The 288358-nt window shown below is 40.8% G+C and overlaps 8 protein-coding genes and 2 pseudogenes across 11 annotated transcripts; 4 read left to right on the top strand and 6 right to left on the bottom strand.

Moving 5' to 3' along the window:
* Positions 1–48780: 48780 nt before the first annotated feature.
* On the top strand, positions 48781–84018 carry arhgap20 (Rho GTPase activating protein 20). The gene is made up of 15 exons (XM_006793629.3): positions 48781–49051; positions 51645–51730; positions 61877–62053; positions 63175–63324; positions 63873–63914; positions 64177–64261; positions 64419–64496; positions 64731–64797; positions 66466–66675; positions 70571–70761; positions 71371–71535; positions 72250–72353; positions 72776–72965; positions 79520–79631; positions 80950–84018. The coding sequence occupies exons 1-15, from the start codon at positions 48959–48961 to the stop codon at positions 82608–82610; spliced, it is 3411 nt and encodes a 1136-aa protein (XP_006793692.2). The 5' UTR covers positions 48781–48958; the 3' UTR covers positions 82611–84018.
* Positions 84019–120612: 36594 nt separating this feature from the next.
* LOC102776592 (radixin) lies at positions 120613–167081 on the top strand. 4 transcript variants are annotated; one of them, XM_035909029.2, is made up of 15 exons: positions 120613–120721; positions 133954–134051; positions 152243–152326; positions 156295–156390; positions 156681–156803; positions 159033–159184; positions 159394–159477; positions 159566–159712; positions 160262–160358; positions 160463–160626; positions 161401–161531; positions 163309–163469; positions 163855–163947; positions 164028–164237; positions 166171–167081. In XM_035909029.2, exons 2-15 carry the CDS (start codon positions 134040–134042, stop codon positions 166333–166335), a joined length of 1719 nt encoding a protein of 572 aa, XP_035764922.1. In that variant the 5' UTR covers positions 120613–120721; positions 133954–134039; the 3' UTR covers positions 166336–167081. The 4 variants fall into 4 exon arrangements, with proteins under 4 accessions (XP_035764922.1, XP_006793695.1, XP_006793693.1 ...); XM_006793632.3 differs by having other exon boundaries at positions 120648–120716; XM_006793630.3 differs by lacking the exon at positions 120613–120721 and adding an exon at positions 120729–120946.
* Positions 167082–170472: 3391 nt separating this feature from the next.
* Positions 170473–184446, bottom strand: LOC102777273 (putative ribonuclease ZC3H12C). The gene is made up of 6 exons (XM_035909028.2): positions 184021–184446; positions 176128–176953; positions 175196–175335; positions 174808–175042; positions 174487–174593; positions 170473–174317 (listed from the first exon to the last, which is right to left on the bottom strand). Exons 2-6 carry the CDS (start codon positions 176838–176840, stop codon positions 172801–172803), a joined length of 2712 nt encoding a protein of 903 aa, XP_035764921.1. The 5' UTR covers positions 176841–176953; positions 184021–184446; the 3' UTR covers positions 170473–172800.
* A 6822-nt stretch (positions 184447–191268) lies between these two features.
* On the bottom strand, positions 191269–197828 carry LOC148098141 (uncharacterized; annotated as a pseudogene).
* Positions 197829–203775: 5947 nt separating this feature from the next.
* Positions 203776–206440, bottom strand: LOC148098140 (uncharacterized). Its single transcript, XM_087829725.1, has one exon. The coding sequence runs from the start codon at positions 206304–206306 to the stop codon at positions 204510–204512; it is 1797 nt and encodes a 598-aa protein (XP_087685851.1). The 5' UTR covers positions 206307–206440; the 3' UTR covers positions 203776–204509.
* Positions 206441–217588: 11148 nt separating this feature from the next.
* LOC148098139 (uncharacterized) lies at positions 217589–225933 on the top strand (annotated as a pseudogene).
* Positions 225934–230669: 4736 nt separating this feature from the next.
* On the bottom strand, positions 230670–233328 carry LOC148098138 (uncharacterized). Its single transcript, XM_087829737.1, has one exon. The coding sequence runs from the start codon at positions 233192–233194 to the stop codon at positions 231398–231400; it is 1797 nt and encodes a 598-aa protein (XP_087685863.1). The 5' UTR covers positions 233195–233328; the 3' UTR covers positions 230670–231397.
* Positions 233329–241102: 7774 nt separating this feature from the next.
* LOC148098137 (uncharacterized) lies at positions 241103–243983 on the bottom strand. Its single transcript, XM_087829691.1, has 3 exons — positions 243787–243983; positions 241776–241940; positions 241103–241698 (listed from the first exon to the last, which is right to left on the bottom strand). Exons 1-3 carry the CDS (start codon positions 243841–243843, stop codon positions 241531–241533), a joined length of 390 nt encoding a protein of 129 aa, XP_087685817.1. The 5' UTR covers positions 243844–243983; the 3' UTR covers positions 241103–241530.
* An 8826-nt stretch (positions 243984–252809) lies between these two features.
* On the top strand, positions 252810–255415 carry LOC148098136 (uncharacterized). The gene has a single exon (XM_087829731.1). It carries the CDS (start codon positions 252951–252953, stop codon positions 254745–254747), a length of 1797 nt encoding a protein of 598 aa, XP_087685857.1. The 5' UTR covers positions 252810–252950; the 3' UTR covers positions 254748–255415.
* A 6366-nt stretch (positions 255416–261781) lies between these two features.
* On the bottom strand, positions 261782–282362 carry LOC102777468 (interleukin-1 receptor type 1-like). Its single transcript, XM_087829788.1, has 12 exons — positions 282279–282362; positions 277330–277396; positions 276706–276955; positions 276364–276553; positions 269367–269517; positions 269049–269117; positions 268020–268146; positions 267573–267721; positions 267326–267463; positions 265925–266086; positions 265558–265703; positions 261782–262731 (listed from the first exon to the last, which is right to left on the bottom strand). The coding sequence occupies exons 2-12, from the start codon at positions 277391–277393 to the stop codon at positions 262483–262485; spliced, it is 1695 nt and encodes a 564-aa protein (XP_087685914.1). The 5' UTR covers positions 277394–277396; positions 282279–282362; the 3' UTR covers positions 261782–262482.
* Between the last annotated feature and the right edge of the window lie 5996 nt (positions 282363–288358).

Here is a 288358-nt window from a genome sequence, read left to right as displayed (position 1 = left end):
CCTCCGGTCCCCCTTCTTAAAGATGGGGACCACCACCCCGGTCTGCCAATCCACAGGTACTGCCCCTGATCTCCACGCAACATTGCAGAGGCGTGTCAGCCAGGACAGCCCTACAACGTCCAGAGCCTTCAGGAACTCGGGGCGGACCTCATCAACACCAGGGGCTCTGCCACCAAGGAGTTGTTTAACTGCCTCAGTGACCTCGCCCCCAGAAATTGGCGGGTCATTCCCCTCATCCCCAGACTCTGCTTCCTCCTCGGAAGACGCGTCAGTGGGATTAAGGAGGTCCTCGAAGTATTCCTTCCACCGCCTGACAATTTTCTCAGTCGACGTCAGCAGCGCTCCGCCAGCACTATACACAGTGCAGGTAGAGCACCGCTTTCCCCTCCTGAGACGCCTGACGGTTTGCCAGAACCTCTTCGAGGCAGTCCGAAAGTCTTTTTCCATGGCCTCTCCGAACTCCTCCCACACCTGAGTTTTTGCTTCAGCCACTGCCCGAGCCGCGTTCCGCTTGGCCTGTCGATACCTGTCGGCTGCCTCCGGAGTCCCACAGGCTAACCAAGCCCGATAGGACTCCTTCTTCAGCCTGGTGGCTCCCTTCACCTCTGGTGTCCACCATTTGGTTCGGGGATTACCACCACGGCAGGCACCAACCACCTTGCGGCCGCAGCTCAATGCAGCAGCTTCGGCAATGGAGGCGCTGAACATGGTCCATTCGGACTCGATGTCCCCCGCCTCCCTCGGAATGCTGTTGAAGCTCTGCCGGAGGTGTGAGTTGAAGATCTCGCGGACTGGGGCCTCTGCTAGTCGTTCCCAGCACACCCTCACTACACGTTTAGGTGCACCAGGTCTGTCCAGCGTCCTCCCCCGCCACCTGATCCAACTCACCACCAGGTGGTGATCAGTTGACAGCTCAGCTCCTCTCTTTACCCGAGTGTCCAGAACATATGGTCGCAGGTCTGGTGATACGATTACAAAATCGATCATCGACCTACGGCCTAGAGCGTCCTGGTGCCACGTGCACTTATGGACACTCTTATGTTCGAACAAGGTGTTCGTTATGGCCAAACTGTGATTAGCACAGAAGTCCAATAACAAAGCACCGCTCGGGTTCAGATCAGGGAGGCCGTTCCTCCCAATCACGCCCCTCCAGGTCTCGCTGTCGTTACCCACGTGAGCATTGAAGTCTCCCAGCAGGACAACAGAGTCTCCAGGTGGAGCACCTTCCAGCACCCCCCCCAGGGACTCTAAGAAGGCTGGGTACTCCGAACTGCCACTCGGCGCATAAGCGCAGATGACAGTCAGGACCCGTTCCCCGACCCTAAGGCGCAGGGAACAAACCCTCTCGTCCACCGGGAAAAACCCCAACGTACCGGCAGCAAGCCGAGGGGATATTAGAATACCCACCCCAGCCCGCCGCCTCTCACCAGGGGCAACTCCAGACTGAGACAGAGTCCAGCCCCTCTCCAGGAGACTGGTTCCAGAGCCCAAGCCGTGCGTAGAGGTGAGCCCGACTATATCTAGCCGGTACCTCTCAACCTCACGCACTAACTCAGGCTCCTTCCCCACCAGAGAGGTGACATTCCATGTCCCTATTGCCAGTCTTGGCAGCCGGGGGTCAGTCCGCCAGGGCCTCCGCTCCTGGCCGCCACCCGGCACACAATGCACCCGACCCCTATGGCGCCTCCTGCGGGTGGTGGGCCTGCGGGAGGATGGGCCCATGTCGCCTCTTCGGGCTGTGCCCGGCCGGGCCCCATGGTCTTAGGCCCGGCCACCAGACGCTCGCCCTCGGGCACCCTCCCCGGGCCTGGCTCCAGGGCGGGGCCCCGGTAACCCTATCCCGGGCAGGGTAAACTGTTCCCTCTGTGTTTTTTTCATTGGGGTCTTCTGAATCGCTCTTTGTCTGGTCCCTCACCCAGGACCAATTTGCCATGGGAGACCCTACCAGGGGGCAAAAGCCCCCAGACAACATAGCCCCTGGGATCCCTGGGACACACAAACCCCTCCACCACGATAAGGTTGCGATTCACGGAGGAGTGAAATGTTACTGGTAACTTTCCCAGTAACATTTAAATATTTATTTCATTTAACCTTGACATCAAGGATCAGTTGTTTGGAACTGCAATAACCTGTTTTTTTGACAAACAGTGAAAATTAGGCTTCAAGTAAAACATCAGCTCATAAAGTCAAAGGAGCTTGCAAAGAAAAGCATCTGGACTTCTTTAAGTTGCTTGAAGACGTTTCACCTCTCATCCGAGAAGCTTCTTCAGTTCTAAGGTCAAATGGTGGGGAGTCCCAGATTTAAACCTAGTGGGACCTCAGGAATTCACATGATAAGGTGGGGCCAGGTTTCACAATGAGCTCACCCGAAACCCTGGCTGATTGGGACCCACACCCAGTGTCACACCTTGGCTCAGGCGATTAGAGGATCATCAGGGGGTCATTTTGTCCCTCTGTGGGGGGATACTCCCACTAGGTTTAAATCTGGGACTCCCCACCATTTGACCTTAGAACTGAAGAAGCTTCTCGGATGAGAGGTGAAACGTCTTCAAGCAACTCAAAGAAGTCCAGACGCTTTTCTTTGCAAGCTCCTTTGACTACGATGACCTGGATGACTGAGAATCTTCACAGACATCAGCTCATAAAGGTCACCTGGAGGAGGAGTAGCGTGAGCATGACTGATACCCAAGCGTTCACGTTGGGGGAAATGCTTTCAAGTGGAAGGTTAGCAGAGTAAAGCTTAGTGCCACCAGAGCTTAGTGCCAGTCACAGAGAGATTTCAGCTGAGCACCCAGGGGGATTGACTGTGGTTCTGCTCTGTCCTTCATTCCTCCAAACTCCATCCAGATCTGAGACTTCTGCTTTTCATTGCCTGTGTGTGAGGCTTGGCCTCTGAGCATGTGAGTCAGTGTGTGTGTGCAGTTTTCTTGCAGACACCCTTTTGAAGCACTGTATTCTGTGGCAGATGAGTAAGTAAATGTTTATACATGTGTGTATTTAAAAGTGGAACCTGCATATGTTTATGTGAGTGTGTGCGCTGATATTTATTAGCTACAGAGCAGACGTCGAAGTGCTTCAACTACGAGTGAACATTTCTTACTGTACATGCTTTCTGGGGGCGTTAAACGAAGAACAGATACATGTTTTAAACACACGCGCACACACACACACACAAATTACTGTCAGCAGCGTTACAGACGAGCGAGGGGGATGTGTGCATGATCATCTTTGCTTTCGAGATCCATCTTAAATAAATTAAATATTCTGGCAACGACCACATTGTCTTAGTCACTTGTTTGAAGAGCTCTCAGAAACCTCTTTTTCAGAGTTTCAAGTTTAATTTCATAAAGCAAACATCAGTAACTGTGGCTAATTAATTTCATCCCAGCATGTTTGAGTCATGGGGTTCTGCACAGCATAAAGTAATTACAGAGCACATATACATCACAAAGGAAACTATTGATTTTGGATGTGATATCTTTTTCTGAGTGGTTTATATGAAACTCCAAATTTCTCTGCGTCATTTCTCTTCTCAAGTACAAAAGTTCACATCTTTTCAGAGGAGCTTCCAAGAACTATAAACACATATTTGAAATTTTTATTTTGGTGGAAGAGTTGGTCTCAATACAAATGGACTTGTTTGGACCGAGATTAGCTCAAGACCTTACCTTTCTTCTTAGGGAAACATTCTCTGTAGCAGTATTTTCCTGGGTGTGATAATCACTGTGGGCTTTCAGTAAGATTAAAGAGAAGCAGAGTGTTTTCAAAGACTTACTTTTTTATTTAAAAGGACATTTATTGGTGGCTGAGGTCTCTGCTTGAACATGCTTCTGTAAAATGTTGAAATGCCATTCGAAGAGGTTGGCATGGCAAATAATTGCAGAATGTAAACACAGTTTTATTTGTTGTTTCAAACTCATCTCCACCACCCTGGAAGTTTGATTTTGTTTGGCACGCACGGCAGCGTCCTAGCATCCTGTTATTTGGAGATGTTGTACTTGTGCATACTGGATCTTCTACAAACATTTATGAATTAACAGATGCCCATGACACATCTCCTGTTTGACTGTAAGACAATCTTGAACTGCAAACAGAAAAAGCACGTTACAGCAGTGTGCCATAAAACTGCTGGTTTTCTGAAGAGTTGACTTACGTATGTAATTCCAGGAAAAATGGAATGGAATATCTTAACCTTTCCAGATGTGGCTAAAACTGGATTGCTTACAGCATTAATGGATCAATCACACCACAACAAAAAAGGGATGGCAACCTTCTTGTGATTATGAAAGATCGGCGATTGCATGACTGGTGATCAGCTGGTTTCTCAGAGTATGAGCTTGCAGAACTGAACCTCTGGGTTGGAGGACAATCAAAAGTATAATTGCAGACACTTTGAAGATGGCAACTGCCTGTGAGTGGTAACAGACATTGTCTCCATCTGCAGAGGAACCATTTTAAAGTTGATTGCACAGTTTGTAATAATTGTGATTATCTCACAGCCTTCAACCACATTTCTTTTAATGGGACTGTAGCATAAAGAAGCAAAATCAGTCTTTCAAATGTTTAACTATTTTTATCAACTCTAATGCTCCATCACAACCAATTGTGTGTGAGCAGTTAGAGATGTTTGTAATAAATAACTGGATATTTCTTCCACGTGTGGAGAAAGTCAGAATAAAAAATGAATGAATGTCATTACCATGCTTATTAGAGAGCAATTGTTCTGTAGTTCTAGAATATAACTGGGCTTACTGCTTATTGCACCCATCAGGAAGTCTGTATAAGCATGTAAGGGTAAGTTCAAGACTACAAAGAAGAAGGTAAATAAGCAGAAGACGATGATAGCTGACAGTAGCTGTTGAGTCATCAGCTTAACACCTCACTGCACACAGAAACTGTGTGCACTTTACCCTGATAATGCAACAGCAGACGCACACACATGTCATCACAAATGTGTACAAAGTGTGCGCATTGCCAGCTTGAAGCCAACTCAGATTCAGGTGTGGGAGTGTGAGCTCAGCGTATTCCTCAGTGGAGGTCTCTTAATGTCTTTGTTCCACAGCTTCACTTTCTCTTTACTTCACTGTAAATCGTAAAGAGCGTAGAGAATGAGCTGGAAGACGAGCTGCACTAAAAGAAAAGTCTAATTCTACTTTCAGATGATCAAATGCCCAACAGAGAACAGAGACTCATCGAGTCCGGGTGGAGTGGAACAGGATATAACGAACATGAACTTTCAGCTTGAGCGAAACCAGGAAATTGGGGTTACACATACTAAGCTGTCTAATTAACCAAATAGGATTGAAAATTACAATAATCCGGTACTGCAAGAATGGATGAACATGACAGACGTGACCAACTGTCCTCAGAGATTTGTCCAGTGCTACAAGCCATCATAATCGGTCAGAGCTTTGACTCTGACTTTGACTTCTGTGGGTGTGATTACTGAAACACTGAAAAAGTTGGCTAAAGGTTGCAGCATCATACGTTTTCATAGTTTCAGATGAGCAGGTTATGTTTATAGGAAACACTGAAAATGCTGTGTGTGGTTCAAAAGGCTCAAAGTGCAAACATGAGAAATAAAAATTAAAAACTTCAAGCAAGAATTGTTTGCAAAATCCAAAACTCACCTTCATGCAAACTGGGTAAAAGGATAGCACGAGAGGCCCGCTGTGATCTTAAGTGACCCGGATCAGTGAAATGTCCACTTCTGTTAGTGTAAAGAAGCTTGACTACACATTTAATTCCTCATATTTCTTAGTATAAGAAAAATATCTGCAATTTCACCATCTCAGGTTTGCTACATGATCAAGAAAAGAGAACCTAAACTGACTCCAAATTAAAACAAGCAGTGACTACAAACTGTCACAAAACAAAGAGGGGAGGTACAGATAAGAGAGCACAACAGACCAAAGAAACATCTGAAGCAAAAAAGCAACAGTGAGTGGAACTTTAGACAAGTAATGTAGTTTGATTAAGCAAATACATGCATGATAAAAGCTGACCAACGTAATAAAATCAAAAGAAAGACACAGTAAATAATTTTTTTAGTTTTGTTTTTAAATTTTGGGTTCATTGTGTCGTCTTTCCTCAGTTCAGTCAGTATCAGGGAAATAAAAAGGGGAAAAAAGTCGAAGTCAAGTATCAAAAAAATTAAAAAATAATTTACAACATCCTGCTGGTAGTGTACAAACAAGCACAAAATGACACAATGACAACAAAATACAGAACACCGGCCACAATTGGATTTCCACGTGTCTTTTTACAGCTCTCTGGTGCTCTTAAGCATCAGGTAGGTTTACGATAGCCATTTTTTGAGACACTTTACTGGACGCTTTATATCTCAGTGATAAACCAGATGTTTATTAACAGGCAACATGGGCGGATTGCTGCACCTCTGCCAAAAGCAACTATGGCCCCTCCCAACAGCTTAACACAGCTTTTCTCTGAAATGATGCTTTGTTATCCTTTGCATTCTTGTTTTTTCACTGTTTGTTTTTAATTTAGACTTGCTTCTTGCCTTCAGGTCACAGCTAATGCTAGTGTAATGGAATACTTCGTCAAAATACCCGATAACAACCGACCACCTCCTAAACATAGCTTGACAGAAACTCTCCAACAAAACTCGCTGAGGAATCTTTTCAGGATCAGTTGACCTACCGTGTGTCAGGTCAAACATCAAATGGTCTTGGCTCTGTTGTTCATAGTCTGTGTGACGTCCAGCTGTGCTCGTGTGGAAATAGAGCAGGTAACTGTGAGCTAGGAAGCAAACATCACGTGGCCTTTCTTCTGCCACCTATGAAAGAGATGTATCACATGTGAATAAAACACTACTTTAGACAATTACCCGACCTGATTGTCCCAACATATTTTGGAGTTCATGTGTGAAAATATTTTAAATCACCAACAAGGAGGTGGAGCTTTACTAGACACTTCAGTAACTATGGGTGGCTGCAAGGTAAGATGGAAAATGGCAACAAAGAAGTCAAAACAAAGAAGAACAGGAAGTCAGGGGTGAATCCAAAAAGTGACCAAAGACCACGTATGAATGGGTGTAGTTTTTGTGACTGCATTAAACCTTAATCCTTTTTAAGAGCCAACAGGCGCTCTTCCTCTAGAGGCAATATTCAGTAAATATACTTGAAACCTCCTCTGGTGTCAAGCTATAGTATCCATTTGTGGTGACACATGGTACATGGTTAGTGTTGTTGTTTCACAGTCAGAGGGTTCTTGGTTCTAATGTCCTGGTTGACTTCAGCCTTTCACTGTGAAGTTTATGTCTGGAAGGGTTTTCTCTAAGTACTCCTACATTCGATTACATAGTATTTCTAAGTGTACAGAACAAAGTATTTCTAAGTATTTCTAAGTGTCAAGAAGTAGGTGCTGTAAGTGTAAATACATCTTGTAGTACAAAGTGCTTTAGTTGGTCATTAAGACTAAGGAAGAGCTATATAAACACATTGCATATTGAAAATGTTCTTGGCTTTTGAGATGGCCTACGTTGCCTATGAGCACGAAACATTATCTCAGTCAGATGGACCTCTCGCTCATGAAATCTCACTTAACAAAAGCAAAATGGCAACGGTTCTGATCTGAAGGCTTCACAATAGGACCAGTGGGAACAACACTGTAGCACAAGGAGTTAAGTTGAATGACGAAGAATTTCCAGGCCTACAGGTACACGAGGAGCTGAGTGAAAAGATCTGAAACTAAAGAAATCAGGGAAGACAACCAAAACGGCGGGAAAACCACAAAGACAGGAAGCAAAACCAAACAGAGACACACTAAATGAACAGCATGTGCCGCATAAAGACAACACACAAAAGTAAAAACAGAGAGAAATAGAGAGCATAACAGTAACCAAGACAACTGTGGCAAAGTTCAATTTTCCTCTTACTAACTGAATAATATGCATTTGCAATACTTGCTCCACTGCTCCTTATTGGCACAGAGGACCAGATGATACTAATCAGTCAGATCCAAATAAACATTCTGTGTAATGATTGTCACTGTAAATTAGATTAAAGACATTTTTAATCAGCTTTTAATGGCCACTGCTCTAAAAACATGGAGATGAAACTAGAAGCAGCGTGTTCAACAGTGGAAAACTCAAAGCTGGTAGGAGAGAGAATAAGATCAAGAGAAGAGAAACATCCATAAAAATACAGAATATAAGACAAAAACAGAGTTTTTAAAATTCTAACAGGGTTGAGGTCAAAAAGTGACACAGTATGACCACCTTTATTCTTCAACAAAGTCAGCAATTTCTCCAAGTAGTCATCAGGAATAGTTCTCTAGGCTTCCTAAAGGACACTGAAAACTCTTCTTCTGATCTTGGTTCTCCTCTCTGTCAAAATGATCCCACTCTGCTTCAATAACGTTGATGTCAGCGGTCCGAGGAGGCCAATCCATGACTCGACTGTCTGTTTTTCTACCCCAGTGCAACCAAGTGTGACCGTGTGATCTTTGGGTTGAGAGAGCTTGCATATGTTGATGATGCTTGTAGTAAGAAAGTGCTTTGAGCGCTCAAATAGAGTAGAAAAGCACTATAGCACTCGATGGTTCACAACATGAACAATCAACATCCTCAGCTCTGTGCATATCAGACCCTTATTTCCCATGTTTCTCATCTCACTGTCTTTTCTCTTATTCTCAGGAAAACAGCCTCAATCATTGAAAAAATGTTTTCCATTCCTGAAACGCAGGCACATCAGCGTAACTGATTGCTGCGTATTGGACTTAGTAAGCATTGAGTTACTGCTCTGTACTGTTATCACTCTGCAGCTGTCTGAAGGACATTCAGATGAGTTTTTCCCATTGATGGTTGCCAGCTGTAGCAAGCTGTTGGTAAATGATACAGCAATAGTCACATTTTCAGTCCTCCCAAGAGTCAAAGCAGTAGAGACGCCGATTCTCTCTCATTTCATTCGTCTTTCCATCTTGTTTTTATTCTGGCTGTAGAAAACTCAAGAGCAGTAAAACTCAGATAAGATAAGAAGCACACATTTCCCCCAAAATGACAGGAAAATGAAAAGGTACAAATCAAATATCAAAGCCTTGCTAACAGCATCTGTCCTGTATCTTATCACACCTGAAAACCACACAGCAGAACAAATTCAGGATGGAGGCCTCAGCTCAACTTCCTACAAGCCACTTTTATAACGTACTTGAATTTTGACATCAGGACTGATCAGCTGTAGGGCTAGAACTTGTAAAAGCCAAAGACCGATCACTGATTGGCTGTATAGATCCGTCTTGGATGTCACTGCATGATTAAGGACCTACATTTCCATGGTAAGTTCTCCTGAGAACAATTAAATTCAACTCTCAGTTTGCGCATCAAATGTCCTGCAGTTAGAAACAACTTGAGGGTTGAGCTGATATGTAACTTATAATTTTGTTGTTTGTGCATGCACATTTTGCTTGTAGGCATGTCAACGTAAGAAAAACGAAACTCGGCAATGTCAGTGCTTGCCTACTCTTACAAGTCAAGATATGAATGTAAGATCAGTCTCATTTTCTATAAAAATGCTCAGTGTAGCTCAATATGAACTGAGCCCAACCTCATTTATTTCCAAGTATAACACTGACTTTACGGTTCTACAAAAACCAGTCACATGCTGATAAGATGTGTGGTATGTCAGAAACAGCCATCGCTATATCAACAGCGTCATGGGTATTGAGCCAGTAATGAAGGAAGAAGCCACTTACATAATGAGGGTTGGGGGGATGGTGCCTCAGGTTTCTTGTCCACCTGTCGAGTTCTCTTTATGTTGAAATATTTATAGGGTGTTGTATAATAACTGAGACATAATCCTTAATAGAAACCAGTATGTATGTAAATTCTAGCAACGTCTTTAACTGAATTGAATTCAGTTTTATTTCTATATAATGCCAAATCATAACCGCAAGGTGCTTAACCTCCTAAGACCCGAACTCTTCCACGGCATGCATTTTTAATTTCTCTTTGATATTTGGGCACATTGGGGCCCAATCAATGTAAAAACAAAGAATTTCCAGATTTTTTTTTTACTTTATTTTTGTTTTTATGAAAAATCAGAGCCACATATGAGGATATTTGTTTAAAATTTTGATAGAACAGTAGCAGCATAATGTCCTCGTAAGTGGATATCAGGCCCTTGTAGAGCAAAATTGAGTATTTTGGTCTAAATAACCCAAAATGTGATGTCCACATATGTGGACGCCAGGTCCTAGGAGGTTAATATTGTATGGTAAAACATAAATAAGACAGAGAAAGCCCCAAAAATCAGACAACCCCGTATCAGTCAGCACTTGGTGACAGTGGGAAGGAAAAACTCCCCTTTAACAGGAAGAAGCATGTTGTTGCAGCCTTAAATGCCCTACTCCACAGACATGACTTGAATGGCAGCAACCTGCAGTCTGACCATGACCAAACGCTTTCTTGCAATGCCCTTCATTGCCCCCTAAAATAGCAAAAAGCCTCTCTACCATGATAAGCATCTGCCTCCTAGTCTTGAAAACTAAGTCGATGTTTACATGTCTAGCATTCGGTGTCTAGCACAACAAAAGAAAAACAAGAAAAGGAAACGAAGCAACTATAGGAATATGAACAATCAGGTATGAACAATCCATGGAATGCTACATCGTCACATGGTAAATACTGAATACTTACTGTACTAATTGTTGCTCAACAGAACAATGTAAAGTGCTTTCAGTGCTAATAACAATGTAGCAATAACATGTATCTCATCTGCACCCCCGTTTGCCCTGCACATGCACCTATGCAGTGGGATTAAATTCCTTTTCTTAGATGGGTTCTGAATTCAACCCCCTCATAAAGATGTTCTGGGTGAAATCTTTCAGCTGCAGCATTGTGACACTAACCGCAGACTTGGCAGCTGAGTTGCTGTGGTTTAGATCGTGCTGTGCCCGAAGCAGTGGGATTATTTAGTATTTGTGAGGAGATTTGTGATAATGGTGACTGGGATGAAAACAAATTCTTTAGATATATCACCTGTGCGTTTGCCTTTTCTTGCAAGGAGAACAAAAAAATCACACACACCCCAAAAAAGACTCGAGTAAATGCACAAGCCTATATGCAGCTAAAGACTGTGTGAAATGTGTCTGTGGTCCTGCAGTCCACAAAGGGTAATCGATGGTAGGCTAAAGAGCTTTTTCTGCTTGTTCACATCTACGGTTCTGCTTTCACTTGTACACATCTGATTGCAGCGTACTTACTCAACTGAATGGATGAATGCTTTCCTGACTCCTACATCCGCCTCCCTTCCACGCACACTCAGAGGACAGACATCGTCTGGATCACCGCAGAGGAATGTGTATCTACTGGGAGGGCTTGAGTTTTGCTTGTCAGACCATCTCTGTCTTGCATTCGTGCACAATCAGGAGTTCATCTCACGTCCAAAATGAGCTTTTGCATTGATTTGAAAATAACAGATAAGTCTGGAGTCTTGTGGGCATGTCTGTTTCTGGACCCAACAGCATCTCCCAAAACTAACTGGGAATTGCAGGCTGGAGAAGAATGATGCTGCAATGATTTCTGGGAAGCTTAAAGTGTTCTTATATCTCTCTGATGGACTGTGTTGGGTGAAGCATTATCTTCTATAGAACTATTAATAAAGAGGCAACCATGTGTGTCTGTGCATTCAAATATGGGTCAAAAAATCCAATGCCACCTCTATGTTGGCACAAAATTCCCTCTTTGTCTTTTTGGTTAAACCTTCAGCTCTTTCTGTGTTATCTTTCTGCTGTTTGCACTTAATGATCTTGATTTTTTCCCCACTATCATTTCTCTACCACTTCATTGCATCCTGATCCAGTGGATGTGAAGGTCAAACAAACAAATCGAAATTCCAAAGAATGAAAAACACTTTGCGTCCTCTTCCTCTGGTGTAGGCTTGGTACAAAGCACAAGTAAGTGCCCAATAGCTAAAGCCTGAAAGGGTGAACTGGAATTTTATCTCTGAAGTTGGGAATACAACGAGCTCTTTGTATTTCATTTGGCTGTCCAAAATTCCCCAGCGTTTTATTTAGCTCATCACTGAAATAATTTCACATTTGGAGAGAGCATTAGAAGTTAGTCTGTGACTAATCAGAAACCCGTGCATTCTCATATCATCTAAAAACAACACAAATTATAAAAACTGAAAATGATCACATGAATTAAGAAATAAAAATGGAAAAAGAAATTCAGGAACTCTTTAACAAGCGACATAATGCAATTTGAACAAACATGCTTTCCATCCTTTTGGTCATTAAACCAGGTGACCACTGTCTTACATATCAGGTCTCTGAGCCAGATTAACTTATATATTCCCTTATATATAAATATATTCCCTTCACTGTATATAATAACTACATTCATCCTGGTTCTTTGTATTCTTCATATGTTTATTGTTTATAAGTTTCAAGTCCTGCATTTGGGATCCTCTTACCGAGAAACATAATTTGCTAAGCTAGTTTTTTTAAACAAGCAGATATCAGAGCAGCAAATAAATATGTTTACAGGTTTCCTGAGCAAAGGACCACATTCCCTTTAATAAAAGCTGACAAAGTATACTTGTATACGTCTCTTTTGCCAGAAATGCTTTCCAAGCAACAACTTTGTGACTGACACTTTTGCAGCTGTGAAAAACAACCAAAAAAATCCATCCGATCAAATTTAAAAACTCTGAATGTGTTGTGGTCTTTCATCATGAAGCTCAGTAACTGTTCTCTGTCAGGCTCACACACAAACACAGTTGATTAGGATTACCTTTGAGCACTCTACTCCCCCAGGCTGTGTCTTTTCTGTTGTACCTGCTGTTTGATTCACATTAAGTATTTGTCCTCTTGTCTTCAAAGCTTTAATCTTCTCTTTTCTTTTCTTTTTTTTAAACCATCAGTGTTGGCACAACTATGTAGCCAGTGTGTTTGTGGTGTGGACGTCCAGACACGGAAGAGGCAGAACTGAACTTTAACAAAAGGCGAGTCGTTTATTAGGCTGAAAAACACAAGAACAAAACAAGACATAGCGAACAGAGTGAAAACTAAAACCTAAACTGGCAAAACCTAGACTAGACTACGACCAAGAGAGATATCATAACATAAGAAATCAGCAATACAAAATAAACTCACTACACTTTATGGTTTTCAATAAAATTTCAATTTTGTTTAAATAAGTAGCTGCAGTGGCAACATTAACCTGAAAGCTGTTGATGCTTTCCTGAACAGATAAATAATTTGCCCTATATTATTTAAGAGCCATATGTGAAAGTACTTTTATCCTCTAACCTGTAAAATCTGAGACATTAATCACGCAGCTTCGTGACACTTTTGGAATGAGATTGCTCGTATTTCAAGTCCTGTTTAGTTTGTGAGGGCCAGTTGTGCTGTAAGGTTATTAATTCAGATAAAAAAACCTGACACATTATATTGCACGCCACAGTTTCATGAGAGAAAAAACAAGTAGACTGATATTTGTTTTTCTAAACTGACTTATTGAAAAATGTATTTAAGGAGTGCACACTCTGCATATCTGTGAGTGTGGATGGGTTGGTGCTATTTCAGTTTATAGACTGGGCTAGTTCAGTGCTTATGGAAACTGACATGATTCACCATAGTGACAAAATTTGAAACATCTGACCAAGACTCCTCCGTGCTTTATTATTTTGTGATTTACAGTGCTCATTGGAGTGAGCATGAAACATCTCATGGCTAAACACTGCTCACAGAAACAAAAATAGATCTCTGCTTCAAAGAAATCTGAGAGAGACTAGATGAAGAGGGTGAAAAGACATGAAGAGGTGGAATAAGAGAAATGGAGAGGGTGCAGGCTTCCTGCCAGATGTCCGATTGCGCATTTAGCTACTTGGCAGAGCCTCGAGCGCTCTGTGATATCAGCTGTCAGTCACTACTGCATTCTACACCAACATCTCGGACCCATGTTTGCAAATCCTTCACTCATGAGGATGCAGCAGTTTGTTTGATAAATTTGGTTTGGTCTGAATTTAATAAGAAAAACTTGTGATGAGAGTGAAGCTTAATAAATCTTTCACATATCTCCTGAAAATGTATGCTTGTATTATTTTTGAACGCGGGGGAAAACATGGCCGTGCACAAAATGCTACAGTAATCTTTTCAGTTTTATCCTGTAAGACTGGGGTGAGCTGAGTATATATTGTTTCGACCACTTATATGCAGCTCAACGTGGCAAAGACCAAGGTTTTGATTGTGGATTTTAGGAAGACCAGGAAAGCCTTGACCCCTGTTTCAATCCACGGGGTCAATGTGGAAATTGTGGAGGACTATAAATACCTTGGAGTACACATAGACAATAAACTGGACTGGGCACGGTGGTTCAATTTCACCATCAGGCTGGGATCTTTCTGTGTGCAGTTTGCATGTTCTGTTTGCGTGGGTTCTCTCTGGGTACTCCGGCTTCCTCCCACCATCCAAAGACATGCACTTAGTGGGGATAGGTTCATTGATTAATCTAAATTGCCCATAGGTGTGAATGTGAATGGTTGTCTGTCAGATGTGGGATGATTCCTTCATGATTTATGCAAAATGAGCAAACCCTGTAGAAGAAAGTATGCATGCAGATGGATGTGAGGGAAACTCACCAAATCACACACCGCAATTAATGTCACCTTTTTTTTCTTCTGCAACCTGGACCATGCTTTTCACAACATATCCATAAAGTCTAACTTTCCATAAACATAACCCTTTGGTAGTTGCCATGCACAGCTCTTATAGAAAATAAGACTTAAATAAACTAGAGCACAAGAAAAAATACTTAATTATCCTCATTTATAACAGTCTTAAAAATGTTATGAGTGCTGACACTGAACCGCTGATGTAGCTACATGACCAGCTTATCTGGGCAGAGCTCAGCAGAGCATAAACATGGAAAGAAATAACTAAATATAACAAATGTGAGGGGAAATTGGTTTATGTTTTGTGTGAAAGAAAATAAAAAAATATTAGCCAATACATTGGATAATCAGATTTTTAAATCGCAAAATATTGGTATCAGTATCAGTTTTCAAAATCCTTTTATGATGGGGGTCTATTTTCTATTGATATCACAGCAATATGTGTACAAACGCTTAGTCGAAGGAGAAAATAAGCCAGGCCTCAGCCTGCGTATCTGTTTACAGAGTGTCAAACAAACATTAGCATTTGCCACAACAGTCTGGTTCTGCTGTTAAAAGGGGGTTCTTCCTTCCCACTGTTGCAAAGCGCTTCCACAACATGGGTTGCTTGATCGTTGCAGTTTTCTCCAGAATACTGTAGGGACTTTACCTCGATGACGATATTATTCCTTATAGAAAAATGTTTAAAATATCCGTCAAAATGAGATAAAGAGGAGTAGTCCTAGACTCACATTTTAAAAAGTCCATGCAGATGATGTCTCAAATGCTCAGACACTTCATTGTGGACAGAACAAAGCAGACGCTTGTATAACTCTACCTTCTTAAAAACTCTTTGTCTGCTTGTCTTTGTCAGTTGTCTGTCTGGCATTATGCAAGCTTGAGTGAGTCATGATCCAATTAGTCAAATCTAAGCCAAGACCTAAAATTGGCCAGTGTTTAAGAAGTTGGACTTATGCAACTTTGCCATCTTTGTACGCAGTCATCCAGCTTCACGTGACAGCTGGCTTTTTATACGTTATATATCTATTCATCATCATAAAGGCTAGGGGTTACCTGCATCAAAGTTTAAGAGTTTCAAGATATACAGTAGATGTGTTGGCCTCTAATGGTGTGTATGGTCTGTATGGTGAGTGCAGGATTCATTTTTTCAGCACATTTTTGCTCAGGTTGCATTAAATGTGAAAAATTGTAAAATATTTAAGCTATTTATGTCATTTGCGACATCAAAATGAAAATGCCAAATATGGAAAAAATGAACATATCTATTAAAAATAAATGTCCTTAAATGTCTTATAGAAAGATAGTTTTTCTAACATGACATCAGAATATAATCCTTGCATATACATACGCATTGCTTATATAAACTGCTGAAAATGGAGTACAAGCCAGACAGAGAGAGAGGAGTCCAAATAAGCGATCATGTGCCGTCAAAATATCTTATCTTATCTTAATGCCTGATTCCTGCAGTTCACAGCTTATCACAACAAGTGGGTGGATTTCTGGGGAGTGGTGGGGGGCAGAGTGTCAACACAGGTTTAATAGAATCACAGAAAATCCTTTTTTTTTAAACTCACACATCTACTTTCATATGTTTTCACCATAATTTTGATAGGAAACGCCTAAAGAACATCTAAGGCTCTGTCTCCTTTCACAAATTTATCAAATAAAATAGGGCAGCTTGACAGACACCATAATTCTCAGTGTGTTTATGTCTATAATTTGAAGGGCTACATCTTAGACTCTACAGGCCTCTGTTAGTTAATGTTAAATGTTAAAATCTATGAGAGTACAATTAGAAAAAGCCTGAACAGGTGTGGCTTGTTTAGGAAAGTTTCCAGGTCTCTTCTCTCTAAAAAGAACATCGACCAAAGTATTCTAGAGTCAAATGTGAGGCTATCGTCCGACAACCCAAGACTGGTCAAAAATGGGTCATGCAGCAAGACTTAGAGCACAGGTGGGGAACTTCAGGCCTCAAGGGCCGGTGTCCTGCAGGTTTGAGCTGTGTCCTTGATCCAACACAGCTTATTTAAATGGCTAAATTACCTCCTCAACATGTCTTGAAGTTCTCCAGAGACCTGGTAATAAAATTTGATTCAGGTGTGGTGACCCAGGGTGAGATCTAAAACCTGCAGGACCTTGAGGCCTGGAGTTCCCCACCGCTGCCTTAGAGAGTTGTGCTTAAAAAAATGCAATCCTCAAGGAACTGAAGCAACGTTGAAAATAAAAGTGGGCCAAAATTTCTACCACAACGATGTGAGAGACTGATAAAGTCATACTGAAAGTGATTACTTCAAGTTATTGCTGCTACAGGTGGTTCTGCAAGCAATTAAATCATGAGCTGTAGTTAGTTTTTCTGTACTGCACAGAGTCATGTGAAAAGTTTCTTTTTTAGGTGACTGTACTTCTTTGTTCCTAACTAGAAGTAATAGTGTAGAAAAACGTAGGAGGATCACTGTTTATGTGATTAGCCTTTAACAAAATCAAACAACATATACTGTTACACAAAACTGTCGTTCCTAACGAAGCATTTAGACCGATTAATTCTTATTGGAGGAGCTTTAATTGCACTTTCAGTGATACAAAAGGTTGCTGTAAAATCAAGCAACATTATCTTCACTTATTTCTGTATTGCACACAGAGAATGGCCTCTTAGTTGTAGATTATCTCACAATGAGTTGAAATAAAAGTGCACAAATATAACACGAACTTTTGACCTGATTTGACTTCTACCCTCTTCATGTTTTTAACATGTGAAACCCTGGCTGTTTAAATCTGTGTTTTTGAGTGTCAGTGATACACTAACGCTTCATGACTTTAAATTGTTCTGTCAGCCATATCAGCATCTTAACAAAGTTAATAATTTGAGTCTCTTTAGTGGGGGGTCTTTTTGTGACTGAACCCTTTGTGGCACTGATGATTGTCATAGTGAACAAACACTGCTCCGGGCCTGCTGAAGTCATGTCTGAAGGATGAAAGTAACACAAGAACAAAACTGTAACTGAAGCCTGATAATCCCTCACCTGGTCTGGGTTTTACAACTGTTATGGTTTGCCATGCTACTTATCATGTCTGTTTTTCTTTTATTCTGGATTTTTGACTGAACCCATTAAAACATTCTCAGAAGACCATAATCCTTTCAACCATATCTTTACCGGGAACAGTATCTAATGTCCTTCCCGGAGCGGTGGAAAGATTTTTTTTTTGTGTCGGGCATCCTTCTGTTTTGGTTTCCACGCACCTAAACCTGTAACCAAGGCTAAGCCGTGGCAGTGTGAGCAATGATAATCCTGCTGTGACATTCAGAAACACACAGACAGATGGACAGCTTTGCCAAATATGCTGCATTCTAAATAACTCAGCATGTACAACCTGCCAGTCACAGGATGAGCAAGGAACCCAGAGACAGATGTAGAGTACCTCACACGTTTACTTTAGGAAACTGCAGTATCATTGTAGATTGGAGTATGCTCTTGGTTCAAGCGGGTCATGAAGCTCAGTTGGCTTGTGTTATGACCTGCCTTCTATACGTCTCATTATCAGATCTAACAGAGGCTTCACTAGTAAATCGACCTGATTACAGTGAATGAATGTCTGCAGGCCACTTTGCAACCCATTTCAAATCTAAGGCTGTGTCCCAGTTCTTCCCCGATAATGAATTAACAAAACATCTAAAAACAAATAAAAAACTATCCTCTACACAGAATTATACTAAAGGCTGATTCACACTAAGCATGTTGCAAAAAAGTGATGCAAATTTCCAAATTTTTCTTACTGAACACATTGTGTTTTTGCGGAAAATTCACTGTGAAAAAATAAAGTTGACATCAAGCAATGATGAGCTGGTCCTGATGTTTTTAAATAAGACAAAGGGGGAAAAAACAACAACAAGATTCTGGGTGCAGGGAGCTTTTCATGGTTTCATCCAGGAGTTGAAGCTGTATCATGGTTGCTTTCATAGATATTTCAGGATGTCAGAGGGGCAGTTTGAACTTGGCAGAGTTGGGACCACATCTGAGGAGGCATGGAAATAATTTCAGAGACCCAACTGGTCCAGAGGCGTGTCTAACCATGTATATGAGGCAAAATAGTATTATTTTACTATTTGTATATTTAGTACTGGTGCACTTGTTGCAAAATGCACTGGTCTGAAAGGTTAGATCTGTTTATTCTCATCAGAAAAATCAAGCTTTTCATGAAAAAATTGTGCTGTGTGTGAACCGCAGTATAAAGAATAGGTGGCTCTGAAAAAAATAATTTTTAATGCACAAAATATTTGCACTGATTTTACTGGTTTTCTTGAGGTCTTGATTTTTTGCTGCCTATCTTTTATTCTTTTATATATGCTGACAGTCTTCTGCATCATGTTGCACTCTGTTCAGTCAAAAATGAGTGGAGAGCCTGTTATGGAGACTGAATCATCTTACAGTGACAAACTGCTGATGAACATCCACAGCAAACATTGACTGAGTTGATTCATTTCTACTGCTGACTGAAAGGACTGTAACACAAACCCTGTCCTCAACATTTAATGCTGTGAACTTTCTGACTGTTTCAACATTTTTTTTCTTTGCCAAAACAAAACAAAACAAAACAAAACAAAACAAAACAAAACAAAACAAAACAAAACAAAACAAAACAAAACAAAACAAAACAAAACAAAACAAAACAAAACAAAACAAAACAAAACAAAACAAAACAAAACAAAACAAAACAAAACAAAACGGGCCGAGTGACAAATCTAGAGCTTTTGGAACAAACCTTTGCTGCTTAGCAGATTAGTCAGTTTATGCTGTTACACAGATGGGGGCTGTTCACTTCTTTTGGTCGCTCTTTCTCTCTGTCTGTGTGGATGAGTTTGTGTGTGAAACTAACAACTCTCTTCTCAGTGTAGTTGTGGTCCAGCGAGGACCCAGGCACACAAACTGTTTTTTATCTCCAGTCAGTGGCAGCGCTTAAACCTGGCTCTCATCCCCGCTTGTTGTCAGGGTGTTAACCTAACAAACATGGTAGCGTAGCGCGGGTAACCTTGCAGTTTTGATTAATGATATGTTAAACTGCCTGCTCTGTATTTGCGTACCTGTATTTACCTCTCCGTCTCCTCCTCCTTCATAGAGATTCCTGTTTGGTGTGCTGTTGGAGTACTTACGCCTAAACCTCTGTAGAGCCTGTAATGTTTCTAGGAAGGCTTCATGGTTTATTGAGCCAGCTTAAAGACAGTTTTCTGGCACAAAAGTAACTCTCTGCTTACCTGGCTGGATTAGACTCACAATCTATGTTGGTTGAGAGGAAGTTATGTTCAGAGTTTCGGTTTAAAATAGTAAAAAATGCTTCTGCTGGGAGAACACATTTTACATGTGCAACTTGTTAAGCCCCACCCAGTTTTATATATATGTGCAGTATATAGCACAACGGTTCTCTGCGTTATTAAACATGTGAGTGCTCTCTATTTAAATACATGAGTGTGTGTACAGCATCCCTCCATACAAGGCTTAAATATCTCTTTATAATGGTGCCTATTATCACTTCAGCATAGTGTATTTGAATAGCACAGTCTGCTGTGGCAGCAGAGGGTAGAGGTGAAGAAAACCAGTGTACGGTCTGTCTGTGGGAAGAGCAGTGGGTGACACTGACACACACCCATTCAGACAGACAGAAACACACACATATAAAGCACGGTTTATTTGATCCTTTGCCTTAGTTTGTTTGCTATCTTTGGTTCTCACGCTCTTCTTTTTGTTTTTGTCATTTTGCTACTTAAACTGTCTTTGACAGGTTGTTCTGATAAGCCTCAGGACCAATAAAGAGGCTTATGATGATCTGCTACCCCCTCTTCTCTCCCTTCTCTTGCTGACCCCTAAACCTTGGAATCGTAGAGATTAGGAGGCAGTGGAAGTTAGTCCTATTTAAAAAGAAAACAAGGATGTGTCAATTACACTTCCTTGTCTGCACACCAGTGGTGTTTTTCCTTCTTTTTCACCACTGGTGACAGCTTGGATGACACTATCAGTCTTCTTTATGACCCCCAGTCATCTTTTTCTTCTATCATTCTCCTCCTTTTGCCCTCAGCCCCTCCTCCCGTTTGGCCCTTTCCACCTGACTAGCCAATGGGACCAGACGGACTAGTCTGGGTATGGAATGAACGGCCAAAAGGAGGGGTGGGAATGACTGACCAGGCAGGACCAAACACCCTGCCCGCCAGACAGACAAGTAGAGAGCCTGAGAGTAGTGGGTTGAGACTAAGAAAATTTGGCTTTTCTTATTATTTAATGGGCATTTTGTAATTAAAGCTTGTCTTCTTGTTGGTATATCTCAGTGGATCTACATGCATGCTGCAGGGGTGGAGACTGAGACTTGTGAGGAAGACCGCAGGACAAAGAATAAAACGGAAGACACAAATATTAAAGTTTAAGGAGGAGGAAAATTAAGGGTCGATGTCGGTTTAGCTGGTTCACTCTGTCAGCAGGGATGCACAATGCCAGCAGGAGCACAGAGGTTTACTGACATGGAGATGTTAGTGGGGATGGAGGATGAGCAGGTTGACACTACAAGGAGCAGGGCTGGGAGCTGTGTGGAGTTTCACAGTATCAAGGTAAGTTTTCCTTTTGCTTTCAAGCTCTCTGGGATCAACAGCATTTCCAGAAAATTGTATTTGTGGATTATGATGACACTGTGAAAATAACACACCACAGTGGGTAATGCATATTTTGTGTTTGGGAATTTCACAGGTCTTGTCACAGGAATAAATAAGAATGTTTTACCTGTTTTTTGCAGTTGATTTCGCATTTCAAAATAGAAGAATAGCCAAACCAGGATTGTAGTAATAGGTAGTTCAGACAAGATCATAGAAAATTCATGCATAGTTAGTGGAAAATCTTGGATTTTTATCAGAGAGCCCATGGGACAGTAAATTTGCACTTAAATAAACAGGGCCACATTTGCATGATTCTGGGAAGTGTCTGAAAAAATATTATCAACGGAGCAAAGTTTTAGTCAAAATGAGGTCTTGGCCTATGAAAAATCCAATTAATGACCTATGGTAGAATTTGTTAGCTGTCATCAAAGCATCAAATGAGGAGATGCCTTTTGAAAGAAGGGTGTTTTTATACCTTCAAATAGTTATCCACCTTTGGAGAATCAGTGCTGAGGAGGACTGAATCTATTCTAACAGCCCAACACACTAAAACCCTTTGACCAGTCTGTATGTTATACTGTAGGTGTAGTGGGGGAACACATGTCGAAAACTTCTCCAAAAGTGTTTTGTTTCATAACCATGTGTTTTAATGCAGATTTAAATCTCTTCAGCTCAGTAAAGTACACATAACATTTTCAGTCTTTAGAAGGATGTTTGGTCGTTATTGCAGCTACTTCTCTTTGCCTCTGTTAAAGCCAGCAGACCAGAACAGATCTGTATATGATTGGAAAGAGGTGAGCGGTTTGGGGAGGGTCTGGAACATGTTGCCAGATTCTTTGTCAGTAAATGCAGCCGAACATGACATATGATGTATATATATATATATTTGCACAGCTCTACACTGCATTAATGGCCTCAAAGCCTTACAGCAGCTGGTAAAACAGTAAATTCTGTTTTTATTGAATGGCACCTTTTGACACTTTAAGATTTCTCTGCAGCTTACATCTAAACAACTTTCTATTTTAAGGAAGGTCAATAAAATTTAGATTTAATATAGCAAGCTGAAAAAGTTTAAGCTAAAAAGAGTTAAAATAAAGACTTTTGTACACCAAGGACACTTACCATTTACATGTTTTTACTCTCAAAATACGAGATGCCTGATTTAGTTTGAAGGATGTTTTTGGCAATACTGAACTTGACTCATCCCAAGATGTCAACTACCACAGTTTTTCCCAATTCCATCATGTGAAATGTAAATCTCTCTTATTTAGACAGAAAAATGTTCTGGATGTTGAAAGCCTGGCAGTACTGAAAGTTACAAGTACATTTTAAACATTTTTAGTTTGGATTTGGATAAACATCATGGTTTGAAAAAAATATTGGGTTATAAAATCAAGAAAAAAAAATTGTTCTTGCAAGCCATGACATCTTTTAGCTGCAGTCCGGTGAAATCAGCTGATCTCAGTGCGGGCCTACATCAGCTGATATCGATCTATGTCTCAGATAGGCACATCTGCATTAAGCTGTTTTAGCTTGCCCACTGTTGCGCCAATCCATGTCAATTCAAGCTTCTCCTTCTAGCTCTGTCTCTGACTTAATCAGTGTCAGCAACCCATTTTCTTCCAGTTATCTAATTCAGACCCTATCCCAGATGCCATAGGACAAGAAGTAAGGTACCTCCTGGAAGCTGGAGGACCCAGAGAGAACCCAAGCAGAGAATATGCAAAGAAAGATTCCCGACTGGATTCAAACCCAGGACCTTTTTGCTGTGACAACAATGCTGACCAGTGCACCACCTCACCATCTGTCTGTGACATGTCTGGAGTTAATGCCTCTCTTCAGTGTTTGGCTTTTCATGTATGCACATGTTAGAGTAGGGAGTTCCCAGAACCACAGCATAATGCCAAATGCAAATTAGAGACAACTCAGATGCCAAAGCACATCTGCATACATTTGAAACACCAGCACCTTTTTAAACAAAAACTACAGTCGTTGACACCCTGGAAATGATAACAGGCTGGAACATACGGAGAGCCTGAATAACCACGGTGAGGTCTGCTTTAGATCAGCTCTGGCAGAAATTAGTCAGGCTTCTAACGTTGCTGCATTTGTCAGTCTTAATCCTTTTGGAAAGAAACAATGACTATGTATATATGTTACCCTTTTAGTACTGCATTTAAATGTCATTTATGACTCCACCTTACCTTTGATAAATTGCACACATGGAACACATCTAAACCTGAATCCTGGCTGAAGCCCTGCAAGCTTTCTCAAGGATTACAAATACTAATATTGTTCTATAACTTTATGTCGCACTATCCAGGTGTCATTCACTGGCCTCAGCCCTGTCCTTACTAACTCAACAGCAGGTCTGCTGCACATCTAGGAATGTCTCTCTCATTCTATTACCGTGCAGTAAATAAACTTGCAATTTAAGACGGGTCACGTGGATAGCATTGAAACACAGCAATGAAATGTTGCACAGGAAGCCTGCCTTTTTCATTCTTATTTCTTCCTTTATTTTACTCTGCTGTTAAAAAAAGTTACATTTACCATTGTTATGCTGACTAACTGTGTTGTGTTCACACACACACACATTTGATCATTTGCGTGTATGGGATTACAGCGGTGTAAATGTGAGTTAGTGTGTACAGTAGAAGGTCAGGTGGCATCATGTGAGGCCCACAGACTGGGCAGACTCAGAGGAATGCTGTTTTTGTGTGTTGTGAGACCACCTGCTCTTTGTTCAGAAACCTGGCTGAGAGGAGTCCTATTGTATCCCCCTACAGATAATAGAGCTGGTTTTAGCAGCTCAACTTTTATATATATGGATTACGTATGGGTTTGATTTTACAAATGCAAAATGAGATAAATTAGCATAGTGTATCCTAGTGTAAAGTCGTCACATTTCGGGCCAATAAGAATTGAACAGAAACTTTGTGTTTGAATGATCTCTGTGAGCACTGGGAACACAAACATCAGGACTCATTAATTAGTATGTGCATAGAAATGTTCTTAATTTGTGTATATAACAAGTGCTCAGACACACACATTTTCTTCTGACAGTATTTTCTGTATGTCATTCTGAGTGAGATAAAAGTAAGATAAAAAGCAAAATAATATATTGAACCCCCCCCCAAAGTTCAAAAGTAATTGGACAATTCACTGAAAGCAGTTGCATGGTCGGTTGAAACCTGCTTTCTTGATATTCTGGGACAAATGAAGCAGACATAAAATGTGAAGCTTATTCAAAGTGCTGAACTGTAACGCATACTGTAGCTTTCCACTGTAATTTGAAATATTCGGCCCAAAGAGATTTCAGAGCAGGTGAGCAAGGCCATCATTGGGTTGAAAAAAAAAACATCAAAGAAACTTTAAAAGCTGCTAGTTATGGCAAACTAGCAATCTGGTTCATTCTTAAAAAGAACGACTGTACAGGCCAGCTCAGCAACACCAAAGGTCCTTAAAAACCTGAAGACAACTAAAGTGCGTGATGACAGACTTATTACCGTGGTTACAAAAAAACAACTTCACAGCAAGTGAAGAACACTCTCGAAGAGGTAGTCTTATCATTGTCTACAACATGAGATCAGTGGAAATACGGAAGGTTTAGAAATAGGTGCAAACCACTGGTTACATTAAGTTCTGTAAGATCTATAAGAATCTGCACGGTTAGGAAAAAAACATGGAATCAAGATGAACTTATTTTGGATTGGATCAACTGGTCCCTAAATGCAATTGACACCCCTTATCCCCCTCCCTTTCCAAACGCCTTCGATGCTTGTTTCCTGCGGGGGAACACTGTGGGTCTGTGTGCCGCGCTGGAATGGTAGTGCTGTGCAGGGCGGCTGCTGTGTTCGCTTCATATTACTCACCCCCCCACCCAATCCTGTGGCTTGTCATGTCTTTCACAAAGTTGTGCTGTGGACATTTATGTGCTTTTTGTGCAGAGGAGTTTTTTTGTTTCCTGTTCTCGTGCTGTCCTACCATGGAAGCACAGCATGAGTAGAGGTCTCTTTTTTTCCTCTTGTACTTTCCCATTGTTGTGTACATTTCAGTGTTTTTCTGTAACGCTACCGATCTCCGACTTGTATTATTCCCATGTAATGTCTGTGTTGTGTGTGTAAGGTCGGGGGGGGGGGGTCCCATTTCACTGCAGGGCAACCTGCATGTGGCAAATAAAGCTTTGCTTGATTGATTAAACTTGAACTACAAAAAATTCAAAGACAAAAATATGGAGAAGAAGAAAAACAGCTCATGATCCAAACATAACACATCTATCACACATGGTGGAGACAATGTTACGACATGGGTGTGGTATGGCTGCCAGTGATACTGGACCACTGTTGATTATTGATGATGTGAGTGTTGAATGAATTATCACGTGTTCACTGCTCAGATTCAGCTGATCAGACAGAACCTCACAGTGCAAACAGATAATGACCCAAAGCAAGCGTTGAAAGAATTATGCAAGGCAAATAAATTGGATATTCCTCAATGGCAAGGTCAGTGATCTGATCTCAGTCTAGTGATTTAAAGTTGTTAAATTCAAAACTGAAGGCAGAAGGACCCACAAACAGGCAACGACTGAAGGTGGCTGCCATAAAGGCCTAGCAGACCATCTCAATGGAGGAAACAGCATGTGGTGATGCCCATGAATCGAGACTTCAGGGAGCCATTGACTGGAAAGAATTTTCATCCAAGTGTTGAAAACAGTTATTATTAAAAAAAATAATAATAATAAAAGCGTTTTATTTGAAAAACTGCACAAAGTATTTAGACTTAAATATTTCACCTTTAGCTTTTCTAATATACTAAATAAAAGCATCAATAATAGCCATGAACGTTAATCTAGTAACTCTGATGCAATTGAACTTTAAAAGAACGTTTGACAGTAATTCTACCAAAACAGAAACAAAGCCCAACAAACTGGCAGCTTTTTCAGTGAAACAGAGCACAGTAATGGTCTTTAAACTGAGAGAAACCTGCTGAAGTTATTGGACAAACACCCCTAAGTGATACAGCCCATTGGTAAGAAATGAGGCTTAAAGCATGACAGGCCATCAATTTCAGGGTTATTTTATATATTTAGCCAATGTGTAAAATCAGCTGTGTTAAATATTGATTTCTTATGTAAGTAAATATTGCTTTAATTTGCTTAGCATTTAATAAATGTATGTATATTTGCATTTTCTGTGAATGCTGGGCTTGGTTATTGGTAAGAAAACATTGGTTTATCCCAGACTTTAGGATTTGTGTATCTTCACAATGTGTGGATGCTCATTGCCCAACAGTGTACCATAGTGCCAGCCCAGTGAAAACTAAACTGTACAGTATTATATAATGATTAAAAAAGTTTATGCATGAGGGTTTATGGGATATTGTTTACTTTACATCAACTTCATAGACAGGATTTTCAGATTATAAAGTATACAAGTGATTAGCAACTGTCATAATGCATGGAAAAAGTGCTTTGGGCTGGTGGGCGCTTAAAAGCTTCCTTCATATACTGCAAGTCACATAAACTTTATATTGCAGGGAACAGTTTTATAAACAATGTTACTCAGTTTTAATTCTGTCTTTTAGTACAATGTGAAAAAATAATTAGTGTGCTTTTGAAACTTACATCAGCTGTACAAACCATTACAGTAAATATCCAGTCTGCAGTTTGTCAAATCTTATGTTATTACAAGTGAACACAGTGCCGAGCTTTTAAATCAGCCACTCATAGAGCATTTAGCGTCCAACAAGGAAGTAATACTGAAAAAAAAGGAGCGCAGGCTTAATGTTCACGATGATGGATGACACAGCTTAGGCGCGTTTTTAAGAGGCTCGTTGTAACATTGCACAGCAATTACTGAGCGAACGGTTTCCTGCGCATTTGACGAAATACAAGAAAAAAAAAAACTTAAATATTCAAAACAAAAAAGTTTGAAAAGAAGGGAGCGTATACGTGATTTGCAGATAAGGAGCTAAAGTTTGCAAACACGCAGTCCTTCCAGCGGGAGGTTAAATACATTTTCCAAAATACGCTTCGAAACATCAACACGTTTGCTCTGGTAGAGGAAGAAAGCCACGAGCAAAGCTGTGTGACGCAGAGGTCAGCGGGGGATCTGTTTGTGTTCAACACAGCCCGCTCATACCATGAGTGAGCTGTCTGATGCTGTATCAGTTATGCAGGCATCAGCATGCGCACACGCATACACACATACAGTGAGTTTGAAGTTCAGTAGCCATGAAGTCCAGTGTATTATTAAAGTTATCTCTTGACTCTTCCAGGTATATCATTACTGCCCTTAAGTCATAACAAATCAGGCCTTACTGATGCACTGCATATGCACTTAGACGTGTATGGTGCCTGTGTATATGTTCAGTCCTGAGTGTCCATGTGAGGATTCAGGGGGAGTTAGCAATCATAGTATATGAAAATATCTAATTTCTCTTGAGTGAATAAGTCCAACATCTAAGTGTTTTTCTGTGTGTGGTTTATTTGGGAAGACTCATCTGAATTTAAGGCCTTGGAAGTGAGTGAGGGCATTTATGGAAAGTTATTGGTTTGTCCTCAGTAAGGAGCAGACCTTCAAATGGTTGGTTGATAGTTGAGATTTGTTTTGAGCTTGGAATCACCCCGGGGATGCATCTCATCTGTATTACTGATTTACTCATAATTTTACTGAATCTTCCATCAGTAATATTTTTTCATGAAGCAGATAGCTGATTCTGGGACACTTCTGACAGGTGCTGTGTTGTACCTGGGGGAATCACAAGTACCATCTTGTGTAGCCACGACAAGGCAGCATGTTTTAATGCTTTGTTTCTTGTTCTGTTTAATCTCAAAAAGCCCCTAAAAACAGTCGATGATCACTGTAAGCCTCTCTTGCTTTTTTTTTTACCGCTAATCATTTTAAAGCTCAGTTTTTAAAACCTTACGATGCAACTACAGCTCAACCCATGCAGCAGTATATTAATGACTAACCTTATATTATGAATGGATGGATTATCTCAGTTGTTCTCCTGACTGAAGTTTGGTCCATTTACAGCATCCTGCCATGCGATTGCATTTGTCCCTAACCTTCAGGAACCCTCAAGTTAACTTTTATCGAGTGGAAAAAGTTAGTGTTCATCCTCCAGCTTCACTGTTTATATTATGCTAACTTAGCTGTCTTGCTAGCGATCACGTAGCACATCAGCTAGCCAAACCTCAGTAACTCTATAAAAGTCACTGCTGTTTAGTTTTCTGTCTTCATTTATGTCGGAAGTGATAGCAGAGCTGTACGCCTTAACTTTTTTTCAGAAATGCCTCAGTCAGAACATGGTATATTATATTTATATGGAAACTAGTGAGCTAACTCCCTGCTAACGTCTAACTCCGTTAAATTTCATAAATTTGGTTTTCATGGATGCCTGTATTTTAAACTTAATTGTTACACCTGGTAGAGCAGCAACATTGCTCATTTTATTACAGATGAAAGATTTTAGACAGTTTTTTTTTTTTTTTAACTCTCAGTGATTGTGTGACTTAGGGACCTGCAGCAGAGTTTAGGCCCAGGCACAGCTAATGACGTCAGACTTAAAGACCGGATAGGAATTAGTATAGGGCAAACAGAAGTATTTATTAAGGTAGGAGTAAGTGGCTTGAAAATGAAATAAGTTTAAAAGGAATAGTAATACAAATAAATATTCCTCTAGTTTTCTTATTTGCAGGAGAATCTTCCCAGAGTCTTCTAGAGAGCAAGCAAACTTAGAAAAATAGAAAAAGTAGGGTGGTGCTGGTGTGGTGGTGGACTAGTTTTGGCATTTTGGCATGTTTAGCTGAAAAGAGTAAAGAAAATGCAAGTAGCTGGACCAACTGATATATGAGCGCAGTATTTCTGTGAAGTGACACACACATGCTTAACAACTTGAGCTAAACGTGTTAGAACAAAACTGCAAAAAGAGACATGCAAATTTCAGACTGTAGACAGTGTGTTTAAAATGACAGAAAAAAGCCTTTAAGACCTTCCATGTGCTAGACTGCTGCACACCGTGACCTTTTGAGAACTTCAGCTCTCTGAAGACCTGAGACGTGAGAACAATAACATTCAAGTGTCAAAACAAAACAGGGTCAGGAAGGCAAACGTTGTTACCAAAGACCTGAGACTAGACAAGAGTCTGTCCTAAAAGCATACATTTAACTGAAGAGGCTGATCTTTGACTTGCAGAGAAGATTTTTGAATCGATTTACTTATGACTTGACTTGGATCTAATATTATGAGCGCTAATGTTGTGATGTAGTGTTTGAGACTCTGTGTGAGGCATTCAACAGAGGAAGCATTTCAGGTCCAAGGAGTTGCCTGATTTCTTTTCAAGCCTCACCTGATCATGGGGGTCCATTATGGCTTTGTGAGGCCTCCTTATACGCCATCATCAGGCCTTTGCTCCTCTAAAAGCAGCAAGAATATGCGACTCAACGTCAGCTTGCATTACCTCCTGTTAGCTTCAGAAAGTCGGCGTGACACTGAAGGTTGTGAAGTCTGAAACGTCATGGTGGTAGCAGGAGGCATTAGGCTAGACGCACATAGGGGGAGGGTGGATTATGTCTCACCGACCCTGCATTCCGAGGTTAGAGAGCAGAGAGAGGAGGGGGGGAGAAGGTGACGGGTAATGGGGACCAGGGTGGAAAGAAAAGAAGCCGTTGGTAATTAAAGAGGGAGGAAAAGAGACCGAAGATGAAAGGTAGAAAGGAGAGGATCCAAGGAGAAGGGGAATAAAGTTTTTGATGAAATGGCGCCTGGCAGGTCTTGGCAGGTATTCGAAAAACTTTTACAGCTACAGTGAACGAGGCAGCTCCCTCTGCTGAATGCACCGAGAATAAACTGACAAAAATAGACGCACTGTGCCTTTAGTCGCCAGAAAATGACCCCCTGTCACCAGGTCATGTGGTCTGTGGCTGCAGGATGGCAACAAGTATCTAGTGTGAAATCAAGAAAGAATACGCAGAACTTTGAACTTTTCTATAATGTGAATAAAAATGTAAACACAGCGCAGTAGTTGCAAATAAGGTGATTCTAGACAAAGATTCTAATGTACTCATGCTTTGATATAAATATTTGTGCAACTTTTACTTAGAGTTATGTTTTCTGATAATGGTTACCTTATCTGAGACCTTGTCTACAGGGCATCCTACATGCTTGCAGTGCCACAGTCTTTTCTAAAGATTTTCTCTATTTCTATTAAAAAAGAAATAAAGAAAAAAAATGATAGAAAAGTCCACAACGTGTTGGCAAAAACAGACCATCCATTAGCCTCATTATCGTGAATCAGTAGGCATGTTACTGTTTCTGTGATGTCAGATAGCAGACATGTTTAATAGCATGCGCTTTTAGATACAAGCATCTTCCGCTGTGACATGAAGCGTCTGCAGTGTGAAGATATTTAACCGATAAAAACAAAAGCAGAAAGCAGGGGGATGACAGCTTTTGCTGTGTCCAGGGCTGCTGAGGACATAAATGAACTTAAATAATAACAATAATTTGCATGCATGTTAATAATAACATGCATCGGCCATCAACCTTCAAATGCAAAAGCTGCTAGTTCAGTAACAACATGCTCCTGAAGGGACTGAATAATAGACTTGAATTCATCTATCAAATATAGTGGCTAACCCTGAAACTCTTCTTAGAGTCCAAGGTATGACAGGACCAACACTTCAGCACTAAAAAGCTTTTTAAAATGACAAAGAAGCTAAGGAAGGAGAAGCAAAAAATCAATGTGTGCATGGAAACAACTCAGCAGTCATTGCATTTCTATAGCAACCATCAAACACAGCTTTCCCTCGATCTGCTGATAGAAAGCCTCGGAGCTTCTCCAGATGGTTTCCAGAGCATTAAAGGAGATAAAAGCCTAGACTGGGCTTTTTTTTTTTGTTGCTTTGTTGTTTTAGTGTGTGCACAAATGTGTATGTTTGTGCACGTACAAGTGGTTTGCTTTCCCAAGCCAACCATGAAGCAATTTGGTCATTATGTTGGCTTATTATTATGGGTTTCTGAGAGTGACCTAGTGCAAAATATGCACGGGTCTGTCCGCACACTTATTGCACACGCTGCAAACACTCAGAAAAGACAGAAAGGCTAACAGAGAGACAGATGGGAAAGAGTTGTATAGAGAAAAAAACACAGCTAGCAGGAAGGAAACGTGGTCAGGCTGACAAAAACAGAGAGAAAAAAACAAGAAAAGAAAACAATCTGTGATTCATCAGCACATCAGCTGATTGGTGGATTATAAAGGGAAAAGAAACTGAAAAAAAAATTAAGAGTGGATTGATATATATATACTGCACGCAAGAAAATGTGGTAGAAACATTTTAGGTCAGCTTTCCGCTAATTATTTCCTTGGTGCTCTATACGAGTGCACAGACTTTGATGCAGGGGCACTGTAACCATGTCAAACTCGCATGTGTTGTGATTGCAATATGTAAAGGTAAAACAGTCTCAGCTGCTCTGTAGTGTTCAGTCTGCTTTAATTGCCATAAAGCTTTTTGGTTTCTGTTAAAGTTGCACAAGCTTCATAATGATTACAGTGTGTTGAAATGGTGACTTCCAAACTTTCAACCTCCTAGAAGTTTATGATAAGTAAAATACAAATACTGTTTTTGGAACAATGCTTTTATGACTCTGGCTGCATGTTTTTGTTGGATTCCGACTCTAATTAGGTTGTTTTCTCCTTTCATTTATGTCTCTGACCTTGTGAATCTTAAAAAGTTAAATGCGGGCCAAAACTCTGCACTTGCTCAACATTTTGAAACTTCAGCAAATTACAGTGCAAAGATGAGACATGCATAATTTCTGATATCACATAAAGCTTCCTGTGTTACTTGCTCGATGAGAGCCGGTGTCTTAACCAGCAATCGTCACCGTGCCTTTTAAATCTTATCCGATACTTTCTAGGTGAAGATCAGACAGATAGCCACGCTCTGCGAAACGCCACAGCCCTGACAGCTCTCGGCACTGTGGGTGAGTAGAGAGCAGCGGCGGCTGATATGAGTTGTGGGTCACGGTTTGCGGTTGCTGCAGCAGATAAATCGTGGTTAATTGTTTTAGTGACAGGAAGGCGTTAGAGAACACTGGTAGCTTTTGCAGAAAGATGCCCTGCAACGCAGCTGCAAGAAGGGAATAACGGGAATAAAGCAGCAAATGCATTGCACTTATCTTTGTTGTGGGGAAGATGTCTGGACCATGCAAGACTTTTTCACTTTTCTCTGCATTTACCTGACTGAACCAGAGGCAGTGCGCATTAACATGTTGAAAAGCAGAACTGAGGTCAAACTGGACTTGAAATCAATTAATTTTTGATCCCAAACTGACTTAAAAACATAGAAATCATATATAACTCTCTCAGTTACTCAGTTTGACGTAGTTTGACGAAAGCTGTGCATTCACGTCTGCACACATTCTATTCTATTCTGCATGCCCATTTATCAATACTTCAATCTCATCTCCAGAACGCAATCTGCTACTTCGCTCATATGCATTTCAGCTAGACTTGTAAGAACTTCAGATAAGACGTTTCACATGTGAAGACTAAGACAGTATGACTCTCAATGTGTTGATAACACTCAGTGAGAAACAAAAAGACAGAGATCGAAAACTGAGCTAATTTTAGTTCTGTGCTCATTATCCGATACCACTATTTCTCTTCCACAGTAGTCGGAGCACTGCTATGGCAACAAAGGCTTTAATGACTTAAGTGAATGCTTGCATTTGTCTTTGAGTGTGTGTGTGTATGCGTGTGTGTGTTTCTGCCCCTTTATGGTACTCTGCTAAGAAGTAAACAGAACTGTCTGCTAGTTTCTGTGTGACCATCTTAAAAGAATCACAGACAAGCTTTCTCTTTCTCTTCCTCACACACACACACACACACACACACACACACACACACACACACACACACACACACACACACGCACACACGCCCGCATTTGCATGAGACAAAAATCGTCCATGAAAACATTACGACCACTCAGAGGAAGGGGATAACTAATAATGTTGCACTTTTATGACACAACACAAGTTTTGCTGCTAATAACCACAAATGATCTTCAAAGGTCTCGTGGTGTTGAAGATGATTTGGTGCAAAACACAAAACCTTCAGCACCATATCAAGCAGGACTGTGCTCAAACCACAATGCATAGCAACACTGTGTTTTAACATCAGCTTCTCAGAACAAAAAGTGAAACAAATGCACTCTTTCTAACACGATAATAACAAAGTCTTCTTTCACATCTCTTCTAAACATTCAGCTGTTCACTGTTAATGAGCCAAAATAGCTTCTGAGTTCTAGTCACACTCCCAGAGGACCAAAACTAAAAAAAAAAACATAGATCCAATTATCAATATTATAAGTGGAAATTCAAAAGGACACACATAAAATCATGCAATATAAATGAGCTGAACAATATTCAGGACTTTTACAAGAGTTCAATAACTTGCTGTGCCCCTTTATGTCTATCAGAACATGAGAGCAAAAAAGATTTGCACATTGTATAAATCATGAGACTTTGCCTCAGTGCTATTTCTGTCATTGCGACATATTTCCAAATGTGCAATTGAAAGAAAACAGGAATCAGTTAAACAAAAGTTTCTCCACCCAGACCAGAAATGTGGACATCAGACAAAAATGCTTTTGGCTTACTATTAAAAATGCAACTTTGCCCAAGGGTTACCCTGATGTTGCAACATCAAACTTCAGCAACTTTATATATCAAGCAAAGTTTTAGAGCTTCCACTGTTAATGTCCCAGTGATGTGTCCAAGGTGAGAACTGAGGTGAAGGTGTGTTTTCAGTCTTGTCTTCTCTCTGATAGAAAGACAGGTCAAAAAACACTGAAAAACAGCCCTATGTTAAACTATTAAAAGTGTGACAGAGATGTTTATCACTCTCCTTATTTTACAATTTAAAAAGTGATAGATAGGATGTTAGCCTTGATGGAGCGTGCCATTTTTCTCAATGTTGAAAATGCATCATGAAAACTAGAATCTGAAAATGGTGCAGATTCTTTTATTTGTTGGATTATATGCTATGATTGAAAAAAATCTAATGAAGAATCGTCAAATTCATTTTACTTTTAGGCTACATACACTACATACACTTTGATCTTGCACACTTAATCCCAGGAATATCTGAATATTAGAAAAATATGTTCAGTTTCAACAGTAAATCTCATGTTTTCTGCATAACAGGAAAGTTCAACTCCAGTAAAGGAAAGAAATCTGTCACCACAACTCTCGGGGCTTAAATCTTAGGAGATAAATGTGTAACATTACAGAAATAGTTCTGGTAACTCATTGCTCAGACTGCCCTATTAGTACAAAACATAATTTTTTTTAGTTAATTCACAGAAAATTTTTAAATTGCTGTGGACTAAAAAACAACAACAACAATGGAAATGTCTATAGTAGTAAAAAAATAAATAATTCAGGACAATTCCTCTTAATTGTTTTTTGTTTGTTAGGTTTTTTTTTTACTATGGCGTCATATGAGTGTCCGTGTGAAAGGTCGTTATCATGGAAAAAACTGTAAAACTTTTAAAATACAATTAAAAGTCTAAAAATTATAACCTTGATTGATTGATTGATTGAATCTTTATTTTGAACATGTTGAAAAAGTACAACAACATAGAATTAAAAGAGACAAATGAACAAAGCAAGACAAAAGGAAAACGAGACTACCACAACTACAAATAACTTTCATGTTCAAAAAGGAGCAGGAAGAAGCATAAGCTTATTTAATCCACCCCTGTTCCACTATCTAGTAATCAATAGACTACAGAAATACCTCCTTGCAATTACATTATATGTCATGTGTATTTTTTTATTATTATTCTTTTTATATATATATATATATATATACATATATGTTTCTATCTATCCATATATACGTATATACACATACGCACATATACACATTTTCAATAACCCCATTAACACCTCAAAGGATACACAACCTACAAATATATATATACCCATACCAACATACCCGTGCACCCACACACACATCATATTCATCATATTCATCATATTCATCATATTCATGTACGTTTATTTTACTTAAATCGCTTTGGAAAACACTAACGTCATTAGAGTGGCGGTTATGGTTAGGGCTGGAATACATGGCTGGAATGTCTATTACTGCAGGACCGTTGTTCTACTGGATTTCATCCACAAACCGGCGCGTAGCATAGGAACGCAGAAGGTCACTTTTTGCGTTCCCATGAAGCGCCTCGGGACGTGACAAATCGTCGGTATATAACGAAGTGAGAACGGGCTGTCTTATTTTCCGAAGCTGTCCAGTGGACTTTATTAGAGTCTTTGCAGGGCTGATCTTAGCCCCTGGACCTTATGTTTGACACCCTTGATCAGAGCCATTCAAGCTGAGCTGAAACTGATACAGGCCCGTTTTTTTTTTGAAGTGGGAAACAGCACGGTGCCAACCAAGCAGAACCATTTTTTTTTTTATTTTATTAACAGGGGAAACATCACAGAGTGTAAAGGATTCTATTAGTGCTGCTCAGTTATCAGTGCTGATAACTTTTGGTTCATGAGGTTCTCAGTCATGAGGCAGAGCAGGTTAATTGTAAGGTCAGTTTCACATGTCAAAGTATCCTCGAACAAGATACCAAATCCCCAAAACTCCTCTTGACATGCGTCACTTAATGTGTGTGATGTCAAAGTGTCATATAAAAATGCACACTCACTGGTCCACCTGTTTACCATGAAGTACACATGTTAAATGGACGATTAAACTACTTTTAAAACATTGACGACTGTATTTAAAAATCATACTCTGACATTACTAAGAGCAGTTACATGCTGAGGATGAGGTCATCTAATCTTCTTCAGTTTGTCAAAACAGACCCCAGGTTATTACAGTTACTGTACAAAAAATACTCCAATTCATTGTCTCAGAGTGAGAGCGGAGCATTGGTAAGGAGGGAGTTGTTAATCATGCATAAAACTCTGTATAGTCCAACAGATGTTGATACAGTGGGGTGGTTGTGTTTCAGGGATCAGTCCAGACTTCTATCTACAGTGGGATCCTGGCCACATGCACACGTTTCTCTCAGGCTTTGTTTTGACAGAGCACATGACTGAATGTGCAGCAAGAAGCTATTCCAGTGCTTGTGGCTCGCAGCAGCTCCGCTGCCCGCTTAAAAATAGCAACAGGCGTTCCCTGCAAGCAGAAGGGAGAAAGCTCTGTGTGTCTGTCAAAGTCCTACCAACACATTTTTTTGATTGTGTGTAAGTTAGCATGTGACTAATAAGCATCTGTCTGCATAGTGTGTGTGTGTGTGTGTGTGTGTGTGTGTGTGTGTGTGCGCGCGTTTGAAGAGTGCTCTTAAATTAGGGCGGGTTAATTGTGGCTGGAAACTGGAAAAAGTTCAACATTATAATTCTGGTCCTGATCCTGGTTTATTTCTGGCATTGCATAGCCAAGGCGTGCCATCTAGTCTAATTAAGAAATGCACACACAACCACACACACACACACACACACACACAATCGTGCCTTTTAATAAAATCCAGACCTTGCTTTGCTGGTTATTGAAGGGTTAGTGAAGCCACACTGGGGTGAAATCCCATCAAATTCCAACAGAGATCTACGGAGCCGTTCCTTCTCTGTCCAGTCAAATCGTTTTCCTCACATATAAACTATTATAAAAGTGCTCTTTCTATTCTGCACTTTAGTGTAAATTGTCTGGCTGAGAGTTTGGCAGGGTCTTCTTTAATAAAGCACATAACAAAAGAGATGAAAAAGAAGACTCAATCCTGCACTTCATTTCCATTTAATTTCAATTCAGATTTATTTGACAGGAACAATTTACAGCCATAACAAAACATTAATCTCCTGCCAGAAAAGATGCAGATTTAGCTAACAGCTAATTAGCTAATAGCTAATTAGCCATAAGCTAAATCTAGCAAACAAAAATGAGATGCTGAAATTGTTAATGATGACAAATCTGGTTTATCAAAATTCACCTTTTTACATCACATGAGAAAGAGCAAAAGTGTATACTGGATTTCAAATAAGAAGCTAATTATCAGCCATTCCCTGATAGCTATAAGGGATCTACCTTGCATTGTTTGCAGTGAGTTTATATTTTATAATACCTCTAATCCACTGCAACTTGGAGAAAAATATGGCACACTCTTTGTGTACTTGACCATTTATTTCATTAGTATAGATACTTTCCAGATAATGCTAATTTGAAAATGTTGCTAACACATTACTGGATTAGTCTAGTTATGCCGTATAACCTATTAGCAAGTCTATATCATAAATATAACACTGTAATCTTACTGTAGCTACAATACTTCAGTTAATACCTTATCGACACTTTCCAAGGTGAAGATTTCAATTCTTCAACCAGTGACTGATTAGCACTTACGTAAGCCCTGATTCACATTCATATTCAGCACACAGTCTTTTGCTGTTTTCAGTGACCTTTGACCTGATGTTCCTCAACCTCAAAAGGAAACTCAGTCTGTTATATTTTCCTCTGGGGAACACTTAACTGTCCGTAAATGTGAAACTTTCAAGGCCCAGAGGAACCCTCCTCCGATTTCATTTTTCATTATGAGTTTAGGATCCTGGACATAGGAATGCAGACTTTGACCTCCTGACCTTTAACCCCTGCCGAGGCTGATAAGACTCGGCTGGTAGTGATAGGGGCTCACACACTGATCCCGGCTTATGCTGTGAAAGCATGCGCTGATTGACGTGACTCTCACACACAAGCAGTGTGCACAAATCCATCCAAACTCTGGGAGACGGACTTTACAATCACACACACACACACACACACACATACACCTCTGGTGATAAAAGGATGAGGCTGCTGACTGAAGTGTACATAAACACAGTTGAAAGTGTCTGATTGATTAGCGCTTCCTTCTCTGCTGCCTGTCTGACTCCTCCAGCAGAGAGCAACCAGTGTCATGAATCCCTGAGTGACTCTCTGTCTCCTCCTGTCTCCCGGCTGAGCTTCCAGACGCATTATTCACAATCTAATGTGAGTCAGCACTGTTCACTGGCCTTCAAAAGAAGATGCTCAGATCTTTTATGCAAATTAGTATCTAGCTGGGTACCAGTTCAGGAAAGTTTTCCATCTATTGTTGTTGTTATTAACTCAATTAAAGCATATCTGATGACAAGAAGTGGAAGGAAATGATGGATACCTGCAGTGTGTATAGTGTTGTATAGTTTCTGCATAAACAGAACACACAGCCGCTGCATTAAAACAATGTGGATGGAGAACTGCAATACAGCAAACAAAGTTGTCATATTAAAAAAGAAATGACACAAATTGCTGTACTCAAATGTGACCAGAGGAGCTATTATACTGAAGTGAGAGAGATTTTCTAATGAGTTTGTATTATTCGCTCCACCTCATCAAGCTGTCAGACAAGTCGCTGGCAGGGCTGATGGGGTCAGCACTTCAAGTCCTGCTGAGAGGGCTCAGCTGATGGACCGGATGGGAACAGATATTAAATGTCTGATGAGCGACAGTGTTGGCTTGCAGGGGGTGGGGCAGACTGACTGCAATTCTAGCTGGTAGAATAAGAACGGGTGGTAACACAAGTTAACTATCTAACTATCCATAGTCTAGCATGCAAAGATAATACATTTTCAGTGGCACAGAGACCCTCATGCTCAAGAATAACTAGCAAATAGGGTTTGACATCAAGTTCTGGACAATTCTGACATGGACAAAGACACGTGCTTGTCCATGCTGTTTTCCAGCAGATCTGCCCAAAAAGTTGTTCTGCTTGCTCTTTACTGGCAATCCACTCGTCATTTACAGGTTTTAAGAAAACGTGCAGCAACCTGAAAAAGTCATGCACTGAATAATCTCATGCACATTATCTCTGGCCAGCTGATCCTCTGCACCAAGGTCAAACTGCTTGAGTGCAATTCTTGCTTTAGGCTCTCATATTTTGGGAGTGCCATAACTTACGGGGGCAAACATGACCACTCTTTTACTTAAACAGTTCACATTTTAGAAATTGTCCAGAATCTTATCTGCTGTCTTTGATTGTACATTATCCTTTCTTTGTGTTGCTGTGCAAACGGGTCAAACGTGATCGTGTTTACGTTGGGAAAATATGCTGCTCAGCTGATTTAAGGGTAACTTCTGCGCATAACCGTCATAGTCATTTCCCGGAGGGATTTGTTTCTACATTTTTCCCTAAAAAAAATACTAAAAAAAGACATGTTGAAGTGATGTTTTCCGTGTTGTTTAGATGACAAAGTTTCAAAACATTACAGTCAGAAACTGCCAGAAATAGATGCAACATTTCCTGGCAGCTTCGTGATATATTGTATCAACAATTCTGAAGTAACTCCTTTTCCTTTTCTTGACTGAGAAAGAAAAGAATCAGATATGGATTTTACACTGAAGCATTTTTTTCACTGTTTATGGAAGAATATGGCTGCAAAGTGCAGTTAAAAGATTACCTTTGTTTGAAGATGTCATTGCTCAGTGGATGGGGTCGTGAGGGTCAGCCTGCAGGGATCTGAGCCTGTAGCTCCAGTATGTGCTTCCGAAACAGACTGCTGAGTAAGTGCAATGGTTTCATTACTTTAAGAGTGGAAGAGCAGTAATTGATAGAGCTAATATTTTTTATTAAACATGTATGATTAAAGTGTTATTGGTTGTATTACTGGTGTGCGTCAAACTGTGCAGACCATGAATTTGCAGCGATCCTGGAATAATAAGAACAGTACGCTTTCAGGTTTTCCACTCTATGGATTAATCAACACTTTGGAAGCTTCAGTATAACTATCAGACATTTTTATATTACACTGTGAAATGTGTGCAGAGGACAGGCTGTCTCAAGTGAGGATCAAAAGTTCTCCAAGTTCAGTATTTATAAATATTTAATCTTTGACCGAGACCGCGGGCGTAAATGTGCACAACTCTCCTACTTTGGAGAAACCTGTGGAAAGGTTCTGCTGGTGCCTGATGCTGCAGGTATGTAAAACACTCAAATTAAACAGTGCTATAAACATCTGGAAAAAGGCAATTTTTAGCCTCCTTTGGCATTTTAGCCAAAACTGCCTACAGGTGGCATCCTGAAGCTGCAATTTAATTGAAAAAATAATGTGTAAAGCACATAAAACTGAAGAGAACAGTGAATTAGAGGTGGGTGGATTGATCCAAATATCCATCAATATCCATGCAGGTATTGGTATCAGAGCTATACCAGCACAATCGGACACAATCATATTTTTTTTATCCTCTAATTTTAGCATGTCATCCACAAATTGTGTTAAATTATTTTATTTCTTTAATGAACAAATATAACTCAATCATTCACAATGAAAAGTGTCTGAACCTTTTTGCACTGATCGACACATCTGCGTTTTTTATAGCCCCTGTCACATTTATATAACAGGCACTGACCAGTGATGCTTTAGAGACAGACACACAAAAATGAGTTTTTTTCAAATACATGAAAAGCTGAAAGGTGTATTTCTTGTGTTAACTCACTACTGTGGACATAAAAAATCACTGTGATTTAATAGTCATTAAAATGTGTTCAGAATGATTCACCTCATAAATTATGGCACTCTGCTGTCCCCTACATGAGCTACCTCTATACGTTTAAAACACATCAGTGTCGGTATTGATATCGGCGATGCTGGAGACCCAGTACCTATAAAAGCAGTTCTGTGTGCGCCTTTGGCAGCACAATGTGTGCTGTCATCCGTTCCGATTTTATCCATCATTCAATAAAAAGCGTGTTTTAAAAATTCACCAGCGTTTTGAGGCTATAGTTTGCGTTCTCCAGAGCGAGAATTTTCGAGATGCTAGGAGCAGCCGATGGGTGGGGTGCAGCGCAACGTGCAAATTTTCAGGTAGGCTGAAACAGCTGCATACCTCGAATAGCTCACACTAGAGAATGTCACTCACACCCTGGAGACGTTTAAAAGAGGAACACACGCGCCTTTTCTAAGTTTGGAGGAATGTGATGAAGCCACACCAACTTACTTAAATTAGCTGACTTTAAAACACAGGTGCACATAGACAGTGCCCCTTAATACCTGATTTTATAGAAACGGGGGATATCCAGGGATAGGCGCACGTGTGCCACAACATCCCAGTACCACATTGGCTGATCCACAGCGCTAGTGCACAGAGGATCTCTGGCTCTGTAACACAGAAACGTGGTGTGGTTGAATCTGCACCACGCACAACATTTTTTGAGTTCTCATTAAATAACCTAACCCGTGTTGCTGCATCCTTAAGATGTCTGTGGGCGAGCACGAGTAAACACATGTAAGCAAAACATGTGCACACTCTCCCATATACGCAGGAAAAGGAATCCCTGATTATGAGCCAAGTCTCAAAAGCTAAATGAGTCCAAATTGCGGAAAATCACACGGAATTAAATTAAAGCGTAATGAATGTATTCTAAATGGCTTCTTTGTTCTGGATCTGAGTTTAGCTTGATATATTTCGTATCGTTAAGATACTGGATGCAATGCACACTGCAAACTAAGCGAATGACATAGTGACAGAGAGTCCGTCACAACAACTATGAAGCACAAACCTTCAGCGCGTCAGTAGCATCTTTCACTCTGTAGGGATACTGTGCTAATCAGATTACAAGGGCTAGAGGGTCTGAAGGCAGGAGGGTGTGTGTGTGTGTGTGTGTGTGTGTGTGTGTGTGTGTGTGCCCCTAACTAGAGAGCAGATGTAGCAGACCAGCAGCCAGGCTTAGACCGTCTGTTTCTCTGATTTCAGTCTCAGTATCTCTGACTGACTGAATGACAGTCTGTCTGTCTGTTTTTCTCAGACAGCAAAGTTTTAGACAACAGGAGGTTTCACACAATTCAAAATGGCCATTAAAAAAATGCATTTTTCACACATCCTCCTTGTTTCAACAATCAATTAAAATTGTTTTTTGGGTTGTTTTTGCTTTCTGTCTCAGAGTTTTATGCTTGTTCCCAGGACAGGGCAACAAAATGGATTGTTTGACCTTTTTTAATGTACTGAAAACAGCTTTACAAGTTGGAGAGGCAGTCCTTACACCCTCTGTTTGCAAAGAGCCGCCAGTAAGAAGAAAGCTGGCTTAATTTATAATTTTTTTTTATAAATGGCTGCTTCCACAGTCTCTCTACAGCACTCACCATACTTCTGCTAGATTAGTTAAACGCTTCCTCTTTTCTTTAATAAAGAATAGAGTAGAATAGAACAGAATAGATTTTTATTGTCACTGTTACAAAAACAATGGGTTTGGCATCTCTCTATTAGCAGCATGTAGATTTTTTACATTAATGTGCCTTTAGAAGGGGAAAAACAGTTTAAGAGGTGCCTACACAGGGAACGTATGTAATAACGTATAAATAAAGTTGAGCAACTTCTGTTTTTGAAGCTATACACCGATCAGAGATAGCATTTTGACTACTGACAGGTGACATGAATAAATCTTATTCTCTTATCATGACACCTGTTGGTTGGTGGGATGTTTTAGGAAGCAAATGAACATTTTATTCTTAAAGTTGGTGTGTTGGAAGCAGGAAAAACAGGCACGTATAAGGATTGGAGCATGTTTGACAAAGGGTTCAATTGCATGTAGGGATGCATAGCTGCAGATCAGTCAGGGTGCTCATCCTGACCCCTGTCCATTGCCAAAAGCACCAACAATAGAAAAGTGAGCATCAGAACTGGAGCACAGAACAATGGGAGAAGGTGGCCTAGTCTGATACACAGCATGCCCTCAGGGGCCTAGTGGAGTCCATGTCTCGATGGGTCGGGCTGTTCTGGCAGTAAAAGGGGGACCAACAAAATATTAGGCTTCAGGTTGTGAGCTTGGCAGCTCCACCCACCTGCTGGACCAACCTTTCATTTGCAAGAGGCAGCCAATCCGAGAGCTGAAACAATATGTTTAAGACAGTGGATGGAGTGTGAACTGAGGATCTACATCAAGGTCAGTTACTTTGAATTTTACTCTGGTAGAGCCCTTGAACATACACATGTGGCAGAACTGAGCATAACAGCTCCACTCCAGACGGGACGAAATGTGACGTATAAACCACAACACACAAGATAATTATAGAAAGCATAAGTAACTTTTAGAACAATTTCTCCAGGATTATAGGCTGGATATATATATACTATATACTGTCCTATAAACCAGCTAATTTTGTGCCGTAATGTGAAAGTGCTATGATTTATAAACCCTGTCTTTTATCTAGTAAACAGGCAAATAGAAAACCAAAGGAAGTTCTCAGTTTGGCCTGAAACAAAGAAAACAAACAGCATTTTGGTATACAACTTGTGGGGCATAGTCTGCTTTAAAGTGGCCTTAACGTGATTGAGACCTGACTGTTATGTAATTTAAAAAGCTTAAAACCAGCCCTGAAAATGTCTCACCGCTTGAGACAGATCTGTTAGAAACAGTTGCCAGCTAACCCACAATTTCCATCTCCAACACAATATTGTTTAGACGTCTTTCTTCGCTCTCCTCCACCTGACTCACTCTCTCACCGCAGGCTTTGTCACAGTCTGTTTCGCCCAGGCCGCCTCCGTCTGTCTCCTCCACATGTCTCCGAGGTCTGATATGCCTCGGCCTCCCCACGCCAGTGTTTAGACAAGCCGAGAGACACAGAGACACGCTGACTATGGCAAAGAGAGATGCTAAAATTTCTTGCCTTCTCTTTCTCTGAAACTAGTCCTGATATTGGTCTCAGAGGCTTTAAAGACTGGATGGTTAAATCCCGTAGGAGTAAACAGATGATGGGCTCAGTATGGAAAAAAAACCCAAACAGTGGAAACTAGCTTTCACTTTCAGCTGTAGATGAGCTTTTCACTATAAACATATTAGGAATTCCCCCATAAAGGTTTAATCAGAATAGAGTTAGGGGTTTTAAATTCTTCGTGCCTGTCCTCATCTGAAAAAAGAGAGCACAATTTTCTTTTTCAAACACTTAATATACATATTAGCAGGAACACGAAAAGGCCAAACACCAAGAGTGTTGTAACAAAGAAACATGCCTTATGGAAAATGCTGGGTGTGCAAAGCATTTGGTTTAAATGGTTTGAATCCAGTGTCCTGGCAACATTTATTCTTGTTCCATGAACAATATTTTCCCTGCATAAATGAAGCCGTTTCTTGCCTAACTATTAATACTATGAAATACAGACTGGAGTATCTGTAGGTTGAGCCACTGACCTTCCGACTGATAGATAACCTGTTCACCTTCCAGAGCTACAGCCGGCCCATAGTACCAACTTTAGTCCCTCAAACATCAATGTGGAGGAATTTTGGCCCATTGTTCTTAATATTGTTGCTTCAGTTCATTGAGGTTTGTGGGTATTCATTAATGCACAGCTCTCTTAAGGTCCAACCACAGCGTTTTAATCAGGTTACGTCGGGACTTTGATTGGACAATTGCAACACTTTGATTCCTTATTTTTTCAGCTATTCTGTTGTAGATTTACTGCTGTGTTTGTGTTGCATGACCCAGTATCAGCCAAGCATTAGCTTTTTAGGACAGATGGCTTCACATTTGACTCTAGAATACTTTGGCATACAGAGGAGTTCATGGTCAGTCACGACTGCAAGGTGCCCAAGGTCCTGTGGCTGCAAAACAAACCCAAATCATCACCCTTTTAACCACATATATTTTGAGGTCTCTGTGCTGATATGCTGTATTCGGTTTTCATCAAACGTCGTGCTGCACATTATCGTCAAAATTCGTCACTTTGGTCTCGTCTGTCCAAAGGACATTGTTCCTGAAGTCCTTTGGTTTGATCAGGTGCAACTTTGCAGACCTACAGTAAGCTGTGCTACTATGTTCTGTTTAGAGAGAAGAGGTTTTCTGCTGGCAACCCTTTCAAACAAGCCATACTTGTTCAGTATTTTTTTAATTGTACTATTATTAACTTTAACACTTCACATGCTAAATGAGGTCTGCAGAGTCTGAGCTGTAGCTCTTATGTTTTTGTTTTTACAATTTCTATGAGCAATGCACAATCTTTTAAGTCACACCTGAATGTTCCAGAGCAACAAACTGTCAACATTTCTGCTTTTATAGAGGTGCTCACACCTACTGGTAATCAGTTAACTGAGCGCATTTGATTTGCTGCACTTGGCTGCTACTTAATTCCTATAGAAGCTGTAAGGTTTTACTCAGTTTTTCACATAACTGAATAGATTTTTGTGAAAACTTTCCTTTTCAGTAATAATTGATTATTCAAGAAAGATTCCGGCCACGTGGACATCTGGCTTTTTAAAGTAGCAGCAGCGACAGTGGCTGCTGCAGTGGCGGTCGAGGCTACGGTGGTGGATGCCGTTTTGGGTCACAGTTACTCCCTGTCTGCCTGAAGTGTCTCCGTCATCTAACACACATCTATCTGTCCCTGAATCCGTCTATCCGTTTATCCACTAGAGCCTGTCATCAACCCCTCCCCGTACACGAGTATGCGTGTTTGTAAGTGCGCTCTTTAAATAGACACTCTGCTATGTGTTTAAAATGCAAAGTGAAAGCCTAACACCATAACCCTCCAAAGACATGAATGAATCCTTCATAAACAGCTCCTGTCAAAACCCTGGACACTCTCCAGCTCACTGTCTCTCTCAGGAATCTACTGTTTGTTGTCCAAGTCAATACTCTCCTCGCCTTCAGGTTTTCAAAAGCCCAGCTTCCTGGGCGTGACAGAGACATTCCCGCTTCCCACACTTCAAAGAAAACGTCAGATGAAATTCTCAAGGACATGTATTGAAGGTCTGTGTTTCATGCCAGGACAGAATCCCTAGGGCAGATTAAGCTCCCAGTTGTTTCTTCAGACCTGAAGCCATTTGGCCAAACTTGGTTGGAGTTTGGGGCTGCCGTCTGACACAGAGATGCGTGACCCAATTTGGATTTCTGGCACGAATTAAAAGTGTGCAGAAATGTATTGCTTTGCCATGGTTACCAAAAACAAAATCCAAAGCACACTTTTTATTGGTGCAATCTAAAGGGGAACATTTAGGTGGTAAAAGAAAAAACAGTGCAGTGCAGAGGCAGTCATGGTCAACCATTGGTGTTTCCAACCACATTTCTGACACACCCTCAATTTAGTCTAACTTTTTTTTATTTTTGTTTCCTTTTTCTTTCTTTTTTTTTGGTGTTTTTTTTCTTTATTTTGTTTGTTTTTTTTGCTTTGGGTCCCTCCAAAACAGCAGGAAGCAAAGGCAGTCATTTAACCCCTAAAAAATAGAGTGCACAAAGTGCAGTTTAGGTTCAGGGACAAATATGACTTGGCCGCACTCTGTTCTGGAATAAAAGCATTGATTTAGTGGCAGAATAAAGGAATGCAGCTTTTTGTGCATCAAGCTATTTTCTCTAGACTGAATCCAGGTTCTCCGGCTGCTGTCTCACGTAGCTCGTGACGTGATCAAAGAGGATGGTCAAACACTATCAATGTGTTCTTATCATTCGATGCATGCCACTTTTCACAGGACAGATAAGATGGAACAATCACTGCATACCTTTACGTTTGTGCAGAAGAGACAATGGTCTACAGTGGGCCGTCATTGTTCTTTAGCTTTGGAATTTCATAGACAGCAAGGCAAAGAAGAGAAAGAAAGACGACTTGGTACCTACATGTTCTCCCAGGTGAGCCAAACGCTTTTTAAAGCTTTGAAACACACCGCAGTGGCACAAAAATACAGATGTATTCAGATATCATTTATATCAGGTAACACTCATGTTGCTGTTGATTTTATACTCCCTGGTTTCTCCTGTATATGTAAGTCCTAACCGTGAAACCAGTGGACATGTGCAAGAGCTTAAAATTCAGTTCACAGACTCAATAAATCAGCTTCAGTGGTGGTGGGTGCTTTTTGATTGCCTTCAGACTTTTAAAAGTAAACACTCTCAATCCACAGAGGAACGTATCCCACTGAGGTTTACTGTAGCTGCAGCTAAAATTCAAATGAGTTAAGCGTCATGCCTGTGTTAAAAAATAAAAAAATACTGTGGACATTCTTCCTCATCAGTTATTATTATTATTGGCCCTGGAAGTACATTCTTACACCTGAACTGGATCCTCTGTAAACTGCATTACTGTACTGCAGAAACAGGCGGGCTCTATATGGCACCGACTGCCAAAGAAAACAGGGAGGGCGCTTCAAATGAAAACACACTCACATGCATATATACAGGGGGGGGGGGGGGGTTTAAGAGTGAAACTAAAGCATGATTTTAGCAACAGAACTGGGTCAAAACATGAAGGGCCAAATTTGGCACTCATATGAACCACTTATAATAATTAGATAGAAAGTCTTCATTTGACATCAGTTTTTGTTGCAATACAAAAACTGCACTGAAGTCAATTCAAATGCTTGAAACAAGATTCTTTTATTTTGTTTTTACTGACATGTGTCTGTGGAAGGGACATTGCAAGCAATAATTTACATAATCATATTTTTTAGCATCCTGGTGCCATCATAGTGTTTTCAGTGTTGTCGCTGACATCCACCCTCTCTCACAAATGCATACTTGCTTCTGCCACAAATTTGTTCCTTTTACATCAGCCAGTCATCAGTGATGTTGGAGTCACCGGTGGACTGAAACAATTATTCATGCTACTCTTCTGATTCTGTTCCAGGCCTCTCAGACCAGTTATATTCATATTTTAACGTTTAATGTTTATTGCATTTGTCTTGTTTCTATAAGTGGAGTCTGTAAGCATAACTGTGCCAAAAAAAGTCATTATTTAGACACCTTTTCACAGAGTGAGACACAAAATAAGTTTAACTATCTTAGATTGAAGTAGTACACAAAACTGCTCGCACGTTTCCTGAAAATGAACGAATCCTTCCTTTCTCTCGTTAATCTTTGCTTTTCCTTGTGACAATCGTTTTCTATAGGGAGCTGAAATATTATTGGTAGAGGAGCAGGCAAATGTTGCCTGCCTTGTCTGGACTCTGCACTCCTTGTACGCGTCTTTGAGGTGCGCACTGCTTCCAGAGTTTATCTGCCAGAGTGTGGCTTGATGTGTGGATTCTGAGAACCCACTGAGAATCTTACTTGTTTATTTTACAGTCGAGCTGACTGTTGACGGTAGGCCAAATGACCCTTTAGCTGCCGGGAAATATCCCGGTGCTCCCAGCGGACAGTCCGCCTCTGCTTTGGAATTTATTAAACCACTTTCAGGCTTCCGGAAGCTGTTTGCTCTCCACAGACATCGAGCTGTTCTCCAACTAGTCTACGCTCACTTTTTAAGTTTCTAATTTGAACAAACACTGCAATATTCACCACTGCTGTTGTTATTTTATATCAACTTGTATTTATATATATATGTCATAGTTTTGTTTTTGATTTATAAAAATGTCTCGTGATATCTTTGGACGGGCTGAAAAGTGACTTTATTTTGAAAAGCAAGGGCGGAAGCTGTGTACCTCATTGTCTTAACTTTGAAGTTCAGAGTGAGCTGAAGTACACCGTAACCGCTGCGCTCAGAGCAAACAGCGCTCAGAGAGAGAGACACACAGACAGAAGCGAGCAGTCTCACCTCCTTTCATACTTCAGATCAGACCTCTCCATCATGGATTCGTTTCTGGCTCGCTCTCTCTTCTCCGCCGGATAAACTTTTGGACTTACTTACGTATCATGGGAATATACCGTGGGTGCGCTCGGACCCGTGGATTTATACAGCCTTGATGGAAATCATGTCACCGCAGCAGGGGACCATGGGACAGAACAGGTCCGACTCTCTGACGGGAGAGAGCAAGGCGCTTCCCGACAGCAAAAAGGTACCTCTGAAGTATTGTAACGTTAACTAGGCGCACTTTCTGTTCGTGTGTGCGCGTTTTTGGGCTTGTTGTGGGTCTTCTTTTACTTTTGAATGACAGTATGAGATGTAAGACACAGAGCAGTATCTGCAAGAGTGAGTTAAAAGACCAAACGCACGTTTCTGTTCCTGGCTTGTTGGCTTCATTGTGTTATTTTCTGATATGTGTCTTTAAAAAAAAAAAAAAAAAAAAAAAAAAAAAAATCAGTCTTTCAACCCTCATCTGTGTGCTGCGCATCATGTCTAGAGGATTGTTAGGACTGAATTAAGACGCTTGACTGTTCCTCGTCCATTGTTATTGTGATTGCACATAGTATGAGCGTCTATGTGATCACAGTTTTTCACAGGCTTGATCAAGGTTTGTCCTTGAAGACTTGTGTGGATCCACCCTGTGCACGTGGAATAGTGTAATCTTAAGTGTGGAAAAAAGAAAAGCAAAACCAGAAGACTGGATTCTGGTCATTCTTTCCAACTTGTGATATATTATTATTATTATTATTATTATTATTATTATTATTGTTATTATTATTATTATTATTATTATTATTATTATTATTATTATTATTATTTTATAAAAAGTTGAACTTTTTACCCAAGAAAAACTCTTAAAAAACAAAACAAGTCATTACTTTGTTTTTTCATGCTGAGTGCAGAAAGTATGGCTGAAGCCAAACAACAGAAAAAAAATATATAAAGAGCGATTATTTGTTAATTTCACAGGCAACACGGGCATGGATGTTGCGCTTCGGTTAGTTGCGTGGCTTCTCTTCACTGAGAGCATAGCGTATTTAAACAGAAGAGGGGGAAAATAAACACATTTTGCGTGTCATTCCACATTACTGCCTGTGCTGTAAATCGAGGGCTATGCATTACAATTATTTCATGTAAATATTTCCCTCCAGATCTTCGTCGCTGATAGAGCAGACGATTCCCAGCGGCTGCTGAACGAACGCGTAGCGCCCCCTCCTCACGCCTGTTTAAAGCAAGTAACTGCAGCTTTCAGCATGGGAGGATGTGAGCGCTAAGTGCGAACATAAAGCAACAACTGGGTTAGAAAAGTTGACCATAGGTTAACAGGATGTGCGTGATGGTTGGCAAATATAATATGTACTCATATGATCTCCACTAGTTACTTCTGCACAGTACACTGGTGTTTTTCTAAGTATTTCACCACTTTCCAGGCCTGGAATTTTATAGTGAAAAATAGTGTTATGGATTTACAAAGGATGTTGCTGTAGCCCACCCCAACCTCTCCTTTCTCTTTCCCTTCTCTGAGCAATTGCTGCTCTTTGGCCTGTCTGCAACACACTGGGCTCTGCTCAGCCTTAGGAAGTTGTGAGAAATGCAATCTGTCAGCCAGAGCCTCGCAGAGTGAGAAAATGCTCATGAAAATAGAGTTTCCACATGCATCTCTTTGAGTAGGACTTGTTTTTTCCTCTCGGATATTTCTGTGAGAATGTGCTTTCTTGAATTGTACGTGACAGGCATGACAGGTACATAATGTGTACTTGTCCTGCAGCTTTACAGTCCAGACTTCCTCTTTGGCTTTAGCACACAGGCTGCATAATTTAAGACTTGAGGCTTCAGGGTGTCCTGCCTCGTGTCAGTCACCACGGCAGAACAACAAGATGACACCTGTCACCAACGTCGCTGGTGCGTTTGACAATCTGCGTGGAAACGAACCGAATTATCAAACTTACACAAAATTAATGGAAAAACCCAACCCGATTTAAAGGGTTTCCACAAAACCATGAAGTCAATTCAACTAATTTGTAGGTGTCAGATATTCATCTCAGGCAAGACGTGTCACTGTGAACTATTGTTCCTTTTTTAAAAAAAGAAAATAAGCACATTGAAGCTGATGCTTCTTTCTTTTTTTCCAAATGTCCAATAACTCACAGCATGTTGGGCTGGGCTGTAGCAACTCTGACCTCTATTACTAACAGGAGTTTGTTAAGAGAGGAATGTCACCCTTAAGTAACTCCAAAAAGATTCCAGGAAGCCGAGTCTTATTTAATTTGGGTCGCTACTTTAATTATTTCTTGCCTTCCTCTGATTGAATCACTGTAGTGTACGTTTTGGGGGAGGAGGAGGGGGAGGTATTGTGAGCTAACAAGGTTTTGGCATGCTGTAGGTTTAAATGAAATAGCTGTGGCGGACATAAAGATGCCTGTCATACTTCTGTGAGTGAGCGCACCATTTATCGTGCCACAGTGGGAATATGTGAACCATCATAAACATCACACGATGATGATATATTTCCCAGCTCCGGCCATCTTTTCTGTCTCGCTGTCACTTATTTTTCTGTCTGCCTCCATCTCGCTCGTTTCCTCTTTTCCCTCCTTTTTAACTGCCGTCACTTCTCCTATTTCTTTAGTCGCTTTCTTCCCTTCTCTGTAAGTCCTGTATTTCCTGCATCGACCACAGCTAAACAGCCAGCTCAGAGCAGTGCTGACTGTGTGCTTTGTCTTTGCGTGTTGTACCAAACCGAAAACAGTGACGCAAAGTAATGTCTCTGACCCACGTCTCTCACCTCTCTCTCTCTGACTGTGCAGAAGATGAAGACCCTGGCGCAGAGACGACAGTCAGCTCCTTCACTCGTCATCAGCAAAGCACTCACCAGATCAAGAAGCACGTCCAGGTATCAACAAACACAAATACTGAGGTGCTGTCACCACTGTGTGCCATATTTCTCCCCTTTTTCTTCATAAACTATCGACCCTACCATGCATGCTTTATAAAGGCTTTATAAACTGAATTTAATGTATTGAAAAAATCCTTTTCCTGCTCTCTTTGCCTAGTAACCTGTTATTTTTTGCACGTACAGACTTTCTAGATTGTTTAAACATAACTTTTCTAGTTGCTCATGTTTGCAGACTTCATGCATTTTGATGGATATTTGCACTGACTCACAAACTTCCTAGAAAGTACTTTCTAGGAAGAAGTTTGATGAGGTGATATGCAAGGGTCTAGACAAGTATAGCTACGAGGCTGAGATAAAAATCACTGATTAGAAAATATATGCCTCTGATGAGCAAAAGTGGAAGCCTTTGGTTCCAGGTCTGAGGTGTTTAGTATTTCAGACACACATTAAAGTGTCTAATTTCATCACTTAGATTCAGATATCTCTCCCCTTTTCTGTCACATTCAGTGTCCTCAGACATCAGAATTAAGACTGCCAGGCCTTTCTGACTCATTCATCGAGGGCTTTTAAATCCTCACTTCCATCAGAACTGTCGAGCTTTTCATCACCCTCGTATCTCACAAATCCCTTCATCCTCCTTCAATAGTTTCGGAAATAAGCTATTACAAACCCTCCAGGAAGGGTATTTGTTTACTAGAAACTTTGTTTCTGTTATGCACTCTGTTTAATTTTCTGCCAGTGCCAGCTTTTTGAGGTTTTTAGAGGAAAAACACTTTGAGGCAGGCTGGCTTTTCAAAGCACTTTGAGGCTTTAGAAAGTTTTCATGTCGTCATGATTTCACCTACAAGCGAGTGCCTGGTGAATAAACCTGATGCCTTCCCACTGCCACTGTTACATTATAGAGAATTGCTGTTGGCAGCTTTTATGGAGATCAGGATGGTAAATCTTCACGATTTCGACAAAATCTTAAATAGGCAATTGTTGTTGTAGGGTCTGTGTGTGTCTGTGTGTGCATATGTGCTAAACAGAGTTAGAAAGACAACTTAGATGCTCTGTTTGGATGCAGAGTGCGACACCATGAGACCATTTATTGAGTGAAAGACAAACAGAGGCTGCCTGAGAGTCTGTCCAAGTCTGACCTGTGTGTGTGTGTGTGTGTGTGTGTGCGCGCGTGTGTGTGTGTGAGCTGACCTGACGCTCTCAGCTGTCACCCTTAACCCCTGACCTCACATCAGGAGGCTTAGAGGCCGGTGGAGGTCAGCTGGGGTCAGAACCTAACATGTCAGTGAGTGTGTGAAGTAGTTATTAAGGTCTGGATATGTGTGTGCAGGGGTGCTACCAGCTGAGTGCTTAGATGACTGAGAGTAGGTAAAGGCTGATGTGACTTTCATGCAGCAGGTGCTTTTCTTTCTTTCTTTCTTTATTAACTGGGCACTTTTTATTATGAATGCATATTTGTTGTTGTTAAGATTTGCAAACCACATGCAGGCTGTTATAAAACCCCGGAGCCCCAATTAAAGCAGTTAGAATGGGTATATCCATGTGCCAGCAGGTCTTGGCAGTGGGTTGCACATCATTGTATCACTGCAGTGTTCTTTAAAAAGGCTCTACTGCTGTTACAAACTCTCCTTGCACAAATTTTTATTGTAAGCAAGCAGCTTTTTTGTTCTATTTGATAACTTCTTGCCCTTATAGGCTAGGATTTATTGTCAAGTCTTTAACTTTATGCTAAAGAGCTACTCTCTGAGAATTGACTTGCTGAGTGTCCTGTTGGTCTGGCATTTTCATCTTGTTCATAAAGCTGTTACTCACTCACAGTCAGTTCATTTTTTCAGTATTGAGAACAGCTGGAAAAAACAGATTTACATATTAAATAGTGCAGAGCAGCTAAAGCAGCTACAAAGTGAAACACACCTCAGGCTTTGATTTGAGTTTCTGTTTTGTTTTTTCGTCTCATCTCTGAACTCTTTCCCCCTTTTTTTCCCTCTGCTCATGACTCGTGCAGTCAGTGAACTGCGCTGAGTTTTGGCTCCTGTTCACTTTTTAAAATAACAGTGCTACAGTGAACTGAGTTCTGAGGTACCGGGGGAAAAAACAAAAAACAAAACGAAGGATTAAAAAAAAATTGGCATGGTGAAGTTTCCATTGCTTGGAGTGTGTCTTTTTTCACAAGAGATTCTTTTTTCTTCTTTCCCTCCCCTCTGTCCCTGAGATGCGTCCTTGCCTGCGTTTCCCATCAGCCCTAAGAGGCACCGGAAGGGTCTCTGGACCTTTAGCGCAGCCATTTACATCACCTCCGTGCACAAATTCTCACACTTCATCTCGAAGTATAACGTCATCCCTTTGCCTCCCAACTACAGTGCGGGGGATTAAGGGTCTCCTTCAACCTTCAGGCAATGAAATCTATACACATGAACCCTTCCTGACCTCACACTTTCACGTGCTATCAGCCACAGTGTCACCGCAACACACACGCACACATAAATGTGACAACCACACGGCTCTTTACTTAATCTTAAATCTAATCTTATTCCTGAGTAATGACTTTTAGAAATGTAAAAAAATATTAAAAACATCTCAGTTTTCAGTTTTTTTCCTGGTTGTTGACATCTGGATCTCAAAATGACAAATTCAAGGACACACACCCACTTGCACATCATGCAAAAATCATTTCCTGGTTGTAATAATGAGCTCTGTTAAGGATATCATGGCTGACAGCCCCTAGGCAATTCTAGCTCCTGATTCTGACCTCATCCCTGTGTGTGTGTGTGTGTGTGTGTGTGTGTGTGCGTGTGTGTGTGCTTCCTTGTCTATATCAGTGCACTAGTGTCAGGATGAACTAACATTATATTTTGCCTATGAACCTATCTGATGCACGCAGAGCAAAAAAAGGTCAAGGTTTAATTGTTTTATGTGCAGTAATGAGTTGTTAGTGAGTTATTGTTAATGGTTATTATAGTGTATCTGAATCAGATGTTGCCTGGCTGTTCAGTTTCCTTCAAATCTGTAGAGCTTTTTAGCCTTTTTTAGCTTTTGGTTTTGGGTTTCCCATCCTTTTAGGGGTCTAATTAGCAATAGAAAGATGCAAAATAGTCCCCTTTTCAGGTTTTAGGAAGGTTAAGGAGTTGTTCTGTAGAAGGCAAAAGGCACCTATCAAAGCTCCTGACCTAGTTACAACTATAGTAGGAATGTAATTCAGAAATGTGTGAGTAATGAAGTGAGTAATCTCTTTATTGCCAGTCTTACTGCAGCTTTCTGGGGTTTTTATGCCACGATAAACAAAAGCTTCCACTGTGATTCGGGCGATGGTGCGGAGTGGAGTGTGTTTATGCAAAAATGATGTCTTCCCAAATCCGCTTGTTAACAGACGGTCTCTTTTCACTGCTTCGTGCACAGAGATGCCAATTGTTGCTTGTCTGAAGATCTTTTATCTGGGACAAAGAGGTCAGGCTGTTGGTGATTCAACCCTCCTCGTGCAGAAACATATGCAAAGGTTCAACGGGTGGCATCTCTTGTAGTTGGGGGAAGGGGGTCTCCAAATTAAATAACGTTATCTGCACTTCACCAGTCTCTCCTCTGCTCTCTGTTTCACTTTGCGCAGAGCAGAGGAGACGAAAGAAGAAACTAGCTTTGACTGAAGACTGCTGAACTGTGCTGAAATTTAATGAATGGTCACAAAATGAATAAAATATTTAGCTTCTTACATTATTTTCCTTTCGATTTCTTCCCCCCTTTAATTTCTTGTGGCTTGGGCTTCCCCTTTAAGGTGGTGAAAGAGGAAACACGGACATCTCTGACTTTGCTCTTTCGTCCTATCTTTATTTTTATTCCCTGTCAGAATTTATTTCATGAGAAATAAGAGCGAGGCTGAAAGTTTGCTCTGAACATATTTCCATTTATTTGCTTCTTCTCACCATGTGTTGACTTAATACAGGAAAAGCAGATTTGCCACCAAAGACAAATTAGCAGACAAATTAATGACCCAGATGAGGCACAGAGACACATAAATGACACTCAGAGTTCTTCTCAGGGTTATTATCAAAGCTGAGCAGATGGACAGAGTTATGTAAGTGTCATTTCTGCCCTGAGGGAGTCAGTCTGTTCTGTCTAGGCTGACTGTTTGACAGCTGGGGAGACTTTAAACTGTGCATCAAGACACAGCAATATAAGCAAAGCAGCGCATCTAGCCCCACTAAGGTCCCGATACAATGGGAAATACCTGGAACTGGAAATAAGTGGTAAAAAGAAAGTGGAAACAATGAGTGGAAAGAAAGCTAAGCAACAAACAAGACAAGCATAGAAAGTTCCAGCTGTTTGTCCAGCTGTTTTTCCTCTGGGTATGTAGCACTTACACCTGATGGATCATACTTATGTCCATGACTAAGGCTTTACTTATCTTCCTCATCCCGGCCTTCATGGTTTAAATACTCGGTGGACTACATGTGTGCTTTTGCTGCACGAGGCTGAGGAGATGCCACAGCCACAGGCTTTTCTTTACACGTGAAAAAGCTCCATTTCTTTCTGCAGCTGGGTTTTCATTTGGGCCGTCACAATAAGTTAGCAGGGTCTGGCTCAGTGATGAGGATGCTTTTCTTTGTGATTCAAATTTGGCCTTTTTATTGAACACCAATTCTGTCTTCTTCATTCTCTGTAACGCTTGTTTTTTTATAATTCCATCCCTCGAGCTTTATAACTTCGTAGTTCTCGGTTTCACGGTGTCGTTTTCTTTTCTCGATACGCTCAACTCCTCGTCAATCAGGCGTTTAACGATTAGGAGGCATTTTTTCACAAATCTGTCAGTTTTTGCTGTGTAAATGAAACTCACTTGTGACTGTCAGACTGGGTGATTTATGCTTATAAGACTTTTATGCAGAAATGTTTCCCGCTCCTGCTTAAATATTCATGCGGGGACATTAGTATGCGGCGTTGTGCAGCTCATTGTACAACTCCCGCTCCCTCCTCCCATATCGTGTTTTAGAAAGTCAACAGTTCTCCTCACGGAGCCGTGCCTGAACAAAGGTGGCCATGTATGCGCGGGCGGGGTGGACGCTCAATTTATCAACATCACACGATGCACATTGGAGCCATTAGCTGTTCATCCGTCCGATTCAGCTGTCACTCTAACATTTAGGAGGAAGGGATGTGCGGTGAATACGGAAGATGTTGCCTTTTTTGTGTGGAAGTGAGATGTGAAAGAGGCTTTACAGGAAGGTGTTATTGTCCATGTTGATCTGTGCGTGTGTGTCCCAGATAGCAAGGAGACATTGAACAGATGTTGATTTTCCATCTGAACCATCAGAATCGTCATGCTTGAAATGTCAACACAAAACCAATGTTGAAACAACATTGAAATACTGATGAAACCTGACACTGACATTGAAATAACATTGATTCACTGTTGTTCTGTCATCGTTGATTTTTGATCTATTTATAGTTGACAAGGTGACAACAATCACGTTGAAAAACCATTGATTTATGGTTTCGCGGGAAATTAAAGCTGCTACCACTTGGACTATTCCATAGCCCCCCCTCTCACAGTGGTACATCCCTTCAGGTAACCATTGTCTTGTACGGTAGAGCGGGACATTAGATTTACTCTCAGCGGAATTGACCGGAGAAGGCATCAGTTCATGCACTGCACTGGCCTGCACCACGATTAATATAAGGTAAGAATGAATGACTTTTGTTCTATTCGTTATTTTCACGGTTGCATTTGAATAACAGTAAAAAACAAACAAACTTGTTAATGTAAAGTTTCGGACAAAATGTGGGAGCCCGAAATTGTGTCTACTTTCATCTTACAATCCGGCAACAAATAAACTGCACTGCGAACAAAGTCAACAAAGAAAACATTTTCATTTCATACTTTTCCGTTATATTCGCTTACAAAGCTAGCTAGCTAGCTGTAACGCTTCGAGGGTTCCTTTGTTCTTGCCGTCGCCTCGGAGCTTGACCCAGACTTTCGCTCTGCAGTTGCTTTTTAGCATAGTACTACAAAAAATTGTAAATCTGTGATATATGATTGATAAACGTAAAGGTAACTGTATAAATGTGTTCAATGACTTTGTTACTTTTAATGATTGGAGAGCACCCGCTTCGATTCGCACTCAATTCAAACTTCACGTTGCACGCTCACCTAACTTCACGTTGCACGCTCACCTAACTTCACGTTGCACGCTCACCTAACTTCACGTTGCACGCTCACCTAACTTCACGTTGCACGCTCACCTAACTTCACGTTGCACGCTCACCTAACTTCACGTTGCACGCTCACCTAACTTCACGTTGCACGCTCACCTAACTTCACGTTGCACGCTCACCTAACTTCACGTTGCACGCTCACCTAACTTCACGTTGCACGCTCACCTAACTTCACGTTGCACGCTCACCTAACTTCACGTTGCACGCTCACCTAACTTCACGTTGCACGCTCACCTAACTTCACGTTGCACGCTCACCTAACTTCACGTTGCACGCTCACCTAACTTCACGTTGCACGCTCACCTAACTTTACGATGCACGCTCACCTACCTTGCGTTTGCACCTTTTGTCCACACGTAAACTGCGTTTTATTATTTATTTATTAGTTTTTCGCCTCTCACTGCTTAAGCCATTAATCTTTCTGGAATTGTTTTTTTAAACAGATGCGACCTCACAAAAGATATTAGCTATGCAGTCAGACCTGACGACAGCTGTTAACGAACTCCGTGAGGAGGTCAGAGCCATCCGCCATCCCTGCTGAAATGAATCGGTAGATGCTGGGGTACTGCCTCTGGATTTGCCCTTGCACAACATTGAGGAGCTAAACAATGCAGAGGCAGCTCTTCAATCATAAGAGGCAAATAAGGCAATGGTAAGTATATAAAGGTTATGTACACTTTGTAACTATAAAGTGTAATAGCTGTCAGATGTGATTTAAATACATAACAACAGCCTGTTGATTAAACACACAAGCACTTGCATACACATTTAAGACATGAGACACGCTAATTCCATCTCTTAAAATGTGTCTATAGGTGAGACGCTTTGCCTTGATTGGAGGGACCACACTGGAGGTGCGAGTCCGCCGTGTAATGGCTTATGCCATTACAAACGAGCTGGCCTCGGTACTCAACTGGGCAGGGAAAAAAACCAAGGACCAGACAAAGCAAAAAATGGCATTTAAAGATACAGCGCTCTGCAAATGCATATATGGTGGTAAGTTTTACAGTTTTTTTGCTATATTACTTTGTCTTTCTTAATAACAAGACTTTCATGTCCGGTTAATCTGGAGATGGAGTCTTTGGTCTTTGGCTTGTTTAGTCCTCGGGTTGTAGTTGTACAGCCCGAGGACCCCATGTTTATTTTGTTTTAAAGGATACACGGCACACCATGCTAAGACTTATCACTTTTTCCGCTCATAGCTCTTTGGGAATCAAATGCGGCAGTTTGCAGATTTACGCCTGGTGACTTTCATGTTTATCAGCCTAGGAGTTTACATACTTTCTCCCCGCTGAAGACAGTTACCAAGAGCTCATTCATGTGCTCTAATTCACTTTTTGTGTTTGTGTGTGTGTATTTTTTTCCTAGATGGCCTGACGCAGCAGTTAGGGGCAAACTCTATGTCCGAGTTTGTCTTTGCACAAGCAGTGCAGAAATGGCTCCAATACGCCCCAGATCGTATGGGTATGGGTGGTGCAGGACGCACATCATGCATCCCCATCCCAGAGTAAAAAATTACAAACTTCTGTGAAACATATAAATGTAAATAGGAAACTGTCTTTTTAATAAAGTATTTAGCAAACGAAACATGCCTATTGACCTTTTTTTTGTTTATTTTTTTTCTCTGTTACATCACATGCAATGCTTTCTTATTTTAGGATATTAATATTGACATGATACATTGTGAGACATTTGTTGTTGTTGTTTTTTATAAAGGGTGTCCAATTTGAGGAATAAGTACAATTATGTGTTTAGGTGGTTTAAGTATTGATGGAAACATGCAGTAGTTTAGTATTGGTTAAAATACTTATAAAGAAAGGTAGATTTCCAGTCATGATTTAACTGTTGTTTTAATAAAAAGCAACTGTGCGAAAGAGGTGGAAAATCAACACCATAGCTCAACAGTGTTTCAATATCAGAATCTGACATTGTTTCAATGTCAGGTTTCAACATTGATTCAACATCAAAACCTGACGTTGTTTCAACATTAAAAAAGGGTGCAAGAGTGACGTTAGGTCAACGTCACACTTCAACGTTGGTTCAATGACGTCGCCTGATATTGACTCAACGTTGTTTCAATGTTTCCTTGCTATCTGGGGTGTGTGTGTGTGTGTGTGTGTGTGTGTGGGCTCTTCTGACAGAAGCATTTCTCAACTACATTTCGGTGTCCCTCTCTGTTTTAGGGGGTGTGCAACGTTACGTTATGGTGCCATCTTGAAAGATTTAATAAGAGCCAGCTATCAGCTGTGCTTTGAAGAATTTATATTTGTGATATGAGGGCGATGCAAAGAAAGACATGCATTAGTTATATGACTGGAGGGTAAGGGTAAATAGACAAAAGAAATGAAACTGCGTCACACGGAAAGTATTTATTTTTTAAGCTGTAAGTGTGCCCGTGTAGTCGTCCTGGATCCTGGTTCTGCAGGCCAACATCTTCCACTGAATCACTGATGCTCTGCTGGCTAAATTCACTGAACCTAATTAAATTTACTGAGCCCACATATGAATTTATTTTTGGATGACACACAAAGACAAATAATATGAAAGCACTCTAGCGTGGCCGTCTGGTTTTTGTTAATTAATTACGTAACCGCTTATGCTGTAGCTGGAAGGACTTTGGCGAATCAGAGATTCATCTTCCCCGGCTTCCAAATATTGCTTCTTTCTCCGATTTTTGCAGCAGAAAAGTGTGTCCTTGCATGTGTCCTGGTAGGCATCGGGGGTGAGAAACTATCCTAAAAAGAGGGTGTGTGCATGCATTAGAGTGTATGTGTTTGTGTTTGCACACGTCTGTTTACATGAAAGAGACTAAGAAAAGCGGAGAAAGATTTAAAATGTGTACGTAAGTGGATATTTGGGTCTTTTATCAGCCACCTCCAAATAAACAGGAAAGGATGGAGCTCTCAAATGATTTCCTCTTCCTCTAAAAAATGATTTTGCTTTGTAGCCAAACAATTTCCCTGATGTTCTAAAACTATAATCTTGTCTTTTTTTGTATTAGTTAGATTAGGTGCGTTGGGAATAAGAGTCGGAATGAGGAGAAAAATGAGGAGGAATGCTTAAATTTAGAGCTATTTGGAGGGTCAGCTAAGCCTTTTCACAGCTTGGCTCACATGCTACGTGGGATTCCTGCTTTCACTTACACGATTCCTGGTTGTTTCACATTCTGTATAAGTTTGGAGGAAAAAAACCCTCCACAAGAAAACATGCAGGAATAAAGAGTAAAGTATTACTCCACCAAACCAAATGTGTGTGGAAATAAAGTCGTGGTCTTGTGGCCAACATAATACAAAACGTTGAAGGTTGCTTAGATTTAGCTATACCATGGGTTTTGTTTCAAAACCGCAAAGCATTGGCTCCCAACCTTAAAGTCGTAATAGCTTCCTCAGTGTTTATGGGATGGAGCTAGTTTCCTCATACGATGCCAGGCAGAAATTTTATGCCTTAACGTCTTCCTGGTGGTAATCCAAATTAAAGGGAGGTAGTGTTTGAATTGCATCCTTCTAAGCTAATAGTCTTTCATTTGATTCTTGAGTTTGGTGATGGTGGTAGGTATCTCAGGGGCTGGGGGAGCCTGATTTGGATCCATTAGTAAGAAAGATGCACACTTTCTTAAGTGTCTTGCTCAGACGAGTTACTTAAATCTCCTCTTTCTATCCTCACAGTGGATTACAACTCACTTTTCAGGAGTTTCAAGCTCACAATGTTTCTTCACTCTTTTTTATTCTTGTCACTCGGCAGCTTCTGTGAGCAATTCAGGAGCTCTGTGGCAATTTTGCAATAGCTGTTGAGAGAAGCAAAGAGAAATTCAGTCCAACTGTGTTTCCAAACTTGTTGTTTCAGTGCATGCTTCCACATACTCCAAACCACAAATTTCTCCTTTGGGGATCAATAGTGTAAATCATTCCTTGCGTCTGAGTTGTCTCGGTTTTGTCCCCCCAGGGAAAGCTGCTTGACGCCAGTAAGCCCAGAGACTTGTCCTCTAGTCCAGGCCTTCCTGGCTGAGTGTCCAGGCCGTCTGTTCCTGGGTCACGCCCAAACACAGCTAAAGACCGGCTTGCAGATCCAGGAGAGACACCTTTTCCTCTTCACAGACACCCTGCTCGTCACCAAGGCCAAGTAAGTTTCTTTCAGTGTTTTGTGAAATGACGGGGAGATGTTTATACGTGGTTGTGAGTGTGAGAGGGGGCGGAACAGGAAATAGAGACAAAGTGACATAAACAGGGAAAAATAGGAACAAAAAGTGGCCGTGCAACATTTCATTGTTCCTAGTTGTTTGCTGGTCATAAAATTTGTGAAGGACGGAGTTTCCCCCTGTCTCTCTTTACATACTCTCCTGCTTCTTTTACTACTTTGTCCCTCATTTTTTCCCCCAGCATATAATTATTTCCCAGCCAATTAAATCCATATGAAGCCTGGCTCAGATCAAAGCCAAACTGGCTCGCCTTGGGCCTAAAGTATGGGGCTTCCCACCCACAAACTACACAACACAAGCACATTCAAATATAGAAAGCAAAGAGCACATAGACAATTTTGAGGTCCACACAAACACACACACACTCACACAGACACATAAACACACAAGCTCTGCACACTTACAGTATGTACTTACTGTACACACAAACCCCTCAGTGCAGACACAGCAGGATGGCTGCGGTCTGTCCTGGGAGTCATGTGCCAGTGGGCGGAGCTGACCCTCTCAGTGGAGAGAGTGTATGCTATAATTGGTTTTAATACATTGTGGCTGAACCCAGGGTGAGTTAGAGGAATGTGTGTTGGTGTGTATGTGTTTGAAAGATAGCGATAGCAAGAGGGAGGAGGGGAAATTTTTAAAAAGTTGAGTGGTGTGTGTGTCTGTGTGCGTGCGCCTTTATATCCATAAAGCAGAGAGTATGTGTTTGTTTGCCAAATGTATGCATTTGGATCATCTCCCTCGATAATTACAGATGCTGTGGCACATAAATACACGTCTACTGAGCATGCCTGTGTTTAACGTCTGAGAATAGCTGAATCTTTTAATATTTTGCTTCTATATTAAGTGTTTTTTTTAGATTGCCATATGCCACAGGAGGTTTATGGACATCAGTTATTTAAAGAAAACTAAGTCAGATTCCACACTTAATGCCCAAAAACTTCCTTGTGGAATGCCTTGAAACCCTGAAACCAGTTGATAGATATGAGCATTTATCACATTTATCACAAAACACTGTAATATAGCATGCTGTTTTGCTTGTTTGCAGGTCTCCTACTCATTTCAAGGTGAAGGCTCAGGTCCGGGTTTGCGAGATGTGGACGGCTAACTGCATGGAGGAAGTGTGCGAAGGAAGCACGAACCCCGAGAGGAGCTTCGTGATGGGCTGGCCCACCTGTAACTGTGTAGCCACCTTCAGGTATGTACAAATTGTTCACATTCAAGAATAGGAATTCCTAGAAGGTGAAATGTAGCCATGTTTTTTCAAATTATCTTGATTCGATCAAACAGGAGAAGCTTGAGGTAACTCAATTTCCTCTAAAGTATTCATTGCCAGCCCGTTAGCCGCTTACTCCTGAATATTTCTGGAAGAGTACGCAATGTACTGAGGTGCAGATGTACAGTATAGTAGAGAACCCCACCGCAAAATCCATAAAAAGCTTAAGCACAAAGGCAGCTTTCAGTCATAAAGCTGTTCTCAGTAAAAATAGAGCGAGCAACCACACACAGGCACAAACATGCAGCACGTACAGATGTATTCAGCGCCGTATATTTGCACCTGCCTTAGCAGCATCTACACCTGTGTACCCATTCACAAACACACCCATTATATTTTCCATTAAGAGGAATCCAGTCATGGCTCCAGGGGGAAGTCTGGTTTTTAACGGCGGGAGTTACATAACAAAGCAAGAGCGACAGTTACTTCTCCTCTGATTGTGTTTTATAACATCACTGATTTCATTTCAGCTCTGAAGAGACTAAGGACAAGTGGCTGGCGCTCGTCAACAGGTAACATATTGATTAAAAGTTCTTTTTCTTTGGCCCTAATGCTTTGTCTAGCTTAAAGTTCTTCCTTGCAAATCCGATTCCCCTCTACGGGCCAGAAAGGATTTGATTTTAAAGAATAAAATGATTAAGCTGAAGCCTCCACAGCATGAATGTTTTGTATTAACAGACAAATTCATAAACTTATACAAAAGTGTTATTCTAAAACAATATTCTCACTATAACACTGACCTCCTTCCCATTCCCTGTTTTCCACCAAACTCAGTCGGATAAGTGAGGGAAAAGAGAAGGACGACCCAAAGACCATTCCTCTGAAAATCTTCGCAAAGGATATTGGAAACTGTGCATACGTAAGTTTCCCTTCATCCCCCGTGAGTTTTTATTGCCTCCGTCAGCACAAAAACAGCTATTTGGGTAATTAATAACATCTCTAGCACCACTATAACTTACGGATCACACAAACATCTACATATTTCCGTGATGTTTACCCAAAAATGTTTCCACCAGGCCAAGACGCTTGCGGTCAGCAACACAGACAGCACCACTGAAGTCATCCGCATGGCTCTGCTGCAGTTCGGCATATCAGTAAGTAACCAAAGGCCTGTGTTCAGGATCCAGTGATTGATGATCGCTAGATATTAAACTTTGTCGTGCGATGCTACAAAAGTCTCTCGAGGCTCTCAGCATGAACCTTTTGGGATTCACAAGCTCTATGAAACAGTGCAAAACCTGATGGCTGAAGTGGTGTCAGAGCAGTTTTTACTAAAGGGGTTTCTTTTTGCAATCTCATTAAACGCGATTCTCTTTTTCTCTTCTTAGGGTTGCGTTAAAGACCACCGGCTGTGGGTGAGCTCCATTAGGGATGACCCTCCATATCCACTTATCGGTGAGCCCTATTGACATCACTGTATAAAACAAAATAATAAAAAATAGCTTAAAGCAGTCACATTATAGCCCTTTTTAATGAGTTTATGTAAGTCTCACAGGTACCTCGAATTGGTTATGAAACAGAACTTTATTTCAGCCTTCATGAAGACCCCGCAGTTTTATCTGCGTTTTTAAATCCAACTAAGCCGTTGATGCCCACGGCTTTTTTAGGTAGCGCTCTGTGAATGAATGACTGCAGCAGCCAATTGGCTCAGTAATCCATTCATATATCAGATGCAGCCATGATTTTGCTTCTGTCTTTCTCTCTAAGTCAGGGATGTCCAACTCCAGGCCTCGAGGGCCGGTGTCCTGCAGGTTTTAGATGTGTCCTTGATCCAACACAGCTGATTTCAATGGCTAAATTACCCCCTCAAGATGTTTTTGAAGTTCTCCAGAGGCCTGGTAATGAACTAATCTGCTTCAGGTGTGTTTTTAATTTGCTGCGGGTGATATCTAAAACCTGCAGGACACCGGCGCTTGAGGCCTGGAGTTGGACACCTCTGCTTTAAGTGATCCTTTTAGATCTAAATGAGGCCAAATCATTGCACAGCGTAGGCCTCCGTGCGTGTATCATGATTTTATAAAATCAGGTTTTTATCAGTGCAGAGGGGAAGCTTGGAACATGGTTTGCGCGTGCCACTTCATAGCCACGGTGTTGTCTGACAGCAGAAAAGAAAAAGCACAGAAACAAGAGGGACCCTGCTGGGATTTCATGGGTTTTAAAATTCAGTACAGAGAAGGGAAGAAGTAAGCAGAGTAAAAAAAGCAATCTGAGGTCAGTAAGGTCCAGAGAACAAAAGAAAACATAAAAAACGCAGTAACTGACACACAGTCTTTTGTTTACTGTTTCCCATAATTTCCTATTCTCCCTCAGCCTTCTGATATCATTAGCTGCGTAATTTGTTAACACTTGCTGGCACGTTGTGCTCGTAGAACAAACAGTTTGGCCTTTGAGTTTGGAGGAGCTGCTCTAGCTAGGAAATAACAATGGCTCACTGTCCTATTTTGGCAGATCTGCTGACCAGCTGGGGTATGTGCTTATCTAGTTTTGATGTCACAACCAGCTGCAAATCTGAGCGCCTCATTCAAAGACACACACTTTCTGATCTGCGGAGAAAAGGAACAAGGAGACAGTCTCTTTCTTGTGTTTTTACGGGTCTCCAGTCACATCGGGGACACACAATAGATACGGCTGAATTTGATTACCTTAAAATATTTCCCTTTTAAAGGCAGCCTTAAAAGAAGTAGTTCAACAGTTGGGTAATGATGTAGGATGTGGTGAATAACAAAACCTACTGACATCTAGAAACACAGTGTCTCTTCCTCAATGAGTATTTAGAAAAAAACTCTCCACTTCTCACTTCTATGCATGCATCAGTGGTTCAAAACTCACCATCTGGGAACATTTCAGAGGACGTGGTTTTCTTGTGGGTTTTTTGTGTTACCATAATCTTTTGTTTTGTAGTCCACACAGAATTCCTGACACGCAAACACAGAATTTATGACGCTGTGTTGCAAAATGCAATGCTGTATATGCCCCCTTTTTTTTAAAGCATCATGTGAGGTGCACAGACTGCACACACCAGGCCCTCCAGCGCTAAACTCTAGACTTTGACCTTTCATTCAGGCCACGAGTTTCCCTTCAGCATCAAGATGAGCCACATTCGAGACGGTGGGAGCAATTGTGGAGGACTTGGAGGAGGAGTAGGGAAGGATGTGCTGAGTCCCACAGACTGCCCAGGGGTTCTTCTGTTGGACCAGTGTCTCCCTCCAGACACGCAGTGCCAATTTATACTGAAACCCAACAAGGCTGTCCTTGGGCAGACTCAACTTTTAGGTAAGGGATTTCATAGTCAGTATGTGTCTGGTATTTTGGTTGTGTTTAGTAGTAGTAGGTATTAAAATTACACCCACCATTAAGTATTTAAAGTTAATCGTTTGGGGTTTAAAACGGTAGCATTCTGATGATGGCCCTTCATGCACCATGGAAGATTCATGAAGTGAGAGAAGTAAACATTGTTGTTTTTGTCATTACCGTGGCAGCTTAGGTTTACTGAGTACATGGTTGGTCACTGTGAGGAATCCATCCATAAATTTAACTCTGTGAAACCACAAGAGGAAATATGAGGATACAGAAGTATTAATACAGAACTGAAAGTACTTCCCAGAGCGAGTTCCACTTATATAAAACGTTTCAGTATGTTTGTGCTCATCTTTGAGGTTACCGTCGTGTTTGTTAGTCCTCGGTTTGAATCAGCAGGTGGACAAGAAGGGGAAGAAGGCATCATCGACGGTGGGAAGAGCATTTTAATGGAGCGGCGGGTTACAGCAGGGGTTGGAAAAGACGCGGTGTCAAAATAAGAAAAACATCAGACAGACAAAGAGGAAGAAACCCCAGAAGGACCGGATAAATGTGGGAATAGGAAGATGGAAAGTAGAAAGAGATGACACAGCTATTGAGTAAGTGTGGAAGGTCAGTAGAGGTGAAGGAAAAAGAAACAGACAACTACGACAGAGAGGATTTACCAGAGGATTTGCAGACCAAAAGACTGAAACTTGGATCTTAAAGCGGAGAGATACGGATAAATTAGGAGGAAGAAAAACAACATGACGGTGGACAGGAGTGAGGATGAACTGCGGGTACAGAGACCAGGATGGAAAAAGGACATGATGAGATTTAGTGGCGGGAAGAAGCCGAGGAGAAAAAAAATGTGTGTTTTCCAGTCAAGTAGGCTCCAGTTTGCCAACCGCAAGCTTTGCCTCAGATTCCTTTGCTTCAGGCACAACAGGGTCTTATGTAATCTCTCCATAACAGCCCCGCCACCATACATGCCTAATTGCTCACGCCCAACCAGAAAGCTAACGAATATGTGTTTACTGGCTTGTAGCCCTGACAAAAGCCTCATTTCAGCCATTTATTTTCAAACAATCACACAGGAAATTGTACATGTTTAACAACTAGCGGGTGTATGACAAAATAAAACTCCTCCAGTTGTTCCCCAACATGGTTTATGTCCAGTTTGTGCCAGTCTACTGGGGAGATACTGTAACTGGACAAAAAGCCTTTGAGGTGGCTCATGGCAGCAACAGAGAGTGAGGCTGAACGTGGATAAAGAACCACTGCACACACCAACACAGATCTATGCTGTCTCAGTCTGCTAGCACTTAAAAAATGAGCTAAGATTTTGTACTAGACCTATATAAAAACAGGTATTGTTGTGCATTCAACTGCAAGAAGAGATTTTCTATGTTCCCATTACAATATGAACCATATTACTGGCATGTCCACCCCTGGAAGTGGCTTAAAGTCTGCTTGTCAAAGCATTCATTCCCTACAGTTCAGTAGAGCCCAGTGTTGCCAACTCCTCAGTAAGGAAAATCGCTATTGGTTGTCCTAAAAGTCGCTAAATGACGTCATCGCCTAATTTGCATAATTTGTCATGCTTATGTAATTGTAACCTAACTTGTAGGAGAGAGAAATAACGTCCTGGAAGAGACATAAACTGAGTAAAAAACACCCTAAATGCATTCTGAATATATTTAGAACTACAAATTAAATTCTTTTATTGTTTTTTTAATTATTGTTTTTTAAATCATTCCAACCCTCCTCCTTTATCCGGGCTTGTTACCCGCAAAAGTGACCCAAAACAGGCCCTCTGCCGGAGTTACACACACACATAGACACACAAAAAAGTGTGTGTGTGTGTTTTAAGTAGTTTTAAAGCTTGTGACCCACAAAAAGTAAGCGTAAAAGAAGAACTGACGTCATTACAGTCAGGTCCGGAGCGGCGGCTTCGCTCACTGGAGATTCATTTGCAGGACGCGTAGGGGTGAACGTCTCCTGCTCTGACAGCAGCTGGCGGGGGGGGAGTGTTGCGTGAGGACTATCCGCCGCCTGTGAGCGCTTTGGCACGGGCGAGGTGCCCACGGTAGCACCCGCTGCTTGTTGAGAGTAAGAGCGATACGTGCTTTCACGTCAAAAAGTGGTCATACGTCTTCCTAATAACACCAGCAAAAGTCGCCATATTTGTCGTTAGTCGCTTTTTTGGGGGGGGAAAAAGTCGCTAAGGGTGTCTGAAAACTAGCTAAGTATAGCGACAAGGTTGCTAAGTTGGCAACGCTGACAGAGCCAGGTTGGCCCATCCCCTGGAGCTAGCTACACCGGCAGCGTTGATTTGGTTAATTGGAAAAACTAAGAATCCAATAGAATTATTGCATTTATGCAAAGATGAAAGATTATTCCATTTGCCTAAAAATTAAATAAGTAAACTACTAACATGTCAACACCTGTAATCTGGGGTTTCAATTACTGGACACTGACGTCACTGTGTAGTCATGCCTGTGGTAGTTTCATTGTCAATGAAGAGAAATACAACTTCTAGCATCTGTTTTATAAGACAGTAGACGATTAGTGTAAGATGACAGAGACTGCCCACCCAGACATGTAGTCTGTGTCTGTTTCCTCATTCCACTGTCTCTATGCCTCGAGAGCTGTAATGATGTAACACCTGATTTACACCAAGGTCATGTTTTTTCAGTGATGGCGAAGGCCTGCCGAGAAGTGCCAGAACAGGCCAGTAAATCTGTTACTGTTGAACTTTGTTCCAGAGTGTATTTGGGCATCACGCCACGGCAGATTGTTAAATAATGAATTCTATGTGAGGTATGCCGTGTATTCTGAGGGCCCTTTCGGGGCCGATGGGTCCCCCGCCCACCGAAAGAATCTTTTGTTTGTTAGGTTGAGTCCCACCCTTGGATACAAATCACCGACGCTTAATAACATAAATGTTATCATTTCAAGATTGTTGGCAATTCAAAGCTGCTACAATTACATTTCACTACAATGGCCCTTTAAGAGATTTAATGCACTGTTTGCACATTTTGCCCGTCTAAAAACGTCGGCGGTGGCTCAGAAAGGCAGTGCAGCCACAATTAGCGACGAATGAGTCATTATCATAACATTTGTGATATGAATCAAGATTTTTGAAATGCATTTTATTTAATCAGCAGTCCAAAACACAAAGAAATTAAGTCATTATTAAATATACATTTCTTCTGTTTAGCAGCTAATTCTAATTCTAATGCGCTCCACAAGAGTTAATCATGCTAAAACTAGCTTTTTAAACTGCTTGTTTATTTTAGATGTCTAATTACACGCTAAAGTAAATGTACATTCTTATTTATAGGCACTTCAGTGCACACGTGCTATGCAAAAACATGCTGAGCTGGTGCTTGAACTACACAGGCAGACATTGTGCCTTTGCACTGCTGTGCAAAAACTTAGGAAAGGGAACACGCAGTCACATGCACATGTTCTTTTTAGCCTTTATTGAGACAGGAAAGCAGAGATGTGACCTATATCAGCTCGCTATGAGGTTTTTGTTAAACGCACCCGCATGAGTAAACAGAGTAAACCATCGTCTGTCACATCTGCTTTCATTGGTTTTCATTTCTCAACCATGAGCAGCGCGTTAGCATGATGCATGATGAAAAGCTCCTGCATCTGACGCTGATGAGCAATTCGTAAGCAGTTCTGTCCGAAATTCAAGCCCAGAAAAGTAAACATTACGAAACAGTTTCTGAGTCTGCACTTTTGAAGCTATGTGAATCAAACAGTTTGGTTTCCTGAACGTACCTTGGGGTGCATTCGCCATCCATTACTCAACAACAACAGTTTGATTATATCTCAAACTAAAGTTCTCCTTCCTCTATTTTTATTTTCCTACCCACAGAGCCTGGTCAGCAGAAGCCTTTTAAGAGAAAGAGATCTCTGATCAATTGGCCTTTCTGGAGAGGTTCGAGCACACAGCTGGACGGCGTGCCCCTGTCCCCAACCTTGCTCTCCGCCGCTCACGGTCGGCTGTTCGGACAGCCCTTGAGCTCCATCTGCTCTCCAGAAAACGGCCTGCCTAAACCTGTCATGGTAAGCCGAGTGGAGTTCACATAACAGGGGTCAGGACCCTGACTTGAGGGAACACAGGTTGACTGTTTAGTTAGGGAGCGAGAGACTTGAGGGTGTGAGAAAGTAGATTATTTTTAGGAGCATTTTATTTGACTTCTACTGCTGCAATCTTACTATTCTATGACTTTAATACATCCACCAACCACTTAAAATTATTGGCGGACCCATTTTCCATTTTAGATTAAATCAGATTTTTTTTCCTGGAAACCGAATATATTTTAATGTACACATTCTTCTTATTGTGAGTGAGTGACCCTCTCACTGAGGTGTCCTCTAAGAGAGATGTCTTTCTTTCGTTCTTTGTAGAAACACTGATTCAGACACGTTCCTCCTGTTGGTCCACAGAAGAATCTGTTAAAGGGAGGTGCCGAATTCAAATCGAGATAAAAATTCTGGCAGGAATTCTTTGCAATTAAGACCTCAGTGGAATGAAATGCCTTCTCCCATTAGGGCCTGTTTCCTAAGCTCCCGCTTGTGTAATCTCTGACATTAAGTTCTCCTGTTTCATCAAATGCCATTGTTATTAAACTGAACAAGTTGGTAACCTTCTGTTTCAATGTTCCCCCAAAGGACATGCTGGCATTTCTGTACCTGGAGGGGCCATACACCAGAGGCATCTTCAGGCGTTCAGCTGGAGCAAAAGCCTGCCGGGAGCTCCGAGACAGGCTGGACAGTGGGAGCGAGGACGCGGAGATCACACACCAGTCTGTGTTCGTCATCGCTGCTGTCCTCAAGGTAACCACACACACACAGCTCTTCCCCCGTCTCTCTTCCTTGTTTGAAACTGAAAACAGGCACGACTGATGTTGGTCCAAAGTCACCTTAGTCCAGACAGGATAATCTGTCTCTGCATAGCCAGGCAGGCGGCCAGTCACACACACAAGGTGCAGCATTGTTCAGGATCCAGGCCAAACAGCTGTCATACAGTCGGGCATCCAGGGAGTAGCTCGGGCCTTCTTCTTCTTCATTTATTTTTTATTTTTTTAGAGATGGTCCAACTCCCTTTTTAAATTTTGTTTCACTTGTTTTCCACATAGAGTGCAAGGATTGTCAACCTGTGATATAAAGGGGTGGCTGTAGCCCTTTAGATTGCAGGACGGAGAGGAAGTCATTTACTAGTCTACCGGTTCAATCCCTGGCTGCTCCAGTCTGCATGCTAAAGTACCCTTGAGCAAGATATATCACTGTCAGCAATCATCACAACTCCTACCTGTTGTATCAGTAGCCTAACTTTAATTTCACAAGTAAAAATGCACTAACATAATTGGATTTGTTCAGTGATTATCATTATACGACCACCAAGCTAGGATCGAAAGAACCACAACCACAGATGAAGCCATAAAAAAGTGAGAGCAGCAAAAATCCCTTTGACAGTTGTTTCCAGTCTATAATGCCTGTCTGTCAGTATAAGGCATTCTTCAGCTTCACTTATAAACGTTTTGCATACAGGACTTCCTGCGAAATATCCCAGGCAGCATGCTGTGCGTGGACCTGTATGACCAGTGGATGGAAGCGATGGAAGGAGGAGAGGAGAGGATACCAGCTGTCCAGAGGTAAGAGATCTCTCTTGAAATCCTAAAATATGCGATATCTAAGGCCGTGATCGTCCTGCTAATCTTATAGCTGTCAGTGTCTGACAAGAAGATGCAAATCCTACGCGCATTTTACATAAGTCAGCAACACAGGACAGGAACGATTGAATAAATGGCTGTCCTGGTGGCCTGTGGTAGAGCAACACCTTAGACGCTGTTGGTTTTTTCCTTGAATTACCCACAGTTTATGTTTAGAATGAGAACTAAAAACAGAGAGCAGGGATGCGTGTGTTTCCAGTAGCAACAAACAAAATTCCTTCTGCTTAGGAAAAAAAGCAAGAAACAAGCAGCCGTACTGAAAGGAAGAAGCAGGGACCGAGGATGTTTTTCGTAATGTGTTTGATCTCATCTCCTCCCGTCGTTTCCTGCCCCACTCCCATTAGGCTCCTACACCTCCTTCCCAGTGAGAATCTGCTTCTGCTGCGACACGTGATCGCGGTACTCCACTGCATACAGGGCAGTGCCGACGACAACCAGATGAACGCCTTCAACCTGTCTGTCTGCATTGCTCCCAGCATGCTCTGGTCTCCGGCGCCAAGCACCCCTGAGATGGAAGGGGAGGCCACTAAAAAGGTGAGACGGGACAGGCCTATGGACACTTTAGAGCAGGTGTAGGCAACTCCAGGCCTCAAGTGCCAGTGTCCTGCAGGTTTTAGATCTCACCCTGGGTCAACACACCTGAATCAAATGATAAGTTCATTAGCAGGCCTCTGGAGAACTTCAAGACATGTTGAGGAGGTAAACACACCGGCCCTCGAGGCCTGGAGTTGCCTACCCCTGCTTTAGAGACTTATCCAAATAAAAAATCTTGGCTGGTCACATTTAGAACAATAATGTGACATGTTGGGGGAAAACGCTTATCCAGCCTTCTTGCTGAGAGTTGAGGGAGATGTTTGTTGGATTAATATGAGTCTCAGTGTAACAGCGGAGCAGTTTGCCTGCTCGGGGCCAAGAAATACTTCTGCACAGAACCCCTGGAAAAAGCACAAATTTCTACACTTTGGTTTTTGTACATGCAAAATAAACGAGACACAGCACAAAACTTAAAGACTTTCAGAGGTGCTAATAGGAGGATTAAGTTACACAGAGCAAGGAGACCTACTTCCTTTGTTTCCCATCTACATACTACCCTGAGATCTGCTGCCTGCAGCTAAATTTTCTTAATGTATAGAGATTAGAGTAGTATCATTGTTATCATCCCGCTCGCAAGAAAATGCGTTCCTCAAAAAGCCAAAGTGCTCTGATCTGCTTCCACAGGCAGTTTGCAGAGTGCGAGGAATTTAACATTTGGAGGGAAAAAACAGAAGCAAACTGCTCGTGACCAAGCAGAGACCTGAATTTGACTGACAGTTAAGTTACAGAGGCTTCACTGACACAGGTGTACACGTACACTAAGTGCTCACATGCATACTTCACGTCAGGCCGAGAGCCATTTTTCTGCAGACTGAAGGCTTTCCTTCAGGACGTGACTGCCCACCTCAGATCAGGAGCTGACCCACTGCCACACGGCAGTCACGCACACGCAAACCCCCGTCCCACAGACGCGCACTGTCAGTCTCATTCACATGTGATCTTTGACAGTTACTCATAAGCCTCTTACATTCAGCTAAGCTTCAAATCCCCGAGTTTAGAACAAGACTCGGTAAGTTTAGCTTCTCATATAGAGAAACATATGCACAGCATCTAGTTTGGTGAGTGTCACCGGGGTTAATTCTCGTTAATTGGTAAAAAAAAAATGGTAAAATGTATTTGTATAGCGCTTTTACTAGTCCCGCCTAGGGACCCTAAAGCGCTTTTACACGTCCAGTCATCCACCCATTCACTCTCACATTCACACACTGGTGGAGGCAGCTACAGTTGTAGCCACAGCTGCCCTTTTGTTCTTGTTTTTCTTTAATTGTAAAGAAAAACAAGAACAAAAACGGGAAATTTAATTTACCTCTCGAACTACTTTGTGACAATGTTGGAGTAGAGTCTGCAGTGATATTCTTGCTGATGCATGAATATCACTGCAGTTTCTCTGTATTTTTGTGTTTATAAAGTGAAGTCTGCAGTGAAGCAACCGTATGTCTTAGCCAACCATTCTGGCCTGGAATGGCTTCATTCTACAGCCAGAGCTCACATAGGAAGGCCCCTCGCCCACCAGAGCCCATCATATAGTCACTCAAACCCTAAGCATACAAAGTCTGCTGATTTGTGGTCTGTTTGGAAAGTTACAGTTATTTAGTTACACATAATCTCACTGGGTGGCTGTTTTGCTTATCTTTTCCGATCTGTGTGTGTGTGTGTGTGTGTGTGTATATGTGTATGTGTTTGTCTAGAAGTGGTTGAGGTTCATTTGAGAAAACACGCAAAGAATTTCCTACAGAATCTGAGGACTGGGATGTTTTTGTGGAAAATTGTGTCACTGAAACACCCTCTTTCTCTCTCCATACAAACACACACACTCACATAAGTGCTCGTTGGCAAAAAATACTCTCATCACCCACAAATACTTAAATATCAGCTTCACAAATACTCCCCTGATGACACTTTCCCTCTCGCACACCGCATATTTGTGTGTTCGTCTCGAGCACAGGCGGCTATTTTCTGGGGGGGAAACGAATTTTTAACATTCCCACCTTGCAGTCAAAGACAGGGGCCAATTTAAAACTTTTTTGGGGGGATCGTGGATGTGTATTAGCCGGTTTTCAACCTTGTCCGAGGACATGTCTGTGCTCACTGTTGGCCAGTTCAGTTTAGCCTTGGTGTCCCTCCTGCTTTCATGAAGCATATAATTTAAAGGTTTTGGGCTGAACATATCCCTTAAAGAGCATCTGAGGTAAATGCAGTTTGCGTCTAACTTTAAATGGAGACAGGAAGAGATAAATCATTTAGAAGTAAGTTGTTTTTCCTCAGGCTTGGCTCTGGAGAATGCAACTTTTGCTTTTCTATATTATAGTAAAATCACAGAAAAGTGATACCCAGCTCAGAATGCTGCACGGATGGTTTTCCAGCGTGCACAGTTGCAGCATATTTTTACGCACATACACACCCAAATACTGGAAGATTTCTTCCAAATCTTGCAGTACTATTGTATACGCTGACAGTAGGAATCTGCAGTTCATGCAACAGATACATATTTTGTGAATGATGCGTAGAGTTCGTATTTCCTGGTTTTCTGAATGGTTGAGAGAGTTAAAGATAACATCTCACTGAGGTGAACAAGAGGTTCTTAATGGGCTGCTGATGGATGAATAAGTGAAAGTCTCCTGGATGCCCACAGGCTCCTTTTGTTCAGTGCTTTGCATCACGTAGCAGTGCTCACTCTCACTGAGTGACAGTGAGGAATGCTGAGTGTCGCCACAGTGGATGGATGCACGGATTTGATTCAGGGTAGATTTTTACACCTTTCTGATGCTAGCCTCCTATTTACGCTGCTGGTTTATATCAGCTAATTATTTGCTTCATTCGAAACATGCGTGTTGCCAACAGGGAAGTTGCCCTCTGGTTGACATACTATGCAAAGTCAACACCCATAACACGTTCTCACCTGTTTTCTGTAACATTTAAATTTTATTAATGCCATTATCCATAGATAGATCTATAGATCCAGTATCTAACGAGAACAAAAAGAAGGAATCCAAGGTCTAGGTGTTATATCATGGCCATATGGCACCAATTCCTCCTTTCCAAAGAAACCTAGGTTGTCAGTGTTGGGTTATTTAAAAAGTCTTGATCAGATATGTTATATCCAAAATATTGGATCAACTTTAAATACCCGTCTAATGTTAGCTCTGTTTGAAAATCAACAATTACCTTTCTGTTGCCTCCCATGCAGATGTAAAAAGTCAGTGATAGGGGAGAGATTTGCAACAAGATCTATGTAAATCATTGCCAAGGTCTGGCAGGGACTTGTTTTGTTGTGTTTGGTGGTTGGAACTGCGGCAGGTCCTGTATATTGATCGCAAGTTCCCAAAACTCGCGCCCTGTTCACACATGTTTAGTTGTCTTCTTTAAAAACCTGACCCGAGTTTGCTGGAAGAGCAATTTACCCTCCAGGACTTTGCGGCGGCAGCAAACTGTGAGCAACTGCAATATGACTCCTTTTATAGAAAATAGAAATAAAAAAACTAGTTCAACGAGTCATAAATAACCACATCATCCAGTTTTAAATGATGTTTCGTTTGTAAACAGACGGATTTGGGACATAATTCAGATCGACTGGGTGCTGTTGATCACGAACGCCACCGTTTGATTGATAGCGTGCATGTATGACCTCGGCTAAAGTTGTTTGTGATGATGATTGGCTTCCTGAACACTTCAAAGAAACAGTTGTGGAGTTCATTGCGTTACATAACTCTGAATGTACAGCTCATCACCCATCATCTGCTAGCTTAAATGTAAATAAATAAACTGTGAGTGGCAGTTTAAAAAGCGGATTTTTTTCAAGCTTTAATAAAACTCTGGGTTTAGAGGAAAGAAAACCATTTTAAACGACTTTTTTGCACAGCCTGATTACTCCTTGTTTGGACAGACGGCGGTTTTTTGGCGCATACGGACACCGTGCAGACACAGACCAGACAACATCTGGCCCACAAACAAACAAATGAGTGTTTACCGGCGCAGTATTTCCATAGTGTCACAGGCTTATTTATGTACACATCAGGCAGATTTCAGTGGAAATTTCCCAGTGGCCCTGGCGTTTGCCAACTATTTGTGTCACAGGACGTCATGTGTGTAAATTTTGTCTGTTTAGTTTTAAAGGCAGCGGTTTCTGCCAAGTAGTGTGATTTGTTTGAGGATGGATTCCAACTGGGCTGATAAAACTCATAAAGCACAGACAGCGTTACAGTGTTTGAAAACATCAACTGAATGTGCTTAAATTAGTCGTTCAGCTGCGAACGATTGGTGTTTGGATCCCTTTCAAAGATTCTTGCCCCTTTGTGACATTTGTGGCCGTGGTTTTGCTGCGAAAAGTCGTGATTGGCTTTAAGTGAAAAAAACACACAAGCACACAAAATGGGGAAAAAACTACACCTACATTGTATTCGGTATCAAAGCCAACCAATGATGTCATAGCCAGTATTATCAGGGCATTTTCCAGGGCTGGTAAGAAAGAATGGACGGAGGAGAGGGAGTCAATGTTTTCCCGTTCACTGTGGAGGTTTGACATCAACGCAAGCAAATGAAAGTTTCCCCAAAATGTTAATATGGAAAAAAAATTTTTTAAAAGAGCTTTTGACAGCTGTTTGAAAACAGTGCCACAAAGTTATTTGGGTCACTATATCATAGAGCAGTGATATCACAAGTCAGTAGCTACAGTATTAACAACCACACACAAGTTTAAGCGCTCTGCTTCTCAGACGTTGTTCTGAGCATCTGCGTGACCCGTTTCCTGCTTTTCTGTCAAGTCAAAGTCAAATTTATTTATATAGCACATTTAAAACAAAAACCATTGACCAAGGTGATGTACAACTAAGATGATGAAAAGAAATAAAAACATAGGGAGACATGATAAGAGTTAAGAAAAAGAATCATAAAATTAGAAGATTTGAGTAAGAAACAAGAAAAAAGTAATACAAACTCATTCTGATTTAAAAGCCAAGGAATAAAAGTGTGTTTTCAGATGGGTTTTAAAAGTGTCCAGTTTTGGGGAGGTCCTGATGTAAAGGGGCAGTTTGTTCCACAGTTTCGAATCAGTTACAGCAGTTACTCCCCTGTGCTTTAATCTGGACCTCGGGACAGCCAGGAGCAATTGATCCGCAGACCTCAGTGATCTTCCAGGAGTGTAGCAATTTAAAAGATCAGAAATGTATGAGGGTGCTGTAAAAATCTACACTTTTAAATGCTATTGGATAAATAGAAAGGTGTGAGATCTAAAAATACTTGCATGTCTGCAGAATGTGCATCAAGTACAAGTATCAAGTTAAAAATATGACACAGGCTGTTCACACGACCATGGCTGCACAAAACTTCAGTTTTTAGTCTTATTAAAAATGGATTGTGTCAGTAATTTCAAATGAAATCAGCAGTTGGTACCTACACACCGTCTGGGATGTGGTGGCAGCAGGCAGACCTCTCTCTGCTCCGATTTGCCTCTACATCGCTTTTATTGGACCGCATGGCAGCTGACTTGGGCTACGTCCACACGTACACGGGTATTTTTGAAAACGGAGATTTTCCGTTTTCGTTTTAAAAAATAATCCCGTCCACACGTAAAGGCAGAAATGAAGGAAAACGCTGCTAGGAACATGCCAAAGCAACAAGTGGCGATATATTTCTAACCGTGCAGAAATGTTGGCCAATCAGAAGTCTAGAAGTTTCGGTGGGAAAAAGTAAACAAAGCTGGGGCATAGAAGCAGAACCGAGTCGTATATGTGGAGGGACGGTAACTGTGTGTGTATATGTAAGCATGTAAACACTGCAGAGAGTACAATTAACAGTAACAGTATTGTAGAAATTCATTTCACCGAAACAATAACGTGGCGCACAGTGTGACGTCAAAAAATGCGCACACCTTTGACGCTGCGTTTTCTCCGTTTTTCTCGTCCACACTTAAATGCAAAAACTGAGTTTTCAAAAATATCCACCCTGGCCGGAGTTTTTAAAAATCTCTGTTTTCAGTGACCGAAAACGCCGTTTACGTGTGGATAAAAGGTGCAAACGCATAGAAAAATCTGCGTTTTCAAAAATACCCGGGTACGTGTGGACATAGCCTTAGACATAAATGTCTTTGTGCCCCAGGATGGAAAACACAATCCCTCTGAGATAATATACAGAGAAAGACCTTTTCTTATATTTTGTGGGTCTCTACACTAACTGGAATTACATTGAAAAAGAACAGAAAAAGTGGGTTTTTCATTATCCTGAGCTGTCGGCTGGTGCAACCTAGTCACGACGCCACGTTTTGTGTTTCACGTTGCAGTTTGTGAGTCCGATCGGTATTGCACAGACACATAACAGTAAACTTTCTGTGTCGCTAAATGATGGCTGAACTGGCTGTTTCCGTGAGGTCCAGCTTCAGCAAATGAATCTGTAAACACAAACACCTCTTAATCTATAAGAGTGAAAACTAATCGTTTGCCACCGAAGTAGAGCAAAGTTGGTGACAACATGAAATAATCAGACGCTGTTTGTTCCTGCAGGTTTGTGAGCTTGTTCGCTTCCTAATAGAGAACTGCAGCACCCTCCTGGGGGACGTCACATCACTCTTCAGAACCTTCAGCCAGAAGAGCAGCAGCAGCGACCATGGATCTGGTAAGAACTGAGATTTAGGCCAGACAATAAAGAAAGGACAGAATATCAGTAGGAATTTAATTTAAAAACAGTTAATTAGGATGTACAGGCTTTTTCTTAACATTGTATGAGCTCATAATCAGGCAGATTTTGTGATCCAGTTTAGTTGTATAAGCTTGTAGGAAAAAACTGTTAAGAATGGCTGAGACAGTGACAAAAAAGCCAAGAGGTATAGAAAATACTGCTCTCTAATAAAGTGCTTAGTATTGAGACTTGATTCCTACATTGTTAAAGAGTCTGATCCCATAAAAAAACAAACAGGCTGCAACTGTAATGGAAACATTTACAGATTTTGCAATTTGGGTTTCTTTTGCTTTCAGTTTTCTGACTTAATAAATGCAAACTGAAACTGCACAGCCAGAGCTATTACAGGGAGAGGTGTGGCATTAAAAAAATCTTGAATTGAATCTACTTCATTGACGCAGAAGATGGTAAAATTCCACAATACTCTGCACGCTCGCCCCTACCAGCAACTGAAACTGAAAAAGCCACTAATGTTGTTGCACATGTAGTAGTATAACCTGCTGGTAAAAAAGAAAGAAAAGCCTGTTAAACCTTATTTTGGGGGCAAAACCACCAAACATTTTAAGCGTTACTATCTAAGATTTAACTGGTTATTCTGAAAATGTATTTTAACCCAAAATAAATGCCTGGAGTTGATGACTCTCTTGTGGCAAAGCTTTGTTCTAGGAGGGTTTTAGCACAGCTAGTCCTGTGAAAAAACATAACAAAAGAAAAACAGATGCACATGGAGACAATGTTCTTGTGTCAAATTTGTTCTAAAGGTCAAGTGTGTGTGTTTTGTGTGTGTGGGATAAAGGATCCTTTATTTATTATCTGAAAAAGTACTGATAAAGCCTCACTGTGTTGCATCAAGGTGGTTTGGGACTGACTAGGTTGCTCTGTGTGGGTGCAACTGAATTGCCCAGGAGCTTTAAGTCATGTTGACTGGGGTCAACAAATTGACCTGCGGTAATTTCAATGATTGCCAGGATCACATGATTAAGATAGCACTTAATATCCTCATTCATGCTGTAAGTAACCACCAGGGGTCAAAGAGCACATAGCAGAGATATGCTTTGTCCTCTGTTCTCCTCATGTGCACCAGTGAACTGTGACTTTGTTCATTCAGCTCAGGAAATGCTCTCACTTAATTGAATCTTTTTTTTTTGTCCTCTAGCAATGGCAACCAATCAGTTAAAGCGACTCTTTACAGTGAAAAATGGCACTGTTGCTAATTGCTAATAAAGTGAACCATGTTTTCTCCTTTTCTTCCCAGATGTGTCGTCCTTCCAGATGAACGACTCGTCTTACGACAGTCTGGAGAACGAGCTGAACGATGATCCCGAGTCCCCCTTCCAGGAACAGCTTCCGCTTCGCGACAAAGACAAGCCGGACAGCTGCAGCCGTGACTCTGTCATCACGCTCAGTGATGGCGACCCCGAACCTGACCCCGATTCTAACCTTTTGCTGCAGCTCCCGCCTCTGGCCAGACCCAGTAGGTTCAGTCCCGTGGTTCGACAGCCTCGCGTACGCCACGCCAACGGCTCGTCGCAGGGTCCTAGGAGACTGAGGAGGAGCTCAGAACCGGCCTTAGCCCTGGCTAGCATGCCGACTTCAAGCATGGTGTTGGCTCATGCTGATAACCGCCACCCGTCAGTGAGGAAGGCGAGCTACGATGCTGCCATGGAGGGGGAAGCGGATGTGGATGAGGTTTTTCTTGAACAGGGGCTGAACGGGCTGCAGCTGAAAGAGGAGGGAGAGGATGGCTGTGAGAAGAGAGGAGTCAAAATCCAGAACAGCGGGCGGAGGAAGACGAAGCATGCCCCTCCACCACCACTGCGACTGGATGCCAGTTGTTCCAGTCTGTCTTCACCGGCAACCTCACCAACCGGCTCCTCCCTCAGCTCCTTAGACTCTGCCTTCTCACAGTACTCCACTGACTACGCCACAAATGTGCCACTTCCGTTAAATGAATCCCTTCCTCTCTCCCCCCTTTTTCCTGGACGCCCACAGCAGTCCTCAAGGAGCTCTCCCCCTCAGAGAAAAGCGCTGGCTCATTGGCCACAAGCCACCCAACCCCCTCGAACCTGCCAAAGTGCTTCTCACTCTCATGGCCTCCACCCTAACACGTGGCTTAAAAAGGACCGGTGCCTGACGCTAAGGCAGCCCGATAGTGGACACACTGAGGAGGACCTGCCCGTGGTTAACGGGAAATCCTTCTCAACCACTAACTGCTTCTCTGTCAGTGCCCAGGAGGCCATGGTGACAAATCAAAACTGCAGACATAGATCAAGCAGCCCTCCATCTTACCAGCAGGCTCTGCTGCAGCTGCAGCGCAGCCACTCTCCTTTTTACAGTGCGACAGAGAAGCCTCTGACAGTCAAAGATCTGAGACAGCTCCATGACCAGACCTCACCTAACAAACTCAAACCAAACCCAGGAGCTGAGATCGCACAGAGGCTGGATGAAGGTGGCTGCGTGCAGCCCCCAAAAGGTGTTTTCTTTGGACAGAGTGCCACCACTCTGGTGCTCCAAAGACAAAAGTCCCACTCTCTAACTCCTGCCATGGACATCCACAGAGGGAGGAAGACCCTTCCTCGCCGAGCATCTGATCCTGCTAAGGTCAATGTGAACTCTAACCGCGGCCCCAGCCTTACCTTAGACAGACTTCCTGCTTCTAAAGCCTGGCCCCAAGACGGCAGAGCGTCAGATAACCACGCCAAGCCGCGCCTCTGCTTGTCGCCCTCTGCCACCAGGGCTGTAAGGGACTACTTTTCCTCACAAGGTCAGGAGGATGTGGACGCCTGCCTGCAGAGGAGTCATGAGGTCGCGCTAGCAATTGTGCAGGGTAAGAAGGAGTGGCAGAACAGGCGGTGCAGTGACCCGCGGCTGGAGGACTTTGAGCAACTTTTTTTTGCAGAAGAATCGTATGTGTAAAAAGGAACTTTGTAAAGACAAACTGTACAGGGGAGACTGACTTTCATGTGATATTGTAACTTGTACACAACTGTCTTTTTATTGTAATTTTTTATCATATACTCCTTTAACCTGTTGCTGACTACTGTAATGGTACATCAGCGGTTTAAGATTTTTATGAGGTACAGATGCAGCGTCAGTGTAGCGGCTCGAACACCAAAAATCTGGTTTCTCTGGACAAAATGTTTCTCTCACCGCGTCCTTGTGCACCTTCCAGATCTATTGTTGTTTCTTTTTCAGCATGTGATGAAAGTATGGAGAGCTTGTCAGCAGTAAGGAAAAAGAAACGACAAAGAAATCCTTTTTTTCGTGTTCGGGAAGCTTTAGAAAGCAAGCAGAAAATCCATTGCAGCTGATGGGAAACGAAGGCCGTGACAGTACAAACAGTAACATTAAAAACTTGAGCAACATTCGTGCCGCTTGTGACCGATCGCAACCATGAAGTGAACTAATTCTTTTCCAGTGTGTGAAGTGTTTGTCTGAGTCAGTGAGTCGGCGGGGGCAGTTTTTGTGTTCGTATAAGCATCCTGCAACACACAGCACATCGTCGTCCTCAGTAAGTCTGGTTAATATCTCTGACCTGGAAGGAGAAGATATCTGCCTGTAAGTGTGTGTGTGTGTGTGTGTGTGTGTGTGTGTGTGTGTGTGTAAAAGAAAGCATTGCTGATTGTCAGTGTGTCCTGAGCCAAAAGAAAATCAGTGCCGCTGAAAGAGAAATCGCTTTTAGTTTTGCTTTCAAAGACTTAATTATCCTCATCAGGAAGCCCTTTGGGTATCACAAGGAGACACCTTGTTGAGCACGTGCATGTTGTGTTGGATGTACCAGTTTGTGTGTTTTGTTCATGCATGTATGATCTTTTTGTTCCAGCGCTGTAGTGTTGACTCCATCGTGACACTTAACAGTAAATGGCCTTATTCCACTGTCTATTACCGTGATGAAAAGTATGTAAATACATGCCCACAGACAATGTTAGCTATTGTTAGTTTGCACCAGTAATAAACAGTGTTATCTCTTACATAGCCTCTTCACAGGACCACACACACAGAAGTAAGGCCATTGTCATGTGCTGCCATTTTAAACGATCTCATAGAGTACTTTGTCCTGTATTATTATTAATATTATTATCTCCTTTACAGAACTGTGTTCAGCCTGTATAGTTCTCCATATTTATGATACAGATATATATATATATGTATAAATCTCTATATAAATATATTATCTTGTTGTTTCGTATGTGGTGTGAGGAAATCAAATGTGTATTTTTGTACATGCCAATTCTGCTGCTGCTGTCTTTATAGAAAGAGTATTTGCTACCAAATGCACCCTTTGTATATTGTGTACATCTGAATTCCAGCAGGAATTCACAAGAACCAAAATATAATTGATTTCAATAAATGTTGCTCTTGTGAAACTACTTTGCCAGTCAAATGTGAAATTTGTTCACAGGGGTGGTTTCGCGATCATCATTAACATTTATTGCAAACAAATGAACAGCGTGTGGACATGCTGCACCCTTTGATGGCTCTGCTCGGAAACCGAGGCCAGTTTGCTGTAAGGTACACCTTGCTGTAATGGGTTGGATCCACTTTTGCCTTCACAACGTCCTTAATTCTTTGTGTAGCTTTAACAAGCTTCTTGGAAACATCCCCCAGAGATTTTGATACATCACACAATTACTGAAGATTTGTCTGCTGCACCGCCGTGATACACATCTCCTGATCTGGTGGCAGTGGAGGCATTTAAGTGCAGTGAACTCCAAGTAAACTAGTTTGGTTCAGGCTCAGATCATCACAATCACCAGCCTGAACTGTTGATACAAGGCAGGATGGATCCATGCTTTCATGCTGTTCCTGCCAAATTCTGACACTATCATCCTTATGTTGCAACAGAAATCAAGACTCATCAGACCAGGCAACATTTATTTTCCAATCTTCTGTTGTTGCTGCACACATCTCTCGGCTGACTGTAGATCAAGAGGTACAGCAGATCGGTTGGAAGGTTAACCGTTTGATCCCTGGCTGCGGCACACTGCATGCAAGACTTTTTGTGCAAAATACTGAACCCCAAGTTGCTCTCTGATGCATCAAGTGTTAGAGAGAAAGCTCTTAGAAAAAGCATAGAAAAACATGCTAGCAGGGATCTATGTGAATGGGTGAATCAGCCCATTTACCACAGCTGAACAGGTGTGTCTAATAAAGTGGCAAGTGAGTGTAAGCAATCCAGAACTGCACCAGAATTTAAAATGTCTTCAAATTTCCTGAAATCCAGCTTGGTAGTCATTACTAATCTTACTACAACAGAGGCGAGCATTAAAAAAAGTGTAAGTGTAAATATCCAAATATAAACTGTAAAATACGTCTCTGTCCTGAGACCTAGTGGAAATCTGATTAATAAATTACAAAATATGACAAAAGTGATGTTTAAAAATACTGGTCTATAAAGAGCTCATTACAGCTACATTTAAAGCTAAAAAAAATAACACTTCTATCCATATTTTAATAAGTCAGCTTGTAAAGGAGGTCAGCTAATCAGAGCGCTGCTCAAAAGTACAGCTTAACAGAGCAAGAACATAAGAAAACAATCTGGCCTAATGAGTACGGTTGAATAGTCCAAAAAATGTACCTCATATCGTGTTTAGCATTTAGTTTAAAAAGGTACAATTCCCTAAAGCCAACACTTATTCCAGCTGACCCAGAGTCTAAACTGATTCATGATTCTTCATGCATGACAACACCTTGACAAGAAACGGATCGTATTAAGGCAGCGTAATGTTCACAGGCAAAAATCAAAACATATCAGTGTGCTGTGGCACGACGTGGAAAGCACATGTTTGATTAACGTTTCTACGATCTCCACCACTTTATCAGTTTTGGTGACAAAAGTTTTGCTGGGGCATATTTACTGATTTTCAGAAGGTGAATCACTATGAAAACTTGTTTCGAGTGTGTGGTTGTGGATACGGCCATCACAGCAACCGTGACGTCACCTACTGGTTAGTGAAGTCCCTCTGTGAAGGCTGGAGCTGAGCGACTTTGTGTGGGGTCACTCTGACTGAGGAACTAAAGAACACTGCACGCTCAAGGTTGACGTCTTTTGACTTGCTGGAGGCTTTCATAAGAGTTCAAACTCATTACGAGCATCTTAAAACCAAAGATAAAGGGAACAAGTGTCCATGTTTCCATTCCTTTATTGGGTTTTCTCTTACATGTTATCCAAGTTCTGATCTTTCCCGTTATCACTCCATGAGTTTTTCTTCTCTTTGGACATCTCTGAATCTGTTTGATAACTTGAAATGAAGTTTTTTTTATGAACAATCCCTAGCTACATCATTATATAACCAAGGCTCACAAATCATGGTGGGATTCTTACAAAAATCCCCAGTATGATTCCTACACAGCAGCAGAGGAAGAATTAAGTGGGGCTTTGTGATGGTTTCTCTAACCCTTGTTTATGAGTTTTTGTGAAAACCTTCAACACCGGCAGCCACGGTTGACTCATATATTTACAAGAAAACTTTGTAAGACGTCAACACCAAAAGAAATATAGACAGAATCATCAAAACCTTTCACATCCGTACACTTATGGGCCACATGTTTTCCACTAATGCATGATGTGGAGATATACAGGCACAAGCTGATGTTGCTAGGGAGACAGGTTGCACAGCAGGTTGGGAGAATTAGTCAAAACACAGCTTTGTCGGACAAACAGAAAGGTTCAGCTCAGTGTTAGAGGAACTACAGGCAAAAATGGGTTTTCTTACTATGAGTTCTTCAAGAACTCATGAGTGGCTGATCTCTCTCAGCCATATTTGACAACCAGCAGGCACCCTAACACCTGCTGGCCCCCTGATTTTTGCAAACTTCTGTTATGGGGGTAACAGAGCAAAATAGAGGAACATGTTCAGAGCAGCAAAATCTTCTAAAGATATATTAAATCAACTTGTTTGATGCTGTGCAAAAGTCTTGAGCGACCCCTCACTGTCTTTATATGTCAGTAGAAAAATGAGAAATGGGTGCATTTATAGCATTTATTGAAATTTGTGCAAACACACATTGACACACAGAGGGTTTTTTTGGGATGTTGGCTGCCTTTTGTTCTGTTTGATCCCGATGATCCCACACTGCTTCAGTAATGTTGCGGTCCAATGTGGAATTCATTGTGTGTTTTTCTATCCAGGTATGCTTTTACTGCAGTGGCGTTGTGTCTGGGATCATTGTCGCACTGAAAGTGAAGCCTTTACCAAGCAGATGCTTCCAGCTTTTATTGCACGGATCAAAATCTGACAGCAATTTTTTTTCTGTGTTTATAATTCAAACTGATCGAGTAGTATTTGAAATTGCCTTTGTTCTTGTTTTTTCCTGCTGCTGCTTTGTATTTTTATGCAATGCTGTTGTTCTCTATAATGGATCGGTCTACAAACTTTTAAGGGCAAGAATGAAGGTATTCTTGAGGTTCGTACTCTATTTTAGGTCTCTTGCTGGTTTTACAGGTGCAGTTTGCACTCTCAGACCTTAAGTTGCTCCCGTAGCAACAGAAATATTTGCTTTTATTTTCAGAAGGATGATAAAGGTTGTTTAACAGCCGCTTGGCTTCTCCATGAGATTCCTCAGCCAACGCCGAACTCGATGCACAGTGAGGTCACGCTTGATCCCAGTCATGAATTTCAGACAAATCAGCAATCAGTATGCTTTCCCTCCCTTTGCTATACTGTTGACCCACTCTGAAAAGCATGCAACTCCCTGGGCAGTAACCCTGGTGTTATTCCCACATATTGTTTTTCTGACACACATTCTCCAGTTTTGGTGAAGCAGTAACGCTGCAGTGAAAAGCAGGCGTGCGTGAACTCCCATTCGCTAAGACCCGCTGGACCCTGAATGTGATGTTGATTAATTTTCTAAATGCAAAATACAGGATCACAACACAACTGCACTAACACAGCAATACAACTGTAGAAACCTTCACAATGTTTTATAGAAGCTGCTGTAAAGAACCAAGCATGTTATGGCATTGTTTCTCCCTAGCTGAAAATCATAAAATAAGATTGTGTGATGGTTTATGGGGCTAGGTAGATGTACACAAGCACAGGAAAACATTTTTGTTTGACATTTGTACATATAAATACAGCAAATTATAGGAGTAGCTTAGAAGAATGTAAGACCTCCGACAAAGCTTAGTTACATAATAGGAGAGAAGATTTATGGGGTCGGATACGGAGGGCTGAAAAAATGTGGCCAAGAGAGCCTGGTAAAAACACCTGGTAAGAAGTCAGTGAGGGAAAGGACTGGATATGTGAAGCCATTTGAGCATATTAATGTGTATTCCCACTGAAATACTGTACGCAAAGCTATTTCTCAAACTTAATATTGCATGCAGTCAGTGTTAATGACATTAGCCATTTTCTGCATGTTGCTCTGTGCTCAGCAAGCTAATGAGCTTGATTGTGTCAGATTTTACTCAAACTGTGTATAAAAACTATACGTAGTCAAACGTACAGCTCTGCTATCACTTTCAACATAAATGAAGACAAAGTAAACAGCAGTGACGTTTGTAGAGTTACTGAAGTTTGGCTAGCTGGTATATAACGATGTGCTACGTGATCGCTAGCGACACAGCTATGTTAGCATAATATAAACAGTGAAGCTGGAGGATGAATGCTAATTTTTTCCACTTGATAAAAGTTAACACAAGGGCTCCCGATGGTCAGGGTGGCAGGCTGTAAACGGACCATTCTTCGGCCAGGAGAACAACTGAGATAATCCATCCAGAATACGAGGTTAGTCATTAATATACTGCTGCATGGGCTGGTCTGTAGTTACATCTAAGGTCTTAAAAACTGAGCTTTAAAATGATTAGCGGTAATAAAAACTGAGAGGAAACCGAGTGAAAAACAGTCACTGACTGTTTTTAGGGGCTTTTTGAGATTAAATAGAATAAGATACAAAGCATTAAAACATGTCAAAAACACAACAGTCTTATTAAACGCAGTTTGGGCCCGGAAGCAGGATTCATCACGTCATCACTTAAAGACCGGATTGACAATTTGCTACTGTATGATGAGTCAGCACTACCTTGCATGTCACTTCCATTTAAAACAAACCAACCGACCAACAACCAAACAAACAAAAAGCAAAATTATGACCTTTAATTCAGAAGACCTAAATAAAATGGTTGAAGTCCCCCCCTTGGCTGTGTGTGTTTTATATACACCCATAGTCAAGCCCAAAAGTGAAATAAAGAGCTAAAACATCTGTGATATTTGATTCTTGACATGCCACCCCTTCATTGTTGTGAGGCACCTCGGATGAAAGGCTCCATCATTAAATGGCTAAAAATGACCCTGCATCATTTTCCCTTTCATCTACAAAGAGTTACGTCTCTATTGCTGTCCTGTCTACAGCTCCCTTTAAGCAAGTCATCCTCATCCTCCCCGTCGCTTCTATTATTCTCAAGGAAGCACACATGTCCACTTATTGATAACTAACACTTTATTCATATCCACAAACAACAAATAGTAAATCTGTTATTTGTCTGTGATATGCAGAAACCTCAGTACAACTCCTGTGCTGTTTTCCACATGCTGGGCTATGCATTTGTGTATTCCTGTACCCTTTATGTGGGTGCCAGGGGAGGTGGGTGGGAAGGCACATGAGTCTGACCTTTGCTGGCATTAAAAGAAACAGATTAAGCCCAACTTTCATCTGCCTCTTTGTTATCCACACCAACGCTCCCATCCGTGTTCCCCCATGAAATCAATAAAAAATGCTTTGAAGGCCTTTTTTTAAACTGCTGTTGGAGGGGAAACCCCAGAATATTCTTTGGGAACCACTCTGTAAGGTGATCTTACTGTACATCATACAAGTAGCCTTCCACAGAAATGCTAAAGTTCTTCTTCACATATAGTTAGCTGTAGTTGTAGTCCATATGGAGAACAGAGCGTGACCCTAATATATAACATAGAGCAGTTATCTAAGTGCTTAGATATCCATGTCCCCCCTCTCTATAGATAACTGATAACTGATATTTATCAGGAGAGAGCGGAAAGCTTGAGAATAGCCCTCTTTCTACATGCAGCATTTAAAATAAGCAAAGTTATTCAAAAATACTACAGTATACACTGTAACCTATAGCCTTCATGTGGTGTGCCTGGGGGATTCCCAGGTGAGTTTTTGAGAGAGCACCCAGAGCCTTACCACACATTAAAAACTTAGTATTCAGATAAACTACTTGGTCAGTCCCAAATTTCAGTATTTTGCCGTCTGGATAACTTTGCTCCCAGCAGAACATAGTGGTCAAACCTGTAGGCCAGCCTGGCACCAGTTACATCAACACGTAGGGGTAGCCTAAGAAAAATAGCGGTCTGGTGGTTTGCATGAACAGGGTGGCCTGGTATGGACTCAAAATTCCCAGCCTTAATTACTGTTTTTGTCTGCCCCTCTGTGGAAACCTGAAGCTTTCGTTGTACATGCGCGGAAGCAGGGTATTGTTAGTGAAGGAAAACTTTTGGGGGCTTTTTGCATCTTCAAGCGCACCTTAAGGAGAAATCATTTATTTAGTTTTTCAACCTCAGTCAAAACAAATGTGAAATAAAGCAATTGTTAAAAATAAAACAATATTATAAAGCCAGAAAACCACATTAAAGGTCACTGTCATTATCAGCAGCTATTATGACTTAACTATTTCAGAACACCAGCACAGCTGATGGGAAGCCTAACAACCAAAGGTGGCATCACAAAACTTTTCCAGAGGACAGCTGATTTCTCCTTTTAGTAATAAGCTCGCCAGCTTTGTTTTGCAGTTCCTATTTTTAACTTTTAACTGATCCTTCAAATACACTCTTTGTTTTGGCTGGCAGCGAACACTGAAACATGAAACATGAGAGGGGGAGAAAAAGGGCAGGTGAGGTGGGGGTGCTGCGATGACCTATGAGTAAAACTGAGCACATCAAGAACCACTGATTTCTCCTGCCAAACATCAAGGTCTTAAAAGCACATTGTCCTCCCCTCTTCAACACCTACACCCCATGTTCCTCTCTGATGACTGACACACGTGACTGATGTTTGTTGGCTGGTCAGTGCTACTCCTGTTGACCTTCAGTGACCTGTTTTAAAGCTGCTGCATGATTTAACAAATGCCTTACGGTTGGGTCAATGATTTGTTGGGCACATTGTTTAGAGGTTTGGCTTTTGGACACCACCACGGTAGATTTTAAACAATCTACTGTGCAGTCTTTCAGCATTAATTCAATTTTAATTAAAAGGAAATTCAACACCTTGAATCTACTTCAGATGTCTGCATCATTTTTATAACATAACAAGGAAATGCTTTATCTCATGGCATCAGTCCAGCTACTTTTGAGTTTCTAAAAGTTGGGGACTGTCTATCAAAATGTCTTTGATTCCTAAATGGTTATTTCAAAAACCGTTTAGGAATACATTTCGGCATTTATTTTCATTCATATTGTTCATCTTCTCTCCTTTTTCTTCTTCATCTATATCTTCCTCTCTTATAATTGCTACTTCACACAGAGCAACAAATTCAGGTAATGTATAGAGATACAGTGTTTTGTTTTGTTTTTTGGCTTGGGAAATCTTGTCAATAACTTTATCCTTGACCTGTCTGGTATGGTATGGTATGGTGTTGTTGCTCCCAATATTCTCTCAGACAACCTCTGAGGCTGTCACAGAGCAGCTGTATTTGCACTGACATTAGATTACACACAGGTGCACTCTATTTAGTCATTAGCACTCATCAGGCAACGTCTATGGGCAACTGACTGCACTCAGACCAAAGGGGGCTGAATAATTACGCACACCCCACTTTGCAGTTATTTATTTGTAAAAAATGTTTGGAATCATGTATGATTGTCGTTCCACTTCTCACGTGTACACCACTGACTGATTGGTCTTTCACGTGAAATTCCAATAAAACTGATTCATGTTTGTGGCTGTAATGTGACAAAATGTGGAGAAGTTCAAGGGCGCCGAATACTTTTGCAAGCCACTGTACCTTTGTTCTACACCTAAGTGCTTTCTAACCAACATTCACACTATGATGGATGCATCAGACCTCCTGAGCTACAGCAACCCCCAAGATACAGTCAGGTATACATATGTGTGCATAGGTGTTTGTGTGGACCAAGCATCCCCATAGAGAACTTGGCTGTCAGGTGAGATGCAGATGAAGTGTGTATGTGTTTTATATGCCTTTACCTGCCCGCTATATTCATAACTTACAACCCCCTTACATAACCCTTCTTGTTTACTGCACCCAGGACTTTTCACAGACTGTAAAATGTCCAAAATATGAATGTGTTTCAGGCTACTTCCCAAGAAGTGACTCAGAGCTGGCTTTAAGGTGACATAAAACACCTTCTGAACCCCTTTTGGAGGTCTCTAGCTCTATTGAAAGAGTATTTTTGTACAGGTAATTGAGTTTGAGAACCTCTAACGTCACCCACAGTCATATCTGTTGAGTTCTGACCAAAAGAATGAGTTTACAGATATAAAGGTGAGGCTCTTTGTACTGCAAAATACTGTAGAAACAACCAGGATAAGTACTTACATCCCAACTATACGGAAAGGGGAACAAATGTTCAAGTTAGTAGAGCTGAAAAACATAATTTATAATGGTAGACGGCATATATGTAGGGATAGTAAGATGGATATTTAAGGCGAATATTCAGAAACTGTCTCTGTGCACAAAATCAAAGCAACTAAAAGCAACCAGTGAACATCATTCTTTGCACAACAAGTAATTCCAACTTGAATTTGGAGAGTTTAATGTCTTGTTTCAACATGATATCACTCCTGTGTATAAAGCCAGATCCTCAAATAAAAGTTTTCCCAGTTCTGTGTGGATGAACCTGACTGGTTGGCCCTCAGCTTTAGGCAGAACTCAAACCTCATCACTCAACGTCTGTGTTAGACCTCACCAACTCTTTCTGAAATAAATGATGGCAGATGAACAAGTTCAGCACCTGGGGGAATGCTGCTTGGATGTCGCCATATGTGATCACATTTTTCCAGGTTGTAAAATTGGTAATTTCCTAATCTAAAAAAGCCAAGCATAGAATTTCTCAAATAAGTTCCCTGCACCCAGTAGGATTATCCTTTGTCAACTTTGCTTCACTTTTCATTATTCCTCCCATGAGTATCACATCCAGGAAAGTTTGTCATATTCTTGCCTGTTTTTCGCAATCTATCAGGAAAAAATCAGGGATGCTGTCGCTGCCTAAATGTTGCTTGTGGTAGAGTGTAAATGCCTAAGCTGTGTAACACACTAAACGGGTCCAGTTCAGGCTCACATTACATTCATAACTGAAAAGAAAGCACAGTACACACCCCCACCCCAGTCAAAATAACCAGCATTTGTAGTAACCAGTATAGATGACATCATGGTTGCATAACAGTAGTCAGCACAAAGGGGAAGTTGGTTGTGTAACCATAAATGTTTGTCAGTCCTGCAGCGAATAGAATGCAAATATGCTGGTTTATTTCAATGGGATTTGCCCAACACCTAAAAGCTGCTGCGCCTGTTCAAATATCACCGTCACTCCTGTTTGTGGCCAGTATGCTGAAAGAATGATTTTCTCTGCGCTTGGTCAATAGCAAATTGGTCTCAATCCCAAGTCGTTGCTCAATAATAATCGGGACCCTGGGTGTTGTAGGAACTGCTCTTTTAATGTGTGCTTATCACTGTAAAGCAGGGCTGTCTAATCTTCTATCGTGGGCCACATACAGGCCGGACCAGTTTAATTCACTTTGTCGCAACCCACTAAACAGCAAAAAAATCTTATCTGGCACATCGCACACAAAAACAATTAACCACCAGATAGTTAGTGTCAGTAGAAAACAATTATTTATTTTACAGTTAAGGCAAACCAACCAATTGCAGGACAAAAATAAACAAACACAGGGAAGCTTTAAGCTTCAGGGTCTCAAAATGTTTTTCAAAAGTGGTTTCATGAAAATCTGTATAACGGTTTTAACTGTGGACAAAACCTCCTGCATCCTCAAACACACTTTATAAGATGAGTCCCAAAGTGATGGAGCGCGAGAACAACTCTAACTACGTTTTATCATAGTGAGTATAAAAGAGAACTATTCCACACATCCTTTGTTTTAAGGTCACATTCATGAAGTAAAGAACTCGGGAAATTATCAACAGTGGACCGAACCACTGCAAGGCGTGCAAGGGGGGAGTCCATTTACAAACTTTTGCTCTTTTAACCAGTATGAAAAGCAGTGCATGTTATTATTGTATTAGCATCCTCTCTCTTATCCAAATAACTTTGTTACCTTTCCACATAACTGAATGATTTAACCTAATCAAATGGAGACAGAAAAGTTAACTAAAGCAAATTTTAAAAAACAAACAAACTTAAACTGACAAAAAAAAAAATTGGTAAAAATCAAAATCTCCTTCCCAGTGTGTCAGAGGGGAGAGGGAATACCGATGACTGATTTGTTTTTGTAGTTCTTCAGTATTTTTAATGGCAAAACAAAGGACTACAATTTAGTTTATTGCAATAACACGCTTATCTTATCAGAACTGTCTAAACGTCTACCGTTTACATCATATAATGTGATGGTAATAGTTTTATTTATCAAAATGTCAGTCCGTAAGAAAGCAAAAAAATATGATTTATTGCTTTCTTACAGCTCTCCCACATTAGGCATCCATACTGTATTTCAACAACAGTTACAGGACATCTTTAGCAGATGCCACAATAAGATGAACAGTTTTGAGTTTTCAGCAGCTCGTTAAATCCCTCAGAGGGATTTGTTTTACAATATACAAAAAAATAAAAACCATTCCAATCTGATTCATATCATCATCAAGTAAAAGGCTTTGGTCCAATTTGGTTTATATGACAAACTGAACAATAAGAGGAGGACAACTAATATTCAGGCACATATCCATCACTGATGGGAGTATAATCTACCATGCTGACCCACTTTCTGGTTTTTGCTTTTCTAATGGCTCACAGCCCAGCAGTTGTCGGGGGAGACAGAGTTCACCAGCTGTCATTCACCGGCCTGTTTGCTGGGACACAGTTCAGATTATCCGGTTTATCCCTCGCAATACTTATTTTTGAAAGGACGTAAATCTGTCCTCGTTAGGTTTTAGTGTGAAGACTTTGTTTGAGGTTAGCTCCAGGTTAAGGCTGGGATAAAAGGTTAAGACAATTAATGCAAATGATGTAATGTCTACTTAATTTATGAATGCTGTGTGTGTGTATGTCTGAGAGAGAGATTTCAAAGGCAGAGGTCCTGTAGGTCTACCTCATTAACCCTGCACTCCGTTTGGCTGTGCACGTTCTTTTCCAAATATGTATTTTGAGACCAAAGAAGAATCTTGTTACAAAGTTATATTTAATTATATAATTGTAAAGTTTTGTAAATTTAAAGTCTTAATGCAATTTGCAGTTGATAACAGCAATGACAGCTACACAAACCTGAAGGTTTATCACTAAAGCTCACAAAAAGAGTCACCATTCACGCCCTTTGACAGGTTTCTTTTTGACATGGCTGCTTTTTCACTTGTTTTTAATCTAATCATAGTACCTATGAATGACTCAAGCAGAAAAAAGGTACCGAACTCAAAGCATGAACCAGTGAGTTGCTAAAGCACATCATGTGTTTCCATTTCTTTTGCTGAAATGAAAAATGCCAAAGATAACACAATTTGACATAAAAAGAGTATTTCTGCAACAACAAGATCATTCCCAAGGTGCTATTAGCTAAAAACCTGGCATGTCTCAGTATGCTTTTCATGTGTGTCCTTAAAAATTGTGAGGAAAGTGAACATGTGCAGGATAAAAGAAGAAGCAGACCTTAAATAATATCTAGAGTAGATTAAGAGTGACTGAAAGTCATGTCCTTAAGAAATAGGGAACAGTCCAGTAAAGACCTGATGCAAGAACTGAGAAATGCATCTGGTGCTTCAGTTGATCCATCTACTGTTCGCCAAAGCCTCATCAGTCTCAGTCTCAGTAGATGGGTGGCTTTCAGAAAGCCATAGTTCAGAAAGAGAAAAGGGGAGAAAAGGCTGGGGTATGTTAAATTGCACAAGAACTGGACTGAAACTCAGTGGCAACAGGTCTGATGGAGTGGATGAAACAAAATTAGGGCGACCGTGGCTCGAGAGTTGGGAGTTCGCCTTGTAATCGGAAGGTTGCCGGTTCGAGCCCCGGCTCGGACAGTCTCGGTCGTTGTGTCCTTGGGCAAGACACTTCACTTATGTTGGCCAGAAGGGCCGATGGCAGCCTCGCTTCTGTCAGTCCAAATGTGGCTACAACTGTAGCTGCCTCCACCAGTGTGTGAATGTGTGGATGACTGGTGCTGTGTCCCAATCCAGGGTCTGCACGCTTGAAGTACGCATTTCAAGTGCGATTACGCCACGCGACGACGGCTGTCCCAATTCAAAGTGTACTTCAAATGCATACTCCAAATGATTTCCCCAAATATCAAGCGTGGTCCGGTGCACGCTTCGTGGTCCCATATATCCCACAATAGTTGGATATATGGGATAGTTGGCGGTGGGTGTGGATAATTTTGCCGCAAAATACGGCAGAAGGGAGCGGCCAAGAGTGAACTGTCAAAAGTAAATACTGAATATGATGTCACTTATTTATGTGCAAATGTTTAATAACGAAGAACATTAAAACATTACTATTGGCCACATGTCGGCAAAGTTGTGTGACATTAGTGATGTTTGTACTTACAGCGTTAACTTGGTTTTAAAGCCCATATATGTAATATATATATATATATATATATATATATATATATATATACATATATTACATATCATAATAATCTGACAATAATATAATATTGGCCATATTATATTTACATTACCACAGTGAGATGACTTTAGTCTCATGAACAACATTAGCTAATTGTTATTTACTAACTACTCTTGAAATGACTGTTCAGTACAGAAATGAAGCCCAACAATCATGTTTTACAGTCCTGTGGTCTCAGCCTCAGATACTCAACTAATCAAAGTGATGTCATGACAAAACATTTTTCTCCTTCATTTCTGTCAAACAATGCTGTATGTAACGTTTCTCGCGGTTAGTATCATGGTTGCTAGGCATTTGAAATGCATCCCATTTCACAAGCCTCTCACTTCCGCACTACTCGTACTTATAGTACGCGCAGTACGTAGTACGCGTAGTGCGCGTACTTCAAGCGTGCAGACCCTAAATTGGGACACAGCCTGGGTGTGTAAAGCTGCTTTGGGGTCCCTAGGCGGGACTAGTAAAAGCGCTATACAAATACAGGCCATTTACCATTCATTCAAAACATTGTCAATATGGGATGACCACAGTTCAGGGGGATGCCGGTTCGATCCCCAGCTCTGTCTGTCTTGGTCATTGTGTTCTTGGGCAAGACACTTCACCTTCTGCCTACTGGTGATGGCCAGAGGGGGCGATTCCACGATATGGCAGCCTCACTTCTGTCACTCTGCCCCAGGGCAGCTGTGGCTACAACTGTAGCTTGCCTCCACTAGTATGTGAGAGTGAATGAATAATGGAATTGTAAAGTGCTATATAAATGCAATCCATTATCATTATTATCAATATGTATGAAGAAGGTCAGGGGAGAGGTACAACAATGAGTGTTTTCAGCCATCTGTAAAACACAGCAGAGGCTCTGTTACAGTTTTTCTCTATTGGTTTGGCTCATTTCTTGAAACAGAAATTACATTCTCAAAACTCTAAGAGCATTTGGCAAAACACTCTTACAGTTTAGCACAACACTATAGCTCACCTGCAAAAGCTCATCTCTTCCAAAACTGTTCACTCAGGCTTCAATCTAAATCCCTTTCTCATTTAAACAGTCAGTGTCTCCAAAATAGCAAAGATCCTTCTCAATAGCTTTGGCTCATTTCTCGACACAGATCGGACATTCTCATCATTCTTGGTGCTTCTGTCAAAATAAACCTGGATGGTTGATCACAACAACATGGTCCACCTGCAAAAGCTCATATCTCCCCTAAAACAATTCACTCATGTGTCAAAACTACATTTCTTTCTAATCTGAATAGTCAGTGCCCCCAAAATGCATCGTCCCTTTGGCGTTGTGTGAGTACTGCCATACAAAATGTTTAGATGTTTTGTCACTGTGGCAGAGGACCAACAATATACAACAGAAAAGAGTAGCCTCCAAGGTTTGACATCACAGATTGCACTCACACTACCAAGGAAATGATAACCATTTTTTATTCACACGCAAAGAAAGTTTCATACATATGTAAAAAGAAAATGTACATTACAGTAGTAAATTGTATAAACACAAAATCAAAATACAAGGACTTATGGTCGCTGTACTCGCTCTTGTCCACTGTCTTCACCCTCCTGATTATTTACAATCTGTTGTCTGTCTGGCCACAGATTCTTGTCCACATCACAGCGGATACTTTCTCTTGCGATGCAACGAGGGAAGAAACGGCGTGCATGCCGCAACCATCCCCTGCATTGATCTCCTGTAATGTCGTTACACGCTGCGTCCATAGCATGGAGCAGGGACGGCTGATCCTGAGCATGATGCTCATACACTCTCCACCTCCAAGCAGAGAAAAACTCCTCTATTGGATTGAGGAAAGGAGAGTAAGGATGTAGGAACCCCATGACCATCCTTTGATGCGTTGCAAACCAGCCCCTAATGAGTGGGCCATGGTGGAAATTGACATTGTCCCACACAATTACATAAATGGGTAGGTGAGGCCCTATGAGACCTCTCTCATTTTCAGGGATAAAATCAGTATAAAGGTGATCCAAGAAGATGAGGAGCTTGTGTGTGTTGTATGGGCGAAGACTAGGGATGTGAGTGGCCACACCATTCTCAGAAATGGCAGCACACACACACACACACACACACACACACACACACACACACACACACACACACACACACACGTTATATTGCCCCCTCGCTGAACTGGGACATCCACTGTGGCCCGGTGGCCAATAATATTACGGCCACGTCTTCGGCCCTTGGCTTCATCCACGAACACCAGGATGTGAGGGGTCTCGTGTCCTTCCAATGCCATTATTCTCTAAAATAGAGTAAAGAACATAATATCAGTCATACAGAGGAGTCATATACTACAGTTAGACAATTACATGTTCTCCCCCACAGGTTCAATATACTACAGGCCACTACTCCAGTGGTTCTAAACTAGTGATAGGCCAATGAGGAAGTACTGCAGGGGTATTTGATAGAAAGGGGAGTGGGAAATACTGATGACTTACTGAGATGTTACAGTAAAACCTACAGTATTAGATATACTTGATTGGGAGACAACAAAATAAGGATTATAATTAGAATTGTATCATACAGTAAACTGCAGTTTTCTGTTGACATTGGTGAAGTCAGATGGAGCAAATACAGATTCTGAAATCAGGTAAAGGAGGTATTGAAACCAAATAGGTGAACTACTGCTTACTGTGATTACAGGTAAGGTTATTATGAGAGACAACCATTAACTGACTTACATTTACATACTGGTAGCGCAGCTCCTTCACTCTGTCAGAGTTCCTCTCAAATGGTACCCTGTAGATTTGTTTCATTGTCATCTGATGCTTCTTCAAAACCCGGTCTATTGTGGAGATGCTTATTGTGTTTATATTCTGGAATATATGATCGTCCTGAAGGATGGCATTACGGATCTGTCTCATTGTGATGGTATTATTTGCCATCACCATGTTACAAATCTCTCTTTCCTGTTGTTCATTGAGCAGTTTTCCTCTGCCACCCACGCGAGGTTGTCATCCAATCCTACACAAAGAACAGAATACAGTAAGTTACCAGTGTAATTGTATTATTGTTTTACTCACAGTAACTTCACCACAATGCTAATGCAACATTGCACAGTGACTGGAATACTACTCTAAACTGCATAAATTATGTAATTCCATAGTTTACAGTAATTTGTTCAATATATTTCTTGTCATATTTAGTATCAAAACATTCCACTAGTCCTCTCCACCTGCTAGTATAGACCTACTACTGTAGGCAGATGCACACAAAATCTCTACAGTAAGTTATACATTTTTTGCCTCACACACAGTGCCCTGTCCTATACAACATATAATTCCATCATAGATTACATAGCGTACATACCTGTTTTCCCTGCGAAAGGTTTGGATGATGGAGGAGACTGTAGAGCGAGGCACATTAGGCTGCACTCGACGACCTGCCTCTGCCATTGAGAGGCCATGGTTTATGACATGGTCTATAATTGTGGCCCGAATTTCATTCGGGACAGCACAGTGTCTTCGCGCTCCTCGGCCTCCTCCAGGAAGAACTTCCCCTTGTCCGTTTGCTTGGCCTTGTCTATTCAGAGATCGGACTGGCTCTGGTCAAGCTCTATATATCTGTGTTTGGCAGCGCACAATCATGGAAAACACCTGTGTGTGACGCTCCCCCTTCGTTAGTCTAGTTTCACCTGACTGTCAATGATTGTCATCAATTTATCAAATATTCAAAGAAATTCATAAATGGTATTCATGGTATTATGTTCTTGACCAATTTTGACAATTGAACAGACGGTTGTGCATGCGAGTACTTATACAATGAAATCATGCTGACATGTTTTGGAGGGAATGATCATTAGACTGAGAATCAACGAATCAGTTTAGATCTACAGGATCTATTCATTTGGAAAATGTGCTAAATGTGGGCTAACTGTATAACTGTAGGCTACTTGTACTTAATCATTTGCAAAGATGCACTGAGACAATTGAGACATGTACTAAGGCATTTGCCATTTGATAAAATGAATGAGGAATGCCATTCTGTTGTGAACATTTGCCAAGAGGTTTGGAGGTTTGTCCATGTTATTTTGAGAATGTAATTTCTGTTTCAAAAAATGAGCCAAACCAATGGAGAAAAACTGTAAATCAGTCTTGCCTGAGGCGTGTGCTTAAAAGACAATAGCAATGCAACATGAGCATGCTGTTCTTCTCCTTCAAACATGCAGTGTGCAAAAATATAAAAAGCAAACAGACAAGTGAGGGCACCTCTGCTATCTGTTGTAAGCCCCTCCCAACAAACAAAGACATGACCACCTCTCCTATGTACTACAACCATGCTGATTTCTCACAAAAGACACATCTATCCCAGATGAAAGTCCTCAGCAGACTGTGCAAAAGTCCTATGTGGACTGCTTTTTCTACCATTTTAGTCTCGTTGATCTGATCTGTGATTGCCCTCCCTGTGACTGGCTGATTTTCTAAAGCCTTAAAAAACAAGCTCACTGGAAAGCTTGAAGTACAAGTCTGCTGATATGTGACTGTGGGCTTTTTTCCTGAACTGGATAGGTGAACATGATGGATGGATGGATGAATGGATGGATGGAATGATGGATGGATGGATGGATGGATGGATGGATGAATGGATGAATGGATGGATGCATGGATGGAAGGATCGATGGATGGATGGATGGATGGATGGATGAATGGATGGATGGATGGATGGATGGATGGATGGATGAATGGATGGATGGATGATGGAAGGATGGATGGATGGATGGATGGATGATGGATGGATGGATGGAAGGATGGATGGATGATGGATGAATGGATGGATGAATGGATGGATGGATGGATGGATGGATGGATGGATGGATGGATGGGTGGATGGATGGATGGATGGATGGATGGATGGATGGACCCTTTTTGGTGCAGTATTGTGTAGAAAAATAGTTATTTACTTCCATTAAACTGAGCTGATGGCAAACATTTATACAGCTGATGCCTTGAGGCAATTTGCACACAGTAATCAATATGAACAAATAAAAGGCAGAAGTAAAAAAAAGACAGTTTAATTTGAGGTAAATTATCCCTTCAGATCTATTGATATGTGTATTCTCTAATATCTTTTATTAGAATATCAGTCATATTAAAGTCTTATTTGACATAAGAATTACTTTTTCTCCCAAAATGAAACTTAAAGCAGTCAGTAGAGACAATGAAGATATGAATATTGTGCTTTGGCAGTGATGTTCTGTAGATTCATCAATTTTGAGTATTTGGACATAAGTGAAGATCGACTGATTGTAGATATATTTGCTCTTAATGAAAGGATTTAGTGGAGGCATCGCATGACAAGTTGTTTCCTAGTTTTGCAGCAGCCAGACACTTTGACAGGTCAGTGGCAAATATAAATATTTGATCCAGTTATGCAAATCATCTTGGCCCGGGACCAGAATGCAGCTCACATGACTTGTTTTATATCCAGCACACGGAAGGAGCCAAATGAGGCCCCATTCAACTGCAACCATCGCTGCTGAACATCTGCCATCTTGGATCTAATAGAAGCACAGGCCGTATGCATCACCTCCCACTTTGCTCTCTTGACAAAAAATTGGATGCCGCGTTGTAAAAATGGAAAATAAGACAAAGCAGGTCAAGGCGAAAAGACAATTTCAGCGTTCTGTGAAATACATTCCTGATTAATCGGAGCACCTGTTGTGTTTGAGGAGAAGTCAGAATGGCAACTGAGGATAATTTCAAAGTAAGCAACACAAAATCAGAGCTAGAAGAGAAAGAGCAAGTGGAAAAGGGAAATCTGAGGTGTAAATGAAGACATAGAGCCAAAGAGCTGCCAAGATCAGAAAGTTCTACATTTACTTTGGTAAGAGTGTGATGAATTTGAGTCCTTTCATTGAGGTCTTAGCGTGAAATCACATCTTTGGACTGAAGTTAAAATTCTTTTTCCTTCTGGCGCAAAGTATCATCCTTCACTCTGAAAGTTATCCTCTCATAACACAACCACATTAAAATGAGAACATCATTATGGACTTGAGATGAAGATTCCTTTTCAAACTAGTGTTTTGATATCAGCTCCTCAGCTGAAAGCGCTTCGTAATGAAGTGAAGGGGGAAGACAAAGGCAAACAGAGGGAACAGAGTAAACACTGTAACAGGCTTAATCGTGATCCTGATTAGATTCTGTTTTAAGAACAGAGCCAGAGAGGGAATCAAACCATCTGAAAGCAAATGTTGTTTTTGGCAGACGGAACAATGGTTATAGGTTTCCAAAGAGCGGTGAGAGAGGGGACTGTTTATTTCACACAACTTAAAGGAAAAAAGCTCAGATTTTTGTTGTATAGAACCTGGAAAACTTCAGCATTTGTGTTGGCATTTTTGTACAAAGTGTGGTTCTTACTCTTGTAATATTTTGCAGTTATATTTCTGTTTTATGTGTTTTCATTGTGTAATGTTGCAGGACTCAAAAGTGAAATATAAAGCAGAAACAACAAAGAAGCATCTGCTCCACTACCCCTGCTTTAAAGCACATGTCATGGTCTCTGAGTCTTGAGCCACTGGTTTACAGTTTCTGTTAGTTTTTGTTTTTGTTTAGTATGTTTGTGAAGTGAATAATGTTCATGTTTTGTTCCTTTTTCCATCCTTCTTGAAATGTAGTATTATATTTAACTCCTCAGAGGTTTTGTTTTTGGAAGCGCTTGTGTCTGTTTGCAAACACGATAGCTCGGAAAACTTTGAATTAATTCTGATAAAACTTTTTAGGGGGTTAGAGTGGCGTCATGTTGACAATCCATTCGAACTTGGTTCATATCCACCAAGGTAAGCTTAGTGATTTATTGGTCAAAAACTGAAACTATGGCTCTTACAAGTGTGTTGAGACATTTATTATATTAATTTAACCTTTATTTAACCAGGTTAGTTCCACTGAGATCAAAGATCTCTTTGAAACATATGGGAAGTAGCATATAAAGATTTAAAATATCATGTCACCTCTGTGACCTCTGACCTCACCTTCAAGGGCAATAGATTGATCTAAAGGTCAAAGTGATAATAATGCTATATAGAACTATTTAAAACTATGTTTTTTACTACCATTGTTTGTACTGATGACATGATAGGGACTAATATATGGGGATTCAAAATATCACCTTACTTTGTGCTCCTGACCTCTTGTTCAAAGTCAAATGAGTTCAAACTCTCATAAAATGTCTTTTATCTTTAAAACTTTGCTTAAAATTCTGCTGCCTTTGTTTTTATCGGTAGCATTTAGTACATGATACTGGTATATGGGGACTATATAAGCGTCACATTATAGTTTGCATCCAAATATCAGGTCACATTTGACCTCTGACCTCACTTTTACATTTCACAGCTGTTGTCTCCAAAGTTGTCCCCAAAATGCATTATTTTTACTGCACTACAGGCGTCCTAAAGTAGGTTTAAATAGACCAAAGAAAAGAAAACAAATATATACAAAAATAACGTTTTGTTCCCTTAAAAGTAAATACTGCCCTGAGATTGAGCTGGCTTGGCCGAGGTTTGTGCTCATCATCTTTCCTGGTATTGTTCATTGTTACCTTCCCAGTGGCCTGTTTGTATATTGGCTTACTTAAAGTCCATCATTTTAGCTTTTCCTTGGATTGAGTTTCCATATTTCTTGGTTAGCTGATGTTTAGTATTAAGTTTCTGTTGCTAATCCACTCTGTATTTACGAGTTCTATTTATATCATATTTTGCATTTGGTTCTTAATAGCTAAATTCCTAGTATTATTTGTCTTATTTTCTTTGTTTTGTTACTCTCAGATCATCCTTTAGTTGGTCCCTTTTGAGTTTCCATTCAGTTCCTCCATCTGTTCCATCTTTGTATTTCTATGTGTCCCTGTCTTGTGCTCCTCTCTTTCCTATGTGTCACATTAATTCTGTTTCCCCTCATTCTGCTGTTTCGCGCTTCCTGTTTTATTTTGGTAAGGGTTGTGCTCCGTTTAATTTTTTGTGCCTAATATTTCCAGTCATGTGTCCAACCTGTTATCCCCTCATTATCTTATGAGTGCATTCATTGTCTCTGTGTTTGTTATTGCATCATCCTCCATAACTGCATGAACCCCAGCTCTTGATTCTGTATTTTCTGGCGATTTCTTATGTTTTGGTTTCCCTAGCTCCATTCCTGTATTTTGATCTAATCACCAAACCCTGTTTTGTGTTGGACTTCTGCCTCATGTGCCCTGCATACGAGTCCGCAATAAACCGGTCACACAGCCCACTTATGACAGCAGAAGTGGAATTTATTCATGAGGAACTCATAAAAACTCCAACAGAACCAAAAAGCAACAAACTCTGTCATCCAAGTCTCTGTTAGCAATGATTTGGCAACTGATTTAATCTGCCTCATCATCCATCCATCATCACTTTACGCTTTTAGACATTTTGATTCATACTTAGCATATAATGCTTGGGTTATGACCTAAAATATATATTGTGAAGTCACAGAATGCTGGAACAATAAGATTTAACCATCTAGATTTAATAAGGTCATTTCAGGTTCAAGTGAATGTCTTTTGAAGAAATACCCTCAAGGCGTCCCTAATATATCACAGTCACAAGATCATAACGCCTCCACGTGTTGCTGCTGCAAGCATGGAGGCATAAAAAAGCCCTCTGTGAAGCTGGATCCACATATTATTCATCAGAGTTAGTGGAAACTGGGAACAACCCCAGATTTCTTTTTAACATTGTAGCCAGGCTGACAATGAGTCAGAGCTCTGCTCAGCTTTTTATTCCCTACTAGCGATGACTTAATAACCTTTTCTACAAATAAACTTTAAGAGAAGACAAGTTTTAAGATGAGAGGCTGGCAGCATGCGTTTACTTGATCAACATGTCTTTTAGACTGGAGTGCTCAGTGATGTTTTAACCTGGATAACCACTTTCACATTAAATCTGATTGATCACTTTCATTAACAGTCCTCTGATTATCTTGATGCATGCTTCCAGTAAGAAAATCACTTCCAATTCTCCCACTGAAAATGCTACGTCCACATGAACAGAATCAACTTTTTGAGAGTCCTCTGATTAACCTCTGATTCAAAATCCTGCAGCACGTCCTCGTGTTTCAGCCTGGTGCCTGACTCTATTTGTAAAATGCATGAAAATGCTGTTGCAAACCAGCTGAGTTTGCTTTGTGATTTGTTTGAAAGGTTTCAGAGCAGAACATAGGCCAGAATCAGCCCTGCTTTAAGTCACCAGAGGTCTTTTGAAGGCCTCACACAATTTGTCTCTTTATTTGTTCTGCTAGATCTCAGTGTTTCATTTGACAACATTTTATTACAGCGACTGGAGGTTATAATCAGGCTGAAGGGAATGGCACTGCGCTGCTCGAAGACTAGAGTAGAAGCACAATCATATACACCTTCCTTAAATTAACCCAGGCTAAGCAAAGTTACTGGCTCACAGCAATAGTGAAAACATGGAGGTGAGTTAAGTGCCTAAACCTAACAGGAGCAGATAAATTCCCTCCTGGTTCTCTATCATGGCTTAAAATTGGATTGCATGTTTTTTTTTTTTTTTGCTTAAATGGAAAAATGACACAAAGTCTTTTTAAGGTAAATTGAGTGTTCATGATCATCATGTGTTCTTCCACAGCATGTCTTTATCCTGTCTTCCTTCTCTCACCCGAACCGGTTGCAGCAGATGGCCCTGCCCCTCCCTGAGCCTGGTTCTGCTGGAGGTTTCTTCCTGTTAAAAGGGAGTTTTTCCCTCCCACTGTCACCAAAGTGCTTGCTCATAGGGGGTTGTATGATTGTTGGGTTTTTCCTCTGTATGTATTATTGTAAGGTCTACCTTAAAATATAAAGTGACTTGAGGTGACTGTTGTTGCGATTTGGCGCTATATAAATAAAATTGAATTGAATTGAATAGTTTAGATACTTCTGTTTAACCAAACAGCCAATCACAGGGCTCCAACTTAATGTATTAAGCCTTGTAGATACAGTGAAGAAAAACCTGATGGAGTTCCAACTGAGCACAAAACATGGATGAAGAAAAGTGAATGCAGTAACTTTGAATGGCACGGTTGAGAGAGTGATCTAAGTGTTTCAGAAGCTGCTGTACTACCTGGATTTCCCATCACAACTGGGGTTTACTGTGAATTATCCCAAAATATCATCACCGAACAACTGAACAACCCAGCGAGCAACAGCTCTCTGGGGGAAAATGCCTTGTTGATGTCAAAGGTCAGAGGAAAGTGGCCAGACTACGTGACAGCGAGTTCACTGTGCTCAGATGTTGTCCACAGTCAGCAGATCTCAGTTCCAGAGAGCACCTTTGGAATGCGGTGGGACGTGAGGTTCACCTGAGGGATGTGCAGCTGACAAACTGGATGATGTTGTCATGATATTTATTAAAAATCTCTTAAAAAATATTTCCAGCATCTTGAATCCATGCCATGAAGGATTAAGCCAGCTCCGAAGATGAAAGGTCTACCCAGAAACTCCCATGGTCTAACGATTGACGGGTTTATCCCTGATTAATCATGGAACCTGCTGGATTTGAGGGAGAAGACAAACAACAACTGAGGAAAATTTCAAACAAAGTAAGCACAACAAAATCTGAGGAGGACGAACGACCGAGAGGAAAAAGAGGAAAAGAAAAAGGCACATGATGAATGGATGAAAGGAAAACTTATGCTCAACTCTGGCTCCTATAATTACTGTGGCAGCGACTGATGGTTTTAAATCACTGGAATTAAAATCTCTTTTTTTAGATCTATTTTTTTTTAGTAGCGAATAGCTTTGGAAAAATACAAACAATGGCAGGAAATCTGACCAGACTTTAGCAATCTCCACTCACAAACGCTCCCACAAAAAAATGCTATTTTAAAGCAACTCTAAACAAAAATACTGCTGTTTACATCTGCAGTCACAATTCTGAGGAGGTTTACCGGCAGTCTGAGCTCACAATCAAAGTGTTAAAGCTTATGTTTACAAGAGTGAAATATCATCTTTTAAGCTGTGTATGGCTGTTTACATCTTAATACTGTGAGCATGAATATCCCTGTTCACAAAAGTCAACAAACACAATAATCGAATCAAAACGGGGGCCCAACAGAGCTAAAACACGCTCGTCGCCACTGACAACAGCATCATATCTACTCAGTTAAAATTTCCCTAGACAGCCACTAGTAATTTAACACATGATATTATATATTTAACTTTAATAATTCCACATAGATGTTAAGAAGGTGAAAATTTTGCATTTGTCAGTTAACACTGGGTAAGAGACACTTTACTGACCTACATCAGGGCAGTATGACGACATGTTTCTGCCTCTATCTAATTTGCATATACACAAACCCAATCACACTCATGGTTCAAGCAAAGTGCTGACTTTACTGGGAAACACACACACACAGCCCCAACCCGTCTGAAGATTCCCAGAAGAGAAGACGCTAACACTGCAATACCAAAATAGGTCAGAGATTCGGGGCAGCAGGGATGAGTAAAGTGTGAGAGCATGACAAGCTGTCAAAAATCAAAAATGGGGACGTCTTTCATCTGGACTGTTTTCTTAGTTACAGGTCATTCTGGGAAAATTATATTTTGACTGTGACTGGATTGTAAAACAAACTGAACTCACTGTCGGGTCTTCAGAGGGTAACTTCAGACAGCCTGGATGCTATTAGTAATGCACTAATGTTACACTAACCACAGACTGTATATGAAATATAGATGTAGCCAATTGGGGTGTCCGACACTGGTCAGTGAACTCTTGTATTGATACCTCGGGCAGAGAGTGAAGATTTTGGTGTTTGGAAGTGAGTGACTGAGCACTGCATACTGACAAAGCAGCAGCTAATCAGTTACAATGCATACTCTTCTCTGTTGTCCTGCTTTGACAAGATAACAAAGTAAATAATATGGACAAATATTATGATCATCTGAGGCCATGGACCCATTAGGAACGTGTTTCGTGGGATAGCAGATCAATGGAGATGAAGGACTGTTTTCTCGCAGGCTTCTATACAGTTCTTTTTGTAATTGGAGGGGTCGCCCCCTAGTGGCCATTGGAAGAAATGTTTAGGGTACTTCCAGAACGTTACAACCTAGGAGGCCGTTCATCTTTTGTATATGTTTCAGGATATCTACTGAGTGCATTCCTTAGGCCTGCAATTGTTACACTCTTACCAAGATAAACAGCAAAGCAGAAACTCCCAGGTTAGCCAAATTAAAAGGAAGAGAAAACTGAGGCCACATACAATAATAAAATATTGCCTGTAACTGTTTTCCTTCTTAATTTTTTGTTACAGCGATCAAAGTTTGCTTGGTGATACATATGGGTATTACTGTTATCTACTGAAAGTCAGGGTTTCTTCTCAAGCTTCTTCCTTAGTAGGGAAACTCTGAGTTACACCTCTCACAAAGAGTCGTGTTGAATTATTTCTCCTCTTCTTTACTTGCTTATCTCCGTGTCTATCTCACTCCGCTGCTATGTGTTTCTCTTCTCTCCTGCTTCTTGTCACTGTTAGTTTTCATTTTATCCTCACTTTATCTTCATTCTCGCAGCCCACTACTCAGCCCCCTCACTCCTCTTCCCAGTTTCTGGCATGCACCCTTTGATGTTCTCATTCCTCCATATAAAGCAATGGAAACACTGAGGGTCTTGGGCTGATGATGACACATGCCACTTGTCACTGTGACTGGCTGCATGGGAAAGTGCTCCTCCGGAGAAAACTGAGACACTAACGTTGCTATACCAATATGTTGGCTCCATAGTGTAGCTCATCAAGTACACACTAGTAGTTTAAAACTTATGATGTTATCATTCTGCTGCAGAAACAGATCCACAATCCTGACAGCCTGCTGTAAAACAATGCCTTTGTGGTTGGATTGCACTAATTTCATTCATTTTGCAACATGCTGCCTGCTGAGAAATACAGACAAAATGTTCACTAAGTGAGTTTATGTCCTTATTGCACATTATAATCTGCATCTGTATGGGACAGTACTGAAGAGCAGCCACGTCAACGAGAACCAGCTCAGCACCTTTTGCTGCATTCAAAAAAATAAAAGCTCTCATTAGCTTTCAGATATGGATCAGATCTCACAGTCCTGATTAAGAGAAGATGCTAAATTCACTCATTAGATACACCGGTTCAACTGCCTGTTAATGCAAATATCTCATCAGCCATTCACATATTAGCTACTCAATGATCTGCTGGGATTTTCCTGCACAACCGAGGGCAGCATTTCTCTGGATGTAAATGCCATCTTAACGCTTTTAACTGATAGGAAGGCAACAGAACTCAAACAACCCCCCCAGCTACATGTAATGTTCAACATGTCGAACCTTGAAGCAGAAGCAGGAAGAACAGGAAAAATTAGACACTAGAAGATCGGAAAAGTGTTGAGTCTGATGAGTCTGAATTTCTGCTTTAATAGCTGGATCAGAGGGCCAGAGTTAGTAAACATGAAATCATGCATCTATCCTGTCTTGTGTCAGTGCTGATGTAATGGTGTGGGGGCATCTTGGCACACTTTGGCCCCATTAGCACCAACTGAGCATTGTTTAAACCTAGTTTTGAGCCTAATCTTAAAAGTAGAGAGGGTGTCTTTCCAGACTGAGAGCTGTCTCCCACTCTACTAATGATTGATCGATCTAATAATCAATAGTATTAAAGGTGTAACATTTGTTCAGTTAGGCTATTTTTTTAGTGAAACTATAACATCTATTTTACAACTTTTCACAACGTTTAATGCAGGTTAAGAAGCTGAAAGAAGGTATGTGAGACATCTGTGTAGCAAATTTTTAAAAACCACTCTGTCTACAGGAAGGGCAGGGTCTACTTTAATACACTTCATTTCAGCCTTATTTACCTATTTATACTAATTTCTTATATTATTGCTCATTTTTCTGTTTATAGTATAAATAGGTGCTGGTGGAAACTATGCTACTGTTGGGCACAGGAGAGGAAAAAGGTGTGTTCACAGGCAGAAAGGGAGAGAGAAAGTAGCAAAGCGTATGCAAGATTGAAGAAAAGAGGAAGACCACATGTAAAGAAGATGAAGAACATGCAGAGGGTTGGTGTGACAGAAGATGATGCAAGGGATAAGATGAGATGGAGGCAGGTGGTCGACCTCATGGTCTTATTATCTTTTGCTGTCAGTTTTCCAACAGTGGGTTTGTTTCCCTGAAGAGACACAACTGTCTCCCTCTCTTTTGCCTTTCTCTTTGAGTTTTACTATGTTGCCAATTAAGGCAGTTAACCCACACTGACTGCTCTGTCATTTTTCGTAGTCCCGGTGTTTCAACTCAACGATAAATTTGCTGTTACTAGGCGATTCAGTTTAGAAAACTACAGTAATTATTCTTATTGCAGTTAAGACCACAATTTGATTAATCCAGCACTTTTCCAGCCAGAATCCCATTATTCCACCTGCATAATATTGCTTTTGGCATTCATCTTTACACTGCTGAAAACACTGAGTCACCTTGCTGGCAAAGTCAAACTCTGTGTTTAGTATCCAAGTCTATGTCGCCCGAGCTCGACACCCCAACTAACTTGAAGGTTGTGTATATCTGATGAGAGTGGAGGAAAAGTAAGAAAATACATTTATTTTCGTGGCCTCTTTTCTGTGAGGTGGTGCGTGGTGTTGTGGTCTACAGCGACTAGCAACTAGAATATTGTAAACGCCAGAACTTGAGTTATGTTTGAATCACAAATCGGGCTTCTTCTCACAAATGCAAAGTGGTCCTGTTGTGTTACTTAAATAAATCTAGTTAAATGGGTCAATTTTGTAAGATTAACATATTCTAATTCTTTGTCATAACTTCTTGAAGGCATGAATACTTCAGTACAATTTTTGGCAGTAGAGCAGTGCTCCAACATGGTATCTCACCAGATAAGGAAATAAAAAACATTGGGTTTGGGAGGGGTTTCAGTGGCTAACTACCAGAACTCTTAGCTAGAGGTTTGCTTTTGTTGTAAGGCGTTTATTTACTTTCTCTTCTTGAAATTCTATTTTTTACTTTGTGATTGCTTAGATTCAAGATAAGTCTAGGTTAAAATGCACCGTTTCACGACATTAAGCACATGTTGCAAAGTTATCTTGTTCCAATATTTAACAAACTTTTTCACTAGTGGTTTGTTATGGACACAATACAAAGTAAATACAGGGCCAGTACTGCTGATGCTGATACTTTTAACCTATAAAGGCAGCTGTAGGGAAGAGAAATGTGTCACGCTTTATGAGATGAATCATCATCAATTTGCAGATTTTTATGACCACTAATTGACTTTTTACTTTCCACAATGCAGAGTTAGCATAATAAAAATACACCTTTTAGTTTTTTTTATGTATTTTGAAACCAGGAATTTAAACCTCCCTGTCTGTAAAGCACGATAACACATTTGTGTTATCGAGTATAAATAAAACACAAAGCTGAACACTAAAGGCTCAGACCTTTTTCATGTTGTGCGTTTGAGGTGTATTTTGTCATTTTCAAAAAAATTAATTATTGCACACAGTTCAGTGGGCTACAAACTGAACTTAGAGGAACAAAGTACTGATGCTATGGCACTATATAGATCCAATATCAATTCCAGTGTTCATATTGATATTATTGATATTTAGATCGATCTGCACACATTTTCATTTATTTTCAACAGTCTACTTTTTTGCCACTAAGATAAGTCCTGCAAAAGTGATGACAACAGCTGAGTGCATTTGTTTAGGGTCCTGATGCTGCCGAACTCAGATACTGCTACTGTCCATCGGACAACTCTTAAAGTCAAACAACAAAACAAGCATGACACCCAGCTCGTTCACTGGGACACTATGGCCCTGAACGAGTTGTGCTATTTGGAGAGTCCTGGCAAAGTAGCCACATGTTTCAAGGCAACAGTGTTCAAACATGAGTGCACTTTAAATTATTGTATTTTGTTTTGTGTATTTATTCAGTTTTCACTTTCTATAGTCGACATTTCTTCACTCATACTTGGTTACTTCTGCACACAAATTTAAATTAAATTCATATACATGAGATAAATTCCAATTTGTTCAGGTAAAAAATCAGTCTTTCATGTACATACTGTAAAAACATTAATAATGGAGTTCCACAGGGTTCTGCACTAGTACCTATATACTTTTTACTTTAAACATGCATTCCCTGGGAGATATTATTAGGAAAAGAGCATAAATAATAAAAGATTCAAAAATGCTTTAATTTTAAGTGGTAAACCATAAGAAATGAGAAACATAAATGCCTGTATGATTAGAAATGTTCTAGTCCTCAGTCCCCAGTACAGAGAAAAATGGAAAATTAACATGAATTAGCTCTATAAACACTTTAGAAACACATTATATAATTTATTCACGGTGTTTTCGGTTTCTGTAAACTTTACCTGCTGCATAAATGCCAGAAAAATAAATCATGGTGAGAGAGCATTCAGTCCCATCAACTTACCAAACCACCTCCATGTGTATACACACTGGTTTGTTATACTGTACTCTTAGGTAACATAATGAGGACATGATGGAACTGTATGCTGTGTTGACTCTCATATCAAACAAGTCAAACCTGTGTTTGCTTTAAACTTCAAGGAATCAATAGTAAAGGAATGCCAAACGCAAACATAAAAAGTAAACTGCTCAGCACCATTTGTTTCATAGGGCAGAAAGAGCCACACTAATACTGTATGTGACATCAGATGGTGATATGCTGCTCCCAAGTGGTCATGGGAAAATTCACTGGGCAGATTTCAAACCAGTGTTTCCTTCTGAAATGACTGAAAGAAGAATGTTTTAATGCAAAAGCACCTTATAGTGCTGTGAAAAAATATTCCTGATTTCTTGCTTTTTTGCATATCTATCATGCCATATGTGACAAATCTTGTTTAATGATCTAAAATTTTGCCTTTACTCGGGTATCTTTGCCTAATGTTAAAATTTGTTTGATGACCTGAAACAAATATGCAAAAGACTAAGAAATCAAGAAAGGGCAAATACTTTTTCACAGCACTGTGTGTAGGCCACTTTTACCGAGTTAATTTCATTTAATTTTCCAGCAAAATTAATATCTCAATAACTCTGGCCTGTGTTTAGTTCAAGAGTTTAAAATTAGGTCTCATTTGATAAGTCAGCTGTTGGAGACATTTGCCCTGACATTATTTTTTGTCATGTCTTTCATTTAGTATGTCAAACTCTATGAATATGCAAATTATCCACCTTCTCTCTTCTGATAATTGCTTTTGATTGCCAACCCCACAAAAGTTTCCGTGCTTCATTAAAACCACAAAATACAGAACATAGAGTGAAAATAGAGTTTGAAGACAGGAGGCTCCAGCCTGCAAAATGCACAGTCACACAGTTGTGGTGCCAACAAAGCTTGCCCTTTAGTGAACATTTCACATAGACTGTATTGCTCAGAGGGACATTGGGAATGACACCAGCTAACTAATCTTCCAACAGATCAGTCAATGTGGGGATTTATGTTGTTAAAAAAGGGGTGCCCAAAAGCTGGAATGAGTGAGATGCAAATCAAGAAATTCCTAACTTATATGAGTTACAGCAGGTAGGAATTTGAAGCAATTCAACACATTTGCTAGCTGGATAATTTGGATTAATGATGAGAATACTCATCTCCACTATGTCTCCAGCACTAACGAGGACGAGAGTTGATTATCAAATCAAGAGGATGCATGCATGCTAAGCTTGAGCTGCTTAAAGATAAAAGGGGTTAATCAACTAGCACTCCCTGCACTGCTCATAAGCTGTGTCTTTTGGCTGAATGGGACATAACTAAATTCCTATGTTCACCACAATGTATGCACCTACTAGCACTCGTTCCTAGCAGAGTTTTGGTGGGGAAAAGTGCATTGAGCACACCGGAAATTTACACCAGTTCTTTCAGGAGTTAGAGAATGGTGAATGGACTGGTTCTTATATAAGGCCTTTCTGCTCTACCTGAGCACTCAAAGCACACGCCCATTCATACAAGCACTTTGTGATACAGTTAAGTGCTTTCTATCTAACATGCACGCTAATGGTGGTGTCAGAGACCATGGCATGCAGACTAGACTGAACCACCAACCTTTTGATCAGCTGATAACCTGCTCTACCTCCTGAGCCGCAACTGTTCCTGCATAGAAGAACTGCAAGAAATGGGCAAAGAATATAAGTAAGGACAGGGCTGGACTGGGACAAAAAATCAGCCCGGGCATTTTGACTAGAGACCGGCCCACCAGGTATTATAGGAAAAACCATAAAGCCTTTGAATGAAAACAAACGTTGTGACAGTGATGTACACTGTCTTGTTGGTATATATGTATCAATCTAATAAACTTAAACCTACGCCATCCTCCCTATTCTGGTATTCTAAACAGTACTTAGCCGAAACCCAAAGACTGCTTGGTTGAGTTAACCTCCTGAACTATCTACAACATATGGTGGAAACCTGAAATTAAGACAGAGAAGACTAGAGGTAAGACATGATCATTACTGAATATTAAAAATAATAAATGACAGATTTAGTGATATTTTCATAAACTATTTACCACATCAATAAACAGCATGGCAGGGCAAAATATTTTTTCTAAAATGGCAACCTTTTTTAAGTGAAAGGAGACAGAAAGACAGGTGAGAAAGAATAAAACTTAACTGACTTTTTGATGGCATTTTACACGCAGTACTGGTACAGTATCTAGAAAATGTGGGAAAATACTGGCATCATGTACAGTACTTTCTTCTGAAGAAATTATGTTGGGACCCTGAAAAAAACTTACTATGTACAATAATGGATTTCTATAAATTTGACATCAGATGAAAACTTTGGTTGTAAGATTCGGATAATTATTTGTTAAAAGCTAGAAATTTTAAATGAGAATAAGAAAGAAAAGTATTTCTTTGTGCCCCCCTTTCCCTGTTAATGCTCTACCTGGCCCCATGGCAAAACTTTGCTAGACCCGCCCCTGCACAGTTACCAGCTGTCAGCTACTTAGAAAAGGATCCTGGTGTAAGTTGTCTCTCAGAAACAGTTCATAACTTTCCTTCAACCCATTCATGTCACCTAAAAGGTAAACCTGTTTCTCCATCACCCGTTCAGCTCTGATGATTCAGTAAGGATGTCTCCTGGTTTCATCTTCATGTTTCCCTCTCACCAGATAACCAAACCAACATCATGACCAGCAGCTTTTACGGCTGTGGCTCCAGCAAACATCAGCTGATACTAGAAATTCATATTAAATAAATTCTAAAAACAGCTGATCAAGCTTAAACGTGCTGCTGTTGTTTAACGCGACCTCCGCTAGTTTCCTCTTTCTGCCGCAAAGCGGGAGATAAACAAGCAAGAAAGACGGGACTTGTGGCAGAAACGCCGTTCAGCTGATCATTGATCAGCTGATCATTGATCAGCTTCATGATTGAAGTAGCAGCAGGAGAGGGAGGGGGGAGAATGCGAGAAGAAGAGGCAGCTGACAGCGTAAAGACACAGAATAACTCCACCTTTTTGTCTTTTTTTTATTGTAGCTGAAGTACGGGACAAATCCCGTTTATTTTCAGCTCAATACGAAACGCATAATATTAACTCTGAATACCAGAGGATTTCGTTTTTTACTGGACGGTTGGCAACTCTACTAACTAACCTTATGAATAAAATAAAGTTCACTATCAGCAACATCATAGCACCCACCCAGCTGTATAGAAACTCGGTCATGCTAGCTAGTACACAGTACGAGTTATTGTAACTGACTGTAAAAAGTTAGCACAACAAAAATAAACTCCACCTAAACTTGGTTTATATCTGACCCAGATAGACTGCAGGTCATAACTTCTTACCTGAAGCTTATTTCACCTGACAGTCGGACCGGCAGCCGCCTTGGGTCTCTCCACCTCCGCCTCCCCTTTCCCCCATCCACCTGCTGACCTCCACCACTTGCTAATTTTACTGAATCTGTGAAAGCTCCACCATAGCCACTACCAAACAATTGAGTTATTTTTACACGTCTGCCAGCATCTGTCCAATCCGCCACCTTTCCCTGTTTACACGGTTACGAAAAAAAGACAACAACAACAAAACATCGCCCGGTATGCCCGATGGCCAGTCCAGCTATGAGTAAGGACAGTGGCCGAAGTTTGTTTTAAGAACATGAGCCTAAACTATTGGAGCCTCTCACAGCTAACCCATTTAAAAACTACTGAAGAGCGTCGACTTTCCTTACAAAGTCAGCAGTAAAGGTTCTGACCATGATGGAATATTCCAATACACTATAGAAGGCTTTGCCTAAAGAAAGGAGCTGCTTAGCTTGCTTTGAGTGGGATGGTCAGACACTTTCACACCTAGAAAAGCAGTAAAAGATGATAAGTGTCCTCGGCTGTTGCCCAGGAAAAAGTTTTGCCCCAACAAGAATTAAGGTAAAATGTTTTGGCTTGGTCTAAAGCATTATAGTCACTGATCAAGCAGTAGGGAATCCTGAGTGGTAAGTTTCTGGATTGTGGGAATTGTATGTGAAGATAGCAGAGGAGCAGGCACTGACTGAGTGAGGAAACATGCTTAGTTTGGGTACGGACCCTCTGCGCTGTGACTCTCTGAATCCTTGCAATTAGAGTCTTTTCAAAACACAATAATACTTGGGGAAAATAAATAAATATTTGAAAGACACAGTTGATATTTTCTCCCTCATTGGGGTATTAAATGAACAAAGACTGCTGGTGAGTGTGTAATCAGTGAAAGGCCTGTTCTAACGTACACTGTACTTCAAACTTTGAAGCACATTTAACTTGTCTCTGAAGTGCTGATATGAATGATTGTGTTCTGTATGCGCAATCTTGTCTGTGTGATTGCATTTGAGTAAGACTGTAAGATCCTGCTATATTCTAAAGTCTTCCAGCTTTGTTAATCAGTCATGCTTTAAAAAGCCTTTCATAATCTCTGCGAGAGTTAAATATTTGAGCAGAAGTTTTACTTTGTTCTTTTAGATTAACCTGATTGCGCAGAGAGGCTCATGAATGGATCAGCATCTATGGATCTTACTGTTTTTTTCCCCTGCAGGTAAATTTCCTGCACATTCTGCGGTAATCCTCACAAAGGAAAATTAGGCCCTTGAGTGAACCTCGTCTTGTAGGCTTTGTAATAAAAGTAAGAGGTTAATGCAGAAATGTAACACCACAGTTTTAACTCAGGATGTAAACGGGGTTACTAAGGAGGGAATTTATTAATTCATTTGATATTTTTTGGATTTTTTACAGTTCGAGAGCGAAGAACACTTGGGTACATGAGGACAGGATTTTTGAAATTCCTGTCATTATATATTGTTCTGTGTTTGCAAACACTTAAACATTTGTATTAATAAGAATGCAGTAAGTTCTTCACTGCAAATAATATAATGTATACTAACCAAGGTCTGCTTTCCATGTGTGAATTCAATGCACATTTTTCATTTATTACTAATTATTTTTTCTTGTCTTTGTTTTTCCACAAGTGAGGCCAGTGTCCTTTTCTCCACTACCCCCCACCCCACACACACCCCACACACAAACACACACATGAATCTACAACTGACCTTTGAACTTCATGGTTAAGGAAAGTGCCCACCTACACCCTCTAGTGGTTACATCTTTACAGACTTTTTGCAAAAAAATATGGGAAATTATAGAACCTATAGGTTTACTCAAATTATTTAATTAATTAATAATTTTTTTTCTCTTGGTCTACTGATGCAACTAGATTGTGGCTCTCCATCTGAGCTTTATAAACAATCTGTTCATTTTTCTATTAAGTGTGTTTTATTTCTCTTCCACCTTTAAATGGAGATCCAGATTATATACATATAAACAAAGGTTTATGCTATATTAGCCTTCATCTGTTACCAAACACAGCAACAGGAGCACCCTTTAAAACAGATGTTTCCCTGGAGACTAACAACTTGTGCTCATAAACGTACGCAACCATCGGGTGTCAGTGTTGTACAATAAAAGAAAATCTCAGTAGTCCCTTAAACTCTTGTCTCTTTAACAATTAAAACAAGCAAAGGACACCTAAATAACAATTGCACAATCAATGTGTTACATAAATGACATTTTAAATAATCAGTCAGGTAAATTATGTTTCCTTGAGTTGTGCAATTTATGTTAAATGCAGGCTGGGTGCTATATATGCATTAAATTTAAAAAAAAAAAAAAAAAAAAGCAAAAAAGTAAAGGATTTCAAATTCCGAGTTAAAAACTGAATCATTCAGCCAACAAACTTTTAAACATGGCTAACAAAGAGATGAATCATAGACTGATTTTGAATAGAATAGAGCTGAATGTCAGATATTTATGAGCTTATTGCAGTTTTGGATCGAAAGGTTTGATTATCCGTGTTCCAGACTCATTAGTTCAGTTTGCAGAAGGCCTTAGTTCACATGTTACTGGAAGAGAATCACACTGTGTCATGGAGCGCACTCATGAGATTACTGTAATCCCATTTAATGTACTACATTACTTCCTAAAACTGCCGAGTGAACAAAACAAAACCGTGGTGAGTGAAAGCGAGAGGACACGGCCTTGAAGAGGTGAGAACAAAAAAGAGGAACCATATGTGGGAGGAATGTGAGCGCCATCACAATGTTAAAAGTATTGAACCTCTAACTAATGCAGAAGAACCAAAGACCATTTGTTCTTCTGTTCTCCCTTTATGACCACCCAGAGAGATGCTGAAATAGGCCAAAGATGCAAACTGATGAATCAGCCCCCCTAGAGATATGCAATTATAATCTGGCCTCCATATTCAAGCAGTTTCTTTCACTTTCTCCTTGAAGCTGACATCTGACACAGCCGTGATAGCACACATACCTTTCAGTTGCCCTGCATGCTGTATGCTGATATTTGACACCTGGACAAACTTACACATACTTAATGGGTGGATTATTCCCAAACGTTGCGTGAGTAAAATGTTTGGAAGATAAATTATAAACTTAATGAGCAAATCTGTCAGATCAGAGGCTCCTAATGGCAAAAATGTACACCAGTTCCAGAAAGCCATTAGTCAGGCTCTAATTGGATGTAAACAGCAATTGATATCTGCTGATATTATCCTTGTGTGGGTTTTTTTTTCTTTTCCTCATTACAACTTCAAGTTTAGGCAACCGAGAATGCCAGTGACTCACAGCTCAAAGATGACACATCTCTCCTCCTCATAACCACATGGACTGTTTCACAACACGGCTATTTTCATAAAGCCTTCATTTCCAGGCGGGGATGGATGAATGGTGAGCTTTTTCAGGAGATGCAGATGGGCGCTACCGCCTGCTGAGGTGGAAGGAAAACTCGACACACAAGTGTCGACGATATTGTTCTACTTTCACTGAAGGCACGTATCTGTGAGGTCAAATGTTTCACGAGTGTTTGTGATACCACTGCAGCTCTGGAGTGAATCTGCTACTTCATATGGGTAATATAGGGACTAAACAACTAAGGAGGCATATGTGTTGTAAAGCAGTCCCACCGCCTGCCTTGTGCCTTGAGTCTTACTCCAACACATTCAGCATGAACCCAGCACTTATTTTTGACACTAAGGTCCGCCTTAAAAACCAACCTGTTAGACTGATTTATGTAGAAGAATTACATGAAAATGTAAAATTGCTGATCATTGGCCAACTGATGTGCCTTAAAGTGAGTTTTTCATCACTTTAGCTCACCAGCAAGGGTCAGCAGGGCACGCTGCAAAAATAAATAAATAAATAAAAATACAGGTGATGTAAAGAACCAGAACCACTATGTGCTGAATGCATGCTACACTAGCCATTTCACTTTGCCATTACTCTGCCACTGTCTCAACCTGAAGCTGATTTCTAACGGATCTGGAGCACTGTGAAGGAGTTAGAGCTGCATGCTCTTCTTCTTTTCATGTTTTTAATTTAATGACCATGCCTGCAAGATTTACACAAACACTGAGGGTTCCCAGTGCAAACTGTTAGCACATTTAAAAAATAAATAAATTAAAAAAAATGAGTCTACATTCGTTAAAGCTTTGACTGCTTTGGTGCTTTTAGCTGAATGTCTATACAAACACTTTTACAGTCACACACTTGCCACAATACATAGCAGCAGGGGGGCACTTCTCAAAATAAAATGTGACCCAACACATTTACCAGAAGGGTCTGTGAGGTAATAAAACGTCTCCTTTTTTGGAGGGTGATAAGCTCCTGAACCCCAGTCCTACACCCCACAGCTGGGCTGCTCTGCAGAGTTTCAGTCGCACGGTGTGAGGAGGAGGGGTGGGTGAATCTGCAGGACTCTGCTCACCACGCCTCGGTACGGTGAGTTTGTCAGCCATATTGACTACCTCTTCTCCGGTCGTGGGAGACTGGCGGAGGAGTCTCCCTCCAATGAAGCCTGTATCACTATAGCTACACTCTCAGTACGCACCGTGTCCGAGAACGTGAAACGGTCTATTTTTAATCGCTGTGGATATATAAAGTACTGCTGCCTGCTGGAGGGGGTGACAGTTGGGACACATCCTCGAGCGCAGCTAGGCGTTAGAGGTGAGTTTGACCGTCTTCATCTCTGCCTGTCGTCCTTCTTTTCCTTTAAGCCGTCCAAATGAGAAGGGATTTATTTTCTTCTCTGGGCTGCAGAGCGGCAGCTGTGTCTTTATTTGAACACTCTGGGCCGCTGACGAGCGGCACAACTTATTTTCTAGCGCACTTTGACTGGCAGGTTAAAGGCGGCGTGCCTCCGGTTTGGCTTCACCTCAGTTTCTAACCGGCTTCGTGCACGTTTTAGGACGGGAGGACGGGTGAGTAAGCCCGTGTCGCTTTCCTCTGAAGGGCTCAGTGTCAGTCGGTGTTAGGCAACAGAAGAGGGTAGTCATGGCAATTAGTTGTCATGTCTACTTCGAGATTCAGGCGGAATATATATGTGAGCTTTCACGAGCTCCTCTGAGCGCTTCGATAATGATTTCAACAGCTACCCGGGAGAGCTTGAACGTGCCCGCCTTTGCTGTTGAAATTCAGGCGAGGTCCTGTTCGTGTGCTGGAAGGGACTGATGCTCTGGTGGGGAAGAGAAAAAAAAGCTCGCAGCGGAAACAATGTTTCTTGCGCCGTTTGCAACTTTTGTGGTGCTGACAACGCGCCTTTCTTTCTGTAACAATGTCGAAAACAGGCGCTGCTGAAACACGATTAACACATCGTTGACACTGAACTCTTAGCAGGTGCAGATACGGCATTCGGGGACTCGGTCACCGCACTTTGAGATACTTGCGGTCGATTTAAATTCCGCTGTGTTAGCGCTGCCTCCAAGATTTTACAGGCGATACTGTAACGTAAAAACAAATAACAACTTCGATTTAAGTCGGACTTTTTTTGTTTATCAGCAAGATGAGGATATGTTAATGTTAGCAACCTTGGCCATAGTTTATCATTTTCAAGTTTAGGCGCTAAGCTTGAAGCACGCGGACCAGTATGGCTTTTGCACATAAATAACGGTTTTCAATTCAGTCACGGTAGCGCGCGCGCACACACACACACACACGCAGGACGCTAGCGGTCCATCTGGCACAAACAGATGCTCTGTCGGCGTCAGGCAAATTACGAGCTGCTGATAGGCACAGCGAGTGAATTTATTGGCCATTATCCCCATCGCTCAAATTCTCCTGTTGCTCTCGAGCCCGCCCACTCGTGGGACCGAATTACAACTCATTTGAGAAGGAGGCTCTCCGCACCATGACATCAGATACCCTTGACTGCTGGTTTTAGATTTCTCTCGGCTGCGCAATTTTTTTTTTTTTGTAACCTGTTGAATAATCCCACGGCACAAGGGCACAAAAAGAGAATGCTAATGCTTGTCCTGACCACACGTCCATATAGCTGTTAATTCCTGAGAAATGTTGCTGTAGGACCACTTAAATGCAGAAGAAGAAAGCTTTACAGCAGAAGTTATTAATGAAGGCTTGAAAGTACATGCTTACTTATTGTCTAATTAAAGAGACTTGTCATTACGATTAAACTTCGCATTTGTAAATAAACCCCCACTGTATCAAAAATGGTAACAGTGAGATAAATGTAAAGACACTAAAATGACAATAACAGCAGGATCCCTCCGCTATTTTAAGAAACAGAATAGGCCCTGGTTTTCTTTATTCTTAAAAAATGTAAACCAACTTGCACCAACCAAAAGAATGTTCATAATAAAACAATTTGCCAGCTGGAAGAATTTAGACAGAGTATTCACACACCAGCTGTCAATGTGAAACTCCTCTACTATGTTATGGCTATGGTTGTGTTCGTACTGAGTGCAGTTTTCCCTTATCAGCCTTGTTAATAAAAATTTTCTGGTGTTTTGTTGCTATTTCCATTCTATCGTAGTCTATGTTAGCACTTTAAAAGTGTAGAGACAGTATTTACATTGGCTGTTTACATTTATTTTGTTAATTATAGATGCCTGTCAAGTCTAGTTACATCTAAAACAAAGGAGAAATGTGCCAGAAACATCTATTATTGTCATTCAGTGCATTGTGAAGGTGCATTCATGCATGGGTAACAAGTTCAAATGGTCAGAGTTGAACCAGGAACATGCTTTGCATTGCAGCTGGAATTTAAGTTTAACACTAAGCAACAAAAGTAATGGTGAATCTTTAACTGTTCAAATGGAAAAAGAGATCAAAAATATAAAACACAGTGAGTTATTATTGTTGTACTTTTTTCACAAACACAAGGCTGACAGCTTGCAACATCTTAAGTAATATGCCAGAAATATGCCTTTCTGTCTCATGTATGTTGGTGTAATTTGTCACATCAGTTGTTACGTTGGAGCATTTGTAGTAGTATCAGCTGGGAACAGGGAGCCAATACTTTAGCTTCAGAGGCCTGTCGCAGACTGATGCTATAGTTTCTCTCATTTCTCCCTTATTTATTGTGCCTCAATCTCATGTCCTCTCTCACTCTCAGGGGTGGCTGTAGCTCAGGAGGTAGAGCAGGTCACCTACTGATCGGAAGGTTGGTGGTTCGATCCTTGGCTCCTCCAGTCTGCATGTCAAGTATCCTTGGGCAAGATACTAACCCCAAGTTGCTCTCCGATGCATCCATCGGAGTATGAATGTGTGTGAATGTAGTTAAATAGCACTAAGTATAGATAAAGTGCTTGTGAGAATGGGTGTGATTGGGTGAATGTGGCATGTTGTATAGAGCGCTTTGAGTGCTCCGAGAGAGTAGAAAAGCGCTATATAAGAATCAGTCCATTTACTTTCTTTGCCTTTATCTGCATCTCTTTTTCCTGCACACTTTAAAACTGGTTTAAGTAACTCAGTGTGTGAAGAATTCTGACACAGAGGTTACGGTTTTGGAGAGACAACAAATGCAAACGTCCTTCATGCACCTCTGTAAATAAAACGGGCTGGTTTCAAATTCAGCCATAGTCATTACACATGCATCTGGAGCTAGTCTTTGTTTTTGGCTGATTAGCGTGGTCTTCTGCAGTTGACTGTCGAGATTCAGCGTTATACTCCATCCCGTCCCCCAATCCTACCCATTCTCTGCCTCCCATTTCCTCCAACTGAGAGGAAAAAAAAAAGTCAGCATGTAAGTTTGGAGCGCTTGGAGGTGATTCCAAAAAAGCTGCTATTTGTGCCATAAATTTTATTAGATTTGAGAAACTCATGAAAATTCACACCTTTTCAGTGGCTTGAAAGGAGTTTGTGTTAGCTCAGTTAGTTTCAGAGGTCACACCTGGGACAAGTAATTTGCGTTTTATCACAGTCTCCCCTCCTGACATTCACAGAGGGGTCAATTGGCTCTTTGGTGGTTTAAGTAAAGCTTTGTTTTCTAAGCAGTTGGTACCGATTCCTGCTGTTGTAACAGCTGCTCAAAGTTATGAGTGTGTCAGCCCTGGCACTTAACAGCAGGACATTTTGTGGCTTCTGCAAAAAACACATGTAATGACAGAGATTTACCAACAGCAAGTATTTCACAGCAACAGTCGCCCTTTTGTTTTTAATGTTTAAGCTATCACTATGTAAATTGACAGAATAAAGGAAACCGGTGATGTTGTCAAGAACCGTTGAAAATAACTGTACGAGATCCAGCTCCACATTTCTGAATGGGGTTTCATTCCCCCCCCCCCCTTCACCACCACCACATATTTTATTTTATTGCCATTTTTAAATGGCAAAGAAAGTCAGAACAGTATTTCCCCATATGAATCATGCCCAACTTAACATGATTAAATGGCAAAGGACGGACAAGTAACAGAGGTCTGTAAAGGCGACTGGAAAATCTATAAAAGTCTGTAAATTTTTTTGATATTAACAGTTAGGGCTGTGCGATCTGACCAAAATCTCATATCCCGATATAAGACATCTATCGTCCAGATAACGATATAAATCACAAAAATGTAACATTTTCTGTAAATTCTGTAAATCTCGGGCAGCTCGACTTGCATGAAGTGTTTCCAGCTGTGCGTCATGTAGCTGGAGTCGAGTGTTTTAACCGATGCATGAAACGATACATTTTTAGACATAAGTTGTAACGGCCGCTGTTTTCTTTGTGAGTATTTATTACACGGCGTGCTGCGGGGAAAAGCCTGTTCTAACGTTTGAGTCTAAGGTTTATTTTTTAGCACCTGCCGGCTCTTTTTTACTTCTCATCCGTAAATAATCTGCTCTTTCACGTGATTCAGTTTATTTTGAAAAGTCTCAACAGGATCTTGAGCGTTATTGTTACCGTCGTTGTTACTAACCACAATAAAAACGCATAAAAACAGGCGCTTGTCCGTCCGTAGTGTGGTTATATTAAATGTAAGAGAAAGAGAGAACTTTAAGAAATTAATATAACCACTACAGTGACCATCAAAACGATGAAAAATATTGCTGTAAACAGTTTATTTTGCGACACCTGAATGAATGGGGACCTGAAAGCTATATCTTTTTTTAAGTGACCCTGTGGTTTCACTAAATATATTGCATCACTTTTTTCTAAGCCTGTCTACACAGTGCAGACCTGTGGGTGCTGTGGGTTTTTTCTTTTTTTGAACGACTGGCTTTATACTGTTTCACAGAACATTGACGTAAAACCACTTCAACTCTCTTAGCATTCAGTGTCTTCACCTATCTGCTGGCTGCAGGTATATGGGTCAAGTGAAGCTTTGAATTCTTACCGACTTTCTCTCTCTCTTTTTTTTTCTTCCATCAATTCACTGTCCTTCCTCACTGTCTCTCAACCTCGATGTGAAATAGAGAGACACAGAGCAAGCAGAAGGTGTTACAGGGTTGGAAGAAAATTACACAAGGTGACTCAGCTGATAAACTCATCCCAGGCTTTAGATTTTGCAGTCTACCTGCTTTAAATTTAAGTTTTCCAGCCAAGGGACTTACGCTGATAATGGTTCAGTTTCTTCTGGTTCAGTCTAGCTGTTATTAAATTGTGGATGAAGTTATTTTAGATCTATGAGACACTTTCTCATCTTTCCTACCTACAGCTGAAAATAGTTTCAACAATGAATTTGTTGCATTGATTGTAATAGGGTTTCCAGTGAAAAAGCTGTTAAGGCCAGCAGGAGCGATGGGACTGTCTGAGTTGTTTATGCATTTGTGGTGCTGATACTGATATCTGTTTTTAGGGTGCTTAAAAAATCCAACATCAATACAAATTGGTCAGTATTTATATATCAGTGCTTCCCACAAGTAGAGCTCTGTTGGATCTGGTTTGCACTGTATGTTAACAGCTGCCCGAGTTTGTTTGGTAGATAATTAATCTCACTGTTATTTAGAAAGTTCAGTTGCTGCTAGCCTGCTATCACCTGTACTTTCTATCTTGGGATTTCCATAGCTCTCTAGTAAAGTGGCTGTTCTGGTGTTAGTTTGTGCATATACACTACTTACATATAGATAATTCATAGGTCCAATAAAAATATAATTTCAGCATATCTGGTATGCTTAAGAACTGCGATGGACCGAGTTGAAAAACAGGAGGAGTCCCAGAAATTATTAGAAAAATATAGTTTCCATTTATTTAACCCCCAAAATATATTTGCAAGAGTAATAAATGTTGAGCTCATAAAAGAGGTCAAAGAAACAAAACTGAACTCAGGCAAAGACTGCAAACTGAACAAACCAAATGACTGCCCAAACATACATAACTGACCTAAACATAAAATGACATACAAGGGTATATATAATGGCTGATCAGACCATTGTGACACATGAGGGGTAACAAACAAAACACCATCATAAATCACAAACGATGCAGTACAATCTAGTTTGTTAATAAACTAAACACTAAAGAAGAAAACCAAAAACCATTAAACCCTAAACTCAGATATTTAATTAAATACAAATACTTTGTTTTTAAACTAAATAAAACACACATTCTCCCCTTCAGCAGGAAGTGGTGGTATGGTCCAATTATCCCTCTTTGTATTTAATGGTTTCAAACCCTGGCTACCATCTTTTGTCCAGCAACTCCCAGGGATGATGGCAGGTAAGAAATAAAAAGACAAAGGTTAGTCAAAAATCAAAGAAATGAAGTAGTATGAATACATAAGTAAACTACATGTGCGCGCTTACAAATAGGACAAATGTATCCAAACCAATCAATAAAGTTATTGGTAACTAAAATGTATTACTATGTTCAAATGAAGAATAAAAATACAAAAGTTACCGACTTTAGAGTGTGGCCACGGGTTTGGCCATCACAAGAACCAATATTGGAAGTAAGTAACATTTATTAAGAGCTGTACACAAAAAAAGTAAAATTAAAAACATTAAGTGCCATAATAGCCAATAAAAAGATAAAATAAGACACAATTAAGAAAGATTTCTAAAAGACAAACAAATTAATAATAATGATGATGATGATAATAATAATCCAATAAAATCAACACAAAGCCTGTTTTAATAAAAGTTTTTACTGCTTTTTAAAAGCGCCCACACAGTCAACTAGACGTAGTTGTGGCGGTAGACTCTTCCATTGCCTCGGTCCCACAGACTTAAAGGCTCATTCTCCCCAGTCTTTAGTTGTGTACAGCAAACAACTAACAGATTCTGATCCCGTGAAGATGGTGAGGAGCAGTGTATATAATCTGGACCTTGGCCGTGTCTTATTTCGTATGTTAATACAAGGATTTTAAAATGAATCTTAAACCCTGTTGGGAGCCAGTGTAAAGAGTATGAATGCTAGTGATGTGGACTTGCTTTCTAGAAGATATTACTAGCCTGGCCGCAGCATTTTGTATTGCTTGGAAGTGTGAAAGTAAAACTTTGTCCAAGCTGGTAAGCAGGCCATTACAGTAATCTAAATGAAAAAACAGAAACGATAAACATTATTTTCCATTTCAACTAAGGAGAACATTTTAGACAGTTTAGAAATGTTCTTTAAATGAAAGAAACAGGAATCGAGACAAAGATTTTATATGCAAGTTGAACCCCAAAGAAGAATCAAATATTACACTAAGATTCTGAATGCTGGACTTAGCCATTAAACAAAAAACGTACGAGTCTGACTCAATTTAGGTTATAGTTCACAAGGAGCTATAATTATGGTCTCAGCATTGTTGGTGTTCAAAGCAAGGTAATTGCTAGCGAGCTTATACTAATCTGGGTTAAATAAGATGGACGAGGGTGGATAAAGCTGAATGTCATTGGCATAGAAATGATACGAAACGTAATTAAAAGATTTTAGATTTCCACATAATGACTGCGAGCTACACTAGAGTTTCCTCTGACTCCACCCTGCCTAACCATAGTTCACCATCTTTCAGTTCCTATCCCAAAAGTGGTAGAGATATATCCTGGACAGGCAAGTGTACTCAGTTACATGTCCTACAGATAGTGCAGTCTTGTAGATAATGGAGATCAACATTCTCTTCTGGAGAAATTATGAAATGACACAATTTCTTAATTACAAAAGATTTTTATCGGCACAAACTGGAAACCCTGATGTATCTTTGATGGGCAAATATCAGCTGATATCAGGAAACCAATATACACTACCAGTCAAAAGTTTGGACACACCTTCTTATATAATGAGTTATTTTATTTACATTGTAGATTCTCACTGAAGGCATCAAAACTATGAATGAACACGTACGGAATTATGTAGTAAACAAAAAAGAGTGAAATAACTCAACATGTTTTATATTTTAGATGATTCAAAATAGCCACCCTTTGCTTTGATCACTGCTTTGCACATTTTTGGCATTCTCTCGATGACCTTCATGAGGTCGTCACCTGAAATAGTTTTCTTCACAACTTCACAACAACACAACACCTGGAGTTCCCAGGGATGCTGAGCACTGGTTGGACCTGCCTTCACTCTACGGTCCATCTCATCCCAAACCATCTTGACTGGGTTTAGGTCAGGTGACTGTGGAGGTCAGGATATCTGGTGCAGAAATCCATCACTCTCCTTCTTGATCAAATAACCCTTGCACAGCCTGGAGGTGTGTTTGACACCTTTGTCCTGTTGAAATATAAATGTTGGTCCAACTAAATGCAAACTGGATGGGACTGCATGTCGCTGCTGGATGCTGGGGTAGCCATGCTGGTTCCATGTGATTTCAATTGTGAATAAATCCCCAACAGTGTCACCAGTAATGCACCCTCACCATCACACCTCCTCCTCCATGCTTCACGGTGACTATCTAAAAAACATGGCGGGTTGAACCAAAAATCTCAAATTTGGACTCATCAGACCAAAGATTTTCATCAGATGTCCATTCCTTGCGTCTTTTGGTCCAAACAAACTCTTCTGATTGTTGCTTTTCCTTAGTAGTGGTTTCTTAGCAGCTATCTGACCATAAAGGCCTGATTCACACCAGTCTCCTCTGAACAGTTGATGTAGAGATGCTACTGGAACTCTGTGTGACATTTATCTGGACTCTAATCTGAGGTGCTGGGAACTTGTGTTTTCTGAGTCTGGTGACTCGGATTGGATTTATCCTCAGCAGCAGAGGTGATTCTTGGTCGTCCTTTCTTGGGGCGATCCTCATGTGAGCCAGTTTCGCCATAGTATTTTATGTTTTTTGCGACTGCACTTGGGGACACATTCAAAGTTTTAGCAATTGTCTGGACTGACTGACCTTCAGTTCTTAAAGTCATGATGGACTGTTGTGTCTCTTTACTTATGAAATCTAAAATTTGTCAAACAGGGTTGTCAGCTGTGTACAAACCTGACTTCTGCACAATGCAATTGATGATCCCAACCCCATTAAGAAGGCAAGAAATTCCACAAATAAACTCTGACATGGCACACCTGTGAAGTGAAACCATTTCAGGCGACTACATCATGAATCTCACTGAGAGCACATTCAGAGTGTACAGTGCTGTCATCATGGCAAAGGGTGGCTACTTTCAGGAATCTAAAATATAAGACAGAGTGATTTATCGTTCTTTGCTGCATAATTCCATATAACTTTCTTCATATATTTGATGTCTTCGGTATGTATCTACAATGTAGAAAGTAGTAAAAATAAAGAAAGACCATTAAATGGGAAGGTGTGTCCGAACTTTTGAGTGGCAGTGTATCTGTGAGCCTCAGTTAGCCACACAGTCTTAGTGACTGATCAGCAAACCCACACATTGACCTCCTGTGACTAAAGATAAAATGTATATTTCCTGACCAGCTGGCGATTGATTGAATTTTATTTTATTTTAATGTTTTCAATGTTGAAATCTGTTGCAAAGATGGTGCTCCACCAGAAACCTTTTGTTTACTTTAGTCACTAGCAGACTTGTGCGGTCACTCAATTTGTATCAATGACACCAACTTACATGCAGACCATATCATCATCATTTGCTCTCTGACCTGTAATGAAACTTGAAAATGTGCAACGCAAACTGGAAATGGAACATTTGCCTTCAAAGTAAAAGTTGCAGTGGTAAGGCGCAACTTTTACTTTAAAGCTGGTAAGCAGATACAATTACCAGCTAGTTTCCATTTGGGACTTTGTGATACCGGGGGTCACCGACCTGTCTCTAGGCCTGCGTAATTGGGGCTTTAGGAGTCAATGTCAATGCTGTCAATCACTTGCCAAACGTGGAATACTGAATTTTTCCTCAGGACTAAAAAATGCCAGATTTTCACTTGGTGGCTTCTAGCATTGTGACCGAGCCTTTGTACGGGATGCTCTTTCAGTCTATTTACCTGCTAGAAGATGACCTCACTCAGCAGTATTGTGTAATAGAAACCTGAAACTGGTCCTGTCGGAATAGAGCTTTTTGTGATATGAAACTTTGGCTTGGGGGTGCGTTCAGTTGCTGTCACAACTGTCAGTAATAGTATTGTCCTAGTTGATGTGGTCAAACTACAGCTGCTGCTACTGCTGACAGTACAATCAATCTTTAGTAGTCTTAAATATGTTCCTGCCCTCTGAAGGTGCCAGTGTTTCAAACAGTAACATTAGTTTTGCTCTCTCTTCTTCTAGAATAATGATTTAAACATGATTCTGTCCTACATTTTCCTATTTTAACTAGTACTATTTCAAGCAGTAGTCTAGAGGTCACCCGTATTACAATCTTGGCTTAGTTGAGATGCTTCTGCACCTGAAGAAAGAAGCTCATCTGGCTTCCAAATCTGGCTCTCTTTGAACGAAAAGAGAGCCAGATTTGGAAGCCAGATCTGAAGCCAGGTAGACCTTTAGGATTTGGGCCTCATAAGACGCTGATGTGATTATGGGAGGCTTGACTGAGACTGAGCAGTGCATTGATTTGCAGGTCATGTTGTACAGTTTTCTGACACATCAAAGGGACTTTTTAAAAGTGAGAATTTGTAAATTTACAATGCTCTCAGATGTGACTATAAAATTTTCAGTTTGCCTCAAGACTATTCAAATATGTAGAAATCCTTCTGCCAGCCTTCTAATAGGATGGAAATGTGTAGGGCAGTTATTGACCACATTAAATGGATCTGCAGTGACTTCTGTAAAGTATTTAACTGAGGTTAGTTAGCAGTTCAATGTAGTTATTTAAAGAATAATTAACTTGGATAATTTTGTACTGTTTTCTATTCAATAGCCTAATCCTTTAAATGTGATTATTGTAAAGAGTGTTTTATGCAGAGACATGTAAGTTCTTGGCTGAAGTCCTCACAATAATTTTCTTTTAGTCTTGGAGGCGTAGGTTTGTTTAAATTCACTCACTAATAGTTAGACAAACAAAGCATAGCAGAGGCTGACTGCACTGATAAGTCAATTTGAGAACAAACGCTTTGAAAGCAATTTCTTTTAGATCTAAACACCATCTTTATGACATACTGAATGTTTTATTTGTCCCAGTTTACAAACCAAACCTAGTTTCCATCATTATTTCGAAAATAAAAACAAAATCAAGAATTCTTCCATAATTCTTCTTGGATTGCTTCTTGTGGTCATATTAATGAGTGTAAACCTTTCCAGTAACTCTGAGATATTTAGAGAACCAAAATCTTTCACTTTGTTTTTCTTGTCAGACCGAGCCTAAGCCTGTGTCTGAGCCTGGTTTAATGCTATGTGCTGACACTTGTGGAAGGTCTATTTCTAGCCCCACACATCACAAAGATCTGGCACCTACGGGACACCTACTAACTGCTCTCCTTACATTCTAATCATTTTAGGTAACAAGATGTACTAGATAAACCCACACTGTCCAGAGAACATAACATTTCTCAGTAAGCAAGTTATGATTTGTCATAGAGATCGTGCAAAGGGCTTTGTAAACCCCCACCACCACCACCACCACCCTTTTTGTCCCCACTTACTGGTTAGTTTCTGTTTTTTCTTTCTTTCCCTGATTTTCTCTATAACTAACCACTGTCCTCTACCTACTCTATGGTTCTCATTTGTTTTTTATGCTGAGTTTAGGACTGCTCCTCTGTTACAGCTTCATCTGAACACTGAGGAATTCTGCTGTAGTCAAAGGATCTCAGTAACATCTGTGTGTGTACAGTATGGTTGTTTGCTAAGTGTTGCTAGTTTAGTTTGTCCCTTTTTCATTCCGTACTTGCAGTAAAACATGAAGTTAATAGTGGTTCAGTGATTTTTGTGATGTAATCTTATATCAAATGGCCAGTTTGTCTTGTTTTGACAGTGTGACCATGTCAGCAGTGTTCTGTTTGGAAAGGTTTGCATTTCCCCTTATTCCTTATTAGCCTGCAGCAACTGATAAATCTGTTTTGTCAGGGCTATTTTCAGTCAGCGCACACATGGTTTAGAAAGAGATGTACGGAAAGGATTATTGAAGAGGCCTAATCCCACCTTTACAGGTAATATAACAGTTCAGTCACACAGTTATATTGTGTGACTGACTGCGGTGTAATGAAACATCACATAGTCGGACACACAAAGTAAATATGTTACAATAAAGAATTGTAACATCACATTAAACAGTAACAATTGTTTGATAGACTATTAGACAGCTATGTGCTATATAGTTGTCCAGATAACAGTTCAAATCAATATATAGGTCGTTAGGAAACTCCAGTGAAGACTGATCTGTACACAAGGTCTAAGTTTTAAAGTGGGGAAAAATAAATGTGTGCAGTAGTGCATGCAGCACCGTAGCAGCAGAGATGGTAGTGAACTGACTACAGCTCGTTCGTCTGCAACGAAGTTTCCTAACCAGTAGGAATTCAGAGGAACACGGCGGTGTGGAAGGTAGCACTGATGCCTTACAGCAAGAAGGTTCTGGGTTTGAATCCAGAATCCAGACTGGGCCTTTCTGTTGATACAGCCGTGCAGCACGTTACACTTAACTGATGACAGGATTTCTCATTCGGCAGCTTCTTCATAGCTCTCACACATCCTTGCTAGGAGGAGTTTACATGCCTGAGCATATTGAAAAGCACCTTGCATACATGCAGGAAACTCACTTCAGTTGCTGACTTTTAGAGAGCAAAAAAATTCTTGAGTTGGAGGAAACCCCGTAGGAACAGGGAGCACATGCACACCCCACACAGAAAGGCCACCCTCAGAAGCCTGGGTATCTGAACCCAGAACTCTGTTGCTGCAAGGTGGCAGTACTAGACCCGTGTATTGGTCGGGCTCTAGGATTGAGTGTGTGTCAGCAGTGTTTTTGTAGCCGCGGTATTAAAAATGACTAGGTATGTACATTTATAGTGAGGAGATGTGAATTCAGTTAGTTTATGTATGCACAGTGTGACTAAAATGTGGGAGGTTTATCTGTTACAGCAGATGCTGTGAAATCATCCATCCATCCGTTTATCCATCGTCTTCCACCTATCTGATTCAGGGTCGTGGGGGAGCTGGAGTCTATCCCAGCTGTCACAGGGCTGTGAAGTGTATATTAGAAAAATTACCACATAAGGAAGTGGTTGGTATAGTGAAAGGAAACACAGTGCAAACTGTTGTCAGCATGAACCCAATCAGCAGATCCTTTGTTTTTATCTTTCTGTTTTCTAATCAGAGCACTGTTCTGTCTTCAGCACAAATGTATAATTGTACTATAAGAGAACCAAGAAATATAGAAGAAACACACTACAGCACAGCCCTGGGGCTACGTCTACCTTATGTTATTTTTTTCTCTTATTTGTTGACATTTGCTTTCATTGTTGCTTTGTGTCTCAGGCGCTGGTGCCCCGGAGTGAGGCAGGAAGACGGAGGACGACTTCTTTCTGTTTCATCAGCAGCAGGGGACAGGAGAGCGGAGAAAGATGCCCAAACCGGTTAGTACCTACATTAGGAATTAATGGTTCACTTACCAGAGTCATGTCATAGTTACTCCCTGTATTGCTATTCTTAAGTCCTGCAAGGTTTTCCCAATCATCAGATTGCAGGGTTTTGGGGGAGTTGTTGCATCGATTTAATTCAATTCTGTGCTATGCATTTGGGCAAAGCAAGGATCTAATTGCTCATGTCTGCAGCATGTAAGGTTCCTGAAGGTTTGGATTTGCATTTTGCAAAGAAGATGGCAGCCCATTCAGTTAGCTCTAAATTTCCCCAGCTAATGCATTTGCTGGACAGTGGGTTTGTCTGGGTTGTTTCACACTTATGCACACTTCTGATTTCTGGGGCTAGAATAAAGACGATGCAAAATTTAGGTTTCCTGTATACAGTGGGGCAAAAAAGTATTTAGTCAGCCACCGATTGTGCAAGTTCCCCCACTTAAAATGATGACAGAGGTCAGTAATTTGCACCAGAGGTACACTTCAACTGTGAGAGACAGAATGTGAAAAAAAAATCCATGAATTCACATGGTAGGATTTGTAAAGAATTTATTCGTAAATCAGGGTGGAAAATAAGTATTTGGTCACCTCAAACAAGGAAAATCCCTGGCTCTCACAGACCTGTAACGTCTTCTGTAAGAAGCTTTTCTGTCCCCCACTCGTTACCTGTATGAATGGCACCTGTTTGACCTCATCATCTGTATAAAAGACACCTGTCCACAGCCTCAACCAGTCAGACTCCAAACTCCGCCATGGCCAAGACCAAAGAGCTTTCGAAGGACACCAGGAAAAGAATTGTAGACCTGCACCAGACTGGGAAGAGTGAATCTACAATAGGCAAGCAGCTTGGTGTGAAAAAATCAACTGTGGGAGCAATCATCAGAAAATGGAAGACATACAAGACCACTGATAATCTCCCTCGATCTGGGGCTCCACGCAAGATCTCATCCCGTGGGGTCAAAATGATCATGAGAACGGTGAGCAAAGATCCCAGAACCACACGGGGGGACCTGGTGAATGACCTGCAGAGAGCTGGGACCAAAGTAACAAAGGTCACCATCAGTAACACACTACAACGGCAGGGAATCAAATCCCGCAGTGCCAGACGTGTTCCGCTGCTGAAGCCAGTGCATGTCCAGGCCCGTCTGAAGTTTGCCAGAGAGCACATGGATGATACAGCAGAGGATTGGGAGAATGTCATGTGGTCAGATGAAACCAAAGTAGAACTTTTTGGTATAAACTCAACTCGTCGTGTTTGGAGGAAGAAGAATACTGAGTTGCATCCCAAGAACACCATACCTACTGTGAAGCATGGGGGTGGAAACATCATGCTATGGGGCTTTTTATCTGCCAAGGGGACAGGACGACTGATCCATGTTAAGGACAGAATGAATGGGGCCAAGTATCGTGAGATTTTGAGCCAAAACCTCCTTCCATCAGTGAGAACTTTGAAGATGAAACGAGGCTGGGTCTTCCACCATGACAATGATCCAAAACACACCGCCCGGGCAACAAAGGAGTGGCTCCGTAAGAAGCATTTGAAAGTCCTGGAGTGGCCTAGCCAGTCTCCAGACCTCAACCCCATAGAAAATCTGTGGCGGGAGTTGAAAGTCCGTGTTGCTCGGCGACAGCCCCAAAACATCACTGCTCTTGAGAAGATCTGCATGGAGGAATGGGCCAAAATACCAGCTACTGTGTGTGCAAACCTGGTAAAGACCTATAGTAAACGTTTGACCTCTGTTATTGCCAACAAAGGTTATGTTACAAAGTATTGAGTTGTATTTTTGTTATTGACCAAATACTTATTTACCACCCTGATTTACGAATAAATTCTTTACAAATCCTACCATGTGAATTCATGGATTTTTTTTTCACATTCTGTCTCTCACAGTTGAAGTGTACCTCTGGTGCAAATTACTGACCTCTGTCATCATTTTAAGTGGGGGAACTTGCACAATCGGTGGCTGACTAAATACTTTTTTGCCCCACTGTATGTGAACAACCTTGAAGTTTCAGGGGCTTTCACATATAAACACAAACAAACAAATTAGTTTGTTTGTTTTTATCACAGCGAGTCAATTTGTCTCTTACAAATATAACATTCAAGAAGATATTAACCACACATAAATTGATGATCCTCAGGATCATCAATTTATGTACAGTATCTGCTGAGCTCTTGGTTTTTCCTCCATTGAATACTCAGGCTAAAGCTTCTGTCAGAGAAAAATGGTTGGCTGTAAGCTCAGGATGGGTTTTGGGTTCTGGTTGTAAAACCGAAACCATTGTTCTTTTCCTTTTCCTCAAGTGTAGCTGGAGGCATTAGTACTGGTGACACGAATTACATGAGTCTAGACTTTCTTTTCAGCTCTACTAGTCAGAAGTAATGCTTTGTAGGACAACACAGTTTTGGGATAACACACACGCATGCACAGAGACACAACAGTCGTCCACTTTGTGGGATTGTCCTGTCTGTTGAGGGGGGAAAAACCCACAAAGAGGGCTTTCTCTGCTCTATTTTTAGACTGAAGGACACCGGGAGCTTTCATTTTGCTGTGACACAAACGTGTAGAGGCTGAGATTGCACTGCCGCTTAAATAACAGGATTATATTTTGATGGCTGTGATGTATTTTCTGTCTATTACTTTAATATTACTTTAGAAACACAATCTAAACTCCTCAGCATGATATAAACAAAATTAAAGGCGGTGATTATGAAGAAATATATAATTTTTTTCCAGATTTAAATGCTAACCAAGATCTAACAGAACCAGATGTTTAGTAAAAGTCAATTGTGGTTTTCCAGCCTTAGTTTGGTGAACCAGCTCAATGCATCACTATAAACCTCAAGCAAATAATAATTAATAATAATAATGGGTTCAAAGCAGATTACAGATGGAGCAGATAGTGATCATTAAAAACTAAAGCAAGGGCAGGAAGCTGGACGTTACGGGGCTTTTATGATCCTGCTGCACGTACACGCTGGCTGCTTACACGGTTTTCTTGAGCCAGAGAGCAACAGGACTGAACCCTTGGCCCATCAATCTCGGTAATGGGGAATTAGACCAGACACAATTCCTGGAAAGAGGAGATGGGGGGGAGCAGCAAGAGGATGGGAGGTGAAGCATGAGACACAAGGTAATAGAATAGAAAGATGATGAAGAGATGCAAAAAGATGAAACGGCTCACAAGAAAAAGGATAAAAATGACAGAAGAGCAGAAGACGATAAAATGTTCCTGTCCATAAAGATGCCTTCGGAGGGTTTGTGATATGAAATAATTTGGGGTAGGCTTTTACAACAAATTTGAATACTTACGTAAAGAGGTTAGCTCTGCGAAACAATCAGAGATGGTGCTGAGCCAGATCAGATGGGAATTGCTGGAGAAATTGTGTGGTGGGAGGATGGAGACAGCGCTATGGACAGATAGATGGGGGAAGGAGTGAAGGAGAAATTTGTAATGAAAGTGCAGATTATTGAAATTGACCATCGGGAGTGAAAACAAAGGGATAAAAGAGGATTTGGGAGAGGACTGAGTGATGGGCACTTTGTTCACCTCCAGTCTAGAAAAACGACACCCAAGCTACCCTTGAGGGGAACTCCCACTCTGGTTACATTACAATGCACTTTGACATTAAGCCTAGCGGTTGAATAGTAAACACATCAGCCCTTTCACTGCTTCATTTATGCATTCTGGTTTCCTGAAAATGCTTAAATGTCACTTTGGATTACAAGCTAAAGCTGAGTTCCCCCTGAAGGCATACCTATAACCATTGAGCACATAAGCTAGCCTGACTCCATCAGCTCCAAGCTAATAAGCAACAAAAGAAGAAACTGTAGACAGGAAAAACGCATCAACAACTGAGGTGACCCGAAAGGTCTGAAAAGCATTTGTCTTGTTGGGGCACAAAGAAAGACCCTCAAAAGGCAAGACAGGCTAGCTAGCCCCAGGAAAGCCATTAAAAAGTGAGTTTGCACTAGATCGTAATCCTCCCTTAAGCAGTGTTTTAATGGCAAGTACACACCCCTAACCCAACATGGACGACCCCTGCTACTGACTGCTTCCTTCCTGCTTCTTTCATGTAGGTCAAAGGGGGTTGTACAAAACGAGTCTGTGTTAGGAAGCAGCCCAGAAATTGATTGCTGTAAAAACAGAGGGTGAATTCTTCAAAAACAGTAAAGAGTATGCCATGAAATTTTCTTTTTTCATTCCTCACATTTTCACATGTTGTACTGTGACTGAGAATTTTATATTCCCTCATCAGATAACCTTGATAATGAAACACAATACCACACCCTACCTTGGATTTGGTTGGAGCTTGACTATAAGGACACTTGAACTAAAGTAGGGCTGCCACAAATGATTATTTTGATAGTCGACTAGTCACTGATTATTTTTACGATTAGTCGACTAATCAGATCATCATCCATTGGACGTAAAACGTACAGCTTATTGCACCAGCAGCATCTGCTCTTATATAACTATCATTAGCTTACAGCTTTACGTGTTTAAGGTATGTGCTAACTAAAAATAAAGACAAGATGATAGTTTATTAAATTTTAATGAAATTTGCAGATTGTTTCGGTGAATAAACTCCTTGCTATCTAAAATATAACAGGACACCGGAGTATATTCTCGAGCATCTCACACTTCTGATAATCAGCTGTCTTCTTGACGTTTATTCAGCTGTGTAAAAACTTTAACTTTAATCTCAGCCAAACCTATTTACTCAGGAACAAATAAAATACTAAAAAAAGCCAAACAATAACATTTTTAAGTTATCTAAGTGACTTGTATATATTTAACCTGAGTAGCAAAAGACAGCGATGGGTTTAAAAACGATTTGCCGGGAATCCGGTGTTCTCACGGCTCTAGTGAGCCTTGAACCCCGGCTAACTATCGAGCTAGTGGGTAACAGACGTCTCCGAAAACGTCGGAGCGCTTTTGAAAATATGTGGTGTCTTGATAAACTGAGCAGATATTTGAGGTTTACACAGCTACATTCTCGCCTGAAAATATGTTAAACGTTTATTTTGTGACCCAGAAAGAATAATAAGAGTAATATTAAAACTAACTAGCTGCTGCCATTGTTGGAAACTGAGCTGGGCTGCGCTATGAATTCTGGGACAGAGCTACTTCTTCTTCGGGGTTTAACGGCAGCTGGCATCCTTGTACATGAAGTGCTGCCATCTTCTGTTTCAGTCTGTTATTACACTCTTAAATCCTACTACTTATTCCTGCGCCTTTTGGGATCTTACAAAGCTTCAAACGACGTGTCGACTATTAAATCAGTCGTCGACGATTTTGATAGTCGACGTAATCGTGACTAGTCGACTAATCGTGGCAGCCCTAGACTAAAGCAACATCTGAGATCAAGCTGAATGTGACCTTGTAAGTTATTACTGTTCAAATCCCAAGAACTTTTATGCAGCTTTTAACAGAACTTGACAAACTTCTTATGTTCTGCAAAATCACTTTTCTGGTGATTGCCTAATGCTAAAACTCAGAAACTAAATGTTCTACATTTAAAGACATTAATCTTTGGCCGCCAATGCCAGCTTCTATTTCTTGCAGTACATATAACCATCAGGAGTCTAGACAATGATGTAAGCTTGATTTGTTGGTGGTAGGGCTGTTCGACATAACAATATATATCAGATGACGATATAAAAACGTCTATTATTTCATTTTACGCTATCGTTTGTTTCGTGGTGTCGCAAAATAAACTGTTTACGGCAATATTTTTTCATGGTTTTGATGGTCACTATAGTTATTATTAATTTCTTAAAGTTCTCTCTTTGTCTTATATTTAATATAACCACACTAGGAACGGACAAGCGCCTGTTTTTATGCGTTGTCGTTAGCAACAACGACGGTAGCACCATCACGTGTCTGCTTGTTTATGTTCCACATAAACCTTTCACAATAAAGCTCAAGATCCTGTTGAGACTTTTCAAAATAAACTGAATCACGTGAAAGAGCAGATTATTTATGGATGAGAAGTAAAAAAAAAAGCCGGCAGGTGCTAAAAAATAAACTTTAGACTCAAACGTTAGAAAAGGCTTTTCCCCGCAGCACGCCGTGTAATAAATACTCACAAAGAAAACGGCAAAGAAATCGTTTCATGCATCAGTTAAAACACTCGACTCCAGCTACATGACGCGCAGCTGGAAACACTTCACGCAAGTCGAGCTGCCCGAGATTCACAGAATTTACAGAGATTGTTACATTTTTGTGATTTATATCGTTATCGGGACGATAGATGTCTTATATCGGGATATGAGATTTTGGTCATATCGCACAGCCCTAGTTGGTGGAGGCTTGCAGTCCCATGGCAGTAAATCAGTTAAAAAATGTCTACCCTTTGTTTTAATATACTGTGTGCATGTGTCATTATTTATGACACGTTTGATTGTTTGCTGCCCACTTAAAATTAAAAAATGAATTAAAGGGAAAAGACTCCCGTTCGAGGTTGCCGGGTTTAGGTCTTGATCAGTTAGACTGTAGCCACTTTGACATTTCAGATGTTGGGAGCCTGGCTTGACTGTGATGTGTGTATCGTGTGTCATTATAGTCGACATGTTTGTTTTACCCATCCTCATCTGCCAGCGTTTGTAGAGGGACTCATTTCTCTCTACTCATTTCACTTGATGATCATTTTAATGAAAATATTTGAAGTTTCAGCGACATGTCTGCCTGGGTGAATGCAGAATGTGTTGTTTACTTGTTTGCTGTGTGTGTGTTTGTAGGAATGAGCAGGCATCAGGCCTTTTAATCTAGGGTGTGAGATGCAGCGGGGAATCGTACATTATTGATTTATTGCGGCGTTTTGCACATGTTGCCCCTCCTGGCGTTGGTGTCCCTGAGGGCCAGGGGCTTGTAGAGAGGGGGCAGTGAGCCCTCGCTGGAGGCTATAAATATTTTACACAGCCATTTTCATTTATATAATGGGAATTATCAAGTCACTAAATCTAATTAGAGGGAGGGTGTGAAGATCAGCACTACTTCCACCTCCTCTCCCCACCCTACATTCAGTCACTGTTTCAGTGCATTTACCAGCTATATTTTCAAAATTTGTAGATAAAAACATTAACATTTTAATTGTAAACTTTTATTCATTGTGATCTACAACTTAGTGATTTGGAGAAATAATCGTATGATGTGATTTTAACCATCCAAACGATTCAGTTGTATTTCAATGGAAGCTTGGTGTGGTGTAAAAACGCCAATGTTCCATTCAGCAGTTTTATGTATGGACCTCTCTAATGTTGCTGGGACTGAATGGGAGGAAATCTCTGCAACCAGTTTCCAGAATCTGGAAATCTTACAATCATTCGACAAAGCTGGATGGTCATCATTAGTGATGCACTGATATACAGTATCTGTATCGGCCAATACTGACGATGTTGACTGACACCAGTGGCAGATAGTTTGTATCACATTTATTGTGGGCTGGCAAAAAGTAGAAAAAATTCTCAAAATTGATGCATATAATGGTTTCAAATAACTTTCAGCTCATCCACAGACTGATGAGCTAACACTGTGGCGAGATGTATATCTGTCTATTTGCAATTCACAAGAATTACTACTACAATAGTAATACAATAATGCTACTATAGTATTGATCAGAAATCCATCAAACTTACTTTTCAGTAAATTCTCACTGCCTCTCCACTGATTAGTACGAAAACACATTCTCAATATTGATACATTTTTCATACATAAAATAATAAAGAAAGAACTTCATGATATAAGTGAAATACATTAACTGGGGCCTTCCAATCCCCATTATGTTACCATTAGTAATATAGTTAACGCTCACTTTCACATGGTTTTGAACAAGGTTAATTTGTCCCAGCTGTGACCGTTAGTGAGCCTCCTTCTCAGGGGTTAGTTTGTGCCGCACAGCCAACCAAATGAAGCTTACCGTAGGGCCAACCAATCAGGTTTTACAAAGAAACCAGTAAGATGCGGGCAGTATAGCCTCAACATTTTACAGGCTACATTTTAAGAAAATTTGCAGTTATATTTCTGACAGTGTAGGAAAAAAATACTGAATGCTTTTATTGACACTCCGCTTTCAGGCAGCAGCATTTATAAGTAAATGAAGGATTACTTTTCCATCCTTGTTACTGAGCTACTGTTACTGATGGCATACTGCCTCATATAAAGTGTAAATCTACTGAAACAAGGTGCCTGCAGCTTTATTTTATTATAGTGATATAACGCTCTGTCAGTAGTATTGCAAGTGACACAGCACAAGTCAAATATAAGCACAAACTGTTAACTGGAAGGTTTTAAGTAGAAGCACAAAATAGCTGCTGAACACTGTTATATACTGCCTAAATTCATACTGGTTATCACAGAAGGTATGATATGGAATGACCCTATAAAGGATATATGTGATGGAAAAAATTGTATGTTGTGGCTCCACCACAAATTTTGTTTGTATTGGTAACCAATGGTAACCAAAGTATTATAATAATAATTTGAGGGAAAAGGAAGAAAAATCCACCTTTTAATTTCTCGCTGTTTCCTGAGCTGGAGGAAAGTATTAGATTTGTGCTGCCCTTCACTTTTTATTCTTGCTCGGATGTATTTTTTCTGCATCACTGCAGGCAAAGCGATATCTTCCATGCTATCCTCTCCCACTTAAGACCACATCAGCCCTCATTACTGTGTAATTTCCCTGCGCTGATGTATGGATTTTTACTTTGAATCCATAATACCTGACTTTGAGACAGAAAATATAAACAGCCATTTGAACAAACCCGAAGCAAAACACACCAGTCATTAATGTGCTGAATAAAAAGAGGTGTGGAAGAACAATGGGTCTAGGAAAGCAAAACGATAAATGGAAAACGGGTGAGGCAGAGGTGAGGAGATGAAGCTTGACAGAGGGCAGGTGTTAGATGAGATAAATGGAAAGATCACGCATGATGATGAAGCGCTGAATGTGGCAGCGTAGCCCCCGGTTGCCTTTAAAGCCTCTGTTAACCAGCTTAGCTACCAACAGCTTTTAATTATGGCTGTCTGAGAGTGTTCCTCCCTCACACACACTAACAGTCAACAGGTGGGCTGTATTGCGTGGGCAGCCTGAGCCTGTACACACTAGCCTACTATTTAGCTGTCACTACTTGTTATGAATAACATGCAGGGACTGGAGGATGCTGGTAAACACTGGAGCTACAGGCACACGGGATCCATTTCTCCAGAGTCTCCTTAGATGGAATCTTATTACAAAAACTGATATAGTATATAGTGTTTCGGCTCATCTGCAATGCAAATAAATATTTCTGCTCTCTGTAGCTCCACTCGACTTTATGGATCTTTCTCTTCATGGCTGTTTTCACACGTCCTGCAGACCTTTACTTTTCTATATAATATAATAATGTAATAATATAATATTCAACATTATGCACTACATACTGTACATTAATGCCACTGTTTTGCACATGTCTCAACCAACTCTGTATATTTTTTATATATTTTATTTTATTGTTTACTCTATTAAATTTGTAAAATATGTATACACACACACGTAGAAAAACATATTTAGTATACACATCCAGTAATGCATATGCTATTATATATTGTACATATATTTATTAGTCTCAGATTTAGCCATTCTTATATTAGCTTGTTTTACGTTATTGTATTTTTGCACAACTCTGTTGCTTGTGAAGCTCGCACACAAGAATTTCACTCACATGTACTGTACCAGTGTACCTGCACATGTGATGTGACAATAAAAGTGATTTGATTTGATTTGATAATACCTGACAGAGATGCCCCTGAGAAGACAGATGCCCCGTGTATCCAGATTGGACAATAAACTGTCTTTAACCTTCTTTAAAAAACCACATGAACCCCATAGTTTTCTGTTCTTGCTCAACTCCTAAAGCTAGGAGATATACATTTTTTTGGTAATATGATTTTTTTTTCAAGTGTTGTAACAGATTGCCGCTGTTACCTTATGCAGTTTTCTGTGTTCTTCTTTTTTTTTGTTTGATGTTGTCTTTACTAAAGTATGTCCAAATAACAGACACGCAATTTTTATTTGGTACAAGCTAGTAGAGCTCAGTATTTGACTTTTCCTCCATGATGTTTGCATGTTAAAGCCTGGAGCCGTGTGACGACACACACATGCTAGTGTGCTTTGAAGCAGACAGTACATAGTGAGGAAGTATTAACAGAAGTTAAAACAAAACAAAAAAAAGCAGAAATAACAAACATGGGAACAATTAGTTCGATTAGAGGATCTGAGTGTTGGTTTTGATTCAAGCCCTAGTGCAGGTAATTCTAAATTTGCAGCTGAATACCAAACAGTAGAGCTGCACGATTAATCGTTAGAAATCGCGATCTCGATTCATACTTATGTGCGATCTCATTTCCAAATGACAACGATTTAAAAAAAAAAAAAAAAAAAAAAAAGACGATTGTACCGCATTTTGATCCGGGACGTAATCTGCATGAAAACAAGCGCTCACTCTTCCTGCTCAACAAATGACAAGGGCGGAGCCTTATACCACGTGATACAGAAGCTGTGCCGTGTGATGCTAAAATTAGCAGGGAAAAAACAACGGAGAGCACGTCAGGGATGACGAGAAAGTGACAGGAGAAAATCCGTCCCGGTCAACCACCCAAACATCAATAACGGGAACCTTATACAGTGCTTCCCTATACCCGTCGAACTTCCGCAGGCACAAAGAAATTACGGAGGCTATTACTTATCACCTGACCAAAGATATGGCTCCCATCAACACTGTGCAAAACGAGGGATTTAGGAAAATGATCAACACCCTAGACAAACGCTACACAGTGCCGTCCCGCAACTATTTTTCTATTGTTGCACTACCTGCTCTATACAAGCAGTGTCGAGCAACGGTGGAGACGGAATTTCAAGCGGTACAACATTTTGCGGCAATGACAAAATGTGAGACATTTGTTGTTTTTATGTTTATTTATTGTTTTTATGTTCAGTCTCAACTGTTACGAAGTTGATGTGCAGTTAATAAGCGCAATAAATATTTATACTGGAAAAGAAAATCGTGAGAGAATCGTGATCTCAATTCTAAGCCAAAAAATCGTGATTCTCATTTTATGCAAAATCATGCAGCCCTACTGTCAGTCAAGCTATCATAAAAAGCTGTCCCCAGAGACATGCTGATCATGTGGATGGAAGTCATAAGGTTAATATTGTTAACAGTCAACATAAACAAATCCATGAGGTGTCATGTTGCAGTCAGGCATGATTTTCTACAAAGAGCTACTTTTGTTGTCGACCAAGTGAAAGCAAAGGGATCTTCCTGTGCCATCACTCTATTTATTTACTATTTATTTACTATTTATCATAGCTATTTAACTTTAAACATGTTTGTGTCGTAACAAGTTCAAGCTGGGTTTCAACATGTTGTCTGACTACAACAAGCTATGCGACTGTTAGCGCACACACTTGTGTGTACTTAACGGGAGTCCTGTTTAGAATAGACTATAATGAGTTTATGACATAGACAGTAGAAAAACTGACACACTGATTGCATAAATCTAATTTTGATGCCATGACCTGAGCATTGTTGTTGCCGCGTGTATGTGGAATAGGGCTGCCACGATTAGTCGACTAGTCACGATTACGTCGACTATCAAAATCGTTGACGACTGATTTAATAGTCGACGCTTCGTTTGAAGCTTTGTAAGATCCCAAAAGACGCAGGAATAAGTAGTAGGATTTAAGAGTGTAATAACGGACTGAGACAGAAGATGGCAGCACTGCATGTACAAGGATGCCAGCTGCCGTTAAACCCCGAAGAAGAAGAAGTAGCTCTGTCCCAGAATTCATAGCGCGGCCCAGCGCAGTTTCCAACAATGGCAGCAGCTAGTTAGTTTTAATATTACCCTTATTATTCTTTCTGGGTCACAAAATAAACGTTTAACATATTTTCAGGCGAGAATGTAGCTGTGTAAACCTGAAATATCTGCTCAGTTTATTAAGACACCACATATTTTCAAAAGCGCTCCGACGTTTTCGGAGACGTCTGTTACCCACTAGCTCGATAGTTAGCCGGGGGCAAGGCTCACTAGAGCCGTGAGAACACCGGACTCCCGGCAAATCATTTTCAAACCCACTGCCATCTTTCGCTACTCAGGTTAAATATGTATAAGTCACTTAGATAACTTCAAAATGTTATTGTTTGGCTTTTTTTTTAGTATTTTATTTGTTCCTGAGTAAATCGGTTTGGCTGAGATTAAAGTTAGTTTTTACACAGCTGAATAAACGTCAAGCAGACAGCTGATTATCAGAAGTGTGAGATGCTTGAGAATATACTCCGGTGTCCTGTTATATTTTAGATAGCAAGGAGTTTATTAAACTTCACCGAAACAATCTGCAAATTTCATTAAAATTTAATAAACTATCATCTTGTCTTTATTTTTAGTTAGCACATACGTTAAACACTTAAAGCTGTAAGCTAATGATAGTTATATAAGAGCAGATGCTGCTGGTGCAATAAGCTGTACGGTTTACGTCTAATGGATGATGATCTGATTAGTCGACTAATCGCAAAAATAATCGGTGACTAGTCGACTATCAAAATAATCGTTTGTGGCAGCCCTAATGTGGAACAAAAAGATGTTATGCGTTTCTCTAACATTCAGACAAAAAGTTTTATCAGCTGGAGTGAGTCAACAGTAACAGAATAGACTGTGGTCAGTAAACGGCTGAGACCACCTGCTTTATCTGTTAACATAGCTATCAGCAAGAAGACATGGCATGGTTCCTCATCAGTTTGTCCCACTCTCTCTCTGTCACACACAGACACACACAAATACAAATGTTAAAACAGCTCTTGCTCACATGCATACACACAAATCTACAGCTGGAGTCTCATGTACAATATAGTGAACACTTTATATAAAGAGTTGTTTCAGGTATATTTTTTTTCTTTGCAACTAAAAATGGCAAAACATACATCGTAGAAATTTCTCTACAAGTCAGCCTGTTAGAATGTGGTGGTGTTGGGCTGTTTGTTGTTGTTTTGTTTTTTACTGTAACTTCATGTCTTTGGACTACTGGTCAGACACAACTTTAAAAAAAAACATATTAGTCAGTGATAACTTGAAGTCGATATCTGCACAATGTGAGAAATAACACAAACAATCATTTTAGCCTCGCTTGTTTAACGTCGGTTTAGCGTTTTCCTATTTTACTGTTGCCTGTCTGTTGAACCGATGAGCTTTTCTTTCATCTCAAGAGAGGACGATCCTTTCTAGGCCACCCTGTCAAGTGTTAAAATCCCTCATTAGGACACCCACATGGCTTTTTAGAAAATTACATTAAAATGTGCCACTGGGATGTTGCTGAGAGGTATTATCATGTGGAATACATGGTGTACAGTGTGTGCACGTCATATGCCCCATATGGCTGCACTCTCATACATACGCACAGATGTCAGTCTTGTTGTTAAACACATGCACACACACATATATACACACCACCATATGGTAGTGTTCCCATGCTTTCCCCGCATCTACTGCACAAACACTGTTCCCTCTTCAGACTTCCAACACACTTCATTTTTCACAAGCACATTAGCAATACATTAACATGAGTAATTATATTTAAAGTAACGGCTACACAGTAACAGTGTGAAAAGCTATTTGGGTCTGAATTCCTGTTTATCCAGTTTAATGACAGAAACTTGATCAAAAATGATTGTGGTGATCAGTAATAGTTGAGTAAGGGTTTGGTGTTAAAACTGAGGCCCAGTCAGTGTAGCAAAAATCCACAATCGTGTGCTGCGGTCAGCCCGACAAAAATGAGGTAGCTGGTTATGTGTCGCAGCTGCCCCCTAGCAGCTGGTGGGTAACGAGTCTCGTAAGATCAACCTTGGATGCAATGTCAGACCAAGAACATTAAATGATGCCCTCATTTTCAAAATTACTTGAATTGGGACCTTTTTTTATTTCCTTCTGCATGTGATAGGAAATTCATTGACATTAAGAGTCAGTAACCCACGCCCAGTCTTTGTGTACTGCTTTCAAACTGGCGCTTTCACAGTTTCTGATCCATCAGCAGTGTGGTATGTGGACAAGGCTTACGGGAGTGTTAGCTGCTGTGACTGTGCAACATGCTGATGCAAAGGATTCTCCTGGTTTTGGTGGGGGTGTTGCCATCGACAAGAAAAGTAATTCAGTTGTTCAGATGCCAGAAGTGCACAGAGGCTATTGGGTTATTTATCATGCTTGTAGCTGAGACATTGTAGAGTCAGAAATGGAGTGTGTAAATAGTGAGTAATTAAATAAAAAAATAAAAATAAAATAAATCCATACAGTGAAGCAGCTGCTCATTCTGTCCTTCCTCCTAGAGTATGGTCCGTACTGTCTTAGAGGAGTCGCCTAAAAAGTGTGGACTGCAGCTGAGTGGTATGTAGTTTAGCACAGTGTGGGGGGTTTTTTTTTGTTTGTTTTTTACAAGAGAGGAACTCACTTTGGTGTGGAACTTAATGGGAATTTCTTAGTATCTTTGCAGACAAAAAGATGCAACACATTACAGGACGAGAGGGAAAAATATAGAGAATAATATACACACTTTATTGTGTGTGTGTGTGTGTGTGAGATAGAGGTTGGGTAGAGTGCTTTTGGTTTTATCTGCAGAACAATTGTGTGTGTGTGTGTGTGTGTGTGCCCACTGTCTGTCGTATATTTTTCAGGTCAGTAGAGCTGTCTGTGATTTCTTATGATTGATGCACTCAGTTCACCGTAGGCATCATCTCTTCGTCTTTGTGTGTCTCTAAATATTTACACACACACACACACTCCTCGTGCCTATGGTACGACAACTTTTCTCCGTGTCCCTGGTACACTGTGCAGAAGCACTTTGCCACACACACACACACACACACACACACACACACACACACACCCCTTACTAGTTCCTTATGCAGCAATTTTATACTTGAAGTGCATTTTATTGCTTCCGTCTCAGTCAACATCGTTGTATGCATTTATACTTCAGAGCTGATGCAGGATTGACAGAACTATGACAATAAGAAAAACTCCATATGTCCACACTGGCAGATTGCAGTAGGAGTTATTGGATAGCATAGTGAGAAAGCTAGATACAGTTACATTCTATTACATGTAGTTTCACAGGGGTTAGTGCAAAGCAGACAGTTGTTAAGGTGGCTGCAGTGTTTGCATTTCTGGGAAGGTATAAGTTGAGCGATTGCATAGATTTCTTATAGTAGTATAAAACGGTTTTTACTGTATCATTGTTATCACTTTCTCATCTCCTCTGTGCCTCTCTCACTCCCCTCTCACTTTCTGCCAGGGTTACTTGAGGACAGTGCCAGTTGGTGGTTGGTTTCACTGCAGAGAGGGTTTCATACTGCGGCACAGGGCATTATAATGTATTGCACCTCGAGTGGGAAGAGAGGAATAGATGCACACCAAGAGAAATGTGCGATTGCATATTTATGTACTGCATATGAGTAAGAGTTTATTACTATTAAAAGTGTCTGGAAAGGATTACTGTAGGGCAGTGGTGTGGTTTTGAAGGCTCATCTGATCTCTGGATTTCTTAGTCTTTTAAAACATGTTACTGTGTTAAAATTTCAAATGAGGTGAAATTTTCTGAATTCACGCAGAGACGGCGTGTTTTCCTGACATCTGTCTGGGCTTTTCTTATGAATAGGACTACATCATAACTCATTGAGGAAGTGACGCATTCTCCAAATTATTATGGTTGTTTCTTGTGCAAACTTCTACTCTTCTATGCTGAAGCACAGATGTCCAGTGAACCCCAAAGATCCAGGAGAAATGGTTCTTATTGTAGTTTGAGTCACTGTAGTTTTCACTGAGTACCCCCCCTTTTTATTTTTATTTACATTACAGTTAAATCGGAAACCTAGTGACAGGTCTTGGTAAAAGTTGAGTGAAAACTTCCTCTATTCAGTTTACGGGAAGAAGGATAAGCAGCGTAAACAGGCTGCACCTAATATGGAAGCTGGCTGTAACTGTGTGTTTGTGTGTGTGTTGGGAATATTTATAGAAGTCTGACAGGGACTCACACACAGCTGCACAGGCAGTCCCACCAGCAGACTGTGGAGCCTCAGATCAGTCCAGTTTACTTTTTTCCAAGCTGCTTATATTTGCTTTCTTTCAATACAGTGTTTAGATTTTCACACGTTGTTAGGAACTTTCACATCCTGTTTTTAGCAGTTCTGCTTCCTCCACACATTTATTTATATATATATTTAGTTGGGTTTTTTTTAAATTTACACTTAGGGTTCCCTTTTTTTTCTAAATGTAATATATTAATTTCTATTACATTTCATTTAACCTGTTAAACGTGTTGCAGATTCCTGTACACGCTCCCTTCTCCTTCCCAGTTATATAGCACTTGTGTTGGTTATTTAAAATCACAGATTCTGTAGAGTGACCTCTCGACAGTTTCTAGATCTCCTTTGCCACCTCTTATTTCAACTCAATGATCTCAAATTAGAATTTACTGAAGGGGTTTTCCAACTCTCTGCATTGCTGTCAGTGTCACAATGGTTACAAGGTGTGGATCATCTTTGACCAAATACAGTGGCCATCACTGCCTTTATGCTGCATCATGGTCATCTGTGGGAAACGTTCAAACCACATAAATCAGGTTTTACATTTTCTACAGTATAAGTCTTCAGCTGACACTAGGGCTGCCACGATTAGTCGACTAGTCACGATTACGTCGACTATCAAAGTTGTCAACGACTGATTTAATAGTCGACGCGTCGTTTGAAGCTTTGTAAGATCACAAAAGACGCAGGAACAAGTAGTAGGATTTAAGAGTGTAATAACAGACTGAAACAGAAGATGGCAGCACTGCATGTACAAGGATGCCAGCTGCCGTTAAACCTAGAAGAAGAAGAAGCTGTGTCCCAGAATTCATAGCGCAGCACAGCTCAGTTTCCAACAATGGCAGCAGCTAGTTAGTTTTAATATTACTCTTATTATTCTTTCTGGGTCACAAAATAAACGTTTAACATATTTTCAGGCGAGAATGTAGCTGTGTAAACCTCAAATATCTGCTCAGTTTATCAAGACACCACATATTTTCAAAAAGCGCTCCAACGTTTTCGGAGACGTCTGTTACCCACTAGCTCGATAGCTAGCCGGGGGCGAGGCTCACTAGAGACCGTGACTCCCAGCAAATCGTTTTCAAACCCACTGCTATCTTTCGCTACTCAGGTTAAATATATACAAGTCACTTAGATAACTTCAAAATGTTATTGTTTTGCTTTTTTTTTAGTATTTTATTTGGTCCTGAGTAAATCAGTTTGGCTGAGATCAAAGTTATAGTTTTTACACAGCTGAATAAACTTCAAGAAGACAACTGATCATCAGAAGTGTGAGATGCTTGATAATTTACTCCGGTGTCCTGTTATATTTTAGATAGCAAGGAGTTTATTAAACTTAACTGAAACAATCTGCAAATTTCATTAAAATTTAATAAACTATCATCCTGTCTTTATTTTTAGTTAGCACATACCTTAAACACTTAAAGCTATAAGCTAATGATAGTTATATAAGAGCAGATGCTGCTGGTGCAATAAGCTGTACGTTTTACTTCCAATGGATGATGATCTGATTAGTCGACTAATCGCAAAAATAATCAGTGACTAGTCGACTATCAAAATAATCGTTTGTGGCAGCCCTAGCTGACACTCGCAGAACATGCTGGCAAGCTGCACAGCTATAGAAACCAATGCCACGAAGCTTCTGGTGCACGTTTTTTCTGCTGATGTTAAAGCCAGAAGAGTTTTGGACCATTGCAGTTGTTAAGTGTGCTTTTCTGCAATACACACTTCAGCACTTGGCAATGTCACTATGCAACTTCACGTGGTCTACCGCGTCATATCTGAGTTATTGTGGTTCCTAAACACTTCCACTTTGCAATAACACCACTTACAGTGGAATATCTGAAAGGAAGGAAATTTCGTCCTATTACAGTATCACACTCGAGCTCTGTGAGCTCCTGAAAACGACCCAATCTTTCAAAAATGTTTGTAAAGGCTGACTGCATGGCAAGATGCTCGAAAACTATATCCCTGAGGGTTACATCCCACTGAGTATGTCTGTCTTTTATATATCGTCCGTGTTCAACAAGTAGAATTAAGTAAACCATTTACTGATCCATTACTTGTGTTTCACAGATCAATGTGCGCGTCACCACCATGGACGCTGAGCTGGAGTTTGCCATCCAGCCCAACACAACAGGCAAACAGCTCTTCGATCAGGTAAGAGTCGCATACTGTAAACACAAAGATGTAAGTGTCTTATTTTTAATTTATTCTGTTTTGATCTCAGATTGTGAGGACCAAATCTTCTTCTGCAGCTAGAAGGGTTCAAAATGACTTCTACTGTTAGAATAGACACTATAGGTATTTTAGACTATGTGACCTACTGAAAGACTCATGGATTACTAATGAAATGCAACACTGAAACTAAGTGCTGGTGCGTGTACCAGGGTGTGCTTGGCTGGGTTCGGGTTGGTACTGGTTCTGTACAAAGAAAACATATAAAGCACTCTTTGTTCAAAAGAGGAGCTTTCAGGAGTCAGCAGATGGGTGGAAGTATTGTGTGGATGGTGTGCATAACTGTGTACGTGTGTACACTGTTAGACTCTGGGACACTGGGAAGTAAAAGGGCAGCTTTCAGTGTCGTTTCATGTCAGACTACAAAGGGTTGTTGGGGTTGCGGTGGAATACCATGAAGACAAAATGCGAGAGAGACACATTTGTTTTCTGCTTTTGTTGTCGCTTTTGTTTACATGTTCTGTACAGCATGAGGGGAGTAAGGCTGTGTGTTTGTAATAGATCTGTTTTAACAGCAGAAATCAGGACTTGTTGCAGTCTAAAGCTGCAGATCATATCTGTAGTATTTGTGCAATATACACACTCAGTGAAACTGTGGTTTTGTTTTTGTATTTGTGTGTTCTGCTTCCTGCTGTGGATAGCTGAGCAACCACGTTCTGTTTCAGAGCTGTCTATGAACGTGCCTTTGACCTTTGGGTGCCAGGATCCATAGAGAAATCAGACACATAAACGGATTTTCCTAACATTTGTTATGCAGTTATTTTTTACTCATTCATATTCTGACTCTGATCAGCTCATCTGATTGATTGAAAGGATGATGACAGTTGGTGGTTGTAGCTGACTCGTGGAAACCACTGAGAAAGATGCCAGCTTCTGTTGACACTAAACATTTTAATCTTGCAGGAAATGCAGGTGTAAAACTGCGTGACGTTGGAATATTAACACATTAGTTAATTTTGTAGTTAACATGAATTGGCTCTTTTTTTTGGTGACTGCACAAAGTCTCCGCATCCATTACTCTCCGCATATGTGTGTTCAGTGTGTTTGTGTTATATTCACGCTCATAAAAAGAATACCAAATATTCATTTGTTTCAGATTATTTTGGTTTTAAAAGTGACCGAATGTAAGCAATAGACGGGACGCCTTGCAGCTTATAAATGAACTAGCTGGTGGGGATAAAGTATTGAATGATGAGATCTTGTAGCATGTGAGTGGCTTATATAGCATTGGTGTGGGATAGTTTAGCAGGTTTCAGACATGTGAATGAAGACACTGATTCTTTGTTCTACAGGACTCAACAGAGACCAAACAATGACAGGTCTCCACAGGGCTACATTCAGTAGCCATACAGATGAGCTCCTTGTTGTCTCTAAAAAAGGAGGTAGCACCACTCTGTGGTGATTTTGAGCATTTCACTAGAGCTACTTGAGAAGGCTTCAAACCAACATCGGCTAATTTTTATTAGTACACACTTAAAAAAGCTTACAAAAATAAGTTATTTACCTGACCCGAATTCTTAATATCAGTGAGAATTCTACCCTTCACACATTATAGCACTTATTCAGCTAGAAATAGATAAGATGGTGGATATTTGGAGTAATTATTGTGATTATGTTACATGAAAATACAAATCTTAATTGTTCCAAAATGAAGATAGCTCCTGCCTTTTCTCTTTGTTTTCCTCCCTTTTTTATTTCAAGGCTTGTTATCGCCGTGTTGTCTGTTCTGGTAATTCCCATCATTAAGGGCAAAGCTGTTACGCAGGCAGCCGAGGTATTACAGGTGTATGGATTTAGCCAATGTACAGTCAGAATTCCTAGAAAGAATTCTGCTAGTTTGATAAAATAGGTTTGTTCAGTCCAGAGATGCCTTCTGCTGTAACTTTGCTATATGTAGGAAACTACCTTAATCTTTATTTGATGGATTTGTTTTGGTGATATTTCTAAACTTTTTTTTTTTTTTTTTTTGTTAATAAGAAGAAATATCCCAAAGGTTACATTAACCAAAGTGTGGAAAAACAACTTTGCACAATAAAAAGAAAACCAAACCTCAACTGGTACTGAAAATGTTTGTTTTTTTTAACTATTAAAAAGGAGCTTTTTTGTGATCTTAAAAACAGGTCTAAAGTGGAAAAGACTTTGTATCTGCTGCTGTGGCAGCGGAGCTGAAATGAATGTTAGACAAAGTGTTCAGCTGCTTGTTGTAAATGGTGCAGAGCGTGGTCTGGATCCACTAAATATCCACAGTCATTCCACAGAGGAATCCAAACAGTGTGATGATTCAGACTGGATTGGACCCATAATGACGGCAAATTCCCTCATGAGGATATGAATGCATTCCAACATCTAAAAGGACATTCCTTCATGTTAGACCACCTCTCAATTACAGCTAGTACAGTCCCTCCACATTTCAAATTAGCATCCACAAGAAGTCCTGAAGCCACACTGTGGTCCAGGAGTGTGGCTACATCTCACTGCAGTGCTCCATGAAGCACACCAGTCTACACACTTTAGTACTGTGCAGTATTATAGTCCTCGCTGCAGGCAGCAGAACTGTCAGAGGCGATCAGCTGATAAAGATTGTCTGTACCAACCTCGGTCATGGAGATGCTGACATGGTTGTCTTTTTGTAGGACTCAGATGTAGTTCTTTTTAAACCATCCGTCATATAAAGTGTGATATATATGCATAGCAACAACTGACGTGCTTCAGGAGCTATATTTCTTCTGCATCCTTTATAATCTTGTGGTATGAAAACTGTCCAGTCTCCCTGAGATCCCTTAAATGCAGCGTGGCTATGTTACCTACAGTACAGGAAGTCACATGTCCAGAAGGCAAACGGAGGCAAAGGCACATGACATGCAGCACAGGGAAAAACTGTGCTGCATGTCCTGATTCATTCGCAGTGGTCCAGATTCGCATGAATGAAGTGAGGGCTTCATTGATAAAGAGGCTGCAGAGCTCACGATAAATGGCTCACTCAAACACACACACAGGATGATAAAAGGCCACAGCATGATGGAAAAGCTTTTCAGACAAACTAACCCAAACATGTAAGCCTGTGATGGGTGATGATCACACTCGCTTGTAAAACTGCCTGTGTGAGCAAATGTCTTTATCTAGCCTGAAAGTATGAGAGTCCTGCTCAGAGGTCCAGGCAGCTTGATCAGCTTTCCCCGTCTCTGCTACACTCATCATTCCTCCCCTCTCATCCTGAAGTCTCTTATCCACATAGCTGTCTCCTCGTACCGCAGTCCCACTGGAGGCCCACTCTGTGTAGGCGTATGTGTGTGTGTTTGCAAATGTAATTGATTGTACCGTTACCATCGCAACGGTGTGTTTTTTTTTTTTTTTGGATGGGTGTTTGTGGGGGCTTTTGCAGTTGTGCGTGCATGCGACATGGGTATTTAGCTTGTTTATGTCAGCATCTCTTTTATTCTCTGTGCGTGAGAAAGAGTTAATTACATGGTAGAAGTGGCGTGGTATTGACTGTGTAAATCACCTTAACATCTGAGAGAGTGTCTACAATCCCCTCTGGGATCGTCTGTGTCTGTTTCTCACGATTCCTCTCTGTGTGTATGTGAGACAATAGTTTGTGAATGACAAACAGAGAATTGTGTTTGACAACAGGGAGGAAAGACGAGGGAAAGTATTCAGTTTCACTTTTTAATGATGCATCGATTTGGTAAGATTGCCGTCGGTACGTGATACCAGTGAGATGACAGAGCACTTTTACTTTATCTGACGCAGTGCGTACAATTTGTGGTCTCAAATCCTGAAAGAACTGAAACTGCAAGTACAGATAACAGTCTTACTGACTACAGGTGTCGGGGAAATTTTGAGAGTTTTTGAAGAGGAAGTGGAAAACGTAAGATATATTGTGGTTTCAGGTGGTGAAAACAGTCGGTCTGAGGGAGGTCTGGTTCTTCGGCCTGCAGTACACAGACAGCAAAGGCTACGTGACGTGGCTCAAGCTCAATAAGAAGGTGAGAGGCTGCTCAAAACATAGGAAGAAATCCATCACTCAGCATGCTTATGTTTATATTCTTTGTAACAACTGAATTTATTCTCACATTAAGAAAACATTTTAATCTTATGACTCCTTGTAAATGGTAAACATTCATCATCCTGTTGTTAATACTTTATAAAACGACGTAGAGGATGGACCATGAACACTGAGATCTGTTTTTTCAGTTGAGTTTTCTCAGGACTTTCATGTCACATGCACTTTGTAAATGGCAGATGATGAAGGCTTGTGTTCGGGTGTTCCTTCCAGGTGACCCAGCAGGATGTCAAGAAGGAGAATCCGCTGCAGTTCAAGTTCAGAGCAAAGTTCTTCCCTGAGGATGTTTCTGAGGAGCTCATCCAGGAGATCACACAGAAACTTTTCTTCCTGCAGGTACTGTGAACTGCTCAGGCTGCCAAGCTCGTACGGGGTAAACCTGCATGAAAACTGAGCTGGATTCACAGCTGTAAAGAGCCTTTCTCATCTAAGACAATAATTACACCTTTTTTGAGCTGGTGTCCAATAATGTGGCCATTGTGGTTACCGGTATATTTGCTTTCTACATCAATTATGGCAGTAGATGGATCAACATATCAGCAAATAAAAGAGTACGTATGGTTGCCGCTGGCTTGCATTTATTAAATATAATATTGAAAGGTGGTTTGATGACGAGCTGAAATACTTTTCCTGGAGTTTTAAATCATTATTTATTTCCCTATCTGCATCGTCAATGTCTGTCAGCTAAATTGGGGGTTTTTGTTTTTGTTTTAATAACCATGTTTAATGTGCATCCCCTGCTGCTGAATAATATTGACAGAAACACTATTCTCTGAATCCTGCTGTTTAGTGACAATCCCTTTAATTCCTCTACATTCATATAACTGTAGCCCACCCACTGACTGTTGTCACCTCCAGTTTTCTGATATATCAGTACAAGGCCTCAATTATACTCTGTTGTGGGCGCGGACAGCTGGAGACACCACGGGTGAGCAGTGATTCCCGTTATGCTTCTTTGAAGCGTGCTTGTAGTCCGCCACCTGAGGCGCACTTGCCTGCCAGTTTTTCGAGACTTCACTTTACAATGCACCAACTGTTCATGCAGCCTAGGCAGTGTGCTTCCATCCAGGTGAAACAGGAATGATTACTCAGCTGTGATGTTTCCGTGTCCGCAACAGAGTCCTGTGTTCCATTTGCATCGTAAGTTAGAAGGCGGAACTGGGAAGTGACATTACTCCCAAGTTCAGCACATTCCATTAGGAATGTCAGAAAAGCAAGAATAAACAAGGTTTGTTTCAGTCTTAGCAAAGGTAAAAGTAGAGCCATTAATGAGGCATATGCATGGATAGAACTGGGCCGGGGTTCTGCATATGGCTTATTTAATTAATTAATTTATTTTGGCTTATGTCTCAAACACACATATGTAGTAGTGCAGGTTACAAGTCACAAATGTTTACATACACCGCCATTTGGACTGTTAAGTTAGGGTTGGTGGGGGATCACCAACTTCTGAGTTGGAAGTCCGACTAGACAGTGGTGTTCCAGGCTACGTCCACACGTACCTGGGAACACCACTGTATTTTGAAAACGCAGATTTTGCACCTTTCGTCCACACGTAAACGGCGTTTTTGGTCACTGAAGATTTTTAAAACTCCAGCCAGGGTGGATATTTTTGAAAACTCAGTTTTTGCATTTACGTGTGGACGAGAAAAACGCAGAAAACGCAGCATCAAAGGTGTGCGCCTTTTTTGACGTCACACTGTGCGCCACGTTATTGTTTCGGTGAAATGAATTTCTACATTACTGTTACTGTTAATTGTACTCTCTGCAGTGTTTAAATGCTTACATATACACACAGTTACTGTCCCTCCACACATATGACTCGGTTCTGCTTCTATGCCCCAGCTTTGTTTACTATTTCCCACCGAGGCTTCTAGACTTCTGATTGGCCAACATTTCTGCACGGTTAGAAATATATCGCCACCTGTTGCTTTGGCGTGTTCCTAGCAGCGTTTTCCTTCATTTCTGCCTTTACGTGTGGACGGGATTATTTTTTAAAACGAAAACGGAAAATCTCCGTTTTCAAAAATACCCGTGTACGTGTGGACGTAGCCCCAGTTTACAACAAATTCTGACTGGGAACTCAGAAATTTCTTCTTTGGACTTAAGATGGAATACTTTGCATTGGCTTACATCTGTCAAAGATGATTTGGCTTGTAGCGCCAAAACACAACAGCAGTCTGCTGAAGGCGCTTTATGTTGTAGGTTACAAACCCTACGAGACACCCTAACAATCAGATGACCCCATATGAACGAGCCCTTGGCAACAGCGGGAAGGAAAAACTCCCCTTTAACAGGACAAAACCTCCAGCAGAACCAGGCTCAGGGAGGCGTAGCCATCTGTTGGGGTTAAACAGAGAGGGACAAGACACATGGGAGAAAGCCACATGGGAGTGTGAAATGAATTACTAATTATTGATATAAATGTATTTTAAAAAATCTTTGGACTGCATTACTATTTTAGTTCAGCTCAGTTCTGCTGGAAAAACAGAATTTTCTTTTTTACCCATGAATTATGGAGTCAGAAGACGTTTGTGTGTTTTTGCTTATGTGTCCTCTGAGTAGGTAAAGGAGGCCATTCTGAATGATGAGAACTACTGTCCTCCAGAGACAGCCGTGCTGCTGGCCTCGTATGCCGTTCAGGCCAAATACGGAGACTATAACAACGATATTCACAAGCCTGGCTACCTGGCATCTGACCGGCTACTGCCACAGAGGTAAAATCAGTAGACATAATATGCTACTCCACGTGGGTCTAATGAAGACCCACATTGAAATATCTGATTCCAGAGTCTCTCTTTGTTAAGAGTAAAAATGTGTACATTTTAGCATGATTAAAAGCCCAGGAGTGCTTGTTGTGTTATTGTTTTCACTGTTAACTCTTGCGTTGTCTCTTGTGTCCTTTTCTCCTCGGCGTGTCCTGTAGAGTTCTGGAGCAGCACAAGTTGACAAAGGAGCAGTGGGAGGACAGAATACAGACGTGGCACGAGGAGCACAGAAGCATGCTCAGGTGAGTGTATTGTGAAGGTTTCATGGTTTTAAGGCCACTGGCTCCTGCATGTTTCTCTGCTAACTGTTTTCTCCTATTGTGTGTGCAGGGAGGACGCGATGATGGAGTATCTGAAGATCGCCCAGGACTTGGAGATGTACGGCGTCAACTACTTTGAAATTAAAAACAAGAAGGGCACGGAGCTGTGGCTCGGGGTCGACGCCCTGGGACTCAACATCTACGAGCATGAAGACAAGTAATAAATCTACACATTTACATGAATGTATACTTGTCGTGTTATTCGTGGATATCATCGCTGTTTCTTGTGATCAGTGACTCAGCTCAGTATTTGTTTGACGAAATCATTCATGTAGCGGATGAAAACCAATACGTCATTTTAACCAAAGAAGGAGCTAAATGGAACAAAAAGAGACGTTTTCTGTTCAACACCTGCTCGGTTTCATTTGGGAAAAAAAGTGGAACAGAGATTGATGGCTGGCATACATACACTAATGCAGTTTAGAACTTAATTACACAAGAAAACTTGATTCAGTCTGTTTAAATCATTAAATCCACCTTCTAACACTTTTTTGATATTTAGTCCGAGTATGTAAATGAGGCCTGGGATGCACTGACATGATTTCCCTCTAATGGTTGTGAACAGTGGTACACAACTGATTGTTGAATCAAAACCAGGATTTTAATGGGCACCCATCGTCTGAAAGCCACCGTTGTTTTGAAGTTTTATGTTTACCAGCTCGTGCGTTTATCTTAAGTGGAGTAAAATCTGTCTCTGCTGCCTCAGGTTGTCACCAAAGATCGGTTTCCCCTGGAGCGAGATCAGAAACATTTCCTTCAATGACAAGAAGTTTGTCATCAAGCCCATTGACAAGAAGGCTCCAGTAAGTGCTGATGAATTCATACACGGTTTAATGTTTTGTTTTTTCCCCCCCACAGAAGAATACAATTTTTACTTACTGACCTTTCTTATGCCGGCTTCCTCCAGGACTTTGTGTTCTACGCCCCACGGTTGAGGATCAACAAGCGTATCCTGGCGTTGTGTATGGGAAACCACGAGCTGTACATGAGGAGGAGGAAGCCTGATACTATTGAGGTGCAGCAGATGAAGGCTCAGGCCAGGGAGGAGAAGCACCACAAGCAGATGGAGAGGTACGGCGCAAAAAATCCTATTAATGGATTTATTGCATGAAGTTTATATCTAAATACATACCAGCAGTTTTAAATGGTAGTCATTTCCCACCAGTCTATCCTGTATTTCTCCTAGTACTGCACGCTTTGTATGACAACTACATAAGTGACAGTACGCTAGTAACCCTTTCTGACCACTAGAGGGCAGTGCTGCTGTGAAGAAAATCATAAAGCTGAACTTTACTTTTTCTGTTAACTGTAAATTTCCACATATTTCTATTTGGTAGCAGGTGATGTGGCAATTTTTATAAATGCCATCAATGTGTCCAGCATTGGTTTCACTTTGTGCTGAATTTTTGTGTGTGTAGGTTTAGTTTTACTTCACAAATTGGTAAAAGTGTCTTTTATTGACTACATTAGGTTTTTTGTTTTTGTAAGTGATTCTAAAACATATTGTTTTATCATCTTCAGTCTGTGTGTGACAATATTATGTGGTTGTTATGGATAAACAGGTAAATTTGGCATAATATTGCAAGAATGATGTAAGCAGAGTAGTCAGTCGACCTGAGTGTGCACGCAGTGCCTGAAAAAAAATGTTTTTTTGTGTGTGTCAGCGGGTTCACCTGAACAAAGGAACCACAGCTTTCTGTGGGAAACTGGGTTAAATGGTTAATTGATATGAAGCTGGAGACACAGCAGCAGGGAGCCAGACTCAACACAAACCTTTAAAACCTTCCTCTTGAGTTTTGTCGGTACACAATCATGTGACGTTCGCTTTCTTTGTGGTCTGGACAGGGCACAGCTGGAGAATGAGAAGAAAAAGCGAGAGCTTGCAGAGAAAGAGAAGGAGCGAATAGAGCGAGAGAAGGAGGAGCTGATCGAGAGGCTGAGGCAGATCGAAGAGCAAACTCAGAGAGCTCAGAAAGGTACGTCTCCACCCACTTCACTAGTGTGTGCGTGCACGCGTGTGACAGCGGGGTGTACTACAAACGAAGCTCAAGGAAGTATTGAGGCTGGGCTTGGTTTGCTTTAGCTGGCTCAGCAAAACCTAAGCCCCGCTCGGAGATAACGGCTGTCATGGTGATGGTTATCAGCTCTCTCTGTCTCAGGCTCTGTGCACGCTCGCATTAAAGAGGGGCCTTTCACCTCCTGCACTGATCACAGATGAAGAAAATGGTGATTTAAAAACTTTAGAGAACAGAAAGCACTAAAATTTCAGACTGCTGCAGATCAGACAAAAGATCTGGTGATTTAGCTCGCAGAGAACATAACGTAAAAAAGTGTATACATTTAAATTATAAAGCTTGCTGACCCACAGTCAGAGGAGAGTTTGTTGGCACATCAAAGTGAAATTAATTTGATTGATTTAACAGGTACTCTTGGTGACAGTCTGATCAACTTTCTAAGCTGTGGTCTAGCAGCTGCAGTTCCAGCTGTGTAAAAGACACATAGTAGCAGATTAGAGTCAAGTATAATTATATTTGGACATTTCCTTAGTATTACGTCACAACAATGTGATTGGTCACTTGCAATGTTGAACCTGGAACAATATTTATTATGATGATGTGGGAACAACACCAACTTGACGATATCAGATCATCTGATGTAGCCAGGTAAAAACAAACCGACCGGTCACTCTCACCTCGTACTGCACGTCCTCTGTTCGTCAGCCTGTGAGACGTAGATATTTCCTTTAGTCCTGGGAGTCATTACATGTTTGTAGCCACAAGTCTTTTATAGCGACATAATTTATATTTATTTATGTCATTTCACACGTAACTTTAATTGTGGTTTCAGTACTGAACTGATAAGAGACCTTTGGTAATAATGTTTTAATCACTGAACAGGGAGCTGTTTCTCATTCCCTGGAGGTCAAATGCAGTGTCCCATCCTGAAGCGAAGGTTATTGTGAAGTGTTTCTAATCTGATAATCAGCACACCTACCCACAAGTTTGCGTTACTTGGCTGATGTTTAACATTTGGGAACTGCTATCTAAGACGGATCAGCATCTGTGGTTCATCATCTTATTACTAATTTTCTGAATTTGCATAACATAGAAGCTGCAGTGCAGACCGCAGGCAGCAGCAGGCTGCACTGGCGCCGATCCCAGAAGATTTAGAACAGTTCACACCTGGAGTGTTTTTAATCTAACAAATGCTTGAAGCGTTGGATTCACCACTCTGTATCTGGACTGTACAGGTACAAATGTGGAAGTTTAAAAAATGAAAAATAAACATATTTTAAAGAACTCGTGACCTTTGAAAATATTGGTCTGCTGCAGTTCTTTAACTTGGATTTTTTTTTTTACCAGGTAAACATAAAATGTTTTCGGTTCATCATTAAAAATACATGTTATTGAAAAAACTTTATATTTGTTGACGACTTTACATCCCGGGTTGCAAGTAAAGCTTAAAAGTAGATGTGAGAACCCCCCCTTTTTTTTTTCTTTTTTTTTAAATAAATGGATTTCTGTATTGAGACTTTAGATGCCTGCATAAGCTGAGAGGTGACTCCATTTAAAACACTAAAACTAACCCTGGACCAAATAAAAACTAAATAATCTGAGAGCAAAAAGGGGCTAAACTGACACGATCAAATCCACTCTGGAAACTGAACTGAATAGAAAACAAAAACAAATCTGAAACTGTGGTCACTGCATGTTAGCGATGCATATTGAGACGCTGATATGCGTGTGCCTGCAGAGCTGGAGGAGCAGACCCGCAGAGCGCTAGAGTTGGAGCAGGAGAGGAAGCGGGCGAAGGAAGAAGCAGAGCGGCTGGAGAGGGAGAGGCAGGTGGCGGAGGAGGCCAAGGCAGCGCTGGCTCAGCAGGCCGCTGACCAGATGAAGACCCAGGAACAACTGGTACTTGCACACGCACGTGGATATTCATTCATTCATACTGGTGCTGTGGTCCAGGTGTAGATGCCACCAGATCTGTAAAAAACCACGTAACAGTTTTTTGTTATAGATTCATGTTTGACCAGTTCAGTGATTATTCATCATTTTCCTCTTTTATTCACATTTAGGATTTTTTTTTTTTTTACAAATAAATACATAATGTATAAAAAATTGTAACCATGTAGCAAAAGCTGTGTTTCTCCACCAGAACTATCCTTTCCCTAAAATATGAGAATTGCATCATTATTTCTGCTTCATATTATTTTGCATTGCAAATAGCATTGTGTGCTTGAAATGTCTGTTATGTTTGTGATAAGTTTTTGCTTGGATGTGTTATTATTTTCAACAGGCTGCTGAGTTAGCAGAGTTCACTGCCAAAATCGCTCTGCTTGAGGACGCAAAGAGAAAAAAAGAAGAGGAAGCAACAGAATGGCAACACAAAGTAATGTAACCCCTGCCTGTGTTTGTGTGTCTGTGTGGTTGTCATTACTCTTTCTAAGTATGCATGTATGTTCTTTCCAGGCTCTGTCAGCGCAAGAGGACCTGGAGAAGACCAGGGAAGAACTTAAGACGGCCATGACATCTCCACCGGCGCCAGAAAACGACGAGCAGGATGAAACGAACGCCGAGGCCAGTGCCGAGCTTCTCAGTGACGGCGTCACCAGCCACCGCAGCGAGGAGGAACGAATCACTGAGGCGCAGAAGAACGAACGTGTTAAGAAACAGCTACAGGTAGAAATGAGCTTGAGTTTCTGGGGGAGGGATTCTTCCAAAGGTACCCACTCACTGGTTACTTTGTTAGGTCCCACTTGCTGGGCAACTGCTTTAATCCTGCACGGCAAAGATTAAACAAAGGCCTCGAAAAATGCTCAGATTTCTGTCCATATCGACGAGACAGCATCACACAGTTGCTGCATGCATTAATGATGTGCATCTCCTGTTCCACAACGTCCCAAAGGTGCCCAGTTGGATTGAGAGCAGCTGGTGACCATTTGATCTCAGATATCTTCTTGTCATGGTCATTGTTAGTTTCCTGATCTTAGCTCACAGGAGTGTCACCGGTGTGGTGTAGCCCATCTGCTTCAAGGTGTGAGTTGGCTGTGTTCAGAGATGCTCTTGTGCATATCTTGATTGTAACAAGAGGTTATTTGAGTTACTGTTGCTTTTCTAGCAGTTTCTAGCAGCAGGCCATTGTCTGCAGGCATCAACAAGCTGTTTTCCGCTCACTTGATATTTTCTTTTTTGCTTTTAAGAAGAGAAAATATTTTTCTGTAAACCCTAGAGATGGGTGTGTGGGGAAAATCCCAGTAGATCAGCAGTTTCTGAAAGGCAGACAGCCCACCAACAACCATTTAATGTTCAAAGTCACTCAAAGTCCCCTTTCTCTCCCATTCTGATGCTCAGTTTAAATTTAGGCAGGTCATCTTGATCATGCCTAAATGCACTGAGTTGCTGAGATGTGGTTAGCTGATTAGCTATTTGCACGTAGTAGATTAAGAATAAAGTGTCCAGTGAGCTGTTTTAGATGCACACAACAAAAACTGTATGTGTGTGTGTTTTCTCTGCATTAATGAGAACTCCTTTCATCAAACATCCGAGCTGGCAGACACGCACACATTTGCTGCCAATTTGCTGCAACAGAAACACCACTTAAGAAAACGGGTTTCTATAAGACCGGCACATCAGTCGAGTTTGTCAGTGCAAATGCAAAGCCTCCAATCCCACTTTTCAACACAATCTCTGTATCTGGCATCATTTGCAACTTCAGGACTGTCACAAAGCTGAAAGGACTAAATAAATAATGCTTCTTTCAGTTTATTAGACAAAAGCCAAAAATCGTATTTGGCAATTTGATGGGGTTTTTTTGTTGTTGTTATTAATAAATTTCTGCAAAACTTTGAATGGACTTCTTTGTTCAGTGTGGTGAACAAAGCGAGGAAGTACTGTGTATCAGTCGGTCGAGTTTTGGATGTTTCTCAACACATGCAATCATTGGAAAAACAAAGATTGCACTAATTTTCTGTCCTCATTGGCACTATCGTACAATCTGTACATCTTACGGTGAAGCGTTGGTGGAAGGACTGCATCCTTTCTGAAACCACTGCTGCGTAGACACTGTGGCAAAGTTATTTTCCGGTAAAGCTGCTAAAAAGATCTGTGTCTGAATTTTGTAGTTTAATCTGCAGAAAGTAGCCTGTGCAGTGAAAAGCTCGTAAGTTTTCCTGCTGCACATTAGAATATACGACAGATTTGATTGCAGCTTCGGTTACAGCGGCGGTTTGTCTGAATCCAGAGCAGCTGTGAAAATACATTAACACTGCCTTTTATCTGCAAATCAGGTGGAGCATAAGCCAGCCTGGCAGGTTGTTTTCTTTTATCACTCAGCTGTACCGATGTCCTGTTGAACGGCAGCTGTTAAAAGCTTTTCATGCTTATTATGATATGGGAGCAACCACAAGCTGATGGCTGTCAGAATTCTGCATTTGTTGATCTTTACAACAATGTGTCTTTGTGTTTCTGGTCTTTAAAACTTGACTGAATAAACAAAAGCCAAAATTCCCTGTAGGAGTTGATAGAAATTTAAGCAAATATTTAATTCGAGCAACGATGGAGTCGATCTTAAGTGAATTGTCTCACCACCTCCCTCCCTTTGTCTTCCATCCAGGCTTTGAGTTCGGAGTTGGCGGAGGCTCGGGACGACACCAAGAAAACGCAGAACGACATGCTACATGCCGAGAACGTCAAAGCGGGCAGAGACAAGTACAAAACCCTACGGCAGATCCGCCAGGGCAACACCAAGCAGCGTATAGATGAGTTTGAGTCCATGTGAGCCAGAAACGTGGATGGACACAACACTGAAAAGAGACCGTTTGGTCTCATTGCCATGTCAACGCCTCACTCTCCTTGTAAAGCCCAAAACCTGCTGCCACTGCAGGATATCTTACCTTTTCTCTACCCCGGAAAAAGATGGGATAGCGGGCTTCGTAGCTTCAACCTCGCCAAAGCTCTGCCTAGCAGCGGCTGGCCAGCCACATACTCAGCTTTCTGCTTTTTAGAGCTCTGCCCTCGCCTCGATGAAGCACACGTCTTTTAATCAATCTGGACAAATAGCAAGCAACGCGTCGTCTCCCTGTACATTACTAGCAATTTAAAATGCTTGCATGTTTGATAATTAAACAATATCGCAACCTTTAGACAAAACGTGACTGTTCCGAAATGGTTTCTTTTATTCAACAAAATAAAATGATCATTTGTAGCTATAGCTTATTGATGTTGGGAGTTCGCTTTAATCTGTACCTTTATTTTGTCTTCAGCAGAACAATTTAAATTTTTTTTTAAACTGCTTTACTCGTGTCATTTCTTTCCCTTTCACTGCTGTCATTTTGTTTTGGTACAGTGACGCTGTCGGCCACATTCAGCAGTTAACTTGTTCTTTAACAGCTTGCGTGCTCACAGAGAGCCGTTAGCAGGCAGATAAGCAAACTAGATTTGCTTGGTGTTATCTTTCCATTGAGGCAGTTGTTTCAATATATATTTTGTCTCACAATAAAGAATGAATTTATATTTCCAATAATACACCTATGGTATGATCTTGGTCCTGACTCTTCCGTCAAACAGAATGAGTCTCAGATTTGCACCTTCAGTTATTTAGGGTTGCCATAATACTCAAGAACATTTAAATTTGCTGCTTAAAGCCGCTGTGTCATGTATGCCACTGAATTCAAAGCAACATGGCATCATACTGTCATGTAGAAAACTTATTAATTGGTGATCAGCAGGATGTGGCCTGAGCACCTCTATAGAAGCAGAAGTGTTGGGAGTTTGCTGCTGTGGTGCATTTAGCTGTGGTTTAACACAGTACCATAATCTTCCCATGAGTGGATGTCCCAGCAAAGTGAAAGCCAAATATGGTTCATATCATATCACCATAAACACCTCATGCCAGCTGTCAAGCACGGTGGAGGTGTCATATTCTGGGTTTGCTTTGCAGCTACAGAAGCTGAACACCTCGCAGGCACAGAGTCAGTCATGAATCATGAAGTCAAACTAGGTCATCAAGACAAGGATCCAGCGCACACCAACAAATCTGTAACAGAATGGCAAAAAAAATTAGTAAACTAATGTTTGCAAACCTCAATGGACTGAAGCTGTAAAGAAATCCTCCACAATATGACAGAAATTTAGCTACTGAATCATGGAATTCACTTAATTTTTTCACGGGGTCGCAAAGTGGAAAGTTTCTTTTTCATAACTTAATGGAAACATTTCGCAGCACTTTTTATTACTTTCTGCCACAGCTGATAGATCGTCAAAAAACAGGAAGAGTGATGCAAGTAAACACAACTGCAGTAGAGCAGTGATGTCACTTCTCTTGCGGTGTCCAAAATACCCAAAAGAAAAACTCTTCTAAAATCGGTGTGATAAGGTCCATCCAAAAGCGATCATGCAGGTTTCTGTGGCATCCGTGGTTCAGTGTAGGCACATTACATTTAATACAAATAAAAATGTTCACGAAGGAAAATTAAAAGACTTATTTCAAATCACACTATACCAAAATACAGCATGTACACAGACCAGGCAGGACGTGAAAGCTTTAAGTGAGGCTTTTATTGGTCACTTTTACATCACTCACAAGAACAGTCAACATGTCTCGTTCAGCCACATTTTCCCTGATCCTGTAGGTATGTCACATTTGTTTTATGTGCTCTTGTTTTGGGTTTCAATCTCTAAAGCTTAATTGAGCACAACAAATGTTTGGTGAAACAGACTCTGCAATGGTGGTTTTATAGAATAAAAAGTTAAACTCATACAGGGGCGAAAAAGTGAAAGTACTGTACATTAAACCAAAAATCAAAAAAGTTGTTGTGAAGCACAATTTTAATCACCTTAATCAATATAGTGATGAGTGACAACATACAGCGCTGGTCCACCAAATGCAAACAAAACAGCTTCAATGTCAATTTTCCACGTCTCTGACACTCATCTGGAAGGATAGTTTCATTCTTCCATCAGATATTCCCGCATTTAGTGTTTTGATGATGGTGGTGGGAAGCATTGTTTAACGTGCAGGTGGGGTTGGAATCAGGTGATCAACTCATCAATGCCATCTGAACTGAAATGTTTTGTCACAGGATAAATATGACGCCCCAGAACAACTGACGCTTCCCTCGAAGGGGACAAATGCAACCCAGAAATTCCCTCCTCCCCTCCTTTTAGGTTTTCCTTTTAATTTGTTAACTCTATGTATGAATCAATACTGTGATTTCCCACCATAATCCTGGATCACATTATAGAAAGAACCACTTTATTCCCTAGCATACAGTGAAACAGCAGCAATGGTCTAACACCTTTTTTTCTTTTTAATTTTGGTTTAATAAAAGCACCACTGGCCCGAGAAATGAGCAACAAACAGCCTTTTCCTTGGCTGTGGTCCCTGAAGAGATGGCACTTATTTCTGTAGCAGAAATGAAGCTGTATTAAAGCACACTAAAGATAAACATGTGAATGAACTGTGATAAACAGGGACTGTCGGCATTTTACATTTTTCCTATCGATAAAACACCTAATAAAATACAAACACACATGATTTTAGTCAAATGAGCAACAAATGACAAGTTGCTCGTTATCGGTTAATACAAACCCCACATGCAAATTCAAAATGCAAATAAAGCGCATTCAGACTGAACAGGAGGCAAATCTGAGTTCACTATGCACATACAAATCTCCTATTATTGCTTTGGTTGTCAGCAGATTGCTACTATCGTCTGTAGTTTGCAGGGAAAATGCTAACTACCACCTATGGCATAGAAAAACTGCAACCAAAGTTGGTGTGTTCCATGCTTACTGCCACCAACCTGCTAGCAACCAAAGCAGTCGCAAGGAGGTTTTTGCCAGCCGGTGGTGGAATATTTATTATGCCCTGGCTTTAGCAATCCATTTGCATCCTCCTTCAGAAGCTACTTGCCAACTGGTCAAGGACTACTCATTGCTCCCACACAACCTGTGGTTGCCAGAAGTTGCAGACCAGTTCCAAGGACTGTGTGACCAGGCCTAGAGTGCCAAAATTGGGACTAATCATGGCTATAATTGATGGTAAAATTGTCTCCATGATTGTCATATATAGATGACCCTTTCAGAAATAACAGGGCAGCTTAAAGTACTTTATTACAGTAATGATAATCCAGGATATGCTAGTTGTCGAGTCCAGATTCAAAACACTAAGACGGTGCAAGAAAACACTTGTGCTTTTCAATGGGGTTTTGCTACTCAATGCTTGACGTCACGGTGGCTAGGTCCATCTCTGATACTGTCTATCATTTCAGATCTTTTCCCCATGACCTGATATGAACCATCTTAGTTGTTGCAGAATTCTCCAACATATTTAAATCCAGGATTCTTGAGAGCCAGGTTCTTCTTTTTGATCACTGCTAGCTAAAGAGACAGAATTAAAATGGACATATGCAAAAGATGGAAAAAAGAAGAGATTTAACTGTAGTCATTCCAAATGTGGCCTGTATGTTGCTAACTAAAGAACATTTACATCTGTGTAGTCAGCACATTAGCTATACTTAAATTTAAGTATATAATTCAAGACAGAAATTTGCTTCATGTTCAGTCGGAATTCACTTTTTCAAGCAACAGCTATGAAGAAATCCATTCACAGCATGATGTCAGGACATGATTTAACACACACTTACTAGGATTTTTTTTTTTTTTTTTGAGAAAAAAAATACACACATTTAGAAAAATACCTTTTTAAAAAGTTTGTAATAATAGAAAAATATGTATTTGTACACTGAATAAAGTTGTTAATATTTATCAGAATGTAAACACAATAACTTTAGAAGTTTGTTAAATTATACTGTAGGGTGTCTTAACCCATTTAGCAAACACTAGCACATAGTGCCAGACTAGCAGGGTTACCACAGACTTAGCCTTTAGCATCATAGCGGATAACAATGTAATGATAAGAGAAAAAATGTAAAAAAAAAAACAAACAAAACAAAAACCTGACAGACTGTTACTCACATTTGTTCATGCCTTGCATACGACTCTCCAGGGTTTGAGAATAAAGTTTTTTGATGTTAGAAAGCTCCACAGAAATAAAGAAATACATTTTCTGGAAAGTGTTTAAGAAACATTTGGAACATTCAAGCTAGCTACAGCGTTTGCTGCTCCCATGGAGTGTGATGCTAGGAAACTTTAATAACAGCCAATCACATCACAAAACAACTTTAACAAGCTCTTTCTGTTATAACACTTTTAACCCTGATCACTTTTACTGTTTTATGAGCGTGTGCCAACTTAGCCTCTAGCTAACCAGTGTTAGAGGTTTCACCATTTCTGAGCTAGACTCCACCTTGTTTTCCGTTCACCGACAATACACACAACTATCCAAAAAGTGCACTTGAGACTTTACTGCACCCGGAAACAGGGAACAAGAATCCCCCTTACATAAAAGCCGAACTACCACGGGCGACATATTTTGCCACATAAAAATATTCAACTGAAAACTTGTTCTCACATTTTCATATAAAACAATGTTTATTTTAACCATATAGGATACAATTTGTATCAACTAAGAGAGGTGTCATCGGGCTACTTGAAATTAAGCTAACCAGGCGAGAGAGTTAGCTTTCCAAACAGTTCCTCAGGTAATAAAAATAACCTCACTGGCAGAGATAGTAAAAATAAATTATCATAATTTCATTCAAAAACACACAGCTCCAAGCAAGCTGCATTAAGAAGACACAACTTAAAAATCATTTTAAAACACTAAAAATATATTTTAAATCCCCCCCGCCCCCCGATTTTTGGGAGAAAACAGGCAATTCACTGAAGTCACCTTGGGCACTGCAAAATTATTATGAGTATAAATATATAAATAAAAAATATGGTTAAAAAAGTAAGGATAACTTATTTTAGACTGACAAATTATGCTAAAATAGCTGAACAATCAACTATGTGAGCCCTGCTGGCATTTAAGGAGGTCTGTGATGGTCAGGATCAGTTGAAGTTATTAAAAACTATTTTTATTGTCTTTTTTAACAGAACCACAGACTTTGAAACCAAACATGAACATCTCCTGAGAAAAAACCCTGAAAAGTAAAAAACTACCACGGTCCACCATGTAGTTTAGTGGTGATGCAGTGATTTTAAGGTTAAGATTTTCACCCGGTGCCTGTTTTGTTTTTTTATTCAATGTCCCATAAACTAAATAAACAAACTGTGGATCTGTGCAGTTAACACAACTGTATGCAAAGCATTAGAGGCAATTAAACCCTCCACCACTGATAAAGGAGACCCCGTGTCTCACACTCACACACATTAAGTATAATAAATTAACACATCATTTAAATTAAAACAATACCAACAATCTCTGTTCCCCATAAACATTTCCAGTTGCCACACTTTGAACCTGATTTAGCACACTGATATTGTTTAGCGATGGAAAGGAACAGCGCGTGATGAACCGTGAAGTCAGCTGACAGGGCTATCCTAACAGAGGAAATAACTCTCATTCAAAAGTGAACAACAGCTTGGGGTTTTCAAGTGGAGTTTTTGCTATCTTCTTTTGTGGGTGCTGGTTAAGTTTCACTTCCTTGTTGGGGGAAATCCACAAAATCTCGCAACAACTGATCTGCCACCTGTCAGCACAGAAAGAAAGCCGTTTGTTGGGCTTACTTGAGCGTCAACTATGGTCGGGCTGTATTTGCAATGTGGCAAATACGTGCGTGCCACGTTAATGCTGAAAATGTTAGAGCTACATACCCGATGTTGTCATCTCAGTGACTAAAAAAAAATCAGAAACAGAGAAACAGCGCAAACGGCTATAATTATACCCTGATATGATTGCCAAAAGAAATGATCTGAAGAAAGCAAAAAAAAAAAAAAAAGTGCCACAAAACTAAAATAATTTTAAAATTATATAAATAACTTAAATGTAACAAATAAATAAGTTTAAAATCAACAATACTGCCACCCTCGAAACACCTTAAAAGCTTCCCTAAATACAGTGCTGTTTAGACTCATAACCAAAAAAGATGAAACATGCAAATGCACCCCTACCTTTTCCTATGCTACGTTCAGAAGTAGCAGACATATTTCTAGAAAAAAAGTATGGCAATTTTGGTATTTCCCTGTATAATAATAGCATTAAAAAGGCAGCGTGTTAACAGCTGAAGGAGTCTCGTATCTTGTGATTTTGGTATGCCCAACCTGACTTTTTTATTAAGCTTACAGAGGATATACCCGTAAATACGAGTTTTTAAGATGAAAACTTCACTGTGTTTATTCAAGAGCTGTGCTGTGACTTCTCCATTAAAATGGCAGCTGCAAGCTCCTGAGCATCCGTCACATGTGGGTTCCTGGTCATTACCATCCTCACCAAATCTGGAGGGAAGATGCCGCACAAGTTAACAAACACCCTCTCCCTAAGGTCCTGGTATCGACCCAAGGCAGTTGGCTTTGCGTGCTGGGTTGCTGAGGGCATGTGGCTCTTGTGGGTAGGGACAGATGGAAGAGACTGCTGTGAAAGCGATGGAAGACCTGGTATTAAAAGGCCATGTGGTGATGAATGAACTTGCTGGCCCCAAGGAGAGTGTCCATGGACTTGTGGAAAACTCTTATAGGAAAACAGATCATAGTAAGGCTTAGGGGGTGGCTCATAATTAGGGTCCCAGTTCTGCTGGTGCTGAGGTTGTTGGGTTCGCACAGAGTAGTTTCTTCTAGAATGAACTGGTGAGCCTTCACACACTCTGTCCTGAAGCCCATGTTCCGGCCAAAGGGAGCCCACCATATTGTGGCCTAGAGGGAAGCTCTGAGACCGGGCGTGAGCAGTGGGAGTTTGGGGTGGATGTTGTGGATGAGGTGGTTCCCCTGGAAAATTGGCAAGCAGCTGAAGCTGTTTCTGGGGTTGGATGTAGACGGAAGCGGTGTTGACGCGATGTGGCGAAATGCGAGAGGCGACAGATGCTGGAGTATCTTCTATGCCAAAATCACGTTGTCTCCAAAGTCCTTGAGGATGGACATAGCCACGAGGAGAATGCTGGCTCAGACTAGGAGAAACACGGCTTGCCTGGTGGGGGTACTGGCCAGAGTAGTGATGATGATGGTGGTGGTGGGGATGATGGTGATGGCACTTGGGGCTATCATCTAACACGGGGTCAGGAGAGAAAGAATCTGAGCTGACACTGCTTTCACTGCTACAATCTGAAGCCAGTGAACTTGTGCCGAGCTCACCTGGAAAGAAGCATTCAGGAGTCTGTGGCACTACAAGACTGAGTCCCGAATAAGCCTTTACCACAGAGTTGTAGCCCACCACTGGAGAACTGCATCTGTAATAAGATTCAGCTTTGTTTGGTCCTGAAGCCCCGGCAATACCGGAGCTGCATCCAGTACTTCCAGCAGGGTGTTCCCATCTTTCCAGATGTCCCAATGAAGGCGGTCCCCCTGGAGCAGGATGTCCTACAATGTTATTGCTACAGCTGCCACTAAGACTGCTGTTTCTCCTCTGTTCCTCCACTTTGGAACTGACCTGAGTTTTGTCCTCCGAGAGCTCACTGAAGGAGCTCTGAAGGCTCCGATTTGGCTGTTTCTTTCCGGTATCCCGAATTAGCAGGGCCTCAGCCATTCCTTCTGATTGACCATTTTTTTGGCTCTTCGCCATCAGGGCATGTTCCAGCAGGCCTCTTGAAGCTACTGATGAAATTTTGGCACTGGCACGGAGTTCATCTGCCACAGCTCGCTGGGGCTGACTACCCCTTTCAGGGTGATAAAACTTGCACTTGTGGCCATATGTGCACTTTTTTCCTAATGGAAGAAAAAATATGAAGATTCTTTTGTCATTGTACTGGAATAAAAAGCATTTATTCTCGTACAATTCTTTATCTAATTCCACTATGCAAGAGCAGACATCTTCTGCAGAATAGCTGATAAGCATGCATTTGATAAGAAACATAACTAAACATTTTTTTATTACCATAAGGACATGGCTGCTTTCTATGTTCAGGAATAACAGGCCTCTTTCTCAAGAAATTCTCAAGACTAGGTCCATGGCGTCCCAGCGGGTCATCAGGTGGCATGAATCTAAATATACAGTTAACAGACTGAAATTAGATGCAAATATTGAGTACTTTCAAACACAGACATAAGTTGAAATTCTCCCCTTTTTTTTAACAACAAATTGGTTAGAGTAACACAAAGACAGCATATTATTTAGTATGTTCAAAGGTGCAGGGAAACAATGACGTTAAAAGGAAATCCAAAAGGTTTGCTTCTTGTGTTGGTGCGATATGCTTACTTGTCATTTACAAACGAGTACATCAGCAGGCGTTCATCTATAAATTTCCTCCACTCTGGCTTCTCATTCGCTAAGTCACGGTAGTTGTCGTTTGAAACAATTATACCATCTGACTCGTAGGCCAGTTTGACGATGAATCTGTCATCGTAGCAAACCACACGACGTCCCTGAACGCGTCGCGATGGAGTGAAAACCAAGATCTTTTCTTTCTCCAGACGCCGCAAGATCTCTTGGTCTGAACAAGGAGAGGTGCAGTAGTTAAATATAGAGAGAAAGACTAGAGTTAATGGATAATAGGAAATGCTTCCAAGAGCAGGATATTAAATCGCACCCTTTACACTGTTGTTATTCTGGGACTTTCAACTGTGACAACGACTGTAATTTTTACCTGTGATAAGAGCATCAGGTCGCGACTGCTCCTTTCTCCAAGCAGGGACAAACACTGTGATGTCACGGTGGCCTCGCTCCAAGAACCAATCAACTGCTAGCTTGATACCTTGGCAGGAAAAAACTTCCTTGTTCCCATGACTACACAAACAGAAGGCAAGCATCAGCCACGCAGCTAAGATTAAACTTTGCCTGTTTGCTTGTCATAGTCATACTGTCAGTACGGCAGGTTTTTTATGTTTTTTGAATTATAATCAAGTAACACAAAAAAAAGCTTAGAAGTCAAACTCTTGAATTAGGCATCTGAATGTAGAGTATCCTCAGGTTGATATTGTTGATAAAGATGTGTTTTGCATTTTACTAATGATTGTAACCATCTGAGGTTTAAGGTGGTAAATCCAACTAATTACAAACCAGTGATACAAACTACAAAGGCATAGCATTAGTTCACACAGGCCACAATCTCAAGCTCAGCTAGAATTAGCTGATACCCTTCTATGCATCGAATTGGCAATATAAAGCACTGCAAGCCACTTTGCAACCCATCTGTATTCCAACTCATTTCTTAGTAAATCTGATTAAATCACCTGTTTTCACTGATGTCTCCTCTATTGCATGACGAGGTCTTGCTGCTTGTCTCAGCATGTATAGGATGTAACATGTAACTAACATTAATAGTTTTAAACTGATATCTTCTTAAATGGTTTTGGTAAAAACTGGATTTACAAAAATTCAGAAAACTAAACAATGCATGTTGCATAAGCATTTCTCTAATGTGTGTTATATGGCTTTCAGCTTAGCTATATATGTTAGGCTCTTAAGCCAGATAATAGCTAATATAAAGTAATAAAGCTACACTCTTTGTGAGGTAAAGAGGTAGATACATGAAAGCGGAACAAAACCCAAGTATATTCCAAAGCTTCTCCTCCTCACCTCATCGCTACATTGCTTCCATCCACAACAACAGGTCGCAGGTTTTCTTTGTCTTGTAGCAGGTGGGACGGACACAGTAGCCGAGAAGAATCCAGAGAGGAGTTGGAGGTGGAGGACAAAGAGGACGAGGGAGACTGTGAGACAGCTTGACCTCCTTGCTGATCCATCTCTATTTTGGTTCCCAGTTTAACCAGCTCTCCCAGTATATCATTGATAAGTGCGTCAGGGCCTAGTTTCCTCAGGACCAGCAACACTAGCTCTTCGGGGTAGCCTAGTTTGAGAGCGAACTCCACCTTCGTGCGGCAGTGTGTGATGGGGTCAGTCAAAGATGTTTCCGGGGGGTCTCCAGGAGACGTATTTGGTGCCAGGTCCAGCCTGACTGGCTGAAAGACTGAGGACTCCTCCCTTTGGTGTAGGTGAAGCTGATCGTGATGCGGTGTTTTAGAGTCAGAACCAGACCCGGTCTGGAGCCTTTCATCTTCACTGTCAGAGATAGCACTCTCTTCAGAAAAGTTACTGCAACTGCTACTGCTGCTTGAATGAATGATAGAGCTAATGCCTCTGCTACCAGCAGTATTGCTGCTTTTAACAGTGACACCCGCTCCTAAATTCCCAGCCTGCCGTTCAGCACCTTCCACGTGTAGGTAGTCCAGATCCAGCCCTGGACTGAGGATGTGGCCTGTCCCATCCTCCAGATGGTCCTTCAGGCCCATGAATCCTTCTCATACATCCAGCTCCACTACCTCCGTGACCTCCCAAACACCTGACTGACCCCACTGTTACTACTGATACTTAACTCACTTACTAACTAGTCCTGTGAGGGTACCTGGAAATTAAAACATAAAAAGGTACTGGTTAAATTCTCAGTATATACTCACTTGTCATGTGATACCATCACATGAGGACACAGGGCACTACACTGCATTTATGATCAAATACAGAAACACTCGTGGTCAGTACTCCATTAACTTCTACATAAAAAACAATTGAAATGTCATAAACATTAAAAACCAAAAAATCTGTTTATCTAAAGTATGGCCCAATGATAATAAAAATTCTCCCCAGCAGCTGTAAGGGTATTTTATTCTGCTTCTTCCTCCCATCTCAAGCACGCCTCTTCTTCATCAAAAGGAAAAAAAACGCAGGGCCCAAAGCAGCAACACCTCCTCTGCCCTGGGATGCGTTTTGACAGAGTCTCTCTGCTCCAATAGCTAATTTGCATATTAAGTTCTGACTGCAAGATTCAAACGAGAAGCCTGCTGATGGTACATGCTTTATGATGCTTAAAACATGCAGGCTGAAAACTATCTTTACCAACTTCTACTGATTTGCATTTTAACAGTGATGAGCTGCGTTGTCAAACAAATAACAGCTCTGGGACAAAATGCGAAACACCCGAGTACCGAGCAAGTGAGGGGAAGCCAGCACAGATGTAATAACTGTGCAGCACGGGCAATTTTCATCTGCACTGTCAGAAACACTGTTAAATCATATCCAGCCCTCTACTTAAGGCATTTTTAATTCTTCAGTTTGATACTTTACAATTTAAAGCACCTCATTTTATATATACAGAGTACAAAACTTGACTCTGTCGTATGCAGGCATTCTTATTCTTATTGACATATGCGTTTTATTTTGTGAAATACATTACTTACTACAACAATCTTGCCATATGAAACACTTCATTGCTGCTTCACACCAGTAATATAAATAAAATAAAATAAAAGCCTTTTTGAAGCTTTTTTGCCCACCAGGCAGATTCTCCGCTTACCTAATCAATGCATGCACTAGCTGTAACTTCTAAAATGGGCTTGACATTGTTTGTCTCCTCATATTGTGGTGCATTGACCTAATACTCAAACATAGAAAAGCGCTTCTTCTTGATACATCATTTCAAAACAAATATGAGCAAAATTCATTCATATGCGTTTAGTGATTGCATTCACTAATGGAAACCGAAATGATCGTGACAACGTGACGTTATAGTAATTACAAAGATCTGCAAAGTTTGTGGCAAGTCATTGGACACGTAGTGTGTGTTAACTCAACAGAGTGTGTTAACTTTCTGTCTCATTGAGTAAGTGAGAAAACCCACTACAAACATGATTTTATTGTTAGCAGCCCTGTTTGGCACATCTGTATCCTCAGAGTAAATGTAAGAATAAGCTGTCATACAGAATCAAACACATTTTTAACTGCTTGGCACATTTTGCACATTCAAAATCTAAACGTGCAGCAAGAAAAGGTACAGCCAAAATTTTCAAACATGAGCAGCCAACAGGAGATTAAGTATAATTAAGAATAATTTATGAAAAAAAACATGGATATATGTATGATAAATTAAATCCATTTTGACTGGACAAAGCTAATGTTAAGAGGCAGGAGGTGCTGGCCGTGACATGAGTCAAAAAACACAACATTTTCCACTTATTTCAAATCTCCGGCCACTATCTAGGTGGGGCGTCCTATCAAAATCATAAAAAGAGGGCTCTTTCTGACACAAACAAACGTTACTGTTACAGCTGTGTGAGCTACCATGACAAAGAAAAATTACAAACTTCTATTTAAATCCTCAAAATAAAATCTTAAGTAATGTTTATGAAATTCAGTCAGTGACACAACAGCTAACACCGCAGTCAGTGTTTGTGTTTATGTGGCCTTCCTGAATGTTTCTCAGTTCCATCTGTGGTAGCAAATGAGAGAAACCCCTAATGCTGCTCAGAGCCTCTGAGTGTGGCCTGCTGGTTGTGTGGGGGTGCACAGACTGGCTGAAACAAAGAGTGATCTGTAAATTGTTCAGTGACCACTTTAAAAAAAGAAATTAAATGTCTTTGTTTACTTCCAGTGTATTCACACAAAACATCCACTAAATTACCGATGCTTTTGGTTGCTATAACCTCATTTTAAGTTGACTTTAAATGTTGCTCATTTCCTCAGAAATACTATATGTCTTTTTTTTTTTTTTTGCCTGTCCCGTTTGGTTCCTTTGCCGTCAGAATTATTGTCTAAAGGCAAAGAAAGATGCCCAACGGATTTACTTTACCAAATAGACCATCCCAGCCTTGCCGCGATGGTCTATTTGATTCACCTTTTATTTTTTATTTTATTTATTTTTTATTTTCACTTGCTAGATATGGGACAGACTTGAATGAGGAAAAGAAAAGGGAGAAAGAAAGAGGGAAAGAAAAACAGCGGAGAAGAGGGACGGTGATAAAGGGCAAAAAACAAAAACCAACTAAATAAGCAGACAAAAAAAATACATATATCAATCACCTGGATCACCTGTTGAGAAAGAAAAAAGAAAACAAGCAGAAGAAAACGAGAGCAATACAATAAACAACATCACGATGATCTATGGGAATATAACAGTAAATACTAAATATTAAACATTATTGTGCAGCACGTAATATCGACAGCGCACAGTGTGCTTTAGGAGCCAAAAAGGGTGAAGTTTGTGTGTGTGATCACCCGTGTGTACACCTGTGAGCATGGACGCGCTTGTTTTTAAAAGGTTCCTTCATGTAATGATCTGCTAGAGGGTGTGGGGAGAAATACTATATGTCTGGTTCCATATTTTTATTTAGCATACTAAATAAGCCTGGCATATTTTAAAGTTCAAAATAGTACCTTTATTTGATAGTGCTGGATATTTAATATTCTTAAATCACACTTACATCACCCTCACCCAGCTAAACATGAACATTTGAAAAAAAAAAGAAAAAGAAATAAAGCTGTCCAGCGCTCAGAGCAAGCCACCAGCTAGCTACTAGCAGCCTCGGTATGAGCAACAGAGGCAAGGGAAACATTATGGAGATGAGTGAAAAAGAGAAAAAAGTTATAAATATATAAAGATACTGAAAAATAGTGTAAGTACCTGACATTAGTTTTCTTAAGTAAATCTGCTGCATCTGCTGTTTGGTAAGGTAAAATATGTTGGATAAAGGTGGTTTAAAAAAACTCTTTCATTTTTGCACGTAGTTTTTAGATATTTAAGCAAGAAAAAAAACCCTCTAACTTACTCAAGTTTGGGGGGAAATAAGTTATATCCAGTAAAGTTCAATATTTTACATTAAAAAATGCTGTTTGTTTATATCAGCAGATCACAAAAATTGTACAACTGAACCAGCCAAGAAAAATAAAATCTACTATTTACGCTGGGCCTAGTTCCTGCCCTTCATAAACAGCAGGTTTGTACACCAGGTGGGTGGGGCTTCTTCAGCCCAAGCTGCATGCCAGAGATGACTATTTCATATAATATCCACTCTCACTGACATACAGATCCAAGAGTAGATAAAAATTCTGTGAATCAGAGCGTGAAGCCTCGTGTTTGGTTCATATTGAACATGAACATCCACTGTTCTAGCAGAATATATATGAAGGAAAAGCATTGTATACAAATTACCCGTTAACCTAGTTTAGTCTTGTTGGCTTCATGCATAAAAAAACAGACAGAGCCAAGATCCTTCTTTGAGGGTACCTCTGCTCGAGAAGGTACAAAAAAATTTATCTTCAAACAGAGGCATAGAAAAAGGAAGTGACAGTTGAAAACCAGTCATATGATGACTTGCTTCAACACCCCACCTGTAACTGATGTGGACAGAGTGGGCCTGCTTCAGTTTTTAGTGACAACGGTTCACATCACAAACAAATAACAACAATTGTGTTTGCATGTAAGGTTGTTTATCTGTGGAAATACCCACGGAGGGTACTTCCAGTGCATGAAACTGCCCTGAGATCTGTGAGAAGTGAACGGGAATGTTATTTACAAGTTTGAAGAACAACATTTGAAGAAGATGCACCAAAGTACGATGTCAAAAAAAAAAAAAAGATTTCTGTGAAAGAAAAATACTCTGTTATGCTGCTCTGGACAAAATAATGCTGATTTTTTTATGTGCTGACACAAGGTGAACAAATACTGTCTGGTAGCATTGGAAGACTTCAGTTTACTTCATGAAGCTGCTCCTCATACAAGACTGAACATTGATTTCAAAAGATACATGTTTTCACCAGTTGTTTGCAAATCACTTCAAAAGAGCTACTTCTGCACTCTGTATGCGCTCCTATTTATGGTTATAGTTTAAAGAAGAATTTCTCAGATCGCACGCTAAAGCACTGGAAAGCAGGGGCCTCTTAATGTCCCGACCCCCGACGTCTAAGCCGCACCGCCGCTGTTTTTCATCCTGAATGCCACAAGAGAGCCGGAATAATTTAGTCCAGCAAAAAAAAAAAAAAAAAAACAGAAAAAAACAAAAACAAAAGAGGCACAAAGGGGAAGAGAGCGAGAGTGAGTTTGTGTGTGTGTCGGGGGGGAAGAAGTGTGTCTGGCGTGCCGTCCTTCAACAATGCAGCTGCCACACAATCTGTCCTCCTGTGATGGGAGTATTGTTCTCTCGGCCCGAGCAGCATGCACAGACGGAGGCTGGGGCTTCTTTTTTTTTTTTTTTAAACCCATTCAACCCCCACACCAACACATCAACATGCAAAGCATGCCTGCTTATGCATCAGCCGCGCGGACTTCAGTCGCAGGATACCAGACGGAATCTCTGAGGAGTCAGCAGAAATGTGAGAGTGACACAGCAAGTGTGAAAACCCACTCATAAGGCAGTCCGGTGACATGTGGTGTGATCTCTGCACTATATACGAGTGCTGTATGAAGGCGTGTGAATACACAAATGTATTTGCATGGAAGTTTTTGGGAAAACCAAGAGGAAAAAAGAAACTCCAATAACTCACGAGGAATGCCATTAAGCTGTTCCTTGTAGTATTTCTTATAATATTTCAATTCCATTTTAATGTTACTTAATACTACACAAAGACCTGGATGACAATCAAGCTATTATAGTTTGTGTTTCAAACATACTAAATACATAAATAAATAATATCGCTGGTGGATTTGTACAATATCTGAAAATTTCCAGTTAAACTTTGAAGCACTGAACAGCAGCATCTATTGCTTCATTTAGTTTTATAAGTGTTGATGCTGTGGGTGTGGATCATAAACCAAGAATGCAGTTCAAGAGTCCTGTACAGCAGCAAGAAGTGCTACAAAGGAGACTTTTGAGTACGTTGGAAGGTGTTTGTATATCTGTCAGTCTTTGGTAACATGACAGCATCACCACAATGCAAGATGCAGTCAGATAATTCACAGGTGTGCAGCCGACATGAAAATAAGAGTGGGTGCCTTCCAACAGCTTAGTGGTTTCAGAGCTGGGGTGATCCCTACACATGCTAAACTTTAGTTTTGAATGAACTTTCTGTTCACTGCTGTCTATCCAGAATAGCCCATCTTGAAGTACAGAACACAAGCAATTGTCTCCTGGTTAAACCTGGACTTGGTTGCAGGGAGGAAACTCAGCCTATCAGATGACTGTATAGTGTTAATATACACGGAGAGAGTTTACATAGTTTTTATATTTAGTTACAGGGTGAGTTTTTTAGCTTCTGCCACCACACAGCGTCAAATCACCAACCGTTTTGTTCTTTTCAGTATGAAATATCAGAGACGGGTGAAAAGAAAATGCAATTCCTGGTTAATACTGGTTTTTTTTGAGCAGCCATATATTACAAGATGAGCTGCAGTGACAGATTAGCTTAAACCATTTAGCTGAGCATGCATAGCCATTGATTAGTCTCCTAAAAAACTTAATTACATGCATCAAAATCTTGAAGAACTGTAACGATCCTTTAAGTCCCTTTGGATAAAATAAATAAAGAAAGAGTCTCACAAACCGTCAGCTACCATGAGTTTTAATTTTGAGTGTGTATTTTATTGGAAAGAATAACTTGTCTACCAAACTTCGGTGAGTCAGTGTTTCGTCGAGGGGAAGCTGAGAGTCTTTCCATACTGAGCAGATGTTGCAGTCTGCACTTCGTTGACCTACCCTGCCCATCTTGACAGTGGTCTGTGCGTATCATTATATGTGTTGTGATCCCGGGTTAGCCCCCTTGGGTGTGGGGTAGAAGGATGAGCTCCCCTGAGGAAAGACCCCGACCAGTCCCTCAGGGCCACCGCATGGCTGCCATTTGCCGGCTGAGTACAGCAGTGACCCAGTCTGCCACGCCAGCGACCGGCTGGGAGGGGGACAAAGAGGGTGCGGAGAGTGGGTGTGGGGGTGCATATAGGATTGGGGGGAGTGGTGGTGGGGACAACAGATGCCTGCTGAAGCCACAGGGGACCTCCCTGAAAGCATCCTGTTCCTACACCCTCCCTGACTGCAACTGGTGGTGTCCAGATTCATCTTCATTGATACATATCACCACTGTCTGTCATGTGGCTTTTTTTGGTAGTGGGCAGCACTCGGTTTCACCTCTAAGCTGTGCAGAGTCTGAGTCTGCCTCCCTCGCTGCTCAACTGAAGGCCATTAGACCCTGCTAACGTTCGTCAGCACATATGATAATCTATAATTTGTTTACATTAATTTAATTGAAGTGAAACCTAACCAATGACCCGTCGAGGGGGGAAACCCGAGGAATCCCCCAAAGAGCCCCGATTTAAAACCACAAACAGCCTTGTCTTAATTTCACTTGTGAGCTCAGACTGCGATGCTTATGTATACGACAACCTTCCAGAGTGAACTGCGCTGTTCTAAAAATCGCACTCAGTAACTAACAGGTATTATTTGTCTATAAATGTCCCCGTCTGAGCGTTACATCAACAAAGACTGTGCAGCTTTAACTGTTGTAGTATTACAGCACGTCTGTTCACTGGTCACATATGTTTATCATTAGGTTATATGGTTACAGAGATTTCATGATAAAAAAAAAAAAGAGTGAAAAAAACATCAAAATACTGCAGATAATCCAGGATGAAGTATGACAGCAGTGTTATCAGCGTCTTTAACGGGCAAACGCGAATCCAAGCTAAACGCACAAAAGTAAATTGGTAAGACTTACCGAACAGTTCCCCGAGAAACAGCAAGGCAGTAAAGCACAGAAGAACCGAGAACTCCTACAAAGTGTCTCCTGACATGCTACTCTGGATCATATCAGCAACAAAGCTCAAAGTGGGAAAGGTTTTAAAAAAGAAAATGACCCAGTAAAGTGGTGAGGACTAAGCCCAGGAGTATGGCCCGATTTCCTTTTAATGGAAAAAAAGGAAGTTAAATGTCTTGTATCCACTAGAGAACTGGAGAAAGCAGCCAGTCCAAGTGGGGCTGAGCAAAAAATGAGTTCCCTGGTCGAGTCTGGCAGCAGTCTTAAGTGATCAACCATGAAGTTCTCCTTTTTTTTTCTTTTTGTTGTTGCAAAGCAGAGTGATGTGTCCTGAAGCTGCAGGGCTAGCAGTGTTACTGACAGCAGATGGAGTTTAAGGCACCTACCGTCCCCTCCTCACTGTGAGTCTGCCCACCAATACGAGCACAGAAATCTCCTCACACAGCTCACTTTCCTCTCTTCACCAAATCTCCTTCTGTACACACGCCAATCACCCCCCTCTCCACCAATAAAAAAGGGACTGTGAGATGTAGTAGGGTAACTCCACCCCTTCCCAACCCCTCCCAAACCTCACAGACACACGCACACATCACCAGACCATCCGCCGACCATCAGCCATGAATGGACGAGAAGGCATGAGTTGACAATAGAGGGGAGGGGGACACAAAGGAGGGCCCTCAGCGGGCAGCTGCACGCGGACACACCGTCCTTAGAGCTATTACACCCAGACACACACGCACATGCACTCACAAACACACACACACACACAAACAGATACACAACAAGAAAGAATGAGTAAAAAAAAAAAAAGAAAGAAAGAAAAAACAGCACCCAGAATGGAGCCCTGCGTAACACCTGGCTCGGTGGAGACGGCTGTTGCCTTCTACATCTTTGTTTCATGGTGGGAGGACTGGCTTGACTCAGACAATGAGACAATTATGTTAAAAGTAGTGTGTGCTTCCCAAAATGGGTGTCAGGAGTGTGATCGCCTACGAGTGCGTATGCATCTCTCTGATGGAAAGTTAGCAGGTGGGGAAGGAAGCTGCAGTGAGCAAAAGACACCAAACTAACACAGTAAAAAAACAAAAACAAAAAAAACCCCAGTCATTACAATCAGGAGGAATTTTTCAGTCTCAAAGGAAGTCGGGCTGGACTTGAACAGCTCAAGTTAACCAGTCATTTCACATTTAGATAGAAAAAGATTTATGATTTTATTTTTCCAGAGAATAATAAAAACACATTTTAAAACATCCCGTGAACAAACGTAATCTTTAACAATTTCTGTGTGAGGTTTGCAAACACCTAAGGGGAAGATTGTGCTCCACGTTCCTGAGCAGATTAAATTCCTTTAATCTAAATGTAGATGTCAGCGAGGGAATGTTGATTGACATATAAATAACAGACTGTATACCAGAGTCAAAATCTGAAGAGTTAAGCCAACCGAAGGTATCCTTAATGACCAGCAGGGGGCGACTGCTTTAGTTGCAAAAATTGCATAGAAGTCTAGGTTAGAAAAAAGACCCCTCAGCTCCTTTCATCAGCGACCATGGTTCAAACATTCCTGATCATTTTATGGGCTCAAGTGCTATTTTCACATCACACTGTTTACACGTGCACATCATCTATACACATCTGGCTAGCAAAAAGCAAAAGATCTCAGTTAGATCCTGGGAACAGACAGGATTTCATTCAATATAAAAAACTCTGCCAAATCAAACATGGTGGAGCTACCTGCTGTGGCAAGCCCTTGTAAATAAGGGAGCAGCTGAAAGTAGCTTTGTTGTTGAAATTTGAGACGTTTCATAATCAAATTTCGGAAATTCTTTGAAAAAAAAAAAAAATCTCAATACCAAATCTCAGGTCTTTAAATCCAAATTGAACCTCACGTAGTGGAGCTTTGACCTTTAATGGCTCTTTAATAAAATCTGTCTTGTCTCGTGTAGAGTCATATTGTGGCATGTTTCCATTTGAAATGCAGTCAATATTGCCAGCGGACGACAGTCAGGAAGATGTTCCAGCTAAGCCCACACAGTCTCAGTGGAAAGTCATTTATGTGGCGTGCCACTCTTAAAGCTACACTAACAAGACACTCTGTTAGGTGCATACTACTAGTCCCAGGTTTGATCCTATTTTGCTTTGAGGACTTCATAAATTTTTCATGACTGCAAATTGAATTCTTGTCAAATGTGTGTGGGAATGTGGGAAATATAGAAGTGCGCTACTGAATTGCAATCAGGTGTGTACGTCTGGGTTCTTAGTTGTTGTTTTTGTCTGATCGGGGACTAAAAATGAAAAGTAGCCATTTTGTGGATGCACAGCAGCCACCTGCTGTTCAAACTGTTTGTTTTTGTGGGGCAGCCAATAAGAAGAAAGCTGGCTCAAAGGGTGGGACGTTAATACTGAGGGGCTTCAACCTTTACACCGGGAATGTCAAACTTATTTCATATTAGGGGTCAAATACAGTCCACTTTGATCTTCAAGGCGCTGGACCACTGAACTTCCCCTTTCTATCAGTGTGAAGAAGTTTAACCACATACAGTGGGGCAAAAAAGTATTTAGTCAGCCACCGATTGTGCAAGTTCCCCCACTTAAAATGATGACAGAGGTCAGTAATTTGCACCAGAGGTACACTTCAACTGTGAGAGACAGAATGTGAAAAAAAAATCCATGAATTCACATGGTAGGATTTGTAAAGAATTTATTCGTAAATCAGGGTGGAAAATAAGTATTTGGTCACCTCAAACAAGGACAATCCCTGGCTCTCACAGACCTGTAACGTCTTCTGTAAGAAGCTTTTCTCTCCCCCACTCGTTACCTGTATGAATGGCACCTGTTTGACCTCATCATCTGTATAAAAGACACCTGTCCACAGCCTCAACCAGTCAGACTCCAAACTCCGCCATGGCCAAGACCAAAGAGCTTTCGAAGGACACCAGGAAAAGAATTGTAGACCTGCACCAGACTGGGAAGAGTGAATCTACAATAGGCAAGCAGCTTGGTGTGAAAAAATCAACTGTGGGAGCAATCATCAGAAAATGGAAGACATACAAGACCACTGATAATCTCCCTCGATCTGGGGCTCCACGCAAGATCTCATCCCGTGGGGTCAAAATGATCATGAGAACGGTGAGCAAAGATCCCAGAACCACACGGGGGGACCTGGTGAATGACCTGCAGAGAGCTGGGACCAAAGTAACAAAGGTCACCATCAGTAACACACTACAACGGCAGGGAATCAAATCCCGCAGTGCCAGACGTGTTCCGCTGCTGAAGCCAGTGCATGTCCAGGCCCGTCTGAAGTTTGCCAGAGAGCACATGGATGATACAGCAGAGGATTGGGAGAATGTCATGTGGTCAGATGAAACCAAAGTAGAACTTTTTGGTATAAACTCAACTCGTCGTGTTTGGAGGAAGAAGAATACTGAGTTGCATCCCAAGAACACCATACCTACTGTGAAGCATGGGGGTGGAAACATCATGCTATGGGGCTGTTTTTCTGCCAAGGGGACAGGACGACTGATCCGTGTTAAGGACAGAATGAATGGGGCCAAGTATCGTGAGATTTTGAGCCAAAACCTCCTTCCATCAGTGAGAACTTTGAAGATGAAACGAGGCTGGGTCTTCCAACATGACAATGATCCAAAACACACTGCCCGGGCAACAAAGGAGTGGCTCCGTAAGAAGCATTTGAAAGTCCTGGAGTGGCCTAGCCAGTCTCCAGACCTCAACCCCATAGAAAATCTGTGGCGGGAGTTGAAAGTCCGTGTTGCTCGGCGACAGCCCCAAAACATCACTGCTCTTGAGAAGATCTGCATGGAGGAATGGGCCAAAATACCAGCTACTGTGTGTGCAAACCTGGTAAAGACCTATAGTAAACGTTTGACCTCTGTTATTGCCAACAAAGGTTATGTTACAAAGTATTGAGTTGTATTTTTGTTATTGACCAAATACTTATTTTCCACCCTGATTTACGAATAAATTCTTTACAAATCCTACCATGTGAATTCATGGATTTTTTTTTCACATTCTGTCTCTCACAGTTGAAGTGTACCTCTGGTGCAAATTACTGACCTCTGTCATCATTTTAAGTGGGGGAACTTGCACAATCGGTGGCTGACTAAATACTTTTTTGCCCCACTGTACTTTGAGACAGCTTAATATAAGAAAAGGAAGTGCAACTCCAACAGCATGTCCTAGATTTTCCACATAATATAAGAAATTTTCAATATGACGTTTTTAAGAGATGTGAAAAATTACAGAAAAAATTACAGTAGCTCATTGCGCAGATTGTCCCGTAACTATAAAACAGAAAGTTTCCATTAATTCACAGAAAATGTTGTTAGTTGGAGACCCATTGTGAAAAAATTGTCTATAGTCAACAGTGAAAAAACGGGAACTTTTCTGTTATTTGATTGTTTATCTTGCTTAATTACTGTGGTGCAATATGAATGATCATGTCTCTGTAAGGAGAAAATGCTGAAAAATGTAACTAAAATATGTTAAAAAGTCCAAAACTTTATGCCCTCCTTCACATTTTCCAAAGTGTCCAATGCACCAGATTCAAGTCTTTGCCTGGCCAATTCTAACCCCACACCAACTCTGGACCCCGGACCTTATGTTCGACACCCACGCTCCACCAATACCATGTTATGTAAATAAAGATTACATTGAACTTTACTTTATCAGAGCCCAAAAGTAAAAATGAATAGGTCTCCTTTCATTTTCTTAATTCTCTTAATAAATAAAATAACGACAATTATTACAAAGACAATGCTTTCCCGTAGCTGTTTCTAGTTCGTCTGTCTTCCCCCATCTCACATACTTTCTTCCCAACACCATCCACAACGTGCATCCCCCTCACTCTTTGTCTCAACTTTTCTAAGTGACCCTTATTTTTTGTTTTACTTTTCGGTTGGCCAGTTAATCTTCTGTCTTTTGTCTTCCAAAAACAAAAAGAGAAAAAATATATAAGGCCCCCCTTTGCTTGCTTAGGAAAAACCCATGGTAAACAACTTAACATGTGGTAAACATGGTTCTTAATCCAGGAAAATAACTTTAAATTACTTAACATGAAAAGCGGCCAAACCTGGCTCACCTGGAAAGTCCAGGCCATGCAAAACTGTTGGCCTGCTCCCATTGTTGTCTAAAGCCTCAGAATTTATCCCTCAGGGTTGAGCACTCACTATGTTTTTACAGTAGGCATCACTGGTTCTTAAAATGCAAATCTGACCACATCAAGCAGTAATACCTGTTCTGTGTACGCCCATGATAAACACAGGCAGCATAATGGTGTCACTCCCTCTACAGGGAAGACTTTAAAAAGATGTAGGTGCAGAGTTTGTTCAAGTTTCAAACAAAGAACCCTCTGAGTCATCACAGGCGTTAACTCTGAACCTGTCCCTTAAATAAATCCATATTTTGGACAAAGTTGAAAAAAAATTCTTTTCTGGGAACCATTTTGATTTTATTTTATTTTTTAAATGTGTGTCAGTTAGACTGATTTTTTTTCTTTGACTGATTTGAGTTGGAGTCATCGCCGATGATGACTGAAACCTCAGATGACTGAAACCTCAGATGGATAAAGGTGTGTTATGTGCTGGCATCTACATATCTGGTAGTTATAGTGTGAAATGTGGACTTCTTCTGCTAAAGAAATGCTTCATTGTATTATCCATTGTCTAAGCCGTTGGTTCCCTTATGGTGTGAATTGTTACTGTACTGTCTACTGTGTACATGCTTTGAACACACTCATTTCCTCAAAAAACAAAAAAAACTCTGTCAAAGAGAGCCCCAGTCCCTTTGCATGGTTCCTGGATGATGGGAAATTCAAAGGCCCTGAATGACAGCAAGGATCGTATGCGGCGTTAGCCATCATGATTCACCAGCACAGATGATTAGCGATGACCTTTAGAAAAGAGAAAAAGTATCACAAAGGCAACTTGTCTCAAAGTACAGCTAGTCTGGGGATGTCAACAGCCCCTACGCCGAAAAATCTCTGTGTTATTGTAACTTTAAGCGCCTTGGAGTCGACTGTTGTTGTGATTTGGAGCTATAAAATAAAACTAAATTAAAATCTGAGATTTATCCTCCCACATCTTTAAGGGAAAATTATAATTCAACCAATCCAGAGGCTACTGATATGTGCCGCCCTCCAAAAAGCCTCCAAAAAAAACATTCCCTGACAGAATTAACTTTATGCCTAAGCTGGATCCTAGCTTAGGCCCTTGCAAACATCTAGGATGTTTGCAAGGGGGAAAAGAGGCCAAGCATACGTAAAGAAAGAAACCTCCATGGATGACAATGGTTTAATTGTTTTAAACAAGGTTTCGCTTCAGCAAAGTTTTTTGTCTGTTATTGCTTCTGTGTTCCCTGCAACAAGTGCCAAGCTTAAAAACCAAGAGCAGAGGAGACCGGCTGTTCCACCCATTTCTGAAACAAGTGACAGTTCACACAGCTACAGCATGTAGGTGTGGCTCTGCAAAGCTCTGTTTAGACACTTGGGGACAGTTGGCGAACTCTAACCTTCACAACAAACTAAAGAAGCATTTTTAAAAAACACAACAAACATCCCTTCAGATAAAAAGATGCTGCATCTGAACAAAAGGCAACACAACTTTGACCTGGATTATGTGAAACTGTTTGAGAAGGGAATTTAAGCCTGATATGCGCCAGCAAAAACAACCGACTCAAACGGGCTAAGAGAAAAGCAATCAAAAGCAGAACTTTGTGTGACTATTTACTGCAGATATGAATACACTGTGACTACACATTTTGGTTTTTCCCTTTTAAACCTTTGCACACAAAATGTTTGAAAGTGACTGCACAGATTTACTTAAAAGGATGCATCTTTTCAATATGGCACACTTTTCTCACATAAGTCTTTCCAATTCACCATAAAGAAAAACGTCCGATTAAATTATCTGCTTAGTTTCAAGTAACAGAGTGCTTTATAGCAAAAGCATAGCTAAGTATATCATATATCTGTGTATGCTGATTGGATGACTCACATGTCAGGGGGTTAGTAATTAGTAAAGTAAAGAAGGGCTCCTAACTTAACCAGCAGTATCATGTCTTTTAATTCCACAGTCTGATTTGTTCAATTATCACGTCACAGTTATTTGATTATCAGACTGATTTTCCTCTCTAGTCTCTATCATCCACCCCCACTCCCCCCTCCCCTATGACTTGCAGTGACTCCTTAATTGGGGCTCAGCTGACAGTTTTTCCCCTCGGGGGAGCAGGCGCCATGTGGACCATCTGCTTCAAGTCGCAGGATGAACAGGTGTCCTGCTCCCGGCCGCCTGCCCGCACCTTACCAACCCTGTCGAAGTGTAGCACGGCACAGTGTTGCGCGGTGTAGTAGCCGCCGCCGCTGTGTACACAAGATAATTCCGAGTAGTTTTGTTTGACCTGAGCAGCATTTCTGCCTCAGACAAAGGAGGAAGCATATGGAAGCGCTACCTAATCTGACATAAAGATCACAGCCATGACAGTAAAGCCTGTTACTGCACGTCTGAGTCAGAGTTGTTTGGTTGATGCATCTGTTCTTAAAAGCATTTTGAAAATTGGGGTTTTGTGTTTTAATAAGCGATTTCTATATTGTGTCCATAATCCAGAAAATCCATATTTATGTTGTTCGTCTATATTCTACCCAGCTTTGGAACAGGATCTCACTCATGTCACTACAAAGTGGTTCCTCTACAAAGGATTTCTATGGTTAGTTTGCACTGAGTCTTGTTGAGTTTAAAATTCAGATAAGGAAATACAGACAAGAAGAGAACATATCAACTCTATACTGAAAACCACCATGTAAAACAGCACAACTGGATGATATACCTATGGGTTAATACATGTCCCAACCTATATCTGGATGAATAATAATAACTGGTGATTGAATCAATATCAAAAGTGGCCTGCATTTCACAGGTACACATTTCCGATCTAATTCACCTAATTCTGCACCATCATATCCCACACCTTTACTATTTAAAACTACTTTTTTGTAAGACTAGGATTGTATTAAAACACATTTTACTCCTTTTCAGCATTCTGCAGTATCGAATGAGTTCCAACAGGAAAATTAAACCTTCAACCTGGGTAAATTTAAACTTGAAACTTTTAGAGATGTCTGTTATAATCTTTGATGCTGCGCCAAACATGCTGGTCTGTGTTGTGTGCGTTTTCACTTCAGAGTTCTGGAGCTCTGATTGCAGATTACTTTAAATAGCCTTTAACCTGTCTACACCACCCTGAGTACCTCCATTAAAAGATTATTTTAATGTCCTTGAACAGTGAATATCCAGTTGAGTCCTTTTTAATCTAAAATCAATGATCTAAGTAATCAAAACAAATAAGGACAGAGCAAAAAGGATAGAAATAAGTGTGGGTGTAAAGGTAATCCACGCTGAGGGCTGAGTAAGTGCCAGGAGCAGGGTCTGCAGCAGATCTTCAAACAGTACACTGGATAAACACTGATCCAGGCTGCAAGGATTACTCCAGCCCTTTAACAAGGCCTGAGGGGTGGAAACAGGCAGGGGAAGAGGTAGTCCAGCTGGTATCGATGACACACACGCGCACACACATACAATACTATGCTAACAGGCTCTATACATGCTGCTACCTATGAAGAGGGAAGTCAAACAAACCAGTGTGTGTGTGTGTGTGTGTGGGGGGGGGGGGGGGGGGGGGGGGGGTGGGGTCACTCAGGACTTTGAAAGAACAATAGGTTGGCCTTCAGGCCAGTGCCCTCTGGGTCACTTAAGGAGGCAGCATGAAAACATGTTAGTGCGCACACACACCACCTGCTGTTTCCTGCAGGCTTGTATTTGGTGTAATGGAGATGGAGTGATTCTGCAGCCACACATTACTGAGATTTACCACATAACTGAGGCCAATAAAACCTCCGTGGCAACATGGCTAGCATCTTTGGAATTGTAGTTTTAAAAAGCACATTAGGGCCGTAACTGAGGATAATTTTCGCTGTTGGTTTGTCAGAAAGCGGTTAAAGACTGAAACATACACTGGCAATATATTACGGCATCAGATTGAACTGTTTGCTGGGAAATTACAAACCAAATTATAATGGCACACAACACACGACTTGGCTACCAGCAAGTCTCTGTCGCCACGACTCGACGGAGAAATATCAGCAACTGACACTGATACAGGTCCTTTTTACCTGCAGGCTAATATCAGTCAAACAGTCGACAGCGGTGACCTGTCAGTGCACCCCTGTTTCTAAAGAACTGAAAAACGATAAGAGTGCTACAACATCCATATTTCTGTATTGCCAATTACCTGTGGCAATTTTCAAGCTGCTACCTGCAGAACTACTTCAATGTTCCAAGTCTTTTGATGTTTATGGTCATGCTATTTTGAGGAGTTCTTGTTCACTTTTTTCGAGCACTCTGTGAGAATTAGAAGAAAAAATATGGGAATGATCTGAAGCAAAACGAATTTCTTAATGCTACATAAAGTGAATCAGACACATGTACACTGTGTTTCACACATAAATTCACAGCTCTGTGATTAAGTCATGATGGATCGTCCCCACAGGGCCTGGCCTATTGAGCACCGTTGTGTGTGTATGTGTCTACAGGGCGCTTTAGCAAATAATCAAATTTACATATATGCCTGCACATCCTTGCATGTGTGTGTGTGTGTGTGTGTATGCAGGGTCATGTGTCTGACTATGTGCAGGTGTGCGAAAGTGTGTGTGTGTGTGTTTGACATCAGGGCGAGTGCCAGGTCAGAAGGGTCACAGAGAAACAAAAGCATGGAGCAGCTCCAGCAGCTGCCGGGCCAAACGTCATCCACAGAGACCTCTGGCCTTACCATCACCCTTTCTTTTCAATGGGAGCGTGCCGTGGTACTACTTCTGCTAACACATGCATATTTACACACACACAGACACACACATGCTCTGCCTGGCGGGCCACAGTCATGTCTGGAGCTCAGTGCAGCAGGCAAAGGAGGTAAAAGGTCATTTGGGGACATATGCAGAGGATGTATGAGTGCAAATCAAGTGTAAACCTCTGTGGCTGAAAAAGTGAAGACATCACTGAAGTGCAAAAAAAATGAAGTTTCTCTAAAAGTCACACGAGTCCGCCTCCAAAAATGAGCCAGTCTTCATAATTCAGCATCAGCTATGCTTAACGGTTTGATGTAAAACTCTCTATAGTCTATTCCCCCGTTCATAAAATCATCTCATGCACAGTTATTATATTTTTTTTAAACTACAACACAAGCAGCTAATTCAAATCACTCAGCTACATCTCTTTACTTGTGGTGTTGGTGCCTTCTGGAGCATTTTTAACTGCAATACCTGAAAAAAGTTATGGTCTGCTGTGCGCTACATCCCACTCATGAAGTTTGTGCTTCAGTTGCTTTTTAAATTATAATATTTTACACATATGTTGCACTCATGCAGTTTATGGCTGACATGACATTATTAGCTGATAATGTCTAAAGATGGCCATTTGTCGCAAAACACAGCACTCACCAGAACCTAATAATTCAGGCTTCCTTCCTTTATTAACGTTTGCTGTGCCCATCTGCAGTGTATGGTGCAAATGCCCAACATGATTATACCTCAAATCAACAACTACAAGAATCTTAAAATTATGCCACAAATTGTGTAGAAAATCCGTGACCTCTTCTCAACCGTTTGCCTTTGTGCCACAGATCAGGTTTTCCTGTTCCTGCTCAATTCATCAAGCTCCCAGCTTAGATGACATGTTTGAGCACAAAGGGCTTAGTGAGAAAGTGAGTGGCAGTGTGTTTGTATGTGTTCACGAACAAGGAAACTGAATATACTTAATGAGGAATTATTTTAGTAAGTCAATTTTATCCCAACATTAGCTAATTATATTGTATGCTGCACTTGTGTCTGCAGACTATAAGCTGCACTGAGCACGAGTTCATTCAGCACTATCACTTTAAAGAAATATTTGTTTTGTTTTTTTAAAACCCAACATAGAATAACTACACACCTGTCCCATATATCTATTAACGATCTTTGGACATGTCTGTGATGCTACACCGACTTCATATTGATTTTACTGAAGTTAAAATATGTCCTGTGTCTACTGTATTCTTGGTCGCAGTTTTTATAATGATTTAGTTTACTGATATCTTCTGTTTTCCCTAAATGTAAACTGTGCCGAGAATCAGTAAGGAATCTTTTGGTGCATTTTTGTTCAGGCAGTGTGAAAAGATTCATATATGATCCTTATTATATGTAGTATTTCATGATATAGTATTTCATTTCTTATGCATGTCGTTAACGATGACTATTCATTACTGTATATCTTGTTGAAAACAAAATAATGTCCACTTACTTTATCGTAGCATCCTCCCGTGTTGAATTCATTCTCCATCACATGTCACGACAAGTGTCCTTGTAAAAACTCTCATGGTAGTGCAAAGTTTGCATGCTGACGCTGCTGCTCTCGGGATCTCGTGGTTGTCAGAGAGGAAATCTACAGAACAGCCGAGCAGTGAGCGTTTCCTTGTGACTGCCTGAGAGTCTCCACCTAGCGGTCATGATCTGCATCTGCATGAAATCTGTTTCTTGCACTTTGCTCCAGAGATGATATTGCTACGCCTCACAGTCTATTGTGAAAGCATATTCACAAAATATGTCACTTTATGCTCCAGTTTGTGCATTGAATGATTTCACACTATTTGCACATCAAAGCCTACATAAGTCATGGGACTACACGGGAGAGGTCCATCATAATCTTCCTAGCTGCTGTCCATCTACACCAAGCGGTGCAAGTCCAAAGCTAGGAAGATTATGATGGACCTCTCCCATCCCAACAATGGACTCTTCTCACTGTTGAGGTCTGGGAAGCGCTTCCGCTCCCTTAAGGCCAAAACAGAGAGAATGAGGAGGAGCTTCTTCCCCCAGGCTATTCGGGCCCTGAACCAGGTGTAAGACTGGACTCTCCCGCACATCACATCACCACACGCACCACCACACACTTCTTATAATCCTATAATTCCTATAATTTATAATCTTTATAATCTCTTTCTGCTATTTGGACATTTTTTACTGTAAATTTCTAAGTTAATTTGTAAATTTTGTAGTAACCTGTAAATTGTAAATACTGTAAAACTTTTTTCTGTCATTTAATGGTCGGGCATTGTACAGCTACAAGCATTTCACCCCCATGTCATACTGTGTATGGTTGTGTGTGTGAGACAAATAAAATTTGAATTTGAATTTGAATTTGAAGTCTATTCTTAGTGACGATGTGTTGTACTTTTCAGTGATGATCTCAATATAAGTGCTTAAAAATTTGAACTGCTTTGTTATTACATGTAAAGTGTGTTCTTGAAAAATAATGGGCAAAATGTTTGAATTTCTTCTTTAATTTACCACAGACAAAAAGAAAAACAACACTCCTTACAGGGATAGTCTATGAAGGAGTTTCAGACAGACTTGACCTACTACGAGGGAGGTCACGTCAACCATTATTTGGAAAACCTTTCAATACCTAAATTCTGGAAACATGACTACGTTCCCCCCTAATACTATAGGTACTAAAGGCAGCACATATATTGCATACAAGCAATTTTTGAAATGGAAAACTAAAAAAATTTAATTGAACTGTCTAATATTGTAAGATAAACCACGACAATATTAAACAAAGCACAAAAACAAAACAAAAAAACACAATCCCCGAAAATACAAAACTGAAAAAGAAAAAAAAAAGGAAAAAAAAAAAGCAAAACCCAACGATCGAATGTGACGAAGCACTTGGCAACAGTGGGAAGAAAAAACTGGTTTAAAAGGAAACGTCCAGCAGAACCATGCTCAGGTTGGGGCAGCCATCTGCCAGGACTGGTTGAGGTTTTGCGTAACTGTAATTTGAACTAAATGCCAATTTAAGCTAAATTTTGAGATTAGGGGTAAAATAGAGCACCTGGTGTAAAGCAAATGCAACATAATAAAGCCAGACTTCACACAGTACACTGACGTGCTAACCTTCTTTCACGAAGTTAAGGTTTGTCACCATGTTGCCCAGATTCAAAATCAGAGATCTACGTGATTTCTTTGAGTAGTTGCTCATAAAAGGTGCTTTCTGAGTCTGAGCTTACCTACCCGGTGCTTACTGAGTCTGCAAAATTGCTGAGTTCTGTTTTTAGAGCATCTCATTGTCTGCATACATTCTCGCATTGCTCTTGCAGAGCCTCTCATTTTCTTTTTTGGTTTATTCACTTCTTTTTGCAGGATGTTGTCGTGCTGTGTAATGTTCTTTTTTTTTTTTTTCCAATTTTCAGCTTGGAGAGCAGAAGTTAAAATCCTGAGGCTGTCGATCTCTGCTCTAAGTTCACTATTCTGCTGATGCAAAGTCTGTTCCTTAACAAGCTTTGACCGCAGCCCCTCAAGCTGTGAAAGCACAGGAAAAGTCTCCTACAAGCCAAGATACCGATACAGAGTATTATAAGTTGCCTAAACAGCCTTTAGATCGTATAATCCATCCATCCATCCATTTTCATGAACAGTATCAATTTCTTTAGACACATTATTATTTTCTTCTACTTTCTTTCTTTCAGTTTATTATGGTATAGTTTTGCCTCCAATCTTCATCAAGAACAACCTGTTTGGATACATCAGCATGCCTTTTATAAAGCCTTCTGTTGCATGCCTGCAGGACTTTTTCTTCATTTTCCAGTGCTCTTAAAGCTTTTCTAATTTCTATACGATTATTTCGCTCACGTATTTGAGCTTTCAATTTTCCGTTTTCAGTTTTCTCATACATGTTATGAAAGCCTTGTTTTGAGAGGTTAAAATTGCGATGTTTAGGGGGTTTTTTTTATGAAAGAGAAGACAAATATGCGCCAATTATAGGTTTTCAAAATGTATTATCAAAACTGTTAGAATTTCAAATTATTTTTACATGGCGCCATTAACCTCCTCTCTCTGGCTCAGAGACAAAAGGAAGTGGAAATGTATTCCTTTGAACAGATTCTGTGATGTTTAAATGCTCAAAGCAAAATACAGGAACAATAAGATGAAGAATTCCACAACAGTCACTGGTACTAAGTAAGGAGATGTGTCCTAATGCAGAGTATCTGTGTTTAGAAGAATAAAACACAAGGTATCTAAAGTTTGAGGTTAGTTTAATCCGATATTTCTTCATTTAAAACAGAAGACTTCATTATGGAATCCACCATTTAGACAATCAAGTCCACATAACTGAAGTGAATACAATCTTTATTTTGAACAAGTTATAGTATAACAACAAAAACTGAGAAAAAGAGACAAACAAACAAAGCAAAACAAAAGAAAAACAAATCAATAATAATTAATAATAAATCTCTTACATGTTCAAAAAGGAGTAAGAAGAAGCATAAGGTTATTTAATCCCACCCTCTTTCCACTATTTAGCAACTATCAGCCTACACTTTTTCTTCCTGTTTATGTGCTGTTTATCATAAATTGTTCATTGCAATTTGTTACATGTATTTTTTTTTTTTTTTATAACCTCAGTAACACATCAAAAGATATACATAACTTGAAACTTTGTTATGTGTATGACTTATATGAGACTTTCAGCTTATTTTATCATCTATTGTCACACCAAGAAACTTGTGTTCAAGAACTCTTTCAATTTCCACACCATTGATACAAATCTGCACTTGTGAGTTCCCTTGGGAATTTATAAATAAGACGATATATCTATCTATCTATCTATATATATATATATATACATACATACAGTGGGGCAAAAAAGTATTTAGTCAGCCACCGATTGTGCAAGTTCCCCCACTTAAAATGATGACAGAGGTCAGTAATTTGCACCAGAGGTACACTTCAACTGTGAGAGACAGAATGTGAAAAAAAAATCCATGAATTCACATGGTAGGATTTGTAAAGAATTTATTCGTAAATCAGGGTGGAAAATAAGTATTTGGTCAATAACAAAAATACAACTCAATACTTTGTAACATAACCTTTGTTGGCAATAACAGAGGTCAAACGTTTACTATAGGTCTTTACCAGGTTTGCACACACAGTAGCTGGTATTTTGGCCCATTCCTCCATGCAGATCTTCTCAAGAGCAGTGATGTTTTGGGGCTGTCGCCGAGCAACACGGACTTTCAACTCCCGCCACAGATTTTCTATGGGGTTGAGGTCTGGAGACTGGCTAGGCCACTCCAGGACTTTCAAATGCTTCTTACGGAGCCACTCCTTTGTTGCCCGGGCGGTGTGTTTTGGATCATTGTCATGTTGGAAGACCCAGCCTCGTTTCATCTTCAAAGTTCTCACTGATGGAAGGAGGTTTTGGCTCAAAATCTCACGATACTTGGCCCCATTCATTCTGTCCTTAACACGGATCAGTCATCCTGTCCCCTTGGCAGAAAAACAGCCCCATAGCATGATGTTTCCACCCCCATGCTTCACAGTAGGTATGGTGTTCTTGGGATGCAACTCAGTATTCTTCTTCCTCCAAACACGACGAGTTGAGTTTATACCAAAAAGTTCTACTTTGGTTTCATCTGACCACATGACATTCTCCCAATCCTCTGCTGTATCATCCATGTGCTCTCTGGCAAACTTCAGACGGGCCTGGACATGCACTGGCTTCAGCAGCGGAACACGTCTGGCACTGCGGGATTTGATTCCCTGCCGTTGTAGTGTGTTACTGATGGTGACCTTTGTTACTTTGGTCCCAGCTCTCTGCAGGTCATTCACTAGGTCCCCCTGTGTGGTTCTGGGATCTTTGCTCACCGTTCTCATGATCATTTTGACCCCACGGGATGAGATCTTGCGTGGAGCCCCAGATCGAGGGAGACTATCAGTGGTCTTGTATGTCTTCCATTTTCTGATGATTGCTCCCACAGTTGATTTTTTCACACCTAGCTGCTTGCCTATTGTAGATTCACTCTTCCCAGTCTGGTGCAGGTCTACAATTCTTTTCCTGGTGTCCTTCGAAAGCTCTTTGGTCTTGGCCATGGCGGAGTTTGGAGTCTGACTGGTTGAGGCTGTGGACAGGTGTCTTTTATACAAATGATGAGGTCAAACAGGTGCCATTCATACAGGTAACGAGTGGGGGACAGAAAAGCTTCTTACAGAAGACGTTACAGGTCTGTGAGAGCCAGGGATTTTCCTTGTTTGAGGTGACCAAATACTTATTTTCCACCCTGATTTACGAATAAATTCTTTACAAATCCTACCATGTGAATTCATGGATTTTTTTTTCACATTCTGTCTCTCACAGTTGAAGTGTACCTCTGGTGCAAATTACTGACCTCTGTCATGATTTTAAGTGGGGGAACTTGCACAATCGGTGGCTGACTAAATACTTTTTTGCCCCACTGTATATATATATATATATATATATATATATATATATATATATATATATATATGCTAATTACTTAAAACAAGTAATCTGATGTTTTCAGTCTCCCCTTTCCTTTTAAGGAACTTTACTTTGTGACAAATATTCTGTCAAGAAGGCAGATGGACACACAGTAACAGTAATATTTGTCTCCCTCTACAGGACAAAATCATGTATAACTTTCTACATGTTAATAACATGGACAAGGACAAAGCAGAAGAAATCATTTACAATCTTTGTAATATTTGTATTATATTAGCATTTGCATTAAATAAGAAAATACAAAACAAAATAACCGCCTGCATCATCTCCGACAACTGAGGAAGTTCAGGGTCTCTCCAAGGATCCTCAGGACTTATCCTCAGGCGCTGTGGAGAGCATCCTCACACAGAACATCACATCCTGGTATGGGAACAGCTGTGTCAAGGATAAAAAAAAGCTCTTCAGAGACTGATCCATACGGCAGAACGCTGCTGCAGGGCTGCTCTCCCCTCCCTACAGGACATTTACACCAGGAGATGCTGGACTAGAGCAGCTCAGATACTGAAGGATCCGTCACATCCCAGCAATAAACTGTTCCAGCTTCTGCAATCAGGCAGAAGGTTCCACAACATCCGAGCAAAAACACAGAGGCTCAAGAGAAGCTTTTATCCTGAGGCCATCCCAATCATCCATAAGTGAGTGAGACAGGACTCATTACCACATTCTCATATCATCCTGATCCTTCCGGCTTCACTATGGCACAAGACACTTTAACACCCTTTCCACGCAATATACACTAGCTGTAAATCTCCAGAGTATTCTACTTTTTCTTTATTTATACAATGTATATAACTCACCCACTTGCACATAACGTCCTCTTTGTATATTATATTTAATTACTAATTTATTTGTTAGCTTGAACCTTTTTATTAACATAATGTGGGTGACATGTTGAGAAGTTTAGAAAAGGCATTTCAATTCCTGGATAAGCTAAAGTCTGTCATCGAAAAGATTTAATTATTGTTTAAAGCTAATGTTTTTTATTTTTATCCATTTCAAAAGCCGATAAAAACATGAAATTAATGTCAACAACATCAAAGTTAAAAACTGCCTATGGGTGAAATAAATTCCACAAATATTAAAGAGGGGGTGGATGGTTTCCGCTCTGTCCTTAACATGTTAAAGTTACAAAGTGTTTATCCAGTAGAGGGAGACAAATATCACTGTTACTGTGTGTTCGTCAAAAGTTTCTTTACCCTGTGTTCACTTTTAAGAACACAGGGTAAAGAGATGGGGGGGAGGGGACAATAGAATCATAAAAGGTGACTGCTGCATGCAAACCACAGAAGTCACGTAAGTCACATTGTGACTACGTTGCTGCTGCTAAATGTTTAATATTAGTGAACTTTTTTGAAAACCACATATAATTTAATTAATAATGTTTATGTCAGGCTGGTGTTCATCGGCGTAACTTTGTGCTGAACATCGGGGGGTCAAGATCTCTGTCTAAATAAATAAATAAATCTGGGTGAATTCCCAGATGATTAAACATGCAACTATTTTGCTGGTAATACCTGAAGTGAGTAAAGAAAATAAACCGCCTATTTATGCAAGATAATAAAAAAATTTATTAGGGGGGGGGTTATATTGGTTGGGTCTGATTATTGGGGGGGTCATAACGCCCCTAACCCACCTGGAAATTACGCCTCTGCTGGTGTTGCATATTCTTAGTTTGTTGGTCTTGTCTTTCTTCCAAGTGTTTATTTTCTGCTTCTATTCCATTGTCTGCTCTTCTCCTCTAGTTGAAGCTTCTCTTCTTCAGTTTGTTTAATTTTGTTCTGTAAATGTTTCAAATGTTTCTCTGGTCGAACATTTGAAGGCTGCGAAAACAACTGCTGCGAACAAACTGACTAAAAATTGCTGCTTCTCACTCCTGTTTATGCAAAATTTTCAAATGATCTAAGATTTTAAAGGCGTCTTTGTGACATCATCACTCCCTAAGCCAATGGGATTGTCAACTGACATTTTTGAATGGGGATATTTTTTTCAACCGGTTTTCAAATTAAAGGTAATATTTTAGTGTTTCTTAGTTTTAGATTAGTTGGTTCGTCTAGTTTTTTGCTTAATTTAATGAATAAAAATAACTGCAAGCAAACTAGTGACAAAGATGATGATGAATAATGGAGGGAACATGAATGTCTGCACCCGATGTAACTTGCAGATGTATTGAATGGTGTTAAAACCATCCATTAAAAAGCCAGACAACTCCCAGGGTCAGTGGGTTTCAATTATATCTTGATGCCATACATGCAGTGCTGTGCAAAAGTGCCATTGCTTTGGAACTAAGTGGACTTATATTGATCAGAGAGTTAGAACAACCAAAAGAAACTTAACATGAAAGGAACTAATATGGGTTAACTGGTAGTTGATACAAATCAGGATTTAAAACCAAAACTGACCTGGGAAGAAAGAGAAATATATTTTTGTTTTATTTTTTATTTTTTTTTTTTTTTTAAATTTGTCTTCTTCTTCCTTCTGAGATTTGGATACACTGAGTAAAGTATGAACATTATACACAAAAATACACTATTACCCATTTCTTGTTTTTAAATCAAATTCAAATTCAAATCAAATTCAAATTTTATTTGTCACATACACAGTCATACACAGTACGATATGCAGTGAAATGCTTACACAACTGCTCGTGACCTAAAGAAAAAAGAAAAGGCTATGAATAAGATAGGAAATAAATATGAAAATGAAAAAGGGTAAATTTAACTAGGAAGGAATAAAATAAAATAAAATATAAAAATTTAAGTTAAAAATGAAATAACTGTACAACACAAATTAGAATGAAGGGTAAATTTAACTGGGAAAGAATAAGATAAAATATATAAATTAAAGTTGAAAATAAAATAACTGTACAACAAAATACACAGTACACAGTATAGAAATATATAAGAATGTATGAAGAAATATAAATACATATATACACACAATAACAGCAGCTGTAGTGTTGTGCAAAATGTCTTGTGAAGTGCAAACATGCTTAAAGTGATAAAATTAAGATGAATTATTTATGAATGAAGACACTGATCTGACACATGTAAAATTTAACGAATTATGTTTATTGTCGTGTCGTTCCCCCCCCCCCCCCCCCATCTCTCTACCCTGTGTTTTAAAAAGTGAACACAGGGTAGAGAGATGATGGTGGTGGTCAGAGGGCCCGGTGGCGCCAGTGTCCGGCAGCCTCGCCTCTGTCAGTGCGCCCCAGAGCAGCTGTGGCTACAATGTAGCTTGCCATTGACAGTGTGTGAATGTGTGTGTGAATGGGTGAATGACTGAATGTAGTGTAAAGCGCTTTGGGGTCCTTAGGGACTAGTAAGGTGCTATATAAATGCAGGCCATTTACCATGATGGAGGAAATGAAAAGGGGTGGGGGGTAAAGGAAAGGTAGAATGGTAAATGGCCTGCATTTTATAGCGCTTTACTCAGTCACCAAGGACCCCAAAGCGCTTTACACTACATTCAGTCATTCACACACACATTCACACACTGGCAATGGTAAGCTACATTGTAGCCACAGCTGCCCTGGGGCGCACTGACAGAGGCGAGGCTGCCAAACACTGGCACCACCGGGCCCTCTGACCACCACCAGTAGGCCAACATGGGGTTAGTATCTTGCCCAAGGATATTTGGCATGCAGCCAGGAGGCAGCCTGGGATCGAACCACCGACCTTCTGATTAGTGGCTGACCTGCGCTGCCACCTGAGCTACAGCCACCCCAGAGAAACCCCCAACAATCCCCTCTGAGCAAGCACTAGGCGACAGTGGGGAGGAAAAACTGCCTTTAAACAGGCAGAAACCTCCAGCAGAACCAGGCTCAGGAGGGGACAGTCAACTGCCGGGACTGGTTGGGGGGTGAAGGTGAAAAAAGAAAAGGGATGAAGAAGGGAGGGGAGAAAGTAATTGATGGAGAGGTGTTTGTAGAGAAGGGGACAGAGGGCAGAGGAGAGCTGAAAATTTAGATGGAATACAGGAATTGTGTGAATTGTGTATCGATCTTGAAAGACTGGATCGTTTCTTCCTTTCAAGATTAAAAAAAGTTGGTGACTAAGTATTTGGTCTGAATGGCTTGGCGATGGCTCTGCCCAGTGCGCAAAAGAACCTGACAATGGCAGAACGCTTCGCTTTTGGTTTTCCCAGATGATCTTTTAAACTAGCCAAAATGCATTTTGCAGTTTCACTTTCTTTTAATTCCATTGAAACTATAACACGTTCTACAAAGCCCATGGTGTTGCAGAGGTCTTTCAGAAGTTTTTTGTCAATAGTTTTAAAGGTTTTGGGTGTAATAAAAATCTCTTCATCCTCCAGTTCTGCCCATACATAGTCCAAGAGCCAAGTGAGGATGTGACTTGGGTCTTGGTATGTGCACGGCACGTTTGCCTCTTTAAAGGTTGTAGAGATGAGCTTGTGCAGGATGAGCTTAAGCTTTGCTTTTTTTTCTGCTTTTCTGGCTTTGCAATAAAACTCTGCCACTGGGCTGGGTTGTATATTTTCTGTGGTAACTGATGGCAGTGATAACATGCGTTCCTGCTTATCTAATAGAGCCAGTATGACTCTTTGGCTATGGCTCTCTGCCTGGATATTTAACCACCATCTGTATAGTCCCAAGAAGCGCCTTGCTATAGCTTGCAGATCATTATGCAGAATATTCTGTCTTTCTGCCGTGACGACTTGCTCTGGGACAATTTCAGGTCCCATGCCTTCCGAGGTATATTGGTGCAGAATATCTGTAAGTAATTCTGTAGACACCACTAATTTACCCTGTGAAAGGATTTCCTTGTTTTTAATTACAGAGTTGACATCTTCAACCAGTTTCTGCACTGACTCACTGCTTTTAGCAGCGGGTGTGCTGTGGCATCTGCTCCACAGTTGTATGGCAGTGCGAAGAATCATTACTTTTGCAAAACGTTTGGCAAAGAATGATTTAATCTTATCAGCAGCTTTTTTCAATGACTGCAGAATCTTCTCTTTGATTTGTGCAAGACTCCAAGAACCACAGGGCCCTTCTGAAATATCTTCAACCACTGAATTAGCAAGACTGGATATAAAACTCTCATTCTCTTCAGCAATATCAGATAGAAGGGCTCTATATTTGGCAAGTTTAATCAGTTCCTCGTCAATAATCTCACTGAGTTCACTGACAGCCTCCTGGATAGTTGCATGCACAATTTTAGAGGTTTCAGTCTTTAAGCTGTCCTTGTGGCCAGTTACATGCATTTCTTGTTCTTTGCCTACAACTTTCTCTAGAACATTCTCTAGGTCTACTTTAATGTCCAGACGTTCTACCTGTGTAGAACTATGTGGTTCTTCGTCTGGACTTGTTGTCCGCCTTTTAAATGAGGGCATACAGTTTACTTTAGAACAAAACCCTCTGATCATTTGGACGGCAGAATTAACCATTTTCTCCAGTTTTCTTGGAGGAATAATGCGCTGCCTTATCCTTTCCTCCCCAGCTGACTCGCTGTCAGCAGACTGAACACTCCGTACAACCTCTTTTACCATAAGATCAGTTAGTTCCACAGAGCTGCTTGTATGGTCTCCGTCCTTGACTTGCAGAACATCTGCAAAGGCCTGAGAAAAGCTGTCAGTAAATACGGGTGACAGACCCTCCTCTGTCGCTGGAATGTTTGCTTTTTTACATGCACGTACGATTTGATCACGTGCTATTTCTATTAAGTCCACAATAAACTCGGCCAGGAGAATTTTTGTGGCAAAATCAGGATTTCCTGATCTTAGTGAATTCCACTGTTTACATGTTATCTGATCGAAAAATGACTGGATAACAGGGCGGACGATTTCCACTGTCACTTGCTTAATTTCCGTACTATTAGTATTTTCAGGCATGCTGGCTATTTTTATTTGGACTATTATGGGTTATTTTGACTTATCGTATCAGTAACCTTCTGAAATGTATTTCGTTTTTTTCTCCCTCGCTAAACGTGAGTTAAGTTATGTTGCGCTTTTGCTACAGAAATGGAGCTATGTTAGTCCAATTTAAGAACTTTTGAGACGCAGGGGGCGGGGCCAAATACAAAGGATCAAAGGAAGCCGTTACCGCCCATAGCAACCGTTGCTATATGACGAAACCTTTGATTTCTTTTTGTCGTTGAAACAGCAGCTGAAAAACAACACGTCACGGCGGACGGCGTATTTTAACCCTGTGTTTATCCCAGTCACGTGTGACGGACGCTCGCGGATCGCCTCGCGCTATAACAGGTCAGAGCAGGGTCGGCAAGCTGCGGCTCTTTAGTCCTTATACTGCGGCTCCACGTGGTTCAGAGAAAAAAATTATATTTATCTGAAGTGTATTTTATTTGTGTTAGTTCTTTTTAACTTGTAGTATTAAATTGGAAGATTATTGTGATCTTGAAATCTAAAAATAAAATTATGTTATTATTTTTCATCGCTCAAAATAAGTGTCATACTCACGTAAACCATACCCGCCGAAATGCCGTGGGAGCATTTATCGAGACTTTCAACCCCAGGCATGCCAAGTGTGGATCTTCGGATCCACATACTTATGTGAGCAGCTATTCTCCACCATGAACTATGGTAAAAACAAACACCGCCCACGCCTCACAGATGACAGCTTACAGTCCTGCATAAAGATGAAGTGACTTTGTACAGCCCCCATTTGCAGACGCTGTGCGCAGAGGTTCAGGAGCAGAAGTCCCATTGTAAACATACCACGGCAGACAGTAAAATAAATATTTATCCAGATATTTTGCAAATATGTATTTTTCATTTTCTAGCAGCATAGTGCTTTTTTCCAATTATTTTTTTAAATTCAGGTCAGGGCTCCCCTACAGGCTGCGAAATTCCAAAGGCGATATAAGGATGACGTCTCACTACAGTTTTTGTTATATGAATAATTTAAGTTCAGATTCAGCTTCATTTAAAAGGGCCTATTTCCTTTTTGTTATTTTTTTAAGAGTTCAAAATGTGTTCATTACATAAATGTAATTTTCTCTGTAGCTTAAATCTTAATGGATTTCATAAGCAACACAATTTAGTTGTTTATACAAAGCATAGAGGTAAAAAACAACACCAGTGTTATCTTCATTTTAGATGTCAAAAAGTATTTGCGGCTCCCAGTATTTTCTTTTCCATGGAAACTGGGTCCAAATGGCTCTTTGGGTGTTAAAGGTTGCTGACCCCTGGATCAGAGCAATGTGACGAATGTGACGTCACAGGGTTGGTTTGTTTGTTTACATTAGTTTATGCTAGCACAGTGGTTCTCAAACTTTTCACAACGAGTACCACTTAATAAAATATATGGCTCTCAATGTACCGCCATTATTACCCGCATTAAAGTACAGTATAGGCCTTTTTACACCATATAGAGTTTACACGAGACAATTTTATTTCTTATATGAATGTTATTTATTTTAACTGTCACAAACAGGATGTGATAAGTGATAATAAGAACAACTGTAGTGCATGAAAACATTCACAGCAGTGATATATATATATATATATCCATCCATCCATTCGCTTCCGCTTATCCTTTTCAGGGTCGCGGGGGGCGCTGGAGCCTATCCCAGCTGTCATAGGGCGAGAGGCAGGGTACACCCTGGACAGGTCGCCAGTCTGTCACAGGGACAGACAACCATTCGCACTCACATTCATTCGCACATAGTGACAATTTGGATTATCCAATTAACCTATCCCCACAAGCTGCATGTCTTTGGACGGTGGGAGGAAGCCGGAGTACCCGGAGGGAACCCACGCAAACACGGGGAGAACATGCAAACTCCACACAGAAAGACCTGGCCTGATGTTGGAATTGAACTCAGGACCTTCTTGCTGTGCGGCAACAGTGCTAACCACCATGCTGCCCTATATACATATATATATATATATATATAAATATGTATATATATATATATATGTATATATGTATATGTATATATATGTATATATATATATGTATATGTTCTATAAATGGAATAAATAGAACAACTGGAGTTGATAGAACATCTGGAGTAATGTTTCATCCGGAGCTGTTCTTGATAAACAATGCTTTGTAAGAATTAAAATTGTTAAAAGTTTTTCATGATTTCTTTGCTTTAGAGGCACCAAATGTTAATGTTTTCAGATTTTGTTTTTCTGACCAGTAATTAATAAGTTATCTGCAAAATAAATTCGCAAATATCATTTTCCCAGCCAGTGTACTAGTGATGGGAATTCCTCTTTTTAGAGAACTGGCTCTTTCGGCTCGGCTCACTAAAAAGAGCCGGCTCTTTTGGCTCCCAACCGGCTCTTCAGGCTGCTTGAAATAATTTATTATTAACAACAATATAAAATTTTGCACAAAAGGAATTACTAATGTAAAAAAAACGTGGCTTTATTTATATATTTATATAAAGTTCAGGGCTACATAAGTCCCATAACCTTTAAGAACTTACCATTGCTTCATTTGCCTCCGGTCATTGCAGTTCATCTCATCTATGTTGTTAATAGAGATGGACCGATCCGATGTTACGTATCGGTATCGGTCCGATACTGACCTAAATTACTGGATCGGATATCGGCGAGAAATAAAAAATGTATTCCGATCCATTAAATATCAAAAAAGCACCTCACAAAAGTAACTCGGCTCATAACCGTAGCACGTTGTAGCAGTATGCGTCACGTGATAGAGCAGCTGTGTGTATTTGGAGCCTCGCTGCCAAACCAGTATTTCATCTCCGAGGAAGTTATCCCAGAGAGAAGTAAAGCAAGTGTGTAAGTTCATCTCTGAATGTTTGTAAAGCATTCCCACGTTAAGCTTAACAACCAATATATGGAGCGACTGCCTCTTCTCTCTCTACTGCTGCTACTTCAATCGTGAAACTGCTTAATGATCAGCTGATCGGCTTTTCTGAGTCTGTCTCTCTTCTTGTTTTTGGTCCATTTTGCACCAGAAAGAAGAAACCAGCGGCTGAACAACAGCAGCACGTTTAAGCTTAATAAGCTGTTGTTAGAATTTATTTAATATTACTTTCTACACCAGGATCCTTTTCTACGCAGCTGACGGCTGGTAACTGTGCAGGGGCGGATCTAGCAAAGTTTAGCCAGGGGGGCCGATAGGCATGAACAGGGAAAAGGGGGCACAAAGACATACTTTTCTTTCTTATTCTCATTTAAAATGTCGAGCTTTTAATAAATAATTATCTGAATCTTACACCCAAAGTTTTAATCTGATGTAAAATATATATAAGTCCATTACTGTGTATAGTTACTGTTAAGTCTAATATACTCTAGTAAGCTATAGCACTTTTTCCTTTGGGAAAGGAAAAAAGGGAACACCCCAGTTATATTTTGGTCTTTCTTATATCGTTCAGTGTTGATTCAGTATTTTCTAATTACACTTTACGTCTTCCATGGCATTACTTAAAAAATACCACTAGGTGGGGCATAGCGGCCAGGAGGAGCGTAAACCCCCCTGGGAGGCAAATCTGCAGAATAATTCCTGCAGTTGAATCGTAAACAAGTTCATGATCTGTGCCTCTTTATTTCAATACACAGGTGGGTTACTAGTCCTCAAAATGACTAATAGGTAACACAGTAGAAGCAATACGACTGTTGTGAACTCGTGAATCAAAGTATCCCGTTATAAGTTAAGTACTGTTGAAGTATTGTGTTTTGAATGAGATTGTGATGTGAACGCGATCGTGCTAGGCTAATGGACTGGCTAGCGGGGGAAGTGAGCTTCAAGTACCGTAGCGATGCTAAGGCAGGTTCTCAGTTGTGTGTTCTCTATATGTCTTGTTGAAGTAAGACAGGATGCAAAGGCTGTAATTAATGCTTGCATAGCTGCTCATGTGCTGTATATGAATGGTTATTTGCTATTCACGGGCTGTGAGTTACAGTACATTGTATTTCTTGATGCAGTGATATGTATGTGTAACCATAACAAAGGCTGAGGCAACCTGGTCACTGCGAGCTAATGTTATCTATATTTATGATGGGTAATGTATACTCGCCAAGGTTATTCCTGTACTTTTGACAATGCGCTGACAGCTGTTATGCCACACGTTACAAAGAATTGCTGCTTCTTATGAGAGGCGATTAATGACTTGTTCCCCTGTTGATGAGCAGAATAAATCCTGCAGTTGAATCGTAAACAAGTTCATGATCTGTGCCTCTTTATTTTAATACACAGCTGCGGGATCTAGGATCGCACCCCTCCCAGGCACCTGTCACACCAGGGGGGCAACACCTGCATCAAATTAAAGTTGATTACATCGATTAAGCATCATGAGGAAGAGGGTGGGGGGTGGTTCCCTATTTTCTTTTGCTGGGAGTTTGCAACCCTAATAGTTAGGTTGCTTAATATTTCCGCTAAGTACTCTTTAAAATACCAGGATAGGGAGGATGGTGCAGGTTTAAGTTTATTAGATTGATCAGTGTTGCTGAACTATGAAATATTTTGGGTGCAATGTGTTTTTTTACATACAGGTATAACAGAATAGCTTTAGTGCTGTTGTTTATTTAAACGTGAGTATTAACTTATACAAAATGCAGCAAGATATTAAAAAAAAAACAGTTTTATTGATTAAAAAACACACTATATCGGATTCATATCGGTATCGGCAGATATCCAAATTTCTGATATCGGTATCGGACATAAAAAAGTGGTATCGTGCCATCTCTAGTTGTTAAATGGAAAATCCAGAGGCAATACCCCAGCATCAACAGGTTCAGTGCTGCAGGATTAACGGAAAGCTCTGAACTCCTCACGGAAGGTCCCGACTACTCTGATCAGCTCTGTTGTCATGATTATACATTTTTGGAAGGCTGCATCTGTTGAAAAAAATAACAACACAAAGAATACTGGCTTGTGAGAAACTGGATAAGCATTGTGATGTTTGAAAAAACCCAACATCATTAAAAACAGGAAAAACATGATATTCAAGATAAGTTCCAGGGAACATTCATTATTAAAGTCACGGAAACGGAAAGTCAATTCAATTCAATTCAATTCAATTTTATTTTATTTATATTGCGCCAAATCACAACAAAAGTCGCCTCAAGGCGCTTCATAGATACAGAGAAAAACCCAACAATCATATGACCCCCTATGAGCAAGCACTTTGGCAACAGTGGGAAGGAAAAACTCCCTTTTAACAGGAAGAAACCTCCGGCAGAACCAGGCTCTGCTGCGACCGGTTGGGGTGAGAGAAGGAAGACAGGATAAAGACATGCTGTGGAAGAGAGGCAGAGGTTAATAACAGATATGATTCAATGCAGAGAAGTCTATTAATACATAGTGAGTGAGAAAGGTGACTGGAAAGGAAAAACTCAATGCATCATGGGAATCCCCCGGCAGCCTACGTCTATTGCAGCATAACTAAGGGAGGATTCAGGGTCACCTGGTCCAGCCCTAACTATATGCTTTAGCAAAAGGGAAAGTTTTAAGCCTAATCTTAAAAGTAGAGATAGTGTCTGTCTCCCGAATCCAAACTGGAAGCTGGTTCCACAGAAGAGGAGCCTGAAAATTGAAGGCTCTCCCTCCCATTCTACTTTTAAATACTCTAGGAACAACAAGTAGGCCTGCAGTGCGAGAGCGAAGTGCTCTAATAGGGTGATATGGTACTACAAGGTCATTAAGATAAGATGGGGCCTGATTATTTAAGACCAAGTCAGGTGGGCATGTCTCGTGATCATTCGGTCTCAGGCGACTCTTTCACGTGTTTATAAATGGAAGCAGGTGCGGTGAAATCTTCAAATGTAACACTCATTGTACACATTTGTAGAGGCAACTTTACGTTTCTGGATCATATTGCACACATTTGTAAATTGTTTGAGGGAATTAATTCTGCATACACACATAGAGCGAGAGTCGGGGTACACGGTGCGCAAGCCGACCGCAGGGCTAACAAAAGCACTCTCGTACCTTTACAACGGAAAGACATGAATGTATGACATGAAAATATTTTCTTTGTTCAGAGTTGGTATTGTTATGAAATTTATACTTTTCTCCTTCTGTTTAAGTTAGCTTTAGTGATATCATACATACATTGACCTTCAAATAACGAATAACTAAATTCTTACATTCTTACCTGATACAGCCGAGAGTGTCGTGCAGAAGTTCTGATAAAACGTCCGGTCAACTCTTAAATGGAATTTCCCGCTGCCTGATGTGATGTACCACTTTGAGAGGGGTGCTACGGAATAGTCCATGTGGTAGCAGCTGTAAATTCCCGCTCGACCATAAATCAATGGTTTTTCAACGTGATTGTTGTCACATTGTCAACTATAAATAGATCACCAATCAACAATAACAGAACAACAGTGAATCAATATTATTTCAATGTCAATGTTGTTTCAACATATCAATATTGTTTCAACATTAATATTTCATTGACATTTCAATCCTGACCATTCTGATGGATCAGATGAGAAATCGACATCAGTTCAATGTCTCCTTGCTATCTGGGGTGTCAGCCATCTTTTGGTCAGTGCCTTTTTACTTGCAGCCAGCAGCACACCAAGTAAGTATTTGTCTATACCCTTTATGTCTGAGGGTATGTATCCTAAAAATATGGGTTTGAAATCAAAGGGTAAATATGTACCACATATGTTTTGCATCACTTTGTGGACTTCTCTGCAGTAGTTCTTAATATTCTCACAAAATATATATTAGTGGTGTGCTGTTTTGTAGCCACAGTTCCTCCAACATTCACAACTTCCGTCATCATAATGTGCCTTTATAGCTGGGGTGATGAAAAAACCAGCAAAACTTTTCCAGCAGAATTCCTTCCATACATGTGATGTTGTACTTTTCCATTGAAAAGAACAAATGTTCTGCCATTCCTCTTCTGTAATTGCCAGATCTCCCTCTTTCTCCCATCTTTCTTTTATATACTTTGTTGAATAATTGCTGAGATCATTAAGACGTTTGTATATTTGTGAGTTTACACCTTTCTTATAAGCATTTACAAAGAATTGGATAAGTGGCCTTGCTGTAGTGGGTGTTTGGTTTTTGATGCTTCGTGTATAGAAGTTTCTTAACTGCAAGTATCTAGAGTGGTCTTGGTTTTCTAAATGAAACGTTTGCTTTAAAGTTTGGAAACTCAATATAAATCTGCCATATAAATCTAAAGATCGTTTTATCCCATTCAATAAAATCTTTTTGATTAATCTGGAGTGGAGGGTCTGAAACAGACATAAAAATCTTGGTAAAACATTAATTTTGATGGTTTCTATTCTAGAGCTTATGCTCAGACATGGGATATGATTCCATTTTGTAAGGTCCTCTTTGATATAAGTGGTTGTAGTTTTTGTCAAATAGTCTTTTTGTATCTTTAGTAAGTGTTACACCTTGGTATTTAATTGAGTCTGTGTTCCATTTCAGTGGATGTGTTTGTTTGAGCTTTTCAGATCGACTATAATTGTAGGGAAGGACTTCAGTTTTACTTAGATTCAGTTTGTATCCCGTCATTGGGCCAATGTTTTTAAAACAGTTCATTACCTCCGGGAGAGACTCCTCAGGTGTTTTTAGGAATAAGAGTACATAGTCGGCATGCTATTTTATGTTCCACATCATTTATTGTAACACCTGTGATTTTTTCTGTTTTGCCTAATATATTGGGCTAGTGGCTCCAGAAATATAGCAAAGAGAAGAGGAGAGCAGGCACAGCCTTGTCTCACTCCCGTCTCCAATGTGAGAGGGGAGTGAGACAAGGCTCTTGCTGGGTGACCATTAATCCTAAGCCTTGCAGTCGGGTTATCATATAATGCCTTAATGTTATTTATTACCAGCTCATTAAAACCAAATTTATGCAAGACTCCATATAGGTATTGCCAACAAACAGAGTCAAATGTACGGTGGCCCTGAGAGGCCAAACGGACTGCAACTTCAGAAAACACTTGCAAAAAGAAAAATGCTGCAAAAAGGAAAACGCTGCAAAAAGAAAAACGCTTCAAAAGCACACAAAGCACAACGGAAATAGGAAAAAAGACAACGGAAATGTTTCTGGGGAGACAATAACCGGACGGACCAGTTGCACGAACCAAAACATGGCTGTATCCCAATTCAGGGACTGTTTCTCAATTCAGGGTCTGCAGCCTTAAAGTACGCAGCCTTAACGGTCCTCAAGGGCCGCGTACTCAAAGACCGCTGAGGTCGGAAGTGCGAGGCTTGTAGGCTTGTGAAATGGGACGGTCTAGCCTCCGTCGTGCTGCCCAGGTTGCCTAGCAACCATGATACTAACAGCTGGAAACGTTTCATACAGCTTTGTTTGACAGAAATGAAGGAGAACATATTTTGTACATTTGTTTCTACATGAGCTTTGTGTGATTTGATAAGTATCTGAGGCTGACACCACAGGACTGTAAAACATGATTGTTGGGCTTCATTTCTGTACTGAACAGTCATTTAAGATTAGCTACTAAATAACAATTAACTGATGTTGTTCATGAGACTAAAGTCATGTCACTTTGGTAATGTAAATATAATATGGCCAATATTATATTAATCATTATTAGTTATTACAGCAGTGAACATGAATTCTGTGCCAAACACTGAGCTTCAGTAAAGATTCAAGTTGCATTTATTTATATTTCCTATCACCTTAAATCTTCACTTAAAGACAACTCCCTTGCTCCACCACCACTAAAGCAGTTCATTAGGCATAAAGAAAGCTCAGACAGGACCACTCGAGCTACAATCCGAGGAGACTTGTTTATACCCCACAGACGGACAGCATTTGGGCAGAACGTCCTCTCTGTCCAGGGTGGCCATCTGTGGAATAGTCTTCCTCAACCCATTAGAGAATGCTCGACATTCAATTTGTTTAAGGCAAAGGTTAAAAACTGGTTATGGACAAATCAAGTGTGTGATCATGTATGAGTTGTATAGTTTTAATGTTTTATTTGGGAACAGAATGGTGTGTATGTGTAAGTTTGGTGATGGAGTTTTTATTATGAATGAATGATGAATTTTTATGAATTATTATGTCTGTTTTTTTATGTTTAAGGACAACAGATGGAAATTAGCCTTTGGCTATAATCTGGCATGTTTACATTCATGTAATTTTTCTTTTTACATTTATGTTCATTAACATGCACTGTCCTAAATAAATAAAAAAAAAAATTAAAAAAAGTATCTGTGACAGTGTATATATAGATGTATCATATATAAGAGACAAATGTTGTTCTTTTAATATGTTGGCATTACTAAATTTGGCTCAATGCTTATATATGTGTGGAAGAAGCAAATGTACGAGCTGTGATAACTGTTTCTGATAGAATGAAGAGTAGACTGATATATTAAATATTCCTTTATTGGGTGAGAAAATCAGACCATGTCATAACTGCTTTAAGTCATACAGAATAGATATCAGAGCCTTAAACAGGCTGACTTCTGTTAAATGGGTCAAACTGGGCAGAAAGTATACAAACACATAACATCCTTATAGAATATGATGTAACACTATAGATCAACTTACCTCAGAATATATAAAGCATATAAACAATTACAGCAATATGATGCAACAAACACAGCAGTGCTACTAATCCAAAATACTCAAAGCTTCATAGAACTGAAACAAACATTTATTTTTAGCTCCATTCTGCTGCTGATACATACTTTAGGTTTCTGAATATTAAACTTGTTGCTGCCTTTCATAGTGTGTAACTTGAAGGCCCTGAGTACTTTCTCCCACACTGAAAACACTGGAATGATAAAATTATTTGAACATTACCTAATAAGACTGATTCAGGACAGACAATTAGTGATTTTAAACTTTCCTAGCAGTCCTTCACAAACAGGGAACAGTCTGTCTATTCTCTCCATCTGTCAGCTGCTGCTGGCTCTTCCTCCTCCTCTTCCTCACACACTGCTGAGTTTGTCCTGGTGGATCATCAGGGGTGCAAAGCCTCACAGATGATGTGCAGCAGCGGGTCCCTCAGTCTGTCCTCACTCTGGACACTTGCAGTTGTCACACATGGAAATCAAATTGTGATAAGCTGCAGGATTCAAACACAAGTGTAACTTATAAATACATGTTCATCATTTTATTCCACAATCAGAGAGAAAGAAACAGAGAGAGAGTGCAGGACAGACAGACAGGTGACAGTCTCAGGTGTATACACTGCTACAAAACAGCACAAGAGGCGGAGGATTTTGTTTGTGTTATTACGAGTGCTAGACAAGAAGAGTTCCCAGATAGTACAGTGGACACATGTGTGACTCCTGTGATTAAAGCATCTTTCTTTCAGCTTAACGAGTGAACCGTCAGCTCGTTCAAACACATGTTAAAGTCCGTTTGGCTCGACACCACCGAACAGAGGCAGCAATATAACATAGCTAACATTAACAGTGCAGTGAATCCTGCTTGTGCCGTGATATTCAGGACTGCAAACCGAGCAGCATCACTGACTTTCAGCCTGTTGTGTTTGTGGATATATGACTGACTTTAATTATCCATAAAATCATCACATTCTCTGTAAGATTAAGGTCGACTATCTAACGGCGTATAAAGTAAAGGCTTTAAAACAAAGTAAACGTTGAAAGAAACATCGCTAATGTCACATAACTTTGCCGGCATGTGGCCAACAGTAATGTTTTAATGTTCCTCATTATTAAACATTTGCACATAAATAAGTGACATAATATTCAGAACTTACTTTTGAAAGTTTACTCTTTGGCGGCTCCGCTTCCACTTCTTTGAAGTGTCTCCCAGTCCCAGTGCACTTGTTAGCATGTTTTGGTTCGTGCAACTGGTCTGTCCGGTTATTGTCTCCCCAGAAACATTTCCGTTGTCTTTTTTCCTATTTCCGTTGTGCTTTGTGTGCTTTTGCAGTATTTTTCTTTTTGCAGTGTTTTTCTTTTTGCAGCATTTTTCTTTTTGCAAGTGTTTTCCTTTTTGCAGCATTTTTCTTTTTGGAGCATTTTTCTTTTTGCAAGTGTTTTCTGAAGTTGCAGTCCGTTTGGCCTCTCAGGGCCACCGTAGAAATGCCTTTTCAGCATCAAGACTGAGGATCACAGCCTGCTCTCTATGTTGCTGTATATAGTTCATTATGTGTAAAGTGCGTCTTGTGTTATCCTGGGTTTGACGTTTATAAAGCCAGCCTGATCATTATGTATGAGAAAACAAAATGGGGGCTCGGTTGCCGAACGCAAGGGTAGGGAGAACATGGATGGTTTGGCCACAGCATTTACGACGGCCTCCAGTGTTTCAGACTTCCTGACTGACCCAGAGATCCTCATTCCTCTGCAGGTCAGTACTGTTGATTGTGCCGGCCTCCAACTAATCGGTGAATTTGATTTTGATGGCATATTGATTGAAGTGGAATGGTTGGAAAGGGTCAAGCTGTTGTTCTCAAAGTTGAACTTGTCCCTCTACCGAACCAAGCAGTTGCGAAATTCTTGGCATTTGATCAAGAAGCACTTCGATTGAACAAGGCTGTCCAGGGAAGGGTTGGGAATCCTACACAAGGTTAGAGGCATTGATCTTATCGAGCTCGACGAGGGATTTAAAGTTCATGTTGTTGCAATTCCCCGATCCCTTGTTTTTGTTGACAAGGCCTGCCAGTCCCCAGGATATCTTCCCTATCCTACCACTGAACTCATCAATGGTATGATGGTCAACATCATTGAGAATATCAGAAGCCTGGGCCTGGGTCACTCTGGCACAGCTGGCTGCCAGCGGAGCTCACGGGGACGTCACTGCAACCCCCCTGGCTTCTGCTCCACGGCTGCTGAGTGACCCCTCATCTGGGACTCTTGTCAGCTCTTTCTGGGATAGTGGCGCAGCTGACCCTCTGTTGGTCTTCCTTGGTCTCTTGTGTTCTGAGGGCCTCTGGATGTCTGGAGATTTGATCTCCTCCATACCTGCTTCATGCCCTGGTGGATGTGGCTGTGGCTCCCCACACCCTCTAGCAGATCATTACATGAAGGAACCTTTTAAAAACAAGCGAGTTCATGCTCACAGGTGTACACACGGGTGTTCACACACACAAACTACACCCTTTTTGGCTGCTACCTCAAAGCACACTGTGCGCTGTCGATCTTACGTGCTGCACAATAATGTTTAATATTTAGTATTTACAGTTATATTCCCATATATCATCGTGATGTTGTCTATTCTATTGCTCACGTTTTCTTCTGCTTGTTTTCTTTTTTCATTCTCAACAGGTGAAATTTAAAAAGTATCTACTGTTATCTATTGCTAGCTAGTTTATTGTGATGGTGTTGTTTTTATTATGTTGCTCTTTGTTTGTTTTCTCTTCTGGTTTTTTATCTGCATACAGGTGATCCAGGAGTTTTGTTTGTTTTTCTTTTTTTTTCCTTCCCCCCTTTCTCACCATCTCTTCTCCCCTCTATCTTTCTTTCTCTCCCTCTCTTTCTTTCATTCTTTCTCCCTGTCCTATCCCCCATTCATGTCTGTCCTGTCTTTAAAAAACAAAAATAAAAGAAATACATAATTATAATAAAGGTCAATCAAATAGACCAATATGGCAAGGCCATGATGATCCACTTGGTAAAGTAAATCCACTTGGCATCTTTCTTGGCCTTCAGACAACAATTCTGATGGCTATAGATCCAAACGGGACAGGCAAAAAAAAAAAAGAATCTCAGAAGCCTTCCAGAGGGTGAATTTGGTCGACCCACGTTACAGAAGACACCCCTGCAAAACAAAGGTTACATGAATGTGTTACCCCAAGATCAAGAGTTTGTGTTGTCCACCATTGATCAGTCCAGGGATTCCTTGGGGGAACATCCAACGTTGGATCTCCATTTTTTGATCTGCAAGTTTGGCCACAAGTCAAGTGAACCTCTGATGTTGTCCAAGATCACGGATTTTGATAACATCATTCGTTGTTCTCTGCATGTTGCATGCAATGTGATGTCAACTGACCCCAACACCCAATTGTTTTGGTCCAGAGCGGGGTTACAGCAATTGGTTGGTCCAAGAGTCACGCTTTTTACCGACATGTCCATGCATGAGTGTGCAAATATGCAGACCGAGTTGGACCAGCATGAGTTGGACGTCGATCCAGTTTTGGCTCACATTGCCCATCTGTCAAGGTCCTGGGTCTCCTGACCCAGTGTGTTTAGTTCTTTGTGGTTTTTGTATTATTGTACTTGTGAGTTATTCTATGGTTTCTAGTTTCAATCCCTTGCCCTTCATGTTTCTCTGTGCCCCCTCTGTTCTGTGTAAGTCTGTGTCTTTGCATGTTTGAGTTTCTTGTTTTCTGTCACTCTGTATTGTGCATTATGTTCTCATGGTTGGTCTTTTGTTACTCCCTCGAGTCTAGTTTCTTGTGTTCCAAGCTTAGTATTTCCCTCTATGTATTTTGGTTCTTAGACCTCTGCCTTATGGTTTGTCTCTGTGTTTCTTAGTTGCTGTCTCCACTGTGCCAAGTTCTCGACTCTGTGTCATACTTCCTGTTTTACTTTGAAGGTCCGTGTCTTATGTGAATGTGTCCTGCTTTGCTTCCTTGTCTCGTCAGTCCTGATTTCTCCCAGCTGTGCCCTCCTCCTGTGTCTCATTCCCCTCGTTACTTCCCAGTGTATTTAAACTCTGTGTTTTTCTGAGTCAGTGTCGCGTTGTCCCTCATGCTGTGTGGATCTCCCTGTGTCTCCTTGTGAGTTTAGTTTGTAATTTCTCCAGTTTAGTTTAGTTTGCTTCTGTATGCTTTTCACGGCCAGCAAATAAAGCTGTGGTTTTGAGTTCATCCCTTGTGTCTAAGAACCTGCATTTTGGGTCCAATTCCTGCCTGCCACATAGCGATTCATGACACCATCTGCCGTTTGTCACCTTTTGGCAGTTTTACGTGGACTCTTCCCGCACCTACTACAAGTCAACGTTCCGCCACCCAATAAGTGGGTTGATAGTTAATGGTGGGCTCAGCCACCCCAACTATCTCAAAGCTCTTGATAGCCGTGCGGAGGACTACTATGTACACATGCGGGACCTTGCCAGCAAGTGCATATGCAAATTTTCCTTGCGAATCGAGATGGTCCAGGGGCTGGATCAACATGATTTAGGATCACTCAAGGAATCTATCAAAGCTGACTTTTTCTTCCGCATTCTTCACATTCAAAAGCTATTTGATGTTCTCCCCCTGGTGGTACCTTTCAAGTGGGAGAATGAAGAGTCCAGTCTGCAGTTCATCCTGTCAAAATGTCTCACCCACATGGTTGAGGAGCTCTGGGATCTGGGTCAACAGTACAGGGGCAAAGGCGGGTTCCTCCCAGTCTGGAGAGCCTTTCAGCTGGAGATAGCGCTTGAAGAGGCATTTCATGGACACCCCTTGTCCAACCTTGACATTGTTTATTCTTCAGCCCTGGGCACAAGTTCTTGCCACGAATTCAGTGCCACGCATATCCGGGGCTTCATGGCACTTGGTCCTGCCACAGGGCCAGCAATTGAGGACACACCTCCCCCTTTGTCACACTGGACCAAGGACAACCTACAGATTCTGCAAGTCCAAAGGCTCTTCTCCCTCACATGCAACATGGAATGTGAGCCTTCAGTACTTGGTCCTTCACTTGTCCTCCTCCTGCTGCAAGATATTTTCCGTAGGAATGAAGAGACCCCCCTTGCTGAGCTCCAGGGAGCTAAATGCCCTGAGATTCTGAAGGGACACATCAACCTGTCATCCTTAGTTGAGAACCTCGCTACAAGGGATTCCTTTCCAACTCCATTCACCTTTTCCAGGACCAGGCAGCTCATCCAAGAGTCCGGCAAAGATGTTGGAGAATGCCTGAAGGCTGGCTTCCTGGAAATGAAGCTGAGGTGGTTTCCTGACCTGAAATATCGGGATGTCAGAGGAACAGCGCCGGGCAACCTGGAACTTTGTGGAATTATAGAACTCCACAATGATGACAAAGAGCCTTCGATTGAGGCACGTTCGTCAGCCTTGGTAGGGGACGTAGCCATGGAAATGGAGCGCCGGTCACTTTGCTATGCGCGAAATCTCGAAAGGTACCACGAACATGGCATGCCATGGTTGGTCCACGTCCTGAAACGCCTTCCAGGAACGATTGATGCCTCTACTCAGAAGAAGATCCTTGTCCTTGCTAGATCAGTAGGCCTCCTCATGAACCGTGATTTTGTGTGCTACGAGAAAATCAAGCATCTGCTAATTGAGCTACAGGTCAGCCAAGCGGACCTTCAGAAATGGAAGATCATGTCCTCATCTACATGTGAGAGAACCTTTGGATTCACTTTGTACAAGCTGTACTACGACATTCCGTATCGCATGGTGCACCATCCAGTTACTTCGAAGAAGAAGCCTTCAACACTCCTACTGAAGCAGGATCCTGTGGAAGTTCCCGTCGAGCTAGAGGATTAAGAACCTGACAGTGTGACGACAAGAGCTGTGTTCATTCCTGCCAGTGTCAGGAGGCATTGGTCAGAACAGGAGACATCGTTTGTGAATACGGATCCTGCAGTCAGGGTCAAGGATGCATACCGGCAGTATGTTCAGGAGTGCAGGGCTGCAGGCATGGGCGCCCGGTCATACCAGGCATTTGGCCATAAAAGAAGGGATTTGGTGTTAAGAATGACGAAATAAATGATCGGTGTTACAGAATTCATCAATGGAGTGCATGTTAAAGTTATGTTCTGATGAAAACGTGTAAAACATGTGTGATTTGTATTTATAAAATATACGTTTTTTTTTCCATTTCACACAAATGTGATCTTATGTTACTGTTGTAAACATGTCTAAAAATTGTTTTTTGACTTCATGTTCTGTGAAGAATTCATTCTTTAGATGAAACATGTCTTTTGGTTTGTTTTTAAATTGTCCACGTAAGTATTTTCTTTTACAGGTTGTGCATTTTCATGTCCGTTACTTTTCAGTATAGGGTTAGGGCAGGGGTCGGCAACCTGCGGCTCCAGAGCCGCATGCGGCTCTTTAGTCCTCATACTGCGGCTCCGCGTGGTTTGGGAAAATAAATTAGTATTTAGCTGAAGTGTATTTTATTTGTGTTTAGTTCTTTTTTTTAACTTGTAGTTCTAAATTGGAAGATTATTGTGATATTGAAATATAAAAATAAAATTATATTCTATTATTTTTTCATCGCTCAAAAAAAGAGTCACACTCGCGGAAGCCGGTGTACCCGCCGAAACGCCGTGCATATATCGAGACTTTCAACCCCAGGTAGGCCAATTATGGATCTTCGGATCCACATTATGTCAGCAGCTATTCTCCACCATGAACTATGTTAAAGACAAACACCGCTCACGCCTGACAGATGACAGCTTACAGTCCTGCGTAAACTGACTTCGTACAGCCCCGATTAGCAGACGCTGTGCGCAGAGGTTCGGGACCATAAGTCTTATTGTAAACATATCACGGCAGACCGACGATGTTTGCATGAACACGCTTTTCAGCATCTCTTTATTGACCACTTTTCACACACGGTTGCTGTACGCATACAGCCGGCTATAGCTTTTCACCTCACAGCCCGACATACACCACCAACAACACAACAGCACAGATAGCGCAGACGTAAAGGCAGCGAAGCATGATTGCGGGTGTGGCTCAGGTGCGTCCGCCTCCCCTGCAGCAGCGCTGCAGACCACGCCCCACCGCACGCATTAACCTGGTAAAATACATATTTAGGCAGAATTTTGCAAATATCTATTTTTAATTTTTCAGCAGCATAGTGCTTTTTTACCAATTATTTTTTAAAAGTCAGGTCAAGGCTCCAACTGCCCAAAGGCGATATAAGGGTGGTGACTGAGAACAGTTTTTGTTTGCTACATGGATCATTTTAGTTCAGCTGGGTGTCTTTCCTTTTGTTATATTTCTTTAAGAGTTCAAAATGTGTTGATTACATAAATAAAATGTAATTTTCTCTGTAGCACTTCATGGATTTCATAAGCAACACACCTTAGTTGTTCACACAAAGCATAAAGGTAAAAAACAATATATACAGTGTTATCTTCATTTTAGATGTCAAAAAGTATTTGCGGCTCCCAGTGTTTTCTTTTGTGTGGAAACCGAGTCCAAATGGCTCTTTGGGTGTAAAAGGTTGCAGACCCCTGGGTTAGGGGGTTAGGATTTGAGAAAGGACTGGGGCCCCAGTAATGCTGGAAACCCACAAGTGCACGGTCTTTCGTGGAACGGGGGATGGTGCCCCCACCAACATAATTGTTCCAAAAATTGCCCATCACGGGGGTTTAGTAGGCCACAAATTTTATGTTGAGCTCATCGCGACGTTTCGGTGTCTGGTGCGCCTTCCTCAGGCTGGAGCTCAAATGAATTTTAATTTTTAAATGTCCCTCTCTGGGTTTTGTCTTATCTTTGCTGTGTCTTCTTATTAAAGTTTTTATCTCTGTTGTTCCCTTTGTGTCCCGTGTGGTCTTTTATCCCCTTGCAGGCAGGCTTTTTAAGTGGCATTTATTTATTTATTTATATCCTTTGCGGATTTTTAATTCTTTCTGAGTGCTGATGAATTTGGGGGGTTAAGTATGGTTAGGGTTAGGCGAGAAGAGGGGAGTGGTTATGTTTAGGGTAAGACCCCTGGGCCACGTTCTTCTCCCTTCTGCCTACCCAACAAAAATTATTTTATGAAATTTAAAATGTACCCAATTGGGGTTTACTGTGTGGCCAACAGGCATCGTGGGGCCCCTTCGCTGAGGGGTTTAGCCCCAAGCAGGAAGAACCACCTTCTCATACACAGGCATCACGGCTCTTTATGCATATTTATACGGTGGCCCCTAGAGACAAAGCACGTACAAACTCTAAAGCACATTTCTAGCGTTAACTGAACTTCCCAAACAGAGCTACGTAGATCAGTTAAATTACACAACTGAAAGCATATATACACAGGCACTCATATATATTCAAATAATTTAAAAAAAAGTTCATTTACCTGTTGCTACCACACACCAAATCCGATAGTTGGTACTTCCTGGCTTGTGTAGCCACTAGGCTCAACACTGCACCTAGCATCTTGGAGCACTTCTGTTGTGTTTTGTAAATTTTGGAGTTGGTACGTGCTTCGGAGTTTGTACGTGCTATGGAGTTGTTACGTGTTTTGGAGTTTGAACGCGCTTCGGGGTTTGTACATGCTTTGGGGTTTGTACGTGCTTCGGAGTTTGTACGTGCTATGGAGTTTTTAGGTGTTTTGGAGTTTGTACATGCTTCGGGTTTGCACGTGCTTTGGACTTTTTATGTGCTTTGAACTTTTTACGTGTTTTAGAGTTTGTACGTGCTTCGGAGATTGTACGTGCTATGGAGTTTTTATGTGTTTTAGAGTTTGTACGTGCTTCGGAGATTGTACGTGCTATGGAGTTTTTATGTGTTTTGGAGTTTGTACGTGCTTCGGGGTTTGTACTAGGGGCTGCCACGATTAGTCGACTAGTCACGATTACGTCGACTATCAGAATCGTAGACGACTGATTTAATAGTCGACGCGTCGTTTGAAGCTTTGTAAGATCACAAAAGACGAAGGAATAAGTAGTAGGATTTAAGAGTGTAATAACGGACTGAAACAGAAGACGGCAGCACTGCATGTACAAGGATGCCAGCTGCCGTTAAACCTCGAAGAAGAAGGAGTAGCTCTGTCCCAGAATTCATAGCGCCCTGCTCAGTTTCCAACAATGGCGGTAGCTAGTTAGTTTTAATATTACTCTTATAGGGCTTTGGAGTTGACGTCACGCCGCAATGCATTGTGGGAGCGCGGCGCCATTTTCAGGCTCTACGAATCAAAACAAACTTACTGTGTTGGAACAACGACGACAAGAAACATGCTTAAAAGCAGCTCAAAAGAAAACGGACGGTATAGAGACCGATTGCGTCCAGAGGCAAAGCAGCGGTACTTGAAAAAAATAGAGTGCATCGCAAATCTGGACCAATATGAAATACGGCAGTGGAGTAAAGACCCAGACGACTTACCGCCACTGTCCTACCCCGATATCTTCACGTATCTTGTTTGTGGAGTAAGCGCTTACACTGTGAACCAGTTTTGTAATTACAAGTCACTGGAGGCGCACATCCAATTTACTAACGGCTGGGTGCAAGATTTGGCTATTTTCAAGCCGCCAAACTCTGAGTAGGTCGTCATTCATACCAAGGTAAGTCAGCTGGAGTGCATCGAATGAAATAGCCATTGTCCACCCCCCATCATAATTAATGTTATACATTTATCATTGAACTGCTAAAATATCGTTATCATATTATGTGCCCATAATTGTAAAGTAGATCTAAATTAACACATTGATAATCGGGCAAATTATTAACGCCAATTTATGTCCTCCCTGTCTCATTTCATTTATTGTCTTTACATCAACCTTGTCCTTGTGTGTTACAGGTACTGCACTCCCAAAGATTGAATGAACCTGCATTACAACCATGGGTAATTGTAAGCACCACGGGGAAGGTCGAAGCCGCACACTGCACCTGTATGGCTGGAGTTGCTGAGACCTGCACCCATGTCGCTACACTTCTGTTTAAAGTGGAGGCAACAGTGAGGATCCGTGGCACAAAGACAGTCACAGATGAACCAGCCTACTAGTGATGGGTCGGTCGCGAACAAAATGGCTCTTAGAGCCGGATCTCTGACGTGAACGATGCGAGCCGCTCCTTATCGCGAGCCGTGGGGTTTTTTTTTCTTTCTCTTACCCTCTCTCTCGCACTTTTTTCCCGCTTCACTCAGCATGCGAGCCTTGTGCTTTACGCTGGGAAGAGGGGGGAGGGGCGGTAGTTACACTCAGTAGCACAGGAACAGAGCAGGAAGGGAGAGAGAGAGAAAGAGCCAGGGACAACAAAGTCACATTAGAAAGGTATAGTAATCATCCACAACTATTTTCAGTTGCAGATGATAAAGGATTCAGAAAGTTTATTCATGCAGGTCCATATGACAGAGAATATGCATCTTCTTTTTGTTTTCATATTTTAATTTATACTTAATTGTGTTGTCGTTTGCAGAGTTTTGTCTTGTTTCACTTTAAATTTGTAAAAGGAAAAAGCTGAAAATTTTAATAGTTAAAAGTTGAAATGTGAATAGTTGATTTTTGTATTATATGATTTATTTATTACATTTTATATGGAGTGAATAAATAAAAGTATATTTACGGTGGCCCCTACAGACAAAGCACATACGAACTTCAAATCACGTATGAACTCTGAAGCACGTACAAACTCCAAAACACGTAAAAACTCCAAAACATGTAAAAACACGTACAAACTCCAAAACACGTACAAACTCCAAAACACGTAAAAACTCCAAAACACATACAAACTCCAAAGCACGTACAAACTCCAAAGCACGTAAAAACTCCAAAACACATACAAACTCCAAAGCACGTACAAACTCCAAAGCACGTACAAACTCCAAAACACGTAAAAACTCCAAAACACATACAAACTCCAAAGCACGTACAAACTCCAAAGCACGTAAAAACTCCAAAACACATACAAACTCCAAAGCACGTACAAACTCCAAAACACGTAAAAACTCCAAAACACGTAAAAACTCCAAAACACGTACAAACTCCAAAGCACATAAAAACTCAGAAGCACAGAAGTGTGTGGTAATAACGTGTAAATGAACATTTTTTAAAAATTATTTGACTATATATGAATGCTTGTGTGTAAATACATAAACAATACACATATGCTTTCATGCTTTCAATTGTGTAATTTAAGTGATCTAGGTAGCTCTGTTTTGGAAGTTCAGTTCATGCTAGAAATGTGTTTTGGAGTTTGTACGTGCTTCGTCTCTAGGGGCCACCGCATATATTTATATATAAACATATATAAATAAAACCACTTTTTTTTGTACATTAGTAATTCCTTTTGTGCATAATTTTATATTATTGTTAATAATAAATTAATTAAAGCAACAAAACAACCTGAAGAGCCGGTTCAGAGCCTAAAGAGCCGGCTCTTTTTAGTGAGCCGAACCGAAAGAGTCGGTTCTCTAAAAAGAGCCGGAAATCCCATCACTACAGCCTACTGGGTTTTGCCGGGGAACACAACCAAGATACAGCCAGAGGTTGGCCATAACATTGACTTTAGATCTTCAGCAGCACAAAAAAAGACTCTTGATGAAAATATAAACGGACCGTCTGTGGTGAAAGGCCGAAGAAGCCGTCCTTCAAAAAGAAAGATTCCTTCTGCTTCGTTTGAGGAGTTGTCACCAGTGTTAGACACACTTCAAAAACACAATAAAGCAGTGTGTTTGACTGGATTGGAGAAATACTACACATCACACACTGTACAGTCATCCACATTACCACTGTCTCTGGCGTGTTTGTACAACACAGGTGCACAGTCCCTTGGCCTTACCGAGCTACAACTGCACTGTATAAAGTACATAGCTACAAAGCTAGGAGACACGGGGCCACAGCAATACACACACCTCCCCCCGGGCTTGCAGCACCTTATTCGTAAGAGTGCCCCTTTGAAGTGGCCAGAGGGCTCTGGAGGCGCTACAGCATGGAAGTCTCGCTTCTGGAAGAGAGTGAGATACCTGATGCCTGCCACACCTGTCAAAAAATGTGTACAGTCTACTATTATCTAATACATCTTTCAACACGTTTTGTTTAATTTTTTGTACATATGTTGGGAAATGTGAAGAAAGGATGATCAGTGTTTATCTGCCTTTTATAAATCACAAGAAACACTTTTAAGAACACAGGGTAAAGAGATGGGGGTGGGGACAATAGAATCATGAAAGGTGACTGCTGCATGCAAACCAGAGGAGTCACGTAAGTAGTGATGTGCGATACCACTGATTTTCTTTCCAATCCGATACCAAGTAATATTCAGGCTTTCTTTAGACCACGAAGGCCGGGTCCTCAGGTGGAAGCAGCTTCTGAATTTGGACACTCCCGCTGTTTCCGGGCCGGCCAATAATAACGGTGACATTTAACATATTTTATCCGATAAATAAACCCTGTAAAATGTATTTACCCCCCAACAGCCCTTTTGAATGTCTCCCTAGTATGGCCACAACACCTCAGTCTTGGAGCGCCTTTTTTGCCACATGTATCGCAAACCCCGTCTCAGCTGTTTGTGGAGGTAAAATAAGTCCGCACATGACTCCGATTACGCTCAGCCATTGTTGTGAGTGCGCACGCCAAGGGGCTGCGAGACATTTATACAGCCGTATTTCGCACATGACTATGAAAGCCGGGAGAGGAAGTAATTCCTTTGAATGTAGACAATCCGGTTTCTCTAAATTTACTCTAAATTACTAAAATATCGATATTTTAATGTGAGAATCGATTCTAGAACATAAATGATTGGTATCGGAGGAATCAATATTTCAGAATCGAGCCGCACATCACTACACGTAAGTCACATTGTGACTACATTTCTGTTGCTAAATGTTTAATATTAGTGAACTTTTTTCAAAACCACATATAATTTCATTAATAATGTTTATGTCAGGCTGGTGTTCATCGGCGTAACTTTGTGCTGAACATCAGGGGTGTCAAGATCTCTGTCTAAATAAATCAATAATTTTGGGTGAATTCCCTGATGATTAAACATGCAACTATTTTGCTGGTAATACCTGAAGTGAGTAAAGAAAATTAACAGCATATTTATGCAAGATAATTCATAATTTTATTATGGGCGGGTTATATTGGTTGGGTCTGATTATTGGGGGAGTCATAATGCCCCTAACCCCCCTGGAAATTACGCCTCTGCTGGTGTTGCATATTCTTAGTTTGTTGGTCTTGTCTTTCTTCCAAGTGTTTATTTTCTGCTTCTATTCCATTGTCTGCTCTTCTCCTCTAGTTGAAGCTTCTCTTCTTCAGTTTGTTTAATTTTGTTCTGTAAATGTTTCAAATGTTTCTCTGGTCGAACATTTGAAGGCTGAGAAAACAACTGCTGCGAACAAACCGACTAAAAATTGCTGCTTCTCACTCCTGTTTATGCAAAATTTTCAAATGATCTAAGATTTTAAAGGCATCCTTGTGACATCATCACTCCCTAAGCCAATGTGATTGTCAACTGACATTTTTGAATGGGGATATTTTTTTTTAGCCGGTTTTCAAATTTAAGGTAATATTTTAGTGTTTCTTAGTTTTAGATTAGTTGGTTAGTCTAGTTTTTTGCTTAATTTAATGAATAAAAATAACTGCAAGCAAACTAGTGACAAAGATGATGATGAATAATGGAGGGAACATGAATGTCTGCACCCGATGTAACTTGCAGATGTATTGAATGGTGTTAAAACCATCCATTAAAAAGCCAGACAACTCCCAGGGTCAGTGGGTTTCAATTATATCTTGATGCCATACATGCAGTGCTGTGCAAAAGTGCCATTGCTTTGGAAATAAGTGGACTTATATTGATCAGATAGTTAGAACAACTAAAAGAAACTTAACATGAAAGGAACTAATATGGGTTAACTGGTAGTTGATACAAATCAGGATTTAAAACCAAAACTGACCTGGGAAGAAGGAGAAATATATTTTTGTTTTATTTTTTTTTAAATTTGTCTTCTTCTTCCTTCTGGGATTTGAATACAACGAGTAAAGTATGAACATTATACACAAAAATACACTATTACTCATTTCTTGTTTTTAAATCAAATTCAAATTTTATTTGTCACATACACAGTCATACACAGTACGATATGCAGTGAAATGCTTACACAACTGCTCGTGACCTAAAGAAAAAAGAAAAGGCTATGAATAAGATAGGAAATAAATATGAACATGAAAAAGGGTAAATTTAACTAGGAAGGAATAAAATAAAATATAAAAATTAAAGTTAAAAATGAAATAACTGTACAACACAAATTAGAATGAAGGGTAAATTTAACTGGGAAAGAATAAGATAAAATATATAAATTAAAGTTGAAAATAAAATAACTATACAACAAAATACACAATACACAGTATAGAAATATATAAGAATGTATGAAGAAATATAAACATATATATACACACAATAACAGCAGCTGTACAAGTATTAAATGGAAATGAAGGAATATAATGTCCAGTGTTGTGCAAAATGTCTTGTGCAGTGCAAATATGCTTAAAGTGATAAAATTAAGATGAATTATTCTTGAATGAAGACACTGATCTGACACATGTTAAATTTAACGAATTATGTTTATTGCCCCCCCCCCATCTCTCTACCCTGTGTTTTAAAAAGTGAACACAGGGTAGAGAGATGATGGTGGTGGTCAGAGTGTCCGGCAGCTTGCCATTGCCAGTGTGTAAATGTGTGTGTGAATGGGTGAATGACTGAATGTAGTGTAAAGCGCTTTGGGGTCCTTAGGGACTAGTAAGGTGCTATATAAATGCAGGCCATTTACCATGATGGAGGAAATGAAAAGGGGTGGGGGGTAAAGGAAAGGTAGAATGGTAAATGGCCTGCATTTTATAGCGCTTTACTCAGTCACTAAGGACCCCAAAGCGCTTTACACTACATTCAGTCATTCACCCATTCACACACACATTCACACACTGGCAATGGCAAGCTACATTGTAGCCACAGCTGCCCTGGGGCGCACTGACAGAGGCGAGGCTGCCAGACACTGGCGCCACCGGGCCCTCTGACCACCACCAGTAGGCCAACATGGGGTTAGTATCTTGCCCAAGGATATTTGGCATGCAGCCAGGAGGCAGCCTGGGATCGAACCACCGACCTTCTGATTAGTGGCTGACCACCTGAGCTACAGCCACCCCAGAGAAACCCCCAACAATCCCCTCTGAGCAAGCGCTAGGCAACAGTGGGGAGGAAAAACTGCCTTTAAACAGGCAGAAACCTCCGGCAGAACCAGGCTCAGGAGGGGACAGTCAACTGCCGGGACTGGTTGGGGGGTGAAGGTGAAAAAAGAAAAGGGATGAAGAAGGGAGGGGAGAAAGTAATTGATGGAGAGGTGTTTGGAGAGAAGGGGACAGAGGGCAGAGGAGAGCTGAAAATTTAGATGGAATACAGGAATTGTGTGAATTGTGTATCGATCTTGAAAGACTGGATCGTTTCTTCCTTTCAAGATTAAAAAAAGTTGGAGACTAAGTATTTGGTCTGAATGGCTTGGCGATGGCTCTGCCCAGTGCGCAAAAGAACCTGACAATGGCAGAACGCTTCGCTTTTGGTTTTCCCAGACGATCTTTTAAACTAGTCAAAATGCATTTTGCAGTTTCACTTTCTTGTAATTCCATTGAAACTATAACACGTTCTACAAAGCCCATGGTGTTGCAGAGGTCTTTCAGAAGTTTTTTGTCAATAGTTTTAAAGGTTTTGGGTGTAATATAAATCTCTTCATCCTCCAGTTCTGCCCATACATAGTCCAAGAGCCAAGTGAGGATGTGACTTGGGTCTTGGTATGTGCACGGCACGTTTGCCTCTTTAAAGGTTGTAGAGATGAGCTTGTGCAGGATGAGCTTAAGCTTTGCTTTTTTTTCTGCTTTTCTGGCTTTACAATAAAACTCTGCCACTGGGCTGGGTTTTATATTTTCTGTGGTAACTGATGGCAGTGATAACATGTGTTCCTCCTTATCTAATAGAGCCAGTATGACTCTTTGGCTATGGCTCTCTGCCTGGATATTTAACCACCATCTGTATAGTCCCAAGAAGCGCCTTGCTATAGCTTGCAGATCATTATGCAGAATATTCTGTCTTTCTGCCGTGACGACTTGCTCTGGGACAATTTCAGGTCCCATGCCTTCCGAGGTATATTGGTGCAGAATATCTGTAAGTAATTCTGTAGACACCACTAATTTACCCTGTGAAAGGATTTCCTTGTTTGTAATTACAGAGTTGACATCTTCAACCAGTTTCTGCACTGACTCACTGCTTTTAGCAGCGGGTGTGCTGTGGCATCTGCTCCACAGTTGTATGGCAGTGCGAAGAATCATTACTTTTGCAAAACGTTTGGCAAAGAATGATTTAATCTTATCAGCAGCTTTTTTCAATGACTGCAGAATCTTCTCTTTGATTTGTGCAAGACTCCAAGAACCACAGGGCCCTTCTGAAATATCTTCAACCACTGAGTTAGCAAGACTGGATATAAAACTCTCATTCTCTTCAGCAATATCAGATAGAAGGGCTCTATATTTGGCAAGTTTAATCAGTTCCTCGTCAATAATCTCACTGAGTTCACTGACAGCCTCCTGGATAGTTGCATGCACAATTTTAGAGGTTTCAGTCTTTAAGCTGTCCTTGTGGCCAGTTACATGCATTTCTTGTTCTTTGCCTACAACTTTCTCTAGAACATTCTCTAGGTCTACTTTAATGTCCAGACGTTCTACCTGTGTAGAACTATGTGGTTCTTCGTCTGGACTTGTTGTCCGCCTTTTAAATGAGGGCATACAGTTTACTTTAGAACAAAACCCTCTGATCATTTGGACGGCAGAATTAACCATTTTCTCCAGTTTTCTTGGAGGAATAATGCGCTGCCTTATCCTTTCCTCCCCAGCTGACTCGCTGTCAGCAGACTGAACACTCCGTACAACCTCTTTTACCATAAGATCAGTTAGTTCCACAGAGCTGCTTGTATGGTCTCCGTCCTTGACTTGCAGAACATCTGCAAAGGCCTGAGAAAAGCTGTCAGTAAATACGGGTGACAGACCCTCCTCTGTCGCTGGAATGTTTGCTTTTTTACATGCACGTACGATTTGATCACGTGCTATTTCTATTAAGTCCACAATAAACTCGGCCAGGAGAATTTTTGTGGCAAAATCAGGATTTCCTGATCTTAGTGAATTCCACTGTTTACATGTTATCTGATCGAAAAATGACTGGATAACAGGGCGGACGATTTCCACTGTCACTTGCTTAATTTCCGTACTATTAGTATTTTCAGGCATGCTGGCTATTTTTATTTGGACTATTATGGGTTATTTTGACTTATCGTATCAGTAACCTTCTGAAATGTATTTCGTTTTTTTCTCCCTCGCTAAACGTGAGTCAAGTTATGTTGCGCTTGTGCTACAGAAATGGAGCTATGTTAGTCCAATTTAAGAACTTTTGAGACGCAGGGGGCGGGGCCAAATACAAAGGATCAAAGGAAGCCGTTACCGCCCATGGCAACCGTTGCTATATGACGAAACCTTTGATTTCTTTTTGTCGTTGAAACAGCAGCTGAAAAACAACACGTCACGGCGGACGGCGTATTTTAACCCTGTGTTTATCCCAGTCACGTGTGACGGACGCTCGCGGATCGCCTCGCGCTATAACAGGTCAGAGCAGGGTCGGCAAGCTGCGGCTCTTTAGTCCTTATACTGCGGCTCCACGTGGTTCGGAGAAAAAAATTATATTTATCTGAAGTGTATTTTATTTGTGTTAGTTCTTTTTAACTTGTAGTATTAAATTGGAAGATTATTGTGATCTTGAAATCTAAAAATAAAATTATGTTATTATTTTTCATTGCTCAAAATAAGTGTCATACTCACGTAAACCATACCCGCCAAAATGCCGTGGGAGCATTTATCGAGACTTTCAACCCCAGGCATGCCAAGTGTGGATCTTCGGATCCACATACTTATGTGAGCAGCTATTCTCCCCCATGAACTATGGTAAAAACAAACACCGCCCACGCCTTACAGATGACAGCTTACAGTCCTGCATAAAGATGAAGTGACCTCGTACAGCCCCCATTTGCAGACGCTGTGCGCAGAGGTTCAGTATGGAATGCCAGGACTGCCATAATGAATTAATTAAATACACCATTAAATAATTAATTAAATGTGGCAATAATTAATTAAAATGGGAAATAATTAATTAAATAAATAGTTATGACACATGTAATTAATTCATTATTGACACATTTAATTAATTATTTATGTATTTCACATTTTAATTAATTATTGACACATTTAATTAATTATTGACATATTTAATTAATTAATTATTGACACATTTAATTAATTATTTATGTATTTCACATTTTAATTAATTATTGACACATTTAATTAATTATTTAATGATATATTTATTTATTTCATTTTGGCAGTCCTGGCGCCTGGCTCTCACCATGAAATAATTTTATCTGTCAACCTCACCCATCAAACTAAGGGGGCGGGGTTAACGCTGATCGACTCAAAACCATTGCTTTGGCCTGGTGGCCATTGTTTTTAGCACACAACAGCCAGCATGTGGAAACTAACAGAACTGAACTTTGAAAAACCCTTTTTGTGTGTGTCACCAAATACAGTTTTAATATTTTTTTAGCCGAGAATGTAGTGGTTTAATCTTCATGTGTCTGGTCGGTTTGTCAAGATACAGCCTCTTTGCAATAGTGCTTCGATGATTTCGGAGATGTCTGCCCAGTCTCGCGGCAAAGCGTGGATAGACCCGCTCGCCTCGCAAGCAATCGAGCTATTATTACCGCCGACAAAGCGCAGGCCCCGGTACACAGCTGTAATAATCCCCGCTGACACGGACTTATTTTACTGAGGTTATATTTATCGGGGATTTATTTCCTGATGTTCTTATGAGTCCTACGTGTTTCACTCGCCAATTCTGAATTATAACTAACATTAAAAACATGTTTAAGGAGGAGAGAGAGCAAATAAATTCGATTAACAGCTGATCTTTGGGCTTTTGTTCAGTAATCAGCGTGACCTGTGTATAAACGCATAAAAGAGATAACGTTGGTGTTTCCTCATGTAGTAACTGCTGGCTTTAACTGTACAAAGGTTGTTCGACACTATGACACACATACAGACTTTATGATGTTCGGCTAATATTTTTATTGTGAATATTAATCATGAGGGTAAACGGACCTGTACACCACGGAGCAAGATCAGCATATCCATGATATCTTCAGCTCTCCGAGTTAACCCAGAGTTTCCCAGCTGACTAATCTAACTGTCATCTACGAATAATTCACGGGTCATATCAATATGATTTTACAGAAAAGCATCCTTAATACTGCCAACTATTCCAGAGACGTGAAAATCTACAGCATAAAGAACACAAAAATATAGCAGTCTAACACAACACTGTAACAGAGATGACCCGTCAGTTTGTCACAGATCAAAGTGGAATGAAAGCGATTAGTTGAACAGGTGTTCGTGATCTGTGTTTTCTGCATTTTCATCAGCGTAAGAGACTCAGCAGTTATAACAGTTATACATTTAATAAATTACCAAATGAACGCAAGAAACGAGCAAACCGGTTCCGACAATTTGAGTTTGTGTTCCCTCAGCTGCAGACTCGCTGCTGTTTAAATGTTTGAGAGGAAAATTAGATATAAAGCTCAGTCTGCGTTCACATTTGATATGAGGCCAGGACGGATAATGGCTGTGTCCTGTTTTAAGATCATACATGTAAAATTGTTGTCTGACCTCTGTCGATCCAGCCGCTCAGAGTTAACTGAAGTTCCATCCATCCATCCATCTTCATCCGCTTTATCCGGGGCCGGGTCGCGGGGGCAGCAGCCTAAGCAAAGAGGCCCAGACCTCCCTCTCCCCAGCCACCTCCTCCAGCTCATCCGGGGGAACACCAAGGCGTTCCCAGGCCAGCCGAGAGATATAATCTCTCCAGCGTGTCCTGGGTCTTCCCCGGGGCCTCCTCCCGGTGGGACATGCCTGGAACACCTCACCCAGGAGGCGCCCAGGGGGCATCCTTACCAGATGCCCAAACCATCAGCTGGCTCCTTTCGATGTGGAGCAGCAGCGGCTCTACTCTGAGCCCCTCCCGGATGGCCGAACTTCTCACCCTATCTCTAAGGGAGATGCCAGCCACCCTTCGGAGGAAGCTCATTTCCGCCGCTTGTATCCGCGATCTCGTCCTTTCGGTCACTACCCACAGCTCGTGACCATAGGTGAGGGTAGGGACGTAGATCGACCGGTAAATTGAGAGCTTCGCTTTTACACTCAGCTCCCTCTTCACCACGACGGACCGGTGCAGCGTCTGCATTACTGCAGCTGCAGCCCCAATCCGTCTGTCGATCTCCGGCTCCCTTCTCCCATCACTCGCGAACAAGACCCCGAGATACTTGAACTCCTCCACTTGGGGCAGGACCTCATCCCCGACCCGGAGTGGGCACTCCACCCTTTTCCGGCTGAGAACCATGGCCTCAGATTTGGAGGTGCTGATCCTCATTCCCGCTGCGTCACACTCGGCTGCGAACCGTTCCAGTGCGAGCTGGAGGCCCTCACCCGATGAAGCCAACAGAACCACATCATCCGCAAAGATCAGAGATGAGATCCTGAGGCCACCAAAGCGAAAGCCCTCCGCCACTTGGCTGCGCCTAGAAATCCTTTCCTTAAAAATTATGAACAGAACCGGTGACAAAGGGCAGCCCTGGCGGAGCCCATCACCCACCGGGAACGAGTCCGACTTATTGCCGGCAATGCGAACCAAGCTCTTGCAATGGTTGTATAGGGATCGAATGGCCCGTAGCAATGGGCCAGACACCCCATACTCCCGCAACACCTCCCACAGGACACCCCGAGGGACACGGTCGAATGCCTTCTCCAAGTCCACAAAACACATGTAGACTGGTTGGGCAAACTCCCATGCACCCTCAAGTATCCTCGAGAGGATGAAGAGCTGGTCCAGTGTTCCGCGACCAGGACGAAAACCGCATTGTTCCTCCTGTATCAGAGGTTCAACTAGCGGACGAACTCTCCTTTCCAGCACCCTGGCATAGACTTTCCCGGGGAGGCTGAGGAGTGTGATCCCCCTGTAGTTGGAACACACCCTCCGGTCCCCCTTCTTAAAGATGGGGACCACCACCCCGGTCTGCCAATCCACGGGTACTGCCCCTGATCTCCACGCAACATTGCAGAGGCGTGTCAGCCAGGACAGCCCTACAACGTCCAGAGCCTTCAGGAACTCGGGGCGGACCTCATCAACACCAGGGGCTCTGCCACCAAGGAGTTGTTTAACTGCCTCAGTGACCTCGCCCCCAGAAATTGGCGGGTCATTCCCCTCATCCCCAGACTCTGCTTCCTCCTTGGAAGACGCGTCAGTCGGATTAAGGAGGTCCTCGAAGTATTCCTTCCACCGCCTGACAATTTTCTCAGTCGACGTCAGCAGCGCTCCGCCAGCACTATACACAGTGCAGGTAGAGCACCGCTTTCCCCTCCTGAGACGCCTGACGGTTTGCCAGAACCTCTTCGAGGCAGTCCGAAAGTCTTTTTCCATGGCCTCTCCGAACTCCTCCCACACCCGAGTTTTTGCTTCAGCCACTGCCCGAGCCGCATTCCGCTTGGCCTGTCGATACCTGTCGGCTGCCTCCGGAGTCCCACAGGCTAACCAAGCCCGATAGGACTCCTTCTTCAGCCTGGTGGCTCCCTTCACCTCTGGTGTCCACCATTTGGTTCGGGGATTACCACCACGGCAGGCACCAACCACCTTGCGGCCGCAGCTCAATGCAGCAGCTTCGGCAATGGAGGCGCTGAACATGGTCCATTCGGACTCGATGTCCCCCGCCTCCCTCGGAATGCTGTTGAAGCTCTGCCGGAGGTGTGCGTTGAAGATCTCGCGGACTGGGGCCTCTGCTAGTCGTTCCCAGCACACCCTCACTACGCGTTTAGGTGCACCAGGTCTGTCCAGCGTCCTCCCCCGCCACCTGATCCAACTCACCACCAGGTGGTGATCAGTTGACAGCTCAGCCCCTCTCTTTACCCGAGTGTCCAGAACATATGGTCGCAGGTCTGGTGATACGATTACAAAATCGATCATCGACCTACGGCCTAGAGCGTCCTGGTGCCACGTGCACTTATGGACACTCTTATGTTCGAACAAGGTGTTCGTTATGGCCAAACTGTGATTAGCACAGAAGTCCAATAACAAAGCACCGCTCGGGTTCAGATCAGGGAGGCCGTTCCTCCCAATCACGCCCCTCCAGGTCTCGCTGTCGTTACCCACGTGAGCATTGAAGTCTCCCAGCAGGACAACAGAGTCTCCAGGTGGAGCACCTTCCAGCACCCCCCCCCAGGGACTCTAAGAAGGCTGGGTACTCCGAACTGCCACTCGGCGCATAAGCGCAGATGACAGTCAGGACCCGTTCCCCGACCCTAAGGCGCAGGGAACAAACCCTCTCGTCCACCGGGAAAAACCCCAACGTACCGGCAGCAAGCCGAGGGGATATTAAAATACCCACCCCAGCCCGCCGCCTCTCACCAGGGGCAACTCCAGACTGAGACAGAGTCCAGCCCCTCTCCAGGAGACTGGTTCCAGAGCCCAAGCCGTGCGTAGAGGTGAGCCCGACTATATCTAGCCGGTACCTCTCAACCTCACGCACTAACTCAGGCTCCTTCCCCACCAGAGAGGTGACATTCCATGTCCCTATTGCCAGTCTTGGCAGCCGGGGGTCAGTCCGCCAGGGCCTCCGCTCCTGGCCGCCACCCGGCACACAATGCACCCGACCCCTATGGCGCCTCCTGCGGGTGGTGGGCCTGCGGGAGGATTTATCCAAGTTAACTGAAGTTAACTTGGATAAATTATAGTTAAGGAGTATCACAGATAACACCCACGTGAGCTGTGTGACTGTTCACCACTACACTGAAATCAGTAGGCTATTACTGAAATACACGTGCTATTTCATAAACTATGATATAAATAGGGAGGTCCTACTAACATGTTTAGTTTTAAAGGACACCTTCCTGCCTTTCGTCTCATTCATGAGCAGTATTAGTTTTCTTCTAACATCCAGAAGTCTGCACGATGTGTTTCATAGTTTGTAACAAACCTTTGACAGTTAAACATAACATGACCGAAAAAGCAAAAAAATAAATAGAGAGAGAGAGAAAAGAAATCACATAAATTATATGTTAACCTCATTTATTTTTAGTTAAGTAAACTCTAAAAATTCTAACAGATCGCTGGTGCTTAGAATACAGTTGAATAACTATTAAAAAACAGATGATATAATATTTCTGTCCAGGTTGCAGTCTGCATTATGAACATGTAGTTGGAAACTCTGCTCCTCTCGGTGGAAATGCGCCTTCTCTTTCCTCTTTGTATAAAAACATTTTAAAAGTCAGTTTAATCTCAAACTTCACTGTTAAATCCAAAACACACCAGATAAATAGTTCAGTCTAACACATGTGCCAGTGAACCATTAAACGTCTGTAAAACTGTGCAGTTCTGAAACGTAACTTTAACCTCAGCCAAACCGATTTGCTCAGTTGTAAATAAAACAGCGAGTAAACGTGACCCGACAGACAAAACCTGAGTGAATTAAGTCCAGCGTTTAACCACTGAGAGCTAAAACTCAGGTGAGGTTTCAAAGCTGTGTGCCGGTGATTGGACATCAGCCGCTGATAAAGTGGGTTCGCCAATAAAGTGCTCTGTTGGGAAACGAGCTCCAGCAGCTCTGCGCTTGGGAAAAACTATATTTACTTATCTTGTGCAGAAAAATGTGCTGACATTGTGTAATATCGAGCACCGGCTGCCCAGTTAAACTGGTAACGTGGGCGTGTTTCTTGAATTAGAAGCAGGTGTTAAACAGCTGACAGGTGAGGAGGAGGATGCATGCAGGTAAACTGAGGGTCTGTTGAGCTGATCGCTGGTTTCGTGAGAAAAATGTCAGCTCGTTCTTTATGTTACAGAAGCACAGAGACACAAGACCAGGTGGAAAGAGACGATCATTTGGTGAAAATGAGAATCTGCGAATGCAACACGTGGAACACGGAAAGTGGAATATGTAAACAAACCGGTTAACCTAACCCCCTCGGTGCACTCTGCATGCTGACTGTTAGCAGAGCAAGTGACATCTCTGAAAACATCTGAGCACTTTTGCAAACATGTTCTATGTTGACAACCTGACCAGACATGTGAAGATTACAGCGCGACATTCGCGGCTAAAACACTGTTAAAAGTGTAGTTGGTGACAGAAAAACGGGCTATTTTAAAACTACACCACCAACATTGCTGCCTGTGATTTGAAATGCATTCTGGGATACCTGGCTGCCCCAAGTCTACACAAGCAATCGATTATCTAGGATCGACCTGTTTTGACTTACTTTGCACGGCAACCAATCAAATGTTAGAGAAGCTGCATGGGCAGCGTTAACCCCGCCCCCTGCGTTTGATGGGTGAGGTTGACAGATAAAATTATTTCATGGTGAGAGCCAGGCGCCAGGACTGCCAAAATGAAATAAATAAATATATCATTAAATAATTAATTAAATGTGTCAATAATTAATTAAAATGTGAAATACATAAATAATTAATTAAATGTGTCAATAATTAATTAATTAAATATGTCAATAATTAATTAAATGTGTCAATAATTAATTAAAATGTGAAATACATAAATAATTAATTAAATGTGTCAATAATTAATTAATTACATGTGTCATAACTATTTATTTAATTAATTATTTCCCATTTTAATTAATTATTGCCACATTTAATTAATTATTTAATGGTGTATTTAATTAATTCATTATGGCAGTCCTGGCGTTCCATAGTTCAGGAGCAGAAGTCCCATTGTAAACATAACACGGCAGACAGTAAAATAAATATTTATCCAGATATTTTGCAAATATGTATTTTTCATTTTCTAGCAGCATAGTGCTTTTTTCCAATTATTTTTTTAAATTCAGGTCAGGGCTCCCCTACAGGCTGCGAAATTCCAAAGGCGATAAAAGGATGACGTCTCACTACAGTTTTCTCACTACAGGAGGATCGTATGGTCCTTCAAATGGTTCTTTAAAAAAACATTTTAAATCTTTCAAAATAAAATGTATCATAAATTGAATTTGAGTAGGGTAAAATAAATACGAGCACAGCATAGACATATATTAATGGTTTATTGTCATTTTGTAGTATACCAAAAGACAAAAAGGCATTTTAACCCTCAGCACAACATCACTACTAATACATGTCACATATTAGTATTTTAAACAGTAATAATTAAATATATTTGCTATACTATAAATAAATATATATAAATATTATATCTACAGATAACACAACAATTAATACATGTATTGTTTAATTAATAAAACATCAGAAAGTGATAAAACACATTAGAAATAGCAATAGCTTCATAACAGACCAATAAATCAACACATTTTCATCAGTAGATGCTTGCATGTTCAGTAAAAACATTTCAACAACAAGTTTATGATTAAAATGATCAATGAACTTCAGCCTTACGCTATGTAATGTACGTTTCATGTTGTACTCATGGTCCTTTGTTAGTCCAGTTTAGGATAATGTCTCTGACGTATATATCATATCAAATATATGTCATATCAAAACAAGCCCACACCTGCAGTTGTTTCAGTTTTTCACTGGTGTTTCCTGTTAGCTGGTCAACCTCACTCAGGCGGACACCCATATCAGCCAACCAAACGACAAATTCCTCCCTTTGTGCTTCAAATCCCTCCCACTCTGAGACAAGGAGCTGAAAGAGAGAGAAAAGAGTCAATTATAAAGAAGAGAGAAAAGTGAAACCCTCCTGAGAAGGTCTGACTCGCATACCTGCAGTTGACCTGTGATGGACTCCAGTTTGGCGTTCACGTCATCCCTCGCCGATGCCAACAGCCGAGTCTGTAGGGTGCCCTGGAAGAGCTGAGTTAATGTTCGACTCCTCCTGGTCAGGCTCTCCAGCTGGATGAGCCGAGGTCTCCCCTCTCGCCGCTGCCTCTGAACACAGAAACACAAATTGCATCTGAAGCAGGAGGTGCAGATTTTTTTGCTATTCTTTTCTAAATCCAGGCTAGATCACGTGGAGGTATTTGGAAAAAATTTTTGGCCAGCGGACGACTGTTGTCTTGCAGAAAGTCAAATCAAACATATGCGATACACAATCAATTCACAAGAACACATAAAAAATAAGTCCAGTTCTTGCCTGATTTCAAGTGAATTCTGCATCAAAACAGGGTGACAGAAGTAAAACGAGTGTTTGCAGCAAATGTGAGCACAAAGCCTCACTTTGTACAAGCCTGCTATAGAGATTGAAAATGTGACGTCAGTCAAGGGTAAAACCGCAAAGAATTCTGGGAACTCGTGGCAAGAGGTACTAGCGCACCCAGGCTTTCAATTGAAATCAGTTACACAGCGATAAAAAGAAACACAAAAAACTGTCAAGAAGCTGTTGTATTATTAACTGCAATAGCCGGTCGCATGACAGCCACGGGAAGCCGACGGGTAAAGAGATCGTTTTTTTATTGGATTACGTCGTTGAAGAGAAATTATTCGAGCCATGTTTCTGAAGTAAAAAGAGGCGACAGATGGCCTGGATTGCAGCCATTCAAAGACCAAATATAACGTCCCAGAACACTCCAGCTCACATGTTAGTCTGCTCCAAGCATTTCCACAAAGGTCAGTGTTTTGTAGTAGTTAATATGTCATTTTTCATAACATAATTGGTGATATAGGTTACAAGCAAGTCTGGCGCTGAACAGAAATTGTGGCGCTATGCTATCACTAATTGCCCAGTGCGATTACAGCGTACAATATTATTGTCACTGCTACATTTCTGTAATGCGAACCAGAAATTATCTCCACTACTAATTAATTACCGTTGAGCTCAAATGTCCTATTAATAAACGGTTAACGAATGTGTATTTATGAAGACGATTTGTGAGACTGGTAAACTTATGATACATACGATGGTCCTTCGTTCTACACGGTGCATTTCATGGTCCTGTACCCATCCGTCGGTAAACTGTACCTGGGCTTGTTGCAGTGACCTGAAGTTACTGAACTTCATGAGTGTATGCACTCACTCCAAGAACCGTATAATTATAAATATGAGCGTGGTGAAAGTTGGGCAGCACGCTAACGTATTTTGTCCACTCTGTGTGCTCGTAAGGGTCTAAACCTTTCACTCCTTTGATTTTTTCCTCGTATCTTTTCTTTGCCTTTTCATCAAGTCTGTCTTTGTACAGACCGGCATTGTTATCCTTCATTTTGTACATAACTTTTTTGGGGGGCAAAGATAAAGCAAGAAGGTATTGGAACCGGAGAATGAACGTTTTGCGGTGCTGCAAATGCTTGCATTTGATGCGGTACTTGGATTGTTTTGCCACGAGTTACCGGCATGCAATGCGCGAAAGTCACGTGGTCTGTCAATCTCTATTAAAGTTCTCCTCTATGCAGACGACTTTCCTGTTTTCAAGGCACAACTTGGATCTGCTGTACGAATCTTATGGATACACACTAAATGAAACAATAGTGTGCATGACTCCAGATTCTGATCCCTCATCCTAATATGGTCCCAACATAGCAACAGCAATAAAGCAAATGTTGAGGCTTCAAAATACAAAGTCCATAAACCAGTGGCTGACATGGGTTTTATCATAAGGGTTATAAATATACAGATTTCAGTCTGTCTTAGAGATTTGATGTTCATTTACCTGCAGATGCCCTATATGTGCCTGCTCTGTGGTTTTCCGCAACGTTTTGCACATCACTATTTAATACAGGAAGTAAGTGAACTAAAACAAGTCATCTTTCTTTGTGAGAGGACCATATTAATGAAACAAACCTCAATGACATCATAGGGATCACTAAAGATGCTCCTGCTGCTTCTCTTCCTCCTCATCCTAAGCTTCCTTCTCCTTGTCCTCGCCTTCCATCCAATTCAACCTAATTGTGTTTCTCCCCCTCCTCTTCCTCATTTTGTTGGAGCTGTGAACACAATTAATGTGAATCTGGATTAATTTGTGCAAACAAGAAAAATCTACAGCTTTTTGGTCAGAGGTGCTCTTGTGATTTAAGCCGGGTAGAGTAGATTTATGTGCTGATGCTACCTGCTTCAGCTCTGGCTGCTGAGTGATATTTACACCCTGGCTGGATTACAAACTTTAACCATGTGCTGAACTTTGGCCCAGCGTTGATACCTCTTGTTAGTATAACGACCTCTTCTTAGCTTGTATGTGTGATGTATGATGGTGGATAAATGAAATATACAAAAAATAATTAACTATATTACAAAACAACATCTATCTTGGAAACATCAAATGACCGGAGCATAACTTGTCAACTAGTCCGAAAATAAGTTATACAGGAACAGTCAAAGACACACCTTCTCATGTCACATTTCTATATAATTAGATTAGACAATAAAGAGTTATCTAATCTAATTATTCATTCAAAACACTTATGCATAGCTGTATTTTATACAGCTCATACTGAATTTAAAGTACAGGTTCATGTGAGTATTTAATGTACGGCTCAGATCTACAGAATTTCAGAGTTTCTAGAGCAGACACAGCGCTCACATCAAAAACAGGCGCCATTTTAGTGACTTTAACAATATATTAAATTTTAATTTCGGTCTAGCTGACATTAGGTTATGTACGCAGCACGCAATTGAACCACATATTTTAGAAGCCAAAGGTTCAAATTAGCTGGGAGCATCTTCACTTAATTATAACAGTGGTTTTGTTAGGAAAACAGTTTCTGTATACCGGATACTAAATTGCGCTGACGGCTAACTTATCTAGCTAATCGCTACTGTTAGCACAACATTAACAGCAAGCTACAATGACGAGTAACAAAAACAAAACAGTAAAAGGGTTTTAATGAAAATGTTTTATCTTCTCCAACAGTCCCAGAATCCAGAGCTTCAAAGTCCAGCAGGTACTGAAGACTGTTATCCATTTCGCGGTCACCGTCCGTGAGAGAGTTTTTTTCCCGAAAGGTCAAGGCCCGCCGCTCGCGCACTCTGTCTGCGCATGCGCATCCCAATGACTGACCCCCTCCGTCCGCTCCCGGGAGGTTATAGTATGATGTGTTCTGACGTCACTCTCTCTCTCCCTGTCATTTATTTGGCTCGAAGGGTTAGGGTCTTTAGGCTCCCCCCCCCCCCGCCACCAGTATATTTTTAAGCAAATATTTCTAACTTTTATTTGAATATTCAGTTTCCTACCATCTTCTCTTAAAGGGTAATTGCCAGGTAACCCGCCCTCCCCCTTCGCACACACATGCACACAAAGAAAACACACAGTATAATTCACAGCCTCATTATAGTGAATAAATATTTATGCCATTTACACCATCAAACTTAGATTACTAAGGATGAAGAACCTTTTGTTCTTTAAAAAACCATTTGTAATAGCTGAAGAACCATCCACAAAATAAAGAGGTTCTTTGACGTATGATGGTTATTTAAAGAACCATGAAGACATCTGAAGAACCATAATTTTTCTGAGTGTATAGTGTTACATCATATTCTATAAGGATGTTATGTGTTTGTAGACTTTCTGCCCAGTTTGACCCATTTAGCAGAAGTCAGCCTGTTTAAGGCTCTGATATCTATTCTGTATGACTTAAAGCAGTTATGACATGGTCTGATTTTCTCACCCAATAAAGGAATATTTAATATATCAGTCTACTCTTCATTCTATCAGACACGGTTATCACAGCTCGTACATTTGCTTTTTACACATATATGTAAGCATTGAGCCAAATGTAATTGTAAGGCAGTGACTGGAATAGGTCACAAGGTGTCGCTGTTGAGCTGCATATACATTGTAAAATTTAGCAATTTTGACCATTTGTCCTCTGGAGGACACCGTAGTTCAGATTTCTCGTTCGCGCGGGCGCCATCTTTGTTCAGTGTTTACTGTGATTTGCAAAGGTAAGCACTGTCAGAGGTGTACTGCATTGGTTTTTTGTTTAAAAATAAGTGTTCCACTGTGTAAAATGGCGGTTTGCTAAGCATATATTGTGTTTGTTGGGAGGTTCATGTATTGTCTGATGAGAGTATGAGCAGTTTGTGTGCATGTTTCATTTGGTAATATCTGCCGCAATTTCGGGCTACATTCCCGCTAGTTAGCAGAGCACTCATTCGGGAAAAGTAATGCAAGATGAAGCATTAGCTTTCCAGCTACAGTTTGCTGGTAGTCCAGCTATGTTAGTTTTGTCTCATACACATTCCTGAGACCGAGGAATTTTGTAAAGACATGATTACTTTTGCTTAATGTGTTTTTATATATTTGTTGTTGTCTTTTACTATGTCGATAATCACGCAGTGTTTACTGTGATTTGCAAAGGGCCAGCAGCAGAGTTGGAGTGGTGTTTGCCCCAGCATCTGAATAAACGGCGCGGTCCGAGCCACAAATTGAACGCCTGTGTCCGACTGGTCTCTCTACTGTGCACCCCAATCCAACACAAACTTACACAACGCAGAGTCCGGGGTGTAGGGAGGCCCCTGCACTGGTTGGGTTACATAATAATGCCAACATACTGAAGGAACAACATTTGTCTCTTATATATAATGCATCTATATATACACTGTCAAAAATACTTGAGTGTCTTTGAGTGAAGATTTAAGGTGATAGGACATATGAATAGCTGCAACTTGTATCTTTACTGAAGCTCAGTATTTGACACAGAGTTCACTCACATGTGCTGTACCAGTGTACCTGCACATGTGATGTGACAATAGAAGTGATTTGAGAGTTTAAACTCACTGCTGTAATAACTAATAATGATTAATATAATAACTATAATATTGGCCATATCATATTTACACTGACTTTAGTCTCATGAACAGCATTAACTATTTGTTATTTACTAGCTAATCTTATATGACTGTTCAGTGCAGATATGAAGCCCAACAATCATGTTTTACAGTCCTGTGGTCTCAGCCTCAGATACTTATTAAATCACACAGAGCTCGTGTAGAAACAAACAAACGAACAAAATATGTTCTCCTTCATTTCTGTCAACCACACGCTTCCAGCTATCATGGTTGCTAGGCAACCTGGGCAGCGCGACGGAGGCTAGACCGTCCCATTTCACAAGCCTCACATTTCCGGCCTTAGCGGTCTTTGAGTACGCGGCCCTTGAGGACCGTTGAGGCTGCGTACTTTAAAGCTGCAGACCCTGGATTGGGATACAGCCTTTGTGTGGGAAGGAGCAATTCTGAAAAGTAGCTCAAAAGAAAAAGGAAGGTGTAAAGACAGATTGTGTCCAGATGCAAAGAGACGGTACTTGCAAAAAAAATAGCGTGCATTGGAAATGTGGACCCGTATGAAATCCGGCAGTGGAGTAGAAACCCTGAAGACCAAACCGCTATTGACTTAGCCTGATATATTCTCGTAGATTGTCTGTGAAGTCAGCGCATACACGGCACACCAATTTCGCCATTATAAATCTCTGGAGGCTCACATCCAATTCTACGGAGCCCTTCTAATGACATGGTCCAAAAAATAAATAAATTGTGGCCACAAAATACTACTTCGTGGGCACAAAATGGGTATAACGTGCCCACGAAATACTTATTTGTGCCCACGAAATACTATTTCGAGGCCACGAAATAGGTATAACGTGCGCACGAAATGCTAATTTGTGGGCACGAATTGGGTATAACGTGGCAACGAATTACGCATTTGTGGCAACGAAATGGATAACGTGCGCACATCATATTGATACAATTCCTGGACAGCTGCGTAGAGACATAAGCATAAGAGTAGGCTAAACCTATAGGCTAAACCATGGCCAGAGACAGTATGATTGAGTTTTATTTTTGTCATGGTCTGCGTGGCAGGCCGTGGGTGTGTGGAAGGAGGACTCAAAATGCGGAACTCTGTGCGATTAATGCAGTGCGTTTATTTACAGTGAAGTAAACAATACACAATAATAAATCCCCGTGCGTTTCCAATTTCCGTGCCGTGTCTCCGCTCCTGTGAAAGTTGTGCTCGCTGCTCTCCCGTTCCCGCACTCCTGCTGGAAAATCCACAGAGGAAGCTATTAACACACAACTACAAAGCGACAGACTCGCTTTTGCTGGGAACACTGACGGGTAGTCGCTCAACGATCCAGCGTCGAGGAGCTCTCAGCCACACTGCTTTGTAGCTCCCCCGACGAGGCTTGATCGGCGCCAGGTGTGTGTGAGGATCCTTGGGTGTGACCGGTCAGCTGGCAGGGCCACACCCACCAGGCCTGAAGGTGCCTGTCACGACCGCACCCACCTACCCACCCATCCACACACACACACACACACACACACTTGCCAATACACAAACATGGAACGCAGGAACAGCAGCAGTGCAGAACACACACACATAATATAATAAGTCCACAACTGTTCAGGGACTCTAGGTCACTCAGACTCAGATCCCTGACAATTTTAGGCTGGGAATGAGCTACAAATGCATTTTGAAAAGCCTGGCACTGCAAGGAACCATTATTACGGAGAAAAATTTAAACAGGATATTGAGAGCCCAGTTGCTTTGCAGACGTAAGTACGACCCGGATGCTGGGATAGATTTTATTGTCAGTCAACTGCAAGGGCCTGGGAAGGATCACGGTTATTGGTCAAGTGTTTCGTGCCCACAAATTAGCATTTCGTGCGCACGTTATACCTATTTCGTGGCCTCAAAATAGTATTTTGTGGGCACGTTATACTATTTCGAGGGCACGAAGTAGTATTTTGTGGCCACAATTTATTTATTTTTTGGACCATGTCATCAGAGGGGCTCCGTACAATTCACCAAGGACTGGGTACAATTGTGAGTACGCCGTCATTCAAACAAAGGTAAGTCAGCTTGAGTACTGCGAGTAAAATTGTCACGGTCTGGCTGGCAGACCGTGGGGAGATGGGGAAATAGGACCCAAACGCCGGACTCTTCAGTGCAACAGTGTTTATTTACAAGGTGGTGAAGTAAACAACAATAAATCCCCTTTTCCCAGACTCCCGTGTAGTGTCTTCTTCCCAAAAGTCCCCGTGTAGTGCTCTCTGCCCCAGTGTCCCTGCACTCCCCGTGCTCACTGCTCCTTCTCATCCTCCTGAGGGGAAAACAATAGAGGCAGCCGTTACACACTTATCCCAGCAGGCATACACTCACACTTGACTGTGCTTGAAGACTGACGTGTAGTCAAACGCAATAATCCAGCGTCGGTGGAAGTTCCATCGCTCATCGAAATAGCTCCACCGACGAGCCCAGATGAGGAGCAGGTGTGCAGCAAGGACTTCGGGTGTGGCCAGCCCTCAAGTCAGGTCACGCCCCCAGGGCTGATGGTGCCTGTAACTTGGCCACAGAAGAAAGGCAACACACACACATACCTGCCTACATACAGATGTGCACAGGGGCAGTGCAGACAACACACCAAATAATAATAATAATAATAATGATAATGACGATGATAATAATAATAACAATAACAACAACAGTCATAGTCCCCACTGCCCACGGACCCCGAGTCCCCAGAGCCGGTCCGTGACAAAAATGCGTTTGATTTCCCTCCGAACATTCAGATTAGTGCAGCATAAATTCATTCATGAGGGGAAATTACAGTGAGAACATGTGGAGGCTCTGTTAGATGGATAACATAGTGAGTTCAGTGAACTGATGTGACATTGTCCTGAAGGATTTAGTTATTCTCTATAGTTAAAGAAATTGCACTAATTAATTCATATTTATTATAAATAATCCTAATTACACTTAAAGTCGAACTTCATGCTTTCTCACTCTTGAAAGTGATTACATCCTTGCATGACATACTTAAGTTTTTTGCTGATAGGTTTCTAAAAAGAAAAATGCAGATTTAAAATATAACATGCAGCTTTCTATAGATGGATACATAAAAACACTTTATTTGTTACATTTATGATTAATGTATTTGAACATAGATACATCACATTTGTGTCGGCCTTGGCTTATTAAAGTTCGTGTCTTGAACTTTGTCTGTGTGTGTTTCAGGTCCTGCACTCTCAAAGACTGAATCAACCAGAATTGCAGCCATGGGTCACTGTGAGCATCACAGGGAAGGTTGAAGCCGCCCACTGCAGCTGTATGGCCGGAGTCGTGGAGACCTGCAGCCATGTCCCTGCTCTTCTGTTTAAAGTAGAAGCAACAGTGAGGATCTGTGGCACAAGGACTATTACAGATGAACCTGCATACTGGGTTTTGCTGGGTAATATGACCAAGATACAGCCAGAGGTTGACCATAAGATAGACTTCTTCTCTTCAGCTGCCCAAAAAAAGGCTCTCAATCAAAACATAAACAGACCATCTGTAGTGACAGGGAAAAGAAGCTGTCCTCAAAACAGAAAAATTCCACCTGCTACTGTGGAGGAGTTGGATCAACTGATGGGAAAATATTTTTCCAAGCATAGTTCTGTTCTGAATAACCCATAATGTTTTAATTTAGGGGGGCATGTAAATAATTTGCATTTACTGAATATGTACTTATTACCACTGTTCAAAAGCTGAATAAAGAAACAAACAAATGTTTGCCTATTTTTAATTAAAACCACTTTATAGAACATCACATCAGTTATAATGTAGAATCAATGTCATGTATAGTTTACAAATGACAAAATGTTTACATAAAATCATGACAGCATTTTTATAATATCACCCACTACTAGCATTCTGTAATTTACCGTCTCTTTTGAAAATGTATCACTACATATACAGCACAAGACTTTTAAGAGTATTCAACAAGAGTATTTTCCCCTGGTTTTACTACCACACTGGGGTACATGTTCACCAAAACGCAGCAAACCTTTGCCTTCTTATCCAGGAGGGTCACCTTTTCACCCTCACAATGAAGAAGTAACCTGATTGGCATGGTGGAATGTAGCATGTAGTTTGAAGCGGGGATTTCGTAGTGCCCCATGTGTAGTGTTGGAACCCAGTCAGGATTTGTTTCACTCATTTCATCGGCTGGTTTGCCTGCATTAATGCTAAATAATTAGCAACTCTATAAATAAAAGTAGTTCTGCATGTTTGTTCTAATTTGCTATGACCTCAGAGCGCATTGAAAATAAAAAGAGTAATATGAACTTATTTAGCACTTACCAGAATGAAAATACTGAAGCACACCAACAGATATCTGTGGCTGGTAGAGAACTGAATATCAGCTCGTCTCACAGCTGCTATCCAGGCTAGACGCCTTCTTTTGGTAACATCCAACACCTCATGATGCTTCCAGGTGAGGAAACAATGAAAAGAGCCCGTTTTCAAGCTTATTCCTTTGCCAGTAGTGCAATCTAACATTACAACCGACCACACAGCAAGCATTTGTTTGGCCTGCTAATATGGCGCCTCAACCAAAAACCCTGGCTACGCCCCATCCGGTAAGATCACGCTCCAGAGCCCTACTAACATACGGATCTAGAAAGAAGACACTGCATTTTTAACTCTGAGGGAGATGGAGAATGAGCCTATTTCCAAAAAAAGTGGAGTGTGTTCCTTTAAGTACTATATTGTATATATTGTCAAAAACTAAAGTGATCATAGCAGTTGCTGTATCTTGTTTACTGTATCACTGACAGATAATTTCAAAGTCAAGTGAACGCTACATTATAGTGAGATATTGTGTAATGTGAAATACTGTAAGCAAACGAATAAACAACCTAATTCTTGCTAAACCTTTGACTCTGTTTTGTTTGAATCCAACTGTTTTTTGCAGATGTAAATAAAACATGTTGTTACTTTTAGTATTATTATTATCATCATTATTGCACTAAATACATTTTAAATAAAGGATACTTTGATATACATTCTACTGTAAGGTTGGAAATGTATTTTCTTCACCCTGAAATATCTTTTGAAATGTATTTTGGTTTGAAAAAAATATATTTTCAATTTAAAATTATTTTTTTTTTGAGCATCACAAATACAACATATATTCAAAATATATTTTGGCCCGGAAAAATGTATTTTTTTTACTGTATGGGAAACAAAAACTGTAGTGAGTAGTAGTCATCCTTATATCGCCTTTGGAATTTCGCAGCCTGTAGGGGAGCCCTGACCTGAATTTTAAAAAATAATTGGAAAAAAGCACTATGCTGCTAGAAAATGAAAAATATATATTTGCAAAATATCTGGATAAATATTTATTTTACTGTCTGCCGTGATATGTTTACAATGGGACTTCTGCTCCTGAACCTCTGCGCACAGCGTCTGCAAATGGGGGCTGTACGAGGTCACTTCATCTTTGGACTGTAAGCTGTCATCTGTGAGGCGTGAGCGGTGTTTGTTTTTACCATAGTTCATGGTGGAGAATAGCTGCTCACATAAGTATGTGGATCCGAAGATCCACACTTGGCATGCCTGGGGTTGAAAGTATTGATAAATGCTCGCAAGGCATTTCGGCGGGTATGGTTTACGTGAGTATGAGACTTAGTTTGAGCGATGGAAAATAATAACATAATTTTATTTTTAGATTTCAAGATCACAATAATCTTCCAATTTAATACTACAAGTTAAAAAGAACTAACACAAATAAAATACACTTCAGATAAATATAATTTTTTTCTCTGAACCACGTGGAGCCGCAGTATAAGGACTAAAGAGCCGCAGCTTGCCGACCCTGCTCTGACCTGTTATAGCGCGAGGCGATCCGCGAGCGTCCGTCACACGTGACTGGGATAAACACAGGGTTAAAATACGCCGTCCGCCGTGACGTGTTGTTTTTCAGCTGCTGTTTCAACGACATAAAGAAAAGGTTTCGTCATATAGCAACGGTTGCTATGGGTGGTAACGGCTTCCTTTGATCCTTTGTATTTGGCCCCGCCCCCAGCGTCTCAAAAGTTCTTAAATTGGACTAACATAGCTCCATTTCTGTAGCAAAAGCGCAACATAACTTAACTCACGTTTAGCGAAGGAGAAAAAAACGAAATACATTTCAGAAGGTTACTGATACGATAAGTCAAAATAACCCATAATAGTCCAAATAAAAATAGCCAGCATGCTTGAAAATACTAATAGTACGGAAATTAAGCAAGTGACAGTGGAAATCGTCCGCCCTGTTATCCAGTCATTTTTCGATCAGATAACATGTAAACAGTGGAATTCACTAAGATCAGGAAATCCTGATTTTGCCACAAAAATTCTCCTGGCCGAGTTTATTGTGGACTTAATAGAAATAGCACGTGATCAAATCGTACGTGCATGTAAAAAAGCAAACATTCCAGCGACAGAGGAGGGTCTGTCACCCGTATTTACTGACAGCTTTTCTCAGGCCTTTGCAGATGTTCTGCAAGTCAAGGACGGAGACCATACAAGCAGCTCTGTGGAACTAACTGATCTTATGGTAAAAGAGGTTGTACGGAGTGTTCAGTCTGCTGACAGCGAGTCAGCTGGGGAGGAAAGGATAAGGCAGCGCATTATTCCTCCAAGAAAACTGGAGAAAATGGTTAATTCTGCCGTCCAAATGATCAGAGGGTTTTGTTCTAAAGTAAACTGTATGCCCTCATTTAAAAGGCGGACAACAAGTCCAGACGAAGAACCACATAGTTCTACACAGGTAGAACGTCTGGACATTAAAGTAGACCTAGAGAATGTTCTAGAGAAAGTTGTAGGCAAAGAACAAGAAATGCATGTAACTGGCCACAAGGACAGCTTAAAGACTGAAACCTCTAAAATTGTGCATGCAACTATCCAGGAGGCTGTCAGTGAACTCAGTGAGATTATTGACGAGGAACTGATTAAACTTGCCAAATATAGAGCCCTTCTATCTGATATTGCTGAAGAGAATGAGAGTTTTATATCCAGTCTTGCTAATTCAGTGGTTGAAGATATTTCAGAAGGGCCCTGTGGTTCTTGGAGTCTTGCACAAATCAAAGAGAAGATTCTGCAGTCATTGAAAAAGGCTGCTGATAAGATTAAATCATTCTTTGCCAAACGTTTTGCAAAAGTAATGATTCTTCGCACTGCCATACAACTGTGGAGCAGATGCCACAGCACACCCGCTGCTAAAAGCAGTGAGTCAGTGCAGAAACTGGTTGAAGAAGTCAACTCTGTAATTACAAACAAGGAAATCCTTTCACAGGGTAAATTAGTGGTGTCTACAGAATTACTTACAGATATTCTGCACCAATATACCTCGAAAGGCATGGGACCTGAAATTGTCCCAGAGCAAGTCGTCACGGCAGAAAGACAGAATATTCTGCATAATGATCTGCAAGCTATAGCAAGGCGCTTCTTGGGACTATACAGATGGTGGTTAAATATCCAGGCAGAGAGCCATAGCCAAAGAGTCATACTGGCTCTATTAGATAAGCAGGAACGCATGTTATCACTGCCATCAGTTACCACAGAAAATATACAACCCAGCCCAGTGGCAGAGTTTTATTGTAAAGCCAGAAAAGCAGAAAAAAAAGCAAAGCTTAAGCTCATCCTGCACAAGCTCATCTCTACAACCTTTAAAGAGGCAAACGTGCCGTGCACATATCAAGACCCAAGTCACATCCTCACTTGGCTCTTGGACTATGTATGGGCAGAACTGGAGGATGAAGAGATTTATATTACACCCGAAACCTTTAAAACTATTGACAAAAAACTTCTGAAAGACCTCTGCAACACCATGGGCTTTGTAGAACGTGTTATAGTTTCAATGGAATTACAAGAAAGTGAAACTGCAAAATGCATTTTGGCTAGTTTAAAAGATCGTCTGGGAAAACCAAAAGCGAAGCGTTCTGCCATTGTCAGGTTCTTTTGCGCACTGGGCAGAGCCATCGCCAAGCCATTCAGACCAAATACTTAGTCACCAACTTTTTTTAATCTTGAAAGAAAGAAATGATCCAGTCTTTCAAGATCGATACACAATTCACACAATTCCTGTATTCCATCTAAATTTTCAGCTCTCCTCTGCCCTCTGTCCCCTTCTCTCCAAACACCTCTCCATCAATTACTTTCTCCCCTCCCTTCTTCATCCCTTTTCTTTTTTCACCTTCACCCCCCAACCAGTCCCGGCAGTTGACTGCCCCTCCTGAGCCTGGTTCTGCCGGAGGTTTCTGCCTGTTTAAAGGCAGTTTTTCCTCCCCACTGTCGCCTAGTGCTTGCTCAGAGGAGATTGTTGGGGGTTTCTCTGGGGTGGCTGTAGCTCAGGTGGCAGCGCAGGTCAGCCACTAATCAGAAGGTTGGTGGTTCGATCCCAGGCTGCCTCCTGGCTGCATGCCAAATATCCTTGGGCAAGATACTAACCCCATGTTGGCCTACTGGTGGTGGTCAGAGGGCCCGGTGGCGCCAGTGTCTGGCAGCCTCGCCTCTGTCAGTGCGCCCCAGGGCAGCTGTGGCTACAATGTAGCTTGCTAGTGTGTGAATGTGTGTGTGAATGACTGAATGTAGTGTAAATGGCCTGCATTTATATAGCGCTTTACTCAGTCCTTAAGGACCCCAAAGCGCTTTACACTACATTCAGTCACACACACATTCACACATTGGCAATGGCAAGCTACATTGTAGCCACAGCTGCTCTGGGGCGCACTGACAGAGGCGAGGCTGCCAGACACTGGCGCCACCGGGCCCTCTGACCACCACCATCATCTCTCTACCCTGTGTTCACTTTTTAAAACACAGGGTAGAGAGATGGGGGGGGGGGGGGACGACAATAAACATAATTCGTTAAATTTAACATGTGTCAGATCAGTGTCTTCATTCAAGAATAATTCATCTTAATTTTATCACTTTAAGCATATTTGCACTGCACAAGACACTTTGCACAACACTGGACATTATATTTCTTCATTTCCATTTAATAATTTTACAGCTGCTGTTATTGTGTGTGTATATATATTTATATTTCTTCATACATTCTTATATATTTCTATACTTATTCTACTTATTTTGTTGTACAGTTATTTCATTTTTAACTTAAATTTTTATATTTTATTTTATTTTATTCCTTCCTAGTTAAATTTACCCTTTTTCATTTTCATATTTATTTCCTATCTTATTCATAGCCTTTTCTTTTTTCTTTAGGTCACGAGCAGTTGTGTAAGCATTTCACTGCATATCGTACTGTGTATGACTGTGTATGTGACAAATAAAATTTGAATTTGATTTGAATTTGATTTAAAAACAAGAAATGGGTTATAGTGTATTTTTGTGTATAATATTCATACTTTACTCGGTGTATCCAAATCCCAGAAGGAAGAAGAAGACAAATTAAAAAAAATAAAATAAACAAAAATAAAACAAAAATATATTTCTCTTTCTTCCCAGGTCAGTTTTGGTTTTAAATCCTAATTTGTATCAACTACCAGTTAACCATATTAGTTCCTTTCATGTTAAGTTTCTTTTAGTTGTTCTAACTCTCTGATCAATATAAGTCCACTTAGTTCCAAAGCAATGGCACTTTTGCACAGCACTGCATGTATGGCATCAAGATATAATTGAAACCCACTGACCCTGGGAGTTGTCTGGCTTTTTAATGGATGGTTTTAACACCATTCAATACATCTGCAAGTTACATCGGGTGCAGACATTCATGTTCCCTCCATTATTCATCATCATCTTTGTCACTAGTTTGCTTGCAGTTATTTTTATTCATTAAATTAAGCAAAAAACTAGACTAACCAACTAATCTAAAACTAAGAAACACTAAAATATGACCTTAAATTTGAAAACCGGTTGAAAAAAACTATCCCCATTCAAAAATGTCAGTTGACAATCCCATTGGCTTAGGGAGTGATGATGTCACAAGGACGCCTTTAGAATCTTAGATCATTTGAAAATTTTGCATAAACAGGAGTGAGAAGCAGCAATTTTCAGTCGGTTTGTTCGCAGCAGTTGTTTTCGCAGCCTTCAAATGTTCGACCAGAGAAACATTTGAAACATTTACAGAACAAAATTAAACAAACTGAAGAAGAGAAGCTTCAACTAGAGGAGAAGAGCAGACAATGGAATAGAAGCAGAAAATAAACACTTGGAAGAAAGACAAGACCAACAAACTAAGAATATGCAACACCAGCAGAGGCGTAATTTCCAGGGAGGTTAGGGGCGTTATGACCCCCCCCCCCAATAATCAGACCCAACCAATATAACCCCCCCCTAATAAATTTTTTTATTATCTTGCATAAATAGGCTGTTCATTTGCTTTACTCACTTCAGGTATTACCAGCAAAATAGTTGCATGTTTAATCATCTGGGAATTCACCCAGATTTATTCATTTATTTAGACAGAGATCTTGACCCCCCCGATGTTCAGCACAAAGTTACGCCGATGAACACCAGCCTGACATAAACATTATTAATGAAATTATATGTGGTTTTGAAAAAAGTTCACTAATATTAAACATTTAGCAACAGCAACATAGTCACAATGTGACTTACGTGACTTCTGTGGTTTGCATGCAGCCGTCACCTTTTATGATTCTATTGTCCCCTCCCCCCCATCTCTTTACCCTGTGTTCTTAAAAGTGAACACAGGGTAAAGAAACTTTTGACGAACACACAGTAACAGTGATATTTGTCCTCCTCTACTGGATAAACACTTTGTAACTTTAACATGTTAAGGACAGAGCAGAAACCTACGGAAGCGTAGAGCTGCCACCCAGGCAAAAGAAAAATACAAGTGTATCACGTTATAACGTGAAAAGTTTATTGTTCTAACAAGATACTTTTCCTGTTTGTACAATATACTATCATGTTTGTACAATATACTTTTCACGTTTGAACAACATAATATCACGTTATTACAATATACATAATTATCACGTTCGTACAATATATTTATATTGTACGAACGTGATAATTATATTGTACGAACGTGATAATTATATTGTACGAACGTGATAATTATGTATATTGTACGAACGTGATATTATGTTGTTCAAACATGAAAGGTATATTGTACAAACATGATAGTATATTGTACAAACAGGAAAAGTATCTTGTTAGAACAATAAACTTTTCACGTTATAACGTGATACACTTGTATTTTTCTTTTGCCTGGGTGGCAGCTCTACGCTTCCGTAGAAACCATCCGCCCCCTCTTTAATATTTGTGGAATTTATTTCACCCATAGGCAGTTTTTTACTTTGATGTTGTTGACATTAATTTCATGTTTTTATCGGCTTTTGAAATGGATAAAAATAAAAAACAGTAGCTTTAAACAATAATTAAATCTTTTCGATGATAGACTTTAGCTTATCCAGGAATTGAAATGCCTTTTCTAAACTTCTCAACATGTCACCCACATTATGTTAATAAAAAGGTTTAACCTAACAAATAAATTAGTAAAACATTAACCATAAATTAATGGAGCTGAAAGGAAAAATTCAAAATGAAATTCAAAATATTCAATTGTGCACCAACTATTCAACTATGTGTAACTGCTATTACTGCTTGTTTGCTTACTTACACCAAAATAGAGTTGATGGTCATTATGTACAAAGCCATATGGAGTGACAAGCATGTGAGCAATTAAATACAAATACTTTTATTACATAAAAGAAAAGAAAAATAAATTCTTTGGTTTTCTCAAAAGGTGGGAAATTACCGTTTTAGGAGCCAAAACAAGAAAAACAACTTAGCTCAATAAAATAACATCACAGAATAGAATGACTTTAAAATGAATACTACTAAATGATAGTGATGGCTCGCTTGAAGCTGAAGCTCCGGTGCGTGTGTCAAAAACAATCAACACACCGCTTCAGAAGCACTGTGTCAAAGCTTGATTCGTTTGGCCAGTCACGTGATCAGTGACGTCCGAAGCTTCATTTAGAACCTAACTGCTTCGGTATCTGATTCAAAGGTTTATAAGGAAGTGAATCATTCGCGGGATTTTGATGGTGACCGGTGATCGGGTGGGTTTTCCAGCTTTGTGTTCTTGTTGTTTGCTTTTGTTTTGTGCATGTTTATTTTATCTGGAAACAGGAAAAACTTAAAATGTCAAAAATCTGTTTTTCATAATATAAATATCATTAAATATCTTTAGAAAGACTTCCATTTGACTCGTAACATTTAATGTTATAAAAAATATATTTTTATTTTTAAAATTATCTTAAAATGTTAGTCTACAAAATGTGCAACAATTTAATGTATTTATTCTCTTTGGCTGATAGTTTGTGGGGCCCAGGTAGACTGTATAACTGCATCTCTACCAGTTTTTCTGCACTCCAGCCTCTTGTGTGCCATTTGAAGGGATTTTCCTTAAGGCAGGAGAAATTATCTCCACGAAAAGGAATAGGTTCGGCCATCGCACAGTGGAATAAATCCTCTTCTTAAATAAAAATGAAAAAGGGTTACCTTAAATGCATCATGTTTTTAATTTGCAAGTTCATAACCATTTTCCCTTTCCATTTCACAATCAATTCTGCCCCCAGGTCAAAAATATGTGTAGGAAAATTTCCCTAATATAATATTATTTATAAATATACCCGTCTAGCGATTAATTGCATAAGTACACGGAGGCAGGACCTCACAGCAGAAGCATACTCCATAATGTGCATTATTATATGTATGTTATATGTAACGTGGTATTTTTCAATTATTGTATTTACCAACATCAAGAAGTCACAAGCAAAGAAAGACCACACCATGGTGCATGTTTAAACAAGGAGTTTACTGGTCAAAATTATTTATTAAACAAATAAACCACATTTTTTTAACACCAAAAATACGCATTCAAAGCAACACAACAGCAGCCCAATATCAGACAGAATTCCACTCTGTAGAGTGGGCAATCATTATGAAGCAGTTGGTTTTATTTTGTGGATTCAAGCTGCTCTTCATATTTTTGGCCACCAGATGTCATCAGAGAGGACTGTGTTGAAAAGCTTAGAGCAGGGGTGTCGAACTCCAGGCCTCGAGGGCCGGTGTCCTGCAGGTTTTAGATCTCACCCTGGGTCAACACACCTGAATCAAATAATTAGTTCATCACCAGGCCTCTGGAGAACTTCAAGACATGTTGAGGAGGTCATTTAGCCATTAAATCAGCTGTGTTGGATCAAGGACACGTCTAAAACCTGCAGGACACCGGCCCTCGAGGCCTGGAGTTCGACACCTGTGGCTTAGAGTAATGAACAGTTTTTCAATACAAGCTTCAATGCTTCAGAAAGCTTCATTTGGCCATCACTACTAAATGATAATATATAAAAATGAGTATAATGGTGTCACGGGTTGCCAGGGCAAGCCGTGTGTGAATTATTAACGGACCCAAGATGCAGACTGCTTAAGTTGTGAGTGAGCTTTATTAACAAAAAGGTGAAACAAACAGGGACGAGGTGGACGAAAACCAAAACCTAAGAGTAAACTAAACTGGGAAAAGCTAAGCAAAAACAAACCTGAAACCCTGAGACGTGAAACAGAGATGCAGGGAGAACAACGCGGGGAGAATGCACAGGAAAGTGGAGGGGAACAACACAGACGAACCAGCAACTACTACGACAGAAGACACGACTAAAATACACTCAGAGAAACACAGGGCGATTACACACAGGTGGGGGACACAGCTGGGAGTGATTAACGTGACGAGACCAGGGAGGCAAACTGAAAACGCTCACATAAGACACAGACCTTCACAATAAAACAGGAAACACATACACGTAATGACACAACACACAAACTTAACACAGACTGGGGGACACAGAACATAGGAACATGAAACGTGAAAAGGGAGAGTACGAGAAACCCAGAATAAACAAAACCACAGAATAATAATAAACTAAAACATAAACACGGAGTCACAGACTCCGGACCATGACAAATGGCTTCTTGGGATTTATAAAAGATAAATCCTGATCATCGTCTGTGAAGGTTCTCAGTCATCCAGGTCATCGTAGTCAAAGGAGCTTGCAAAGAAAAGCGTCTGGACTTCTTTAAGTTAATTTGAAGACGTTTCACCTCTCATCCGAGAGGCTTCTTCAGTTCTAAGGTCAAATGGTGGGGAGTCCCAGATATAACCCTAGTGGGAGTGTCCCCCCACAGAGGGACAAAAGGACCCCCTGATGATCCTCTAATCGCCTGAGCCAAGGTGTGGAACTGGGTGTGGGTCCCAATCAGCCAGAGTTTCGGGTGAGTTCATTGTGAAACCTGGCCCCACCTTATCATGCGAATTCCTGAGGTCAGATGGCCCAGGGTGTGAGTGGACGTTAAGGCGTCTGGGAAGGGATCTCAAAACTGGATTATAGATGGCAGAGAGTTGGTGTCGTAAACCACCGCCTCTGTTCAAAGATGGTCGCTCACAGTGGACATAGATGGCTTCTTTCACTCCTCTTTCAAACCATCTGTCCTCTCTGTCCAAAATGTGAACATTGGCATCCTCGAAAGAGTGTCCTTTATCCTTAAGATGCAGATGGACCGCTGAGTCTTGTCCTGTGGAGGTCGCTCTTCTGTGTTGTGCCATGCGCTTGTGAAGTGGCTGTTTGGTCTCTCCAATGTAGAGGTCTGGGCATTCCTCGCTGCACTGTACGTCATACACCACATTGTTAAGTCTGTGTTTTGGCGTTTTGTCTTTCGGGTGAACCAGTTTTTGTCTGAGTGTGTTGCTGGGTCTGAAGTATACCGGGATGTCATGCTTGGAGAAAACCCTCCTGAGTTTCTCTGATACACCGGCTACATAGGGGATGACAATGTTGTTGCGCCTGTCCTTCTTATCCTTCCTCGCTGGTGTCTGATCTTCTTTTCTGTGCCTCTTTGCTGACTTTAAGAACGCCCATTTAGGATAGCTGCACGTTTTTAGTGCTTCCTTTACATGTGTGTGTTCCTTCTTTTTCCCTTCAGGCTTAGAGGGAACATGTTCTGCCCGGTGGTGTAGGGTCCTAATTACTCCAAGTTTGTGTTCCAGAGGGTGATGGGAGTCAAACAGGAGGTACTGGTCCGTGTGTGTGGGCTTCCGGTAAACTTCGATGTTGAGGTTGCCATTCTCTTCAATGTGCACAGCGCAGTCCAGGAAAGGCAAACAGTCATCCTTCGTGTCTTCCCTGGTGAACTTGATGTTTTTATCCACAGCGTTGATGTGCGCAGTGAAGGATTCCACTTCTTGTGTCTTGATTTTGACCCAGGTGTCGTCTACATATCTGTACCAGTGGCTGGGTACTCTTCCTTTGAAAGAGCCAAGAGCCTTCCTTTCCACTTCCTCCATGTAAAGGTTGGCTACAATAGGTGACACGGGGGAGCCCATGGCACAGCCATGTTTTTGTCTGTAATAGCCTTCGTTGTATTTGAAATATGTGGTGGTGAGGCAGAGGTCTAACAGTGTGCAAATCTGATCGGGTGTGAAGTTGGTCCTGTCCTCCAAGGAGTTGTCTTCTTGTAGTCGTTTTCTGACAGTCTCCACTGCCTCCGTGGTGGGTATGCACGTGAAGAGAGAGACTACATCAAAGGACACTATGGTTTCATCTGGATCCAGGGTAAGTTTCTGGACCTTGTCCGTGAAGTCGGTGGAGTTCTTGATGTGGTGTGGGGTGTTCCCCACGAGAGGAGCAAGGATCATCCTTTTCTTACATTTCCCAATATATGTACAAAACATTAAACAAAACGTGTTGAAAGATGTATTAGATAATAGTAGACTGTGCACATTTTTTGACAGGTGTGGCAGGCATCAGGTATCTCACTCTCTTCCAGAAGCGAGAGTTCCATGCTGCAGCGCCTCCAGAGCCCTCTGGCCACTTCAAAGGGGCACTCTTACGAATCAGGTGCTGCAAGGCCGGGGGGAGGTGTGTGTATTGCTGTGGCCCCGTGTCTCCCAGCTGGATCAAAATCACACTCAGTTCCCTCTGGACCAATGCATGGTGGAGCCCCACCTGGTAAATGATCAACAACACTTTAGTCACCCTTTCACTGTACACTTAGTATTTTTATTTACATAAATGCTATCTAGTAGTGCTGCACATTGAAAAAATAGAATAAATTTAAGTATAAAAATATGATGCCATGATAAACATATAAGTAGAATCATTTGTTTTCACAACAATCAATCTATTCCTTATTAGCACAGCAACAGATGCCTCAAGGCGCTTTATATTCTAAGGTAAAGATCCTGTGACTATAGAGAGAAAACCACAACAATCAGAAAATTTCCTATGAGCAAGGATTTTGTGATAGTGGGAAGGAAAAACTTATTTTTTGCAGGAAGAAACTGCTAGCAGAACCAGGATTAAGGAAGGGCAGCTATTTGGGGGTTAGGGGAGATAGGAGAAAAAACACGGTGTGACAAGAGCCAGATTAATAAGAACTGATGATTAAATGCAGAGCAGTGTATGAACACACAGAGAGTGAAAAAGGGGTAGTTAGATGGACAAAATTGTTTTTCTTATATTTTTATGGCTCAGTAAAATAATTTCAATTAAACCTGCAGGTTAACTAATTTGTGTATGTGATCTAGCTTCATGGATACATAAAGCTGGGTATCGTCTGCATAATAATGAAAACGTATGCTACGCTTTCTAATAATGCTGCCTAAGGGAAGCATGTATAATGTAAATAGAAATGGTCCTAGTACAGAACCCTGTGTAACTCCATAATTAACCTTAGTGTGTGAAGAAGCCTCCCTATTTGCATGAATAAATTAAGATATGATATGTCACTTGCCTTTGCTAGTGTCAAGGTAAGTGACGCCTGATAACTGCAACGCCTTTTCTAAACTTCTTAACATGTCACCCACATTATGTTAATAAAAAGGTTCAAACTAACAATTAAATTAGTAAAAACTAACCATAAATTAATGGAACCATCAATGGAACTGAAAGGAAAAATTCAAAATGAAATTCAAAATATTCAATTGTGCATCAACTATTCAACTATGTGTAACTGCTATTACTGCTTGTTTGCTTACTTACACCAAAATAAAGTTGATGGTCACCGTGTATAAAGCCATATGGAGTGGATGTATTGAACTTGTAGCACATGGCCCTGGTCCCCAAGTGGTACTTATTTAGCTGCATCTCAGTTTCATTTTTTCCCTCTCTCCTCCATCTCTCCTTTTTATCTGATCATTAATTTTTTTCAAATGTCTGTTTCTTCAAATAGTGTCTTTGTGGAGAAATATAGTATAACAGCCACACATTGTCCCGTTTACCATTATGTTTATTCTTTTCCAATATTTCAGTCTGTGTGACATGTCTAATAGCCAGGCATCCTTAATTGGCCGAACCTTACTGAATGCATACATAGATGCAAATGTTTGCACGGACACTTTATTTCTGTATCTCACAAAGTTTGCAAGGACCAAAAAGTTGTAATTGAATAAAAATGTAATGGTAACAGTGTGTGGAGGTTATGCTACATTTCTCCACAAGGATTTTTTCCCCCATGTGCACTTGTTTCCTTAGATTTGCTGTAAAAATATTGTACTTTTCCCACCGACGGTATTGTACTAGAGTACCAGTATCTTACATCATGCAATACCAATAAATTAGAGTACAGGAATATAAATTATTATATTTACTTGACTACTTTACTTGCACTTTATTTAAGTGCTGTACCATATTCTGCTTCTACTCCACTATATTTTGGATGCAAATATTACAGTTTGGATTCTACTTGTAGGTATTTTTTAAAATGATAAAAGAATCTGAAGTGTAATTCCACACAATAGGTGTATACTATCAGTATTTAAAATATATTGTGCAGTTATATTGATTATACACCCTGTGCACCATTAAGCTAATTAAGTAGAAGTATAACTTTTCAATACTTTTTTCCACACTGCAAAACAGTTATCCAACACAAAATTATACTTGTGCAACACAACTTTTCATGTAATAAATCTGAAATGGGACACAGGGCTGCACAGGATTCTGAAAACTTTTGTCACGTTTGTCAAGGAACAAAAATGTATGTAATTAAATTAAATTGAAAAGAAGTGTGAAGTGGCTAAATCAGTTATATTTTAAAGAAATATAATTAAGCAAAACAAATTTGCCTACTGTGGAGAAGATAGAGAGGATGTTAGCACCAAGCCTCTTAAACCATTATCCAGTGGCAACAAGTGTACTTCCTCTCAGGACCTGCCTCCTGCCCTGTTCGCCTCCTACAAAGCCAGGAGGAGGAAAGCCAAGCAGTTGGCAAGGTCCTCACTCCATGTCTAATGCTTTCTACAGCAAATTATTCTGCACTGAATTGATCTCTGACTAAATATTCCAGTTTCAGTGAATTTAAATTACATTTTATTTATATAGCGTTAAATCACAACAACAGTTGCCTCAACACACTTTATATTGCAAGGCCATACAATTTCTTGTGGACCTCCTTGTGTGCCTTATTCTTGGTTCCACAACTCCCACCCCCATTTAAAAAAGATGCTACAAAGGCCCCTGCTCACGTTGCCTGCAAAGCAGAGAAAGACAGACAGAGAAAGTGGGAAACGCTGGATAAGCGTATTTATGTGAGTCTCTTGGTATGCAAACCTGCCAGGTTTCTGTAAGCCAGAGAATTCTGATGTGTGGATTGCAACAGCATAAAAGATGAACATAGCTACCTTGACCCCACTCACTGGTTTGTGAAGTCCAATTTTAAAGCCTTTGGATGAGCACTTTGGGTGCTTTACAAGTCCTTGAATAATGATTTGTCAATCACAGGTCATTAGGCCAATGAGCATACTCCCAGGCAGTCTCTGTCTCAGTTCTCACCTGCCAGTCAAACCCTCCCATCACTGAGGTTTGGGGTGAGGCAGGCCATCGCTCTGTCGTCATGGAGCCTGATCCCAGATCTGGTGTGAGAATGACCATGAGCCTCCTGCTCTGATTCATGCATTTCTCCACCAACTCCAGACGATCTGTTGTGGTACAATGAAAAGAAAAAAACAACAAAACCAAAAAAAGTAAATAAACAGGTACATGATGGCTCTTTAAATTAGGCAGCACAACACTGGTATCCCTTTAGCGCTTAAGCTGGGCTACAAAGAACACTGCAGACAATAAAATACCTGAATCACAAAAACAACATATATTGGTTGTTGATGTCCAAAATTACAATTAAAGCACATAAAACACTGACCTTCCCCTGGTATGTCATCCCTCCCGTGGATAAAGAGCCGATATCCGCACTTATCCTCGAGGACAGAGGGCAAAGTCTGCGTGATAAACTGAGAGAGTGTGTCCTCAGTGATCTTGTCCATTGGTGTCTGGTAGACCACATAGGCGTCATATAAACTTGTGTCTGGGAAACAAACAAATCAGTGGAAATTGATGTGTACTTTCTTTGACAAGGTTTTCTCAGCTTTTTTTTAAATTAATGTTTCTTCCTTATCGGCTCATTGTGATGTAAAGTGACCCTGTCACCACAATAAGTCATTTGTGTTTGAACAGTTATGGTCAGACGTTACAAACACTCATCACTGACATGAATGTGTAATTTTTAACTTCTTTGAACCTTTCTTTTTCCAGGGTGGAACAATTGTACAGCATACATCTTTAATGGGTTAAAACATACAAAAAAAACCCCAACAATAATTGGGAGGACAGGTTTTAATTCATCCCACAAATGCAGAGTCAAGATTATGCATACAGGCTCAAATATATTATAATACTACCACTAATATTTGGTAAGATGCCCCTTGACCAGATGCTTTTAGCAGCCCCCAAAAAGTTTCTGACTCAATTCTGGACGGATGTTTGACCACCCTTCTTGGCAGAACTGGTAGGTTTAAATTTGTGATATCATCTCGCTTTTAGGCGTCACTCACAAATTTTCAATAAGGTTGAGGTCAGGCTTTGGGAAGGCCAATGTAGAAACTTAATATTAGCCTGGTTTAACCTTTCCAAAACCAGTTTTGAGACTGTAGAATATGCACACATGATAAATGGCTGCTAAAAACTGTGTATATATTATCGCTCCAACTGCACTTTATGGACCCTTGTGTTGCTGTAATATGTGAATTGCCACAGTGTGGGATTAATAGAGTCTATGTCATGCCATCTCAAAACCTTTCTCCAAAAGGCATTTGGCTTACTTGTTCACCATAGCCAAAGTGAACCAACATTTTTTATATGTTGTTTGAACCTTCAGAAGGAAACCAGAACACTTCAGGTTTATTTATTTGTTATTCAATTTGGTTACTCTTGCATTTTTCTTATATTTCTAATTTGTCATATTGAAAACCACTGGATACCACTATTTTGTAGCAAACAAGCTGATGAATATTTTAGGAAGTAACTTTTGTTTTGACATAATGTTTCAGGGTCTATAACCACAACATCCTCCTCTCTTAAGTCTTGGATGTGTTAAACTGGTGCAGTTTTCCTTAAAGTATAGCACTGAAGCCAGGGAGCAGGAGTAGCAGCTAAACTGGCTCGGTCTTCCCTCTGAAACTGACTAATTAGCATTGTACTTCATTCCTTTACTGTTGGTACAAAACTAAGATAATAAAGGCCCCAAGAAAAATATTTACTCTCTTACCTTTATTGCTACTGCTTAGTGGGAAGTAGGGTCTGAAGAATAGGGCTAAGTCAATGGCAAAGTATTTGACCAAAACAGCGACAAAAACACCAACGAATAACATGCATACTCCTCCAATGGCAAGTGGAATTATGGATTCTAGGAAACACAAAATTATAGTGTAAAATAACATTTCCATGCTTCGCTAAAAGTCAACAGACATTTTTGTTAGCAAGGCTAAAAAACAATCAATGGTCCTGTGACTGACCTTTCCTCTTAAGAGTTAATTTGGCATTCTTTGTTCCGTAATAGCTCTCGCCAAAACACTTAAACTTCTGTTGAAAATCCTTAGCAGACACTTTTTTAATGGTGAGGATTGCAGTGGCAATGGTATTCTTTGAAGGTTCCTCAGTTGCTCTAACAAAGAAGATAAGAGTTTGTTTTGTTAAAGAAGACAAAGGGTCAAAGACAAAGTTCAGCAGAAAGGTTCACTGCAGACAAAGGATAGGAAATACATAACAGTTACTATTTAACATATTTTCAACAGATCTTTGAGGTTCCCTTAAGTGTGACTCTTAAACAATAGCACTTAAAGAGGTCATATGAACTTATTCTGTAAAATACCTTAGAAGCACCTTAAACTACATGTTGAAATCCACTCAAAGGATTAGCAAAACATTAAGTGTACATTGTGTGAAGTATAAAAGAGGCTTACATTTTGGTAGTTTGACTATAACCATCCCTGTTTTTGAAAGGAATTCCATTGATGTACCAGCTGGCATTACAGTCATGTTTCACATTAGTCCCACACAAAACTGAGCAATTCAGCTTAATCTCAGAGCCTGCAAGGAAAGAAGGAAGGATGAAGAAAGAAAGAGGGCGGGTTAACCCACTGGAATACAGGGTAAGATGCACGACAAAGGCGCACATTCCCCTGAATGCACAGTCAGTAAAACTGGGCCATTATTCTTTCCAGAGTTTTTATATATTCCATGTGACCAGCTATGGAGTAGTAATAAGATGCCTTGAAAATCTTCCCCGATGGCCACTCGTATAACACCTCCACCAGTTTATCAAACCCCCGCCAATCGGTACCAAACATCAGCCTTAATTCTATGTTTATTCCTGTATTTAGTTTCCACTGGCACTATAGGATGCCTGTAAGCCCTGATTGCAGCAACACTCCCTTAAACGGAAGGTGGCAAACTTGCAAGCCTGCACCATTGCCTTAAATGCATCCAGGAAAGTCTACAGGTCATCCACCTCCGTCATTTTAAATAAGACCACCTCAGAGAGTGGAGGTGACAGTGCTGGAGAAACCGCCACTCCTTCCTGGGTCACCAGGTACATTGGGCACCAGTGTGGCAGTTGCTCCTGCCACTGTGAGCTCTCCCCAGGAAGGGCAGAGGGCTGCATTTTACAAACAATTTTATTCACACAAAGCGTTACACACAAACTTTCTCTCTTTCTGTTTTTGGCTTTGTCTTGTTTCTGGCCCCCACACCTACTGCCAGAGGAGAGGTTAATTAGACAGGTGTGCTACCCTCCTCATCAGGCACTGGTCCCCAAAAACACACTGCTCCACCTCCCCCTTCTTAAGTGATGAGTCAGTCACTCCCTGTATGGATGCAACTTTAGTCCTGCTAAGTGCTAACTGAGTAACTTTTAGAGGATCACTGTTATTAACCAAGTATTTGCAGTGTTATGACAGCAACATGTTGACATGAAGATGAGATTTTATTACCTTCATCAGCAAACTGCTCCTGCGACTCATCAGCTGGGGTCAAAATTTCTAGGTAGTGCACAGCTTTTTCTGCAAGCAACCAAAAAGAGTGAGCCATTTTTCATCCTCTAATAGGACATTTGGTATGCTATATTATGGGTATTGTTTTGAAAAATCAGGAAAACCTGTGACATACATACAAATCTTTAGCTCTGGCTCATTACTAAACATGTTAAATGTACAGGCCATTACAATTTCACTTATATAGTCAAGTTTATGTTGGTGTCGCAATGTGTTGTATTGGTATCCAGAACTAAACACCAAAGAATGCAGTTTCACCTAGAAGTATAAGTTCCCTGGAACCTGACGTACTGTACACCTTATTATTGTATGCCCAGGTACAAATACAGGTGTAGAGGCCCTCGTGGTCTTTGGTAGCATTATGCACTCTCAATTTGACTTCATGCTGATCTTCAATAAGAGTATAGTCCTGCACCGAGAAGGGCACAAATAGGGAAAGCAACACATTTTACTTCAATGAACGTGGTCTGTTTTGTAAATCATCACAATGGCCCTGTCAATTACATCATTGTGTCTTAGTTTGTAATTGTTGTATTGTAAAAGTTTAGAGGTTATTAAAGTAGCTCCCTTTTTATTAACTTGCTATCAGGTTCTTGCTATAGCAATGAAACCAACACTTTTATCTTACATAAAAATGTACACTGGTATTAACATGGACAATGTTTAAAAAGTTAAATAAAATTCCTTTGTTCAGAAGTCAAGCAACATTTTAATGTCATCAACTTCCAGGGCCAGTGGAATCATCTTTTGCCCCACTGGTTTCACTGGTTAGTACTGGTACTTATTACCATCAGCAATCAGTTCTGGCACCTCTTAGCTTTGCAGCTTGATGCTGGTTGGCAACTAGCTCTTGCACCTTTTTAGCAAAGTATCCAGAGTCATAAACCAGGCAGGGTCATACCATCAATTAATCCAATGGCCTTGATCCAAAAGCGATTACCGAAAAGTCAGGAAAAATCCCCCCAAAAAAACGTGTATTCAAAATGGCCAAGCACCAAATCATTCACAAACAACTGGCAAACACACACCTTTATAGGGGACATGAAATGCTACACATATAAAGACTAATTTACACCACTGAGCCGACATAGATGTAACACTATCTATAAATCTGGATTTAAGTTTTAAAAACATGTTTAGTTTAGTCCCATCTTCTGCCAGTATGCTTTGTGGTTGTTTGTTTGTTTGTGGCTAATAGACATTAGCTTATGTTAGCTAACTAGTGACAGAATCGTTAACTCCGGGGAAAATAATAACATTACAAATTTAAAATGACAAAAATCAGTTTAAGGGGATCACATTTGGGCTGCAACAATGAGTTTGTTGTTAAGAAACTGTGTATATACTGTCCACTTTCACTGTCTGTGTCTTTAGCAGTAAGTTGCTATTCGCTGTTTGGCTAGCAGCCAGCTGTTAGCCATACTGTTCTGGTTTATAAAGCACTTTAATAAATGAGGACAGTGTGGAGGAGAGCCTGTTTGAGTCACCAGACTCACAAGCTGAAGTTCACACTAAAGCCTTCAATTTTCCTCACTTTTAATATGAAGTAATCCAGTCAGTGAGATGATGTGAGGAAAACACAAAAGGTTTCAAAAAGCATGGCATCTCTTCTTCTGAGTCCTGCTTTAAAAAGTGCTTTATAAACCCGAACATTGCGGCTAACAGCTAGATTTTTCCATTTGAGTGCAGCTAGCCAATCAATGAAAGCCAGTTACTGCTAAAGAGACAGAGGATGAAAGTGGACAATATATCCTCGGTTTTTAAACATAAAACTCATTGTTGCAGTCAGGGACAGCACAAATGTAATTCCCTGAAACTGTTTTTTTTTTTTTAGTTCTAGTGCAGTTATTTTCCTCTGAGTTTTGATTCTGTCCCTAGTTAGCTAACATAAACTAAAGTATCAATTTCTATACTGACATAAGATGATGCTGAACATGACTTTTTAAAACTTTATTTCTTTTTTTTTTTTTTTTTTTTTTTTTTTTTTTTGCCTGTCCCATTTGGTTCTTTAGCCGTCAGAATTGTTGTCTGAAGACCAACAAGGATACCCAATGGATTTATTTTGCCAAATGGATCATCATGGCATTGCCGTATTGGTCCATTTGATCGACCTTTGTTTTTATTATTTATTTTATTTTATTTTCAGTTGTTACAGACGGGACAGACATGAGTGAGGGATAGGAAAGGGAGAAAGAAAGAGGAAGGAAAAGAAAAACAGAAGGGGAGAGGGACAGTGAGAAAGGGGGGAAAAAAAATATCTCTGGGATCACCTGTTGAGAGAAAAAGAATAGAAAACAAGCAAAAAAAACAAAAAAACAAAACAAAGCAACATACTATACACAACACCATCGCATTAATCTAGCTAAGTGTAAACAGCAGTAAATACTAAATATTGAATGTTGTTGTGCAGCACGCAGGACAGACAGCGCACAATGTGCTTTGAAGTAGCAGCCAAGAAAGGTGTGATTTAAGTCTACAAACAGTGAACACCTGTGTGCACACCTGTGTGGGTCGGCGCGCTTGTATTCAAATGGTTTCCCCATGTAATGGTCTGCAAGAGGATGTAGAGAGCCATAGCCCTGTCCCTCAGGGCATGAAGCAGGCATGGAGGAGATCCAGGCCCCAGACATCCAGAGGTCCCAGAGTGCAAGAGCCCAAGGAGGACCACCGGAGGGGCATCCGTGCCACCTTCATGGGAAGGGCTGAGGATACCCAGACGAGGGGTCACCCAGTAGCCACCGGGCAGAAACTAGAGGGGGCTGCACCTGCGTGCCCGCCGGCTCCGCCGGCAGCCAGCTGTGCCAGAGTGAACCGAGCCGCAGGCACAGAGGCCAGAGGCCCGAGGGCCCTCCGCGCCCCGGAAGAGGCCTGACTGAGCAACAGGCGCCAGGCCCCGCCAAGTAGCCACCGGGAGTGAGCTGGCACATGACCTGAGCGCCCAGCCCCGGACACCAAGAACCAACAATGCACCGACCCCTGAGGGCATCAGTCACCGGCAGGGAGTGTGGTGAGGGGAGATAGGCCTCCACACTTGGAGGGCCTGGGAGTTCCCAGAGAGGTGGAGTCTAAGACCCGACCTGACATATAGACACAGACAAACAGGCACACACAGACACAGACATGCATTCCCACCCTCATGCACACATATACAAACACTCAGCACTCACCCAACGTAGGAATAAACGTAAATGGACATGTACACACAATCACACTCCCCAAACATACTCTATACCCCGGGTCCAGGTATCCTCGCCCCCAGAGGGGGAAACGGCACCCAGACCCAAGAGATGTTACCCTTCCCTCCGGGGTGGAGGCTAGCAGACCGCCCCAGGCTCCGCAGCAGCAGGGAGGCCAATCGGACAGCCAGCATCTCTTCCCAGCCCCCCCGCCTCGATGGCTAGCAGAGAACGGGGGTGTGTTAAGACCCCATACCCTCCTCCTCCCGCTCAAGTGTAGTGTTGCTGCGTGTTGCTCTAAAGTGTGTTTAAAACAAGGGAGAGCATGGTGCTGCTGCCAGAGAGCAGCAGGTGTTAGCACGGCCCCTCCCGAGAACCCTCAATGTCTACATGGATTTAAAATTGAGAGGTGGGCACCGGCACCAGAGGTAGGTTTGAATACACAGACCGTCTACTGGACGCCGTTAACGTGCCCACCCTCAAGGCCCTATATATATATATATATATATGTGTGTGTGTGTGTGTGTTATGAGAGTGTAAGTAATGTGGATGTCTAAGTTGTGAGATAGAATTGAGGCACAGGTGGCCAGAAGAGGACAGAGGGGGGGGGGAATGTCTCCCCTGCACCCTGGTGACACACCCGCACCCCAAAGCCCTACCTGTGTGGGTGGGTGTGGTGGAGCGGGAAGAGGGAGGCAGCCGGGGATGGGGAGGAAAAGAAGGGAGGGGAGGGTGTCCCTCCCTAGGGCCAGCTCCCCCGCTGACCCCAATAGGCACCCCCGTCCTCTGGTATCCACCAAGGCAAGGGAGCCCAGGCCCATCCAGACCGGGGCCTACGGTAGCAGCACCGCCAAGCCCCACAGGACCCGGGGCAGCCCACCCCACCCCACCGCAGAGGAAACTGTACCCACCCCAACATTCAATCATCTCCCAGACTACACAAGACACAGACACCCAGGTTAAGTTTATTCTCCACCTCTCCTATGTCTCTCCCCCACCTGCAGAGTGGACTCCTGCAAAGATGGAACAACCTCCCTGCCAGTTGAAGAGCCCCCCGGTTAGGCCGATGCACAAGAGGCCCCCTGCGCCAGGGCTGAGCCCCCGTGCACCCACCCGCCCACAACCTCGGCGACACACCGACAAGGACCGAAGCCCCCAAGGCCCAGCCAGAGCCCCAGCACGGAGGCGAAGCACCCCCGAACCCCAAACCCCCACGCCCGCCCCGGATCCACTCAGGGGCAGCCAGGCCACCAGGCCAGTAACCTACGTCCGCCAGCACAGACCATCCTCCAGCCCCGCTGCACGCAGCCACGAGGAGAACACCCTCTGAGAGCGACCAGAGCCACTAACCAGGTTATGAACACAACCCCCGGGTTAAGCCCTCCAGGGATAACGTCTCTAGGGGTCCTCCAGGTGCCCTAAGCCCATCCCAACCTCCACATCAACCACAATAGCCAAGGCGGGACCAAACCACGACCCCCCAACCCCGCTAGGTGATGGAGCCGATCAAAGGAGCCCAGAGGGATTGATCTAATGTGGTGGCAGAGGCTATATCGAGACTAATGTGATCTATTAGATAGTTTCTATATTGGCTAGAATTAAGATTATTTTTATTTTTCCAGTTCATGAGGACCGTTTTCTTGGCGATGCATAGGGCAGTAAAAACCATGTGGACTGTATTGACATCATCCAAATTTCCCAACAAGCATACTAAAGGGGAGGTTGGAATTTTACATTTCAGACACTTTGATAAGTCTTCACATATCTCGTGCCAAAACTTCTGCACTGGTGGACAGAACCAAAGAGCGTGGATGTAATTGTCTGGTGTATTGCCTTGACAGTGTGAGCAGTTGTTGGCGGATGTAAAGCCCATCTTGAACATTCGATGACCTGTATAGTGCACTCTATGCAGTATTTTGTATTGTATTAATTGCAGATTGGGATTTTTAATCAATTTAAAGGTTTTTAAGCACATCTGAGACCAGACGTTTTGGTCTAAGCTGACTGATAAATCTGCTTCCCACTTTGCAATAGGAAGGGATATTGATTCATCTATTTTAGAAAGTGTTCTGTATATTTTAGATAATAGTTTGGGGGATTTAAGAGTAAGAAATTGAACCACACTTGGTGGTGTTTGTAATTCAACTTGACTGAGGTTAAATTTCTTTTTTACTATGGATTTAATTTGTTGATATTCTAAAAATCTTTTCTTGTTGATCCCATATTGTGTAACTAGTCTGTCAAATGGAATAAATTCTGTTCCCTCTAATATATGTTCTAAGTATTTAATTCCTTTACAACTCCATTCTGGGAAATTAATCTTATTATTGTTTTGTAATATGTCAGGGTTATTCCAGATAGGTGTACGTTTGCATGGGATTAATGAAGACTCCGTTATTTTTAGAAACTCCCACCATGCTGTCAGAGAAAAGCTGATGTTGATGCTTTTAAAGCATTCATGTCTTTTGATGTTTGAGCTAATAAATGGTAGGTCTGAAATCTCTAGATCATTGCATAGTGCCTGTTCAACATCTAGCCAGGGCTCATCTAAGAGGGTACATTTTAACCATTCTGAGATGAACTGAAGCCTGTTGGCTAAGAAGTATTGGTGAAAATTAGGCAGATCTAATCCTCCTCTATCCTTGGTTCTTTGTAGTGTTTTTAAGCTGATACGCGGGGGTTTATCTTTCCAAAGGAATTTAGAAATATGTGAATCCAGAGATCTGAACCAATCTTGTGATGGTTTGTTGGGGATCATTAAAAATAAGTAATTTATTTTTGGCAAGATCATCATTTTTATAGTGGCGACCCTTCCCATGAGTGATATGGGTAGAGATTTCCATCTAGTCAGATCGCCTTCTACTTTCTTTAGAAGTGGGATGTGGTTTAATTTAATTAAGTCTGAAAGCTTAGGAGAAACATTAATACCTAAATATTTAATATTTCCAGATTGTAGTGGGGCAGAAGATGAATTATGGAAGGAGCAGTTAATGGGAAGAACTGTAGATTTTGGCCAATTAATTGAATAATCTGAAACTCTTGAAAACCAGTTTATTAGAGTAATTACCTCAGAGAGGTTGATTTGTGAGTTTTGCAGAAAAAGCAACACATCATCCGCATAGAGACTGATTTTATGTTCTACGTTCTTACATTTTATGCCCTTAATTGTTGTAGCCTGTCTAAATGCTGCTGCTAGAGGTTCGATAAAAATTGCAAAAAGTGAAGGGGAGAGTGGACATCCCTGTCTGGTGCCCCTCATGAAACAAAAGCTGGAGGATGTCTGGTCATTTGTTCTGATACGAGCTGTTGGGGAATTGTATAATATTCTTATCCAATTTATGAAAGAGTTTCCAAAACCAAATTTGTGTAAAGTTGCAAATAAAAATTTCCAGTTAACTCTGTCAAATGCTTTTTCTGCATCTAGAGATTATAATATGGTTTCAATGTTTTTATTGTATGAGTAGTCTATTAAATTAAATAATCTACGAGTGTTTGTTGAGGAGTGCCGACCTTTTATGAAACCAGTTTGGTCAGGATGAATTAAGAGGGGGGTTATTTTCTCTAATCTCTTTGAGAGAGCTTTGCAGATTATTTTAAGGTCTACATTTATAAGGGATATTGGACGATAACTTGAGGGAAATAAAGGGTCTTTTCCTGGTTTTAGCAGGAGATTAATGTTGGCAGAATTCATATTTGGTGGTAGTCTGCCATTTTTCTTGATTTCCTGCAGCAATCTATGGAATACTGGTGCCAAAATTGTCCAGAATTCTTTGTAGAATTCTGCAGGAAAGCCGTCTGGACCTGGAGCCTTGTTATTGGGCATACTTATCAGGGCTTCCTGGAGTTCACCTAAAACTTTATTTCTTAAATCCAGCTTCACAGCCACACATCTATGTCCGTTTTTGAAAGCAGGGCTCCATGATGTCACTTAGCCCTTATATGTGTAGTGTTTCATGTATCCTTATTTAAAATGGCAGAGGTGGATGACCCATAGACTTTCCTGGATGCATTTAAGGCAATGGTGCAGGTTTGCAAGTTTGCCAAACAAACAGGAAGCTGACCTGGGCTTTTTGGCCTACCTTGTACCAGGTGATGTTTCCTTTGAATGCACTACATGTGCTTTGGACTCGTTCTGGACATGGGACCTTTTTGCTCTGGTCAGAGTTTTTGATTTCTCCGTAGTTTAACATCTTGCTTCCTCTGTAACTTGCATTGAACACTTCAATTTTCACACGGTGTTTAAAACATTGTCCTGAAGACTTGATTTCCCTAAAAGTGAATCAATGAGTGGGAAGCACATTAACAAAAAAAGAGACAACAAAAGAAGAAAATTGTTTTAGAGTTCAAGAAAACCCAGACCATCACTAACGTTAGATGCTAGATAGAAATTTTGTAACATATTTCGTAGAGATGATTCTTACCAAGCAGTGTAATCTCCAGAATCAGAAATGTTGAGGTTTAAGAGAAACAGTGCTTCGCCTTGGTAATGCACCCTGGCTTTCTTATCAGAGGAAATATTCTGAATTTGGGTGCTATATTTGTACCATGTAAAATTTTTATTGTTGAAGTTTGGTTCTAAAATAAAAGGTACATAAAAAAGAGACTCCCCTTCAAGAACTGTAATGCTCTCCTCATTCATGGTCTCACATTGTGATTTGCCAGAATCTGAAACTGAGGGAGAAGCAGATAGAGGTGATGATAAGTGCAAATGCAAATGTGAAAGGTGTGTTGCAGATGCTACAATGCTGTACGATGAAATGAAAAAGTTTATGAAATGTTCCTTTTCTTTTTTGCCTTAACGATTTTTATGGCCTTTCTGTCTTGCCATACAATTTTACCTTCTACATTTTGGCTTTGATGTTTTGCTGACCCATCAATGAGAACTTTTGATATAACTTTTTCTACAACTTGCTCAAAATTGTCATGATATGTATTTCACATCAGCGGCCTTTTGAGCCTGATTAATACTGGGTGTGCAGCTTCACCATGGTTTCATTGCAAGTTTAAACCGCACACGCAAATGAATCATGTACTGTATACACCACCTGATTTCCATTCTGATACGGATGTCACCACTGCAACAAGAAAGAGAAGCTGGAAAGCACCCATTAGCTGAGAGAGAGAGAGAGAGAGAGAGAGAGAAAGGACATTCAAAGCCAAACCACACTGTTCTGAATCATGTGATATATTTCATATTTAATTACACTAATTTATTAACTTGCTTTACTCATACACTGTCAGCCCTGCACATAAGCTTTTACCATGGCCTCAATAGCTTAAAGTGCTTCTCCCTATCTGTTCCACAGATAATGTGACAGTTCAGTGATTCTTGAGATAAGGGACAAAACATGTCCGGCAGATAAAACCCAATTTTGTGGTTAAAAATATGCATACAAGTGTTAACCCAACTGCCTAAAAGACAAACCAAGGCAATTTTTTATACAACAAAAGTATGAATTTGCATTTTTTATACATATTTATTTATTTTAAATGGTACAATACATTACCAGTACCTTAAAAATCCATTGTCCAGAAGCAGGTGTGATAATATTAAAATACAGAAAAAAAAAATTAAAAGTAATGTAAAATTAAACATCATGGCTCTCGTCACTAAGTATTTAATTCAATACCTTATATAATATCAAAATATGCAATTGAAAATTTATTTTTACATATTTTTTAAGTGATTAAAATCGTGTCCAGAGTTTTTGTCAACACCATTAGATTTTTTTAAAAGTACAAAATCAGGAATTATTGTGGGTAGCTTACACTCTGAGGACCCTTTACCACTTCCTGTTTGATACACATAAGTTTTTTTAAATTTTAATTTCCTTTATTGCATACCTTTCTACGGGAAAGTAACGGTAATTAGATTACCGTTACTTTCCCGTAGGAACGCTGCGTTACTGCGTTACTAAAACCGTGATTTTCTTGCGAGAATGTCTCATGACAGTGACGTAAGCGAGTGTGATGTTCGTGACAACAGCTGTGTGCAGATCAACAGCGTGCAGCGTTTAAAGCGTGGAAGTACTGACCTTACTTTGAGTTTGATTCCCTAAAAAGTGACAAAAACATTAGTGTCCGCTGTGCGTGGGAAGAAAACTTCTTTTTACAGCGAAAAAACCCCTAAACTTCCAAGCAAGCACCGAGTAGCTACAACGTAATGAGAAACTCACAGAGAAACTGCGGTATCCTTCCACTGACCGCTGCGGCACACCTGCACCAGGATAAACCTCCGCCTACTCTACTCCTGCTTTACAGGTGAAAATAGAGCAAAAGGACCGCTAGTCTTTGACTTTATTTATTTTCTGCTGTGTTTTACTTGCATCTGAAAGAGTGAGTGTAAACACAAAAAAATAAATAAATTAAAAAAAAAAAAAAATATATATATATATATATATATATATATATATATATATATATATATATATATATTATGTGCAGAAAATAGGTTTAAATGTTAAACTAATTTCTTCAAGTCAGAGAATGGTGCATATAATTAAAATTTTGCTTCATGCATAAAGTTAAAAGATTAAAACTAACAAAACAAGTTTTAAAAAGAGACTTTTCCATTTGATTACATTTTGTATGATGGATTATGTAGAAAAAGTAGAATTGGGCTGAAAGATCTATCGCTTTATCACCTATTCAGGTTGTAAATCATGTTTTTAAAAAGTAACTAAGTAACTAAGTAATTAATTACTTTTGAAAATAAGTAATCAGTAAAGTAACGGGATTACTTTTTTGGGGAAGTAATCAGTAATTAATTACTGATTACTTTTTTCAAGTAACTTGACCAACACTGGTTATGAGAGAAAGTCGGGTATTTTGTCAACACCATCAGATGTCAACACCATCAGGATTTTTGTCTGATGGTGACCCTTTTCTAATGGTGTTGACAAATGCCACAAAAGTGTACTATTCACCATTTATATTAAGTTATTTTTTACTAATATTTCAGATATATTACCTCCTGTGTATTTTACTGATATTTCTGCTTCACAGATGTGTCAAATATTATCAAATTTGTCTTATCTTGAATCTCATTGTTTATGTATCCATCATTAATCCTGTAGGAAAATGCTTAGTCCTCTGCAACCCATTCACTCAGTGATGCAGTGGGCAGCTACAAATCCAGGATAGCTGCTGTTCGTTTGATTTGAACGCCCAACCTTCCGATCATGTGGCATCTACTGAGCTAGCTGTGCCTCGAGAGTTGGTCTTTAAGTGATGATGTATGAATCCTGCTTCCGGGCCCAAACTACTCTGTGTTTATTAAGCCTGTTGTGCTGTTAAAATGTTTTAATGCTTTTTATCTTGTTCTATTACATCTGAACAAGCCCCTAAAAGAGCCCGTTCTCGCTCTCGAGGCGTAACATGCTGACGATTTGTCACCTAGCGTAAAATGTTACGCTTTGGGAGTGAGAACGTGTTGCCTAAAAACAGCCAGTGATCACTGTCAGCCTAACCATCGGGAACCCTCACGTTAACTTTTATCAAGTGGTAAAAAGTTAGCATTCATCCTCCAGCTTCACTGTGTTTATATTATGCTAACATAGCTGTGTCGCTAGCGATCATGTAGCACATCACTATATACCAGCTAGCCCAACTTCAGTAACCTGACAATAGTCACTGCTGTTTAGTTTTCTGTCTCTATTTATGTTGGAAGGGGTAGCAGAGCTGGTGTATCATGTTCAGGTGGAAACAAGCAACCTAACTTCTAACTCTGTTAAATTTCATATATTCTGTTTTCATGGATGCCTGGATGTTACACCTGGTAGAGCAGCCACACTGATCATTTTATTAAAGATGAAAGAATTTAGACCGTTTGTAACTCTCAGTGATGCCGCAGAGTTCCTTTGACTTTGGGATCTGCAGCGGAGTTTGGACCTGGAAACGGCTAATGACATCAGACTTAAAGACCAGATAGCATCTCTATTGCTTAATGCATAATTGTGTTGTGAATATTCATCCTTAATCTGTAAAAAAGCCTAAGGTTCAGAAATGTTATAGTAAGTTCAAAATGGTACATTTCAGGCTACAATAGCAAAGGGGAAGCTGTCAGTAGAGGAATGAAAGAGAAGGAACAGGGATGATCAAAAAAGAAGGAGAGAAAAGATTAACAGCCAGCCTGAGTTGAAGAAAGAGTTTCTCATAAAGGAAAGGGAAAGATGGAGAAATAGAGTGAAAAAGAGAAAAATAAAGAACATCAGTGATCTGAAAGAAAGAGAAAAAAGTCAGAAGAGAAGGTTTTGGAAACAAGCACAGAGAGTCAAAAGGGGAGAAAGTCCAGCAGGGTCTAAACACACAACCACAGAGAACTTTAGGAATCAAGGAGTGGTAGGTAGCTGCTTGCTGGTGAACTATTAAGATGTAGAACTTGACATGTGCAAAAACAGAATTGTTATGATGTGTCTTGTGATATTACAAAGGTTGCTAAGGTTTAATGGTAATTTTGAAAGAAATAATATCTTGTTTTCTACTAGTGTGTCAACACCGTCAGATTTGTGTCACCACCGTCAGCACCTTGTTAACTCCATAATATGGAGTTTTGGTTTATTTTTCTCTTTTGGAGAACCATATATTTTCCTCCCTCATGATCTTCCAATAAAAATAGGTAATTTTCTCAATAAATGTGTAATTTGCATTCTGCTTAATATGATTGTTTCTTATAGAGATTAAATACAAGCTTCTGAAAATATGTATGACTGAAACTCTAATAATAAAAAGCCAAAGAATCTTACTTTTAAATGTAGCATAATTACTTTGAAAACATATGTGCATAAACAATAGAATAGAGAAGCTGCTAATAGTCAAAATAGCTGAAACAACTTAATTTAAAATATATATTTTTGCATTTCTTTGTGTCTGACAGTGTTGACAAAAACCTTGCACTTCTCCAGCAAAAACATAAATTATTAAAAAATGTTACACCTGGGAGATTGTACCAAAACATGGTGAGACAGCCAAAACTTTGTGTAACAATTATATGTAAACATGTTTTTGAAAAATCCAAAAATATATTTTAGAAAATTAAAACCTGTTTTGTCCCTAATCTCAGGAATCACTGAGTTATGAAATCAGTTAAAATGCTGCTCTCTCATCACTGGCTGTTCAAAAGAACAGAATGTTGTGTGTTTTGTTTTTCTCAGGCTTGCATGTTTCCTTTGGTTTTGAGCCAACTGGTTGCTGGTTGCTTAGAAGCCTTTCAGTGGACCGATAACACAGGAACTTTTCAGAAGAAGTTGCAGGTGAAATTGATGACTGATTGCAGAATATGACACTGATTACCTGTGAAGATTGTTATCAAGTAATTCCTGGTTATCGAACTTAATCATTTAAGGACTTTTTGCACGGTGCAACACTTCTCACAATGTCCTTGACAGACTCAGTGGCTGAATGAGAAATAACAGCTAAAAAAACAGCAAAAGGACAAAGTGAACGCAAGTCACATGGTGTTACAGTGCCAACAGTATAACAATCTGTCTGTCAAGAGTTTCTAGTAGTAGCATGACATGTTTTAAAAACATGTCAGAGAGCAACAGAGACACCACATTCATCTTCAGTAGAGCGCCTGTTCATAGAATTGCTACAAATGTTCACCAATATTTGTAACCGCTCAGTCGAGTTGCACTTTGAATCATATCTTCTATAGAGGAAGTTTCTAATTTTGCAGCTTGAGCTCATATCAAATCAAAGTGTTAAAATCCTGAATAAGTCTTATAATAATTCTTGAATAATTCAAATTGAATACTGATTCGATCCACTATGAGTTTAAAGTATTGCTAGCTTTAACTGTTCTGTTTTCCAGATGCTGTGGAAATAACTATTATTATTATAACAGATCTGTAAAGCCTTTATAAAGTTTATAAGTTATCTTCTCACCCTAGTTCTTTTTTCTGTCACTTAACTTGGAGTATACCTATTTAGAACCTTAGCATATCCTAAAGCAAGGAAGTTAAAATTGTTAGTAGTAATGAAAGTGTTTGCTTACCTCACAAAAGTGTGTGTGCTGGCCGCTGCAGTGTAATCAGCTCGATGCTGTCGGTATGGTTGTTTCTCTCTCTCTCACGCTCTCTCTCTCTCTCATGCACACATGCTTCGTCAAGAGCCTGTTTCCCGTCTCTCATGTTGGCCCCACCCCGGGTCCATGCTTACATAACAGTCACAACAACAGCAGTGCGACTGTTACTTCAACAGGCAGACTTGAAAAACTATACATTCACCTGAACAAAAAAACAAGGCGTAGATGTAACATAGAAATCTATATCACTAAAAGCCAGTAGATCCGGTAGATCAAAATTAGAAATGAACACACATGTTTAGGCACGTTTTCTTGTTTGTGTTATTTAAATGTGTTTCAGCCATAAGAGAATTTGCTACAAATCTTTAAGATAAAGATAAGCAGAATAGAATGGATGGATAATAATAATAATAATAATAATAATAATAATAATGGATTGCATTTATATAGCGCTTTTCGGGACCCCTCAAAGCGCTTTACAATACCACTATTCATTCACTCTCACATTCATACACTGGTGAAGGCAAGCTACAAGAAGGCAAGAAGGCTAGCATCTGGATGACAGATGTTCATATCATTTATGTACATTTTCAGCAGTGTACCTGTGTAATATATCTGTATTGTGCTGCACAGAGAGCTTGTTTATACAGATCTGAACAGACGTGCCTGATGATCCTCCTTATGACTTTATAATTAAGGTAATCTGAGCCTGTGACATTTCATATTAAAACTGGCAAGATCAGTAAGTTAGATTCTGACTTAGTAATGTTAGGGTCACATGCTTGAGCCCCCATTTGGTGGATTGTCTTGTAATGCCTGCTTGCAATAGTTTTATTATTAGTTCAGGTATAGCAGATAAAGTGGCACTGAAATGTGAGCTTGGTGTTCTCTAATATACAGTTTCTACTATTTCTTGTAGGTGAAAAATTACATGTGAAGTTCATTATCACATCAGAGACACTTTTCACACTGTGATCCAGCATGACAGAATTCATTTACAACAGGATCAAAAGCCCATACACACACCTTAAAGTGAGACCTGCTCAAACACCAAGGAATGCTTGGCTTATCCCATTCTGGGAATTATAATCACATTTTTCCATGACTAGAAACTACACGCAATGGGCAAATATGCCCTTTCAAGTAAGCACTGCATGTGGGTGTTTCCAGTTAGGGGATTCCCTGAACAGATGTGACGTTCACCACTTCCAGTCAATAAACCCTCCCCACTGATCAAAGTTCGGGCCTGGAGTACACTGAAAAAAAGGGACTGGCCAATGTCTTGGATTTATGTAAGCATCTTGCATGTGTTTAACACAATTGCCTCATGTTTTAAAGTTAAATGTAACTATATAGTGTAAAAACTACATGATATGCAGAAAGGGCGTATTAAATTGTTCATATCATGTTCAGGTGAAGTAAGTCAATAAGATAGCAACGTTAAATCTCGTGAAACCACGCGTGATTTCATCTCGCGGGCTTTGGATCGTGGTTTAAAAAAGGCATCCATCTCAGTCAAGTCGAGCAGCCAACTCTACGTTTTTTGGTATGTCTTGATTTTTTGAATTAATATTTATTTAAATGTAGTTAAACGTCTAGAGTGTCACCATGTAACATGCTAAAAAAGAGCGTGTATAGAACAGCTACAGATAGAACATTACTCCAGATGTTCTATCAGCTCCAGATATTCTATCAGTCAGCCAGTAGCTGACATCATATATTTTAATTCTCACATAATATTGCAGATGAGCTATATCAGACATAGGAATTTCCCCTTGGGATCAATAAAGTCATTCTTTTTATAGCACAACTTAGTATGAATTAGTGGCAACCCATGTATCTGTGACCTGCATTCTGCCATAATCAGTGTTGGGGAGTAACGGAATACATGTACCACCGAAATACAAAATATGAGTAACTGTATTCCGTTACAGTTACCGTTTAAAAAGGTGGTGTTTAGAATAAAGTTACTTTGTTGAAATAAATGGATTACATGGCGGTACTTTCCTGTTTCGTATTGTCGAGGGTCAGGACAGCTGTGTTCTGTTGTTCCAGGTGGCGTTACGGTTGCCATGGTTACAGGGTGACACGCTCTCTCTGTGACTGTGTTTCCTGGGTGAGAGAGCGCCTTTTTGTTGTTGTTGTTGTGCTAAGCTAATAGGCAGAATGCTATAGGCATAGCTCTAAAGAATGTAGCCTCATGGGCAGTGTAGTCCGTGCTGCAGGGAGAATGGACTGCCATACCCCTTATATGTCTGTGAGTGCGAGGAGGGAGAAAAAGGAGAGTGGAAAAGTATGAGCTGTCATCAAGCAGAAACGGGAGCTGGAAGCATGTAAATATAATAATAACCACTGCAGCCAAGAAGAGTGCCTGATGAGCCCAGTTGTAAGTAAGCTATTAAGACTCGACTGTTCATGTTTTCCTCCGAAACAATAAGTTCCGTTGCAGCAGCCTTTCAACGCCTCTCTCTGTCTCTCGCTAGCAAAGTTGACCCAGACAACAAAGTAAAGCTATTCTTCAGCTACGAGCCCGACACAGAACCAATGTATTAGCCAGAGGTCCCTTTACTACGGTTCGGAGCCGCGGACCTTCAGTAATAGTAATAAATCACACAGCAATAGTACATTCATGTAGTTGTAAAAAGCATGATAATATATTAAGTAATCCAAAGTATTCAGAATACGTTACTCTCATTGAGTAACGTAACGGAATACATTACAAAATACATTTTGGGGCATGTATTCTGTAATCTGTAGTGGAATACATTTTAAAAGTAACCTTCCCAACACTGGCCATAATTGACACTGTAACTGATTTGACCAGAATATAAACAAAAACCAGCAAAACTGCTTTAAAGGTCTTTGTAAATTTGCCCCAAAATTAGACCTTAAATTTTTTTTTCCACTTAGACGTTACTTCTACCACCATCATTGCTCCTGAATGTCTTTGTCTTGTAATGTCTTAAAAAATATTACTAAAACACCAATATGACATAGTATGTATTTAAAAAAAAAAAAAAAGAAGCACACCCTCTTTCAATTCTAAGGCTTAATATTTAAGAACATAATAAAAAAAATCATCTGGTCCTTACAAGGTTATAAAATTATTTAAACAAAGCTTCACATGAACGGCAACACATGCCATTAGTGTGAAATATTAGGCACACCCTATGATTCAGTATTTCAGAGAAACCAGTTGAACAGCAAATTTAAAGTAATGGTTTTCACTATGACTTTATCAGTCTATCACATTTTTGCGGAGGAATTTTGGCCAACAGTTGATAACAGTTCTTAAAACTTCTTGTGCAATTTTACAAACTTAAGTTGGGCTGTCATGTTATTTTTAAGGAGATGAAGTTTTCTCCTATCAACCCTTCCAAACAAGCTAATTACTACCTCTAATGCTACTTTTTCCATTCGTATTGTTGTTAGCTTTAACATTCATCCTTCATTCTTCACGTGCTTCGATATAGTCAGTGTTAGCTCAGTGGTTATTAAAGATAGCGTTCAAAGTAATATTACATCAGGTTGTATATATGTTGTAGAATGTGGCATAGTGGAATAATTGAGAGAATCTCCACTAAACATTGGGTTGGCATTAGGGGTGGGCGATATAAACGATATACGATAGAAACGATATAAATTTGGCCAACGATAGAGATTTTGACTATATCGCTCTATCGCGATACCGCATGTTGATGATGTCATCAAGCTGCGCCTGTTTTGGTCAAAAGCATTGCAGCGGCTAAAACCATTATCATCTGCAAATTATAGCGGGCGACAGCCATAGCAAAGAGATGAAGCACTTTTCAAATATGGGGAAAGCCAAAAACTGCGCTTCCTCCACTTCCGTAACATTGATTCATTAATGCTGAATTCTCTCGCAGCTGTTCCCATGTTTTGCAGTATATTAATAACTAACCTTGTATTGTGGATGAATAATCTCAGTTGTTCTCCTGACTGAAGTTTGGCCCGTGTATAGCATCCTGCTATGCTATTGCATTTGTCCCAAACCACCAGAATCCCTCACGTTAACGTTTATCGAGTGGAAAAAAAGTTGGCGTTCATCCTCCAGCTTCACTGTGCTAATGTTATGCTAACATAGCTGTGTCGCTAGCAATCAGGTAGCACAACATTATATACCAGGTAGACCAACTTCAGTAACCCTGCAAACGCCACTGCTGTTTAGTTTTCTGTCTTCATTTATGTTGGAAGTGGTAGCAGAGCTGTACGTTTTAATTAGTTTCAATAATCTCTCAGTCAGAACATGGTATGAAATGTTTAGGTGTAAACTGGCGAGCTAACTTCCTGCTAACTTCTAACTCCGTTCAATTTAATAAATTCTGTTTTCATGGATTCATGGGTGTAAAACTTTATTGTTACACCCGATAAAGCAGCAACATTGATGATTTAATTAAAGATGAAATAATTTAGATCGTTTTTAACTCTCAGTGTTCGTTTGACTTTGGGACCTGAACCAGACGGAGTTTTGGACCCAGATTACTCCGCGAAGCTCCTCACTACGGCAGCCGTAATGCTCTGACAATCCATCAAGCAGTGCCGCTTACCAAAGTTGTACTAAAACATTTTTTAACAGATTTCTGCACGCCAAAATCGGTTTGAGGTCAGTAAGCACAACCAGAATTCATACATAAGGCAAGGAAAATTAAAGGATTTTAAGTGTGCCTTATGGTGTGGAAAATACGTTATACAGAAGAAAAGAATATATCGTGATATATATCGTTACCGCACATGCTTCAAATTATATCGCGATATGAATTTTAGGCCATATCGCCCAGCCCTAGTTGGCATCATCTTCCATTTGAGTTATTGCATGCTTTGGTGTTTTTGTGTTTTGTCTTTGTGTTCTGCAGCTCTTCTCCAGCTGCCACCTATTTAGAGTTGAGTACAGAGAGTAGTTGATTGGTAATGATTTGAGCCCTTCTCAATAAAGGGGAGAGAAAAGAGGAAGGATGTTCTTTGTTTTTCTGTAGGACACAGTTGGAGAAGGGAAGCCGGTTGAAATTGGAGACTCCAGTGAGATAAGTGAACATTTTAAAGGAAAATAGTTTTAACCTGATCTGGAGGATTTAGCTCTTAAAATAATCAGTGACATCAGGAGGTTGATTCACTTTAATTAGAATTTATGTGGATTTGTTGTGATAAAGAGACTGGATTGGAAACTGTTGGTGTGCTGGACCTGCGTGTTACGCAAGTTTAACGGGGAAAAAGCCTACTCTGTAATTAGGAGGTAACCAAAGAGAGGAAATTGTTCAAGACTTGGAGAGGAACAGCTTGATTGTTGAAGTCCCTGATGGGGAATCCCACTCCCTAAGAACACAAAGTCTGTTAATGTGGGTGGAAAGCCTTTCTCAGGAACATGCGAGATTGATGCACTATATTATCTTGGGTTCCAGCAGTACACCCATCTACAGATGAATCAGAGAATCATTTATGAGTCATACTTGTGCATAACTGACTAATTTCTTTCTCACCGGTCTTTACTCAATATTTAGCACCAAGTTATAACATGTTTGCATATAATTTAAAGTTTAGCCCGCACAGCAGCTCTGAAGCTGAAGCCAGATTTGGATGCTTTGAGCTAAATATCACTATGAGAATGATAACATATATACAAGCTCGTAATACGCTGAAGCTAAGCAGATTTACATCGTTCAAGTGTGTTGATATGCTGTTGAGAAACATTTTTCAGATGAGTGACCCGTTAGTGAACTCACTAGGTTTTGCTGTTTTCAGGCAATCAGATTTAAGGCATGGAAATGGGTTCAGTGATAGCCAAAAGTAGAACCCCTCCAATATATAGACCACATATAGACAAGCATTGGTAACATGGTTTGATCTGTCATTTCGTGCCTTTTATAGCTGTCAGTGCTCAGAAAATTCTGAGAAAATCTGTTTTGTCAGGAATAAAGTCTAGGTGACAGCCAACACAAACAGAAAGAGACCGACGACTCCCCCCGCATAAAACCGCAAACACAGGATGCTGGCAGTACACGGAGATCAAATGACCAAGATAAGTAAAAGAGGGG

The sequence above is a fragment of the Neolamprologus brichardi genome, chromosome 16 (assembly GCF_056152115.1).
Source record: "Neolamprologus brichardi isolate AB-2024 chromosome 16, ASM5615211v1, whole genome shotgun sequence".
Taxonomy (NCBI): Eukaryota; Metazoa; Chordata; class Actinopteri; order Cichliformes; family Cichlidae; genus Neolamprologus; species Neolamprologus brichardi.
Note: the sequence above shows the minus strand (reverse complement) of the source record. Positions and strands in the feature narration are given on the sequence as shown.

Bases quoted from the DNA above. Each gene is read 5' to 3' on its own strand.
- LOC102777273 (XM_035909028.2), bottom strand. From the start codon at position 176,840: ATGGGCCTGAAGGACCATCTGGAGGATGGGACAGGCCACATCCTCAGT. The intron at 175,043-175,195 runs GTAAAAATTACA...CTCCTTGTTCAG, and splicing joins ACCTGATGCTCTTATCACAG to ACCAAGAGATCTTGCGGCGT. The intron at 174,594-174,807 runs GTAAGCATATCG...CTGTATATTTAG, and splicing joins TACTCGTTTGTAAATGACAA to ATTCATGCCACCTGATGACC.
- LOC102776592 (XM_035909029.2), top strand. The intron at 159,185-159,393 runs GTAAAATCAGTA...CGTGTCCTGTAG, and splicing joins GACCGGCTACTGCCACAGAG to AGTTCTGGAGCAGCACAAGT. The intron at 160,359-160,462 runs GTAAGTGCTGAT...GGCTTCCTCCAG, and splicing joins CCATTGACAAGAAGGCTCCA to GACTTTGTGTTCTACGCCCC.
- LOC148098138 (XM_087829737.1), bottom strand. From the start codon at position 233,194: ATGCCTGAAAATACTAATAGTACGGAAATTAAGCAAGTGACAGTGGAA.
- LOC148098140 (XM_087829725.1), bottom strand. From the start codon at position 206,306: ATGCCTGAAAATACTAATAGTACGGAAATTAAGCAAGTGACAGTGGAA.
- arhgap20 (XM_006793629.3), top strand. From the start codon at position 48,959: ATGGAAATCATGTCACCGCAGCAGGGGACCATGGGACAGAACAGGTCC. The intron at 64,497-64,730 runs GTAAGTAACCAA...TTCTCTTCTTAG, and splicing joins TGCTGCAGTTCGGCATATCA to GGTTGCGTTAAAGACCACCG. The intron at 66,676-70,570 runs GTAAGGGATTTC...TCCTACCCACAG, and splicing joins TGGGCAGACTCAACTTTTAG to AGCCTGGTCAGCAGAAGCCT.
- LOC148098136 (XM_087829731.1), top strand. From the start codon at position 252,951: ATGCTTGAAAATACTAATAGTACGGAAATTAAGCAAGTGACAGTGGAA.
- LOC102777468 (XM_087829788.1), bottom strand. From the start codon at position 277,393: ATGGGTGCTTTCCAGCTTCTCTTTCTTGTTGCAGTGGTGACATCCGTA. The intron at 266,087-267,325 runs GTAAGAGAGTAA...TTTGTTTCCCAG, and splicing joins ACTAAGCAGTAGCAATAAAG to ACACAAGTTTATATGACGCC. The intron at 265,704-265,924 runs GTCAGTGTTTTA...GTACCACAACAG, and splicing joins GGATGACATACCAGGGGAAG to ATCGTCTGGAGTTGGTGGAG.
- LOC148098137 (XM_087829691.1), bottom strand. From the start codon at position 243,843: ATGAGGAGGAAGAGAAGCAGCAGGAGCATCTTTAGTGATCCCTATGAT. The intron at 241,941-243,786 runs GTTTGTTTCATT...TTCTGTGTTCAG, and splicing joins ATCCCTATGATGTCATTGAG to AGGCAGCGGCGAGAGGGGAG. The intron at 241,699-241,775 runs GTATGCGAGTCA...TCTCTCTTTCAG, and splicing joins CCATCACAGGTCAACTGCAG to CTCCTTGTCTCAGAGTGGGA.